Source organism: Schistocerca americana, chromosome 2, assembly GCF_021461395.2.
Source record: "Schistocerca americana isolate TAMUIC-IGC-003095 chromosome 2, iqSchAmer2.1, whole genome shotgun sequence".
NCBI lineage: Eukaryota > Metazoa > Arthropoda > Insecta > Orthoptera > Acrididae > Schistocerca > Schistocerca americana.
The window spans coordinates 964,006,090-964,294,447 of record NC_060120.1 but is presented as its reverse complement, the minus strand read 5'-3'; positions in this window follow the sequence as shown (position 1 = coordinate 964,294,447).

Sequence of the window (288,358 nt, the reverse complement as noted above, 5' to 3'; positions counted from 1 at the left end):
GTCTTTTGAACTGGGCATAGTGAAATTAGCGCCAAAAAAAGGTCGCGGGAACGTCCACTAATCCCCCTGCCCGAACTCCGCAACATGCCCGGCAGGTAGAAGTATGTGGTAGTTTGAGGACTTGAGATGCTCGAACAAGAACTGTAAGGTGGCCCTCACGCGCTCTGTACTATTGACGCAATAATCTTGGGTCAATATATCGTGGGAGGCCAAGAAAGGCACAATGTTATTAGGCATTATTTATGCCCGGTACGCGCCAGGTAGAGCCCTACCTTCTTAGCGCGCATGCCATAGCTCGACGGTCTGGTACTAGCATCTGATGCGATTAACTTACTTGCTTCGCAAGGCACAAGGGGGAGTTAAGCAGATTCGTACAAACAACTCTGAGAAACATCCCGTGAATGTTTCAATGGACCAGGGCCACCTTCAAGGGAGCGCAGATTCGCAAACAACAACAAAAAATTACAAATTAAACAAGTGAACTGTATGATTTATCGTGTACATGTGCTGTTTTCTAAGTATTTCTTTACGGTTACTGGTTTTACACTGATTGAAAGCTTACGTGATTTGAAATGTGTACTGTGTCAACTGCTGCACGAAAAATAAGCATGTGTGCGATATCATCATCACTTTCTTCCATTGTGGACAGAAAGGTGTCTGGCGTTTCCTGATCAATCAGGATATCCATTTCTTTAAAGTACGACATTGTGCTGTGACATATATATCCGGGCCCCTTTCTAATTTTGTGTCGTTTACTTTCTACTGCTCTGTGTATAAGTTTATTCTGAGCGAATTTAATTTCTCTACTCCCGCATAAATGGGCAGATATTGCGCAATATAACCCTTACAAAATGTATTGACGAGCCTCACAATTTTTAAAAATCTTCACTATATAGCACTAACCGCCAACACTGATCTCACACTGTCGGTACTTTGCAATAAAATAATGTAGAGCGTGTCAGGGTCCTTAATGCCAAACTTTTTGCTACGGGAACTTATTATAATTTATTTTCTGTATGGTGCAATAACAAGTTTTTTACTTACCACTGAATCTTAAGAAACTACAAACACAAAGATAAAAACTGAGCCGGCCGCGGTGGCCGAGCGGTTGTAGACGCTTCAGTCTGAAACCGCGCTGCTGCTACGGCCGCTGGTTCGAATCCTGCCTCGGGCAAGGATGTGTGTGATGTCCTTAGATTAGTTAGGTTTAAGTAGTTCTAAGATCTAGGGGACTCATGACCTCAGATGTTAAGTCCCATAGCGCTCAGAGCCATTTGAACCATAAAAACTGAATTACAAATTAAAAATCATCTGTCTTCTTCTTGACAAAGCATATCTTAAAATAAATATAAAATAAAATATCTTCCATAGCCGTGGATCAGTACGTTGTACTTGTAATTTACAGGATTACCTAAAAGCCCGTTAACATTTGAAAATCCACTAATTGATGCAATAATGTAGGTAGCTAGGTAAAAACTGACACACTTGCCTGAAATGACATGGAATTTTATTGAAACAAAAGCCAGTGCAGAAACAGGCCGACACATACCTCAAGACAGCAACAAGTCAGTGACACCGCACGAGAATCGTGTATAAAGTGAGCTGTAATGAGAGAGGGAGTCTTATCATCCCTAGCCTGGCTGATAAACACTTGCTGGGAGATACGACTTACGCAGGAATGCGCTCCACCCCATATTGCTACGTGTGGGAGGCCTCTTTCGACGTCTTTGATGGAAGATCATGTGCTGAGCCGCCACATCTGTCGCGCTTGGCCTCCGAGATCCCCAGACCTCAATCCGTCTGATAATTGGTTGTGGGGTTACCTCAAGTCTCAAGTCCGCTGTAATCGTCCGACACCATTAGGGATGCTAAAAAACATCTGAAGGCAGTTTCTCAGCATACCTACTGATACGCTGTACAGTGCTCTTCAAAACATGGTCCCTCGAGTATAGGTATTGTTGATGAATGACGACCGATATGTTGAGCACTTGTTATGCTAATTATTGCTTTTGTATCACATGAAACACAATCTGTTTGTCGCATGTGCACTTTTTCGGTTTCAATGAAACTCCATGTCATATCAAGCGTCGGTGTCAATTTTCACCTTTCTATCTACATTATTGAATTTTCAAATGTTAATGGACTTCTCGATCTACTTTTATATAACTTGCGTTGTCATGCTAACTAAAAGGCCGGGATTATTCACGTATGTGGGTAACATGAGGTGACGTAAGCTGTACATAGCTTCTCCTCAGTCTCCTAGTGCTATAAGGGCGCCGCCTCTGTGTGACACGAAAACAGTTTTGCTTGTGATTATAATTCGTCATATTGTTGTCGTTATTGCCAAGTGGCAGTCGTATAAGCATTACAAAATACAATGTTAAGTAAGGTGCACTTTAAAGGGACAGTTTGTGCATCATAAATAATTTGTGTAAAAAGAAATAACATATTTTTACGGTGACAATACCTACTAATTTTTTCATAGTCGGACACAATACGAGTCATAAAAGAAGGAAAAGCAGGATCTAAAGGCCAAGATACAGGATGCAGCTTTCGTGTGTTCGTATTATTTTCAGTCCGAAGATCGGTCTGATCCAGTTTTCTACTTTAGACGAGCCTGTTCATTTCTCTATAACATTCCAACTTACATCCACTTGAAGCCTTCGTGCCCCTCTACAGTTTTTTCCTATAAACCGACCCCTTCTTTTTGCCCATGATCCCATTCATTACCTATTCATTTTTTGCCCAACCTACCACTCTAATTTTCACCACTCTTTTGTAGCACTAATTTCATTTGCTGCTACTGTTCTCTTCTTGCTCCTTCTGTGTTTTTTCCACGTTTTGCACTTCCATACAAGACTACAGCCAATAAGTGATCAGGTGGGTACTAAAGGCACTTTTGCGTCCCTCAGAACGCAAATTCACGTGTAAGTACGTGGATCAGGAAACGTAATGAATGTGGACCTAGATCACAGGTAATTGCTTCTCCTCGGCGCTTCTAGTGCCCTCGCTGCAGCCACAAACTACGCATTAGTTCCTGTAACTGCTTAATTAACAGTAGGTTGGTGATGCATATACATGATGAAGACCGCAAGTATCTGGTAATATTCCCTGAATATTCTATCAAGTAACACATAAGATGTGGACTTCACTGTTCACAAACTATTTAACTAATTCAGTAGTCACGAACTGTAACTAAGACGTCAGCCACATCGGTCTGTTTGTAAGTCCCTGAGACCTTATCATTGCGGTATTCTCTCGCAGAATTTACTAGTACCTCGATAATTTGATAGTCTCTTGCAGGACGTTCAGTTCTGGATTTGGTAATTGGTACAGTTCCTTATAATTGACATTGGCTCACAATAACGGTGCTGCCGATCTCTTTCACGAGTGTACGCGTATATACACTGTGTCAAAAGTATCCGGACACCCCAGAAACATAAGTTTTTCATATTAGGTGCATTGTGCTGCCGCCTACTGCCAGGTACTCCATATGAGCGACCTCAGTAGTCATTAGACATCGTGAGAGAGCAGAATGGGGCGGTCCGTGGAATTCGCGGACTTAGAAGGTGGTCAGGTGATTGGGTGTCACTTGCGTCATACGTCTGTGCGCGAGATTTCCGCACTCCGAAACATCCCTATGTCCACAGTTTCCGATGAGCTAGTGAATTGGAAACGTGAAGTAGCACCTGCAGCACAAAAGCGTACAGGCCGACCTCGTCTGTTGACTGACAGAGACCACCGACATTTGAAGAGGGTCGTAATGTGTAACAGGCAGACATCTATCCAGACCATCACACAGGAATTCCAGACTGCATCAGGATCCACTGCAAGTACTATGACAGTTAGGCGGGAGGTGAACAAACGTGGATTTCATGGTCGAGCGGTTCCTCATAAGCCAAACATCACACCGGTAGACGCCATACGACGCCTCGCTTCGTGTAATGAGTGTAAACATTGCACGATTGAACAGTGGAAAAACTTTGTGTGGAGTGACGAATCACGGTACACAATGAGGCGATCCGTGGCAGGGTGTGGGTATTGCGAATGCCTGATGAACGTGATCTGCCAGCGTGTGTAGCCAACAGTAAAATTCGGAGGCGGTGGTATTATGGTGTGGTCGTGTTTTTCATGGAGAGGGCTTACACCTCTTGTTTTGCGTGGCACTATCACAGCATGTTTAAAGCACCTTCCTGCTTCCCAATGTTGAAGAGCAATTCGGGGATGGCGATTGCATATTTTAACACGATCGAGCACCTGTTCATAGCGCACAGCCTGTGGCGGAGTGGTTACACGACAACAACATCCCTGTAATGGACTGGCCTGCACAGAGTCCTGACCTGAATCCTGTAGAACACCATCGGTACGTTTTGGAACGATGACGTAGTGCAGGCCTCACCGACTGACATCGATTTCTTTCCTCAGTGCACCACTCCTTGAAGAATGGGCTGCCATTCCCCAAGAAACCTTCCTGCACCTGATTGGACGTATGCCTGCGAGAGTGGAAGCTGTCATGAAGGCTAAGGGTGGGCCAACACCATACTGAATTCCAGCATTACCGATGGAGGGCGTTACTAACTTGTCATTTTCAGCCAGGTTTCCGGGTACTTTTCATCACATAGTGTATTTCGTTATGCGTTTGGTTGCTGATCTCGCGTCACAGTAAACGAGCTAAAGTATTTTGTCTCATGAATTCTAATCACATAAAGTCTATAGTGTCTCTCTTAAACACAATAATCACCGAATTATGTTCAAGTTTATGCTTGTTCTTCCGAAACCTTCGCGCCACTATAGACTATTGTCTCGATGACACGACACACGAATGCAGAACGTACACTCATTCATAATAATTCATCTCCTCATTAGTTACGTGATACATCTATACTTCAGCATTCTTCTGTAGCACCACATTTCGAAAGCCTCTAACCTCTCTTTGTTTGCACTGTTTATCGTCAATTTTCACTTCTTTTATAATTATAGCACACGAAAAAAAATCTGTCATTCCTGATCTCACTGTCTGTCTCTTCGTCCATCTGTTAAGGCACCTTTTCCTTAGGAACAGTTAGACGCATCAAGTTGAAGTTTATTACATCCATGGTCCCTTGGCGGCATAATAAACGTTAGATTCTAGTCATGCAATGAAAGGCTGCGATCAATTATATGACGCGCTGTGATACTCCGAAACTCACTCATCGAAACCTGTAAGGCACTTCCCGTTCATCTAAAATGATGAATAGTAGTAAGAAGTAAGCTTTTCAGTACAAGTAAGGAAAAAAAACGGAAATTTTTTAATTTGTAATTAATTATAACATACGAAAAAATATTTTCTTTCGTCATTTGTTATCCGACTTCAAACTTGAAATTAAAACCATAAGATACGATATCGCAGTGCGTTATTCCAAATTACGATGCAAATTTCCTTCGGACATGCTCACATACTCGAAGGAACAGGCATTGACGCGACTACAGCAGTTATAAAATACATGAAATGTATTCGCAGTTGCGAATATGGAAAACCGTCAGCTATATAGACACATACTTGATGACATATGATGGTTTGGGTCTGGCTGGGAGTCGTGCTCGGGTAGAAAAATGGTAAGGAGACCGCTCGCGAGAAGCGGGAAATCCGGGTTCGAATGCTGGCCCGACAAAAATTTTCGTTGTCGTCATTCCATTACACAGCTCCATGTTCGGTACAGCGAATACATTTCATATATGAAATTAAAAGAGTCAGTAGTTCCGCATTCATGCTAACTGGGTCGCAATCGTATTCGGAATTTATCCATTATCAGATATTCAGGAGTGATTACTGCATTACTGCGAGTGTTTGTTTCACTTACAACTTGAAATACCTTATCAACGTGCAGTAACCGCTCCTGATAAATTCGGAAACGTGTCTTATGAGCAATAAATTCATTCCTTGCCAGATTTTTGAATTTGTTCATTGCGATCCAGTCAGCCTGAAGGCGGAACTATATTACAGTGAAGCGACAAAGAAATTGGTACAGGCACGCGTGTTCAAACACGGAGATATGCAAATAGCCAGAATATGGCGCTGCGGTTGGCAACGCCTATATAAGACACGTGTCTGGCGAGTTGTTAGATCTGTTACTGTTGCTACAGTGGCAGGTTATCGAGATTTAAGTAAGTTGGGAACGTGGTGTTATAGTCGGCGCACGACGACGTGACACAGCATCTCCGAGACAGACATGAAATGGGGTTTTCCCGTACGAACATTTCACGACTGTATCGTGAATAGCAGGGATCCGGTGAAACATCAAATCTCCGACAGCGCTGCGGCCGGAAAAAAGATACTGCAAAAACGGGACCAACGACGACTGAAGAGAATCGTTCAACGTGACAGAAGTGCAACCGTTCCGCAAATAGATGCAGATTTCAATGCTGCGCCATCAACAAGTACAGCGTGAGAACCAGTCAACGAAACATCTACATCTACATCTAAATGGATACTCTACAAATCACATTTAAGTGCCTGGCACAGGGTTCATTGAACCACCTTCACAATTCTCTATTATTCCAATCTTGTATAGCGTGCGGAAAGAATGAACACGTATATCTTTCCGAACGAGCTCTGATTTCCCTTATTTTATAGTAGTGCTCGTTCCGCCCTATGTAGGTCGGTGTCAACAAAATATTTTCGCATTCGGAGGAGAAAGTTGGTGATTGGAATTTCGTGAGAAGATTCCGTCACAACGAAAAACGCCTTTCTTTTAACGATTTCCAGCCCAAATTCTGTATCATTTCTGTGACAGTCCCATATTTCGCGATAATACAAAACGTGCTGCCTTTCTTTGAACTTTTTCGATGTACTACGTCAGTCCTACCTGCTAGGGATCCCACACCGCGCAGCAGTATTCTAAAAGAAGACGGACAAGCGTAGTGTAGGCAGTGTCGTTAGTAGGTCTGTTACATTTTCTAAGTGTCCTGCCAATAAAATACAGCCTTTGGTTAGCCTTCCCCCACAACATTTTCTGTGTGGTCTTTCCAATTTAAGTTGTTCGTAATTGTAATACCTAGATATTTAGTTGAATTTACGACTTTTAGATTAGACTGATTTATCGTGTAACCGAAGTTTAACGAGTTCCTTTTAGCACTCATGAGGATGACCTCACACTTTTCGTTATTTAGGGTCAACTGCCACTTTTCGCACCATTCAGATATTTTTTCTAAATCGTTTTGCAGTTTGTTTTGGTCTTCTGATGACTTTATTAGTCGATAAACGACAGCGTTATCTGCAAACAACCGAAGATGGCTGCTCAGATTGACTCCCAAATCGTTTATATAGCTAAGGAACATCAAAGGGCCTATAACACTACACTGGGGAACGCCTGAATCACTTCTGTTTTACTCGATGACTTTCCGTTAATTACTACGAACTGTGACCTCTCTGACAGTAAATCTCAAATCCAGTCACATAACTGAGACGATATTCCACAAGCACGAAATTTCACTACGAGCCGCTTGTCTGGTACAGTGTCAAAAGCCTTCCGGAAATCCAGGAATACGGAATCGATCTGAAGCCCCTTGTCAATAGCACTAAGCACTTCATGTGATTAAAGAGCTAGTTGTGTTTCACAGGAACCATGTTTCCTAAACCCATGTTGACTGTGTGTCAATAGACCGTTTCCTTCGAGGTAATTCATAATGTGCGAACAGAATATATGTTCTAAAATCCTGCTGCATATCGACGTTAACGATATGGGCATATAACATCATCGATATGGGTTTCGGAGCCGAAGGCCCACGCGTGTACCCTTGAAGGTTGCACTACACATAGCATTACGTCTTGTTTGGGCCCGTCTACGCCTGGCTGGACGAGTCTCGTTTCAAATCGTATCGGGCAGATGGACCTGTGCGGGTATGGAGACAACCTCATGAGTCCGTGGACCCGGCATGGCAGCAGGGGACTTTTCAAGCTGGTGGAGGCTCTGTAATGATATGGGGCGTGTGCAGTTAGAGTGATGTGGGACCCCTGATACGTCTAGACACGACTCTGAAAGGTGACAGGTGAGCATCCTGTCTTATCACCTATATCCATTCATGTCCAGTGTGCATTCCGACGGGCTTGGTCAATTCCAGCAGGACGATGCAACATCCGCCACTTTCAAAATTGCTACAGATTGGCTCCAGGAACACTCTTCTGAGGTTAAACACTTCCCCTGCCGACCAGACTCCCCAGACATGTACATTATTGAACATATCTGGGATCCTTTGCAACGTGCTGCTCAGAAGAGATCTCCACCCAGTCGCACTACTACGGATTTATCGACAGTCCTGCAGGATTCATGGTGTCAGTTCACTCCAGCACTACTTCGGACGTTAGTCGAGTCCATGCGGCACATCTGCGTGCTCGCGTGATCCCTACACGATATTAGGCAGGTGTACCAGTTTCTTTGGCTCTTCAGTACATCATAATGGTCGCCTGCCTCCTGCTTCACTTTGTGTCACATTTATATTATTGAAATTAAAACGTTCTTGAACCTCTTGGGATCCCTGGGACCGATATTTCACCAGTATCACTGTTGATAACAGGGGAAAATGGTGGACATTCTCGATTTCCGGAATGAATGAACTGTGTGTGTACATAATTAAGTCTGCACAGAACCCTCAGTGCGCGGCATCCTACTCGCACCTGCATAATTTTCTTTTTCAAAATGGTTCAAATGGCCCTGAGCACTATGGGACTTAGCATCTGAGGTCATCAGTCCCCTAGACTTAGAGCTACTTAGACCTAACTAACCTAAGGACATCACACACATCCATGCCCGAGGTAGGATTCGAACTTGCGACCGTAGCAGGAGCGCGGTTCCGTACTGTAGCGTCTAGAACCACTCGGCCACAACGGCCGGCTTTTCTTTTTCAATTTTGTTGTTGTTCATCTTACAATCTTTTTTCAAGAGACTCTCCATTCCGTTCATCTAATCTTCCGATAGTTTGCGTCTCTCATAAGTTCACAGTGTGGTCGGCAAACTTCAAAGTATTTTCTCTTCAACTTTAATTCTCTTTCCGCATTTCTTCTTAGTTTTGCTCTACTGCTTTCTCTGTGAACAGATTGGATAACTTTGGGAATATTCTGCAACCTACTCAAACCTTTTACAGCTTCCGCTTCCAATTGATGTTCTTAGTCTTATAATTGCATTCTGTTTTTCTTCTAAGTCACAAATCACCTTCGCTCTCTACATCAGATGCGCGATAATTTCAGAAATCCCAAAAATGTAATTTCCTACTTTACCTACGCGCTATGCTCCTTGCTTGCAGTTACCCGGTTACTTTAATGTCTGCTTCGTTCCGGGTCTATCACAATGTAATTAACTAAGTTTCTTTTGGTTCGTTCAGTCTACAGAAGGGAAGGAGAAAATATTAGGATTTAACAACCCCTCAATGATGAAATCATTGCGGACAGAATAATAAATGTGACAGAGAAAAAATACGGAAGGAAAGCGGCTGCATCTTCTTAAAATCAATCAGATCGAAATTTACCTTACGTGGCTAACGGAAACTATAGGAAACCTACGTTTTAATAGTCGGGCCGGTATACGAACAGCTTTCCACCTGAATCAGAGGCCATTTTGTGAACCACTGCGCCAAGCCGTTTGGTTGATTAATTTAAACAATGAATATTCTGCAACTATCACATATTTGTGCCAGACCGGGACTCGAACAGTGGTACCTTGATTTTCAGGACCAATCAACGTTTAGACTGTCTGATCAAGCTTCCAAGTTTAACTTTCATTGTCACTGTTGTTTACACCTATGATTTCTGAGAATGTACCTTTAGTACACTGCATTCTAAGATAGTGAATCGTGGGCTGTGCGAAAACAGGAGTAGTAGGAGATGTAAGAATTTGAGCTTCTAGTCTGAAGAAAAATTTTGACAATTTTGAAAATTAGGTGGGCTGAGAGGAAACGACGAAGTTCTTCGCAGAAGTGACGAGGAGAGGAATCTGTGGCTAACATTGAGAAGAAAGGACAGGATTATAGACTTAATATGACACCGAGGAATAACGTCCATGGTACTTGGGAGAGCTGTAGAGGTAAAAATTACGGACCTAAGGGGAAAACAGAGCTTGGAATAAATTCAATAAATAATCGAAAACGTAGGGTGGAATTCATAATCTAAGAGGAATTCGTGGCTGATCGAATCAAATCACTCAGAAAACTGATTAAAACAAGAAATCTATGGAGTAAGAGTCTATATTGTCCAAGCCGAGACGGGAATATGATGATGTTTGTGGTGGAGGAGGTAGATTTGGTGAAAATGAAGTGATAAGGTCGTCTAGATGGATTCTAGAAAATATAATTCAGTTTATTATTTATAAAGGAGAAATGCTTACCGAATAGATACAAATTTCTATATGTATTGTCTTCTCGTCAAGTGAGGCGTACTAAAAGCCATTGCAGAATGAGATTCAGTGTAGAAAAAACGTTCTGTAATAAGACAGTTATCTTCCGCGGTACGTTTTTTGGGTTCTACTCTTGCCTCCATATGTTCTTCTATACACAAGCGTTAAATTTGTGACACACTGCACACTGCACTGCACTGACAAAAACAATATATTTTTTCTTTTGCATGTTCTGTTTGGCCTATCCACATTCACCTGCTGCTGTACTTTGTTTTGAATACGCCGAATGCGCATTTATGAAATGTGGATGAACAAAAACATACAGTGCAAAAATACTGTGTGCTAAAAATCTAACGGCCTCATGTAGATCATCGCGTGGAAATAACGCAGCAGTCAAAAAAAAAACTGATCGCTCAACGTGCTCTAAGTGGAAACGTTTCTGGTCCATATAAAACTCTTTACAATCGCAAGAGACGGAATAACTTCGATATTAATTGAGCTTTTTCATCTTGAGAAGACAGAAGGATTGATCTGTTTTACCTTTTAAAAATATGCTAAAGCTATGCTCCCATATATATAAAAACAACCGGTTTCGACAGACTTTTCTGTTATCTTCAGGTCTTGTCAAAGTCTGTCGAAGCCAGTTGTTTTAAATAAAGAAATATTTATATCATGTCGACTTCAGATTATTTTTATCCTATATAAACTGTAAAACAGCGACTACGGAAGAAATGCCTGGAAAGCACAAAAAACAAAATATAAAACTGAGTATTTGAGCTCACACGCATATAGTTACTTTCGGTATAGTCTGTCTGGCTCGCTTTCTAGAACTTTGCTACCGTGTTAAGCCGTGGTAGATTCCTGAGTGCACACGAATGGCGAAGAGACCAAGTCATGCATAGAGGCGGCGGTTAACACGCTAGAATGCTCTCAGGACCCGGGTGATAAGTTCGTCTTCACACGGTGAGGAATATCGAGACGTCGTTTCACACGTTCTGAACCCCTTCCTATGAGCTTTACGAAAACACTTTACAGGAGGTACTGAGGACACTTTTCGACGTACCTGTTTCTCTCTCTCTCTCTCTCTCTCTCTCTCTCTCTCTCTCTCTCTTTCTTTGTTGCCGTGATAGCTAACGCAAAAGTGGAATGCTTCCATTTAGAAGATAAGCAGCCGCTCTTCAGAAAACATTCAACAATGTTTTTAGGAATGCATTTATTGACCGGAACTATGGTAGACGTCGTAAATGCATCTTCTTTCCCCAGAATCGCTGCAAATGAAATTAATAATTAAGTAAATGTTACTAGCCATTACACTAAAAAGTTCGCTTTTTTGTGAAGCTTGCTCGAGAAAAGTGACTTATTGTGACGACTTGAACACGAATATCAAGGATTTCCTTTCGATCTCTGTAAGTGCTACGTAGTGATATATGGTTGTTGTCGCGGGATTGACTGTGTGCTCCAGCTCTGATACTTAGTGGTTTTTCCCAGCTGCCGACTGCAGGGAAGTGAAAGGACAATGTACCGCTCCATGGCCAGCTAACGGCCACATGCAGGAGGTAAAACCTGGGCTACAGCTTTGCTTGACTAAAACGACCTGTTCGCTTTACAGTTTTTTCCTAGTCTGTGCTTCACGTTGCACGTAGACCCCTTTCTGCTTCTAACAATACCTGACGTCTCTACTTTATTCTCACACCCTGTCTATAAAAACATTCTGAATTTTGAAACATTTAGTCACTAAATTAGGGATTTTTTGGACACACACACACACACACACACACACACACACACACGCACATTAGTGGTCTCAACTGGCAGTCATGTCAGGTGGTATGCGAATGACACGCATAGGGTCTTTCGCCATCTACTGGAAATCAAAAGACATACAGATAATGCAGAAATAAATAAAAAAAATTATGTGTTATTTTTTGCGCAAACAACTACTTTTCTGTAGGTCACAAAAAGGCCGGAAAAATTTTAATTATTTCGCACATAAAATGTTTCCACTGTAACTATTTCGTTGAGCTGATTGGTCTGAAAGAACAACGCGAAGTTTCAGTAGTTAACTAAGCTAAAAAGGGTCGTTACTTTTTAAGCACCGCGCTTCCTCCAAGCTCGGTCGACGGAGACACTCCGCGAATGTCGTCGAACCAAAACGGCATATTTTTACATGTGTGTAATTACCGCATAGTGTCCAGAGAAACCAGGAAGTCTCCAACACGTCTGTTTGAACAAACAAACGGGAGTGGCTGGCTGTTTCGTCCACCGGCGGTTTCCGAAGATAGTTCTTTCTTGCTCTTCTTCTTCTTCTTCTTTTCTTCTTCAGTGCAAGGTTTAGGCGACATCCCTGTTCTGTTCAACACTATCTTTTCCTGAGGGCTGTTACAGTCATTCTGATTTTATCTTCGTCCATGCCTTTGAGATGTTTACTCCATTTCTACCTATATTCTTCCACTTTGTCGTGTAAGTTCAGCATTTCCTATTCTTATCGTATATTCTCATCTCTTATAAGATCCATCAGTAGTCAGCCTTATAATTCTCACTCCAAACGAGTGTATACTGATTTTATTGTTCTTTATTTCGATCAAAGATTAACTACCATCGGGGAAGACAGGCACAGCTATTGTTTTGTAAAATTTTAATTTCGTGTCTTTCTTCGAATTGTTCTTTAGGGTTTTACATATAGTTCGACGTATCTGCTGAAATTTATTGATTTATTCTGTACATCATTATCATTATTTAAGTTGATATCGCACCCTGAGTTGAGTGTCTAAAACTGGAGACTTGTTTCAGGCATTGTCGTCATTAAGAATTTTTGACTGGGGTGGGTGTTACAGAACCTTAACTTACGTTACATTTAAGTTGCATGTGTTGTTGGGCGCCGACTGATATTTGGTGGCAGAAATTTTTGCAGCCGAGATCGAGAGTCGAAATTTTTATTTCCTTGAAGACTGGTTTCGACATAGTCTCAGAGTCATTACCGGATCCGTGTATTTAGATTTATTCCGGGATATTTTCAGACTGTATCATTTTCTTCCTCGTTCATGTGATCTGTACACTGAATGTTTTAACTTCGCTTCATTATTCTATAATAAGACTACACCATTTCCATATAGCACAGCGTGTAGTTGAAAACCCTTTTTACTAGTATACCCTGATGCCCCTCATGTTTCCATTTTATTCTGAGAGCCTCAGTATAGATGATGAATCTGTAGACGTCATCCAATGATTCTACAGCCTTCAGGACATCAGATGGAATCGAACGCAGCACTTCTAGCAGCACTGCCTCAGCGTAGAAATTCTTGAGAAAGAATATTTTTTTGTTAAGAAAAGTAATTATATTTATGCTCCCTTGCCATAGTTCTTCAAAAATTATTATTTGTACGTCGCTACAGGTGCCCAAATAGTACTTAGGTGCGTTTTGCACAGAGCTGAAAATTACACGTACGCTATAACTATATACACATTGACTCAGCAAAGCTGTTCACCTCAGATGTTTCTTGAAGACTTAAAACATCGTAACTCTTTTTTCACCCTCATAAATTGTGAAATTGTCCTCACAAAATTAGTTATAATATTTACAGAGCTATATTAATTACAGAGGTATCGGTATCAATTTGGCTTTTTCAAACGGAAATATGTTTCGTAGTTTTACATGAAGTGAATTCAACGGCTTTTTGCTCTTCAATATGCTATTACTAACTTAGGAGAAATTGTAATATTTGGAGCATAGAGTTTATCTATTTTCAATATCAAACAGATTCCTGTCGAATGCAGAAGTTAGAGTTGTTATTCGGAACTGTTGCTTTAGGCTGATAGGGCGGTGCAGTTCGACTCAGCTAAGAGAGTCTGCTTATAAAAGCGGAATAGAGGAGAAAAGATTCATTTAAAACTCGCATTAATCACGCTTGGTTACATTTGTTTGAACAGACGCAACAGCTGGAAGGCAAAGGGTGAAGCTTCTAAGGATGACGCACAAATTGAGAACGGTAATAGTTCTGGTCTTTTTCTGCCAGAGCCCTGAAAGAAAGGTGCACATACAAAAAAATGTAATCGTTTTGTAAAACCTGGAATTAAGGTATAAAGATTTTTCGTAGAAAAATTTAACATCAAATATACATATGGGAAAATTACCTCAACTACAGCAACAAAAAGGAAATGACATAAGAATATTGTGGTAAACACTTCCATTCCCCTTACGTCACAAATGTCCGAAAAGTCTTCCATCTACTGCAATGAAATTCTGAACAGACCGAAGACATTCCTTCAGTATCACTGCACATGCTCCAACTACGCAATGTTTTAAATCCTCTTGCGTTGCCGGAACTTGTGTTTCATGTTTGAGTTAACTCCAGAGAAAAAAGTACAGTGGCGTGAAATCAGGTAAACGCGCGTGTTACTGATAACCCCTTCACGCCCTGTACAGCATCCAGAAAAGAAATGGGTGAGCATCCACAGGCACCCCCCCCCCCCTCCCGCCCCTCTTGCTGGTACACTTTGATAAGATATTGTTTGAAGCTTTTATTCGTAACTGTTTCTTCAATGAAGTAAGACCCAGGCAGTGTGACTAGGGCCTCCCGTCGGGTAGACCGTACGCCGGGTGCAAGTCATTGGATTTTACGCCATTTCGGCAACTTGGGCGTCGTTGGGGATGAAATGATGATGATTAGGACAACACAACACCCAATCCCTGAGCGGAGAAAATCTCCGACCGACCCCGGAATCGAACCCGGGCCCTTAGGATTGACATTCTGTCGCGCTGACCACTCTTTTCTTTTCTTGATTTTGTTCGGTGTTGTTCGTTGCGTTTGGTCTGGGCGGACGTCACATGATATCCGTTCAAATTGATCGTTGATTCCTTTACTAAGTGATTTTTATTTCAGAGGGCCACCGCCTATCTGACAGAACACGCTGAGTTACCGTGCCGGCATCTGCTGTCGCATCAGAACAGAGCGACAGCACGGTTTGAGCCTTCAGGAGTTCTGCTGGTTTATCTGTTGGCGAAGAAAAACATGATACGGGTGGAATCTGTTTGCGCGCAAAATGTAAACATGTGGCAGTCGCATTTTCTCTGCACCTGACATGAGGATTACGAGCAACATCTGCCAGAACATCTACTTTGTTCCTTCTGCTCCTTACAGGCTTGCTTCCCAGTGTGTGCGTAATATTGCAGTGCCCTTACAATAACATTTTTTTGCATATTCGCTGAAATGTCATTCCTGTTGGACACCGTGTGCTGGGATACCATTCTGTGTACAATCGAGCTGTTCTCTTCGTCGTTCTTCTGGAGTCTTCTTAAAGAAGTAGCGTATTTCTGTCCTTGGTCTGAGCCCGTTTTATATCGGTATCGCGGTGATCTAACACTGTTTTCTCATTATCCAACGTGAAATGTTTACACATTTGGGTATGGAATCACGAACCTCCACCTAAGACAGCAATCGGTTTCATGTTCAAAATAGAAACACCCTAACATCTACATCTTACTCCACAAGCCATCTAGTGGTGTGTGGCTGAGGGTACTTCCAGTACAGCTAACTGATGCCCCCTACCCTGCTCCATTCGCGAATGGCTCGAGGGAAGAATGATTGTCCGTCAGTCTCTCTACTGGCTCTAATATCTCGAATTTTCTCTTAGTAGTCATTACACAAGATGTGAGAGGATGAATAAGTTGACTGACTATTGTCTGAAAGTGTGCTCTCGAAATTTCAATAGTAAACCTCTCCGTGATGCACAACACTTTTCTTGTAATGTCTACCTGCGAACTTTGTTGAATATCTGGGTAACGCCCTAGCACCGACTAAACGATCTTGTGACGAAACGCGCCGGTCTTCGTCGGAGCTTCTCCCTCTCTCTTTCTCTCTCTCTCTCTCTCTCTATCAGTCCAACCTCCCAAGGATCCCATATCGACGAAGAGTACTCAAGAATCAGTCTAACAAGCTCCTTACGAGCCACTTCCTTCGTCAGTCAGTTACATCGCCTTTAGATTCTTGGCACGAATCTTTCTGACTTCTGCGTTTCGTACTACTGGTTTTATGTGGTCATTCCACTCAAGCTCATTCTGGTTAGTTACTCCTAGAGATTTAAAAAAAAATGGTTCAAATGGCTCTGAGCACTATCGGACTTAACATCTGTGGTCATCAGTCCCCTAGAACTTAGAACTACTTAAACCTAACTAACCTAAGGACATCACACACATCCATGCCCGAGGCAGGATTCGAACCTGCGACCGAAGCGGTCACGCGGTTCCAGACTGAAGCGCCTAGAACCGCACGGCCACACCTGCCGGCTAGAGATTTTACAGTGGATGCTGTTCCCACCAGCTTCTCGTCAATAGTATAATTGTACAGTAGTCGTTTACTTTTTCTATGTATGCTAAGTTCTAAATATTGTAATTACTCCGAAAGAAATAACCGAATTCTGAAGACTGAAGCGCCACTAAAGTCGTGTAGTTTAAAGCTACGTCACTGGCAGCAGAAATTACTGAAACGTTGAGGACAAGGAGCTGGGACTGGAAGTACGAAACGAAGAAAATATTTGTGACAGAGAAAGAAGTTATTTTATTTTTAAAGCCGGTAATGCACCGAAACGATAAACACTGCACAGACTTACAGCCTTGAGGCTTAACAACAAATCCAAGAAATTAATCGCGTGCTACATCAGAAATTAAAGAATTTATAACAACGTATTGTGATACCCACCAGGGTCGCCGAGAGCACTAACGTGCTGCTTCCTGGACTCGGGTAGGCGCGCCGGCCCCGGATCGAATCCGCCCAGTGGATTAACGACGAGGGCCGGTGTGCTGGCCAGCCTGAATGTGGTTTTTAGGCGGTTTTCCACATCCCACTAGGTGAATACTGGGATGGTCCCCACGTCCCGCCTCATTTACACGTGTCGCAGACATTTGAAACACGTTCGCACTATTTCACGATTTACACTAGATACAGACAGCTGGGGTACACTGATTCCATCCCTGGGGGTTCGGGGTGGCGGCAGGAAAGGCATCCAGCCACCCCTCAAACTAACCTTGCCAAATCTGTTGTAACCATGCCGACCCTGCGATCCATGCGGGCCTATGGCATAAGCGAAAGAAAGAAAGTAAGAATAACAACATATTTTGATGCAGACATTTTTCAACCAGGAGAGGGCCTCGGTCACCAGGACTCGATGCGCGCCGGCCTGAGTGGCCGTGCGGTTCTATGCGGTACAGTCTGGAACCGCGTGACCACTACGGTCGCAGGTTCGAATCCTGCCTCGGGCATGGATGTGTGTGATGTCCTTAGGTTAGTTAGGTTTCAGTAGTTCTAAGTTCTAGGGGCCTGATGACCACAGCAATTAAGTCCCATAGCGCTCAGAGCCATTTTATGACTCGATACGCACTCCACCTGGAAAAAGTTGACAGTCTCACGCAGTAAACTGGCCGTACATGGTAACTGGAATATTCAAAAGGCAACTCTCACTAAACATGGAAATTAATGATATACGCAATAAAAATATGAAAACAGACTCATGCCGGATTATGCAAGGAGCATGTCAAAACAAACCCAATCATCAGATCTCAGAATAAACATTTATAAAACGTGATACTAGTAAGTAAGGAACCACTGACCTTAAAGAACTATCCAACAGTGAAAAATCAACGTTGATAGCAAAACACGGTCGCCTGTAGACATATAAAATACTTCCTAAACGTTATGACATTCATTTACAACCTCTTTCAACACGCTGGTGGAGAAGCAAATACCGTGAGAACATCGCCATAGGCAGATGGCACATTCGCAACGCTTAGTTAAAGTTCGGATCGTAATCAGCCGTGAACACAAGTCAGTGGCTGTGGTACACAGGCAACTGTAAGCATATTTCCTACAAGACTACTCAACACATGAATTGTCTTCGGCGGTTCACTGGCGGTGCAGTCCCCAACAGGTAGTTTACGAGGTCCGCGGACCTCCGTGTGTCGCTTGGCCGTCCATTCAGGCCACAGCACGTTTCCCCACACGTTGTCTCGTCCAACTGGATGGTGTGAACAGGTTGGCGGCCATTCGCGCAAAGCAACGGCAGCACAAAGACTCCAGGGCGAACGGAGTGGAACGTAGACTAAGTAACACTGTGCGGAGAGCGCTATGACAAGGCCGCCGGGACAAGTCGCACCCTCTCGGAAGACGCCATTGTGCTCGGTGCTACTCTTACATTACACAACGAACGATACGACAAAAGCCGATACCTCTATCGATACGAGCCGGTACACCGCCATTTACTACATTTTCATTTGAAAAAGCTAAGATGATAGTGATACATCTGCAATTTATATAGTTGTAATTAATTTACAGTGTAATTTAAAGCCGATAGGCCTACACGGATTACAAAATCTGAGGGTAAGGTTGTCATCAACGTGCTGGTTCCACGGATGGACCATCGGTATATTTTCATTTGGGCGACAGCTGCTGCCATCTAGCCGTGCTGAACCGACTTAAAAGTTGAGAAACGTGCCACCGTCTTACAAGGGGAGGCCGCCAATTGTGAAATTCAGATTCGATTCATACTGCGCATAATAAAAGCTCATGGCCAGAGGTGTAATGTGGCAAAGCACCAAGATGCACTTCTCAGCCGTTGTCGAGAAAATCGACAGTTAAAAGAAACCGTTGCGGTGAAATACTCTCTACGATGAATAATTTTCTATAGCGTCGTGGCGCAGCGGTAAGCCCTCGGGTTCTTAATCCGAAGGTCGCCGGATCGAATCTCGCGACATGCAACCTTTTTTTTTAGTATTTGTTTTTTGTAATTCAAATATATATATATATATATATATATATATATATATATATATATATATATATAAATAATTCCCGGCAATCAGTTGCAACAATTATGCATATAATAAGTTGTTGACAGTCGTTTGTCGTGGAAAAACTCGCGACTTCGAACATCATTACGTTTTCCGCAAACAAAGTTGTATTTCACAAATGTTATTAATTATCTTCGTAATGTTATCCACGTATAGTTAACGGAAGACGTAGAAACGATATTCCGAAATGAATACGTATAGCGTAAGTCAAACGTTCGAATTAGAATAGAGACACCACGAACACAAATTTGCTGTGGCAGGTATGAAATATAAACTCCGTTACTCGCTCGTTACACTTGAAGGACAGATGTTGAATGGGCCGAAACGAGCCGCCGCATAACAGCGTAGTTGCGTGCTAACTTCGAAAGAAGGTAGATGCGGTCCCTAGTGCAACTTATAACATCGTCGAAAATCAGTGCGGACGGGATAGCTTTGGTACCCTGTTAAAAAAAAAGGGAAAAATGGTGGCGGTACAATTGGAGAGCGATCCGCCTTCACCAACATGCATAAGCAATTCATTAATAGTATATATATATATATATATATATATATATATATATATATATATATATAAAATTACAAAAAAGTAATAATAAAAAAAAGTTGCATGGCGCGAGATTCGATCCGGCGACCTTCGGATTACGAACCCGAGCGCTTACCGCTGCGCCACGACGCTGTAGGAAACGTATTAATCGTAGAGAGTTTTTCACCGCAACGGTTTCTTTTAACTGTCGATTTTCTCGACAACGGCTGAGTAGTGCATCTTGGTGCTTTGCCACATTACACCTTTGGCCATGAGCTTTTATTATGCGCAGTATGAATCGATCTGAATTTCACAATTGGCGGCCTCCCCTTGTTAGTCTCAAAGTTCTAGGTCAGAGTGAAGCACTGATGCAAATGCATGAAAAATACTGTGTTATTTGATGTAACGTCGGGTTCAAATTGAATTGCGTATGGTATTAACTTCGATTATTCCAAGTCACCTAGGCTGACCCGCCATGGTACCCGAGAGCGCTGACGCGGTGCTTCCTGGACTCAGGTAGGCGCGCCGGCCACGGATCGAATCCGCCCGGCGGACTAACGACTGGATGTGGCTTTTAGGTGGTTTTCCACATCCCACTAGGTGAATGCCGGGCTCGTCCCCACGTTACGCCTCAGTTGCACGACTCGCAGACATTTGAAAAACGTTCGCACTATTCCATGGCTTACACTGGATGCAGACAACTGGGGTGCACTGACTCTGTCCCAGGGGGTACAGGGTGTTGACAGGGAGGGCATCCGGCCACCCCTTACAATTAACATGCCACGTCCATTGAACCATAACAGCAGACTCAGCAAGTCAGGATTAATGCTTGGAAGGAGAGATTCCAAGTCTTCTTGGCGTATGACGGAATGAACAGTCTAATGAGTACACAGTATGCTTTGAGAGTAAATCGGAGAAAGACGAAGGTAATGAGAAGTAGTAGAAATGAGAACAGCGAGAAACTTAACTTCAGGATTGATGGTCATGAAGTCAATGAAGTTAAGGAATTCTGCTACCTAGGCAGTAAAATAACCAATGACGGATGGAGCAAGGAGGACATCAAAAGCAGACTCGCTATGGCAAAAAAAGGCATTTCTGGCCAAGAGAAGTCTACTAATATCAAATACCGACCTTAATTTGAGGAAGAAATTTCTGAGGATGTACTTCTGGAGTACAGCATTGTATGGTAGTGAAACATGGACTGTGGGAAAACCGGAACAGAAGAGAATCGAAGCATTTGAGATGTGGTGCTATAGGCGAATGTTGAAAATTAGGTGGACTGATAAGGTAAGGAATGAGGAGGTTCTACGCAGAATCGGAGAGGAAAGGAATATGTGGAAAACACTGATAAGGAGAAGGGACAGGATGATAGGACATCTGCTAAGACATGAGGGAATGACTTCCATGGTACTAGAGGAAGCTGTAGAGGGCAAAAACTGTAGAGGAAGACAGAGATTGGAATACGTCAAACAAATAATTGAGGTCGTAGGTTGCAAGTGCTACTCTGAGATAAAGAGGTAAAGAGGTTAGCACAGGAAAGGAATTCGTGGCGGGCCGCATCAAACCAGTCAGTAGACTGATGACCAAAAAAAAAAAAAAAGTGAATCCTATATACTTTTCATAGATATATTTAGATATATATTACTTGTCACAACTTCATATCTAATGGCGTGCGTAGCAGACTGTAAGGTGTTGTCACCATTGAACCACGGCTAGCTCCCATTCGTGGAAATACCGTAAAATTACTTAAGAATGTCATCTCTACAAACAACATTAGAATTTATTTATTTTATTGGAAGGAAATACGTACAAGAGGCCATTCATGTTCCTCTGATAAGTACATAAATATAATTGAAAGTAGCAATGTTCCAAATTGCAAGCTGCAATTAGATATTTATCAAATGATATTAAATTACTTTAGAACGTTATCAATATTCTAGGAAATTTAGTTAAAAACAGTCGTTAGTTGTATTTAGTACTACAATACTGATATCACACACACATACACACACACACACACACACACACACGCAAATGCACACTTACTTTGTAATGCAGTTAACTCCGATCCATTCAATGAAGAGTTACCAGTAGTGATGGAGCCACCACCAGCACCAACCACACCACCACCACCACCACCACTGACAGCCGTGGAAGGGACGTTAGGTTCAGTATTATACTTCGAAACCTCACCAAATCCACCAACGACCGCAAAGAAGATCGCAGTTTAATTTGTTTTTATGACCGGTTTCGGCTTACGTTAAAGTCATCAGATTTTTCTTAGGCCCGCTGTAGCTGGTGCAGGCGGCTCTCCAGTTCGTCACGTGGTTCCACGATCGTACACTGTGCTGTGAACCGAGGAACCGCCAGCACCATCTGTACAGTGTACAACCGTTGTATCACGTGTAGAACCGCAGAGCCGCCAGCACCAACTACAGTGGGCCTAAAAAAATAATAAAATAAAATAAACTGAGAATGCCTTTCGCATAAGCTGAAACCGGTGATAATAAAGAACTGTAATTGCGACCTCGACTGTTGCTGTAATCAAAGTTATCGCTGCACTCCATAGGCAACGTTGTCTAAATTTACGACCGCAAAGAACATCGGAAAAAAATACTGCTGGACCCTGTCGTTAGGTATTTTGGCTGCTCCTTTAGCAGACATTTCTCTAGTTCCCAAAGCTGCCACGTCACCGAAGGCCAGCTCATGAAAAGTCACGCAAAAGGTTTAATACTGACAAGTTCTCCACACAAGTATCAATTAGGAAGTAGTGCTAAACCTCTCGCTAACCTAGATGGAAACCTGCGTATAGCGAATCAAACGAAACAAGTGAAAAGCACCATAACCAATGATTGGTTTTTTGACTGATGTCGAAATCGATCAGCGGGAGACATGATATAGTGCATGGCACGCAAGAAGTGGGTGCATGAAAACTGTGCTCGAGTTAGGAAGAACACTAAAAGATACCTTTGTTTTAATTGCAGATAGATTGTATCCCGGTGTTATGGAAAATATTTTGAACTACCTCATAATTTGTCCACAATTATAAGCAATGGTACTTGTTATATAAAGTAACATTAATTTCATAATTAATTTAGAATTGTACTGCACTTCAACATTGGTCTAGTTTAGTTCTTTTTACTTTCAAAATCAACATTCTTCGTTCATATTGAAATTAATTTCCAGTTAATATTCCTTCTATTTTCTTAATGAAACTGTGTGGCCATATTCAAATTGACCCATGCGTTGTATACGAGAATAAGAGGTGTTTAATTACGAAATTTCGAATATACATCTGATGCTCCATTCATTAAATTCAACTGGTTCATTGACGGCGAGACAGAAGTTAACTGGTCCATAAATGACATCCTTACCCTACGACGTCTAAATTAACGATCGCTATGCCACGGCTTCGTTATTGGAGGATCGAATACATTGTCTATTTCATATTCATTGCTGCTAGATGTCGATTGTCTTTTGTTTCTTGGTTACTGTGACACGCTGTAAAATGACTACTCCGCAGCAGAAATCATTTTGTGTTCTCCAGTTTGCCAAATCTAATTCCGTGATTACAGTGCAAAGACGTTTCCGGTTTAGATACCAAACTGATCTTCCAAACGGATGGAACATGCGCAGATGGCATCGGCAGTTTGTAGGCACAGGATCTGTATGTGAAGGGAAGAGTACTTGTAGCCCTCGTGTTTCCGACGAATATGTCGCATGAATTCAAACCGCTTTCCAAAATGGCCCTACAAAATGAATTCGTCGTGCCAGTCGGGAGATACAATTGCCTACAACAACGGTTCGGTGTGTTTGAGCTATAGGTTGGTTACGAAGCCGTACAAATTATAGCTGTTCAAGTTCTGCATCATGACGACAAACACAAACGTGTGGCATTTTCTGACGAACTTCAGAATTCTGTTGATAATGACAACACTCTCGCAACCGTATCGTATTCAGTGTTGAAGCGACTTTTGGCCTTAGTGGAAAAGTAAACAAACACAACGTTTGAATTTCGGGCCTAGAAACCCACATACGTGAGATTCACACAAGTCAATTGTGTTGTGCGATACCCCACTCGCCTGTTTACGGGCTAGTCTTCTTGATGAAAACACGGTTAGCGGTATGTTGCTGTGCTACAAAACTGTTTCTGAGACTGAACTTCATTTTTCGGAAAGATGGGGCACTCCGTCACAGGAGTCGCCAAAGTGCGTGAATATATGAATGAAACTCTATGGAGCCGTTCGACTGGTCGTCAGAGAGCTGGCTATTTAGCACTTTGCAGCACCTCCACGGTCATCGTATCTGGCGCCCTGTGACTTATTCCTGCGAAGTTTCATGAAGAACAACATTTATGCACTAACACGCCACAGAAGCTAGAAGAGGTGTACTGCCACAACTTCAGTGAAGATGTACATCTTAACTGAGTATCACTGTGATATTGTTCGTGTCGCTGTCGGGAGACGTATTGAATATCTGTAATCTAAATTTGAGAGATCCATAAATATATGTCCTAAGTGTTTACAGTTTAATAAATATACGCATTCGAAATACGTTTCTTCTGTTTTGAAAAACCATGTATCAGTGTAATATATGTTAATATAGTTGAGATACCTAAGGAGAAGGGCTTAGCTGAATGGTTCTGTATAGATAGTAGGTTGAACGGAATCCGGCCGTGGGCCAAAACTACCACTTATTGTGTTTAGTGGCATCAAGAGCGACAGTAGGATGTGTGATGTCCACACATGACTATGCAGGAGGCCATAATGTGGATTCGGCCGTCCAGTACGGTCTGTGGTAAGCGCTATTTTGAGGTCATAGTGGCGGTGGTGGCAGTAGGTCTGCAGTCCTTCGGCGTCCCATGTATTTTCCGTCATATTTAACACTTCTAGATACATGATGTTCTCATGTAGAAGACACTCATCGCCGAGGACAGCCGTATACAGGCGCGCAAGCTGTTGGAGGAAGTCGTCTCTACACCATATACACCCCGTCACACTACATTGCCAAAGTATTTACGCTTTTCAGGAAAGATCAAGGTGAATCAATGGTGTAAATCATTAGACTGCCACTGCCCCACTCAGGGTTTGTAACACAACAAATATTTTGTGATTTTGTATGACAGCAATGTATCTAACGTATCTCTGCGCATATAAGACAACGTCTCTGAGCGAAGAAACACTGTTAGATTAAAGATATAGCTCACAACGTGTATTCAGAGTTTGTATCCGGGGAGCCACTGCAGCCAACGATCTTGGTGTTTAGGTTTAGTGAATTATATAGCCCAAGCTTTCAGGAGTGCTAGTTCTGCAAGGTTCGCAGGAGAGCTTCTGTAAAGTTTGGAAGGTAGGAGGCGAGGTACTGGCGGAAGTAAAGCTGTGAGGACGGGGCGTGAGTCGTGCTTGGGCAGCTCAGTTGAGCCGGCACGGTAGCTCAGCGTGTTCGGTCAGAGGGCTGCGTGTTCTCTGTAATAAAAAAAACTGAATCAACCATCAACTTGAACAGATGTCTTGTGACGTCCGCCCAGACCAAACCCAACGATCTATATCGAACATAATAAGACAAAATAAAGTTGGTAGAGCACTTGCCCGCGAAAGGCAAAGGTCCCGAGTTCGAGTCTCGGTCCGGCACACAGTTTTAATCTGACAGGAAGTTTCATATCAGCGCACACTCCGCTGCAGAGTGTAAATCTCTTTCTGGAATATAATCTCTAATTGCGAGAAATATGCTCATCGCTAGGGGACTACGTTGAGAAATAAATAAGTACACATGAACAACAAATATGTAGAGTAGTCTCCGCAATATCCTTTCTTTCAGGCGTGCTAGTTCTGCAAGGTTCGCAGGAGAGCTTCTGTAAAGTTTAGGAGACGAGGTACTGGCAGAAGTAAAGCTGTGAGTACCGGGCGTGAGTCGTGCTTCGGTAGCTCAGCAGTCTGCCTTCGGCAGGGCAACAGAGCGGACGCGTACGTGTTGACTTCGTGCGGCGCGCGAGCTCGCCTTGTTTACTTTCTGACGGCCGTTGCTTAAGTGCCGGCTTACCTTGTACGATCCATGGCGAACCGTTACCGTAAATCAACACTCCGATTTACTTTCTGCAACGATTATGCCCGACCCAAAGCACTCGAAGTGGGGCGTTTTCTGCGAGAGGAAGTGAAGATCCCGGTGACCGATATTATCGGCATACATTTGTCCATCGTGAGCAGCACGGTCTATGTGAAAATCATTAACGACGCGGCGTGCGAACGCATACTACGTGAGACCAAACAGGGGCTCCGCTTCTGTCACGCTGATGGCAATGTGGGAGAGGTAACCGTCGACCACGCAGGCTTAGGTATGCGAACGATACGCATTTTCGAATTGCCATTCGAACTTCCAGCTGAGGAAGTCGTCGCGGCACTACGCCCATACGGCACAGTCCACGGCCACAGTGCGGAGAAGTGGACACAGTTTCGGACGTATCCTGTCCTAAACGGGGTCCGACAGGTCACCATTGATCTCCGAAGCCACGTCCCGTCCTACTTACAGATCGGCGGATGCCGTGCCATAATTATATACGATGGCCAGCCTCGGACCTGTTCCGGGTGCGGCAAAGAAGGCCACCTTAGATCCGAATGCCTACAACGGCGTATTACGCAACTTCCAGCTGCCGAAGAACCACCCACGTCGCAACCTACAGTGCTACCGGTGACCTATGCCGCTGCTCTGGCTTCTCCTACCACTTTGCAACGTCGCCCGGTCACCACAAACGACGCCACCAACGAGCCCGACCAGACACCGACGGAGAGCGCCTCGGACGACCCGCCGCCTCGGCCGGCCATTGACGCCGTTCCGAAGATGCCGGCGCAACCAGACGCTGACCCTGATCTCGGAAACACGATGGAGATCGACTCGCTCATCGTTCCTACAGCGGCCTTTCTGCCAGAACGACGCGACTCCCTTCCGTCGTCGGACACGGAGGGTCGCACAAGGAAACAACGTTCCCCGAAACGTCGCAAGCGAAGACGTCGCACAGTTTCCGGCCAAGAGGGGACGTTACAAGTCGAGGAGGACGTAACCGTCGACCAGCACGAGGCCTCAGAACCCGCTACTGCTGACGAAGACGTAATGAGCGCGGAGACATCTATCGGTGTGCCTGTGCCCCATGCTGACGCTGAACTAAATCATGAACGTATCACAGGCGACACTACACCACGCACAATTACAACGTCTTCTGCAGACAAAATGGACGATACACCAGTTTCTGCTTCCACGGCGTGGCAAGAGGAGGAGGTCGAGGAGCAGGACCCGTTACGGGACCCTGCGCCGTCACGGCCGCACCACTAATCATACTCTCCCCAGACTCCCCTGCGGGCCAGCGGGATAACGTTCCGCTGCGACGCCCACACCCTTGCGCGGACGGCGGAGTGGACCAGCCTGCAGCAATCCGACACCAGGCCTACCGGATAGCAACCATCAACACCAACAACATCCATTCCAGGGTAAAAATCCGCCTTATACAGGAGATGTTCTGTGCTTCGGCTACTGATTTCGCCCTTCTGCAGGAAGTTCACTTGGCTAGTCTTCCGGATATCAATGGCTATACCGCCCACGCCTCCGCGAGTGATCCTATGGGCCGCGGGGTGGCCATCTACGTCCGCCACGGGATTTCTGTGACCGATGTCGCCTTCCTTCCATCAGCTCGGGGCATGGCACTCACTGCCATGGGGACACGCATCATTAATGTCTACGCTCCCTCAGGCACCGACCGACGGCATGGAAGAGCCCAGTTTTATTCCGAGGAAATCGCTCCCCTGTTTTTAGGGCGTTATGACCATTGCCTGCTAGGATGACTTTAACTGCGTTCTGCATCCTAAAGATCAGATTCCCCACTATACTACATGCCAGGAGCTACGTATAGTGGTGCGAGACCTCCTGCTTCACGATACCTGGGAAGTACAACATGGCGACCTTTCTGGCCATACCTTTCTTACAAGTCATTCCGCAAGCCGACTAGACAGGATATATGTCTTACAAACTCTTAGATCTGCGATACGGGGCGCCGAACGCTGGCCACTGGCCTTTTCAGACCATTGCGCCTACATCTGTACGGTCCTCCTTCCGCCGCAATCAGTACGGCGCAGCCGTGCGCCATGGAAACTCAATACCTCACACTTGCATGACCTGGCGTGTCGCCAACAAGTCACTGAAACGTGGAAAGCCTGCGAACGACGCCTTCCCCGCTACCACTCGACATTGACATGGTGGTTGGACTGCGCCAAGTCGGCGATCCGGAGGACACTGATGAGATACGGGAAGGACATGGCCGACTGGCATCGCACCACTGTTGACTTCTATTACGCGATTCTCCGAGATCTGGATGCTCAACCGCCAACCCCGGACAACCAGTTGGAACGGCAAAGAACTAAGGAGAAGATAATTGCGCTGGCACGCCAGAAACTGCAAGGGGTCGTGATACGGACGCGGCGCCACGATCACGCGGATTTAGAAATTCCATCCATGCATGGTATAGTGTCCGACAAACGAAGGCGTCGTCGGCAGATCATCAGCACTCTGACCACGCCTCATGGAACGCAGGTGACCACTCAGAATGACATCGTCCTCGCATTCGTCGAGCACTACCGTCGTACTTATAGTGATGACGACGCTGAAACTGCAGCAGACGACTCCATTTTGCATTACGTCACGCGCACCCTCCCCCACACGGAGGCGGATGCTTTGACAGTGGCGGTCACGCTAGACGAAGTCAACAACGCAATCGCCAAGGGTGCAGTCAACAGATCGCCCGGCATTGACGGCTTACCGATTGAGTTTTACCGTACCTTTCGGGACCTCATGGCCCCACGGTGGACGACTATGTATCAAGAACTGATAACATCTGACCAAGCAATCCCACCCGCCTTTGCTGAGGGCATCATTATACCAGTCCACAAACCAGCCCGTGGTTCGATGGTCACGAGTTACAGACCGCTCACCCTCCTCAATGCCGATTACAAGAATTTCTCGCGCTTACTGGCAATGCGGCTCCGAACTACACTCCCTCATATCCTCTCGCCAGAGCAAACGACGCCTGGCGGACAGATTAACATACAGACTGCCACAGGGGAATGCCGCGACTTAATTGCGATAGCGGCGGCCTGCAGGCTCCGGGCAGCGGTCGTCGCTATAGACTTCGACAGCGCCTTCCATAAATTGCGTCATCGTTTCCTGTTTTCGGTGGCAGCCCGAATGGGCATCCCCCCTCCGTTTCTCGACGTCATCCGGCGTCTTTACGACAATGCCAGTTCACGTGTCCAAGTCAATGGACGTATAGCAGGGCCGGTACCTATCTGCCGTTCGATACGGCAGGGGTGCCCCCTCTCTAGCCTCCTGCATGCCATTGCCCTTGAGCCCCTTATTGGGGGCTTGACGACCAAGCTCTCTGGCCTCACCCTACGCCAACACACTTTTCGATGTCGGGCATATGCTGATGACCTCCTCCTCCTCATTCGCTCCGGCTCTGAGATTCGGGATGTCCTCGAATTGATTACCCGTTATGGGGCTGCCGCTGGCAGTGCCATGAATGTCGCCAAATCTTCTGCAATGCACATTGGACGAGGCCTCCAGGAGGGTGAAGTGGCACCCCTGCCAATTGTGCGGACTTTCCGGTACCTGGGCATTACCTTTACCCCCACGGTCACACGCACGGCGGCAACGAATTTCCGTCGCCTGTTACACGTCATCCGCAACGACGTCCGCCAAAACCTCTTGCGCCGCCAGGACACACTTCAACGGGTTGCGTTTATTAATCTTTATGTGGCATCAAAATTGGTTCACATCGCGCAAGTTCTCCCTCTGCCAACTGCAATTGGGCGCAACCTTCAGGCGGCTTTTGGCTATTGTCTCACGGCTGGTTCAATGTTTAAAGTCCGTTATGAGACACTTACCCTGCCCTCACGGTATGGTGGCGTCGGGCTCGTCAATGTCCGTATGCGAGCTGCAGCCTTGTACATGAGTACCACGAGAAAACAGTGGATGGGCCAGGGTACATCTCTAACACGCAGCTTGCTTGAGGTCCTCCTACCTGCTTCCACCTCACCACCGGTGTCTGTCGGCCATGTCGTGCCTCATTTGTCCCATATTTCGACCTTTTTCGTCGACTACAGTTACATACATACCAGTCTCCCAGATACACGCCCACCTAGGACTAAGGATTTTTACAGCCTGTTGCTGCGCTGTGTTCCCCGGAATGTGATGGAGACCAAACACCCCTCCATCCAGTGGCCCATAGTGTGGACTACCGTCCACCAGCCCTTCCTCCCTACGAACGTCCGGGCACTGTGGTATCACATAGTCAACAGGAAATTTGCCACGAAGCAGCGCCTGCACAACATTGGCTTGTCAGAATCCCCTCTTTGTCTCCTTTGCCAGCAACTGGACACTGATGAACACCGTCTGACATGCGCCTCATCGCAAGATGTATGGCGCTTCGTGCAGCAAATCATTGCCTGCTATCTCCGGGTGCCACCAGACACAGTCGAGCCTCGAATGTTTCTATACCCGGAGGACCGACATTTTACCGCCGCCAAATGTCATGCTATTACGTGGGTCAAAGGGTGGGCTGTCGCTTATCTCTTTCATGAGGGACCTAAATGCCGCCTCGACTTCTGGACCTATTTACGAACAGCCCATGCAGCTCTCGAAAACACGCCACGTTACCGAACATTATTTGCAAACTATCTTCGAGCGGTCTTCGTTAGACCTCCACTGAGTTGGGGGGTGCCTGGCACAGAGGGCACCCACCCCTCCTCCCCCGGCAGTGTCTGAGTTTCAACTGCCTACGATCTATTCTACTTCTGACCTCCGCGGATGGGAGAGCGCGTCGCAGATTGCGCGGATTTTATTTCTTTTTGCTTTTCCTTTTTCCTTTCTTTTTCTTTACCCAGAATTTATATTTCTTTTCTCTTTCGCATATGTGTTCCCATAATTTCATGCTATTAGTGAATATTACAAAAACACATGCAAATAAATAAATAACAACGCCTTCCACTACTGTTGATTCCTGTTTCTCCCACTTCCCTAAACACCACAGGCTCGGTGGAGGTGAGGGAGACACTGTGGCCAGGCCTCGGGTTTCGACCCCTGCCCACTTTGCCCCCCCGAGCCCCCACCGGTCCACTAAAAAAAAAAAGGGGTAGCGTCAAAAAAAAAAAAAAAGGGGGGGTAGCGATTAAAAAAAAAAAAAGAAAAAAAAAGTTGGTAGAGCACTTGCCCGCGAAAGGCAAAGGTCCCGAGTTCGAGTCTCTGCCAGGAAGTTTCATATCAGCGCACACTCCGCTGCAGAGTGAAAATCTCATTCTCCAAATATGTAGAGTGTTAGTAAAGTTTCTTTCATTTAAAGATTTTTTACATAAAAAAATCGGTGGCGTTGCTTTTCAGCACGCCCTCGTAATAGTTTTGGGCGATGAATATAAGCCGGCCGAAGTGGCCGTGCGGTTAAAGGCGCTGCAGTCTGGAACCGCAAGACCGCTACGGTCGCAGGTTCGAATCCTGCCTCGGGCATGGATGTTTGTGATGTCCTTAGGTTAGTTAGGTTTAACTAGTTCTAAGTTCTAGGGGACTAATAACCTCACCAGTTGAGTCCCATAGTGCTCAGAGCCATTTGAACCATTTTTGATGAATATAAAAAATTTGTGTATGTCGTTCTGTTACGAATCGAAGTGTTCTGATTTATCTTATTCAGTGATGTTATTGACTATCTTAACTTCATGTTGGAATATGCGTATATTTATGTAATTCTAATGGGTATTTTTTCCTAATTTTCTTCTCTGTTGTTGCAGGTGAGTTCCACGTTGATGTCTCGCCCTGCTTTCGTACATAAGCATTACTTAACGTAAGTTCCAGCCTACTTTTGTAGCAAAATATCACTTTATCAAAAGGTTTTTGCCGTGTGATTGATCAATTATGTTTTCAATCCTGCAATCTTGCAAATTGGTTGTCATTTCAGGTTCTTACTCACTGTGTTGCGCTCTACAATTTTCACTGCGTCATTCTGTGTATAATTGCCTGATCAGCCTTCATTTCATATTTAAACAGCTGTACCACGCATTAAATACGAAGAAAAATATTGTTTTTCTTTCTAGCACGAAAAAATAGGACAAATAGTGTACTTACGACTCAGTCATATTAAACACCAAAAACTGAAATTAAAATGCTTCAAAAAAAAAAAAACGAGTTAGTCCCTGGCTCTCTTTCATTTTAGTCTGATGTACGATTTGATCCCACTCCGAAGTTCATTAACATTGATGGCCTGAGCACTCTGATGAGTCAGAGAGTGTTTCATCCTTAATAGCAGTTTTCTCGTGTCAAACAGTGTCAGAAAAACTGCGAACCGTCTACCGTTGAATAATCCAACATTCGAAATGCTTTATCCATAATGAAGCAAACAATATTTTCCAGTGCATTTTCTAACAGTACATTTATAAAGTGAAGTAACGAATGTTTCTCCTGAACAAATTACACGTGTTCCCTGGCTTGCCCATGGACCATTTCATTAAAACAATTTATTTCCTTAAAGTCTCCACTGTATACGTAACACAGGGACAAAGAAGATTAAGTATGAAATATTGGGACACTTCTGAAGTCAGACTGACATTAACTTTTCTGTAGCGCCAGAAGTGAATGGAACTAAACAGCAAGTAGATAATATTGATATGAACCAACCATGACAATATACAAATACACTGGCTTCGGACTGTAGTAGACTACCACAAAGGATCATATGAGACAAAAGTTTCTTCAACTGTTTCCATGTGTATTTTGCTTCGATCTTTAACAATGTCCTAACGTTGCACCGAGTTTCATCAAAATTTATTACAGCAGTCTTATAACAGACATGTTCTTGCGCAGCGCCAGAAAAAACCATGCACTTGGATACGGCAAAGTTATCTTCAGAGAATGACCCATTTGTGTCCACAAGAGCCTGCATTCGCTGCGGTTTGCCTTCCAGCAGTGGATGCAGAATGAAAAGGGCAAGCTAGCAAAGAACTGCAAGGTTACGAAGCCTAGACACTCAACTCCGAGCCAAATGGAACAAATCGTCTACATATGGAGAGAGAAACTACAACATTATACAACATACCTCATAACATGAGCGGAATACATTTCCGAAGCTATAATAACTAGTAGAGCTTACACAGAAACAAGTGAAATACAGTAGACGAAATTCTCAGTTATTTAGGACCAAAATGCGGTAACAGGATTTGCAGGAAAGACAAATTACAAGACATCTATCACGCTACAGAAATTAATATATCACCAAGAAAATGAAACTAAAATTTTATGGACACTATTATACAAAATGCCTTCTAAAATAGGCAGATTGCTTAGGAAGAATAACATTAATTTCATCTTCCGTTCACCAGCAAAGAGCAGAGCCTTAGTTGGATCCGTTAAAGACGATATACAATTGAGGAAGGCGGGTGTTTATAAAATACCCTGTGAGTGTGGTTCTGTACATATAGGTCAGACAACACGAACGGTACAGGAACGCTGTGTAAAACACGAAAGACACACCCGTCTTGGCAACCTTTAAAACCAGCAGTAGCAGGACATTGCATTTCCATCGGCCTTTCAATTGAATACAATAAAATCAAAGTTTTAGCACCGGTTTCCAGCTTCTGGTACTCTGTAATTAAAGAATCCGTGGAAATAAGTCTTGCTGATAATTTAATGAATCATGATAACGGATTTCAGCTGGATAAAAATTGGTATCCAATTATTAAAAGTATGCGGTCACAACAGAATCGACATGTTCAGTCGATACTAAGTGAATAGGTTGTTCGTACTTGACCATTGAGAGCAGCACACACAACTTGGCTGCCTCGCGCATGTCACCACCTGACGGATGCGCCGTAAACCGCCAGCGCGATTCGCATGCGCGGAGTTTGCTATAAATACCATGACTGCATCAGGCACTTCACCCTCACCATTAAGTACCTTGGCGTCACCCTCGACCGTCGCCTCTCCTGGACCCCCCATCTCCGGACAATCCAAGCCAAGGCACGCTCCCAACTCCGTCTCCTCAAGCTCCTTTCCGGCCGTACGTGGGGTCTGGACTCCTCCACCATACTCCACACCTATAAATCCCCATCTGCCCTATCCTCTGTTACGCCCATCCTGCCTGGATCTCCAACCCCCCTACCTTTTACAAATCCCTTCATATCCTTCAACACCATGCTCTCCGCGTCGCCTATCGCATCCGTCTCCCCTCCCCCATGCGGATCCTGTACGACCTCATTCCGTTCCCCCACCTCCTCCTTTTCCTCGAACAGATACGGATCCTCTACACCTCCTGTAAACTCGATCCTCCTCATCTGCTTGTCTCACCTATCCTCTCCCACCCCCACCCGCTGCTGCGCCTGTATCTCCACGTCCCACCTGCCCTCCATCTCTCCACCCTCCTTACCCTCTCCCAAGGTGGCTTCCGCCAGCTCCCCCTCCCTGATGATGTACTCCTCCCCTCCATCTACCCCTCCTACCAACTTTGATCCTCCCATCCTCCCACTTCCTGTGTTTTTTCCTTTGGGCACCCTCCCTCCCTTCTCTCTCCTTTTCCCTCCATCCCCCCTTCCTCCACCCCTCTTCTCCCGGGCTTCCCCTACCCCCCCCCTCCTCCCTTCATTCCTCCCCCTTATCTCCCCTGCCCATGGCATCTCTGCTCTCCCCTCTTCCACCCCCGTCCTCCTCTCTTGGCAGATCCCCAGACTCGTACACGCTCAGTGGACATTCGCGCGCTGGAGATCATCGCCATCAGTGTCTCGTGTGTGTGCCTTCGCGTTTGTGTTTAGTGTTCTTTCACCGTCACACCCCACCGTTCACATGGGCCGTCACAGTCGTCAGTGTTTGTGCACCGTGTCAAAAGGTTTTAGTGTTTTTTCTTGTCCAGCGTGAACGGCTTCATGTATATTGTTTTCTGTGTCTACAGTTTTTTTGCCCACCATTTGTATTGTATCATCTGTACCTCCCCTTTATGTCTTCTATTGTACCACTCGAGGCTGAAGAGCAGCATACTCTGCTGCTGACAGCCCACCCATGTACAAGGTGTTTAAAATAACAATAAAGAAAAAAAAGAGAGGCACTTCAGTACTTTGTCTACTCACCTGAGGATGGCCGGACGTCTGTGGGTCGAAATATCGTTGCTGAATATTGATGGGATACGGCTGCAAACCCGAAAATTACTGAAACAGAGCAAAGTTGCTCATAGCTTTATTTTTTTATGCAGAGCTGTTCGTGTGTATAGGCGCCATAGTGTAAACGTAGTTACGGTTAATATCAAGATGTGTGATTTGTGAGCAGGCGAGTCAGCCCGAAACCGATAACCGTTACAGCAATAATTTGTTCATTCATGCAAATGTAGCGGACAAAAAAAAAATTACCAAATTTTCTCAGTAGCGTTCCCCGCAAAGGGCGTCGTCTTCCTTCCAGGGATTCGCATTTCAGTTCCCGAAGGTTCCCCGTAAATCCTGCGTTCGAATTTACCGGTAACAAGTTTAGCAGCTCGCCTCAGAAATGCTTCAATGTCTAACTTCGACTTGGTAAGGATCCCGAACGCTCGAGCACTACTCAACGATGTGCTGCCCAAGTGTTCTGTACACGCGGTCTGCTTTACAGATGAACCACACTTTCTTAAATTTTCCCAATAGGCCGAGGTCAACCATTCGCCTTCCCTACTACACAATACTTAATTGATCGTTTTATTCCATATTACTTTGCAACGTTACGCCTACATATCGGATCAACCAGTACGCTACTAATGCTGTATTTGACCATTATGCAGATGTGAAAAATACCGCTACAGTTGTAAGGTTCTTTTTATTTAACACACGACCGGTTTCGGGCTCTTATACGACCATCTTCAGGTGTCGTAACTTGGTGCTGTGACCCCCAGCGCCCTGTGGGCGTGTACAAGACGCAGTGTGCTACCAACGAGCGCAAAGCACAGCACCAAGTTACGACACTTGAAGATAGGCGTATAAGAGCCTGAAACCGGTCGTGTGTTAAATAAATAGAACCTTACAACTCTAGCGGTATTTTCAATCTCTGGTATAATGCTCAACGGCGGATGTTCCTCCGACAAGATCGTTTGTCGAACATTATGGGTTTGGTTCTCCTACTCATGTGCATTAATTTACATTTTTCTGCATTTAGAGCTATCTGCCATTTATCACACAAACAAGTTTTGTCTAACTCATCTTGTATCGTCTTGCAGTCACGCAATGAGGCCACCTTCCCAAATATCACACCATCGTCAGCGAAAAGTCACAGTCTGCTGCTCATCCTATCCGCCAAATCATTTATTTACACAGAAAATAATAGCGGTTCTATCGCACTTCCCTGTGCAGAACCTGAAGGTTTCCCTTTTTCTGAAGAACACTCGCCGTTTCCATACCTACCTGCACAGAGTCAACAACAAAAGTTGTGGAAGAGTCGATGTAGTGCACAGTCAGCAGACGACCACAGATTTTGAGATACAGTGTGTTTCAGATTATCCGATTTCACAAGACCATATCTTCTACTTATAGACCGAAACGAAAAATTTACCTTGGCGCCAATTATGTTGCCTGTTCAAGTGGTTGCCGCGAGCTGTCGCCCGCATACAATAGTTGATTAGTTCGCTTCCTCGCTCGTTAATTACCGAGTGTGCAACTGGTTGAGATTGAGCCCACAACGGATAAGGCATGTCTGTGTATATAATTTTCCTGCAGTACTTGTTTTGCCGGTGACTTTTTATCTTACCTGTGTAGGCATAAGCGCGTGATTATTACTAATTAGCTTCGTTTAAAGCTATAATTTTGTGTAGCATATGAAAGCGTATACGGGTAGGTAAGACATTGATTCGCGTGTTGTTTTTTAAAAAGCATGAATAGGACCGAAAGTGAGACGTTAAAAGTATTCGCCTGAATATAAGTGAAAGTCAGTCTTACACTATTCATACATTCACTCGGAATTATAGGAGACGTACCGCAGACGAAAGGTCGCGTCTAAAGGAATGCAAAAGTGCTAAAAAGTCCCGTGCTGAGCTAATGCGAGAGCTACGGTGGCGTCAAAAAAAAAAAGGGGGGGGGGAGGCGCAAAGTGATTACGCCGGACACACAGCGACCAACGGCAGTCAAAATTAGTGATTTATGTGCTCTGTAACAATTCTACTACTCAGTATAACAATTATTATATTAAAGGGGTTCCCCTATCTGTATGTGAACGCCACACTGCACACACGTTTGTATTAACCTACCCTTCGAGCCTCAACTAACGGTTTCGAAAAGACGATGGGTATGGTGAGACGTTACAGACCCGAACAAACTGGGTGAACAGAAGGAAGAGTGTCGATGAAAGAAAATTAAATAGAGAACCTAGTGAAAAGGTATTAATTGCAGTTCCAAGCGAAGCACTAAAACGGGATGAGTATGGGTTTAGTTCTCTTCAAACGCATGGAAGTAGATGACTTTCGCGACTTTTTTTTTTTTTTTTCAAGTAAAAAAAGAAGAATAATGGTAAATCCGATGATATAGTTTCATTACTTACACTTCTGTCTTTGAGAAGTGATTTTTGTGTCCACATTGGATGTTCCCTACTGCTGCACCAGGTGGAATGATCTTTTGTAGTCGAATAACTGGTCATCGCCGAGAATTCCCGAATCCCTCCTATAGAAAATGTAACAAAATATTTTTGTACAAGTCATTTTAAATATATTTTCTATCACCATGCGTAGGATAACTGAAAAATATCAAGTTCTAACAAAATGGTGGGGAAATGAAACAAAAATTACTTTCTCCTGCCGATAAAATCGAGAAAAAGGTTGCACCGAAAACTGGCTTTTGAAGATATCGCAGAACACCTACGTGTGCAAACTGAGAATTTAATTTAGAATGCTCGCATCAGAGTACAATAAAAATCGTTTGTACAGTTCTGAAGTTCCGTTTAACGCCAATGTGAAAATACTGATTCGAGAAAAAAGCGCTGGGATACGAAGTCCTCCACTATCTTCTTCGTGGACATGGTAATCTTGCGGGACTCTTTGGCAGCTTCTGTCACCCGGTACACTACTTGCTCGATACCTTTTTTCGTCGGCTTTTGTGCAGAAGTTATAAGAGGCTGGTCTAAGCTTAAGTTTGACTACGTTAGAAATTTCCATGATGCCTGTTATGTCGTCATTGAAGTTACGCGAAGCCACGTTGGCCATGATGCATATCATTTTTTTCCCCCGTTGTGAATGGTTTTCAGACACACTTTTTCACAAATCGCCTTGTAACTCGATAATGCATTTCTGGCGAACTTGGGATGAACGCTTCTGTAAAGCAGACAGCCCAGAGAAAATTTTAAGCTAAAAAAAATCGGTTTTTTGAAATTTTCCAAGAGCACTACAGTCTTAATTCTTACTTGGCACACTTCGGCGAAGCGACGTGCTGGACACTCTGGGGTGGATCGCCCCCCAGCGATTATACTTGTTATAATAAGTAATCTATTCCATATTTTTACTTGAAACTGTTTGCATAACTTCTTAAACGCTTACTTTTTGAAGGAACATGTGTCATATAACTAAATAATAAGACTAAAAAGTTCAAATATCGTAAAACTTGAAAAAATTACTGCTTTAAAAAAAATCGTAACTCTTTTGTGTTTTCACATAAATGTGTAAAAATTTAGCCGAGTTTGCTCAAAATATATTACTAGAAGAAAAATATAATTTAGTACTGAACTATGAAGAAAAGATATTTGTTCAGAACAATAAAATAGAGGAATATCATGAAAAGTGAAAATTCTGTTATCATAGTAGGCAGGGTTTTTATTGTTAAATCATAATGTTCATACGACTTTGATTAGAATACGGAAACAGTTTCTGCTCCAAATTGAAGTCCGTTTTAGTTGATGAATTGTAGAGCATATATTTCATACTGTGTATATACACTGTACGAACTTTTTTACGCATCTGGTGTTCGAGAAGAAACTGTTATTTATCACACAAAACCATTTTTGCCTCTTAACTTGGTCCATGGACATCCTCGAGCACGAGACGTTCAGAGGTGCTCAGACTAGCGTTATCCATTTCAGTAAAGTCATCTGCATTCTCTTCTTCTCTTGTAGCATAGATAGAATTTTCTTCACTCGGAAAATTCTCTCGTCCCTTAGTTCAACAAACTTCTCGCATGTGCGTCGACTTCTCAGATTATATACCACCTCATTATCTGAATAAAATATCATCTAGCGTACAGAAACATTAGAAACGATAAAATATAGTACACTCAATCTATTTTTCACTCTGGCGCGAAAATATACCTGAAATAGAGTGCACTTAAATTTCACGCACTGGACCTGACTTGACACGCTAGGTTGTAGGTAACACCAATACACTGTGGCCGGCTGCCGTAGACGGACCGACACTTCCAGTGTGATGGCACTGGTTCTAGGAGCAGTGTTAAACAATGCGCATATCGTGGCCAGCAGATGAGCAGTTGATGGGGCAAGTGTGGGGAGAGCGATAATGGGGGGGGGGGGGGGAGTAGGTGGTGCCTTTCTTTTTGTAAAAATTAAATGGAGTTTCTCCAAGCGCACTCTTGTATGTGACCATTAATAAATATTTACTGTCACTTCTAATTCATTCAAATGTTCAAAAGTGTGTGAAATCTTATGGGACTTAACTGCTAAGGTCATCAGTCCCTAAGCTTACACACTACTTAACCTAAATTATCCTAAGGACAAACACACTCACCCATGCCCGAGGGAGGACTCGAACCTCCGCCGGGACCAGCCGCACAGTCCATGACTGCAGCACCTGAGACCGCTCGGCTAATCCCGCGCGGCTTTAATTAATTAGTATGTATTATTTTCGCCTGATTTGTCAACCATTCGTAACTCTCAGAGAAGTTTAATGAGTGGCGAATTCTGAGTAAAACCTACATTTCTCTTGTTGCCATGTTAAAATCCGCTTCTTTTGCCAAAACAAAGCGGAGTTTACACAGTGTCTCCTTAATAACATCTGCGGACGCTGTCGCAAGAGAATTTCTGAAGCAGTGCGTTATTAAGTTTACTGAGGAAACCAGGACAAGTAGGAGCAATAGCTTATGAAAAAACACCTGCTCAGTACAAAAATAATCGTGTAATATCTTCACTTATATTGCTCCACAGCATTTCACAAGCAGTCAGTGGTCCTTAAAAATTACATTCTTCCATTCAAAAAGTCTGTAGTCAGTGGAGTTATTTGGTAGATAACGACGTTTCGCTCAGTAACCATATTGTATGTTACCACTTGGCAAAGTGCAGTTGCAAATGAGTGCACTACATAAGATGAAGTGTCTCAAGATTGGTGACAGATAGTGGAAAATTGGAAATATATGGTAAGGTCTTATGGGACCAAACTGCAGAAGTCATCGGTCCCTAAGCCTACGCACTACTTTTTCTAACTTAAAGTAACTTACGCTATGGACAACACGTACACCCATGTGCGAAGGAGGACTCGAACCTCCGACGTGGGGACCCGCACGGACCGTGACAAGGCGCCTGAGACAGCGCGGCTACCCCGCGCGGCGACAGATAGTGACCTCCACACAAATCTAAAGGAAAATGCAAGATATTAGCTAAATTTCATATGCAGCGACATATTATGTAACAGGCACCAAACGCAAAATCGTAGCGACGCATGTTTTACACTGCAAACATTTTCGAATCTCTCACAGTGACTTACTTAAATGCAAATATCACTATAACTATGGTCATTAACTAAATGATGGGAATGTCATCATGAACATGAAGCTGTAAGTAACTCAAAAATGAAATTTTTTCAGCGTATTATTTCTGTAAAATCATTTGAGAGAGACTGTAGTGTGTGCGCCTCGACTCTGTCATCGCAGTGTGTGACCAAGTGGCCGAAAGTAGGAAGTGTCAGCCTCCCCCTTTAGAACAAACAAATGAATTCCCCCAGCACTTTGGACGAAGCTTGATCGCTGCGCACTGGCTGCAATATCCTGCGTGGACTCTGCTACTGATCTCATAAGAGATGATACCATAGATCAGATTTTCTAAGACTTAAAAGTGGGCTTGGGGGTGTACTACACCGAGGTGAAAAGTCCTCGGATACCTCCTATTACCATATCGGACCACTTTTTGCCTGGCATAATGCACCGATGTTCGAAATTCTGAGAAAAATAGGGGTAAACTATAGGGACAGATGGGTAATATACAATATATACAAAGGCCAATAGGGAACAATAAGAGTGGACGACCAAGAACGAAGTGCTCGGATTAAACAGGGTGTAAGACAGGGATGTAGTTTTCCCCCTTACTGTCCAACCTATACATCGAAGAAGCAATAATGGAAATAAAAGAAAGATTCTGGAGTGGGATTAAAATTCAGAGTGAAAGGATATCAATGATATGATTTGCTGATGACATTACTACACTGAGTGAATGTGAAGAACTGCATGATCTACTGAATGGAATGAACAGTCTAATGAGTGCAGAATGGATTGAGAGTAAATCGAAGGAAGACGAAAGTAATGAGAAATAGCAGAAATGAGAATAACGAGAAATTTTATATTACAATTGGTGATCAAGAAGTAGATGAAGTTAAGGAATTCTACTTCCTAGGAAGCAAAATAACCAATGATGGACGGAGCAAGGAGGTCATCAAAAACAGACTAACACTGGCGAAAAGGGCATCATGGCCAAGAGAAGTCTACTAGTATCAAACATAAGCGTTAATTTGAGGAAGAAAGGAATACATGGAAAAAACTGGCAAGGAGAAGGAAGAAAATGATACGATATCTGTTAAGACAGCACGGAATGACTTCCATATCAATAGAGGGCAAAAAACAGTAGAGGAAGACAGAAATTGGTATGCATCCAGCAAATAACTGAGAATGTAGTTTGCAAGAGCTGCTCTGAGATGAAGAAGTTGGCACAGGAGAGCAATTCCTGGCAGGCCGCATCAAACCAGCCAGAAAACTGATGACTTAAAAAAAAAAAAAAAAAAAAAAAAAAAAGTTCAGTAACTCGACGTGACATGAACTTCACAAGTAATTGGAAGTCCCCTGCTGGAATAGTAAGCCCTGCTGCCTCTGCAGCCATCCAGCCAGACGATTGTGTCCCATAAATCTTCGATGGGATTCATGTCAGTCGATTGGAATGGCCAAATCACTCTCGAATGGACCACAATGTTCGAAACAATCACAAACACTCGAGACCCAGTCACACGGCACATCATTGTTTGGTAACAATAACGCTATGAACGGCCACGAATGGTCTCCAAGTAGCCGAACATAACCATTTCCAGTCAATGATTGGTTCAGTTGGAGCAGAGGACCCAGTCAAATGGTTCAAATGGCTCTGAGCACTATGGGACTTAACTTCTGAGATCATCAGTCCCCTAGAACTTAGAACTACTTAAACCTAACTAACCTAAGGACATCACACATATCCATGCCCGAGGCAGGATTCGAACCTGCGACCGTTGCGGTCGCGCGGTTCCAGACTGTAGCGCCTAGAAACGCTCGGCGACCCCGGCCGGCAGAGGACCCAGTCCATTCCATGTAAGCACACGTCAAACCTTCATGGAGCTAACACCAGCTTGCACAGTACCTTATTGACAGCTTGGGCCTGTGGCTTCGTGAGGTCTGCACCACACTCAAACCCTACCATCAGCTGTTACCGTTTGATCTGTGACAGCATCATCTATTGGGCCAACCATAGGGCCATTGGTTTCCCCCTTCAAGCTAGACGTGTTTCATTCTTCGTAGTTTTTTCGTTTGATGCTTATTTTGTGAGATATTTGGTCCGGTCACTATCAATGGACCATCCTGTATACGTTGAAGAAGCTGTTGTATAAAATCAGGATGATATGGAGATCGTTACTGAGAGAATACGCAGAAAATCTCGTGAAAAGCATGTCAGAAAGGTGCCAAGTTAAGGGGAGCCGGAGGTGGTCAAATCCAAAAAATTACGTTTTTTTTTTTTTTTTTTTTTTTTTTTTTTTTTTTTTTTTTTTTTGCTACCGAAAATAATTGGAACATCCCTCTTTAATGTAAACTTTGAATTATTGTTCTACTCGCCCTGGAAGTGAAGTTATTACCTACCATTTTCCCCCACGCCTGCAGAGGAAATGGGCGGGCGCTGAATGCATCTAACACCCTCTCGTGACTTCCTGGCGAACTGCTTGGGATTTTCTCGGCCTGTTACGCATACAGCGCCTTATGTTACGCATACAGCGAGTGTGCAAGGGTTGGCTACATTGTTTTCTGTGACAAATGAAGCGCTAAGAGCGCGGAACATCGTCTCTTTGCTGTTTACCGTTTCGAATTAGTTCAGTGTTGCGCCTGTTATTGGTAGTATTATACTTCTTGTATGAAGCGTTGTTCTGGCTATGATGCCACGTTTTAGTAACCGTGTATAGAAGAAGAGGAAGAACGTAGGGAAAAGAAAATTAACACTAATACCAAGTTGCGATACTACAATTACTGAAACAGTGCGTTCTTCTGCTAAGCAACACATGGCCGGCCGTAGCCCTGTGACATCTTCTAGCAAGAAGCTGACTGGTGGAAGTGATAGATTTCGTGAATATGTTAGTGACAGTGATGATATTTTTCATCACTTAGCACAGCCAGAGTTATTACACAAATGTCTACACGGAAAGACGCAGAATCCTAATGAGAGCGTAAACAATTTGATTTGGAAAGTGATTCCTAAAAGGGTGTTTGTAAGCATAAAAACACTGCACTTTGGCATTTATGATGCAATAGCAACCTACAACCAAGGGAAAAGTGTGAAGTGTGAAGTTCTGAAGGCATTAGGATTTACAGCTGGGGTGAACACTGTACGAGCACTAAGAAATATTGACAGAGAAAGGATAAGAGGAGCAGAAAGAAGAGAAAGGCATATGAAGTATGACGGAACAACAGGCCAGAAAAGAAGAGGAACCTTTTGGAAGATGAAGAAGAAGACCCTGATAATTCATCCTATAGTGCAGGAATGTATTGAGAAACTTTGATAGCCATTTCTCGTAAATTAGAATTTTGCGAATATAAGGAACATTTTCTCAAAATCCACTCAAGCTAGAGAGATGACATTTTTATACAGCACTCCTAGTGGTCAAACTTACATTGTAACACAGCCATTTGGCAATATGTTCAGTAGTTTCATTTCAGTTTAATTATAAAGCAATTATTTGTAAAAAAATTTGGGTCATTAATAAAAAAAATAATTGGAAGGAAACTAGAAAAGATACTCCAAAATCCCTCTGTCATAACTGCAATACTAAACCACTCTATATGTAGAAAAAAATTCAAATTTTTCTATTTGGTAGTTTATTCATAAATGTTCCTCAAACTTAGTGATTTTAACATGGGCAGCATAGGCACCTCCGGCTCCCCTTAAAATCGATAATATCGGCGATCGGATTAACTGTTAAGTTAATTGTGCAATTAGTAAAAACATCTATTTTAATGTAAACATATGTTTATAAAATTGTCTTTTATTTTTGTGGAACTGAGTGTATGTGTATTCGCTATAGTGACGTCTGTCACCTCCGTGTGCAGCCCAGCTTGTCAAACGAGGGTTAATCTGTGACCCCGTTGCGTGAGAGAGTGGGTGTGAGTTTGGTGCGCAGCTCAGCACACGGACAGCGGCGCACCGTATGCATTCGGCCCCTCACGCAAGTAGGCTTAGGGAGGTGACGGAGCGCGCGCGTCCATCGGAATATCAGATGTCGCCGGGATGTGTCTCAATCCTGGCGGCGGCGCTGGCGGGAGCTGATGTTTAATGCAGCCTGTCGCCAGCGGCTCGCTGTGCACAAGGTCGGAACTGGTGCCAGGGTGTGGGTGAGGGGGGCACCGGGCGAGGGGGCAGGACGTCCGCGCTGCGCTCTCCGCGTGCCGATGCGGATGCGCCTGCCGCCAGACTAGCCAGCCAGCTTGATGGGCGCTCTGCCGCTGCTGCTGCCGGACAAGCGGGCTGGTCGTGACCGAGATGAGATGGCCGCGTGGCAGCCGTCCCATCGCCATTCCCCGTCTACGTGCGCTGAAGCGTGAGGCGGTCGATCAGGTTTCCCAAACTGTACCACTACATCCGCTTCGCCGTTCTCCAGAATTGATCCGGATCTCTGACTAGTTTGGGTTAATTTAAGGAACTGGGCTTGTCACTGGACTGCGTGAATTACTCGACTCATGATGAAAGTGAGAAGCATAAAAGAGGAAAGCATAGTGTGTCTATAAAATATCTCCATCATTCCAAAAAATCACAGCTTGGAAATGATAAGGGATAGACTGATACAGGATCGAGGTTCATTGTGAAACGTCTAACTGTTTTTTTTTCTTTTCTTTTTTTAATCCTGAATTGACTTGGAGTGCGTCAAAAAGGCGATGGACCAAAAGAAGGATAAAGTTTCACCTGATGTGGAGAATACAAATCCATGACAGCGGTACTTCAGAACAATGAACGCCAGTACAGACCGGTACCATCGATTAAAACACGAATAATGAGGTGGTTCAAAAATTTGGGAATGGCCTTCCTGAGTGGACGTCCCACATGTCTCAAGCACCAAGCAGCATTTCAGCACAGCCCACCATCGGCAAAAACGTGAATAATGCGGGGGTAAATTTCAAAAACTTGGGAAAGACCTTCCTCAGTGGACTTCCACACACGTCTCTGCACCTTCCCCCCCCCCCCCCCCCCCAGAATATTCGTCGCCAATCACACGAATTGGAAGCAAGATAAACTATTCATTGTCACTTAAGTGATTATAAATATCTCTGCCTCTCCCTCTCCCTCAACCCCCCCCCCTCTCTCTCTCTCTCTCTCTCTCTCTCTCTCTCTCTCTCTCTCTCTCTCTCTCTCTCCTCTCTCTCTCTCCCCCCCTCCCCCCCTCTCCACCTCTCTCTCCCCCTCCCCATATTACCTTCTTACTCTCTCTCCCCCTCCCCACCTTCCCCTCTTACTCTCTCTCTCTCTCTCTCTCTCTCTCTCTCTCTCTCTCTCTCTCAGTCTCTCTTTCTCTCTCTCTCTCTCTCTCTCAGTCTCTCTCTCTCTCTCTCTCTCTCTCTCTCAGTCTCTCTCTCTCAGTCTCTCTCTCTCAGTCTCTCTCTCTCTCTCTCTCCCCTTCTCCCTCTCCCTCCCTCTTTCTCTCTCCCTCCCTCTCCCTCTCCTTCTCTCCCCCTCCCCCTCTCTCCCCATTTTTTTCTGCCCCCTCTCTCTCCTCTCTCCCTCCCACTGCCTCTTCTTCCTCCCCCCTCCCTCCCCCTACCCCTCTCCCCCTCCCTCCCGCCTGTACCCCCATCACCTCTCTCTCCCCCCTGTCCCCCTCTCTCTCCCCTGTCCCCCTCTCTCTCCCCTCTGTACTTCGATTTTCTTCTGTTTCAGTTTTCCCACAGACAATGTTTCACTGCTATACAATATTGTTCCCAAAACATAAGTTCCTAAAATTAAGGTTAGTAGATTTTTTTTAGCTGGGAATGCTCTCTGCCTGTGCTAGTCTGATGTCCTCCTCCTGTTGTCTTCCATGGGTTATAATACTAACAAGGTAGCAGAATTCCTTTACTTCGTGGTCACCATTTTTTTGTGTTAAGTTTCTCGCTATCTTCAATTTTGCTGCTTCTCATGACTTTTGTCTTTTCTTCGATTTGCTCTCATTCCATATTCTGTACTCATTAGGCCGTTAATTCCGTGTCATTCCTCTTTACTTTCACTGAGTATGGCAGTGTCATCAGCGAATCTTATCACTTATATCCTTTCTTCCTGAATTTTAATCCCTATCTTGAACTTTCTTTAGTTCCATCATTGCTTCTCCGATATGCAGATTGAATAGTTTGTGTGAAAGACTGCGTCCCTGTCTTAAAACCTTTTTCTAATCTGAACACTCCTTCTTGGTCTTCTATCACCCATCTTTTCCTATCGCTTACTCCACTTCTCAGAATTTCCAATATCTTGCACCATTTTTACAGTGTCAGATGGTTTTTCCAGATCTAACATTAGGTGTTACTTTTCAAAACAATCTGTTAATTAAATCTGAATATTACACAAAAGTTTCCTCTGTTTTTATATCTGATACTACTCAAAGATGGTCAAATTAGTTGGTTCCTCCTGAAACTTTTTATCCTAGTACGGTAAAAAATGGGTCTATGAATTCAAATGGTTAGTATTCGAAGTACAGATTTCTTGAGTGAGTCCCAAAATAGAGCCTCAGAAAGACGGTATGGTGCCAGTGTGGAATCACCATGCAGTTAGCAATGTTGCGCTGTCACCGTAAATATATCTTATGTATAAGAAAAAATGAAATTAGCCCCACATACATTTTTGGATAGGTTCAAAGAGTTTGTTGTTACGTGTTACGATAGACTTTGCGTCGATAATTGATAATCGACTGCGAGATTATATCACAACTTCTATATGAATTAACATAAATCTGGTGGAATAGCCCCTCCTGAAATAAAAATGTTTTTTCATAAATGAATATTTCGCCTTTATGTAAATACATTTAATACTTCACAAAGGGTCCAACATATCGGAAGAAAATGAATGAAGATAGGCTTCCGCGACGATTAAACAGTGAGTAGTCAAAAGTCATCAAAGGTACTGGGATACCTGACGGTAATCGACCGCTGAAGCCTATGTAGTCCACTTTCAGAAATACGTCCCTGGCACCCCAATTTCAAGTAGGCAGGGTCGTTGTAGTAGAACGTCGATCGCCCTGTGCCTCTTCTGATGCGACGTGACGTCAGACACTTTTGGTCGTCTGGAACTGTGGGAATATTGTCTACGTGGTATTGTAGATCCGCCTAGGAGTTGTTGGTCTCGCAAACACGAGATCTTTTGTAATATGCCTTATGCTACAACCCATGCAATCGCTGATTGTCATCCCACGTTCAAAGTCGGTTAACTGCACGCCTGATTAGACAAAAGATGGTATCGAATGCAACAACTTTACTGTCGAATTTTTACTACTAGTCACATTTCCAGCTTCAGCAATATCAAAGCAATAATGACACGTATTCGACTTATTTTCAATTTTTAAATCAGGATAATGTACTTACCTGCGTTCGGAAAATAAATAAGTAGCTTGAAAACAATAATAAGGATCAAAAAACAATAGTTATTTGCTTTCTGTGATTATAGGGGCATGTTTATAAGGAATACTGTAACATACTACGTTACTATCGGATCTCCGTTCCTTGAATATAAATAAAACAATTAATAACATATATTTTTGTGCACTCCTTCTACGGACTTTAAAAAGAAAGTCCACTGTTAAAAAGTAGAGAAAATGTAATTTAGAATACAGTGTTTACAACGAGAAGCGCTTGTATGAATTTTCTACAATTCTTTTTGAAAATTTAGGAATTTTACCTCAGGTTGTATGGTGTACAGAGAGTTTCCTTTCTCTCAGTTTATGCACTGAACGACTATGACGAAACAGACACGAGCGATTCTTGAAGATTTCCCGGCGTAAAGAGTACTTAGTGTAGTTTCAGGATTGCAGCCGGATAACGTAGACTTCTTGCCACGATATTTCGGCTGGCAACCATTCAGTCATCTTCAGGTGAGTGTTTTTTTCTAAAAATTGTTAGTTTACATCGCTACCTTGAATTCAAATATTGTCGCGAAGAGCATGCGCAAAGGCTGCCGCTACATGAGCGATCTCTGTCGAGTTCCGCACAATCTTCGGATATTGCTCCATCTGACACGCGCAGGCGAATGCGTAATGTGATACTTCGGTACATGCACGCTCTGTGTCGAAACGCGCACTGGCAGAGCTAAAATGTCGATGTCACAATTGATAAAATTGGCCATAAAATGTTTTCTTTCCAAAGATACTAAAGAAATCATCGGATCCCAAGCCGTGTTCAGTTGAAAGTCTCCATCATGATTAACAACATATTGAGATAAACGTATTTCCTCCGATTTCTTAATAATAGAAGGATCTCGTAGAGGCCAAGATTCCCGTGGCAGAGTTACCCATGGAATGTCCTATGGAGAGACAATGCTCGGCTATGGCTGATTTATTGGAACTGCGAATGGCGAGTGTGGCGATCATGTTCAACGCACCTTTCACAAACTGTGCGCGTTGTCTGACCAATACGCGCTTTGCCACACTGGCAGGGTATTCTTTATATTCCACCCTCCGCATCCCATACCGCTCTTTGCCGAACCGAGAAAAGGACGCTTCTTTGCAGGTGGAAGGAAAATTGCTGTGGCATGCTGGTTCCTTAATATTCCGCCTAATTTGCGCGAATGCACATTCTGACAAAGAGCGCCCATGTAGTATCGCATCACACATGTGCCTGCGCAGCGTAGATGTAATATTCGACGAGGGCGCGAAGCGAAACTCTACAGAGGTGGCTCATGTAGAGGCTGCCTTTGCACATGAGTCTTCACGTCACTTTCTGGTATAAAACTAGGGTTGTGAAATTGCAGTATCACACCTTCTACCCCCTCCGCAGTTGTGCCCCAGGGCTCTGTCTGCTCCCCCCTCCTCTACCTCATATACGCGGCAGATAAACCCTAACCCCTCCCCCCCCTCCAGTACACCCCCAGCAGTATGGCAATGGCACTGCCTTCCTTGCTCTCGCCCTACCCTTCAACGGTTCCAACGCCTTCTCCACAATCAACTTGACCTTTTTGCCACATGGTGCAACCAGTGGCTCCTGAAAATAATCCTTCCAAGACCCAGGCAATTGTCATAGGTCATACCATTCGCCCCTTCCGGCTCCTTGATTTCTCCCTTACCATCTGCGCCCGTCCTGTCCGCCTCTCCCCCACCCCACACCTACCTTGGCCTCACCATTGGCAGTCACCTCACCTGGATCCCTCATCTCTGCTCTATCCAATCCAAAGTCCATAACCACTTCCGACTCCTCAAACTCCTCTCTGGCCGGACGTGGGGATTGAACACCTCTACAATCCTCCACACCTACAAATTCTTAATCTGTCCCATCCTCTGTTATGCCAGTCCCGCCTGGATATCTGCCCGCCCCCCTCAATAAGTCCCTTCAGATTCTCGAGCACCATGTCCTCCACCCCTCTTCCAAATAAGCCTCCTGTCCCCCACACAGATCCTCTATGACCTGATTCCTTTCCCCCCCCCCCCCCTGTTCATCCTCTACACCTCCCGCCACCTTGATACCCCTCATCCCCTGATTGCTCCTCTCCTCTTCAACCCCCACCCTCTGCCGCGAATTTGCCATTGTTTCCCCCCTACCCTTCACCTCTACACCTGTCATATCCTTTCCCAAGGTGGCTTCCACTGACTCCTCCTCCCGGATGATGCCCTCTCTCCCTCCATTTATGCCTCCTATCAACTCTGATCCTCACCTCCCCCTCTGTTCCTCTGTCCTTCCCCAGGCTTCCTCTTCTCCCCCTTCCATCCTGTTTTCTCCCCACCTACCCTCTCTCTGCCACCCTTCTCTCCCCTAGATCCTTTTTGCTCTCCCCTCCACTGCCTTCCCCCCTCCTCCACACGTCCGCCCACCCCCATATCTATGTCCCCTCCCTTCATCGGCTCCCCTTATTTCTTTTTTCCTCTCTTCCCCCCCTTCTCCCCCTCGTATTCCGTGTACTCCCCCCCCCCCCCCCCCCCCACATCTGCTGCCGTGTCACCTGTATAGTGCTGTTATAAGTTAGTGTTTAGTTGTTGTGCGTCCCCTGTCAGTGTTGCAAACAGCCACCATACTGTCGCTAGTTGTGTTTTTATCTCATGCGAACAGAAAGCAGACTGTCGCTGTGGTTTTTAATTGTGCATGTCTCCTTCCTGTGTTTCTTCATCCGCATCGCCAACGCTGTGTTTGTATTTTAAGTTCCTCAACTTTCCACCATTTTAATGTTATTAACAAAGTCACCATTTCATCGCCTTTTTTATATTGTTTGTTCTCTCACCATTGTTTTGTTTAACTTTCTCTCTACTTTAGAGCAGCGTATTAAGCTGCTGTCAGCCTGTCCCTCCCCAGGTGGGGGCGGGGGGGGGGGGGGGGGGGGAATCCAAAATCAGTAAAGAAAAAAAATAGCAGTATCCAGTGCAAAACACTCACCTAAAGGTGTTTTCCGCATATCCCGTTCTTCATCGATTCTGGAATTACCTCCGAATTTCTTATCAGTTCTCCTAGTTTCCAGCTTTCTTCTGTGACATCACATCCCAAAACTTTTGTCTTCTTATCCGGTTCTTCCACAGTCACTTTCAAACAATGCTTCATGCACAAGACATACATTCTCAGAAATTTCTTCCTTAAATGTTTCACATTAGACTTCTTTGAGTGAGAATTATTAACCTATATTATTCTGCTTCTACACTGTGAGGTTGTGGAAGATACCGATAGGGACTTTCCAGTGCCTTGGCCAGCTGCGCTAGCTGTCTCGGTTGAGGACCTATGGCGCGAAGAGCCCGATCGAGATGGTCCCACAGATTCTCCATTAGGTTTAAATCCGGGGAGTCTGCTGACCAGGGGGGTACCGTAAACACGTCCTGGTGCTCTTACAACTATAACGCTCCGTCCTCCGACCTGGGCTCTCCCTACGAATGTTGCACGGTCTTACACATCAACGGCCATCTGTCCGATTGAGCACAAGAGGTCACCTGTCGCCATTCGTTTGACGTCCAGTTGCCGTATTGGCGTGCAGATTCGTCGCTGATGAACAGAAATCAGCATCGTTATATGAACCATGCGCCTGCAGCAACGTTGGCCTAACGGTCGTTGAGAAAACACTGTTTGTAGTCCCTTGGTTCATGCTGGCGGTCAGTTGCTCAACAGTTGCAAATTTATCCATCCGCACTCATCTACACAGCCGTCGTTCAACCCCATCATTTATGGCCTGAGGTGCACCGCAGTTTCGTTGACACCGGTTTGGAATAGAGCCATTTTGCCATTCCAAGAATACGAGTACGCTAACCATGTCGGCACGCCAAGTGTTTACATATTTTGCAGTTTCTAAAATGCTTCGATCCTTGGCCAGAAAGCCAATGATTATGCCCTTTTGGGCGTCAGATAAGTCGCTCCATTTCTGTACTACGCCAACGACTGCACTGTTTTCTTCGCATCTCCCTCACAAGCTTTATGTGCCCTCCAATGCTAGTGCTGCCACCTATTGTCTGTGAGTGGTCGTTGCACACAGAGTCAAACATACACGGTGGTTACGTTAATGTGACTGGACCATGTATTACTCCTTCGTCTATCATGTGTAATTTTACTTCCAACACAGCGCAATTCCTTCACTTGGTCTACTATGCCGAGCCCAGTTTTGATGTGAACTTTACTGCAAATATTATTTCTGCTACTGCTCATTACTTCCGTCTTTCTTTCATTTACTGTGATTATTAGGCCCTTACATATAACAGGCCTTATAATTCTTCCTCACATTCACTGGGGGTAGCAATGTTTTCAGCAGGTATCTTTTGCTCTAGTTTTCAGTCCCACTTCTGAACCTGAGCTTTATTTTCGTCAGTGCTTTATCAGTCTATAAGATCAACGTTAACAGAGAAAGACTGCATCCTAGCATTACGTCTTGTTCATTTTTATTGTCCCCTCGTGGTTATTCTGTGTTTCATATTTCCTGGTTTTTTTCCTAAATTTTGCCTATTTTCTGAAAATTTAATCATGAACCATTTTATAAAGCTGAACATTTTCGTTAGACTGACAAATCCAATGAATATTTCTTGCTTTTTCGTAAGTCTAGTGTTGGTTGTCAAGTGTTGAAATTGACATCTTCCACAAACAACGAATTACACCACTTAACTGGCTCTCTGGTCTTTTACCTCACCTAAAGCCCAACTGATCATCAACTTACAAATCGACTACCTTTTCCATTTTTATCTGTATTTCTCTTACCTGAAACTTCAGTGCATACATTTTGGACTAAGTGTGTGATAGTTCACACAATTATCTGTCCTGAAAGTCTGATGGTATGGTTCCAGATGCTTAGAAGATACATACATAAATTCTGCTTTATATACTGTGTATGTATGTATGTATATATGCATGTATGATGTCCATGATCTCCTCCAAAACCCCTGCATCGATTTCAGTTAAATTTGGCACGCAAACTAACTTCACGAGTATTAGCACTGTTGGGGTTTATAGCCTCCTAGCTCCAATAGAAGCAGAAATACGAGCAAAAACGTGTTTTTAAAGCCCCTGTCATAGGTACTATCCTGCATGACAGGCATGTTTTGTGGCAACATTGTCAGCCTGCCTTGTCGACCTCCCTTGCAGAGCAGCTTATACGCCAGGGGCAAGAAATAGTTTCCCATTCTGTGACATGTAGTCAGCTCTGTATGACAGACATGTTTAGTATCAGCCTTGTTACCTGCTTTGCATGGCAGCCTTTGTCAGGGACAAAAAACGGCTTTTCGTCTCTGATGAGTAGTCTCCCTGATCAACAGACACGTTATTTGATTGGTATCAGCGCGCTTTATCATCTTGTTTTGTCGGGCTACACGTGCAGATGGGCACTGCTAGAAGGCGATTGAAGTGATTCGATTTGGGGATGGACAGAGAAAGTGTGCAAGGAGGATGCATGAGGAGAGACAGTGCAGGAGGAGATGAATTCGGGGAGATGGGTAGGAGGGTTGGATACAGATGGAGCAGAAGATGATACATAGGAAACAGAGCAGGATGATACTGTTGAAGAGAGTGGGTGGAGAAGATGGGCAAAGATAGGAGCGAAGAGGTGGTCGAGAGACAGTGGGGGGGGGGGGGGGGGGGGGAAGGAGACAGATACATAATGATGGGTGTTGAGATGACTACAGAAAATGGGGGGAGGAGTAGGAGGAGGAGGAGCTGGAGGAGGAGGAGGAGGATGAGACGTCTGCAATATACACTCCTGGAAATGGAAAAAAGAACACATTGACACCGGTGTGTCAGACCCACCATACTTGCTCCGGACACTGCGAGAGGGCTGTACAAGCAATGATCACACGCACGGCACAGCGGACACACCAGGAACCGCGGTGTTGGCCGTCGAATGGCGCTAGCTGCGCAGCATTTGTGCACCGCCGCCGTCAGTGTCAGCCAGTTTGCCGTGGCATACGGAGCTCCATCGCAGTCTTTAACACTGGTAGCATGCCGCGACAGCGTGGACGTGAACCGTATGTGCAGTTGACGGACTTTGAGCGAGGGCGTATAGTGGGCATGCGGGAGGCCGGGTGGACGTACCGCCGAATTGCTCAACACGTGGGGCGTGAGGTCTCCACAGTACATCGATGTTGTCGCCAGTGGTCGGCGGAAGGTGCACGTGCCCGTCGACCTGGGACCGGACCGCAGCGACGCACGGATGCACGCCAAGACCGTAGGATCCTACGCAGTGCCGTAGGGGACCGCACCGCCACTTCCCAGCAAATTAGGGACACTGTTGCTCCTGTGGTATCGGCGAGGACCATTCGCAACCGTCTCCATGAAGCTGGGCTACGGTCCCGCACACCGTTAGGCCGTCTTCCGCTCACGCCCCAACATCGTGCAGCCCGCCTCCAGTGGTGTCGCGACAGGCGTGAATGGAGGGACGAATGGAGACGTGTCGTCTTCAGCGATGAGAGTCGCTTCTGCCTTGGTGCCAATGATGGTCGTATGCGTGTTAGGCGCCGTGCAGGTGAGCGCCACAATCAGGACTGCATACGACCGAGGCACACAGGGCCTACACCCGGCATCATGGTGTGGGGAGCGATCTCCTACACTGGCCGTACACCACTGGTGATCGTCGAGGGGACACTGAATAGTGCACGGTACATCCAAACCGTCATCGAACCCATCGTTCTACCATTCCTAGACCGGCAAGGGAACTTACTGTTCCAACAGGACAATGCACGTCCGCATGTATCCCGTGCCACCCAACGTGCTCTAGAAGGTGTAAGTCAACTACCCTGGCCAGCAAGATCTCCGGATCTGTCCCCCATTGAGCATGTTTGGGACTGGATGAAGCGTCGTCTCACGCGGTCTGCACGTCCAGCACGAACGCTGGTCCAACTGAGGCGCCAGGTGGAAATGGCATGGCAAGCCGTTCCACAGGACTACATCCAGCATCTCTACGATCGTCTCCATGGGAGAATAGCAGCCTGCATTGCTGCGAAAGGTGGATATACACTGTACTAGTGCCGACATTGTGCATGCTCTGTTGCCTGTGTCTATGTGCCTGTGGTTCTGTCAGTGTGATCATGTGATGTATCTGACCCCAGGAATGTGTCAATAAAGTTTCCCCTTCCTGGGACAATGAATTCACGGTGTTCTTATTTCAATTTCCAGGAGTGTATATGTTGAACCGATATGCGAGCGAAGTCACTGGTAAAAGGGTAGTTGTTCTTTAACGATATGGAACCTGTTGCCAACAATTGAACGTTCTGTGAAGGGGTCACTGTAAATTCCAAAAATATCTATTGTTTCCCACCTTATGAAAACTGCAATGGTTTCATATGACGAGCACACACCAAATACTCCGTTTCCCGAATAGCGTAAAGGGGACAACAGGTATAATGTAGTAGCAAATTCATACGAAACTCATTTTAGAAACTGAATCAGCCATATCTCTCGCGCGTGCTTGTTTCATGGGAATTTGGCGTCAAAGGGGTTCATTAGTATGTGCAGTGAACAGGAAGCGCTGAAATTGTCATCCTCCGCCACCAACGAACATTTTATAACAATTAGGGCGCACAATTACGCGATACAAAATACGTGATATCGGTACTGGGTGTTCATTTCAATGGAAACAGCAACGCTCGGAGGTGAGAACGTACATATCGTTAATACGGAAATAAAGCGCGTCAGATACGCAGTGAATTCGCGAATAGTCTGCAGAGGGGCAATATTGAGTGCGGGAAACCGCGATTTTTGAGTTGTTGTATTCCGAAAAATTTCAACGGAGAAGAATACCGGCTATGGAGAAGCACAGTGATATGAACCGCAGAGAACTAAAGTGCTCTACCCCAGAAAATTAGTTTTTAAGCTATACCACTCACTTCACTCACAATGCACGGAAATCTGTTGTGGAGAAGGGGTATAAGGATAATTTCCACCGGAGCCAGCCGGCCGCGGTGCCCGAGCTCTCCTAGGAGCTTCTGTCCGCAACCGCGTGACTGCTACGGTCGCAGGTTCGAATCCTGCCTCGGGCATGGATGTGTGTGATGTTCTTAGGTTAGTGAGGTTGAAGTAGTTCTAAGTTCTAGGGGACTGATGACCACAGGTGTTAAGTCCCATAGTGTTCAGAGCCATTTGAACCATTTTGAACCACCGGAGCCACTTGAGGGTTCCAAATGCATTCTTCCCTTCACGCCAGAGTCAGCAGCGTTGGCGGGAATGGTGGTATAAGTCGTCGCCAAGGCCACGTGATCTTGTTGTTCTGTGTTGTTTTGCATGTTTATTTACATTCTGAAATCAAAAAGGCATTGTAACAGTGCTGGTAAGTATTAGCATTGTTTCCTGTCTTTAGATTTGTAATATCTAGATGTTATTAAAACAGAAACTGTCTATATAAGCAAAGTTTGTTCTCCATGTTGAAGTCTTGGCTAAAGCCTACACGAATCAAGCAGTGAGCTATCACATCAAACACATAAACCATAAAACTCATCCCTCTCAACAATGCTCTGCTGTCACCGAGGCAAAAAGGAATAAGGTGATGACATTTCTCCGGTGCATCCCTCAGGTGCTCCACGCTTTCTTCAACCAACTGACAACTGGAATCTGGACCTGTACATGTTGCCCCTTTGGCAGAGGAAGATCATGCGGACGGTGAAATCGAGTAAACAGACGTGCTCCATTATAAAGCCTATTGAAATTTCATCATGACAAGAATTACATTTTTAGAAATTTCGGTATACAGAAACAGTTAATTTATAATCCGTAGATGAACGCACTGCTGAGTTATTCAACAGATTCAGTAGGTAGATCCAGCAATTAACAACAGTGATGCAATTATTTTAACTCAATTTGTGAGAGAAAAGTGTCTAATGTGAGCAATAAGCGCAGACTCACATTTGCTGTATCACTTCATGTTTTATAAATAAATTGCAGCTATGGAGATTAAAAGACAGCGAATTCCATCTGTTCACGAAAATGATTATAAAAGGAGAGGGAAAACTCTTGATTTATACCAGTTTATCTTTCACCATGTGTAAATTTCTGAGAGGAAAGGTGGTACTCCAACTTTTAGGGACTATGAAAAGAAATTTAATTTACAAATAACTGAAATATCTGTAGTAAAAGTAATCATAATATTTCATTTCTACATTTTATCAAATGAATCACGAACTATTGCATAGCATGAATTTACATAGAACGAAACGCAAAACCATTCATTTCTCAGAAGTGGAAAAAATTGAATTATACGACATTGGCTCTCAGAGGCTCAATTATATTGCTGTAGCAAACGGATTGATGTATGTTCTGGAGGCAATTCAGCCGTGCTGCTAGAAAGGTCTTCCTAGGAGTATAAGTTTTGGTCAACCCGTTTTACCATACACATTTTCATAGGATAAAAGTTGTGCTATATTGGGATGCTCTGAGTATGAGCTTAGTTTAAAAAACTGATAGAAAGTCCCGTAAGAAGAGGTGGATTACTCTACCGACAAATAAAAAAGTTTAACAGAGAAGAGCAAGTTAGAAATTAATCATGTAACAAGAAGCATCCTACAATAAGTTGGCACAAATTTCACGTGCATCAGACATTATAGTTTACAAATTTATTTTATTTGTGTGTAATATAATTATATTGTTCAGATTCAGTCACGGAAAACCTAAAATTCGGCGCGAGGACGCCGTTTTGAGTGCCGCAGGTACAGTGCCTTCGTAACTGCGCGTTCTAGCTCGCCACTGAAGACAAATAATGATGCTGTGATAAATAGACAAGCCACCATATGTGTTGTTTTCGTCATGTACTTAAAGAATTCACTACGTAGATGTTTATAAATTCAACCCCTTCCAGAATATCAGAGAACGGACATAAACTCCTTATACCTATCTCATAAAATGATTTTTCGAACGTTTGCACGGCTACTCTTGCGTCCTTCTCTGTTTAAGGTACTCGCAATGAGGCAGGTTTTAAATTTATAGGCGTGTTACAGCTACTGAAGTGAAGGTGCACAGCAGATAAAAGCGTAATCCGTAATCTGTGAGAGTCAGAGAAAACTGCTCAACTGATCTGACACGGGAACCTGTTTGTGCTGGACCTGATCATCGTCAACACTGTTTGTTCACTTTCATTTGAAGACCACTCTCTCTGCTGTATGTTCTCACGGCGAAAATATGTAACGTGTTTGAAGAGTTGCCGTTACTTGGCGGCTGTGGTCTAATCAGGTTGTGCAAAGCTAGCTAATACCGTTCTGTTTGTTTACCGGCGTCAGTTAGGACGCTCCCAGTAATTATTTAGATTATGTGTATCTTCTTTCCAGGCTACGGTGTGCCCCTTCCTCCGCCGGTAGGTAGGCCTGTTATGGGTGTCAGTATAATCGAAAAAACCAGTCAGCTGCTCACCCGATGATCAGACTTGACAAATGGATTGTGCTAAAAGGCATGCAGTTAGATGAAAGTTACGTAATCCCACCGCACCCACTCTCAACATTCGCGTGTTGTTTCCGTTTATTAATTTGTGATGCGTGTCACAGCAGTGGCGCCCATCATAGGTCGTCCTGGGTACACTAGACATTGAAGTGTTACAAAATCATTTTCACTGCTGCAGTCACTTTTCACTGGTATCTATTAGAATGATGCGTTTCGGCAGCAAGCTGCTATTATCAGTTGCGTTTCGCTTATGTGTACATTGATCTGAAGTTTGATGAAGATTACTTGCTGGATGTGCTAGTATTGAAATTTAATCCTGTACGCAATGAAGCATTTATTTCAGTGCATACGATGAGTTGTATGTTTAAAGCCTTTCACTGATGTCCTTACTTGCATTTTTGCTGGAAATTTATTTACCTGGCACGCAGGCAATCGTAAAATGCGTTTTAGACAGGTACGTGCCGAGTAAAACTGTGAGGGACGGGAAAAACCCACCGTGGTACAACAACAAAGTTAGGAAACTATTGCGAAAGCAAAGAGAGCTTCACTCTAAGTTTAAACGCAGCAAAAACCTCTCAGACAAACAGAAGCTAAACGATGTCAAAGTTAGCGTAAGGAGGGCTATGCGTGAAGCGTTCAGTGAATTCGAAAGTAAAATTCTATGTACCAACTTGACAGAAAATCCTAGGAAGTTCTGGTCTTACGTTAAATCAGTAAGTGGCTCAAAACAGCATATCCAGACACTACGGGATGATGATGGCATTGAAACAGAGGATGACACGCGTAAAGCTGAAATACTAAACACCTTTTTCCAAAGCTGTTTCACAGAGGAAGACCGCACTGCAGTTCCTTCTCTAAATCCTCGCACAAACGAAAAAATGGCTGACATCGAAATAAGTGTCCAAGGAATAGAAAAGCAACTGGAATCACTCAATAGAGGAAAGTCCACTGGACCTGACGGGATACCAATTCGATTCTACACAGAGTACGCGAAAGAACTTGCCCCCCTTCTAACAGCCGTGTACCGCAAGTCTCTAGAGGAACGGAGGGTTCCAAATGATTGGAAAAGAGCACAGGTAGTCCCAGTCTTCAAGAAGGGTCGTCGAGCAGATGCGCAAAACTATAGACCTATATCTCTGACGTCGATCTGTTGTAGAATTTTAGAGCATGTTTTTTGCTCGAGTATCATGTCGTTTTTGGAAACCCAGAATCTACTATGTAGGAATCAACATGGATTCCGGAAACAGCGATCGTGTGAGACCCAACTCGCTTTATTTGTTCATGAGACCCAGAAAATATTAGATACAGGCTCCCAGGTAGATGCTATTTTTCTTGACTTCCGAAAGGCGTTCGATACAGTTCCGCACTGTCGCCTGATAAACAAAGTAAGAGCCTACGGAATATCAGACCAGCTGTGTGGCTGGATTGAAGAGTTTTTAGCAAACAGAACACAGCATGTTGTTATCAATGGAGAGACGTCTACAGACGTTAAAGTAACCTCTGGCGTGCCACAGGGGAGTGTTATGGGACAATTGCTTTTCACAATATATATAAATGACCTAGTAGATAGTGTCGGAAGTTCCATGCGGCTTTTCGCGGATGATGCTGTAGTATACAGAGAAGTTGCAGCATTAGAAAATTGTAGCGAAATGCAGGAAGATCTGCAGCGGATAGGCACTTGGTGCAGGGAGTGGCAACTGACCCTTAACATAGACAAATGTAATGTATTGCGAATACATAGAAAGAAGGATCCTTTATTGTATGATTATATGATAGCGGAACAAACGCTGGTAGCAGTTACTTCTGTAAAATATCTGGGAGTATGCGTGCGGAACGATTTGAAGTGGAATGATCATATAAAATTAATTGTTGGTAAGGCGGGTACCAGGTTGAGATTCATTGGGAGAGTCCTTAGAAAATGTAGTCCATCAACAAAGGAGGTGGCTTACAAAACACTCGTTCGACCTATACTTGAGTATTGCTCATCAGTGTGGAATCCGTACCAGATCGGTTTGACGGAGGAGATAGAGAAGATCCAAAGAAGAGCGGCGCGTTTCGTCACAGGGTTATTTGGTAACCGTGATAGCGTTACGGAGATGTTTAATAAACTCAAGTGGCAGACTCTGCAAGAGAGGCGCTCTGCATCGCGGTGTAGCTTGCTCGCCAGGTTTCTAGAGGGTGCGTTTCTGGATGAGGTATCGAATATATTGCTTCCCCCTACTTATACCTCCCGAGGAGATCACGAATGTAAAATTAGAGAGATTCGAGCGCGCACGGAGGCTTTCCGGCAGTCGTTCTTCCCGCGAACCATACTCGACTGGAACAGGAAAGGGAGGTAATGACAGTGGCACGTAAAGTGCCCTCCGCCACACACCGTTGGGTGGCTTGCGGAGTATAAATGTAGATGTAGATGTAGAGCACGGTAGAAACCGCTTGATCATTTAACACTTTCACACTCAGATATTTTCATTCCAAAGACTATGAATTGCTAAGACAAACTTACTTCAGTTACTAAGATACTACACTGATACATACGCGTATTTACATTACGGCACAGTCGCAAAAACTCGACCCATTCTATACAGCACGGATAAATTTAAATTTAAAAGTTACTGTTATTTTTTCTTAACAAAAATCTACGAAATACGTTCAGATAGCCCACAACACATATGTTGCCAAAAGGATAAGCTTTAGCCTTACTATTCTGCGGTGGCGTTTTGCCTGTGACTTATTGCATATTTGTCCTCGGGTGGTTGTGCAACGCCATGCGAGGGATTCCCATTTCGTCAGACGTTCCGAATGCCAGCACAGGAGGGACACTACAGGTTATAACCGCAACCCGTACTGAATTTATCGACCAGCTTTACAATCGTGTTACGATGTTACCACGGAACCAACCAGTTATACATGGTGGTAAGAAACAGACGAACTCACAAGCTGCAAACTTACACACACACACACACACACACACACACACACACACACAATGACACCATCACACAAAGAATCAGTTGGTACACTATAACTAACACACACTAATTAACACGCTGAGCTGCAAACATCCTAAAGAGACATGGATTCCAAATAGCATATAAGACTGGGCAAACCCTCCAATCATACCTAAGTCAACTAAGAGCGTTCTGGAATATATAACTTGAATGTCAAAGTTGTGATGCAGTATACATCGGCATGACTTGCAGGAATTTTAAAACACGGTACAAAGATCATATAATGTTTCGGAAGTACGAAACAAACCATTCCACATTTGCATAACATTTAAAACACCATAACCACCATCCTACAAACATGGACCAAAAAATGAAAATAATGAGGATAAGCAACTATGACAAATATCTTACACAAATGCAGAGAAACTTCCACATTCAGTAAGCCATCGCTGAAAACAAACATGTAATAAATGAACAAAAACACATCAGTACAGGCTCCCTACTACACTTGATAAAAGAAATGATCAGATAAAAATTGTCCCTCTCTCACAAGCAGCCACAAAAAAGTCATCTCCCCATCCCTTCACCTTCTGGAAAAATTACACTTGAAAGTTGGTAATAACATTTATTTATTTATTTATTTAATCGTATGGCTGTGGCCCCCCGTCTGGCAGACCGTTCGCCAGGTGCCGGTCTTTCAAACCGACGCCACATCGGCGACCTGCAGTCGATGAGGATGATGAGAACACAACACCCAGTCCCTGGGCGGAGGAAATTCCCCCACCCAGCCGGGAATCGAACCCGGGCCCAGAGGATTGACAATCCGTCACTCTGACCATTTTTTTAAATTTTTTATTAAGAGTCCATCCTTCTACCAACTTTTTTTTTACTTTTTTATTTTATGTACTTTTTTATGTTTTTGATGCTAAATCCTCATTTTTCTTACTTTTTGCGAGTGCTCGGCCACTTTTTCTTTTATGTATTTTTTATTTTATTTTTTTTAATTTTTGTTTTTTTTTTTTAAATTTCGGCTTCTTATTTTTTTTCTGTAAGCTGGATGCCTAAATTACCTTAGCTAACATAAATGAGAATGAATGTTTCTTCTTAGTATTAATTAAAGGTAATGAATCTTCCTCTTGCTAATGGAAAGACAAGTATATTAAAATAAACTGAAACGTGAACTCTCTCATCTTCATAAGGAAAACATAAAATCTTGCATCCCCTTGAAAAACGTTTTTTAGAACTTAAAACTTCTCTGCGTATGGCATAAGATGATTATAAAAAATAAAATACATAAAATTTGATGTCTGATTTCTTCATGAGGATGTTGTCCGGTGCGTCTTGCCACGGACTTGATTTCTTTCTCTGTAGTGTCTCGTGAAAGGATCGAAGACTTTCCGGTTCCAGTTATCTGTAATCGTGCAAGGCTGACATCTCTGAATTGCGTACCAATGTTAATCTGTTATTGTTCTCTGTATAATTTTATTCCATGATTCTATTTAGGAAGAATGTGTAATTTTTTTGTAGTCTTTTGTTCTAATGAGATGATGGTGCTGAGTCGTTAGATACACTCAGTAATCTTCTTTGCTTTTATTTTCTGCCTTCAAGATATAGTGCACTGTGTGCCCTTTTAGCCAGTTAACAGCATTTCTTTTCGTATTAGGATATGGCACTGCGTCTGGAGTCAGAAAATCTGCGGCGGTGAAAACGGTTGGAGATGTTCTGTTAACGGTCGCTAATTTCTGCTTAACTATATGCCATATGTCTCTTACTCTTTCACACACGAATCGGTGTTCTTCAGTGTCAAGAAGGTTGCATGACGCGCACAAGGGCGAATTTGTGAGATGTATAGCATGCAATTTGGAATTAGCTGATATTTTCGTGTTGACTGCATTATACCAAGTTGCTTTCACCTTAGAGGGTAAGTTCCGATGGTGGATATTTTTCCAAATTGCAGACCAGTCGTTGTTGGGGTATTTTCTTTCAATAATATTTCCTTCCTTAGCTTCCATCAAATATGTGTAGATGTCCTTTACTCTCTTCAACTGCTGTTCTGAGAGCCTCGAGGAGATATAACTGTACTCAACGAGAAAAGTTTTTAGGTGACAAAGACCAGCTGGTATATGCTTCACATCTATTGGCGGCTGCATGCTTGCTGGAGCAATTTCATTCAGCAAGTGGGCCGTTAAGCTGTCGGGCATCTGTTTCCATTGCTTGCACATTCGACACACATATAACGCTCGTGACCTGACACTGACATCAACAAGGTTTAAACCACCTTTCCTTGTTGGGAGTGTTGGTGTATTGAACTTCACTTTGAAAATGTTGCCTTGGCATACAAAGCTTCCTATCGCGGATAAAATTCTTCTGGCTGTTTCTAAAGGCATCGGGAAAGCTTGGACAACATGGTTAAGTTTGGATGTTATATACACATTTACTAGTTTGGTGTTCTGTATCTCGTCCAGTTGCCTCATACTGTTTCCTTGTACAGATGCTCGTATGCTTGCAAGTAGTTTTTTATAATTAACGGCAATAGTGTGTTGGATGTTGCTCCTAAATTCAAAGCCGGCCGCGGTGGCCGTGCGGTTCTAGGCGCTGCAATCCGGAACCGCGGGACCGCTACGGTCGCAGGTTCGAATCCTACCTTGGGCATGGATGTGTGTGATGTCCTTAGGTTAGTTAGGTTTAAGTAGTTCTAAGTTCTAGGGGACTGATAACCTAAGATGTTAAGTCCCACAGTGCTCAGAGCCATTTGAACCAATTTTGAACCTAAATTCAATACCCAAACATTTCAATGTGGATACTTCCGTCAATTGTCCCCGATTTTGCATGCATATTCCTCTGCCTAGGTTCATGATGCCTGACTTCCTTTTATTTAGTTTGGCGCCAGCAGCAAGTTCATATGTGTGTACAATCTGAAGAGCTTTCGCCACTTCATCTTCATTTATAACCATGACGCCCACATCATCTGCGTGGGCGTTGCACACTATTTTTATTTTCTTGCCGTTTATACACAATCCTTGCAGGTGATGCGTGAGTGTCGCGAGGAGAAGCTCTATTGCTATTGCGAAAAGGGCCATTTACATTGGGCAACCTTGACGTACGGATCCAGTCAATTCAATCTCTCTAGTTAGTTGTCCGTTTATCATTATTCGTGCTACACTGTTTTTCAGAATTTGTTGAATAATCCTCACGAATCGTGGTGGGAATCCCATTACTTCCATGATACCAAGGAGATACTTATGATCTACTCTGTCAAACGCCTTCTCGAAGTCTAATGACACTAAAGCACATTTTATTCGGCATACATTTGCGGTTGATACTATATCCCTATATTCGCATATATTCTGATAGATGTTTCTGTCTTTGCCTACATATGTTTGGTACGTGCCAGTTACAGAGTTAATAACCATTTTTATTCTTCTTGCTAATACGCGGGCCATAATTTTGTAATCACTGTTGAGTAATATTACTGGGCGAAGGTTTTCAATTGCTTTGCTAAGTGAGTTTTTAGGAATTAGAACTATGATCCCTTCAGGAAATTCTTTGGGAGCGGCAACAGTGCCAGTCATGATTTCGTTGTACATACATAGCAACTTGCTTTTCATTTGTGACCAGGACACTTGGTAGACTACCACGGGGATACCATCAGGTCCTGGGGACTTATTTTTAGGACTCTGTGCTATTGCGTCTTTCAATTCGTCCTCTTCTATTTCAGCCGTGAGATTTTCTACTTGCTCTGTACTAATTCGTTCTGATACGTTTCTAACGAGATCACGCCGCGCCCCGTCGACGGTAGGTTTGGTGGACATCATATCTGAGATATATTTATGAACAGCGTTTCGAAGTTAATGCTGTTTTGTGTGCCTGGTCCCATCAGGTAACTTAACGTCTGTCAGTATTTTTCTGTTTCCTCTCTTATTCTCACGCATTACATGGTACATAGCTGTTTCTTCCCCTTCTACAATGTTTTGTATTCTCGCTCTGACTTTAAAACCTTCTGACTGTCGCCGCTTCAGTGCTAAAAGTTTTGCTTTAACTTACTGAATCCAGCTAAAGTTCTCCATTAATCGTGTGTCCAAGGTGTACAGGTCTCTAAGGCAACTAAAATAAAATTCGGTCGTCTTTTTAATCCAGAAACTTTTCTGTCGTGAGTAATCGATCAGCATTCTTCTTATTTTAGGCTTCGCACATTGTAACCACCAAGCTATGGCAGAACTGTATAGCGGGAATCGTTCCTCGCATTCTTGCCACACATTAGTAAATGCTACGCGACATTCCTCATCTTCTAGATGTGTAATGTTGAGTTTCCATATGCCCCTCGCTCGGTAAGTCTCTTGTTTTTCCAAATTTACTGTGGTGATATACGCGGCGTGGTCAGAAAATATAGTGGGCCAGACCTCAGACTGGAGTACATGGTTCTTAAGGTTGGACGAGACGTAAATTCTGTCTAGCCTGCTTGCTGAGTGACTGGTAAAATATGCGAAACCGGCCTGTGCGCCATGGGTATGTTGCCAGGTATCGGTTAACTGCATTTGGTGGACTATTCTTTCCAGTTCTAAGGACTTGTTGAAATTCGGTGTGTGGTCTTTCGGGCTAAGTACAGAATTAAAATCGCCGGCTAGGATAATATAATCTTGACGTGTACCGAAGAGTTGAACGATTTCACTTTTTAAAAAATCCGCTCTAGCACGTCTGTTATTGTTGCCTGACGGTGCATAAACGTTGATGATGCGGGCATTATTAACAATCACTGCAACTCCTCTGCTGTTTTCAAGTTTTGCTATTTGTGTCACACGGATGCCTTCTTTCGTGAGAATTGCGGTTCCCAGCTCTGCACCGATACCGGGGTTTATTATGGCGTTGTACCCACGTATCTTTTCTAATTTAATATCTGTTACTTCCTGTAACAGCAGTACATCAACGCCAGCTGCGTATAGAAAGTCTTGCAGATGTTGTAAATGCAGGGAGGAGCGTATCTTATTAATGTTCAACGTAGCGATTTTGTAGGCTTGTGCTGCGTTCATATTGTCCTATTCATTACCGAAGTCAATACTCATCATGCGAAGTGCTGTCTGAGGAAAATCCTTTTTCACATGTATGTTCCGGCAATGATATATCCATCGTGTTCAGTTGATCTCTTGGGGCAGGAGTCTGTTCCGTTCTTCCAGTTTCATTCAATTCTTCATCTTGATTCATTTCATCCGATTCATCAGCCCAGGTTTTGTGTTGATTAGCTTTCAATGTCTCTTTTTCTGCATTTCTAGTCTCAGGTAAAACCTTGTCTGCACCGAAATTTGCTAGCAGTTTCAATCTCTCGTGTGACGAATGGTCCGTTGACATGGGGCATGGTGTATTTGATTTGGCTTGCAAGGGGTCAGGTGCCTGCATACTCAGAACCGGATTACTATGTTGTTCTTCATGCAGTTTGTTGTTAATCTGCTTTGCTTTTTCTCGCAAAGGCGGTGCAAGTTGTTCAGCGCCCTTATGATCTAGTCTCCTCTTTTTATGTTTCCTTGGAGGACTGACTCTTGGGGAGGTTTCATCGTTTTCCATTACCTCTTTGGTTTCTTGCGCTCGGTCCTGTTCGGTGGCAAGTAATGGGTTGGTTTCCTTGTGGTTTTCTGGAGAATGCTCATTCTGAAGGACTATAACCGGTTCAGGAGTTTGTTCTGTTTGAACAGAGACATTTGGTTCTTTTTCTTGACTCTTTGGCTGTGTTGTCACCATCGGGTCGCTAACTTCCCTTATCACTTCATTGTCGCGAGCTGCACCATCCTGAGTAGCGTCCCGAGATTCGTCAGGAGCGTGACGCGTATGGAGCTGTCCAGCGGCTGCCGCTACATAAGTCAAAGGCAATGTTGACATAGCTGGGGGTCTCACTGCTTCGCCCGCAGGTAGCTGGGCCACTCGGCGTTGTATACACTGCGAGCGGACATGGCCCGTACCGCCGCAAGACGCGCAGGTTCTTGGCTGCCCATCATATATTACTGTAGCCCGATAACCACAAACATTTATATACGAGGGTATGTGCTTTTGTAAATCAACTCGCAGTTGCCTGATACCATACAAGACGGGGAACTTGTGAGCAGGAGACCACTGTTCTGCAAAATTGCTGATTATTCTCCCATAAGGAGCTATCACCGAATTGATCTGCTCAGCGGTGATTTCAAATGGTAGCTCAGAGATACAGACAGTCCTTAATCCCAAGCCAGCACGCGTAACACGAACATCACTAGCATTGCCATCGTGATGTTTGAACTTAAATGTTCCGCCGCTAGATTCAACAATTTTGTCACACAATTCCGTATTTTTAAGCTTGACATACACAATGCTACTCACAATTGAAAGGTGAATACCTATAATATCCTGAAACGAAATTTTCACAACTTCCTCTAACCATGTCTCAATTTCGAATGAATTCGGTCTCCGCCCTTTCTGGTCAAAAACAAATTTCAATGTGTCTCTTCTATTAGGCTGCTCCATCTCTCCTTCTAATATCAATCCATCAAGAGTCTCAAATAACGCAGCTAACCACTGCAACAGGCGCTGGACTTCCCGAGCGGAGCGCAGCAGACCGCAGCGCACAGCACACGCCGGAGGTCCGCACACCACGGCCGCCAAAAGCCGACTACACCATTCAGCTACCGGGGGCGGACAGCAATAACATTCGATCTTTGGCAATAACATCCGACACTCGGCAACACGAACCAAAACAGTGTATCAAACAAGCGTTCAGTTTCTAGTGTTGTGAAATGTGGAAAAAGCCCCAAGTGGTAATTATAAGAAGAGGAACGGCACCAAAAATGGAACGGAAACGTAATATGTAGAAAATCGTCCACGCAACGTTTAAATAGAATTTTAAACATTACTACAGCATAGCAAAAACCAACCACCAGAACTGTCTATAGCCTATAGGTAAAGTGCACCAAATTTAAACTAATTAGTAAAAATATGTACATATTCCAGGCCACTGAAGGTGCCCTGCAGAAAATACAGGCGAAACGCGTATGGCCCCCAAAATGGTTTTTCATTCAGTTGTAATCAGGCGGTCCTAAAAGTAAAAATTATCAATAAACCGTAAGACTAAAAAGTTTTTAATGGTGTTGCCGGGTAGGCTGTGCTGAGAAATAATTGCTAAGAAAAATATTTCTGTATGTTTAGCCGTTTCAGAGTTAATTAGCATTCAAGTTAGCCAATCAGGCCATTTCACGTGCAAGTTCAAGCGGTCTGTAAGGTACACTTATTGTCACTTTTTTTTTTAGGAATGCAGGTGGCCCAATTAATCGAGATTGTTCCAGTTTTGACTTTAGGATACCGGTGTCCTGCTACATCTTTCGGGTCGTTCAAATGTCTTGGTTTACCGCCTTTTTGATTTTTAACAATGTTTGCATTGCTACTTGGTGCACAGTCCGTCGTGTTCCTCCAACCTATGTTCTCGCAAATCTGTCTACAACTGAGGTTCTGATTGTTACTGTATGCAGCTGATTAGAAGGCGTTTGACAACGAAGTTTGAAAAGATAATATTTGTGTAGATATTATACCGGGTGATTAAAAAGTCAGTATAAATTTGAAAACTGAATAAATCACGGAATAATGTATATAGAGAGGTACAAATTGACACACATGCTTGGAATCTCATGGGGTTTTATTAGAACCAAAAAAATACCCAAGTTCAAAACCTGTCCGACAGATGGCGCTTCATCTGATCAGAATAGCAATAATTAACATAACAAAGTAAGACAAAGCAAAGATGATGCTCTTTACAGGAAATGCTCAATATGTCCACCATCATTCCCCAACAATAGCTGTAGCCGAGGAATAACTTTGTGAACAGCACTGTAAAGCATGTCCGGAGTTATGGTTAGGCATTGGCGTCGGATGTTGTCCTTCAGCATCCCTAGAGATGTCGGTCGATCACGATACACTTGCGACTTCAGGTAACCCCAAAGCCAATAATCGCATGGACTGAGGACTGGAGACCTGGGAGGCCAAGCATGACGAAAGTGGCTGCTGAGCACACGATCATCACCAAACGACGCGCGCAAGAGATCTTTCATGCGTCTAGCAATATTGGGTGGAGCGCCATCATACATAAACATCGTACGTTCCATCAGCTGTTTATCAGCCAGGCTGGGAATGATGTGATTCTGTAATATATCGGCGTACCTCTCACCCGTCACGGTAGCAGTTTTGCTGTCCAGCGCCATCTGTCGGACATTTTGTGAACTTTTTTTTTTTTTTGTTCTAATAAAACCCCGTGTCATTTCAAGCATGTGTGTCAATTTTTACCTCTTTGTCTACATTATTCCGTGGTTTATTAAGTTTTCAAATTTATACTGACTTTTTGATCACCCGGTACATTTCTACAGCTTCTGCCTACAGCTTGCTACCGCTGAAAGTAAATTTTACTAAAGCTCGTAATTAAGGTACAACTTTTTAAAGCACTGATCCCATCCTACTTCCACTCGGGACGTGTGGGTAGAATTCGATAGGTACCGTCCCTTCCCTCGATGCTCCCAATACTTGTGAGCTAACAATCTGGCATGGAGAAATCAAATGACTTAAAATGTCATTGTTTTCTATTCACTGAATCATTGCCACTTGAATTTACTTTATTTAGTATTTATTACTACAAATAATACCACATTTGAATGCGAGCAATCGCGAAATCTTGTTACTTCCGTGTGACGTTTCTACCGTAGCTGATATATCGGCCAAAGTTTATGTTACGGTAACGTCTGAAATGGTGTTTACTGCTTGGTTCTGCCTGTCACTTCCTCTCACTCCCCTCTGAGGTGAACTCTAAACACTGGTCTTACTGCACTCGAAATATAGCTTGTTATATTAATAACGAAGTTTCTAATTACCGTATTTTACAGTTTATTAGCGCTGTTCAAAATGCTAAAGAGAGAGTGCAAATTTTCCGACAAATGTATATCGAGAAATGTCCCTTTATTGAAAAAGGCAGAACAGAATATGAAGCCTTCTACAAATTCTGAAACACGTATTTAAGTATTGGTCATGGAGGAACGGCGGGTATAAGGCATCACGTTGGAAAGGAGAGCCGGCCGGTGTGGCCGAGCGGTTCTAGGTGCTTCAGTCTGGAACCGCGCGACCGCTACGGTCGCAGCTTCGAATCCTGCCTCGGGCATGGATGTGTGTAATGTCCTTAGGTTAGTTAGGTTTAAGTAGTTCTAAGTTCTAGGGGACTGATGACCTCAGATGTTAAGTCCCATAGTGCTCAGAGCCATTTTTTATTATTTTTTTTTATTTTTTGTGGAAAGGAGAAACATAAATACACCGTATCATCCTCAAGTACATACAAAACTCTCATAATTCTTTTTGTAAAACAAGACAGTGTAGACGAAGAAAAAGTTACTGTACCAGTATTACGTTTTCCATACTATGTGGACAGAAACATAATTCTTTTACTTTTACGTATTACCTTAGTACGTTAATACTAAAAATAATTAATGACGCAATAATTGCCACTCAGTATGCCTCAGATAGAACAAAAACATCTTTGATTAAGCAAGTTATTGCACCGTATTCAGTTTATCTCATTGGTAATGAACTTGCTCCTTTTATAGCATTAACACCGACGCAAGTAACCATAAAAAAGAAAAAAAAATCCACTTTTGATTCAATATTTTATCTTCCACTTTTGATTTAATATTTTATCAAGATAAGCATAAATATAAAACTGAAACTGGGAAGACTAAGAAGGGAGACGTCAGATATGGTGGTCAATTTTTGTGTACAGGTTTTAAATGATTTAAAAACTGACGTGAAAAAAATGGATTGGTTTTGGAATTGACAGTGTTAATGTCAAGAGTGGAGGACAACAGACAGTTGGCCCGAACAATGCATACAATGCTAAAACTAAAAACTAGAGCAGATATTGAAGGAATGGGATACTCTCCTCATATACACTCCTGGAAATGGAAAAAAGAACACATTGACACCGGTGTGTCAGACCCACCATACTTGCTCCGGACACTGCGAGAGGGCTGTACAAGCAATGATCACACGCACGGCACAGAGGACACACCAGGAACCGCGGTGTTGGTCGTCGAATGGCGCTAGCTGCGCAGCATTTGTGCACCGCCGCCGTCAGTGTCAGCCAGTTTGCCGTGGCATACGGAGCTCCATCGCAGTCTTTAACACTGGTAGCATGCCGCGACAGCGTGGACGTGAACCGTATGTGCAGTTGACGGACTTTGAGCGAGGGCGTATAGTGGGCATGCGGGAGGCCGGGTGGACGTACCGCCGAATTGCTCAACACGTGGGGCGTGAGGTCTCCACAGTACATCGATGTTGTCGCCAGTGGTCGGCGGAAGGTGCACGTGCCCGTCGACCTGGGACCGGACCGCAGCGACGCACGGATGCACGCCAAGACCGTAGGATCCTACGCAGTGCCGTAGGGGACCGCACCGCCACTTCCCAGCAAATTAGGGACACTGTTGCTCCTGGGGTATCGGCGAGGACCATTCGCAACCGTCTCCATGAAGCTGGGCTACGGTCCCGCACACCGTTAGGCCGTCTTCCGCTCACGCCCCAACATCGTGCAGCCCGCCTCCAGTGGTGTCGCGACAGGCGTGAATGGAGGGACGAATGGAGACGTGCCGTCTTCAGCGATGAGAGTCGCTTCTGCCTTGTTGCCAATGATGGTCGTATGCGTGTTTGGCGCCGTGCAGGTGAGCGCCACAATCAGGACTGCATACGACCGAGGCACACGGGGCCAACACCCGGCATCATGGTGTGGGGAGCGATCTCCTACACTGGCCGTACACCACTGGTGATCGTCGAGGGGACACTGAATAGTGCACAGTACATCCAAACCGTCATCGAACCCATCGTTCTACCATTCCTAGACCGGCAAGGGAACTTGCTGTTCCAACAGGACAATGCACGTCCGCATGTATCCCGTGCCACCCAACGTGCTCTAGAAGGTGTAAGTCAACTACCCTGGCCAGCAGATCTCCGGATCTGTCCCCCATTGAGCATGTTTGGGACTGGATGAAGCGTCGTCCCACGCGGTCTGCACGTCCAGCACCAACGCTGGTCCAACTGAGGCGCCAGGTGGAAATGGCATGGCAAGCCGTTCCACAGGACTACATCCAGCATCTCTACGATCGTCTCCATGGGAGAATAGCAGCCTGCATTGCTGCGAAAGGTGGATATACACTGTACTAGTGCCGACATTGTGCATGCTCTGTTGCCTGTGTCTATGTGCCTGTGGTTCTGTCAGTGTGATCATGTGATGTATCTGACCCCAGGAATGTGTCAATAAAGTTTCCCCTTCCTGGGACAATGAATTCACGGTGTTCTTATTTCAATTTCCAGGAGTGTATTATTTAATGTATTATAAACAGCAACTGACCAGTTATCGTCCAACGTAGCTGAAATAATTCAAAAATTATTCATTTATTCTGCTATATACACTGTCAGGACAAAAATGCTAAAGGATATCTGTGAATTGTTAATGTAAAATATAAAACTCTGCTTTCGCATTCTAGAACAAGGTCACTGTTACCATGAAAGTACTATAAACTTATCTGATGCTTGAAAATATACATTTTTCTTCTCTTTAAGAAAATTCCAATCCCAAAGAAAGGAGGTGTTGACAGATGTGAAAATTGCCGAACTATCAGTTTAATGAGTCACAGCTGCAAAGTACTAACGCGAATTCTTTACAGACGAATGGAAAAACTGGTAGAAGCTGACCTCGGGGAAGATCAGTTTGGATTCCGTAGAAATGTTGGAACAAGTGAGGCAATACTGACCCTACGACTTATCTTAAAAAAAAGATTAAGGAAAGGCAAACTTACCTTTCTAGCATTTGTAGACTTAGAGAAAGCTTTTGACAATGTTGACTGGAATACTCTCTTTAAAATTCTGAAGGTGGCAGGGGCAAAATACAGGGAGCGAAAGGCTATTTACAATTTGTACAGAAACCAGAAGGCATTTATAAGAGTCGATGGACATGAAAGGGAAGCAGTGGTTGGGAAGGGAGTGAGACAGGGTTGTAGCCTCTCCACGATGCTATTCAATCTGTATATTGAGCAAGCAGTAAAGGAAACAAAAGAAAATTCGGAGTAGGTATTAAAATCCATGGAGAAGAAATAAAAACTTTGAGATTTGCCGATGACATTGTAATTCTGTCAGAGACAGCAACGGACTTGGAAGAGCAGTTGAACGGAATGAATAGTGTCTTGAAAGGAGGATATAAGATGAACATCGACAAAAGCAAAACGAGGATAATGGAATGTAGTCGAATTAAGTCGGGTGATGCTGAGGGAATTAGATTAGGAAATGGGACACTTAAAGTAGTAAAGGAGTTTTGCTATTTGGGGAGCAAAATAACTGATGATGGTAGAAGTAGAGAGGATATAAAATGTAGACTGACAATGGCAAGGAAAGCGTTTCTGAAGAAGAGAAATTTGTTAACATCGAGTATTGATTTAAGTGTCAGGAAGTCGTTTCTGAAAGTATTTGTATGGAGTGTAGCCATGTATGTAAGTGAAACATGGACAATAAATAGTTTAGACAAGAAGAGAATAGGAGCTTTCGAAATGTGGTGCAACAGAAAAATGCTGAAGATTAGATGGTTAGATCACATAACTAATGAGGAGGTATTGAATAGAATTGGGGAGAAGAGGAGTTTGTGACACAACTTGACTAGAAGAAGGGATCGGTTGGTAGGACATGTTCTGAGGCATCAAGGGATCACCAATTTGGTACTGAAGGGCAGTGTGGAGGGTAAAAATCGTAGAGGGAGACCAAGAGATGAATACACTAAGCAGATTCAGAAGGATGTAGGCTGCAGTAGGTACTGGGAGATGAAGAAGGTTGCACAGGATAGAGTAGCATGGAGAGCTGCATCAGACCAGTCTCAGGGCTGAAGACCACAACAACAACAGCAAGAAAAAGCATCTGAAATTCTATTTGATGGTTTTCAAAAATCCTCTGAGTAAGGTCTGCCTTTGGTTTCTTCATAACCAATGTACCGCTTTTCATTTAAACGGTAATCTAGAAAGAATAGTTTCCTTGATGAAAATACAGTGTACGGACGAGAGGAATAAACTTTCAGTGGATAGTGTTAAAAGTATTCATCTATGCTTGGAAATTAAGATTCTGAGTGTTCCGAAATGCAAGATTATTAATTAAACAATAGGGTTACATTAAAACGGGCAATTCAAATTCTAAGTCCAAGGAAAATAAATAAACGTTCAGGTTCGTTTCTGTGATACTGTACCCCTTCGGTAGAAAATGTGACTTCGTGCGCTGATGGACCGTAAGCGGAACTTCTCGCAATGTTTTTTGTTATTAAGTGATGGCGACTGATTGCCACGATCGCCTGTGAAGAAGATGGAGCTAGCTGCTGTCTCCTATGAATGCGAAGCTACATTTCCTCATTGGATGACTGTTGTGGAGGTGGATTTCTTTCTGAAATTTGTTTTTCTCCTATATACTGAAAAACACTGGAGATTTTAGAGGGTTCCAGGAGGAAAATAAACAGCGGATGGAAACCAGTTTCCGAAACCATGCAACATGAAGAGAGGCAGGTACGTCCCGGATGTACCAACTCAGCGTCCTTTGCAGCTGAGGTCAGTGGGCTGGAATACTTCCTAACATCAATAAAGATCAGGCGGAAACTGGACATAGTATACAGGAATAAATGACCTGAGAGGGAAGGTGGAATTATTTATGGCCAGACATCGTTGTCACCTAATGCAGATCAGATACAGATATTGGCGACAGAACGATGTATCGAAGGTAAGTGTGACTCATGTCTTCAAGTTCTGGTGGCTGCCTAGAACTTTCTGGCCACAAGAACGAATGCGCAGCGTTGCTCAGTGATGCAACCAGTCCGTCATTGGTGTGTGAAGGAGGTTTTATGGAGCGGTGATTCACGATGCACGGAGTGGCACTCTGATGGGCGTGTGGGGACACTGCAGACGCTTGGCGACCGCTGCTTGCCTGAATGCACAGTGGAGACGGCGCGATGCCCTGGAACTGTTCCGTGGTTATAGCATTGATTATGGCCTCCACATTCGAACGCAGGTGTTTTCGTAAATGTTCAACACAGTAATATGCTTCCTATGCTATGGGGAATAAAATGTTTTTGTGTTTCGTGTATGCTTAGTCGTCTGTCACGAAGAAATGGTTTCTATGTCACACTTCGAATGAGCCATTCGACTATAGTGCTGGTACCACGGCGACATGACTAATTATGTACCGCATACGTTGACACATATTGTTTCAAGCAAATGTTTAACTTTCGTCAACTAGCACATTTACCACTCATTGGAATTTTCTGGTCATTCTACATCTATATCTACATCTACATCCATACTCCGCAAGCCACCTGACGGTCTGTGGCGGAGGGTACTTTGAGTACCTCTATCGGTTCTCCCTTCTATTCCAGTCTCGTATTGTTCGTGGAAAGAAAGACTGTCGGTATGCCTCTGTGTGGGCTCTAATCTCTCTGATTTTATCCTCATTGTCTCTTCGCGAGACCGAGCGAGGTGGCGCAGTGGTTAGCACACTGGACTCGCATTCGGGAGGACGACAGTTCAATCCCGCGTCCGGCCATCCTGATTTAGGTTTACCGTGATTTCCCTAAATCTCTCCAGGCAAATACCGGGATGGTTCCTTTGAAAGGGCACGGCCGACTTCCTTCCCCGTCCTTCCCTTATCCGACGAGACCGATGACCTCGCAGTTTGGTCTCTTCCTACAAAAACAACAACTACTCTTCGCGAGATATACGTAGGAGGGAGCAATATACTGCTTGACTCCTCGGTGAAGGTATGTTCTCGAAACTTCAACAAAAGCCCGTACCGAGCTACTGAGCGTCTCTCTTGCAGAGTCTTCCACTGGAGTTTACCTGTCATCTTCGTAGCGCTTTCGCGATTACTAAATGATCCTGTAACGAAGCGCGCTGCTCTCCGTTGGATCTTCTCTATCTCTTCTATCAACCTTATCTGGTACGGATCCCACACTGGTGAGCAATATTCAATCAGCGGGCGAACAAGTGTACTGTAACTTACTTCCTTTGTTTTCGGATTGCATTTCCTTAGGATTCTTCCAATGAATCCTAGTCTGGCATCTGCTTTACTGACGATCAACTTTGTATGATCATTCCATTTTAAATCGCTCCTAATGCCTACTCCCAGATAATTTATGGAATTAACTGCTTCCATTTTCTGACCTGCTATATTGTAGCTGAATGATACAGGATCTTTCTTTCTATGTATTCGCAGCACATTACACTTGTCTAAATTGAGATTCAATAGCCATTCCCTGCACCATGCGTCAATTCGTTGCAGATCCTCCTGCATTTCAGTACAATTTTCCATTGTTACAACCTCTCGATATACCACAGCATCATCCGCAAAAAGCCTCAGTGAACTTCCGATGTTATCCACAAGGTCACTTGTGTATATTGTGAATAGCAATTGTCTCTTACACGATACTGTTTCCTCAGTTACTTATATTTACGTAGCTTTCATACTTGCTAACATCCAAACATCGATTGTGCATAAATGCTGTATCTGACAGATAAAAGATCTCGATGGGTGCTGGAGCAGACGTACAACCGCATTTTCAAAAATGTCAGTCCGCTTTAACCCTTCTAGCTGGGTTACTTACCTTCTCAGTTCAAACCCTGGTATTTTCGTAATGAAGTGCAATTTATTTCCATGGTCGTCATGCTATAAAGCTAAGAATATCTCTTAGTGATTTACTCAACGGTAAAAGAACAAAATATGAAATGATCAGCTGGTGAGACTCGACCTAACTATGGAGAGTATTTCATGGTCGGAATTGTTTCGTGTACGGAGTAGTCAACCTTGATTTACCATTAATAACCAATTTGGGCCTGTGTTATGTTTTTCTCGATGCCATGGTCGTTATTGGCCAACTACTTTAGAAGTGCAAGGTACACTCTTGATCACTTGAACGTGGCAACTGCTCGTCTATTGCTAAGGTGTCCCCCGTCACTTGCTGATGTTCGAATCCATTTGCCTGCCAGTCGTCGGGATTCTTAAACCTTTACACATCGCTGCCACGTCCTGATTGTTTTTTTCACACTTAACTTTTCACGGATATCGGACTAGTGGCAGTAAATTATAATGCTGTATCTTCCTGCCTATATCCCATCAGACGTAAAAGCGGTCGAGCGAAATTTTTATTAATGAGCTACTATTACTTTCAACTACTCATTTCGCTTCAATATTTATAAATGATTTTAAAACATATTTCTTCTATTTTTTATTAAACATGAAGAATATATACAGGGTGTTAAGGATATAAGTTTTATCCGTGAATGAGGACAGTATACTGAACAGCATTGCATCATTTTGGATAAAATAATTTTTGTATTGAAACACGTATGTATTCATTACCAGCGATGGCGAGGCATGACAGAATCTCTGACCAGAGAGTTATTTATCGTTGCTAGTCTGCACTTGACCGCGCGAGACGACAGTAGTAGCGTGGAGTGAGTCGGCAGGAACAGTAGCACGCGCGAGACGAGAGTTCTGTTGTACTCAGTCAGTGCTAGCGTGTAGTGAGTCGGCAGGAACAGTGCTAGTGTGTGGCGAGTCGGCAGTAGTAGTAGTAGTAGTAGCGAGTGGACGGTTGTACAGAGCGGGCGTCGGCATGCGTCGACGGCGTGCTGTTCTTGCGAATCTGGTCAGGATTGTGGTGGACGATGATTATTATTGTAGAAGGTAATGAAGCAGCATTGCGCTCAGCTAATAACATATGTTAATTGTAATTAATTTGTTCAAAAAAATGCCCCAATAATAATTTTTCTATAAAGTAACTTTTTTTAAAGAAAAAGATTCATTTCAAGTTAAATAATATTTCCTATGCATTCCCTCCAAGAATCAAAAATTAAATATACGCCAGCATTGCACGAAGCTATGCCGAAAAATAAGAGCAGATATAGATGCAGTTTTACTGAGGTAAGAAATTATCACATTTAATTATTTCACAAGGCCGTAGGTCAGCGCTGCTGTCCTTATAAAATTTGTCAGGTTTAATTATTGCTGTTGAGTTGTTACATTCAGTTCATGGTTCATTATTTAATTAATATTATTGTGGTTTTAATGATCAATCATCATTCCTTAATTTTTGTGTGGAGTTTACATTTGCGCAATTTTTATTCTTTAATTTTGCAAAGAGGTTACACTTGGCTCCATTTTCATTTCATTAATATTGACTAACATTATTGCGGGGAGGTTACAGTATTTACTAATAAAACAGTTAAATTGCCGACGTTTCGATCGACTTGCTGCGGTTCTCTTCGGGGCGGAGTTACAATGACTCGGCTCAACACCCAAAATTATTTTATCCAGAATTTTACACTGTCTGTTGAAGCCTACAAACTCATAACGTTACATCAGTGTTTATTTCATTTTCAGACTAATAATTATAGCTACTAAGAGTAGTATGTTTTCAGGCTGGTTAGTACCTCCAGGTACGTGTAGCAAGATCAAGTCATTAAAGCTTATTTTCCGATGGGCAGCAGGTTTGGCGTTGAAGTGTGGACCTGTGGCCGCAGAACGGTCAGTCTGTACTGTCATCTGTACTTCCCTTAGGGTGCAGTTACGCCCCTGCAGAAATCGTCAGGAAGTAAATTATGTGACGTGTTTGCCGGAACACTGTTTCATGCAGAGAAGAAACAACATACATATTAAGGAACCAATGACCACAACACCTAGCACATTCATGAAGATTCTACACTATTGTCGCTCTCTTCTTCCCTCAATAGTGATTCTTGCACCAGCTTTCTTTCGAATAGCGCATCCGTTTCACTGTCATTATCTAAATACAATGCTGTGAGCTTTGCATTGATGTATTTCCAATCCATTAGAATGATGTAAATCCCATACTGAGAACAGTATTCATTGTCTGTAGTACACGGGCGGTGAAACTAAATGAGGTACCAAGAGAAGTTCTCTACTTATGAATTACATTTGAACTGCTAGGGCCGCGCGTGATTAGCCGAGCGGTCTACGGCGCTGCAGTCGTGGACTGTGCGGCTGATCCCGGCGGAGGTTCGAGTCCTCCCTCGGGCATGGGTGTGTGTGTTTGTCCTTAGGATAATTTAGGTTAAGTAGTGTGTAAGCTTAGGGACTGATGTCCTTAGCAGTTAAGTCCCATAAGATATCACACACATTTGAACATTTTTTTGAACTGCTAGGTTTAGAATCCACTCTTCCTTCCGCTATCAAAGTGAGAACTCCTTCATAAATCGGGATGTGTCCTATCTACCTACATCCCAGAGAGATCAGAAAAGACTTCCCAACATTTAAATTTGTATTAGATGTTAATAAATTCCTCTTTTTTGTGGTTCCATACCCTTACAGGACCGCTTTGTTCTCCGTCTTTCTGTCTACTCTTTCTGTCTGACCGTGAAGAACCCTTTTTTCTCTGGAACGGCTAGATTTATCAAGTTCCTAATTAGATAACATATTAAGAACGATGGTTCCATGGACGTGCAAAAATTTTAAGCTTGTAAGTCACTTAAGTAAAAAAACGAGTTATTTATGTAACATACACTCCTGGAAATTGAAATAAGAACACCGTGAATTCATTGTCCCAGGAAGGCGAAACTTTATTGACACATTCCTGGGGTCAGATACATCACATGATCACACTGACAGAACCACAGGCACATAGACACAGGCAACAGAGCATGCACAATGTCGGCACTAGTACAGTGTATATCCACCTTTCGCAGCAATGCAGGCTGCTATTCTCCCATGGAGACGATCGTAGAGATGCTGGATGTAGTCCTGTGGAACGGCTTGCCATGCCATATCCACCTGGCGCCTCAGTTGGACCAGCGTTCGTGCTGGACGTGCAGACCGCGTGAGACGACGCTTCATCCAGTCCCAAACATGCTCAATGGGGGACAGATCCGGAGATCTTGCTGGCCAGGGTAGATGACTTACACCTTCTAGAGCACGTTGGGTGGCACGGGATACATGCGGACGTGCATTGTCCTGTTGGAACAGCAAGTTCCCTTGCCGGTCTAGGAATGGTAGAACGATGGGTTCGATGACGGTTTGGATGTACCGTGCACTATTCAGTGTCCCCTCGACGATCACCAGTGGTGTACGGCCAGTGTAGGAGATCGCTCCCCACACCATGATGCCGGGTGTTGGCCCTGTGTGCCTCGGTCGTATGCAGTCCTGATTGTGGCGCTCACCTGCACGGCGCCAAACACGCATACGACCATCATTGGCACCAAGGCAGAAGCGACTCTCATCGCTGAAGACGACACGTCTCCATTCGTCCCTCCATTCACGCCTGTCGCGACACCACTGGAGGCGGGCTGCACGATGTTGGGGCGTGAGCGGAAGACGGCCTAACGGTGTGCGGGACCGTAGCCCAGCTTCATGGAGACGGTTGCGAATGGTCCTCGCCGATACCCCAGGAGCAACAGTGTCCCTAATTTGCTGGGAAGTGGCGGTGCGGTCCCCTACGGCACTGCGTAGGATCCTACGGTCTTGGCGTGCATCCGTGCGTCGCTGCGGTCCGGTTCCAGGTCGACGGGCACGTGCACCTTCCGCCGACCACTGGCGACAACATCGATGTACTGTGGAGACCTCGCGCCCCACGTGTTGAGAAATTAGGCGGTACGTCCACCCGGCCTCCCGCATGCCCACTATACGCCCTCGCTCAAAGTCCGTCAACTGCACATACGGTTCACGTCCACGCTGTCGCGGCATGCTACCAGTGTTGAAGACTGCGATGGAGCTCCGTATGCCACGGCAAACTGGCTGACACTGACGGCGGCGGTGCACAAATGCTGCGCAGCTAGCGCCATTCGACGGCCAACACCGCGGTTCCTGGTGTGTCCGTTGTGCCGTGCGTGTGATCATTGCTTGTACAGCCCTCTCGCAGTGTCCGGAGCAAGTATGGTGGGTCTGACACACCGGTGTCAATGTGTTCTTTTTTCCATTTCCAGGAGTGTATTTTGATACTCGAAAACTCACACATCAAAAACTATAGTGTGCTGCCTGTTGACGTACAATCATAAAATTTGGTAATAATCGAGGTTTTACAGTATAAGTAAACGAAAAAAATAGGAAAATTGCTAATCTGCAAGTACATCACACACAAAAACTGTTCGCCGTTTTTATCCATCTGTCTCTTTTTTCGTCTATTAAGACCTTTTTTCTCTCGAAGAGTTTGGCGTAATTTCAAATTTATGTTACGTGCTTAGGTCGGCTGTTCCTTGGCATTGTAAAAATTGTGACCTTTTAAGTCATTGCAGTCGAATGATTGGGTCAAAGAAAATTACCACATCTATAAAACAAAGGCTGAGGAGAGGCTACTGCGAAATGACCAAGTGAAATCTCATACTTGTCTTCTAAGGAATTAAACAGGCAAAGAAATAAAAACATAAAACGTATATAAAAAGTAAATATGAAAATAAAAACAAAATAAATATTAAAAAATGAGTACGTGCTCGCACACACACACACACACACACACACACACAGAGCTCATTAACACACATATCGTCAAACAAACAAAAATTGAATGTAGAAAGTGGGAATGTTGGCAATCTAAACACAAAGAACTGCAGCTACAGTGCTATGTCTCGAAAGCAGAGTGACCACAAGAAAAACTGCGAGCTTTCAACCAGTTTTGCACATGAGAGACAGATATTTGGCTGACGAATAATGAATTAGACGCTGATCTGTAAGTATCGTTCCACTTCACTGTAATAACTTTCACGAACTGTTTAAAATCTGTACCTATATATGCAAACAAAGGAATCGTGTAACATTTTAGGACGCTGACTGAAGATGCTTTGTAAATAATGCGATACGCGTCTGGGTGCACAAGTGAAATAAAAAATTAATGTGCAGTAAACAAAAGGCTCTTCGATTTTAAACTACTGCAATCTAGTTTCTGGGCATGATGTACCATCCTCTGGTATTCTACTACCCAGGTAGTCTTCTTACGGCTGGTAACTTGCTTCTGATTTTCTTCATCCAAATGTAGATTCGTTGCTACCAGAACTTTACTTGTTTAATATAAATTACACTGTCGGAAAGAATAGCAATGTCAAGAAGTAGTTACGCGACATAATCGAAAGTTGGTAGGTATGTTCCTGCATCTGAAAGTTGCTGTCTGTTGCAATTTCACTCCAGTTGCATAAGAGTGGCGCTGGTTGCGTTACTACGAGGAATCAAATAATGTTTCAATTAAATACACCAGGAAAGAAATGGAACCCAGCGTAGTTGCAATAAGGTATGTAAACGAACGACTGATGTGGATAGATTTGACAGTGTCTAACAAGAAAATTAGGATTGTGTCAGTATATTCGCATTGTGAAGGGACTGATCAAGATAAGATGGATAGTTTTTATGAGGCACTCAGTGATGTAGTTGTTAGAGTAAAGGACAAGGACAGTGTTCTGCTCATGGGTGATTTTAACGCCAGGATTGGAAATCGAACAGAAGGGTATGAAAAGGTTATGGGTAAATTTGGAGAGGATATGGAGGCCAACAGGAACGGGCAGCAACTCTTGGATTTCTGTGCCAGTATGGGCTTAGTAATCACAAACTCCTTTTTTAAACATAAGAACATTCACCGGTATACGTGGGAAAGCAGGGGAACCAGATCTGTCATTGACTATATAATAACAGATCAGGAATTCAGGAAGGCTGTGAGGGACACACGTGTATTCAGGGGATTCTTTGATGACACTGATCATTATTTAATCTGCAGTTAAATTGGGATTGCGAGGCCGAAAGTGCAGGAGGTCAGGTCCATATGTAGGAGGATAAGAGTGGAGAAACTTCAGGATAAGGAAATCAGGCACAAGTACATAACAGCGATCTCAGAAAGATACCAGTTAGTTGAATGTAGTCAATTACAGTCATTGGAAAAGGAATGGACAAGGTACAGGGACACAGTACTAGAAGTGGCTAAAGAATGTCTTGGAACAGTAGTGTGTAAAAGTAGGAGGAAGCAAACAGCTTGGTGGAATGACACAGTCAAGGCAGCCTGTAAAAGGAAAAAGAAGGCATATAAAAAATGGCTACATACTAGAACTCAGGTAGACAGAGAAAGTTATGTTGAAGAAAGAAACAAAGCCAAACAGATAATTGCAGCATCCAAGAAGAAATCTTGGGAAGACTTTGGAAACAGGTTGGAGACATTGGGTCAAGCTGCTGGAAAACCATTCTGGAGTGTAATTAGCAGTCTTCGAAAGGGAGGTAAGAAGGAAATGACAAGTATTTTGGACAGGTCAGGAAAACTGGTGGTGAATCCTGTGGATGCCTTGGGCAGATGGAGGGAATATTTTGAAGAGTTGCTCAATGTAGGTGAAAATACGATCAGTAATGTTTCAGATTTCGAGGTAGAATGGGATAGGAATGATGATGGAAATAGGATCACGTTTGAGGAAGTGGAGAAAATGGTCAATAGATTGCAGTGCAATAAAGCAGCTGGGGTGGATGAAATTAAGTCGGAACTCATCAAGTACAGTGGAATGTCACGTCTTAAATGGCTACACAGGATAATTGAAATGGCCTGGGAGTCGGGACAGGTTCCATCAGACTGGACAAAAGCAGTAATCACACCAATCTTTAAACACGGAAACAGAAAAGATTGTAACAACTACAGAGGTATCTCTTTAATCAGCGTTGTGGGTAAAATCTTCTCAGGTATTGTTGAAAGGAAAGTGCGAGTATTAGTTGAGGAGCAATTGGATGAAAATCAGTGTGGGTTTAGGCCTCTTAGAGGTTGTCAGGACCAGATCCTTAGCTTACGACAAATAATGGAGAAGTGTTATGAGTGGAACAGGGAATTGTATCTAGGCTTTATAGATCTAGAAAAGGCATATGACCGGGTTCCTAGGAGGAAGTTATTGTCTGTTCTACGAGATTATGGAATAGGAGGCAAACTTTTGCAAGCAATTAAAGGTCTTTATATGGATAGTCAGGCAGCAGTTAGAGTTGACGGTAAACTGAGTTCATGGTTCAGAGTAGTTTCAGGGGTAAGACAAGGCTGCAACCTGTCTCCACTGTTGTTCGTATTATTTATGGATCATATGTTGAAAACAATAGACTGGCTGGGTGAGATTAAGATATGTGAACACAAAATAAGCAGTCTTGCATATGCGAATGACTTAGTTGTGATGGCAGATTCGATTGAAAGTTTGCAGAGTAATATTTCAGAGCTAGATCAGAAATGTAAGGACTACGCTAACAAGATTAGCATCTCCAAAACGAAAGTAATGTCAGTGGGAAAGAGATATAAACGGATTGAGTGCCAAATAGGAGGAACAAAGTTAGAACAGGTGGACGGTTTCAAGTACTTAGGATGCATATTCTCACAGGATGGCAACATAGTGAAAGAACTGGAAGCGAGGTGTAGCAAGGCTAATGCAGTGAGCGCTCAGCTACGATCTACTGTCTTCTGCAAGAAGGAAGTCAGTACCAAGACTAAGTTATCTGTGCACCGTTCAATCTTTCGACCAACTTTGTTGTATGGGAGCGAAAGCTGGGTGGATTCAGGTTACCTTATCAACAAGGTTGAGGTTACGGATATGAAAGTAGCTAGGATGATTGCAGGTACTAGTAGATGGGAACAATGGCAGGAGGGTGTCCACAATGAGGAAATCAAAGAAAAACTGGGAATGAACTCTATAGATGTAGCAGTCAGGGCGAACAGGCTTAGATGGTGGGGTCATGTTACACGCATGGGAGAAGCAAGGTTACCCAAGAGACTCATGGGTTCAGCAGTAGAGGGTAGGAGGAGTCGGGGCAGACCAAGGAGAAGGTACCTGGATTCGGTTAAGAATGATTTTGAAGTAATAGGTTTAACATCAGAAGAGGCACCAGTGTTAGCACTGAATAGGGGATCATGGAGGAATTTTATAAGGGGGGCTATGCTCCAGACTGAACGCTGAAAGGCATAATCAGTCTTAAATGATGATGATGATGATGATGATGATTAAATAGACACTTTAACGGTCATGAGCGTGAGTTATCTTTGTAATTGAAAGTGGTGAGTTGATGTTAGTCAAGAATGCCTTTAATCCGACGAAGACTGCATTATCAGCACCTCACTAAGCTTGAACGAGGTAGTGTAATACGGTTACGAGAAGGTGAATGTTCGTTCTGCGATATAGCAGAAAGACTTGGAAGTAATGTAGCACTGTACATGTTTGCAGGCAGCGGTGTTCACGGCTCCGGATGGCCACGTGGCACTACCGCTACGGAAAAGTCATCCTGTTTGGCGAGTGGCTGTGGCGCATAGTACTACATCTGCAGCACCAATTTGAGCAGCAGTTGGCACCACAGTGACACAACGAAATGTTGCAATTAGGTTACTTTGAGGAGAGCTCCGAGCCACAAGCCCTGTAGCGTGCATTGAACGACAGAGTAGAGGTGTGCTTTATTTTTTATGAAAGCTGGTTCTGCTTTGGTGCCAATAATCGCCTTATATTGGTTAGGGGAAGGACAGTTTAGGGCCTGCAGCCAACCTGTGTGCTAAACACGCAGGACCTACACCTAGAGTTATGGTCTGCGAAGCTATTTAGTATGACAGCTGAAGTACTTTCGTGATTATCTCACGATCGCTGACTGTAAATTCGTACGTCATTCTGGTTGACATGACCTGTAGAGCTGTCATTCATGGACAGTACACCAGAGGGTGTTTTCCAACAGCATAACGCTCGACCACATACCACTGTTGTACCTCAGCATGCATCTACATCTACATCTACATTGATACTCCGCAAGCCACCCAACGGTGTGTGGCGGAGGGCACCTTACGTGCCACTGTCATTACCTCCCTTTCCTGTTCCAGTCGCGTATGGTTCGCGGGAAGAACGACTGTCTGAAAGCCTCCGTGCGCGCTCTAATCTCTCTAATTTTACATTCGTGATCTCCTCGGGAAGTATAAGTAGGGAGAAGCAATATATTCGATACCTCATCCAGAAACGCATCCTCTCGAAACCTGGCGAGCAAGCTACACCGCGATGCAGAGCGCCTCTCTTGCAGAGTCTGCCACTTGAGTTTATTAAACATCTCCGTAACGCTATCACGGTTACCAAATAACCCAGTGACGAAACGCGCCGCTCTTCTTTGGATCTTCTCTATCTCTGGCCTGCTCGATCACATCTGTCTTCAGTCGACCACATGTGGGAATTATCCGACGACAATTGCAGCGTCATTCAGGTCCAACGTTAGCAGTCCACTACACCAATTATTAATGTACCAGCATTTCACCTTTGCAATTTATTAGCCCCCGCTTACGTTAACCTATGATCTTGCAATGCTAATCACTAGAATATGTTACCTAGGCAAATGTGTTCCAGAAATTTCGTGACTCTAAATTAATTATTTTTTTGGTGTTGCGGAAGTCTTTTTAATCCAAGATTTTAAACATGGCTGAAACAACAACTGTTGAAATTCTTCACGGTAAATAACAGCCAAACAGTTGCAGGATAAAGATTTATTAAAATTCTTGACCACGGTTTCCGTATATCTAAATATACCTTCATCAGAAGTAAAATACACTAAAATCACATCCTGAAGTGGAGATACATAAAACAATTGTGCTAAAGACGTCATCAGTAGTTAAATGGAGATGATGTTTTAACTACCGAAACCGTGGTCAAGAATTTTAATAAATCTTTATACTGCAACTGTTTGGCTGTTGTTTTTAATCCGTTACCTCATGTGCTAATGAAACAGTTCCTTGCTGTCAATATGTTCATACCTAGCTAATTATTCTATGATTACAGAAAAGTTTAGATACGCGTTTTTCTCTGTGCGGAGAACTGCTTCCTGAAACACTGTCCGCCGGATGTTGCCGCACCAATACAGAAGCGATTTGTATTCGCCGACAGCGCCTGGTGAGCAATTTGAGGCGGGGGCGAGTGTCTGTAGCTCTCTTGGCAGTCGCCGCCCTGACACACGCCATGCATCTTTCATGCCCCGAAGCTCTGCGCCGGTAGAAGAGCGCTCTTGCTACAGGCTACAGAAGTGCGCGCCCAAGGTGGGATGATCCGCACGCGACGCTGGCACCCAATTCGCTCGGTTTGACACCTGCGCGCTGCTGCTGGCCCGTGGCCGAAATAACGAGCGAGGAACTGCCACAGTATTTTAATGCGATAGTACATTCTGGTAAATTTCAAAACGCACGATATAACAAAATTATAGACATTGACTATTTCCAGAAGAAAACTTCGTGAAGCTGTGGATTCATCTCCATCTCTAACTGCCTGACATATGTTTCCTCGAGGAAGTGATAATTCCGATGTATCGTGGGACAGTCCGTGCGAAATTTGGAACAGAGAGGAGGCAGATCTGCTGGAGAGACTGTTATTCGCAGTTGCGAATACAGACAGCTATTAGATGTGTAAGGGTATTTCCCTCACAGGGGAGGACATTACAGCGAATTTGAATTAAAATGTCCTCCACTGTGCGGTAATTACGTAATGTATGTTCGAGTACAGGTAATAACGGAGGAACAACGACTACGGAAGTTTCCGTCTGACCGCGAGTCGTGCACGGATGGCCGAAGCGGTTAAAGCGACCACTCGCGTAATTCGGGATATCTGATCAGAGTCCCAGTCCGCCACAGGTTTGCGTCATTCCCTTAAACAGCTGATGCGCAAATGCAAATACAGTTCGTGTGTTTCATAACGGCTGTAGTTTCCGCAGAGCCTGTTCCGATGGACATACACGATGTGATTAAAACCTATGTATTTCATATTAGGTGCATTGTGCTGCCACCTGCTGCCAGGTACTCCATATCAACAGCCTCAGTAGTTATTATATTTCGTGAGAGAGCAGAATGGGGCGCGCCGCGGTGCTGCGAACTTCGATCGTGATCAGGTGATTGAATGTCACTTGTGTCATACGTCTGTACGCGAGTTTTCCACACTCCTAAACATCTCTAGGTCCACTGTTTCCGATGAGTTAGTGAAGTGGAAACGTGAAGGGACACGTACAGCACAAAAGCGTACAGGTCGACCTCGTCTGTTGACTGACACAGACCGCCGACAGTTGAAGAGGGTCGTGATGTGTAATACGCAGATATCTATCCATACCGTCACACAGGAATTCCTTATTGCATGAGATCCACTGCAAGTGCTATGGCAGTTAGGCGGGCGGTGAGAAAGCATGGATTTCATGGTCGAGCGGCTGCTCAAAGGCCACACACCACGCTGGTAAATGCCAAACGACTCCTCGCTTGGTGTGGTGTAAGGAGCGTACACGTGGGACGATTGAACAGTGGAAAAACCTTGTGTGGAGTGACGAATCACGGTACACAATGTGGCAATCCGATATCACGGTGTGGGTATGGTGAATGCCCGGTGAACGTCATCTGCCAGCAAGTGTAGTGCCACCAGTAAATTTCGGAGGCGGTGGTGTTATGGTGTGGTCGTGTTTTCCATGGAGAGGCCTTGCAACCCTTGTTGTTTTGCGAGGCACTATCACAGCACAGGCCTACATTGATGTTTATAATACACGGCCTGTGGAGGAGTGGCTGCACGACAACAACATCACTGTAATGGAATGGCCTGCACAGTGTCCTGACCTCACTCCTATAGAACACCTTTGGGATGTTTTGGAACGCCGACTTCGTGCCAGGTCTCACCGACCGACATCCATACCTCTCCTCAGTGCGGCACTCCGTGAAGAATGGGCTGCCACCCCCCAAGTAAGCTTCCAGCACCCGATTAAACGCATGCCTGCGAGAGTGGAAGCTGTCATCAAGGCTAAGGATGGGCCAACACCATATTGAATTCCAGCATTGCCGATAGAGAGCGCCACGAACTTGTAAGTCATTTTCAGCCAGGTGCTCGGATACTTTTGAACACATAGTGTACGTAAGTCATTTTCACCCAGGTGCTCGGATACTTTTGAACACATAGTGTACATGCATATCCAAAGGAACGATGTACCATTCTTCTTAACAACACAGGCAACGCAATATAGGCCTACTGTTCTTAATTTATTCGTGGATGGAAAATGATTGTTTGCAACTATCAGGATGAAAATGTACATGAGAAGTGCCCTGGATTGCAAAAGAATATTCTCTAATCCCTTAATAAATTTCTAGATGAAAGATAAAAATCGAAAATCGTGGTGGTTCAGAAGTACCCGAAACGTTCAGGAGAATGCAGCACTCGTCAGAAGCATTGATAGCTCCATGAATAATCAGCATCTACCGGAACTGGCATTTAAAAACAGTTAACATTTCAGTTATTAGCACGACACTGGTACGATGAGAATTTGCGACCCTCGGTATTAATAACCTACGCATGTGATGCGTCAACTCCAAGTTTTTAAGTGTGTGAGTCCTAGCGAAAGCACCGAGCGAGGTGACGCAGTGGTTAGCACACTGGACTCGCATTCGGGAGGACGACGGTTCAATCCCGCGTCCGGCCATCCTGATTTAGGTTTTCCGTGATTTCCCTAAATCGCTCCAGGCAAATGCCGGGATGGTTCCTTTGAAAGGGCACGGCCGACTTCCTTCCCCATCCTTCCCTAATCCGATGAGACCGATGACCTCACTGTCTGGTCTCCTTCCCAAAAACAACCCAACCCCCCCTAGCGAAAACTAAGATAAGAGATGTGCTACGTTAAATGGTGTATTCACAGGGCTGCCACATCTAGCTAGGACATCGTCGGGACTCTATAGGTGGGTGTAGAAATGAAGTAAAAGATTTATTTAGTTGAATTACCTTTTATATGGAATGCAGTTACATGGAACTTGTGGCAGAAGTAGTTGGTACACCGTAGTTTTGGGAAAATTTCACCTTTTTCTATGAGTCTTTTTTTCGTCTTATGTGTTTATAAAACTCCATGCAAGTCAGCTTGTAGTTAAACTGCCACTGTAAGCTTGCTTCCACTGTCCCTGCAGCAGTCGATTTCTTTCATCGGCCCACGGGGACGATATCAGCGAAAATATTCTTTCCGCAAGGGAATTGTGTGCGGGAATAGGAAATAAATACTCGCATAATTTTAGCACCTGGCATTTGCGTTCTGGATTTTAGGTTTCCTTACGAAAGTGAGTCCACCATCCTGCTACGGAATGTTTAGACTTTCATTTTTCCTGGTCATGCGTAGTTTCTAAAAAGCTCTCAGGTACATAACTCCCTGTAAACAACTGACGCCTGAAAAAGTCACACCATCTTTAGTAAGGTATATAATAATGTTTACAATCATCACCAAATCAGGGGCTTCATGTAGTGTCATACAATCAAATGTTTGACATGTATTAAAGGAAATAGCCCATTTCTCTATGTAATCAGCACTAACAGATGGCGTTACTTCAGTACTTGAGCCAAGCTGGTAACAGTATTTTCCAAAATCGGGACAAAATTGGGCCTTTTCATGATGGCAGGACTATAAGTCCATAGCAGTGTCTCTCGCGATATACCGGGACGGATGGCAACCCTATGTATTCGGAGACACTCATACACTGAGGTGCAACTTCCAAACAAGCTGCGGGAAGAAACCTGCGTGACTAACACGGTACATGTGAAGCATCACCCCGTTTGACCAGGCACATGTTGATCCAGAGCGCACAGGCTGAATTTCCAGCGTACAACAAACAAGTCTTACAGAATCAAAAAAATGGTTCAAATGGCTCTGAGCACTATGGGACTTAACTTCTGAGGTCATCAGTTCCCTAGAACTTAGAACTACTTAAACCTAACTAACCTAAGGACATCACACACATCCATGCCCGAGGCAGGATTCGAACCTGCGACGGTAGTAGTCGCGCAGTTCCAGACTGAAGCGCCTTGAACCGCTCGGCCACGCCGGCCGGCTCTTACAGAATCTCTAAATTCTCCGTGTGACCGTGAACAGTCCTTCGAAATCGCTTACACTTCCATAAAGCTCGACTGCAACTGTTACCAGCGTTGAAACCAGATACGAATCCACAATGAATGTAATTTTTAGGCATTTTCTTGGTCAACGGTAAACCTCTTCGCGATACACAATGCCTCTCTTGTACCGTCTGCCACCATTGAGTAGCTCCGTAACGACGAAGGCTGATAAGATCACCTTAAAGAATTCAACGATCCAGTGTTTAAGAATTCGTAGAAATATAAACCATCACTGATCGCAATTACCTTATTTGATTCAATTACCGGTATCGATTATTATGGTCATCATAAGATTTATCTCTGTCGTTAAACTTAGTAAAAGAAGAAAATAAAGTTTTTTACCATGACTGGCATCGTCACGAGACATAAAATCCTGATAATACTGTGATCATGGCCCGTGATACGGTGCTGGCATTAGCACAACCCGCTTGCACTTTCTAAGCAAACAATGAGATGTTTGCAAAGTAGCTACTATGCAAACAATGAGACGTACGCAATGTGTGAGCACGGTGTGCCAAAGGATCAGGCGCCATGAGCGTTCATCACTGTATTATCACGTTTTTATACATCGTGACGATGCTAATCACGGCTAGAAATTTTATTTGCTTCTTTTACTGAGTTTAAGGAGTGAGATATACCTTACGATGACCGTAATAATCGAACTCGGTAACTGAGTTAAATAAGGAAAACTGTGATGGACTGTTTTAGTTTCTACAAAATTCATCTCCGTAAAGCTCAAAGTTCTATTGTTTTTAAAGTGGAATAAACAGTGGTGAGAAATCTGCCTTCAGTCAGTATATAACAGGCTCTGGTAGAAAACGTTTTCCCGCTATTTTTGTGTAATAAAAGAAAGTGTTTCTTCTGACATGCGTGAGGTGTTAGGTATTTTTTACACCTTCAACTAGCGTCTAATTCGACATAATGCACATTTTTCCATGGTTTCATCCGTAGTTGCCGTTTTGATTCGTCCCTTGTTTGGTTTATTTTGTGACGAACGACATGGTACAATTCAGTCGCCCTGCTCTTAGCTGCAGAAAATGTAGACTCCTTATGAAACTTTGCGAAACTTCAATGAACTTCCATGGTCCGCAAACAGCCCGAAAGAAAATGTTATGAGAGAGCAGTTTTGTATTTTATTTATAGGAACAAGTGCATGCAGTGCAGCCCCATTCAAAAGCAGCATGGACAAAACCGTTGCGCAAGTAAAGCGGGCAGCGAGCTGACGCTATTGTAAAACGTATAACAATGAAACAAAAAAAAATTCATTCGTATTTCACATCATATATCCACAAAATACAGCGAATAGTGTTGGAAACGGTTCCTGCGTAAGAAGGAAAGGCTGTAAAATTTAGTGTCACTTCGTATTTATCATCACGCATCCGGCGCACGTCTGGTCAATAATGCATCGCACCTCTGATCTGCCTTTCGAGATGGGCTAACTCAGCTGAGAAAATTCCGGGGTCTGAAATGACGTGAGCCCTGTGAACCAAGGTATCTCTCGTACTGCGACGATCACTTCAGTTTTTGAGCACCTCTGTAATGCTCATGAGCCCACCAAACGGCCCCGTGACGAAACTCGCTGCTCTTCGTTGGAACTTCTATATCTCATGTTAGGGTCTCAACCTGACATCCAAAATGAAAACATCGGTCGAACGAGTATTTGCATGCCACTTCCTTCGTCGATGATATAAGTTTTCTTAAGGGGCTCCGGAAAGGCTCAAAATCATGAAAAGTTCAATTTTTACTTTTTTGCGTTTTCTGAATCTGCAGACTATTACCTTTTAATAGATATATAATTTATTCAATTCCGAAGACTACAACTATTTTTAATTTTTTTTTTTTGAAATGTGTTCTACATGGGCGTGACCCACTGTGGCGCTGTTAAACTGCTGTCAAATGGTGTTATTATTAACGTCCGTGTTCATCAGGTACATTTTAGTCTGCCTCATGCAATAATGGAGGTGATAAAACCTATTTTCAGAGACTTAGCAGCACCTGAACTGTTGAAAAAGTGTATTCACGGAAAAACTCAAAACCCCAATGAAAGTGTAAATAGTGTTATATGGTCGAGAATCCTTAAGACTGTATTTGTTGGAATAGAAACACTTCACTTTGGTGTGTATGATGCTGTTGCGACTTTCAATGATGGCAACATTGTAAGGTGCAAGGTATTTAGAAATATGGGAATGAAGATAGGTTCTAACATGGTACGAGCGATGCTTGCTTTAGACAAGGAACGCCTTCGGGCAGCAGACAGGGCTGTAAAGAGTCTAGAAATACAAGCAAGAGTAAACAGGAGGAGGAACAAGAGGAAGCTGGAGGAGGAGTTTGCAGAGGATGAAGATAATCCATCCTATGGACCTGGAATGCACTAAAAAGTTAATCCAATCTTTGTCGCTCGATTCCCAAAACTTGTATTTTCTCATACTAATTACATGTTTTCTAAGGATCTTCCAAACATATTTGTTTCAAACTTTCAGTAAATGTTACACAGTACCTTCTGCATAATTTAACACAGCCTTTTTTCCAAAAAACTGTATATTTTTGAATATATAAATAAAAAATTGCAAAAAAATGTTGTGGATTTTCATTACAATTGAAAAAAAATCATCTTTAATAACTGAACTAAAATTTTGTAAAATCCCTGTGTTAAGTTGTAGCCCATATTCCAATAAATAATCTGTAAAAAGTTCAACTTCCTACCTCAAATACTTTGTGAGGAAAGGTGTAATTTATAAGCGCTATTTTAACATTGCAAGTATAGGGCGTTCCGGAGCCCCTTAACATTCTCCCAATGAATTTCAGCCTGGCATGGGTTGTTCCAGCTACTCTGATGAGCAAAAAGTTTCGCCTAATGTGTCACTGCCAACTAACATAGTTCGATGAACAGGACCGTACCATAGAAGGAACTGCTGCTGTATAGTACAGAAGGTAACTGAAAGAATTACGCAAGGAGACGAACGGAAACGACACTTCTATTCAAAGATAATACTTACAATGTAGCCGCCGCGATACGTGACGGTCCCTTAACGTCAAAGAAAGCGGGACACGGTTCTTAATAGCGTGTGTGATCACCACCGACGACAAAGCATGCTATACAACGTGCATCCATGCTGGTCACAAGGTGGGTTAAGAGTTCTTGTAATAGGGCGTTCCATTTCTCCAACAGAACGATTGACAACTGTTGGCTGGCCATTCGTCCAAGTGAGCGTGTTACAGTACGTTCCCCCAACGTATTCCACGTGTTCGATGTGAAGTCGGCGGAACGGGAAGGCCAGTCTATTCGGCGAAAGTCCTCTCGTTCCAAAAGCTCCTCCAACTGTGCTGTTCGAAGCGGTCTCTCATCGTCACCCCTAAAATGAAGTCGGGGCGAATGCTGCTCTGAAAAGACGCACACTTGGAAGGGGAACGGTGTCACAATAACGTTGATCGATCAGTGTACCGTATTCGAAGATTTGGAAATCAGTAACCTCATGTAACATTATGCCTATCCGGACCATAAACCTGGACCACCAAACTGACCATGTTCGACAATGTTGCTGTATGCATTACATGTTCCCACATATGAGGGTATGTCCAGAATCGCTCTTCAGACTAAATTTATTCTCGTCCGAGAAGCGTACGCGACACCACTTCTCGTTGGTCGGTCTCTATGCACTTTGCACAATGTAAACGGTGCCGCTGATGTTCGTGTGTCAAAGGAACTGAATGTACTGTTCGTCGGGCAAATAGACCATACCTATGCAATCGGCTTACCACTGTGGAGCGTTAGATTGCGTGCCTTGCAGTGATGAATGTGATCGGAACTGCACCATCTGTTTGACGTGGATGACATCCAGCTTTCTGTACACGACTGGAAGACTTCCGGAAACATGCTCCCGTACTTTCATTTATTTCTACCAAGTTGTTAATATATTACATCACTTTATCTATCTCGTCCTCAAATTATGCAAAGCAGCGCATTTGTTTTGTGCTGTCATTCCAGTCAGCCCTAGAACACTAAAAGGAGGAAATCTTACATTGTTACTAAACTACCCTAAATTTTACTTCAGAATTAGTAATTTATAGTTTGTGCACTAGTTAATTACAATTATAAGGTCTGAAGTGGTACTTGACATACAAACAAGTACAAAATTTTCCATTTTACACCGTATACTAACAACACCACACTGGTGGGAACCGCGAATTGGTACCAACCGTAACTGTAAACTTTACCAACGGCATCCAACCATTACTTAAACTAACCGTGACAAATCCGCTCTTAAGCATGCCAACAACTTCTGTTGGTAAAGCCGGCCGTGGTGATCGAGCGGTTCTAGGCGCTACAGTCTGGAACCGCGCGACCGCTACGGTCGCAGGTTCGAATCCTGCCTCGGCAATGGATATGTGTGATGTCCTTAGGTTAGTTAGGTTTAAGTAGTTCTAAGTCTAGGGGACTGATGACCTCAGAAGTTAAGTCCCATAGTGCTCAGAGCCATTTGAACCATTCTGTTGGTAAACATACACCCTCAGGAGGAACACATTTCCCAAACGACCGGGATTCACAATCAGTTTTAGACGTGCTTCTAAATCCACGATTGCAGTCACTTCACTATCAGAGTCAGCTGCACAACTTTCGTGAAATGTTTCTTTAAGCACCTTTACCTTACTTGTTGCACCTGTACTAGACGTTTTCACCCACTGGTCGACTTGCCGATGTGTTACTCACACCACCATCAGTTACTGTAGCAGCATTTGAAACCCTACATCTACATACATGGATACTCAGCAAATCACATTTTAAGTGCCTGGCAGTTGTTTCGGCGAACCACCTATTATTCCAATCTCGTATAGCGTGCGGAAAGATCGTTCATCTATGTCTCTCAGTGCGAGCTCTCATTTTCCTCATTTTATCGTGGTGATCGTTTCTCCCTATGTAAGTCTGCGTCAACAAAATATTTTCGCACTCGGACGAGAAAGCTTCTGATTGCAATTTCGTGAGAATATTCCTCCGCAACGAAAAACGCCTTTGTTTTAATGATTTCCAGCCCAGATCTTGTATCATTTCACTGACAATCTCTGCCCTATTTCGTGATAATACAAAACGTGCTGCCCTTCTTTGAACTTTTTCGATATACTCCGTCAGTCCTATCTGGTAAGGATCCACACCGCGCAGCAGTATTCTAAAAGAGGACGGACAAGCGTAGTGTAGGCAGTCTCCTTAGTAGATCTGTTACATTTTCTCAGTGTCCTGCCAATAAAACGCAGTCTTTGGTTAGCCTTCCCCACAACATTTTCTATGTGTTCCTTAAAATTTAAGTTGCTCGTAATTGTAACACCTAGATATTTAGTTCAACTTACGGCCCTTAGATTTGATTGATGCATCGTGTAACCGAAGTTTAACGGATTCCTTTTAGCACTCATCAGGATGACCTCACACTTTTCACTATTTCGGGGCAATTGCCAATTTTCGCACCATACAGTTATCTTTTATTAATCGTTTTGCAATTTGTTTTGATCCTCTGATGACTTTACTAGTCGATAAACAACAGAGTCATCTGCAAACAATCTAAAACGGCTGATCAGATTGTCTCCCAAATCGTTTATATAGATAAGGAGCAGCAAAGGGCCCATAACACTACCTTGGGGAACACCAGAAATCGCTTCTGTTTTACTCTATGACTTACCATCAATTAGTACGAACTGTGACTCTCTGGCAGAAAATCGCGAATCCAGTCAAATAACAGACGATATTCCATAAGCACACAATTTCTCTACAAGCAGCTTGTGTGGTACAGTATCAAAAGCCTTCCGGAAATCCAGAAATACTGAATCCATTTGAAATTCCTTTTCAGTAGCACTCAACAGTTCGTGCGAGTGAAGGGCTTTTTGTATTTCACAAGAACGATGTTTCATATATCCGTGGTGACCGTGTGTCAATAGACCGTTTTCTTCGAGGTAATTCATAATGTTCGAACACAATATATGTTCCAAAATCCTGTTGCATATCGACTTTAATTATATGGGTCTGTAATTTAGTGGACTGCTCCTACTACCTTTCTTGAATATTGGTGTGACCTGTGCAACTTTCCAGTCTTTGGGTACCGATCTTTCGTCGATCGAACGGTTCTATATGATTGTTAAGTATGGAGCTATTGCATCAACATACTATGAGAGGAACCTAATTGGTATACAGTCCGGACCAAAAGACTTCTCTTATTAAGTGGTTTAAGTTGTTTCACTACTCCGAGGATATTTACCTCTACATTACTCATGTTGGTAGCTGTTCTTGATTCGAATTCTGGAATATTTACTTCGTCTTCTTTTGTAATGGAATTTCGGAAGGCTGTGTTCAGTAACTCTGCTTTGGCAGCATTGTCTTCGATAGTACCTCCATTGCTATTGCTCAGAGAAGGCACTGATTGTGTCTTGCTGCTAGCGTACTTCACATACGACCAGAATCTATTTGGATTTTCTGGTAGGTTGCGAGACAAAGCTTCGTTGTGGAAACAATTATAAGCATCTTGTGTTGAAGTCCGTGCTAAGTTTCGAGCTTCTGTAGAAGATCTCCAATCCTGGAGATTTTGCGTCTGTTTAAATTTGGCATGGTTTTTTTTTTCGTTGTATCTGCAACAATGTTCTGACCCGTTTTGTGTATCATGCGTGGTCAGCTCCGTCGTTTGTTAATTTTTTTGGTATAAATCTCTCGATTTCTACCGATCCTATTTCTTTGAATTCAAGCCACTTCTCCTCTAAACGTACATTGGTAATTTGGAAGGGGTGGAGATTGTCTCTCAGAAAAGCGTCAGTATATATACTGCTTAAGAGAATTGGGGGACGTGTCTATAAACATGCGGTACCTTAAATCTGTTATGGTACAGGCGGTGCATATGGTAGCACTGAGTAGTTGTGAAATCTTGGCTTTAAATGTACGAATCACTAAATTCATTCGCCATCTGCCATTTGTGTAACGGATTACAGTATTAGGTAACTCATCAGAAGGAAGGGAGCGCCGGTTTCCTAGTGTCCCCCAGTGAAGTACATTGGCGGCACCTGCCACTTGCGAGCGTTGTATTCAACCAAGCACTTGCAATACGACGTCATAATGCGGTACAAGTTGCAAGGGCAGTCTGTTTGATGCAAGATGGATGGACTTTCTGTCGTGTTGCTGCAGTTGCCAATAACTCTCCATCTGTCATCCATGTATTGTGAACACGCTACGGGGAGCCAGGTCAGTATACAAAGCGCTGGACAATGTAGCCGATCCATTACTGCCCCACGTGAAGGCCGAAATTTGGCCATTTGTGCGTTGCAGTGCCGTACGGTTAGCGTCGCAGCACTGCGGGACGGTCTCATAAGGGCCACTGGGACTGCTGTGACCGATCATAATGTAAGGAACAACTTACAAGAAAGGACCTTACGACCCAGACGTCCTGTTGGAGTGACTCGCTTTCCACGACAAGTTTTGCCGCCCCATTGTCAATTGGCAACTCCGTCAGTAGCGACGAGTGAAGATTTTATCTGAACCAAGATTATTCATGCAGTTTCATGTTCATGGATCATTTTGCATGATAAATCTTAGCGATGTGGAACGAGTCATTTTACATTCACATTGCAAATTAATTTCGAAGTATGGCTACTTGCTGAAGCATATAATTTTTTTTTTTTTTTTAACACAGATGCAACTTAGTAACTCCTACCCGACGCCTTTGACTAATTATAGTAATAAAAACTCTTCTGCTGAATAAAAGGTCAAAATGGTTCAAATGGCTCTAAGCACTATAGGACATAACATCTGAGGTCATCAGTCCCCTAGACTTAGAACTACTTAAACGTAACTAACCTATGGACATCACACACATCCATGCCCGAGGCATTATTCGAACCTGTGACCGTAGCAGCCGCGTGGTTCTGGACTGAAGCGACTTGAACCGTTTGGTCACAGCGGCCGGCAGGTGTTGTCAAGGACAATACTTTTTCAGTGTGTTCACGAATTTAACTTGTGTGGAGACACTGTGGTGAGCAGTACCTGCCAGACGTTATCTACGAACTCGACAGATTTGGTCGGGTGCTGTGATGGTGTGGGCCGTGGAGAGCCATCAGTGTAGACTGTCACGCATCTTGTCGTTGTCCACGGTCGAGTTTCTGTCAGCCAGTACATCGAATAGGTCCTGTTGGAGCGTGTAGTGGCTAGTGCGTGTCCCTCAAGTCTTTCTATTACTGGGGTCCCTGTGGAAGGCGTCACAAGGGATGTCTTGCGAAGCCAGGACATTGAACTAATGGAATGGCCAGCGGTGCATCCCAACCTAAGCCCCATCGAGCATGTTTAGGACATGCTTGAAAAGACGTGTTTCGGCCATACTGTTCCACTACAGACCCTCCACGATCTCTCAAGGGCTCTGATTGATGAGTGAGTCTCCTATAACAATTTACAAATTATGATGCGGAGTTATATGGCATTATGAACACACTGCAGAGGATTTACAGGCGTTACTGTACAATGATTCTTGTCCCGCTTTGTGCACTACAAGCACTTAGGCAAATGTATGCACTAGACCAGGTGATTCAGCTCATCCATGACTCATTACACCGGCTCCAGCACCGTAACAAGGAGGTGATCTTTTGCTCGGTACCTGACCACAGGGAAATGACATGGGTAACAAAGAAGCCAAGGAGGCATGTTGGGATCGTGTTGTCCGTCAACGTCCCATCCCTTTGCAAACCGTCATCTCGTTTTCTGACAGGCGCACCATGCGTCAGTGCGAGACTGAATGGTTGAAGGTGACAGAAAATAATTGCGGTCGCTAAAATCGGCACACAGGCCTGGTGGACTTCATGTCAGCCTCACCACCGCATCAGACATAGTCCTTTGACACAAGTCTTCCTCGAATCGGGGAAAATCCACGACTCTGTGAGGTTTCTGGCATGCCACTTTCAGTTCAGCAAGTTTTGGCAACATGTGTCTTATGTTCTGACATCAGTGCAGCCCTTAGTCTCGATGGAGAACTGCGTACCACGTTCTCCTATACTAAATCCAGTATTACAAGAGTGGTGACAGTTTGTGAACTGCCAGAATTCATTCCTAAGTTGATGGGGATGGGAGGCAGACTTAAATCCATTATAAACTGCTCCAGATGGGGGGGGGGGGGGGGCAGCTTTCGTCCTCACCCATCAGACTGGTATGCTGACTTTTCGCCAGAGCCCTGATGACGATGAGGTTGAGCGTCCCTCACCTAAAATCATCATACATCACATCTGATTGAGGAACGAGATCGGATACCACACGAAGACCTCCATAGACACAATATAGGGCATGCCATGCCAGTGCCCGGCAGTGATAAACGCTCACGGAAGACACACACGTTCCTGAATATCTCAAAATCCAATGAGAAGCATCCAGGATGACGGGATGAATGATTGTTTCCACTTTGTTGACGACATCTCTCGGACATTTCACAAAGCGATCGGAGCTTTACTGATGTTTCGTGGTGTACTTAGTTTGTGAGATATACAGGGTGAGTCATGATAAATGTACGTACTTTGAGATGTGACAGTATTAGTGATGCTGAAAAAAACAGTCATATGAACATATGTCCTGCTCTTAATGGTTTCCCCGGAAACTGACGATATTAACAGCAAACAGAACAAATGCTGGCGACAGTAAACGAGACATTGTGATCTAATGTTTTGTTTAATTCTATACAATAATCCGTCAACTGTGTAAGTAGGCTGTTTAGGTTTTTGTGTTGGTAACGCCACGTAGCGCTCTGTATGAAAATGACTGACTGTGCTGTGTGCAGTCTGGGGCTGGTTGGCATTGTTGGAATATTCGCTTGTGTAGTGTTGGGTAGTTGGATGTGAACAGCGCGTAGTGTTGGACAGTTGGAGGTGAGCCACCAGCAGTGGTGGAGAGAGAAATGCCTGTTTTGAGAGCGGACGATCTGGACGTGTGTCCACCAGAAAAAGGAAATTTGTAAAGATAGAGGTCGTGAATTGATATATGTGAAGACAAAATAAGCAGTCTCGGATATGCGGATGACTTAGTTGTGATGGCAGAGTCCATTGAAAGTTTGCAAAGTAATATTTCAGAGCTAGATCAGAAATGTAAAGACTATGCTATCAAGATTAGCATCTCCAAAACGAAAGTAATGTCAGTGGGAAAGAGATATAAACGGATTGAGTGCCAAATAGAAGGAACAAAGTTAGAACAGGTGGACGGTTTCAAGTAGTTAGTAAGCATATTCTCACAGGATGGCAACATAGTGAAAGAACTGGAAGCGAGGTGTGGCAAAGCTAATGCAGTGAGCGATCAGCTACAATCTACTCTCTTCTGCAAGAAGGAAGTCAGTACCAAGACTAAGTTATCTGTGGACCGTTCAATCTTTCGACCTACTTTGTTGTATGGGAGCGCAAGCTGGGCGGATTCAGGTTACCTTATCAATAAGGTTGAGGTTACGCATATGAAAGTAGCTAGGATGATATCAGGTACTAGTAGATGGGAACAATGGCAGGAGGGTGTCCACAATGAGGAAATCAAAGAAAAACTGGGAATGAACTCTATAGATGCAGCAGTCAGGGCGAACAGACTTAGATGGTGGGGTCTTGTTATACGCATAGGAGAAGCAAGGTTACCCAAGAGACTCATGGGTTCAGCAGTAGATGGTAGGGGGAGTCGGGGTAGACCAAGGAGAAGGTATCTGGATTCGTTTACGAATGATTTTGAAGTAATAGGCTTAACATCAGAAGAGGCACCAATGTTAGCACTGAATAGGGGATCATGGAGGAATTTTATAAGGGGGCTATGCTCCTGACAGAACGGTGAAAGGCATAATCAGTCTTAATGATAATATATATATATATATATATATATATATATATATATATATATGAAGACTTTAGAACATTATTAAGGTAAATACATTGTTTGTTCTCTATCAAAATCTTTTATTTGCTAACTATGCCTATCAGTAGTTAGTGCCTTTTATTTAGTTGGCAGTATTGGCGCTCGCTGTATTGCAGTAGTTCGAGTAATGAAGATTTTTGTGACGTAAGTGATTCATAAAAGGTGTAGGTTATTGTTAGTCAGGGCCATTCTTTTGTAGGGATTATCGAAAGTCAGATTGCGTTGCGCTAAAGAAATATACTGTGTGTCAGTTTTCTGTTGATCAGAATAAGTAAAGAGAGAAATGTGTGAGTACGTTCAGTTTTATTCAGTTGTTCGAAAATCAAATAACGTAGAAGTTTACCAGCACAGTCATTCATAATTTTTTAAAGGGAACGTTTCAACTGCAAAGCATTTTACAGCTCTGTGGCTGATCTGATCTCATTCGTACGGTCCTTTACGGACCCTGGCAAAGCTTGGTACTTAGCTAGTCCAACGTAAGTTTAGCCTCGCTTGTCGGTTTCAGATACAACCGTACCAAACATTTTGTAGCAGTGAACAACTGTTCCCTCCGTTGGTAGTAAAGCGGTATTCGGAGCCTTTGCTGTTGTAGGCGCGCCGTCGTCCGGCGGAGGTATTTTAATTCAGTGGCCGGTGGCCGGACGAGGTGGCTTTTTGTCAGAGGGGGCGAGCGAGCGCTGCCGCATTCCTGGAATCGCCCGGGATCGGCCAGTGTCTGCCGGCCACAGAGCGGCAGTGGCCGGCGATCGATTTACGGTTATTGGGCGGCCGAGGGGCCCTGATTGAGACCACTGCAGTGCGAGGCGCGGCCACTCACCCGGCGAACCGAGAGTGCAGCCGGGCAGACACAACGCGGACCGCCAAGTAGGCCAGGCCGCTCGCCACTGCGCGCCGGCTACTGGCAACACCGACTCAGAGCAAGGCCTCGGCGCTGGTTGGTGACGGCACGTCAGCTAGGCACGGCGAACGCCGGGTCTGTTGCAGGCACAAACGCTTGGGCTTGCTTATCACTATAAATCTCTTAATTTTGGACAAAATGCTTGGTATTGTTTTGGAATCTGCAGTTTTATTTCTTACTATCGTAAAGCTACAAATGAAGATCATAGTTCTGTATTACTGAATCCAGTCGAAACAAACGTAGATCAATGTGAGAAGCTGCTTTGCCCCATTGCAAGCGTCTGAAATTTTACATTCAAGTAATTATATTTACTTGACCCATTTTGTTATCGAAACTTACCCCAACCCCCTTACAATTAACTCGTTTCTTTTATTTATTTATTTATTTTCGTTTGACATCGTCACCGGAAACGTGAACTAATTTACATGTGTAAATGACCAACTGTTACCAGTCATTAGATTGCAGTCGTTTTCAACGAAAGGAATTCTAAACAGGAAGCAAAATAGCTTCATACATCGAAAATACTGCTGAGCTTAAACTTTTTTAAACATGCACATTAGAAAAGATAAATGTTCCCCTCTTGCAACTGAAAGGAGAAACTTTATAAGATAAAAATTTTTTTTGGATAAAACAAGTATCTCTCTTTTGCCTCTTTTCTGTCCCCCACCCCCTCCCCCAACGTGTACAATCGCAAAATATTTCATTAACATTCAGTGCTCCTCACCCCATAGTCAACCAAGATACCTAAAGAAGAGCACCAATATGTTCACAGTTTCTTGTAAAAGCAACCTAGTACAAACGTAAATTCCTCAGATTACAAATAAGGTAAATAAGCACGAATTCTGTTGCTGCTGGACCATGAAGTTGTTTTTGTACGTCAGTCCTTAAAACAGGTGGAAACTTAAGTTCAAGAGTACCCTATTTGCTAAGAATTGTAATGAGTTACACAATTAATTGATTGCAGAAATCTCTCAGAACAATGTGTGTTGGTCAACTACCGGCAATAGTTTCACATTTTCCTGTGTCAGGGAGGGAGACACCACCATTATGAGTATGCCTGCAACAGACCTGGCGTTCGCCGTGCCTAGCTGAGGTGACGTCACGAACAAGCGCCGAGGCCTTTCGGTGTTGCTACTGGCCGCCGCGGGACACAGCACTACCTGCTGGCCGTCCGCCCCGTACTCCAATACACTTCTCTGCTTACTCCGTAAGTGACACTGGTCAATATACACTGGTGTCCAAAATTAAAGCAACAAACGGAAATTTTGCAAAGTTGCGTTTATTTTGCCACAAAACAGTATAAACAGGTAATAGTAAAGTAGAAATAATGTAAAGAAAAACACACACACCCACACTCACTGGTCATACCGGACTCGAGAGTCCATTACCGCAGCAACGTATTTTCGCCATCTGTCCCTGTCTTGGGCTATTTCCTTCCATTCACCTTCAATACCTAGGCTCCTCAAATCAGCCTTCACATTGTGACTCTTCAGGTTTTGGGGGCGCAAAGACTGTTCCATCAAGTTTTGGGTGTGCAGCCGCAAGAAATATAATATTTCGGCTGTATACCGTCCAGTCATCTTCAGAGTGAGTCGCAAGAGTGCCGCTCCAGTGCTCGCTTCGTCCCTTTATACTCATGTACCGCGCGACTGCGCATGCGGCCACAGATGCAAATGCGCCAGAGACGTTGGTCGGCGGCAGAGACGTGCATAATGCGCGAGTTGTATCTATGACTCCGAAGTCGATCTGTGTTGGCATATCGATATATCATTGTGAGCTGCACTGTGACGACGTCTTTGTGAGTTTATTACAGCAAGTGCCGGATTCCATGATTTATCGAGACTGAAACCACTATCTCTATTAATTAAATTCGTCGTCAAGCGAATTTCAATTGCCTCCTTCACTATCGAGTCCCAAAAGGATGATGTAGTTGCAAAAGTTTCGACGTTGTCATACAACATACTGTGACCATTATCAATACAGTGCTCTGCCACTGCCGACTTGTTAGGTTGTAAAAGTCGTGTGTACCTCCGGTGTTCTGTACATCTTTCTTGGACAGAACGAGTTGTTTGTTCCGTGTAAGAAAGGCCACATTCACATGGAATTTTGTAAACTCCAGATTTTCGGAGCAGCAAATCATCTTTGACGGAGCCCACGAGTGCAGCAGTCTTGGGTGGAGGACGAAAAATCACTTTTACTTTGTGTCTGCCGAGAATCCGTCCTATTTTTGATGAGAGGCTACCCACATATGGCAGGAAGGTCGTCGATTTAAAGGTTTCTTCATCTTCTTCTGCTTTATGTGTGGCCTCTTTCGGTTTCATTTTCAGTGCCCTCTGTATTTGTTGTGGAGAGTACCCATTGTCTTCAAACACTCTTTGTAAGTGGGAAAGTTCATCTTACAGACTGCTTTCGTCAGAAATAATATGCGCTCTATACACGAGTATAAAGGGACGAAGCGAGCACTGGAGCGGAACTCTTGCGACTCACTCTGAAGATGGCTGGGCGGTACACAGCCGAAATATTAGAAGAAGGAGATTTCTTGCGGCTGCACACCCGAAACTTAATGGAACAGCCTTCACATTGTCCTCCCATCTGCGCCTCGGTCTCCCCACAGGACGTTTTCCGTCTAAGTGCCCTACCAGTACTCTGCGCGCTGCCCTGCCCCCATCCATTCGAGCTATGTGACCCGCCCATCGCAGCCTACGTGTTTTAATAATACTGATTATGTCAGGGCTTGAATAGAGTTCGTGAACCTCTTCGTTATGCAGTTTTCGCCACTCTCCGCTAATGCCATCCCTTTTTGCTCCGAAAATTTTCCTCAAAATTTTGTTTTCAAATACTCGAAACGGCTTTTCATTTTGCACAGTGCGAGATCCAAGTCTCACACCCATACAGCATAGCTGGTAGAATAATAGTTTTGTATATTCTAATCTTTAAATTCCTAGACAATATCCGTGATGAAAATAATGTATTCAGTGAGAAGTAGCACGCAATTCCCGCCCATAATCTCTTCTTCAGTTCGGATTCAATCTCATTTCTCGAAGTGATTTCCACGCCTAGATACTTAAATGTGTTCACTTTTTCAAACGGCATGTCTCCAACTCTTAACATTTCCTGATCTACTGCTGTTGGCATTCTAGTAGTAACTAGGTATTTAGTTTTGTCTTCACTTATCCTTAGACCTACATCTTCACCAGCCTTGATTAACGCATTCGCATTTGCTGTTACAGATTCTTTCCTATCGATAATGATGTTTAGATCATCCGCATACCCTAATATATAAATATTTCCATTTAACTCCACACCCTCTGAATTATCTGCTGCCATTCGTACAATATATTCACGACTAAATTAAGAAGTAGCGGAGACAGGGCATCTCCCTGCTTAAGTCCGTTCTTTATTACAAATTCTTCTGACTCCAATTTCCCCACGCGTACTCTACCTTTTGTGTTTTTCAAACTCACTTCTATAAGTCTAACAAACTTCTTTGGTGTTCCAAGTTCCAAAAGAATTCTGTACAATTTTGATTGGAATACTGAATCATATGCTTTTGTAAAATCTATGAAAAAATTATGAACTGGTTTATTGTATTCCCATTTTTTTCCACAATTTGACGCAGGGTGAATATTTGGTCTATAGTTGATCTGTTCCTCCGAAAGCCAGCTTGGTAATCCCCCACAATTCCATCTGCATATGGTGTAAGCCTGCTTAGCAGAATATTCGGGAAAATTTTGGAACATACTGGTAATAGCGATATCCCTCTATAATTCCTACAATCCATTTTGTCGCCCTTCTTAAAAATTGGGATCAGAATCGAGTCCTGCCACTCTTCAGGTATCATCTCTGAGTTGCATACTTCAGTTATCACTTTGTGAACTACTTCCACGTATTTCGGTCCCCCATTTTTAACTAATTCTGCAGTTACGCAATCTGATCCTGGTGCTTTATGGTTTTTCAATTTGTTGATTCTATCTCTTACTTCCTTTAACGTTGGCTCAGGTATCTGGGGTTCTGCTGTATGTATTTCGTACGCCTGCTCATTTCCTGCTTCCTGGTGTACATTTAATAGATGCTCAAAATACGCCCTCCACTTACTTAATATAGCACTGGGGTCTGTCAGTATTCGCCCGGCATCCCCTCGAAGTGCATTTGTCCTAGCCTTGAACCCCATCGCCGGCCGGAGTGGCCGTGCGGTTTTAGGATCTACAGTCTGGAGCCGAGCGACCGCTCCGGTCGCAGGTTCGAATCCTGCCTCGGCCATGGATGTGTGTCATATCCCTAGGTTAGTTAGGTTTACTTAGTTCTAAGTTCTAGGCGACTGATGACCTAAGAAGTTGTCGCATAGTGCTCAGAGCCATTTGAACCATTTTTTGAACCCCATCCTATACCCATTTATGTCTAGGTAAAGTTCCCTAATGTTTTTTTTTACTGTTTGTTTCCATTTTTTTAAAATTTGATTGTTCAAATAATCCCTCTTCTTTGCCCGTAGCCTACGACCAACTTCCCTTCTCATGTTCAAGAACTCCTCTCGTTTTCTGTCTCCCATTGTAACGCAATCTAATCGTGCTTTTCTCCTTTCCTCTACCAACTTCTTGCATTCCTCATCAAACCACGGTTTCCTCTTGTTCTTCTTAATTGCACCTTTGTGACCTTCGCCTCCTCTTTGATATTATTCCTCACAGTGATCCACTGTTTATTTACATTTAAATGTAAAGAAAACAGAACGTCATCGACTTCAACAGGCATAACGATAGGCAAAAATGTTCGTTTTTCTTCCTACTTAACGGATTTGCGCACACGTTCTGACAACTGGTTAATGTGCTTAGTATGGGGTGTGCCCACCTCCAGCAACGAGGGGGCCACCTGTGAATGATGTCATCAATCTCATGTTGAGGCAATAACGCCCATTGTTCCTGCAGAGCTGGTCACAAATCTTGGAGAGTGGTTGGTGGATGTTGACGAGGTGCAACCTGTCTCCCTACCACACTCCAGACACGCTCTATGGGATTCAAATCCGAAGAGCGAGTAGCCCATGACATGCGTGCAGTATCTTCCATTCCTAAAAAGACATCAACCAGCCATGCTACATGATGTCGAGCTTGATCGTCCATCAATACGAAGTCTGGGCCCCCAGCACATCGAAACCACCGCGCACGAGGTGCCAAGATTTCCTCGCGGTATCTGACAGCAGTTAAACCTTGCTGCTGTTTCATCTGTACAATTTCATGAAGAGGTATCCGACCGGTCACCATAATCCGTGCCCACACCATTAGGAATGCTCCTGGATAGTGGTCTCTCTCCTCAATGTTTGGGTCCCGAAATCGTGTTCCACGTGTCCAAATGATTCAAATGGCTCTGAGCACTATGGGACTCAACATCTTAGGTCATAACTCCCCTAGAACTTAGAACTACTTAAACCTAACCAACCTAAGGACATCACACACACCCATGCCCGAGGCAGGATTCGAACCTGCGACCGTAGCAGTCCCGCGGTTCCGGACTGCAGCGCCAGAACCGCACGGCCACCGCGGCCGGCTCCACGTGTCCTCCAGATGCGAAACCATCGAGAAGCACTCTCCAGAACAAGTCGGGGCTCCTCTGTGAAAAGAACATTGGCCTACCGTTCGACCGTCCATAACGCATGTTGACGGCTCTACTCTAGGCGTTCCCTTCTGCGGAGACAATATGGTTCATATGGCTCTGAGCAATATGGGACTTAACTGCTGAGGTCATCAGTCCCCTAGAACTTAGATCTAAGTAAACCTAACTAACCTAAGGATATCACACACATCCATGCCCGAGGCAGGATTCGAACCTGCGACTGTAGCGGTCGCGCGGTTCCAGACTGAAGCGCCTAGAACCGCTCGGCCACTCCGGCCGGCCTGTGAAGACACGTCAGAGGTAAACAGACAGCATGTGTCCAACAATAAAGGCCACTCTGCTGCAGCCGTCTGTGTACCGTTTGCCTCGATACAACTCGTCCAGGGGATGCTGCAAAGTCAGATGCCAGTTGCAGTGCAGTAGTAAGGCGGTACCGTCGTGTCCTTACCGTCAAATAACCACTCTTTCTGATGTCCTGGTCTCCTTGGATACAGTTACGGCCTCTATAAACTGTCGCCTCATCCGAATAACACGAGAACAGTTCATAATAAGCCATCGGGCCATATCAGTTTGCGACAATCCTGTTCCAATCTTCCTATGGTCCTCCACAGCAGAGAGTTTGTAGGCGTCTTCTCTGTGCCATACGTACCATCCGTGACTGTGTACACAGCGATTGTGGATGTGGGAATACACTGTAAACACTACCGCGCTTGACAGGTGCCGTGATGTCATTGATGCCTTGGTTGTCCAATGATTGGAATGCCATCTTCTGTGCAGAACATGATCGTACATCTACGCATCTACATCTACGTGATTACTATGCTATTCAAAATAAAGTTCCTGTAAGAGGGTTCAACGAACCACCTTCATGCTGTCTCCCTACCGTTCCACTCTCGCACGGCACGCGGGAAAAACGAGCACTTAAATTTTTCCGTGCGAGCCCTGATTTCTCTTATTATATCGTGATGATCATTTCTCTCTATGTAGGTGGGTGCCAACAGAATGTTTTCGCAATCGGAGGAGAAAACTGGTGATTGAAATTTCATGAGAAGATCACGTCGCAACGAAAAATGCCTTTGTTTTAATGATTGCCACTCCAATTCACGTATTATGTCTGTGACACTATCTCCCCTATTTCGCGATAATACAAAACGAGCTGCCCTTACTTGTTCTTTTTCGATGTCATTCGTCAATCCCACCTGATGAGGATCCCACATCGCACAGCAGTTCTCCAGAACAGAGCGGACAAGAGTAGTGTAAGCAGTCTCTTTGGTAGACCTGTTGCACCTTCTAAGTGTTCTGTCAATGAATCGCAGTCTTTGGTTTGCTCTACCCACTATATTATCTATGTGATCGTTCCAGTTTAGGTTATTTGTAATTGTAATCCCTAAGTATTTAGCTGAATTTACAGCCCTCAGATTTGTGTGACTTACCGCGTAATAGAAATTTAGCTGATTTCTTTTAGTACTCATGTGAATAACTTCGCACTCTTCTTTATTCAGGATCAATTGCCACTTTTCGCACCATACAGATAACTTATCTAAATCATTTTGCAAGTCGATTTGATCATCTGATGACTTTACAAGACGTAACGACATATGTTGACAGTTTGTATGATTATATCGTGAATTGGATACAGGACGGTGAAACAGCAGTTCGTTGCTTTAATTTGGGAGACCGGTGTATATACGCTGTTCAAAAGCATTACGGGAACATGACTGGCCTCTGCCATACTCCATTGAGCAATAAATGACGGCCGGATACGCTACCAATTTATAATCATATAGAGTCCGTCAAGAGGAAAGGTAGATGCTTCGAGGAGTATTGGTAATTCGGAACAAAAACCTCCAAATGAGCGTATGTCTTTTTCTTAACTGTGTGCGACATACAGCTGTTTGAAAATCACGAGTGTAAGTCGCATGCCCTTCTTCACCAGGACTCGCATGCGAATGCAGCCAAAACGACATTAGGCTACGTAGTGTTGTCTTCACTGACCATTTCAAAGCGTACTTCACTTGCACATTTCGTGCGGTCAGTGGCACAGTAGCTCACTGAAAGGTACCCTGCGCCTGAGTTCGGTTCCCATAGAGTCGTTTCTCAGCCACCGAAGTCACCCTAACTCACTCCTGTTAGATTGCTGTTGGTGTAAGAGCAGAGCGGACACAGAGGAGGAAATTCTCGCTCGTATTTCATATGCGTGTGTTCAGGTACGGGGCAGCGCTCGCTCCCTCTGACAAAAAGTCACGTCGTCCTACCACCGGCCACAGAATTACAATAGCTCCGTCGGCTGAAGGCGCGTCTCTAACAGCAAAAGGTCCAAATACTGCTTTATTGCCAACGGAGGGAAAAGTTCTGTCACAAATGTTTGGTATTGTTATACCTTAAGCTGACAAGCAAGTCTTAAACTTACGTTAGACTAGATAAGGGCGCAGCGTTGTCCGTATATGTATTTATTCCAGTCTTCTATTAGTCCCTCTCCTCCATTCCCCTCTCTCTGCCCATCTCATTCTCCACTGCTCTCTGTTCATCTCCCCCTCTCTCTGTTCATCTCTCCCTTTTTGTTGGCCGGTGTGGCCGAGCGGTTCTAGGCGCCTCAGTCTGGAACCGCGCGACCGCTACGGTCGCAGGTTCGAATCCTACCTCGGGCATGGATGTGTGTGATGTCCATAGGTTAATTAGGTTTAAGTAGTTCTAAGTTCTAGGGGACTGATGGCCTCAGATGTTAAGTCCCATAGTGCTCAAAGCCATTTGAACGATTTGAACTGCCCTTTTTATAGACGTCCAATCCACTCAAACTGAACTCTTTACTGTGGTATTCATTATCGCAGTATGTACGCCTCAGTATTTCAGCATCGCACTTATATGTATATCGATTCTCCCACACGATTATTTTATACTTCAGCCTACTCTTCATCATTACTAAACCGTGATGTGAGTCTGTATCTCCTTCCAGGTATGCCCTACATTCCAATACGCGATATCAGAATCTCTGTCTGACCGTGATGTAATCCAGCTGGAAACTTCGCGTACCTCCTCGCGGTTCCCAAGTATACTTCCTCCTCTTCTGATTTTTTAACAGTGTATTCACCGTTTCTCCGAGAAGGTCCTTCTCACAGTCCTCATTTCGTAAGATAGGACCTACAGTATCAATTTACCAACTGAACGGAGAAGGCATAAGCAGGACATAGAGTGAGTGTTTGTTCACAACACAAAATTTTAACGATAGACGCGAGGAGGGATTCGAAGTATGGCCGTCCCGATCTGTCGTTAATCCCTTAGATTTCCGGCTATGAGTACATTTAAAGGCATTTGTGTATCTCACACCCATTGAAAACGAGAAAAGTCTGTAGAAGCGATTGTTCCATGCTTGTGACCGAATCTGAAAGCAGCCAGGTGGCTGGTGATTCGATGAAGACGGTTGAAGATTGTGTAAGAATGAGATGCAGTCGCATGGAGCACATACTGTAGGTCAACAGACGGATATCGTAGAACATAATTACTCATACAGCAACATGCACATTTCTGGACAATGGTGATAGAGAATTAGAATTAAATGGTAAGGTGCCAGGACGTGAAAAGCACGGTTTGCAAAAACAATTGTTACCTTCTCCAGAAATAAAACCTGGCAACATAAAATTTCTCAAAAAACAGATCTCATCATTTAATAAGAGAAATACATTTCATAAGCAATGGAAGTCTGGAATATAATGACGAACTCCCCCATTAGGTCACAAGGTAGAGTCACGTGACAATGTACCACGCCTAGCCCAACGCCAGGCAGGATGCCACAAGTCACTTTAGGACACGATTGCTGTGACGAGATCGAGCGAGCCGCTTATGTCGGCATTGGGCCGGCTGCCTCATGTCGAAGGGCAAGGTAATTAGGTCGCCTGTTTAGAAAAGATATACTCACATGCACTATGGATCCCGCGAATTGGCACGCGTCAAGAGGTTTATAAGATTTTTTTCTTGTTTTCACGAGCTTAACACTACACCACAATACTTAATGTTTTTCACATTTTGTCTTTACAATTTTTTCATAATGATTTCAGGTTATAAATGTCAATATCATCGTTAAATTATGTTGTAAAGAAATGTAGTAGACATGTTGACACAGAAAGCGTTTTTCCTACCTGCAACAACAGTATCTAGCCAAAGACAATCTCGACTTGACACAGGAGTTGCAACTTGACAGTGAGAGAAATCGAACTTGAGCAATGGCGAAAGCGTGTGCAAACGTGGTGATAAAATGTTGGGCGAGGCACAGTGAAGATGACGAACGATAGTACGAGGGCAGTTCAATAAGTAATGCAACACATTGTTGAAAGAACTGGAAATTTCTTGTGGAATATTTTCAAACATTCCCGCTTCGTCTCGTATAGTTTCATTGACTTCCGACAGGTGGCAGCGCTGTACGGAGCTGCTAAAATGGCGTCTGTAACGGATGTGCGTTGCAAACAACGGGCAGTGATCGAGTTTCTTTTGGCGGAAAACCAGGGCATCTCAGATATTCATAGGCGCTTGCAGAATGTCTACGGTGATCTGGCAGTGGACAAAAGCACGGTGAGTCGTTGGGCAAAGCGTGTGTCATCATCGCCGCAAGGTCAAGCAAGACTGTCTGATCTCCCGCGTGCGGGCCGGCCGTGCACAGCTGTGACTCCTGCAATGGCGGAGCGTGCGAACACACTCGTTCGAGATGATCGACAGATCACCATCAAACAACTCAGTGCTCAACTTGACATCTCTGTTGGTAGTGCTGTCACAATTGTTCACCAGTTGGGATATTCAAAGGTTTGTTCCCGCTGGGTCCCTCGTTGTCCAACCGAACACCATAAAGAGCAAAGGAGAACCATCTGTGCGGAATTGCTTGCTCGTCATGTGGCTGAGGGTGACAATTTCTTGTCAAAGATTGTTACAGGCGATGAAACATGGGTTTATCACTTCGAACCTGAAACAAAACAGCAATCAATGGAGTGGCGCCACACCCACACCCCACTGAAGGGGTTATTCTGTTCGATGTCCTTCCCAATGGTCAAACGATCAACTCTGAAGTGTATTGTGCTACTCTTCAGAAATTGAAGAAACGACTTCAGCGTGTTCGTAGGCACAAAAATCTGAACGAACTTCTCCTTCTTCATGACAACGCAAGACCTCACACAAGTCTTCGCACCCGAGAGGAGCTCACAAAACTTCAGTGGACTGTTCTTCCTCATGCACCCTACAGCCCCGATCTCGCACCGTCGGATTTCCATATGTTTGGCCCAATGAAGGACGCAATCCGTGGGAGGCACTACGCGGATGATGAAGAAGTTATTGATGCAGTACGACGTTGGCTCCGACATCGACCAGTGGAATGGTACCGTGCAGGCATACAGGCCCTCATTTTAAGGTGGCGTAAGGCCGTAGCATTGAATGGAGATTACGTTGAAAAATAGTGTTGTGTAGCTAAAAGATTGGGGAATAACCTGGTGTATTTCAATGTTGAATAAAACAACCCCTGTTTCAGAAAAAAAAAGTGTTGCATTACTTATTGAACTGCCCTCGTATAAGCAACGGCGAATAATAATTTGATAAGAATTTCAAGGGTGTTAATGGATGAGAAGTATTGTGTTGCTAAATATCTTTAATTCTCCTCGTAGATGAAAGGAAGGGCTTGTTGTTGTGTAATGTCAGCAACACCAATTCGAAGTAACATCGTGCCATTTCAGAAATTTAGAAATGTATAGCACTTGTCATCGTATATTAGGCTCAGCAAACGAAAGTTACAGGTATTTTGTTACATTCACAATTATTCAGTGTCAGTAATTACCGTAAACAATCACTAGCATCAATAGGTTCAAAAAATGGCCCTGAGCACTATGGGACTCAACTGCTGAGGTCATTAGTCCCCTAGAACTTAGAACTAGTTAAACCTAACTAACCTAAGGACATCACACACATCCATGCCCGAGGCAGGATTCGAACCTGGGACCGTAGCGGTCTCGCGGTTCCAGACTGCAGCGCCAGAACCGCGCGGCCACTTCGGCCGGCTAGCATCAATAGGAACATGATCCCAAGATAGTAAGAACCGAGTATCAAATAAATGAAAAGATTTCCATTTTAAATTTATGAAATGGCCAGGCTCAGTGAAAAGAAAAACTTTACAATTTAACTGACAGTATTAACTTCCCTTCTTTCTTTTGCTTGTGCCTTTCTCCCGCAATGACCCAGGGTCGGCATGGTTAATCAGATTTGGCAAGGTTAAGTTAAGGGATGGCCGGATGCCCTTCCTGCCGCCACCCCGTACCCCCTGGGACGGAATTAGTGCATCCCAAATGTCTGTGTCTAGTGTAATCCATGGAATAGTGCGAGCCGTGTAACTGAGGCGGGAAGTAGGGACCAGCCTGATATTCACCTAGTGGGATGTGGAAAACCGCCTAAAAAGCACAGCCAGGCTGGCTGACACACCGGCTCCGTCGTTTATCCGGGAGGCGGATTCGATCCGGGGCCGGCGCGCCTACCCAAGTCCAGGAAGCAGCGCATTAGCGCTCTCGGGTAACCTGGCGGTAACTGACAGTATTAACTAACTTCTGTAAATTTAATTACTTTCATTAACTTTTGAAAGAAGATATGTATTACATGTTTGAATGAGTTTGTCTGGGAATGTAGTACATATTATATTTCAAAGGTGTTACGTAAAGTTACATGTTTATGTTGGACGATTCTTGGATTTCGCGTTTTCGATGTTGCCTGTTTCCATTGCTGCTGCTTGTCATTCAATTTAGTGTTCATTTATTGTGTTTCCAGTAATGAGTTACTTTTATTGAAAATAAGTGCTTAGCGAATCTTCAAGATAACAAGCATTACAGTGAACTAGTAACGTTTCTCTGTCATTACCACATTACGTGTTATAATTAGTAAATGACTTTTCATTTTGAAATACTGAAAAAGTGTTCAGTACGATGATAATTAAATTTAAAACATTTTATAACGTCTAGGATTTTCAATCGAGTTCTCACGCAGGCATTGGCTGCTACTGCTTACACTGCCTTCAGAAATTATTACGTAAATTTATTCTCGCTCAGCATAGTAAGTTTCATAACTTTTGCTCATACACGGGCTGGCAACCGTATTCTTTCACAAAATAATTTGTTTCAGTAATTTCATTTCAAAGCTGTTGAATCCTACCTAATCGTCAATTGTGGTGTGTCTAGGAAACCTGCTTTCTCGGATCGCTAGACAAACAATCCAAAGAAATCGTATTAATGAGTTTTATTACGAAAAGTACGTGGCAATTCTTAACTTGAGCAGAGGGCGACAGACAAAATAAGCAAGTTTATTGTCTAGACAATGCTACATAGTGCAAACGAAATGACTAGTCCTGAAGTTATTGCAGAACTGGGCCGTGACCAGTCGGGTGCTGTGCTGCGCTTATGTTCTCTTCGCATAGAGGCCACTGTCGTCACATTGTCGTCCTGGAGAGAGGCGGTCAGCGTGCAATTGGCTGATGTCTTCTCACAGCCCTATCTGCTCTCTAGTTCCCGACTGGTGTGCCGGAGCTTCACTTTACGCCGTAATTAAAATTAATAACATTCTCTTGAACTACGCAACACCTGTTAACACAATTACACATTTTTCTACTCTCATGCGTTATTGGCGAAAGGTGTTTTGCTGCCATAATAACTTTCAGTCGTACATTTATTCGCATTCTCTCTCCGTCCAAACAAGCTTTGGAAGCTCCAACTGTACCGACCGACCGCCGTGACATCCGCAGGCGTCGCTGGATGTGGATATGGAGGGGCATGTGGTCAGCACACTACTCTACCGGCCGTTGTCAGTTTTCGTGACCGAATGTGCTGTTCTTCAATCAAATAGCTCCTCCATTGGCATCACAGGGGCTGAGTGCGCCCCGCTTATCAACAGAGCTCGACAGACCCAGATGGTCACCCATACAAGTGCCAGCCGAGCCCGACAGCGCTTAACTGCGGTGATGTGACGAGAACCGGTTTTACCGCTCCGGCAAAGCAGTTGGCCATTCGCATTCTGCTGGTACTATATAGAAGCCTATTCTGAAAGTCACAGAACATCAGGGATGCGTGTAAGAATCCCGGAGAGCGTAAGTACGTCACACAGTACAGTGTCCTGTAAGAGTGGCATTTCCACGAGACGCCCTTAATGAGGCAGCCCGGCTGGCGGCCTTGGAGTGCTGCAGCGAGCAGCGACAGTGCAGCGGCGGCGGCAGTGTCCGCCTTGAGCCCGATACCTCTGCTGGCCTCGGGAGGCGTGGCGCCTGTCCTTGTCTGGGCGCAAGGTGACGCCGCCGCTACACACGGCCAATGCTACGCGCCGGTAGGAGCTCGTGCGTACCGCTGTCCAACAGCCGCGCCGCTCACCTGTCGCGCGCTATGGGACGGCTCAGGGCTACATCGCCCTTCAACTATCGCCGTTCGGAAGCGCTCGTCATGCATATCAATGTAAGGTTTCGGACAACACATAATGGACGGACGACTTTTGCGCAGTCTCTCCCGCAATATGAAGAAACGTGTCGCTGAAAATTAGCGAGATCCGTGGCGCACGCAATTGCCGAGATACGTTGTATTGGAGTATGCGCTGCGAAGTACATTTATGATGATCGCGGTGGGCGCTGAATAACTCGTTTTCCGCTCCCGTAGCTGAGTGATCAGCACGGCAGAATGCAATACCACAGGCACTGGTTCGATCTCCGGCCGGGCCGGAGGTTTTCTCAGCCCGAGGACTGGGCGTCATGTTGTCATCATCATCATTTCACCTGCATCGACAATCAAGTCGCCGAAGTGGCGTCAAGAAAAAAGACTTGCACCAGGTGGCCGGTCTACCCGACGCGAAGCCTTAAGCCGTGGTTCACGGACCGTGCAACCGAGCGTTGAGCGTGCCGAGTTTCTGACGTCATAGCGTTCGAGGGTCTTTCCGAACGTGCAGAGCAATATGTGGCATGTCAGATATTCTGAGCGTGCGTCTGAGCGTTGACCAATGAGATGGCACAACGCCACCTACGTCACACGCACGCCGCCGTCTCCCTTCAGTACAGAGCTGTGAGACGCCATATTGGCATTCATTTCAAGCCTATACGTAAATATGCCGTTTCTGGGCACCAGTAAATTGAGAATCACTGGAAAACCCGTTGTTAACTGTGTGATTCGTTCCAATAAAATAATGAGAAACATCATATTCGTGGCAAAAGAATTATTGTAACTTGCGTATTGTGAGAGTATGCTATTTGAAGGCAGCGACACACTGAAGACCCACCAAAAAGCATTGTTCTTCGTACAATTTGTTATAATTTCAATTAGTAAAATATCTACGATTAAGGTTTTCAGCAAGTGCTAAAATGCTATGACTGACTGTCAGTAGTGTGTTATTGGTTTAGCGAAGTGTCACTGTTCAGTATGAGAGCCGGTAACAAGTCCGGTAACAAGTCTTCGTTGGCGCGGTGGTTCGCGTCCTAACACTCGCAATTTTTTTTCCTAACATTTGCGTTTTTTTTAAGTTCTGATAGTTTATTATTAGTTTAATATAAGTATATACTATAATACCTGAGATTGTGTAAATATAAGTTCACCTTTCTTCGAGGGTGACTTTGTTCGATTGGCTTAATCTTGGGAACAGCTTGCGCTACTTGTATAAAGATATTTTGCTCCTCTTTCCTTTACTTTTCGTAATTCACATGTTGCAAAGATTCTTCTACTGGGTAGGAACAGTGATCAAGTGAGGCTGATCCCTGGGGTTTTACTAAAATGTGGGAATGATGAAATAATGTTTATCTTATGTGGAGAAGTATTGCAAATTTGTATCGCACTCTTTGTAATTAAACTTTTATAAACCTGTGTCCTTATTGATTGGACATGGTAATTTCCTTTTTGTGGATGATGGAGGAAATGTGCGTTTTTATAGAGCTAACGTGGGAATTTTGCGGGCGCCCATTTAGTAAACAGTGTGGTTTATGAACTAGAAACATTCCGCAACTGCCGCTTGAGTGCGTTGTGATCGCGTATACCACGTTAGGGTCCACGTACCGTATGCACAAGTCGCATCATTTCTGAGCGTACAGCAGCACGCTCAGCGCTGACATTCGACAGCAAGGCCCGTGTGCCGGCGGCTCTTTCAACAGCGCGCTTTCTGCTTTCTGGGTGCCAGCATATAAATCACTTTAGCAGAGAGGGGAGGGCGTGTTGAAGGGGCAAGGAAGATGCCGGTCCTCACTGACTAACTTGTTTGTTTTATAGAAGACTACTGGCTACATTCAGCAAGTGAATTGTAATATAATCCACGGATCCACCTGACGATGAGGGCTTATGCCCTCGAAACTCGTCGTGGGACAAAAGTGGCTGACACAGAACAATTGCTGCAATTTATCTTGAACCTCATAAACAATTACAGTTTCCAAGCACGGCCCAACATGGACGACAATAAGTTACTTACAATGGTTAAAATCCACGTATCAATTGTAAAAACCATCTACTGGGTGTTTCCGTAAGAGCGGGCAAAAATGTAAAAAAATGTTCAAATGTGTGTGAAATCTTATGGGACTTAACTGCTAAGGTCATCAGTCCCTAAGCTTACACACTACTTAACCTAAATTATCATAAGGACAAACACATACACCCATGCCCGAGGGAGAACTCGAACCTCTGCCGGGATCAGCCGCACAGTCCATGACTGCAGTGCCCGAGACCGCTCGGCTAGTCCCGTGCGGCGGCAAAAATGTAACACGACATAGAGAATGCTCCACTGAACAATTTTAGGTAGGGAGGATGGGGTCGAAGAATCCAGCTTAGGAGTTATGGAAGTAAACTTATCTATCGCTTTGTCCAGCATTACAGTTTTCCAGCTTATTTAAAGCTAACATGCGAACAAGTTTACGCGTACTGTGCTGCTTATTTACATGGAGATTTTTCACTTCTTGTGAGGAATAAAGGGCGACGAGCCTGAATGCCAGAAAGTCATAATGCAGGTTTATTTTCTTACTTTACTTGCCCATACGGTGGCTCTGTTGTATTTACATTGTCCCATGAAAGAGCGTGCTATGGCTCAAGACAGACCCATTCATTACAGTGCTATTCAGAGACGTACAGCACAATACGATGGAGCAGTACCAGTGCAGTATTTCCTGGTCGCCGGATTGGAATGAGTCAGAAAGTTGTTCGCCGATGTAATGCTTGCATTGAGGTTGATGGCCATCAGTTTCAGCACATTTTGTAAGATATAGTAGTAATGGTACGTTCATTGTATCAGTGATGGTATTTACAGTTAACTAATGTAAATAAAAAAGTACACAGTAACGTGATGTTATTCATGTTATCCCCTTAAGGTGGCTTATCAGACCCCAGGTTCCCTACCTCAAATGGTTCAATAGAGCATCCTCTATGCTCTGTTAATTTTTTGCACTCTCTTAAGGAAACACCCTGCATACGATACAGGAAACTATGATATTGAAAATCGATGAATAAAACTGTTGATCTGCCTGGCAGAGCTACCAGTTCACAGCTCACTGACCTCCTCTTCCCGTATCTATAGGCATTCAAACAATTTTAAGACATTTTGAAAACCTGCCACAACTCGTAAATTTAAACCCAAATGTTCATGAAACATTTCGAACATAGTTCGCCCTGAAAGTTATCCAAGAATTATGTATCATGAAACCCTGGTAACGTAGTTTGACTGGAACAATAGCTTCTCAAATGCGACAACACTCTCACAAGCGCAACAAGAGTCTGTTCTGAAAAATTTAAGTTTGAACACTGATTGGAAACACTGCGCAGCAACCTATGTCATGTATTAATTCTTGCCCTACTGTCGTCTATGCTTGTGAATGGCATACGTCATTGCCATTTGTAACCGCTAGTACATGGGAAACTAATCATGCATGTGCTGTTGTGGCGGAGAAAGTGAGTTCCGACGACGCTGTTTCTGCCGTTACAGTTCTCTTAGAAACGATACTGCAGCACACAGCCTGTACTATTGCGAAAATTCTAAGAAAGACATTAGTAAAAGCGTTGCATATTTAGGTGCTGTTGTCCATGAGACTAACGGAAAGCAATCAAATGGAGTACTCTGATTTTATCCATTACAAATTATTTGGGAAAGGCTGGGACAATGAAAACAACTGGTTTGTTTGTAAGTAACTTTTTTGCCACCAGTCTCAATTTTCTTTTGTTTATATTTCACACGTTCGCGTTTCGGGAAATGATTCCCTATTTCAAGTGCGATTTTTTCTGCGCACTGCGCCATTTTTACGTAACGTTTCTGATTTTTGGTGATTGGTGGTAAGTTCCTATGGGACCAAACTGCTGAGGTCATCGGTCCCTAGGCTTACGCACTAATTAATGTAACTTAAACTAACTTACGCTAAGGACAACAAACACACTCATGCCCGAGAGAAGACTCGAACCTTCGACGGGGGGGAGCTGAACGTTTTCGATGAGAGAGGTTTGCTCTGTTCTGCTGCTACAAATGGACCATAAGAGAACCGAAAGTACAAGTTCATCCAAATTTTGCCACTACCTACGCAAAATGATCGATAACCAACAAAAAATTACGCGTTTTTCATATGTTTCAGTGAAGTCAACAGAACAACGCGCATCTTCACACACCAGAAACATTTCGTAAAAATGTCATAGTACACTGAGAAAAACGCACCTGAAAATGGAAATTATTTCCCGAAACGTATCGTGTAAAATATCAATAAAAGAAAATTCTGAATGGTACCAGAAAACTTATTTATATAAAAACCCATTAAATGGAACACGTTTCCTGATTCATCTCTAAATATACTTTTGAGTAGATGAGGGACAAGGGGTCCGAGTAATATACAGAAGTAAATATGTGAACCAGTGAATTCACGAATGCCAAAAGTACTGAAAAGCATTATAAGGGTCAAAAGCATTCTACAGAATCAATCATCCCTCATGGGCAAATACTACCTCGAATCCGTCTTTCACAAAACAACATTACAAAGCTGAATATCGTGATTTTGAGTGAGTGAGTGAGTGAGTGAGTGAGAGAGAGAGAGAGAGAGAGACAGAGAGAGAGAGACATGCATAAACTAAAACCGGGCACTGGATTCCACGTGCTCTGACGAAACCAAATAGTTCACAAAAGAATTCTGAGATCCCTCAGTAATACGAATGGAAGCGCGACACGAGAAGTTAGTGCTATTTTGCATAGCTTTGAAGCGTGCTCCAATGCTGTCTGGTCTTGCTACCCATGTTCTGAATATTTTTTTTTTTTTGTTTTACTGGATACATTTGTAGCGCCACTGGTAGGGCGCTAAGCGAGTCAGAGCAAATGAGAAACTTTACCATCGTATCTACTTCAGTGCCTTCACCACTCCGTACACCCCGCATAACATTCTGTCAACTGTTCCGTAATGCGAACTGCGACATACATTAATGCAATATTAAACTGAGGGGGAATGAATTCTTTTACTTTGCGCAGACCATATATATAAAGTTTCTTGTACTTACATAGGGTGTATCAAAAAGGATGGTGCAAACTTACACGCCTGAAAGTACATGAAAATAAAAGCAGTAAACACAGGTCAGCAAACGAGCCGCTTGCGAGGTAATCACAACTGTATGGGTCCACGCCGTCACTGACGTCATTGTTTGTAACATCGTTCGGTTTCCCCCTTGCGCACTTGAGGCCGTCCTATGTGCGCTGTTTATATAACGGAACATTGCCGAGAGGTGGAGTTGGAATCACACCATACACGCAGAACGTACAGGACTGATACTGTACACAGACTCGAAGGGTATCAGTCGCGTCTGATTCACGTACGGTAGGGCTAATGGCAATGCACTGGAAGCTGCACACTTGTACCGAGAAACATATCCTGATCGAAGACACCCCGAATGTCGTACAGTTACAAGGGTCCATCAGCGCCTTGGAGAACCCGGGGGTTTTGGACATGGCAGAGCAGAAAGTAGGCCCGCTCGTATTGCTCCTGAGGTTCAGGATATGGTGTTGGAAGCAGTACAGCGCTCTCCAGGAACCTCGTCGAGAAGAATTACCACACAGTTGTACTAAGCCATAGTAGTGTATGAAGAATTTTACATCGCAACTTACTGTCCCCTTTCCACCTCCAACGAGTTCAATATCTCAGTGATGCCGACTTGGTTCCTAGATTGACGTTTCGTCAGTGGCTGCAATAGCAGGCTGTAGTCGACCCTCGTTTCGCATGTAACATTTCATTTACAGACGAAGCAGGATTCACAGGCGATGGTGTGTTTAACTATCATAATACACATTTTTGGTGTGAAATAAACTCACATGCTGTTCGTGAGTCACCTAATCAGCAACGTTTCTCACTGAAAGTGTGGGTAGGGGTACTAGACGATCAGCTCATTGGGCTACACATTCTTCTACCACAACTTAATGGACGGAGGTACCTTTGCTTTCTACGGCTTTATCTCCCAGGATTGCTTGAGGATGTTCCCCTTCAGTAACGCCAGATTATGTGGTATGTGCATGATGGAGCTCCGGCACATTTTTCTGCTGATGGGATACGACATGCCGGCCGCTGTGGCCGAAAGGTTCTAGGCTCTTAAGCCCCGAAACGCGCTGCTGCTACGGTCGCAGGTTCGAATCCTGCCTCGGGCATGGATGTGTGTGATGTCCTCAGGTTAGTTAGGTTTAAGTAGTTCTAAGTTCTAGGGGACTGATGACTTCAAATGTTAAGTCCCATAGTGCTTAGAGCCATTTGAACCATTTTTTTTCTTTGAGACGGCATCTAACGCGCAGACATGGCCAAAGATGGATAGGTCGAGGCGGCCCTGCACCTTAGCCCTCAAGATCACCGAATCTAAATACTTTGGATTTTTGTGTCTGGGGTCAACTGGCTCTGAGCACTATGCGACTTAACTTCTGAGGTCATCAGTCGCCTAGAACTTAGAACTAATTAAACCTAACTAACCTAAGGACAGCACACACATCCATGCCCGAGGCAGGATTCGAACCTGCGACCGTAGCGGTCACGCGGTTCCAGACTGAAGCGCCTTTAACCGCACGGCCACACCGGCCGGCTTGGGGTCAACTCAAAAACAAACTGTGCAGCACACCCGTTAATACGGTTGATGAACTGGAGCAGATAGTTGTACATGCTTGTCAAGAATTCTAGAATGATCCAGAGTTTTCGAAAGGATTCGAAATTCATTGCAGAGACGAGCACAGTATTGCATCCAGATGCAAGGAAAACACGTCGAACACCTCCTTTAACTGCCACCCCATACGTGAAATGTGAACTAATTGCGATGTACAACCCAATAGTAATGTCTAAATTTCAAATTAATATTTTCTAACTAGGACGATGTTTACAATGACGTCAGTGGCGGAGTGGGACCATACAGTCGTGGTTATCTCGCAAGCGGCTCGTTTGCGGACCTGTGTTTACTGGGACATTTGTGCTTCTACTACCGTGTACGTTCAGCCGCGTAAGTTTGCGCCATCCTTTGATACACCCCGAAACGTTACGTCTCCACCCTATCAATGGGCTGCGCTGTTTCCTTTTGAATCCTCCAGCGGTGTGCTGTTGTACCGTCACGCGGAGATATCAGTGTGGAAACAAGAGAAAAATTTAATTACGTTATTTTACTTTCTCTTAGGTAATAATTAAAACTTTGCATCTACCTCTCGTATCTGAGTGTGAAACGATGTTCGATATTATACAACGTGACATCGGTAATTTGTCAACTGGAAAATTATTATAGTTCATACAAAATGAAAAAGGACAAGGCTGTTTTCAGGCCTTCTAATAACCTAAGTTTTAACGTCTTTACGCAAGTAATACACTGATCATAACATGGTGATGACTGATGGAGATATGAAACAAATGTTTTCTCCTCTTTGTCTTTCACCCATCTTTCTGAAAAGTTTTGCTAGTAAATAATTGCTTGGAAATAAAATGTATCAAACACAGCCTCAGCTGAATATTAATTATGCTACGTCGGCAACAAGCAATTGTAGATTAACATAAAGTGGAGCCTTTCATTCACAGACTTTAATAAAATTACACTGTAACTTGGTTGTAGAGGCAGTAGTAAAATGTAGGTCTGATAGCTTTTGTGACTGTTGTCAACATAAATGAAGTTCTGTTAGCTCGAATCAATTTCCTCTTCCTGGTCTAATTGTTTGAAAACCCTTCCTGAGAAATTTTCCACCAGCGAAACTAAAATACTGTATTGACAAAGTTCAGAAGGAACATGGCAGACCTACATTCTACATTATTTTACTTGGACTTCTGTGAAATAGTTTCAAAACTTCTGTGATATTATTAATATTCGTAAATGAGGTATTTGGTTTCGGTCTGCTTAGTCCATTCTTTCACATTTTCCGTAAGTTTATTGAGATTGATGTACAGTTCCATTTCTCGTAAGAGAAGTTGATTATTTATAAACAGTCCCACAGACTGGTAGTGAAAACTGGAAAAACAATAACTCCCATAAATCATTGTGAAAAGTAAAATGATACGGCACTTTATGCCGGGTTCTTGAAAAGTTTTTCTTCTTTTTAGTAGTGAGTTTTCCTTCCCGTAATATAAAGGCTATGTAAAAGTCACTTTTGTGAGTGGGTAAGGTACCATCGAATTTGTGATGATATCTAAAAATAGATTCGTCACACTGCCTATTAGTAAATGAGACAGACGGCCTTGAGAGCGTGGCGAAGTACTCGTGCTGGGAGACTATGCAAAGGATGAAATGCAGCCTTAACAGATACGAGACGCATCTCAAAGACCAACAAGGACAAAAGCAACACCATCCATCTAACGGACGAATAATGGTCAGAAGTCTCACATTACCTAACTCGCGCAGATGTCTGAATTAATTCAGGACGTTGGTACATGGGATGGTGGTTGCGAAGTGAAACGTAATAACGCTATAAGATTCCTCGTCCCACGTCTGCTGTTGCTTAATTAACAAGTATTTACCTTACTACATTTCGCAAATGTGAGAACCGTAATAAAGTAAATACTTGTTAATTAAGCAACAGTCGACGTAGAGCTATCATACTGTCCTTAAACAAATTAACGGCTGCAGTACCATACATGAAGAAAGTGAAAGATAGTATTTACATGAACTAATATTTACATAAAATGTTTTAATTGCTCCGTCTGGCATATTAAGTACATTAGTAAATAAACGCTGCGTGTCCCGTAATGGGACGTAAGCTATTTTGCTGTTTCATTATTCTGTCTAGCTTATTTACTCTCGGAACGTATGTGGCAGACTGCAACCCTTATCAGAAAAATGTGATATCATCAGGAATCTATCCCAGGGTCTCTGAACCAGAAACCAGGGTTGCTAGCCAATAGATTATGCAGACTGTGCTTAGGTATTCGTGTTGCTAAAAACATACGACACGTAGTCAAAAACTCTCAGTTATCAGCTCGAAAAAAGATAAGGTTACGACATTAGTTTCTGTTTGTTTGCAGGTTCGTGTCTGCAGTCCAGGTACTGATTAAAAAAGATACCCCGATACCGCCGTGTATCACTACGGGTGCACGCTGTTAGATTAGAAAAAAAAACGAAATTGCGCAGTCTATTGATGAAGTGCAGTATGGTATGGCAATTGGTTATCAGGATCTCAAAGGAAACAACGCTGCAACAACCTATGCTGGGTTGGTGGAAGTTTACATCAACAGTACACCACCATATGACACGGTGGTTGGTTGGGGTAGGCGCTTCCACAGTTGTCATACATGTTTACATAATGAAGAACCAAGTGAGATGCCGTCTCTCTTGGAAGCACCTAGTTCGCGCTGGAAGTGGAAGCTCTAGTACCCAACACTGGCGCAACGCAATAAAGGCGACAAAAGGGAAACCGAGGGATATTTCCAATATCTTGCATCACATGTTAAACAGGGCAAAGATAGCCGGGTTGCACGACTACTCGCACCCATTCAGAAAGCATGCCGAAACGAGGCAGTTTGTGTCCGGCCAGTCCAGGTGACTTACATAGCCACGTTGGTTACGTAGTATGCAGGGTGTGTCGTATGAGCTCGAAATAAAAGGAGCGAAGTAAGCAATGGAAACGTGTGGACTGATTGAGCATCACCGAAAAAGGCGAAGACCCAACCATCGTAGGGGAAGTTCTTGTATGTCCATCCTTGTGATTGGAGGTCTGGGGGACTTTCCCCGTTCACTTATGTAAGAAAGTGAGACACCTGCAACCGTCCTTATGACGTCATTTACTGTATGGTCACAACTTTCGTGCTTCAGGGAACTATCTTCAGGCCTTAGTTGATGCTGAAAGGGTTAACATCACTTGTGTACACGATTTGTCAGTGGCCAACATCTATAACGATGTTTTGTCTCCAACTATCAAGAATCAGCTGATCGACAGGTGACGGTTGCAGAGACAAAGTTGCGGTTACATGTAGTCTGTGTAAGCCAGTTATGGTTTTGACCACTGACATATCGTGTATGTGGATGGTGTTAACTCCTTCGGCATCAGCTAAGGCTTGAAGATGGTGCACTAAAGCACCGGAAGCGGTAGCCATACAGTAAATGACATCGTAAAGTCGGCTGTTGGTGTTTTATTTCCTTACGTGTATGGGAAGGTGATGTTGGCAGTATTTTTGAGACTGTCTTGGTAAGATGCAAACCGTCACAGAAGCAGACTGTTGAAATCGCCAAGTGAAGGATTTCATTGTCACAATTTTTTCAGTGTAATAATTAAAACTTTGTATTTAAACAAAAAGTAAAAAAGATCATTAATATTGGATTATGATTCCCGAGGAAACATCTTTGTTCCCTGTCATCCATTCGCCAGCAGAATGCTGGCCGCGGACCTTTTTGTAATAAGATTCGATAAATGTAGCGGCCGTGTAAGTACTGCGATTTACGACCTGACTAAAAGCCATTAATCAACGCCCTTTTTTTTTTTTTTTTTTTTTTTTTTTTTTTTTTTTTTTTTTTTTTTTAGTGGTTCACCCGAAAGAGCTGCTAATAAACACTTCTTTATTATATCCGGTTTCAGTTAAGACAATCATAATACATCCTATATACCAAAGGACAGAATACGCGAAATTGGTTTCATATTTAATTTTCAATATAACATTACGTGGTGTGCATACAAAAACTCGCGTAATAAGAGGCCACTTACCCATTTAAGACGCTGAAAAGAGCTTTCTTGGCGATGTAAAAGTTAGGGCGACGCATGTCATAAAATCCGTTACGTCACTGAAAATAAGAGTACGACACTTGAAGTAGTAGGTCTGACAGTGTTCGTAACGTAACGAAATACCTACGAGGGTCGTCCACAAAGTAAGTTCCGTTTCTATTTCTATCCACGGCAGCGCTACGATCGCAGTTCTGAGCATGCGCGGCAGTTTCTCTAAAGGAGAAGACATGTACGCCATTATCAGATCGCTGCTGCCGACGTGTGCTTTGTAGTGCCTCTTTATAATATCAGCCGTAATTGAAAATGCCACCGCCTGTGAAATCAGATCTGTGATTCATTTTCTAAATGCAAAGAAAGTTAAACTAAAGGAAATTCATCGGCAAATCTGCGAGGTTTACGGACAAAATGCTATCAGTGATTCAATGGTTAGAAGATGGGTCAGACTGTTCAATGAAGGACGAAGTGGACGACCGTCTGTGGTTACTGATGAACTGGTTCACTCAATTGAAGAGAAGATTAAGCACAAGCTCCTAGCGACTTTCATCTTCCACCTACTCGTAAAATCTGTCCTTGGTGGTCAACACTTCAATGATGATGACGAGATGAAAAATATGTTACCACGTGGTTGAATATACAGGCGGCAACCTTCTATGTAGAAGGCATATAAAAACTTCTGCCACGCTATGACAAGTGACTACAAAATTTCGGAAGCTATGTAGAAAAGTAGTTTAGCAGTATAGATTTTTGTACAATAAATATTTTTTCTGTATCTGTACACGTTAGTTTTGTATAACCAAACGGAACTTACTTTGTGGACATACTTCGTACTTACTGTTCATTTGTATAGTGTCACCTGTTGTCAATAGCAAAATATATTAAGAGAAGGTTTTTTAGAATCCACTACCGGTCACAAAATTAAGTTGTCTTTCTGAAGTGATTCCACGGAGCAGCATTCTTGGAGGTAAGAATTTCATTTTCATCCTAAAACAGAAACACAAAAACATTCAACGAAAGTCTTCACAGATACTAAAGTAGATCTTTATAGTCTTATCATGTGCAGTGATCGTCTTTGTTCAGATGAAAAATGGCTGTCTTGTTTTGGTACTTTCGTTAATTCTTTTTGTGTTGCCTGAAGATCGGGTTTGTACCTCGAAACTTACTGTTTTATAAAATCATTTCAGTAAGACAACAAAATTCTGTGACTGGTAGTTATCTGACAAAATTCATGATATTTTTGAAACAGTCACGGTCGATTGACAGTCTCAGTAAGTCTGTTAGTCATCGCACTGTATATACTGTATGGTTTCAACATTTCGTCCAGAGGCATTCTGCACACTGGCGACTACAACTACAACCAAAGGTTATACAGAGGGTCTGCCTACATCTTTACATCGATATTTACACTACGATTCCAGTCAGTAATATGATTATACATGTGTATTATACTACCTATGAGCATGTATGGGAATCATACATAGAAACTTATCTATAGTTTTTTATAGCAACACATTATGTGAATTCTAACAGCATTAGCCCTGACAGTAGTAAAGTACAAATGAGTAGCGAATTATATTTATGCATTTTCGTCTCTGTGAAATAAATCCCACATCGCATAGTGTGACGAATATGTAGGAACGTACACTGTACAATCTCATTAATGTGACCGTACGTCAAAAGTACGAATAACCACCATTTTTTTTACAGCGAGCGTTTAGGAAGATAATACACATAAGTTAAGAAAGATATGTAGTATGTATTGGACGTCGCTGGCTTCATATAACGTGCATTAACAGTGACAGGTTAAATTGTAATTCTTTAAAGGAAATATTGCTCAAAGTGAATCAGTAAAATGTAGGCTGACGATATGTACGAATGTGCAGTGTCCAGTCGCATTAAGCTGGCCATCTGTCAAAAGCATGAATAACCACCATCTGCAAGATAAATCGCTTCGCTTCGCTTCGGCATTACGACGACTGCACTGTTTCCGCGACCCCTCGACACTTTGTATATAGCTTCCATTGCTAGTGCTGCCACCAGCTGTCTGTGAGTGGTTACTGCACGTTGACGTCGAGCATAGACCGTTGTTGTTGTTGTGGTCTTCAGTCCTGAGACTGGTTTGATGCAGCTCTCCACGCTACTCTGTCCTGTGCAAGCTTCTTCATCTCCCAGCACCTACTGCAACTTACATCCTTCTGAATCTGCATAGTGTAATCATCTCTTGGTCTCCCTCTACGATTTTTACCCTCCACGCTGCCCTCCAATACTAAATTGGTGATCCCGTGATGCCTCAGAACATGTCCTACCAACCGATCCCTTCTTCTAGTCAAGTTGTGCCACAAACTCCTCTTATCCCCAGTTCTATTCAAAACCAACTCATTAGTTATGTGATCTACCCATCTAATCTTCAGCATTCTTCCGTAGCACCACATTTAGAAAGCTTCTATTCTCTTCTTGTCCAAACTATTTATCGTCCATGTTTCACTTCCATACATGGCTACACTCCATACAAATACTTTCAGAAAGGACTTCCTGACACTTACATCTAAACTCGATGTTAACAAATTTCTCTTCTTCAGAAACGCTTTCTTTGCCATTGCCATTCTACATTTTATATCCTCTCTACTTCGACCATCATCAGTTATTTTGCTCCCCAAATAGCAAAACTCCTTTACTACTTTAAGTGTCTCATTTCCTAATCTAATTGCCTCAGCATCACTCGACTTTATTCGACTACATTCCATTAGCCTCGTTTTGCTTTTGTTGATATTCATCTTATATCCTCCTTTCAAGACACTGTCCATTCCGTTCAATTGCTCTTCCAAGTCTTTTGCTGTCTCTGACAGAATAACAATATCATCGGCGAACCTTAAACTTTTTATTTATTCTCTATGGATTTTAATACCTACTCCGGATTTTTCTTTTGTTTCCTTTATTGCTTGCTCAATATACAGATTGAATAACATCGGGGAGAGGCTACAACCCTATCTCACTCCCTTCCCAACCACTGCTTCCCTTTCATGTCCTTCGACTCTGCCTAGATCGTAGTCACATTAATGCGACTGGACCGTGTAGTTACATGAATAGCACGTTACTAATGGTAACAGGCACAAACAGTGGGAATTATTAAAGTCACGGCAGAAACCACATCATACACTCGCTGATTAAGACAACAGCTGAATACCGTGGGCCACAGACTTCACAAAATATACGACGTCTTGTTGTCGCAGTAAGAGAAGAACCTCTCTACCGCAGCGCGGTCCTATTCGCGGCGCGCCCGGTCCCAGCCGCTTGAGCTGACTATGTCAGACTGCGCGAGAGCAATTACGTAATCAATGAGCGGCGACCCGTTTTAAAAGCGGAGCCGCTGCGCGGGTCCCGCTCCACGCTGCCCGCTGCAGCCGCTACTGCTACCTAATGGGTCCCGCGCGCCACATGTGATTAGCATGTAATTTCCCGCGGCGACCTACATTAAGATGCAGCCCGATACGACGCGGCCCATTGTTAGCAGGAAGGACCCGCCGCGCATGTGTAAACACGGCCGGTCGGCCTTCGAGCTGCGTCTGTCCTACAGCAGAAGCCGCGGCGTGCCTCGCTCAGTCTGATCCCCAACCCAGCACACTGGTCACTGATACTTGCCGTTGCTTCGAACTTAATCCACTCGTCTGCTAAAATGACGAAGACTCGTTTCTTTTCTCTGTTGACGTGTAGTAATACACTACTGGCCGTTAAAATTGCTACACCACGAACACCGCGACACGGAAGAAGATGCTTTGATGTGCAAATGATTAGCTCTTCAGAGCATTCACACAAGGTTGGCGCCGGTGGCGACACCTACAACGTGCTGAAATGAGGAAACTTCCTAACCGATTTCTCATACACAAACAGCAGTTCACCAGCGTTGCCTGGTGAAACGTTGTTGTGATGCCTCGTGTAAGGAGGAGAAATGCGTACCATCACGTTTCCGACTTTGATAAAGGTCGTATTGTAGCCTATCGCGATTGCGGTTTATCGTATCGCGACATTCCTGCTCGCGTTGGTCGAGATCCAATGACTGTTAGCAGAATATGACATCGGTGGGTTCAGGAGGGTAATACGGAACGCCGTGCTGGATCCCAACGGCCTCGTATCACTAGCAGTCTAGATGACAGGCATCTTATCCGCATGGCTGTAACGGATCGAGCAGCCACGTGTCGATCCCCGAGCCAACAGATGGGGACGTTTGCAAGACAACAACCATCTGCACGAACAGTTCGACGACGTTTGCAGCAGCGTGGACTATCAGCTCGGAGACCATGGCTGTGGTTACCCTTGACGCTGCATCACCGACAGGAGCGCCTGCGATGGTGTACTCAACGACGAACTTGGGTGCACGAATGGCAAAACGACATTTTTTCGGATGGATCCAGATTCTGTTTACAGTATCATGATGATCGCATCCGTGTTTGGCGACATCGCGGTGAACGCACATTGGAAGCGTGTATTCGTCATCACCATACTGGCTTATCACCCGGCGTGGTGGTTTGGGGTGCCATTGGTTACACGTCTCGGTCACCTCTTGTTCGCATTGACGGCACTTCGAACAGTGGACGTAACATTTCAGATGTATTTCGACCCATGGCTGTATCCTTCATTCGATCCCTGCGAAACCCTACATTTCAGCAGGATAATGCACGACCGCATGTTGCAGGCCCTGTACGGGCCTTTCTGGATACAGAAAATGTTCGACTGCTGCCCTGGCCAGCACAATCTCTAGGTCTCTCACCAATTGAAAACGTTTGGTCAATGGTGGCCGAGCAACTGGCTCGTCACAATACGCCAGTCAGTACTCTTGATGAACTGTGGTATCGTGTTGAAGCTGCATGGGCAGCTGTGCCTGTACACGCCATCCAAGCTCTGTTTGACTCAATGCCCAGGCGTATCAAGGCCGTTATTACGGCCAGAGGTGGTTGTTCTGGGTACTGATTTCTCAGGATCTATGCACCCAAATTGGGTGATAATGTAATCACATGTCAGTCCTAGTATAATATATTTGTCCAATGAATACCCGTTTCTCAAATGTATTTCTTCTTGGTGTAGCTATCTTATTGGCCAGTAGTGTATGAGGTGCTATCCGGAAGTTCGAAATTTGAGTTTTGTGCCCAAGAGAACGCGCACGAAATAACTTTGCTCCTACCTGCGCATGCACCTGAAGCCTGCACATAAATCCATATATTCCTTAACTTGTAAGCACAAGTCGTCGTATTAAACAGTTATGGCAGTATGACCAATAATTCGAAAAATATAGATCAGGGTCAACAGTGAATCACTAGAGCACCGAAAAACAAATCCATTCATATTATAAAAATAAATGAACGTATCTGTGTCCGTGTAGTCCATATCTCCTGCTAAACTACTGGATTTCAACCAGTCTTGATATTTGCATCATTTATTGTCTGTAAAACATCGCTCTGTGGGGAGAACCACGTACCTATCAAAAGGTGTGGGGATGAAAAAGCAGTACAGCCGACGACGAGCGAATAATCATACTGTATTCAAACAGTAGTTGAGAATGAAAGCACTTGGTGGCTTGGAACAGACTTTACATATTATTCAAATCTTTACGACACTTTTTCTCGCTGACATCGCAACCACAACTTGATGAAACGGAAAAGGTTTATTGCCTCCTACACTTTGCTCCACATGCAGTAAAAGTGCCGCATCAGGCAAGATGTTTTAATTTAGTACTGTACTGCGACTACCAGTATTCTCGAAACAATTTTCAGAAGGTATTCACATATACCACTCGATCTAACTGCAACGATGTTGAACATCACATACAAATATTTTAGTAGATACGACATCTTTAACACTAAGCTGCGTGAAAATGAAACTGCAGGGGAAAATTAACCACAGGTATGGTAAAATACGTGTACAAATACGTGTGAAATATGTTAATGTACGTATGTACGTAAGTTAAATGTATGTGTAACATATTTTGCGAATGTGTGTGTGTGTGTGTGTGTGTGTGTGTGTGTGTGTGTGTGTGTGTGTGTGTGTGGTGAGGGGAGGGGGCCGGGGGGGGGGGGGGGGACGGCAAAGCCACAGGTAAGAACCTCATCCTAAACCCCTGCAATGATTTTAATCCAGTTTGGTGGAAATACTAGCTACGATCTGGATATATATATATATATATATATATATATATATATATATATATATATATATATGTTGAAGTGGTAAGAACCAATAGCATGCTACTGAGGTGAACGTGACAAGGTGGAAATGGGCGGGAGGAGATGAACAGAGAGACGGAGAAAGAGGAGAAGGGAGGAATGGACAGAGAGAGGTGAGAGGAGAAGATGAACAGGGAAATCAAAGAGGAAGAGATGGACAGAGACATGGTAGAGGAGGAAATGGACAGCAAAACAGAAGAGAAGGAGGTGGACAGACAGAGGGATGGGGATAAGGAGGAGATGAACAGGGAGAAGGGGGGGGAGGAGGAGGGACAGAGAGGGGATGAAGAATGATATTGTCAGAGGGAGGGGGGAGGAGGAGCAGACGGACTAATAGAAGACTGGAATATGTACATACCTGCTCAACCCCAGGTACCTCAGCTGGTAGTTGCTTAAAAAAGACACAATGAGCAGGAAAGTTTCTTAATACATAAGCTGGACAATGTCACGTACAATTTAACTCACAACGTAAAATAAAGATGTCACTTGATAACTCGTTTGTCAATACTATCTGAACATAAAATTTTCTTCTCATTCTTCCTATTCTGTCCGGAAATAATGAAGCCTTGAGAAGTACTTGCAACTATTATGCCTTATCGAACAGGTAAGGAAAAATTCTAGTTTTCCAACTGAATGTTTCATTTGTGTGAACCAAAGCGTTTCACCTATTCAAGCTAGGAATCTTCAGTGGTCTGTAAGGCACGAGAAAATTATTTATTTATATATATATAGGTATCTGTAGTGTTTCTTGGCAGCGCATGTAAATTATCTATTTATAATTACAAGGTCGTATATTTTACACTTACAATTCATTTTCATTCGTTTTCATGTATCCATTTGTTCTTCTGTATGTACTAGACGCATATAGTTCGCGTTCTTCCAATTGACAGTTCCCATTTCAACATTTCACTGCGCATAACGTATATGGTATACAATAATGAAGAATTTTCACTTGCCTACAATGCACGAAGGCTGTGGTGCCATGCTGTGTAGGAAAGAGGCAGCACCAAGAACACTACGTGGGCACGTTGGTAGACTTCAGCCAACTGAGGCGGCTGCCCCTTTGAAACAAAGGAGTAGAGTCGCCCAGAGCTCGGGACTAATATGTGAGTCTGCGCAGGTGCCACGTCATTATACGACGGTTATAAGAGTTTAAAAAAACGTGGTAACTTCTAGAAAGTCAGCGATCTGATTCTGCAAAATACTAGAAAGACTATCCAAAACCTGTGCAACACTTTGGGAATGAGACATACTAAATGATATCGTATTCTGTCTGAAAAATTAAAGACAAGAAGCACTGCGTCGAAGTTTGTGCCACGACCGCATCAAGACGATCAGAAGCAACACAAAACCGAGTTCTGCCGAGAAAATAAACGGCTTCTTTAAGATGATATATACTTTCTCCCAGAGGTTTAGCCATAGCATCCAAACTTTAGTTCACAATCGTAATGGTTAATGGCAGAGCACTCGTCCGCGAAAGGCGAAGGTTCCGTGTTTGGCTCACAGTCCGGAACACAGTTTTAATACGCCAGGATGCTTCGTATCAGCGCACACTCTGCTGCAGAGTGAAAGTCCATTCTGAAGATAATTATTAAGCTTTCTCATATAGATAGGAAAATTCTATCGTTTGCAATTAAGTGTTTTGTTTTTCTCTACCAAAAATGTTTCGTCTATTCATGCTTGGCATCTTCAGTGATCTACAATACAAAGAAAATTGCTTAATTATACATGTTTTGAAAGAGCTGTAGCTATTTTTGGCAGCTAATTTAGATTTAATTACTTCTGTTAACAATCATATGTTGAATTTTGAGCCGCGCGGAATTAGCCAAGCGGTCTGGGGCGCTGCACTCATGGACTGTGTGGCTGGTCCCGATTGAGGTTCGAGTCCTCCCTCGGGCATGGGTGTGTGTGTTTGTCCCTAGGATAATTTAGGTTAAGTAGTGTGTAAGCTTAGGGACTGATGACCTTAGCAGTAAAGTCCCATAAGATTTCACACACATCTGAACAACATTTTTTGAATTTAGATGCTTACATTCATTTTGTCCTTTTCATGCTCAGTGTGTTGTTCTATAGATAGACTGCTTGACAATTGCTGAGGAAAAGAGAAAGTGTTGCACAGACATAATCACAGGCAATGATGGACGACATGAAACACAATATATATACGTAATAGAGGCGAAGTGGTATATTTATGATGTAAATTGGTACAGATTTCACACATGGGAAAGGAAGATAACAGACATCAATAACTTTCATGTTTGACACAGGTCGGACTCCCAACATAAAGGTCGATATCGTATGTTTTGCACCTGTTATTCCTGCCGGCTGCCATAGTTTCGGCGAGTTTTCAAGTCGGTTTTTAGTTCTTGCATAGTTCGGGGAGTAGGTGTTGGCTGGGAAACACGTCTGCCAATAGTATCCCAGGCAAGTCCTATAGGGTTTCCGTCTGGAAAGTATGATAGCCATTCCATACGTTCACTATCTTGATTTTCCGGTGTGTCCGACGCCTCAGCGGTCCTATGTGTGCCGGCATTGCCGTCCATAAATAGAAACTCGGACCTGCCACACCACTAAACAGACGGACATGATCCACAATAATCTCCCTGGAATGCGGCAGTGCTGTAACACTACCTCGAGTGCAGGCCGTAGTGGCCGAGCGGTTCTAGGCGTTTCAGTCTGGAACCGCGCTACCGCCACAGTCGTAGGTTCGAATCCTGCCTCGGGCATGGATATGTGTGATGTCCTAAGGTTCGTTAGGTTTAAGTAGTTCTAAGTTCCATAGTGCTCAGAACCATTTTGAGCCATTTTTGAGCCACTACCTCGAGTGGAGATATGCAGCGGTATTAGGCCATTGTGCAAACGCCTGTCCACACCATTAGAGCCTAGGCCATACTGATGACCTTCATGTGAACATTCTTTGGCATGTAATGTATTTCTCTCTCTCTCTCTCTCTCTCTCTCTCTCTCTCTCTCTCTCTCTCTCTCTCTCTTCCTCCCGCGCCCTCCCTCCCTCCCTTCCTACACACTACCTGGAGGGTACAATCAACCGTCACAGTGAAGCGAGATTCGTCGGATATCATCACTCTGCACCACTGTTGCTGACCCCAGCCAATATGCTGCCTACACCAACAAACTGTTTCTCGAAGATGGCTTCGTTGAAGCTTCCGAGCCTACAAGCCAGCCTTATTTCATCGGCGTGAAATGGTTCTGGCAGAGACACGTGTACCGGTATCCATTGCAAGGTCTGTGGCGACCTGCCTAGCAGTGAGATTTCAGTTCCTTTTCGCCACTAGGGCTACGTGTTGATCGTTCTTCGGGTCTGGTGCCTCAACGACCACAGGCATCCATCTCTGCCTTGAGTGATGGTTCCAATGGCTCTGAGCACAATGGAACTTAACTTCTGAGGTCATCAGTCCCCAGAACTTAGAACTACTTAAACCTAACTAACCTAAGGACATCACACACATCCATGTCCGAGGCAGGATTCTAACCTGCGACCGTAGCGGTCACGCGTTCCAGACTGTAGCGCCTAGAACCGCTCGGCGACTCCGGACGGCTGCCTTCGTAGCGAGATGACACTTTCGGACACCCCCATTACTGTGGCCACAGTAGTGACACTTCGACCAGCCTTGAGCCGTCCAGCTCGTCCATGACCATAAGCACTCACATAATCACTTGCAGACATGTTGCCGTGCCATAAGGAGTGTCGCACTAATCGGTCGCAGAATAACGTTCGTCAAACACCGCACTGCATTAACTGACGAATGCATACAGAGAGCTTCGCTGCAGTTAACACAACTCTCCCTAGACATTACCTTTTATTACGAGGGCTGTTAGGAAAGTAAGGTCCGATCGGTCTTCATTGCACCTGCAGAATGCAGCTGAAAATCATCTTGAATAACGAAACGCATGATATTTATGTTACGTGGGCTGCATAGTTTTCTGGCGAAATGCACATAGTACAGATTTCTTCCAATTGATACGTGACATTTTTTTGTACATAACCCGTACTGCACTTGTTCATGATCAGAGGCTATAGGGCTGACAGAGAAATGGCTCTGAGCACTATGGGACTCAACTGCTGTGGTCATAAGTCCCCTAGAACTTAGAACTACTTAAACCTAACTAACCTAAGGACATCACATACATCCATGCCCGAAGCAGGATTCGAACCTGCGACCGTAGCGGTCGTGCGGTTCCAGACTGTAGCGCCTTTAACCGCTCGGCCACTCCGGCCGGCCCTGACAGAGAGACCAGTAGATGGTGGGAGACTGTGTGTGTGTGTGTGTGTGTGTGTGTGTGTGTGTGTGTGTGTGTGTGTAACAAACACAGCTATATAGTTGTAAATATAAATAACTGGATTTGAATGAGCTGTCAAGAATAACTAAAGATCTCACATCAAAATTTGCGTAGTTGAATAATTTTATTTGTATTATAGACGTTAGGAGTGATTTAAAATGGAATGATCACATATAAAGTTGATCGTCGGTAAAGCAGATGCTAGATTGAGATTCATTGGAAGAGTCCTGAGGAAATGCAATCCGAAAACAAAGGAAGTAGGTTACAGTACAATTGTTCGCCCACTGCTTGAATATTGCTCACCAGTGTGGGATCCGTACCAGATATAGTTGATAGAAGAGATAGAGAAGATCCAACGGAGAGCAGCGCGCTTCGTTACGGGATCATTTAGTATTCGCGAATGCGTTACGGAGATGATAGATAAACTCCAGTGGAAGACTCTGCAGGAGAGACGCTCAGTAGCTCGGTACGGTCTTTTGTTGAAGTTTCGATAACATACCTTCACCGAGGAGTCAAGCAGTATATTGCTCCCTCCTACGTATATCTCACGAAGAGACCATGAGGATAAAATCAGAGAGATTAGTGCCCTCACAGAGGCATACCGACAATCTTTCTTTCGACGAACAATACGAGACTGGAATAGAAGGGAGAACCGATAGAGGTACTCAAAGTACCCTCCGCCACACGCCGTCAGGTGGCTTGCGGAGTATGGATGTAGATACACAACTGTAGTTGCCTAATATGAATAGGCCAAACACGTTCTGTACACACAAAAATGATATTCAGTAGCAAAACATGGAATTCTTCTAATCGATATGATAAAGCATAATTGAAATAGCAACTGAGGTGAAATTGTTGCAAATATTAACAATACTATTATACTGGAACGTATTACACATTTTATTGGACGTATTTTTAAATATGTGGGATATGAGATGTTAGAAGTGGAGGTGATAGCAAGTTATATTTTGATGGTAGGGAGTGGGCGAGTGGATGGAGAGGGGTTGGAGGGAAATGCTTTTGTTGTTTGAGATATTTCTGGACATAACGTTCCGTCTGCGCTTCTATGACGCACGAGAGAGGACGGCGGTACTTGTTGCTTTTGCGAGCGCTATATATCGTTCTGCGGATCTCGCCTAGCGTTGTTTTTTACTGCTGAATGTCAGCCTTATGTGGCTGCCATACCCGACGATACGAGCGCGGCTTGCGCCGTATTGCTGGTGGGATTGGCTCTGGCCTGCCGCGTGGAAGACGGCAGCCACGCAGGGCGTCTGGAGACCACCTGGAAGGGCGAGGGTTTGAATGGGGGTAGACTGGGGGGGGGGGGGTGAGGGGGGGGGCGAGCGGGGTGAGGCGGCCGGCTATCGCCATTGCTGACGGCATGCCACGGCCGCCGCCGGTGGGTGATACGGCGCCGCGTAACTGCGTGGGCGGCGAGATATGTGTTGGTCAGGGCACGGCGCCCTCCTGACGCCGCCTTCTCAGAAGGCCGTATGCTCATGGCGCAGCCGCGAGACAACCGGAAGCCAGAGCTTCTGCTGACTCCATATTTCACTCTGCAGACCGCGACTGGAAGAATACTCTGGATTTCTGGACACGGCAGTCTAAACGACGGTCTCTGATGAAACCACAGAGCAATGCAAATAAAGCACTCCGTCTCCTGGCCACGAGTGGCTGACTGCGAACATCCGACTGCCGTGTCATCCTCAGTGGAAGACGCGGATAGGAAGGGCGTGGGGTCAGCACAGCGCTCTCCTGGTCGTAAGATGGTATTCTTGACCGAAGCCGCTACTATTAGGTCGAGTAGCTCCTCAATTGTCATCACGAGGCTGAGTGCACCCCGAAAAATGGTAACAGCGCTTGACAGCCTGCATAATCACCCATCCAAGTGCCGACCACGCCCGACAGCGCTTAACTTCGGTGATCACATGGGTACCCGTGTATCCACTGCGGCAAGGCCGTTGCCACCGAAGCAATGCAAATGATCTTATTTGATATTTATTGCCTGACACCATCACGGCCGCAGACTTGTTCCGTTTCCGTAGCGTTCATCCCGCCTAGCAGAGGGTCCTTTTCCTTTCTTTTTTTTTTTTGTTTTTTTAATTCAACTTTGTAACTAGTTGCTGGGTAACATGTCATTTCCATCCGCCCTGTCCGCTGGTACAGCTACCAGGGCTAGTATCCTTTTGCTGTAGGTGCAAGAGGGATTTTCTTCAGCTTGGTTGGCGTAATCGCAGAGAGAGAGAGAGAGAGAGAGATAGAGAGTAGATTCCGCTTTAGGGCCGGAGTTTCGAACATTCATTGCAGAAAACGTCCTTCCAGAAGGCAGCACCTTACAGTAGCACTGTAAGCTGTAGAATGTCTACATTCTGTCCCTGAAATCCTGAATGTTAAGTTATTTCATGGAGTGGTTTGGGAGCTGGCGGAATCCAAGAGTCGGTGTCCGGCCTTCGTGGCGAATCGCTGGCTGATCGGGGGCTTGTGGGATGGAGTTTTAAGGTTTCTAGCTGATTTTTGGTATTCGAGGAAAGTGATGTAAGTTGTATTTTCATTCTATTCGATGTGTCGTACTTCATATGTGCATACTGGATATTTTTCAAACAGAAGTTTTCAATAGTCGACATGTTACGGCGCAGAGGTTCTGAGTACAAGAAACGTGATTTCTGGCTGCTAGCAGCATTGTCGTTGCTGTGCCATTCTAAGACAAGCTAGTGAGTTGGGCGTTGCTCATGCTACTGAGCGGTCTTGAAATAGCTTGCATAGCACGGATATAAACCTAACCTATATTGTTTTGTGAAAGCGAAGAGCGCTTAATTTTAAGACCTTTATTCCAATTACTAGTGTCAACAGAATGAATAAAAGGTAAAAGTACAACATCCACCCAACCAGTAGTCAAAACCAAACGCCACGTCGACACGTGAGGTAGTTGACGTGATGTGTAGGTTTAACTGTATTGGTGCTATGGATGTTGTACTTCATCCTTTTATTCATTTGACAACCCATCTGCGAGCATTCTCTTTTATAAATGACAAACCATGGCGAGTTCTTTTAAGTTATTTACACTTTGTCCTCAAAATTTCGACGATACATGGATGTGAACATATACACGAAGTGTAATGCCAATCTAAAGAAGACAGCACGATTTTGTCGAAACAAGTAGTTGGAACAAAGGACTTAAAACGAAGCGGTCTTGGCTTTCACAACAACGACATGTGTGAGTTATACGGAGATAAATGTACAGAGCATGTTGAATGTTCGTAATGAAATTTGCTAAAGATTAATCTGAGAAACAAAGATATTCAGGTAATTATTTTTTGCTGCATTGCTTGTCGGCGCGTAATTTATGTTGTGTTCGGAAAATCGAAAGTTCGTAGGGTTTTTCTTTATCGGTTCGGGTTAGTTTCATTGTTAAGGCGTGAATAAGTGAAGTTATCATTTCACATGGGTTGCATTCAGAAGTTATAAATTTATCAATCCCTTACCATTTCGGTAGTTAATTTCAAGGAAGTCTTATTTTTAGTAACAAGTAATTTTTGCAACTGGCAAAGAATGAATTTTATTGTGCAGAATATAGTTCTTTAAAAAACGTTACTTTCTTTTCAGTCATCTAACAAGTTTAAATTACACCACCGTCTCCACACGGAAGGTTATTTTCTGTTTAGTTGTGTCACCGCACTGCACTCTGCGGAACACAGTCACTAAAGCCAAGGCTTAATGTGTTAGATTGGCTACACAACCTTGCACTGCACTGCGCAAGAATTTCCTTCCCTTTAGCTTCTTTGCTGCTCTGCTATATTTCTACGAGTGTTCATCAATTCGAGCATTAGCGAGCTACCATTGCCACAGGTAGCCTTAGAATTATTTGGAGCCAGTTTTACATCACAGTCACAACATAGTGAGATTAATCACACTTCGGTGCTGTTTTCTCAAAATGGTTATCAGCTGCAGTTTAGGTAATGATCACAATTCAATTCATACGCAGGCAGTTTTGTTCTTATACTAGTGTTACGTGTGCATGTGGATCAATTTCAGTTCGGAATTTTATTTATTCAAATCGCGTACTTAAAAATCACAGGGCAATGTCACTGACACATTCTTGATTATTTATTCAATTGGTGTTTTATATAGAATTTTCATTCTGTTAGCTCTGTTGGAATTCCAAGTCAGGCAGTGTGACGTCACACATTGTAGCACTGTTTACTCCACTACGCAATACAGAATTACGCTGGACAGTTTCTTTGGGATATGGTTTTATGTGTTGCCGCGCGGTGTGGGGCGCCATGTAACGGACTGCGCGGCCCCTTTCGCCGGAGATTCGAGTCCTCCCTCGGGCATGGGTGTGTGTTTAGTTGGCTTACGTTGGTTTAAGTAGTGTGTAAGTCTAGGGACCGGTGACCTCAGCAGTTTGATCCCTTGGGAGTTCCCACACATTGAACATACATTTTATGTGTTCTGGTTGTTGTGGTAAAAGATTATTCAAATACCGCTATACAATTTCAAATTATTTTGGCGGCCCATTTCCTCTTGAAGCGTTTTCGTATTCACACTAATATTCACGAAAAACAGAACACATTGAACGACTGGAGAAATGATTACCATTTGAAACATGTCGACTCTCTGGTTCAAGGTCAACATCGATGTCGTGGCGCAACATCACCTGACCGTTAAATGTCCCTGCGAGTTTCGTTGTCACTATAAACCGAAGGTAATGGATCCGTCTGATTTGAGCAGACGTGCAGGATGCCTCGCAGACGTATGCGCAAACCGTGTCGTCCACTGGGGGCCGAACCGCACAATAACCCAGGGTTCGGTGTTGGACGGCGGTGGGGTGGGTGGACTGCTGTGGCCTGTTGTGGGTTTGTGAACCACTGAGGACTACGGCGGGACGAAGCCTCTCTGTCGTTTCTAGGTCCCCGGTATAAATACACAACACAGCACACCGCCAACAGTGCGCGGATTCTCGCCACGAAAGGAACGTTTCCGACCTACCTGAAGCCACAGTCATCAAGGTAACAGAAGAGGGACGGGTCGTGCGCGCTATCTGCGGACCGCGTATATTCCGTGCGTTATCGTATTTTAAGTGGTTGTGTGATTATTTTCTAAGGCGGAGATTTGAGAACATCCCAGAATTTGCCTAACCGAGCCTCAGAAACCGCCTAAAAACCTTATTCAGGCTGGGCTGTGTACCAAACCATGCTCGATTTTGGGCCGGCCTCATGCCTCCTGTCACGTAAGCTGTGCTTTCCGCCTTAGAAACAGGCTTTTCGGGGGCGGTTCGAGAACGTTTTCCCATACAAGCGAAGTACCATTTGGTGTCCCCCGCCTCCCTCCCTAAAACCTTACATTCCAATCCTTGCGCTCTTGGTAAGATCCTTAAAAGTAAACCTAAATCTAGTGATCGGGGAAATGTTTTCTCACTTAAAATAAATACTGCATAAACGTTCATCGCTAACAGAAACAAATATGTGCGTCATATTCCAGTTTTCAGTTCTAAAAGTAGAAACAATTCACCTCAATTTAAGTAGAAAGAACTAGACGTATTGTCTTACCTAAAAAAAATGTACTATCTTATACAATGAGCGCAAGAATGGAAATATAAAACTTTTGATATTTTTTAGTCTAATGATGAAACTATTAAATAATATAATTTAAAAATTATTTCATTTTCTTTCGGAAAAAGTGGGACAGAAATACAAAAAACTATGATTTATTTCATATTGACGCGTCAAACAAAACACGCCGTTTAACTGAGTAAGTTACACACTGAGGTGACAAACACATGGCCCCGCGGGATTAGCCGAGCGGTCTAGTGGCACTGTTAAGTCCCATAAGATTTCACACACATTTGAACATTTTTTTGACAAACACATGGGGTAGCGGTATGAACATATACAGTTGTTGGCGGTAGCACTGCTTACACAAGGTATAAAAGGGCAGCGTATTGGCGGAGCTGTCATTTGTACTCAGGTGATTCATATGAAAATGTTCCTGACTTGACTATGGCTCTGAGCACTATGGGACTTAACTTTTGAGGTCATCAGTCTCCTAGAACTTACAACTACTTAAACCTAACTAACCTAATGACATCACACACATCCATGCCCGAGGCAGGATTCGAACATGCGACCGTAGCGGTCCCGCGGTTCCAGACTGTAGCACCTAGAACCGCTCGGCCACCCCACCCGACACTTGACTATGACCGCACGACGGAAATTAAGACTCTGAATGCGGAATGGTAGTTGGAGCAAGACGCATTGGACATAGAATTTCGGAAATCGTTAGTGAATACAATATTCCGAGATCCACAGAGTCAAGAGTGTGCCGAGAATACCAAATTTCAGGCGTTACCTCTCACCACCACGACGCAGTGGCCAACGGACTTCACTGAACGACCGAGAGCAGCGCCGTTTGCGTACAGTTGTCATTGCGAACAGATGACAGACAAGCAACACGCTGTCAAATAAGCGCAGAAATCAGTGTGAGACGTACGACCAACGCATCCGTTAGGACAGTACTGCGGAATTTGGCGTTAATGGGCTAGGGCAGCAGACGACGGACGCGAGCTCCTTTGCTAATAGCACATCGCCTGCAGCGCATCTCCTGGGCTCATGACCGTATCGGTTGGATCCTAGACGACTGGAAAGACCGTGGCCAGGTCAGAGGAGTACCAGTTTCAGTTGGCAGGAGTCGACGGTAGGGTTCGAGTGTGGCGTTTCACCCCACGAAGCCATGGACCGAAGTTGTCAACAAACCACTGTGCAAGCTGGTGGTAGCTCCATAAGACTGTGGGCTGTCTATGCGTAGATGTGAACCGATCATTGCCTGGAAATTATTATGTTCGGCTACTTGGAGACTATTTACAGCCCTTCATACACTTCATGTTCCAATGAAAATGAGCTATGTCACCGGGCCGTATTTGTTTCCGGTTGGTTGGTAGAACAGTCTAGACAATGCGAGCGAATGCCACCCAGGTCGCCCAACATGAGTCGCATGGAATATTTATGGAACATAATGGAGAGGTGAGTTCCTGCACAAAATCCTCCACCAGCATCACTTGTGCAATTATGGATGGTTATAGAGGCAGCATGGCTCAATATTTCTGCAGGGGAATTCCAACGACTTGTTGAGTCTATGCCAAGTCAGGTTACTGCATTACACCGGTAGAAATGAGTTCCTGTAGGGTATTCGTCACCTCAGTGTGTGTTACATGTTAAGAAAAATGACCAGGAAGTAGGAAAAGTTAAGGAAATTTGACATAAATGTTGCTGAAAATTCATGAACTTGGTCAGATGCAGTTGAAACAGAAAAAGTGAATTTGTGAATGACACGAAACAGAAATTTCTGTTAGAAAATCCATGTATAATTCCTACTGTTCTTCAGTATATGTACAACCACTGATACGGTTGAAGAACTGCAGCAACGAATTGTACAGTCTTGTCAAGATTTACTACGTGATGCGACTTTGTCAACAGAATTCGCAACTCGCTGCCGAGACCAGTACAGTATTTCTTCCAGTTGTGAGTATTGCGTACTGAACACCTCATTTAACAGGTAAGAGGTACAATAAATTGTAACGCGTAATGTGTTCAGGTACCATTTATTGTTAAGATAAATACATCCACCGGTGCCAGTTTTCGCTACCAATTATGACATGCTGTATACAGATTTTGCCACTGGTGCACCTCAGCTTGGCGCACCAAGCTACATATGTGTTGCTTGCGCCTTAAACCAGCGCTGATGCCATCACCACCTTTGACCCTTACCACTATTTGTCGATAACGTTCACTATGGCAGTTTTGGCCCTTTTGCCATTTTCAACTAGACAAAAATACTGTGGTTTATAACACGACAGAATTTTAAATTTAATTGAGACGTACACACAGGGAGTTCTGAAAACATGTAACACCTCTTTTACTTCAAGATATCGAACCTCGGTTTTCGGCAAATGCTAGTACACAGTTTTTTGCGTGTTCAAAAGTATCATCCGAAGTATTGAAAAAAAGTGTTATTCCTATAGATTGATGTCCTTTCAACAGAGAAATTGAAAGCAAGTATCACACAGTATGTGGCTCGTTATTTTTGTCGTTGGAACTTTCGGCAGAAACACTGGAGGAATTTATTAAAATTAAAGGAGTGGTCGGAATCGGTTGTTATTGTATAAACACCGCCAAGTGCGGCTCCCATTTCAGCCTCTGCCATTGTATCTGCTGTATGTCTGGTATGGCTGCATACACTTGTTGAACATACAGCTGTCGTTAGCTCATATCGCACCAAGGCAAGAACTGTGACACGAACCAAAAATACAACACTTCAGAAAAATCGACTTAAAGAATTCTAAAAAACGTATTCTGAAATAGTATAAGCTTCTTTTAAAGTTAAAGAAAGTACTTTTGACAGTAAATTCCATTATATTCTATACATCAGTAATACGGACATGCAGTTCTATTCTCGTAGTATCAGAGATGTTACCAGGTAGTAATTAAATAGTTCCTTCAATAGTGCCACTTTTTCTACTGTTATAAAAAGTCTTTACTTTCGTTATGACACTTCACGTAATACTTTTTGTCTATGTTCCACCCTTTTTTTTTTTTTTTTTTTTTTCTTCTTACTGTAATATTAACGATTTCGGTCCTCCATCAGACAAAGTTGTACGTACGTTAGAATAAAGAATGAGAAGCAAGTTCAAATAGTTTTATTTGAAAAAATACGAAATGTAATGTTTTTGAAAGAGTAAGCCCCCATTTGACTGTCTATTACTGTATTTATCTTCTGTACTATCTACGATTATCTGCTTTGGATTGCCTTAACAGATGTGACATGTTAATGATCTAAAAGCTCTTAGCATTGTACTCGACAATGTCATAAAAGCTGAAATCTATATAGCATAGAAGATAGAAACAGTAATACATCGTCAAACGGCGGTTTATTCTTTCATAGACTATTGCGTGACTGTGGTTCAGCCCCGTCGAAATCTTTTTGCAAAATGCAAAATTATGAAAACTAACACAATTTAATAAAGAACATCAGTTAGGAATAATGTAAGGAACACAGTTCACGAAAACACAGAATCATAAATGGCCTTATATCAAGTAGGAATAGATTTCACCGAGAAAAGGGATTCTATATGATCTTTCTTCATAGAAATTTCAATTTGTACGCTGCAACACACTGCCTTTTCTCCTGATATTGCTAACGATGATTGGCGCCTATTCGTTTTTGCTCGTATGTCGTTTTCACGGAAAGAATGCCTGGGCACTCTTCTGTTCTTTGAGTACTTTTATGTCACATTGTCCTTATCATTTATGATCGCGCTTACGATTTCCTCACAGGCGGAGACAAACGTTTTTTACTATCGTTATGTTTATCTTATCGAGGCAACTATACTTCTTGGTTATTACAACGCATTCGTGTAGTGTTTGTACCTTGCATTACAATGTCCTTCATGCATGCATGAATGTCTGGAGAACATTTTAATGTAAGATACAGGCACCCTGCAGGGCGTTTCCGTAAGAGCATACGTAAATTTAACACGATATATAGGATGCTCCATTGAACAATTTGAGGCAGGGAAACTGAGATCGGAGAATTCAGCTTAAGGAGATAATAGGAATAAAATCACATTTTTATATTTTTTTATTTAGGTTAATTAACTGCACATAACGTCATTGACACAATGAGCCTACCTTTTGTACTGCATCTTACAAGATGTGCTGAAACTGAGGGGCATCAACCTCAATGGCAGTATGACATCGGCGAACAAGTTTCTATGCACCCTGACAAATATCGCTGGTGTGTTTCGAATCACATCACAGGTGGCTACAATCTTGGCAACTATTTCCATTTCCGAGCTCTCATGCACAAGTGGCTTTAGATATTCCCATAGGAAGTAACTAAGGGCATTCAGGTCAGGTGACCTCGCAGACCATGGACCAATCCAGCGACCAGGAAATCCTGCACCGGTACTGCTCTATCGTATAGTACTGTAAGTCTCTCTATAACAGTGTAATGAATGGGTCTGTCGTTGGTTCATAGCACGTTCTGTCGCGGGACAACGTAAATACGATACGACAGAACTACCTAACGGACAAGTCAAGCAAACAAAACCTGCATCATGACTTTTTAGTAATCAGGATCGTCCTCCCCTTGCTTGCAGGAAATAAAGAGCGTACGTATAAATAAACAGCACAGTACGTGTAAACTTGTACGCGTGTTGAAAAAATTATAGTGGTAAATAAGCTGGAAAACAGTAGCCAGCCGCTGTGGCCGTGCGGTCCTAGGCGCTTCAGTCCGGAACCGCGCTGCTGCTACGGTCACAGGTTCGAATTCTGCCTCTGGCATGGATGTGTGTGATGTCCTTAGGTTAGTTAGGTTTAAGTAGTTCTAAGTTCTAGGGAACTGATGACCTCAGATGTTAAGTCTCACCGTGCTTAGAGCCATTTGAACCGTTTGGAAAACAGTAGTGCTTGACAAAGCGGTAGACAAGTTTACTTCCACATTTCCTTAAGTTTAGGCGTCTCCAAGCCCACGTTCCCTATCTCAAATTGTTCAGTAGAGCATTCTCTTTGTCATTTTACATTTTTGCACTCTCTAGTAGAAACACTCTATACAAAAAGACACTGTAATAACTGACGATACTGAAAATAATTTGCAAGTTACCGTATACGTGAAAAGTATGACAACTGAGAATGACCTATGCACACCCGCCAGTAGCAATGCTGAAGCGACACTTCCTGCCGTGGCGAATCATGAAGTAGCCTACAGCAAAACTAATACAACTGCCCTCAATTGGACGAATTGCGAGGCAGATGTGTGACGTATGTCGTGCACGTTGGGGTATTTCAGACGTATTTTTCAGTGACATAAACTAAAAATTGCTGTCTTTTCTTGCTGAGGTGCTATTTAATGACTGAAAATACAACGTAAACAAACAAGATTAATTTCTACCTGCATAACATCGCTGATCGTATAAAATATGTACACACACTCACGCACTTACTGATAATAACTTGTATATATACAGCACATCGTTCGAAATTCGTAAACTTTTTTTTTTGGAGTATTTTTGTGCTCTAGGTGGTACCAAGAAATCACTAAAATTTTGCAAGACTTGATTTATTGTACATTACGTCGGTAATCGGGTAGAGGTCGAGAAGAACCCAACGTGCTTCCCAATTTCTGGAGAGATTTATAACACGGAAGGAAATTGTTAACCAGAACGCTTGACATTCGCATCGTTTGCATGAAATATCAGAGCTCGGCTGAACTGCCGTTCATAACTTAGACTGCGTAGGAGAATCGAAGTTAAGTCGCGTTTTCGTAGACATGTGCGCATTGGTGCCACACCGTGCCAGAGACGCAAGCTTAATTAAAGTCACGTCGGTGGCAGAGGGAGTGGAAGAGGGGGGGGGGGGGGAAGTGACGCGGAGATGCAGTTTGGGTGGGAAGGGGTGAGCGGAGGGATGGGGGAGGGGGTTAGCTCCGCTGGAGGTGTGGTGGAAAATGCGCCTGGCGGGATTTATAGCGGCGCAGCTAAGCTCGCGGAATGGAGCAAGGGAGACGGCTGACCCGGTCGCTACAGGGGAGAACGAATGGTCGTGCGGTGTGGGAGTAGCGGCAGAGAGGGGACAGGGAAGGGGATAGGGAGTTATCTGTACAACTGCGGTGGTGTAGTTGCGAGCAGCTGTCATCGACGTGTTACTCAGACAATCCCTCGTCATTGGGTATGTTACTCATAGATGACATCGAGCCGGCATCAATACGGGGACAATTTTTTTTACTATGTTGGGAGTTATGGAGACTGGATAATGTAACGGAAGACTTATTTACTGAATAGCTCCGTTCTTGCGCACCTGCTTCAACTTTTATGGTATAGAAAAGGTGGGCACCTTCGTGACAATGGTATAACTGTGTGAAAACGGCACGCTCCAACTTTTTATTCTTAAATGTTGTAATTCGGATCAACATTCAGTTTACAACTCTGCTGCAGTGTGTCTTTGCATAGTACTGCCGTTAGTAATGGACGATACAAGTACGTACACTACACTTGGGCTCGTCACAATGCCATTTTGTTGACAAGTGGAAAAAGTGACTAGATTTCTTGGAAACTTTCTTCTACTGCCGATAACTTTCAAGAGCTACCTGAAGGTAGTTACGTGTGCAGATCATTCTGCATTATACAAAAAATTTCTTCAACTATTGGAAAGCGAGAAAAGTTATTTTCATGAAGTATAAAGGTCACTTTGTTACAGCACACATATTTGCAGAAAGAGGTGTGACAGTTAAAAATGTAGAAAACAAGTCTAGCAAAGTTAGAAGCGTTTCTGAATGTTTTGGTAAAAAAGACTAAGTTCTATTTTGCTGTTTCTAAATATAACATACAGTTGTTCAGAATACTGTATTGATTGCGTCATGACTTCGTTTCTTCTCATACCACTGAACTTGTAAGTAAGTGGCTAACAAAAAATGGCCCTGAGCACTACGGGACTTAACTTCTGAGGTCATCAGTCCCCTAGACTTAGAACTACTTAAACCTAACTAACCTAAGTACATCACACACATCAATGCCCGCGGCAGGATTCGAACCTGCGACCGTAGCAGTCGCGCGGTTCCGGACTGAAGCGCCTAGAACCGCTCGACCTCAGTGGCCGACTTAAGTGGCTAACATTGGGAACTAATTACCTTGCCTAGAGGATATTGCGTCAACTGTAAGTGTTGTGACATATTGTTCTATACGGTTGCTCCGAACAGTTGCATAAATAAGGGTGTAAAGGTTTCAATTTCGTTATTTAACACAATTTACACTTTTTCATTCTTATTTTGTTTCGATGGTGATTGGCCCCTAACTGTTTGGATTTTAAGAAAATGAGAAAAGGAAATCTCATCAAATTTGCATGATTGTGATGTATATTCTTCTGTGGATGGATAGAATAAAACTCATAAAATTCGGTAAATTTGTAACAGAGTTGTGACTAAGTCTTGAAAAGAAACGCTAGGTCAGCCCATCGTTGTGACAAATGGATTTAACTCTACTTTCCCTGTCTTGGACTTCATGTTATACTGTCGTCCTTAGCTCCGGGATAATTTTGTGACAATATTGCATACTGTGAATACCTCACTGCACATAAAGCTTTATTTCTATCAAAACGAAAGGATAAAGATTACCAAATTCCATTTTTGTGGAAATTATACACATGTCTATAAGATTATATTATAAAATGTTTGACAGAGTTGCCTAATTTCAAGACGTTTAAATGACGGCACATTTTTCAGCCGTTGTGTCGATTTTCAACTTCGTCTACCGCGTTTTTACTTTTGCACTCGAAACAGATGTAAATGGACGCAACGTCTAAAATATGTCCTGTACTGTACAGAACACAGAAAGGTTGCACGAAGTACACAATAATGGAGTTATTCAATAAACATTTGGTCGCTGCAAGTTATGAAATATACAACAGATTGTGAAAGAATGTTTTCCCACCACCACTGCTAAATATCCGTCATTGACATAGCCATTTGCAATCACGAATTTTAGTATACTCATTGATATTGCACACAATGTATTTTGTGATGGTTTGTTGTACGCTTTCATAATGTCGTTGGAAGTGGGGAATGGCAAGAATTTCGGAGAAGACAGACCTATAGTTGCAACGTAGAACTGTGTTATTTTATGAAGCAACGGTAAGAGAGTGCTATAACACCAGTTAATGCAAGAAGGCGTAGACGGCCGTAGTAGAGGCATCTATGTTAACACGTTGGTATTGAGAGGAGTGCGATAGCGAGACATTGTTATCGGAATACACTTTCGTTATATTCATGGATACACAATCGTTTTCCTTCACGGCTGCAAGAAGCCGAGCGAGCACAAGGGCGCTGGCAGCACCGGTGTTAGTGGAAACTGTTCTGGCCAGAACAGATCACATTTATGTTGCTACATCGATTTCCTCTTCCCCGATTAAATTACAGAGAAAGTTGGAAATAGTAGGGAATTACGACGTCTTCTCCACGAAATGGAGACAACGAGGAACCGCTCCTTTCGCACACGATGTCTCCGTTAAATTTTCTCTGCGGAACTGGAAAGTAAGGGTGGATGGTATGCGGGTAGTTTCTCTCGAACCGATACACGGCTTTGCTTTCACTTGCAGTGTACAATCAGCCTGCGGCAGAGCTCCGATATTGTTGAAACCGTAGTCACTCAGAGAGAACACGAAACTCGGCACAAATAATCCTAGTGATTGAACGTACTAATGTGACTAGGTCCCCTGTGAAGATCGCATTTCGTCATAGCCGAATGTATTCACAATTTTAGAGGAGAGGCACTACTGTCACATACGTGCGTTTGTTTGGCAGCCTTTGTTTAAAATGCTAACAATTCCTGGGTATTGATGTGGCATCATCCCTACATAATTTCCGATCTGACGTTGCGGTCTTCGTTGCTGACGCCATCTCCAGGGAACTAGGGAACTGGCTGACAGTGTGCGGTCAGTCAGACATCTCAACGAAGAGCGACTCAGCAACGACGACCGCGAAGTAGGATCGGAAAATTATGTAAGAATGACGTGGCGTCTTCACCATACTAAAATCTTCTGACGTCAGTTACTGCTAGTGTCTCATACAGAGACCTTAAACAGACAGAAATAAGCAAAGAATACTATAAGACATAACATTAAATACGAAAACACGTCATAATGTTCTGCAAAGCTATACCTGTTTGGCCATGCTGTCGGTTTGTTAGACCATTTACAGATGACAACTGACTGTTGAAACACAGATAAAAATGATGTGCGACTTACACAGACATTATTTGTATGCGAAAATGACATAAAGCGTTTAGGTAAGAAACATTACATTTTTTGTCACATTGAAATATTTACATTAATTACGAAAGGGGGGAAACAAAGTCTTTGGTGGAGATACATTTAACAACAGATGAGAAATACGATGAATTTGTAACTGAATGTGGTATTTGTAACGAAAACCTAATTTATCAAAGGGGAAGAAGGAAATTCAGCATGATCATTTAATACTAAGCTGGCGTTCTGTGCCTTGCTTTTTAGTATTATTATATGCTCTGCGAAACATCGACGGAAAATTCAGTTAATGTTACAGGAAATGTTAAGTGACAATAGAGGACTACTGAGGCAGATTTACATACATCGTTAATGATGCTTTTATTTTGTTGCAGCTTTTTTAACACCTTCTACTTTTGCTGCTAACTTTTTGCAACGGAAATTTATTTAAATCGCATTGTAACAGCTGTCGAATGATAAATATTTGAGCAAGTATTTCGCTAGGACAATCTCCCGTCCAGACCAGTGGTGATCCTAATCCAACTAGAATTTGAAAAATGCGTTGCGACAAAGGAATGTTTCTGCCGGACCGGTAATCGAATACGCACTCCTTCTGACCGCGAACAGTCACCATAATAAAACAAGCCACTGGAAAACGCATCTTGGCTCGAACCAAACATTGACTGTTACATATGGTTTCCTTTTCTCTTCATTAACAAAAAGATCAGTTATGTGGCCTCCCGTAACCTTACAGGCTGATACAAAAAGAACAATTGAGCATTAGTCCTTTTTATGGAACTTGCCCTTTGATGTAAGAGCAACCGTTTATTGCTATTAACGGCGATTAGTGTGCATAGATGGGACTAAATCCGGGAACGTAAAGTTGGTTATTTACATGTTCCGTGAGTCACAATGCAACCTCTGGCTATCATAATGTGTTTTACATTTACAGTACAGCGGAAAATATGGATAGCAACAAAATCTTTTTGTGAAGATACATTTAATATCTGATGAGAAATAAGATGAATTTACAATTTGAATCTAGTATTTGTAGTGAAAACTTAATTTAAGAAAGGGGAAACACGAAATCACGTCTGGTCATTTAATACTAATCTGGCATTTTGTGTCATATTCGTGTTTTCTTACGCCCTTACACCTTCCCTTCTTTTTCGTCTTTTTATCCAGTATTAGAGCTACTGGCCTGTTGCCATCTCTGTCCATCTCCTCGCTGGTCTTCCTACACCTCTTTTACCTCTGGGTTTGTATTTGAGAATTTTCGGGGCTCTGTCCTGTCTTCATCCGCAGTACATGGTTCCCCCAAGATGTTTCGTAAACCTGAACTGGAAACTGGTATTACTTTGAGATACTTACGCATGTCATTAGATCTTTTACTACCTCAAAGTGTCTAGCCAGTTCTTCTTCTCATTAACCACATCTCGGCCCTCATTCGTCTCCGTTTGTCATCTCAGCGGAGTGTCCAAGCTTCGCTGCCATACAAGAGGGTGGGTTTGGCCAGGTTGTTGTGTAGTTGTATAGTATTAATCTGGTGTGCTGCTGAACAAAGGATGGTCTGAAGATGCTTTCTGTTAGTCGTGTAACTTTTGTGAAGTTTGTCGTTGTGTGTTGCATATCGTTTTCTTGAATGTAGATATACCCTAGATTTTTCGAATGTTGATATTTGCGCGAACGTTGTGTTGTCAATCGATATTCCGATTCTCTTGTGCTCTTTCCCGATGAACGCCATAACGCTAGCTTTATTTATTGAGGGAGATCTCCATTTTATACGTTTCTGCTGTTGTGCGCAGGATATACATTGATCTCAGTAGATCGTCCTTGGATTCTGAAAACAAATTATCTGCTTACCCTGAAACACTAGAATGCCTAGGTCAGTTCGTCTATCTTGCTTTCACCCTGGGGATTTAATCTAAATTCACTTTCGATTTTATTTATGTATATGTTGATCAAAAACGATGAGTGGCAACATAATTGTGCAACTCCTTTGTCAACGTGTTTCCATTCCGGAAGGTGTTGTCTGGTTGTGCCTGCAGTCATATTTTGGATATAAGCTTTCTGAATTGCTTTTAAGATCTGTGGTGGGTTTTTAATTTCTGCGAGGATTTTCCAAAGTTTTCCTCTGTCAGCTGAATTGGAAGCTTTCTTAAAATCAGCAAAGGCCACATGAGTTTTCAGATTATTTTTTAATTTTTCAAAACAACTCCACGCACTCGCGCTTGCGCGCGTACACGCACACTATATAATTACAGTACTGAACATTCATAAATTCCTCTATAGAGCAGAAGGAATAGTCAGGCACGTATGGGTTCAGTTTGTGTTACAAGATAATTTTATTCACTACGAAATTCTTGATGTCACTGCAGTGGGTGGTCAAAAACTTTTATGGTTGAATATCTCACTCCTTCCTGTGCCACTTCAAGTCTGGGAGTAGGATAGTGTAAATCCATTCCCCTTCTGCTGTGATGTTAATGACTGTTACTGATAATTTTCGAACTGTTTGTTTCCATAAACTAGTTTTCAAGCCTTTTCAGTCTTTTCATCAACTGGGGTGTGTAGAAGCTACATGTTTCTTTTCATAAGCGTGATGCAGGTGGTACTAGTTGTGTGCCCTGAATCTAGGAAATACTTCCGTATCTAGCCACGACGGATACCTATGAGGTGTGACAGTGGGGGCGGTAATATTGTTATCTGGCAGCGTATTTATGGTGAGGTGCTTTAGTAAATAATTCTGGGGCCAACAGACGACGAAGACGATGATGATGATGCTGAGGTGTACGGGAAGGTGTCGTCGTTGAGTGACTGTAGGAGGATACAAGATGACTTGGACAGGATTTGTGATTGGTGTGAAGAATGGCAGCTAACTCTAAATATAGATAAATGTAAATTAATGCAGATGAATAGGAAAAAGAATCCTGTAATGTTTGAATACTCCATTATAACTCGTCGAGCAGATGCGCAAAACTATAGACCTATATCTCTGACATCGATCTGTTGTAGAATTTTAGAACATGTTTTTTGCTCGAGTATCATGTCGTTTTTGGAAACCCAGAATCTACTCTGTAGGAATCAACATGGACTCCGGAAACAGCGATCGTGTGATACCCAACTCGCTTTATTTGTTCATGAAACCCAGAAAATATTAGATACAGGCTCCCAGGTAGATACTATTTTCCTTGACTTCCGGAAGGCGTTCGATACAGTTCCACACTGTCGCCTGATAAACAAAGTAAGAGCCTACGGAATATCAGACCAGCTGTGTGGCTGGATTGAAGAATTTTTAGCAAACAGAACACAGCATGTTGTTATCAATGGAGAGACGTCTACAGACGTTAAAGTAACCTCTGACGTGCGACAGGGGAGTGTTATGGGACCATTACTTTTCACAATATATATAAATGACCTAGTAGATAGTGTCGGAAGTTCCATGCGGCTTTTCGGGGATGATGCTGTAGTATACAGAGAAGTTGCAGCATTAGAAAATTGCAGCGAAATGCAGGAAGATCTGCAGCGGATAGGCACTTGGTGCAGGGAGTGGCAACTGACCCTTAACATAGACAAATGTAATGTATTGCGAACACATAGAAAGAAGGATCCTTTATTGTATGATTACATGATAGCGGAACAAACACTGGTAGCAGTTACTTCTGTAAAATATCTGGGAGTATGCGTGCGGAACGATTTGAAGTGGAATGATCATATAAAATTAATTGTTGGTAAGGCGGGTACCAAGTTGAGATTCATTGGGAGAGTGCTTAGAAAATGTAGTCCGTCAACAAAGGAGGTGGCTTACAAAACACTCGTTCGACCTATACTTGAGTATTGCTCATCAGTGTGGGATCCGTACCAGATCGGGTTGACGGAAGAGATAGAGAAGATCCAAAGAAGATCGGCGCGTTTCGTCACAGGGTTATTTGGGAGCCATGATAGCGTTACGGAGATGTTTAGGAAACTCAAGTGGCAGACTCTGCAAGAGAGGCGCTCTGCATCGCGGTGTAGCTTGCTGTCCAGGTTTCGAGAGAGTGTGTTTCTGGATGAGGTATCGAATATATTGCTTCCCCCTACTTATACCTCCCGAGGAGATAACGAATGTAAAATTAGAGAGATTCGAGCGCGCACGGAGGCTTTCAATCAGTCGTTCTTCCCGCGAACCATACGCGACTGGAACAGAAAACGGAGGTAATGACAGTGGCACGTAAAGTGTCCTCCACCACACACCGTTGGATGGCTTCTGGAGTATAAATGTAGATTGAGATGTAGTAGTGTAGCGCTTCACACAGTCACGTCGATTAAATATTTGGGTGTAACATTGCAGAGCGATATGAAGTGGGACAAGCATGTAATGGCAGTTGTGGGCAAGGCGGATAGTCGTCTTCGGTTCCTTGGTAGAATTTTGGGAAGATGTGGTTCATCTGTAAAGGAGACCGCTTATAAAACACTAATACGACCTGTTCTTGAGTATTGCTCGAGCGTTTGGGATGCCTATCGGGTCGGATTGGGGGAGGACATAGGAGCAATTCAGAAGCGGGCTGCTAGATTTGTTACTGGTAGGTTTGATCATCACGCGAGTGTTACGGAAATGCTTCAGGAACTCAGGTGGGAGTCTCTAGAGGAAAGGAGGGGTTCTTTTCATGAATCGCTACTGAGGAAATTTAGAGAACCAGCATTTGAGGCTGACTGCAGTGCACTTTTCTTGCGGCCAACTTATATTTCGCGGAATGACCACAAAGATAAGATAAGAGAGATTAGGGCTCGTACAAAGGCATATAGCCAGTCATTTTTCCCTCGTTCTGTTTGGGAGTGGAACAGGGAGAGAAGATGCTAGTTGTGGTACGGGGTACCCTCCGCCACGCACCGTATGGTGGATTGCGGAGTATGTATGTAGATGTAGAAGACGCTATTAGGTGGTTATCAACAACAGTACCGCTCGTACTGCCGTAGTGCGCAGAGAAATTCGTTTTTCGGCACAACGTGAAACACAGCTATCACTCGTGGCGATATACATTGAGCTGTTGTAGTCTCTTCTTACCACACCCTAAGAAGGTAAGTATGTAACTTCTGCATCCCCCATCTGAAGATGAGCCAGAAGAGCCTCGAGAACCAGTTTGTAGAAACAGATATTTTAAAAGTAACTGGACCCAGTTATCTGTATTTATATTCAATTAGATGAGTATTCTGCGCTGCCTGGGTTGTATTCAAATCCTTTATTCCTTTCCCTCACTTCCTCTTTCTCCTGCTCCCCCGCCCCCTCTCGATCCATCTCCCCCAGCTCTTCTCCCTAATATCTGCTCATCCCCCCTCTCTCTGTCCATCTTCTCCTCCACCTTTCTCCGTCCATCTCTTCCTCCTCGCCTTCTCTCTCGAACGTATAACCATACCCCAATAGCAGGCCGTGGTAGGTAATACGTGTAACGATTTTGGTTGAAATCGGTACAGTAGTTTAGTAATAGCTTTTTTCCGGTGGTTTTCCCGGAGTACGCACGTGTGACACACATTTCACACATAGTTGTGCACATATTTTTTCTGTAACTGAAGCGAATTTGCCCTGCAGTTTCGCTTTCACGCAGCTCAATTTTTATGACGTCATATCTTCTGAGCAATTGTTCGTACAAAGAAAGAATTTTGGAGGTGCATTTCGTGGTGTATTTTGATAGTGTCTGCGAGATGTGCTGCGCATACAGTTAGTAGCAAAGACGTAATAATTCGAAACATCATTCGTGACGACACTGTTTATCACGCATCTGAGTGTTTATGACGTCGTATGTCCTTTATATGTGTCGCACAGTGATATAATTTTGTTATTACATTATTCGGCGGCATATGTGGATACTGTCTGCGAAATGTGTTGCGAATAGATTTAGTAGTAAAGGCGTAACACATTTAAACGTCATTCTTGATGCGGCAGTTTTACTGCATGATCAGCGGAAGTGGACTAAGCGATAAGCTTTTTCCCTTTCTTCATTTTGTAGCGTTGTCAACGACAAAAACTTTCGTAAAGATTTGAAACTATGTGGAGAATTTGTTGCAACTGCTCTCATTCTTAAATACTGGGTGAATAAAGTCCGGTTATTCGCCCATCGTGGGCTACACTTATTTTTCACCCCGACCTCCTCCTCTTTTCATAGGTACGTGTTTCTAACCACCATAGCTATTCTTTCCAGAAGTGAGTGGTAGGTGAATCAAGCTTGCTTGAAATCTGTCCGGTGGTTTAGGAGAAGAGGTGGAACGTACATACATATATTATACATGTACATCCATTTTTGTAATATGTGTGGATTAACACAGTCTCCTTAGTAGATAAATGAAACGTTAACTTCCCTTCTTCTTTCCTCTTTCCCTGCATACTTCTGTCGTCTCGGGCTCATTCGTGCCTGTAAGAACAGCATTGTTAAATTTAACTGTATATGAAGAGATAAAACTCTTCGCTCTCGCATTTCGCGGCCATAACTCACCAATTGCCTCGCGACTCTATACGTCTATTTGCTGTTGTGTTCTCTCCAGTCCTTGTAGATTTATCACTGAACTTTCGTACTGCTTCGTGCCTCTAAAAACGACATTTTTAAATTTGACTTTATGTGGTGAGATAGAACTGCTGGTCCTCGCCTTTCGCGGCAGTGACGCACGAACTGTAGCACGACTCAGTGCCCCTACTGTCCACCGTAATGTCTTCAGTCCATGTGAATTTGACACAACACTCTCCCAGTGTTTGATCTAGTGCTACCGCAAAAAATTACGTAGCGTACAGTTTGGTTCCGCATAATCAGAGATCTTAACTGGAATTCTTCTTCAGTACTTTGAGTGCACTTTGTCTACACTATTCAAAGAGCAAAATAATTTTTATGTTTGTTAATTAGATGTCCTCTCTAAACGTACAGACATAGCTAATGTACCCGTCGTTGTTTCTAACAATGGCTTCAGAGCTCAGTTTTGCAGTAAAGAAGCTCAGTGATTTACAGTTGACAGTCCTATTATAAAAATAACAATAATAATAATTTTCGAGACTTCTTAGCATCAGAACTGCTGTTTAAGCTTATTTTAAAAGAGTGGACCAAAACACTACTATGCCGTGTATATCGCTGGTTATACTGCATTCTGGAGTGTTAAAAAGACGCCTGGTCAATTTCCTTGGTTCAGCCCATTTCACGCGTTATGACATACATCGCTGCAGTTTTAGTCTTCCCCATGTAACTCTACGCTCAGTTACACCAGTTTCTTCTTTACCGCTGATGTGCGCATCTCACGGGATTGAAACATAAATCAAGAGGCATGATCTCTTTCCATACTTGCCGCATAACACTGGCAAACACGGTAACTGCAACGATTTGGTCAGTATGTGTGTTTTGGCCGTGCAGATAAGTGTTAGGTCGAGCTGCCGTTACCGTTGTAGGTGGGTTGTCGTAACATTGATGGTGGCATCAGGTACTCCAAGAGATTAGGCAGAGAAGATGCAAGCCTACCTAAGCGTTTCTTTTCGATTAGCCATTCTACGTAAAGACTGAACAATGTGGTCAGTGGTACTGGAATGTCCCCACAAAGTAGAAACCTTTGATCCTGGCCCATTCCGAAATTACTTCTTCAGAGATCTTTGATCTTACGGTCTGATATTGTGAACCTACCCTATCTGCCCAAAAGTATTTTGACACCTGTTAGTGGACGTTAATGCGGGGTGTCTCCATCCTTCGCCTTCATGACGGACTGAATTCTCCTGGGCATCACTGAAGTGTCTGAATGTCTATGGAGGAATGGCAGCTGATTCTTCCTAAAGAGTCGAAGCCAGAGGAGGCAGTGATGTTGGACGTGGGGTCTGGAACGAAGTCGATGTTCTCACTCCAGAGGTGCCCCATTGGGTTCAAAAAAATGGTTCAAAAGACTCTGCGCACTATGAGACTTAACTTCTGAGGTCATCAGTCCCATAGAACTTAGAACTATTTAAACCTGACTAATCTAAGGACATCACACACATCTATGCCCGAGGCAGGATTCGAACCTACGACCGTAGTGGTCGCGCAGTTCCAGACTGTAGCGCCTAGAACCGCTCGGCCACCTCGGCCGGCCATTGGGTTCAGGTCTGGACTTCGCGCAGGTCATTTGACTTCAAGAATGTTGTTCTCCACACGTGGCATGTGTATCAATGAGAAATCTGAGCGGTGTTGAGGTACTCTTGTGGGAAATGCGATCGCGAGAACATTTGTGTGACCATCTCCAGCGTTACTTCCATCGCAGGGCTGGTAGCCAGGATATCAGCAAACAGTTTCGACAGTTCTGGGCCAGTTTGCCTCCTTTATGGCACCCTGCCCAGTTGAATCAGTGCATTGAACCAGGCCAGCAAAAATGCAACATCATACAGATAAGACGGTTCATATTGCCAAGGCCTTTTCTGTATATTTGATTCTATTTTGCAATAACCGAAATAACAGCATACACCCACTCAATCCGTTTTAAGTTTCTACACATCTCTATCTACATTTACGTGATCACTCTGCTACTCACAGTTAAGTGCCTGGAAGATGGTTCACTGAACTACCTTCAAGCCGTCTCTCTACCGTTCCACTCTCTAACGGCGCGCGGGAAAAACGAGCACTTACATTCTTCTGTGCGAGCCCTGATTTCTTTAATTTTGTCGTGATGATCATTTCTCCCTATGTAGGTGGAAGCCAACAGAATGTTCTCGCAATCGGAGGAGAAAACTGGTGATTGAAATTTCATGAGACCCCGTCGCAACGAAAAACGCCTTTGTTTTAGTGATTGCCACTCGAATTCATGTATCATGTCTGTAACACTATCTCCCCTATTTCGCGATAGTAAAAAACGAGCTGCCCTTCTTTAAACTTTTGCGATGCCATCCGTCAGTCCCACCTGATGCGAATCCCTCACCGCACAACAATACTTCAGAATAGGGCGGACAACCGTGGTGTAAGCAGTCTCTTTAGTAGACCTGTTGCACTTTCTAAGTGTTCTGCCTGTGAATCGCAGTCTTTGGTTTGTTCTATCCACAACATTATCTATGTGATCGTTCCAATTTAGGTTATTTGTAATTGTAGTCCCTAACCATTTACTTGAATTTACAGCCTTCAGATCTGTGTGACTTACAGCATAATCGAAATTTAGTGGAGTTCTTTTAAAAATGTTCAAATGTGTGTGAAATCTTATGGGACTTAACTGCTAATGTCATCAGTCCCTAAGCTGACACACTACGTAACCTAAATTATCCTAAGGACAAACACACACACCCATGCCCGAGGGAGGACTCGAACCTCCGCCGGGACCAGCCGCACAGTCCATGATTGCAGCACCGCAGACCCCTCGGCTAATCCCGCGCGGCGGACTTCTTTTAGTACTCATGTGAATGAGTTCACACGTTTCTCCATTCAGGGTCAATTGCCACTTTTCGCGCAATACAGATACCTTATCTAAATCCTTTTGCAGTTCGCTTTGGTCATTTGATGACTTTACAGGACGGTATACGACAGCACCGAAACAGAGGACGACCGAAGAAAGGCAGAAATACTGAATTCAGTGTTCCGAAACTGTTTCACTGCGGAAAATCGTAACACGGTCCCTGACTTCAGCCGTCGCACGGACGCCAAAATGGAAAATATTGAAATAAACGATATCGGAATTGAAAAACAACTGCTATCACTTAGTAGCGGAAAAGCATCCGGACCAGACGAGATACCCTTAAGATTCTACAGTGATTATGCTAAAGAACTTCCCCCCTTTCTATCAGCAATTTATCGTAGATCGCTGGAAGAACGTAAAGTACCTAGCGACCCATTTTCAAGAAGGGTCATAAATCAGATGCGAATAATTATAGGCCTATTTCGCTTACGTCAATCTGTTGTAGAATAATGGAACATGTTTTGTGTTCTCGTATTATGACGTTCTTAGATAATACAAATCTCCTTCATCATAACCAACATGGATTCCGCAAACAGAGATCATGTGAAACTCAGCTCGTCCTATTTGCCCAAGAAATTCACAGTGCCGTAGACACTGGCGAGCAGATTGATGCCGTATTCCTGGACTTCAGGAAGGCATTTGATACGGTTCCGCACTTACGTTTAGTGAAAAAAATACGAGCTTACGGAATATCGGACCAGGTTTGTGATTGGATTCAGGATTTCCTAGAAGAAAGAACACAACATGTCATTCTTAACGGTTCAAAATCTGCAGATGTAGAGGTAATTTCGGGAGTACCGCAGGGAAGCGTGATAGGACCTTTATTGTTTACAATATACATAAATGACTTAGTTGACAACATCGGTAGCTCCGTGAGGCTATTTGCAGATGACACGGTTGTCTACAAGAAAGTAGCAACATCAGAAGACTCGTACGTACTCCAGGAGGACCTGCAGAGGATTAATGCATGGTGCGACAGCTGGCAGCTTTCCCTAAACGTAGATAAATGTAATATAATGCGCATACATAGGGGCAGAAATCCATTCCAGTACGATTATGCCATAGGTGGTAAATCATTGGAAGCGGTAACGACCGTAAAATACTTAGGAGTTACTATCCGGAGCGATCTGAAGTGGAATGATCACATAAAACAAATAGTGGGAAAAGCAGGCGCCAGGTTGAGATTCATAGGAAGAATTCTAAGAAAATGTGACTCATCGACGAAAGAAGTAGCTTACAAAACGCTTGTTCGTCCGATTCTTGAGTATTGCTCATCAGTATGGGACCCTTACCAGGTTGGATTAATAGAAGAGATAGACATGATCCAGCGAAAAGCAGCGCGATTCGTCATGGGGACATTTAGTCAGCGCGAGAGCGTTACGGAGATGCTGAACAAGCTCCAGTGGCGGACACTTCAAGAAAGGCGTTACGCAATACGGAGAGGTTTATTATCGAAATTACGAGAGAGCACATTCCGGGAAGAGATGGGCAACATATTACTACCGCCCACATATATCTCGCGTAATGATCACAACGAAAAGATCCGAGAAATTAGAGCAAATACGGAGACTTACAAGCAGTCGTTCTTCCCACGCACAATTCGTGAATGGAACAGGGAAGGGGGGATCAGATAGTGGTACAATAAGTACCCTCCGCCACACACCGTAAGGTGGCTCGCGGAGTATAGATGTAGATGTAGATGTAGATTGTGAACGATATTTTCTGAATCCATGCTATGTGTCAATAAATAGTTTTCTTCGAGGTACTTCACAAAGTTCGAATACAGTATATGTTCCAAAACCCCAGCGCAAATCGACGTTAATGATGTGCGTCTGTAATTCAACGGATTACTCCTACTTCCGTTTTTGGGTATTGGTTTGACTTGAGCAATTTTTCAGTCTTTAGGTACGAATCTCTCTGTGAGCGAGCGGTTGTATATAATTGTTAAATATGGAGCTATTGTATCAGCATACCATGAGAGGAAGCTGACTAGCATTCAATCTGGACCGGAAGCGTTGCCTTTATTAAGTGATTTAAGCTGCTTTGCGGCATCGAGGATATCTACTTCTATGTTTCTCATCTCGGCAGTTGTTCTTGATTGGAATTCAGGAATATTTACTTCGTCTTCTTTGGTGAAGGAGTTTCGGAAAACCGTGTTTAATAACTCTGCTTTAGTGGCACTGCCATTATTGATTTCACCGTTGTTATCGCGCAGTGATGGTACTGATTGCGTCTTGCCACAGGTGTGCTTTACGTATGACCAGAATCTCTTTGGGTTTTCTGCCAGATTTCGAGACAGAATTTCGTTGTGGAAATTATTAAAAGCATCTTGCATTGAAGTACGCGCCATATTTCGAACTTCTGCAAAATTTTGCCAGCCTTGGGGAGTCTGCGTTCTTTTCAATTTGGCATGCTTTTTCCGTTTCTACCTTCCTGTCTGGGTATTTCGCTTTTTTGGCTGTCAGCGTTAATACACTGACGCAGACAAAAAGTTGCAAAACCAAGAAGTTGCTTAGCATAAATGAAAGTTGGTAGGCGTGTTTCTACATCTGAAAGATGATGTCTATTCAGATTTCTCGTCTGTCGAATAAGAGTGGCACTAGGAGCGCCGCTATAAGGATGCAAATCAGGTTTGCCTTAAAGTAAACGCAGTAACGGTCGTGAGCGTCAGTTACCTGTGAGATTAGACGTGGTGAGTTAATATTAGTCAAGAATGCCTTTAAGGCAACAAAGACGCCGTAATCATCACCTCACTCTATTTGAATGAGGTCGTGTAATAGGCTGCGAGAAGCTGTATGTTCCTTCGGCGATACTGCAGAAAGACGTGGCAGGAATGTAACCAGGCTCATGATTCCTGGCAACGGTGGTCGCGGCAGAGCAAGGTCGCAAAATCTGGCTCCGGACGGTCACGCGGCACTACCGAAAGGGAAAACCATCGTGTTCGGCCTATGGTTCTGGTGTATCAAACTGTATCTGCAGCAGCAATCTGAGTAGCAGCTGGCATGACAGTGACACAACGAACTATCACAAATCGCTTACTCAAGGACAGCTCCGACCCAGACAAACTGCAACGCACATTCCACTGACGCGAAACCACCGCCATTTGCGACTTCAGTGGTGTCAAGCGAGAGCCCATAGAAGGGCAGTATAAAGTCTTACGTTTTCTGATGGAAGTTAGTTCTGTCTCGGTGCCAGTAATGGCCGTGTTTTGGGGTGGTCCAGTTGTGTGGTGATTCCAGTTGAGGGCCTGCAACCAACTTTTCTGAGTGCTAGACACACTGCACCTGGTTTGGGGTGCGGATTTATGTGACAGCAGGCATACTCTCGTGGTATCCCACACAGCCTGACTGCGAAATTGTACATCAGTCTGGAGATTAGACCTGTTGTGTTGCCATTCATTAACAGCATTCCAGGGGGTGTTTTCCAATAGGATAACGCTCGCCCATACATCGCTGCTGTAGCTCACTATTCTGTACAGTGTCGACTGCTCGATCACCATATCTGCCTTCAGTCAAGGTCATATGGGACATCATTCGACGAAAACTTCACCGTCATCTACAAACAGCATTAGCCGTCCCTGTGTTGGCCGACCAGGTGCAACAGGATGGAGCTCCATCCCGCAACTGACGTCTGGCACCTATACAACATAATGCATACACTTCAGCATCCTTACATATAACATTCTGGCGGTTACACTGGCTACTGATGTACCAGTATTTCACATTTGCTTATACACCACTGGCCATTAAAATTACTACACCAAGAAGAAATGCAGATGATAAACGGGTATTCATTGGACAAATACATAATACTAGAACTGACATGTGATTATATTTTCACGCAATTTGGGTGCGTGGATCCTGAGCCATCAATACCCAGAACTACTACCTCTGGCCGTAATAGCGGCCTTGATACGCCTGGGCATTGATTCAGCCAGATCTTGGATGGTGTGTACAGGTACAGCTGCCCATGCAGCTTCAACACGATACCACAGTTCATCAAGAGTAGTGACTGGCGTATTGTGACGAGCTAGTTGCTCGGCCACCATTGACCAGACGTTTCCAATTGGTGAGAGATCTGCAGAATGTGCTGGCCAGGGCAGCAGTCGAACATTTTCTGTATCCAGAAAGGCCCATACAGGACCTGCAACATGCGGTCGTGAATTATCCTGCTGAAATGTAGTGTTTCGCAAGGACCGAATCAAGGGTAGAGCCACGGGTCGTAACACATCTGAAATGTAACGTCCATTGTTCAAAGTGCCGTCAGTGCGAACAAGAGGTGACCGAGACATGTAACCATTGGCACCCCATACATTCACGCCGGATGATACGCCAGTATGGCGATGACGAATACACACTTCCAATGTGGTTCCACCGCGATGTCGCCAAACACGGATGTGACCATCATGATGCTGTAAACAGTACCTGGATTCATCCTAAAAAATGACGTTTTGCCATTCGTGCACCCAGGTTCGTCGTTGAGTACACCATCGCAGGCGCTCCTGTCTGTGATGCAGCGTCAAGAGTAACCGCAGCCATGGTCTCCGAGATGATAGTCAATGCTGCTGCAAACGTCGTCGAACTGTTGATGCAGATGGTTGTTGTCTTGCAAACGTCCCCATCTGTTGACTCAGGGATCGAGACGTGGCCGCACGATCCGTAACAGCCATGCTGATAAGATGCCTGTCATTTCGACTGCTAGTGATACGAGGCCGTTGGGATCCAGCACGGCGTTCCGTATTAACCTCCTGAACCCACCGATTCCATATTCTGCTGACAGTCATTGGATCTCGACCAACGCGACAAGCAGTGCCGCGTTACGATAAACCGCAATTGCGATAGGCTACAATACGACCTGTATCAAAGTCGGAAACGTGATGGTACGCATTTTTCCTCCTTATATGAGGCATCACAACAACATTTCACCAGGCAACGCCTGTCAACTGCTGTTTGTGTATGAGAAATCGGTTGGAAACTTTTCTCATGTCAGCACGTTGTAGGTGTCGCCACCGGCGCCAACCTTGTGTGCATGCTCTGAAAAGCTATAATCATTTGCATGTCGCAGCATGTTCTTCCTGTCGGGTAAATTTCGAGTCTGTAACACGTAATCTTCGTGGTGTAGCAATTTTAATGGCCAGTACTGTGTTAACCTCTGATCTTGCAATGTTAAGTCACTTAAATACGTTACTTAAATAGATTTATTCCCGAATTTTCATTACTCTACATTAAATATTTTGTGGTGTGGCGATTTTTTTTCCGTCAGTATGTTTTCCGGGCCATTTTTATCCTGCCCGCTCAGAGTTGCTGACTCTGGGAAGTGGCTTCATTACGGACCGCACATCGCGAATGAATAACGCTGCGGCGTTCCGCACAGTGAGCGGGCAATCAGCGCTCCAGATACGAAGCACAGCGGGCTGGTTTGCTCGTCTGCGGCGGCGCACGGGCCGGGCCATTGGCTGCAGCTGGGCCCGGTCAGCCGAAGGAGGACGCCGGGCAGGGCATTGACCACCAGCCGCCGGTGCCCGCCACCGCCGCAACTTGCTGCCCGCCGAGACACCAAGTGTTCAGCCGACCGCGGCCTCCGCGTAGCCGCCACCCGTCGTGGTTACCGCATTTCCTGGGCATCCTGTTTCATGGTAGCTAGTATTTTGCATTCCGGCGCCGCTCTAGCGGATCACTGCGGATAATACAGGATGAGTCAGGGGGGAAGGTGCATGCTTCGAGGGGTGATAGTGATTACGAATAAGAAAATAGTACATACACATGCTCTTACGGGAAAACAATCTCAACAACAACAAAAAATAATTAATGTGGAGTAATTAAATTTCGGAAGTAGACTTGTTATTGTTGTTATTAAGGTCTTCAGTCCTGAGACTGGTTTGATGCAGCTCTCCACCTGTGCAAAGTTCATCATCTCCCAGCACCCACTGCAACCTACATTCTTCAGAATCTGCTTAGTGTATTCTTCTCTTGGTCTCCCTCTACTATTTTTACCTTCCACGCTGCCCTCCAGTACTAAATTGGTGATCCCTTGATGCCTCAGAACGTGTCCTACCAACCGATCCCTTCTTCTAGTCAAGTTGTGCCACAAACTCCTCTTCTCCCCAATCCTATTCAATACCTCCTCATGCGGTATGTGATCTACACATCTAATCTTCAGCATTCTTCTGTAGAACCACATTTCGAAAGCTTCTATTCTCTTCTTGTCCAAACGATTTATCGTCCACGTTTCACTTCCATACATGGCTACTCTCCATACAAATACTTTCAGAAACGACTTCCTGACTTTTAAATCTATACTCGATGTTAACAAATTTCTCTTCTTCAGTAACGCTTTCCTTGCCATTGTCAATCTACATTTTATATCCTCCTTTTTGGCTCTGGCTCGTGATGACTGGGTGTTGTGTGCTGTCCTAAGGTTAGTTAGGTTTAAGTAGTTCTAAGTTCTAGGGGACTGATGACCATAGTTAAGTCCCATAGTGCTCAGAGCCATTTGAACCATTTTTTATATCCTCTCTACTTCGACCATCATCAGTTATTTTGCTCCCCATATAGCAAAACTCCTTTACTACTTTAAGCGTCTCATTTCCTAATCTAATTCCCTCAACATCACCAGATTTAATTGGACTACATTCCATTATCCTCGTTTTGCTTTTGTTGATGTTCATCTTATATCCTCCTTTCAAGACACTATCCATTCCGTTCAACTGTTCTTCCAAGTCCTTTGCTGTCTCTGACAGAATTACAATGTCATCAACGAACCTCAAAGTTTTTATTTCTTCTCCGAGGATTTTAATACCTACTCCGAATTTTTCTTTTGTTTCCTTTACTGCTTGCTCAATATGCAGATTGAATAACATCGTCTAGGCGCTCAGTCCGGAACCGCGGGACTGCTACGATTGCAGGTTCGAATCCTGCCTCGGGCATGGATGTGTGTGATGTCCTTAGGTTAGTTATGTTTAAGTAGTTCAAAGTTCTAGGGGACTGATGACCACAGAATGCTGGTACATTAATAACCGGTGTAACCGACAGAATGTTGAATGCAAGCATGCAGACGTGCGTGCTTCGTGTTGTGCGGATGCCGGATGTCAGTTTGTGGGATGGAGTTCCATGCCCATAGCACTCGATCGGCCAATCCAGGGACGGCTAATGTTGTTTGTGGATGACACTGGTGGTGTGGTCTGATGATGTCCCACATATGCTTGACTGGAGACCGATCTGGTAATCAACATTCCTCCAAGCATGTAGGGTTACAAAGCAGTATGCGGGCGAGCGTTCTCCTTTTGGACAATACTCTCTGGGGTGTTGTTCATGATTGACAGCACAACAGGTCGATTCATCAGACTGACGTACTGATCTGCAATCAAGGTGTGTGGGATAACCCCGACAGTGCTCATGCTGTCATAGGAAATCGCATCCCAGTCGTAGCCCCAAGTGAACGTTCAGTCTGGTTGCAGGTCCTCATCTGGCCTCCTGTTAACGACCACACGGCCATCACTGGCATCAGGCATAACGAGCTTTCATCAGAAAACACGAGGGACCTCCACCCTACCCTCGCTTGACGCCACTGAAGTCGGAGATGGTGCTGGTTTGGAGTCAGTGGAATACTCGCTACAGGGCTTCTGGCTCGGTGCTGTCCTTAAAGTAACCGATTTGCACCAATAAGTTGGGTCACTGCGGTACCAACTGCTACTCACACTCTTGTTACATACGCAGTACGATGTGCTAGAGCCATAACCCGAACGGTAGTGCCACGTGGCTGTCCGAAGCCTGGTTCTCGTCACCATCTCCGCCGACAATCATGTGCAGTGACTGTATTCCTGCCAAGTCTTTATGCAGAATACAGAAAGAACATCAAGCTTCTTGTAGCCCAATTGAACGACCTCGTTCAAACTCATTGTGGTGTTGATAATGACGTCTTTGTCCCCATAAAGGCATTCTTGACTAACGTCAACCCACCACGTCCAATCTCAAGCGTAACAAAGACTCATGACCGTTACAGAGCGTATTTAACGGAAACCTTATCTGCATCTTCATAATGGTGTTACCAGCGCCACTCTTACGCGACTGGCGCGAAATTTGAATAGACATCATCTTTCAGATGTAGAAACACGACTACCAACTATCGTTTATATTGTACGACCCATTCTTGGTGTTGTGACTTTTTTCCCGTCAGTGTGTCCCGTCCTTAACAGTTTCCGAGGAAAGGAATGAAAACGATGGGAATAAGGACAAATTAATGCAGACGATAGTGAATCAAAGATTTTGATTTAACGTTGTGTTTAATTCTGTACATTTCCCTACAAAAGATATTCAGAAAGTCCATCACCAACTGAAATGGATTTTGCAGCTCTTGTAGACAGTTGCTGTGTTGCTGATCTGAGCTCATTCGTATGGTCCTTCACTTGAGTACAAGCATATAAAATGCGAATATCCACTCTGTGGTTGGTTGTTTCGGGGAAGGAGACCAGACAGCGAGGTCATCGTTCTCATCGGGTTAGGGAAGGACGGGGAAGGAAGTCGGCCGTGCCCTTTGAAAGGAACCATCCCGGCATTTGCCTGGAGCGATTTAGGGAAATCACGGAAAACCTAAATCAGGATGGCCGTCCACTCTGTGCTTGTAGACTTGGCTCTTGGGCCAACCCATAAACAGTAATCTAATAGAATAATATTCGGTTACTTAGATGGCCAAGAAATGACCCCACGGTGACTGATCTACCGTCCAGGATAAGCTCCAGTGAGGTATTGTGTCACTGGCCGTACGGAATGTGCAGGAGCTGTCATGAGGAAGTACATACGACGTCGTGTTGACAAAGGAATGGTGTATCCTCCAAGTGTTCTGATAACACATTTTGAAGGAAATCAAAGTACCCTGCTACATTGGGACTATTATCTAAAACATTTGGACCGATCAGTTGGCCATCTCTGAAGTAATCATTAAGGACAACATTACGTAGCCTAATGTTGCTTTGGTTATATTTGCATGAGAGTACTAGTGAAGAAGGGCAAGCGACTGACACCCGTGATTTTCAGACAGCTGTATGTCGCACACGGTTAAAAAAAGGCCATATGTTCATTTGAAGTTCGTTGTTCAGAATCACCAATACTATCACGCCTCTATGCATGTACCTTTCCTCCTGACTCAACCAGTATAGAACAAGAAAAAAATGGTTGAAATGGCTCTGAGCAAATATGGTTCAAATGGCTCTGAGCACTATGGGACTTAACATCTGAGGTCATCAGTCCCCTAGAACTTTGAACTACTTAAACGTAACTAACCTAAGGACATCACAAACAACCATGCCCGGGGCAGGATTCGAACCTGCGACCGTAGCGGTAGCGCGGTTCCAGACTGAAGCGCCTAGAACCGCTCGACAACTACGGTCGGCTATAGAGCTAGATGTTGCGTCACTGACTTAGAGAAAGGCTGCATTTTGTCGCAAGAGAAGCCAGTGATCTTTTTTTTATTTACTGGACGGAAAATCTACATTACATTTTATTAACTGCTGTTACCAGTCTCTGACAATTAGGCCAAATTCAGATTTAACACTAGAATAAAGTGAAATAAAAACAGCATTTATTCCCTATGACTTAAGCTATTTACAGTAATATATGGAAGAAAGAAAGACGTAAATATACAACATCGTTACCTGTTTCGGTAACTCTGTAAATGAAATGAACGTGTTAAACTTACTGGCAGGTTGAAACTGTTGTCTCCATCGGGGCTCGAACCTGACACTTCCGCTTTTCGTGGGCAAATACTTTTTTATCTCATTTTGTTCGTTATTGATCGTTGTATTTGTTCGTGGTGGACGTCCCACGACGCTTGTTAAAGTTCATCGTTGATCCGTTAACTCAGGTGTCTTTTTTTTTTTTTTTTTTTTAAAAATCACAGACGGCACCTAACCCTCTGACCGAACAGGTTGAGCTACCGTACCGGCACCGAATCAACTACCCAAGCACAAAATACGACGCATCCTTACGGCTCTACTTTCGCCATCATTTCCTATAGTCCCAAGTTCACAGAAAAAAATGGTTCAAATGGCTCTGAGCACTATGGGACTTAACAGCTGTGGTCATCAGTCCCCTAGAACTTAGAACTACTTAAACCTAACTAACCTAAGGACATCACACACATCCATGCCCGAGGCAGGATTCGAACCTGCGACCGTAGCAGTCGCACGGTGCCGGACTGCGCGCCTAGATCCGCGAGACCACCGCGGCCGGCAACTTCACAGAAGTTCTCCTGCATACGTTACACTTGCAGATCAGCGCACACTCCTCAGCAGAGTGAAAATCAATTCTGGAAACAATCTCTCAGAATGTGGCTAAGCTGTGTCTCCGCAATATGCTTCCTACAAGGAGTGCTAATCCCGCAAAGCATGCAGAACTTCTACAAGTCAGGAAGGTGGAGAAGAGGTAATGGCTAAAGTACTGACGCGGGGGGGGGGGGGGGGGGGGGGGGAGAGTTGGTGAGAGTCGCGTTCGGATAGCTCAGTCGATAGAGCACTAGCCCGCAGAATTAAGCTGCTGTGTTCGATTCTCGGTCTGGAACATAGTTTGAATCTGCGAGGAAGTTCCAGAACAGCATACACTCTGCAACAGAGTGAAAATTCATTCTGGAAATAAAGATATATTTACTCAGCCCATTGTTACGAAGCGCAAAATTCATATTTAGTTCTGTGGTGCCTTCGGTTAATACGAACCAAAACTGACCTTCATCTAATAATTCTTAAATTTTTGTTTCTATTCATCTATATGTTGTTCTTAGATTCTCCTGTATATCCTTCATATATTATTTAAATTTGTGATATCCGCATATCTTCCTACGATTCACAATTTTCTAATTATGCCTTCCTATGTAATGCTGATTTACTGGAAATGTGATAATGGTCTCCTGTTTATATTTTTTCACAACATATACGAAAACCCTCAATTCCACATTTTTGTTCTGAGGTGGCAGAAATGGATTAAAATCAGATTACCAGTAGAAACATATTTCGCGCTTTCCGAACCAGTCTTGAACTTCATGCGGGTGTGGTGCCTTTCATTGACATTCTACATTTCTTTACCTATTTTACAACCACAAAATATTTCCCTAGGACTACATGCTTAAAGGTAACAAGATGAATTAGGGCGGTCTGAGGTAAATAATTCATAAGTTTCACAACCTGAAGATGACACCACCCAGTTAGTAGACGGATTGACAGTTTTATTTTTGTGTGCGTTTCTGAGCCATTTAGTGCAAGGAGTAATGCCTGGTACTAGAACTGTTTCTCCTGTTTCAAAAGCACACAACCTCGTGTAGTTCGCTAGTACAGAAAAATAGAAAGCAGACAAACAAAACGATTCAGCGACACTGCTGTTTCACACGACGACGCTGGCCGGTAGAGATACAGAACGGTTCCAGCAACAGGTGTCTACCGACGAACTTGTCTACTACGTACATACTACTTCCGACAGGACTATTCCAGTTCGCTTTGCTTCCTCATTCGTAGACCACATTAGTGCATTACATTAATTGACTAGTTCCAGTTTAATTGTGTATGATAATGTTTACTGTGTGAAGAAGGTTGCGGGAGGAAAAACAGCGCATGCAGACATTGTACACGATACGTCTGTAACGTTCGGTAAGCAGATGAAATGAATTGTAATGAACCCGAATCGGACGACCACGTCCGATTCGTAATTTCATCAGCTCTTCGAATCTGTGATTGGAGTTTACGTTAGTTGAATTGTAACGTGCTGTTCTTTTGTGGAGGCTAGATCTAATCGTCGACTTAACCTTACCGACATCAAAACGAATTTCTCTGGCAATGTCTCTGATCCACATGCCAATGTCTACATACGTGCGGTCATCTAATGATAGCATACCATTTCAACTTGTCAAAGGATTATTGTTTATTATTGAGTTTTGGTTTGACTGTTAATTATTTATTATTGTTTTTAAAACTGAGTGACTGTTGTACTATTATTAGGGATGGTCACCTATTTGACAAATGGTGAATTCCCTTCACTGTTATTTTGCTTATATTTTGAGAGTTCCACGTCTCAGTCGGTAAAAGCAGGATCCTTATAAAATCCCTTTGTTGTCCATCAGGTTCTCTGTCTGTCTGTCCGACTGTTAAGACCCCTTTTTTCTCATGAACGGCTAGAGGTATCACGTTGAAATTTATGTCACATACCAAGGTCTACCAGCCCTTGGAGGTGTAGAAAACTTAAGCTTCTAAGTCAATGCAGTCAAAACTAACGCCGCTTTTGATACTCACAAACTTACTTACCAAAACCTACATAGTGTGCTTCCCGTTGCCCTAGAATCACAAAATTAGACAATAAGTAAGCTTTAACGGTGAAAGTAAAGAAAAAAATCCGAAAATTGTTAATTTTTAATTATATCACATAAACATTTTTTTGCCATTACAAACTTAAAATGCATCTGTAATGTTTCAAATATCTCAGGAACTGTTGTAGGGATTTTTCTCTGGTTTTCAGTAATATGTAGAGTGATTCACGAGGAAAGTTTATACATGTAATTCACAAATATCTCATGCGGCCGCGCGGGATAGCCGTGCTGTCTGGGGCGCCTTGCCACGGTTCGCGCGGCCTCCCCCGTCGGAGGTTCGAGTCCTCCCTTGGGCATGAGTGTGTGTGTTGCCCTTAGTGTAGTTAGTTTAAGTTAGATTAAGTAGTGTGTAAGTCTAGGGTCCGATGACCTCAGCGGTTTGACGCCATAGAACCAACTACAAATTTCCAAATTTTTATCTTGTGCCGATTCGCTGAGCTGCGATTGCGTGAATTCCCCTACCGCTGTGAAAACGATGCCTTTGCCATCTAGCAGTGATACGCGCTAAGGCCAGTTGACTGCCGCACCACGTCAGCGCTAGCATCACAGGTTCTTTACGATCTGTTTATTATATTTAGAAATGTTTGACATTCTATCCCTACGACACGTACACCATCTATAATATTTAAAAGCAAATTACTACTGGTAGTTGATGCAGAACTGCACCTCTATTCTTTGGGATGAGGTTCTAATATCTCATAAAACATCCCTTGTAACAGTCCTCAGCACAATTCGACATTTGCATAACAACACTAGCCCTGTGGCCGGCTGTATCGTTTTCTCCTCTGGAGACTTCCACCAAATCTTACCCGTAATAGCAACAGGAATGAGAGCAGACGAAGTCAAAGTGTTTACAATTGCTAATTAGATAGCATGTTAATATAACTCAAAAATTAATGAAATACATAAAAAATTGCAATAGCAAATGCGAAATTCGCAAAAAGTTACAGTCATCTCTTAAAAAGATAATATCCTAAGCAAAGAAGGGAAAGCAGGAAGTTGGAAGGAGTATATAGAGGGTCAATACAAGGGCGACGTTCTTGAGACAATATCATGGAAATGAAAGAGGATTTAGATGAAGATGAAATGGCAGATATGTTATTGCCTGAAAGGTTTGACAGAGCACTGAAAGACCTAAGTCGAAACAAGGCCCCGTGAATAGACAACGTTCCATTAGAACTACTGATAGCCTTGGGAGAGCCAGCCCTGACAAAACTGTAGAATCTGGTGAGCAAGATGTATTAGACAGGCGAAATACCCTCACACTTCAAGAAGTATATAATAATACCAATACCAAAGAAAGCAGTTGTTGACAGATGTGAAAATGACCAAACTATCAGTTTAATAAGCCACGGCTGCAAAATACTAACACGAATTCTTTGCAGACGAATGGAAAAACTGGTAGAAGCCGACCTAGAGGAAGATCAGTTTGAATTCCGTAGAAATGTTGTAGCATGCGAGGCAATACCGACCCTACGACTTATCTTAGAAACTAGATTAAGGAAAGGCAAACCTACGTCTCTAGCATTTGTAGACTTAGAGAAAGCTTTTGACAATGTTGACTGGAATACTCTTTCAAATTCTGAAGGTGGCAGGGGTAAAATACAGGGAGCGAAAGGCTATTTACAATTTGTACATAAACCAGACGGGCATGAAAGGGAAGGAAGCAGTGGTTGCGAAGGGAGTGCGACAGAGTTGTAGCCTATCCCTGATGTTATTCAATCTGTATATTGAGCAAGCAGTAAAGGAAACAAAAGAAAAGTTCGGAGTAGGTATTAAAGTCCACGGAGAAGAAATGAAAACTTTGAGGTTCGCCGATGACATTGTAATTCTGTCAGAAAAAGCAAAGGACCTGGAAGAGCAGCTGAACGGAATGGACAGTGCTATGAAAGGAGGATATAAGATGAACATCAACAAAAGCAAAACGAGAATAATGGAATTTAGTGGAATTAAATCGGGTGATGCTGAGGGAATTAGATTAGGAAATGAGACGCGTAAAGTAGTAAATGAGTTTTGCTATTTGTGGAGCAAAATAACTGATGATGGTCGAAGTAGAGAGGATATAGAATGTAGACTGGCAATGGCAAGGAAAACGTTACTGAAGAAGAGAAATTTGTTAACATTGAGTATAGATTTAAGTGTCAGGAAGTCGTTTGTGAAAGTATTTGTATGGGGTGTAGCCATGTATGGAAGTGAAACGTGGACGATAAATAGTTTTGACAAGGAGAGAATAGGAGATTTCGAAATGTGGTGCTACAGAAGAATGCTGAAGATTAGATGGGTAAATCACATAACTAATGGGGAGAAACTGAACAGAATTGGAGAGAAGAGAAATTTGTGGCACAACTTGACTAGACGAAGGGATCGGTTGGTAGGACATATTCTGAGGCATCAACGGATCACCAATTTAGTATTGGAGGGCAGCGTGGAGGGTAAAAATCGTAGAGGGAAACCAGGAGATGAATACACTAAACAGATTCAGAAGGAGGTAGGTTGCAGTAAGTACTGGGAGATGAAGAAGCTTGCACAGGATAGATTAGCATGGAGAGCTGCATCAAACCAGTCTCTGGACTGAAGACCACAACAACAACAACATCCTAGAAAGTCTTGGAATGCCTGGGACCGTTATCTTGCCAGTATCAACATCGATAACAGGCAAAAATTGCCGCGATTCTCGATACCCGGGATGGATGGTCTGTCTATGAGGTCAGTGCAATAGTTCGTTTTCTCGTAAATTTAATGAACACAACAGTAAACGTAACAGAGACCTCAGTCATCGAAAATATACTCTTCTTCACTATTTGCAACAGTCAGCCAACGCTGAAATAACTTTTCGAAGCCGCGACTGTAGAAATCACTCATTTTTTGAAACGAAGAACTCGTCGAGCAATATTCGGAGAACCTTTTGATACGGAAGCAAATTTTCTTGAAGGTCGTGCTATAGGGGGCGGAAAAAGTGAAAAATCCGAGGGCACAAGATCAGGTGTGTAAGACGGGTGCGGAGCGACTTTCCAACCCAGTTTCTGCACAGTATTTTTCTTCCATCTAGCAGAATGTGGGCGGGCGTTATCGTAGTATAGCATCACTTCACGCAGTCTTCCTTGTCGTTGTTCTTGGATTGCGTCTGCGAGACATTTCGGTTGCTGATAATACGTATCAGCAGTGATGGTTACATCTCGGGGAAGTAGTTCGTTGTAAATCACACCGTCGCTGCTCCACCAGATGCATAACATCATCTTTTATCGGCACGCTCACTTCTTTGTCCGGGGATTTAACATAAAGACGTCGTTTCTTGTCAGCAGTATCGATACAGGACAGGAATGGTCAGTATTGTTGACGAACCAACTGATGACGAGCAAGCAGAGATGCAGATATGGCCTCCCGCTGATTTTTGTGATTTTGGCTTACGACATGCGGTACCCATACACCTGTTTTTAGAACTTTCCCCATTGCATGCAAATGTGGCACGACGGTAGAATGTTCACAGTTCATCAGACTTGCCATCGAGTACACTGACGTGGATTGTAATGGACTAACGCCTTTAAACGACCTCCATCGAACCCAGAAGGTCTTCCTGAAAGCGAGTAGTTAATTTTGTCAAAATCACCTTCTTTAAAACGAGAAAACCATTCTCTTGCCATGCGCTATCCAGTGGCACTACCCCATAGATGGCGGAAATGTTTCTCACTGCCTCCGCTCCTGTCACGCCTGGATTGAACTCAAACAGATGCCTATTTCGGAAATGTTCCTGTTTCTCCACTCGGCACTCCATTTTCTAGCGTTCACAGCTCGACTCACTAAATGACAATATGTAAATTCAAATTGCGTCAGTGAACTACAAATATAAAGTAATAATCAATAAGTGAACCCACAGCAACAGGGATACCAACATGTAAAAGAAAGTGTCTATGAACTTATGCACTAACCTATTATACGAGGGTTGACTGAAAAGTGATGCCTCCACCTTCGTAACTCTTCAACAGTTGGCAGCATTGTTATGCGGCAGGTACTGGCTTGTTCCGTAGCCTCTTCTCTACAGCTCCACTTGGCAGGAAGCGTTAGCATTGAAGGGTTCTGTTGTTACAGTGTTAAGTATGAAATCCTGCGCAGCCGGTCGGTCAATGCGATTTAAGCGACGTGCAGCCATTGAATCCTTGACAGGAGATGACGTCACCCCAAAGGAGAGTCATCAGAGCATGAAAGCAGTTTATGGTGATTGTGTTGATGTAAGTACTGTGCGTTGTTGGGGGAGTAAGTTTAAAAATGTTGAAGTGGGAACATCTGACCTGCGTCACAAACAAGGAGTTGGACGTCCTGTGACAGCAACCACCGAGTTTCACAAGTAAAATGTTGCCAGATTGATCCCGGACGATCGTCGTATGACTCAGAGAGAAAATGCAAGCACAATCAACAGTTCACAAGAACGTGTGGGTCACATTATTCCTTTGCTTGGTTATTGGATGATCTGTGCACCATTGGTACAGCAGAACTTCAGAGACTGAATCTCACCACCGTACGACATCCTCCATACAGTCCAGATTTAGCACCGTCTGACTTCAATCTGTTCTCGATAATGAAAGACGGGAACATCATTATGCTCCTGATGAAGACGTTGAGAGAATTCTGACACTGTGGTTGCGGAAACAGAGTGTCAAAAAAAAAAAAAAAAAAAAAATGGTTCAAATGGCTCTGAGCACTATGGGACTTAACTTCTGAGGTCATCAGTCCCCTAGAACTTAGAACTACTTAAACCTAACTAACCTAAGGACATCACACACATCCATGCTCGAGGCAGGATTCGAGCCTGCGACCGTAGCAGTCACGCGGTTCCAGACTGTAACAGAGTGTCGACTTCTTCTGTGACGGCTTCAGAGAACTTGTTCATCGTTGGCAAAAATGTATCCAATTGGCTGGCGATTATGTGGAAAAGTGATTATTATTAATTAAAGATTATGTTCTAAAGATTATTTCTGCGTTTGATTTATTAAAATATTCCCATCTAAATCCAATTAACGAAGGCGGAGGCATTACTTTTCATTCAACCCTCGTACCTGGTGATAATTATTGAACTATATGAAAAAACTTTAATTAGTTACAAACTACGGCGTGCACACACTTTATTAAACATGTAAACGTCACTACAGTTATTCGGATGTAGGTTATGACGTGTTCGATATTCATGCCATCATTGGCGACGATGTAGCGCAGACGAACAGCGAAATTCTGCATGACCCGCTGAAGTGTCGGAACATCGACGCTGTCGATGACCTCTTGAATGGCTGTTTTCAGCTCAGCAATGGTTTTGGGGTTATTGCTGCATACCTTGTCTTTAATATAGCCCCACAACAAGGAGTCGCATGTGTTGAGATCGGGAGAATATGGCGGCCAATGAAGGCAGATGCCAGTGGCCTCTGGGCACCCAGGAGCCTGAATGCGGTTCCCAAAATGCTCCTCCAGGACATCAAACATTCTCCTGCTTCAACGGGGTCGAGCTCCGTCTTGCACGAACCACATATTGCCGAAATCAGAGTCAATTATGATAATGGGGATGAAATCATCTTCCAAAACCTTCACGTACCGTTCGGTAGTCACCGTACCATTAAGGAATATCGCACTGATTATTCCGTGACTGGACATACAACTGTGCATGGATGGCTCCCAGGCAGTAGTGAAGTTCAGAGGACCCATGTCGCCCACCTTTCCAATTAAAACAGGCTTACGACCGGGAGACGCTCTTTCATGTGTCCTCTTCAACCTTGCATTAGAGAAAGTGGTTCGGGAGAGTAATTTACATCTATACAATGGTCTCCGATTCGAACATAGTGAAGTAAAAACTCCTGGCTTATGCAGATGATATAGTGTTGCTGAGTGAAACTGAAGAAGAACTGAAAGACATGTACTGATCTCTCAGGCAGAGTGCCAGCAGAATCGGGCTTTTGATTAACCAAGAGAAAACCAAATATATGAAAATAGGTAGAGTCATAAACCCAAATCCTTACTTTGAAATTGACCAAAATTCTAAATTCAGAAAAGTTCTCCAGTTTAAATACCTTGGATCACATTTCAACAGTAAAAATATCATAGCAATGGATATAAATGAAAGAATAGCCTCAGGGTCAAGATGTCTGTACTCACTAAGCAATCCACTCAAAAGTAAAGCTTTGTCAATCACCACAAAGATGAAGATATACAGCACTATTATCTGCTCCATAGCACTGTAGGATTCAGAAAGCTGGACGCTTACAAAGAACGAAAGAGGAAAACTGAATGTTTTTGAAATAAAAGTAATGAGAAAAATCTGGGGACCTGTGTTGGAGAATGGCGTATGTAGAATTCGAAAGAACAATGAAATTTATCAGTTAATGAAGCAACCCACTACCATCCAAAAATTAGAAAGTAGGAGACTGCAATGGGCTGGAAAACAACAAAATAACCAAGAAAGCATTTGAAGGAACTCTCCAGGCAACAAGACCATTGGGCCGACCTCGTACGAGGTGGAAAGATGGCACAGAGAAGGACATCGCAGCATTAGGAGTTTCCGCAGGGTGGAGAGAGGCTGCGAGAGATAGAAGGCGGCGGAAGCAGATCGTTGAGGCAGCGCGTGGTCTACAGGGCCTGTGACCGCTGAGAAGAGAGAGAGAGAGAGAGAGAGAGAGAGAGAGAGAGAGAGGGACATTGCTCACCACGCAGCCAGCCGTACAGTTTGAACGTCCTAGCCCAAACACTTCAGAAATTATGACGGTTTTATTTCATATAGGTCAATAACTGCCATCCTGTAAGTTGAAATGAAAGCGCGGAGAGCGGGTGGTACTCGCACAAGTTCGGTTTTTAAAATTAAGCGTGACGTTAAAGATTACTTTACGTGTAATGACTGTGTATACGAGTCCACTGGACAGTTACTTTATCGTCTTAAACGTCGGTTGGTGCAAGAGACTGACGTGTTTCGCATCAGGCAGTGCCGGCCACGTGACGTCAGAGGACGCTGTGGCGGGTGGCGCTCTCGAGTGCCACGAGGCAAACGCGGGGGCCACCCGGCCATCCGGCGGCGAATTATTTGACCGTTCCGCGAGGTCGCCTGCCCTGCCTATTTGCATTGTAGATGGAGGCCGCAGCTGGCACTTCGCAGTTACACCAGGTCTGGCGACCCTCGGGCAATCACTGCTCATTAAATCACCATGGAGACCATCAGGGCGAACAAGAAAACGTTACGGAGGAACTAAAGAATGTAGACCATCAATCGAACATGGGACTTGGAGAAGTTTTTAGACTGCTGCTGAAATTCTGTCAGGGTGTAGAATGGCTTCTCATGAGTAAAAGTTTTATAAATGAAAAGCTCACTGTGATGGATGCTCTACAGGACAAATTCATTCTGTTAACTGGTTTGCGGCTTACGACACCACCATCAGGATGTAGCCGTCAAAGAGGCTATAATAGCGAATAATAACATTGAAAAAAGGAGTATACTGAGAGTACGGCAAAGATAAAAAGTAAATGTCAGATTTGATAGTGCTGTGGTAACTGCGTGCAACCGGGGGCCTAGAAACAACGGAGAGGCTCTGTCCCAGCGGCAGCCGCAGCCGCAGTGGCCCACAACCCCACGACGACTACCGCAGTCTCCTTCACTCCTCCGCCGCCCCATGTAGGTAAAAGTCACGTGGAAACGGAAATCAGTTTACATATACTGTTATAGTTATCAGGTATTTCTTTTACTCTGTTTCTCGCTCCACATCCAATACCTCTTCAAGTTATTTTTCAGTGGTGTTGTATTTATCTTATTGTGATCGTTAATTTCATGTAAATTTTTGTATAGTGTAATAGATTGTTATACCGTGTGTTCCACATCTTCTCTTTTGTTGAGCGTAACAAACACTGTATTGTCAAAGATGACACATGTCTTTGTTTCCACAGTATTCCGCTTTTCATTTATTCCATGAAGAGGTGGAATAATCAAATAATATAGTACAAGTTTTACGTACAACCACTCCTCCTGTTTCCAATAGTGATTTCCCACTTTCGCAATGAAGATTAAACACGTTTTTTAAATCATTTATCAACTCGTAACAGCTCCATGAGGCTAATCTCCTTACAAGCTGTGTCTAGTCGTACGCCGCTACCGATAATTCGCAAACAATGACACTTTTGTTCGTTCGCGAAAAGTAATTACGAAGAACTCTGAGGATACAGTTCGCTCGCTCCCCCATACATGGCGCAGACTATAGTACCGAAAATTATATTATAATGATAGTATTGTATTGTATGGAACTGGGGACCTAGAAACGACGGAGAAGCTTCGTCACCGCCATAGACCTCAGTGGTTCACAACCCCCACAACAGGCTACAGCAGTCCTCTCACCCCACCGCCACTACGCACCGAACCCAGCGTTATTACGAGTGTAGCCCCAATGTTTGCGTGGGCGAGTAATTATGGTGTTCGCATACGTGGAAATAGTGTTTGCGCAGCAATCGTCAACGTAGTGTAACTGAGGCCGAATATGGGGAACCAGCCCGCTTTCGCCGAGGCAGATGGAAAACCGCATCAACAGAATGGCCTGCACACCGAACCTCGACACTAATCCGCCGGACGGTTTCGTGCCGCACGCCTTCACGCCTGGAAAGCAGTGCGTTAGGCTGCACAGCTAATCGGGCGGGCTATAACGATAGTAAGTAATCAATTGTCGGCGCGTGTTCGAGTACGCCACGCAACGGAACAAGCGGCGCGCTTCCGTGCTTATGTTGAAACAATCCGCGAGGGAAATGATTTATGCTTGTCAATGCTTGCCTCGCCGCGTTGACTACACTTTCGCTTCGAGCTGTGAACTGAACCACAATAATTAATCGCGAAAGTATTGTGTTGCGTCATGTATGCAGTTGGCGGGCTTATTATCAATATACACAAACGCATGGTTTCACAGCGACGTTCACTGACTACATTCCGTCGGGCTTCCAGTCGCTTCAAGGACTAGATGGAGTTCGTTTTCATTGGCATACTGATTTACCACGTAGCTCCGGGCGTGGCCGACCGTTCGTGATGTGTATTGGGCAAGGAAACTACTGTGACGTCATGAGTACGTTGCAGGGTCCGTATTTTCCGTGGGCCCCGTGTCAAATCCAGCGCCATAAAGGCGGTGTTTTGGTTGCAAGACCACCTCATCCGCTTCAGCCTTCCAATGGCCGGATCCCAAGCTGTGCGTAGCTGCGGAGGAAAGACAGCCGTCTTTATGAAGGGTGTTGTCAGAAATTACCTCGGTCGTGTCTTTCCCCTACTATCACAGAAAACGTCTATCCATTTAATAACAGATGTTTCGTCGCATGCAATTCATATTGCAGCGAAGTGAAGTAGTATTTCAGCATAGAAAATTCTATAATAACTGTCTGATTTTGAATAACGGAGTAGCACCCATTTCCTCCGTGTGGAACTGTTGCTCAAAAATGGTTCAAATGGCTCTGAGCACTATGGGACTTAACATCTGACGTCATCAATCGCCTAGAACTTAGAACTAATTAAACCTAACTAACCTAAGGACATCACACACATCCATGCCCGAGACAGGATTCGAACCTGCGACCGTAGCGGTCGCTCGGCTCCAGACTGTAGCGCATAGAACCGCACGGCCACTCCGGCCGGCCGGAAGTGTTGCCTTGTACTTAACAACGGAGTATCTGTAGCATCGGTACTTCTAGGGAGGAAAATGCAGTCCGCTATAAAATTGCAGGTAGCTGACTTACTCCACGGTCGTCTACGTAACTGCTGGGTTCTTACACTCTTTTATCCATGTGCCTTTTTACACAGCTGTTGTTCCATATTGGCTTCCGTGGTTTCAAGCGTGTTTTTGGCAAATTCGTTACTACATTTTGAATATGTATATATTTTTAATGGTATATCTGTAGTACTTTCTTCTGTTATTTAGTAGTCACGTTTTCTCATCTTGTCTTTGGCAGAGTTACGTTACTGGTGACGGATGGCCACGGTATCGGAGTAGACCTTAATGTACCGCGGATAATAAGCATGGTTTCGTGGAACTCCGTTCCTTGCCAGACCTGAGTTCAGTACTCTGCAATGGTGAAGACCCCTGACGTTGCTGCTATTCGCACTGTCGATGCATCTGCACCCAAAACCTACCATTAAATTTTCCAATATTATTATTTTGTGTCTTCAGTTTTTGATTTACATTTTTAAGATGATCTTTGTAGGTTAAGGACCTATCTAGCGTATGCCCGGAAGTCGCATTTCACTCTCTGTTGGTTGAACAACACCTTAGGCTGTTTATTGGCGACTTTAAAAAATGGTTCAAATGGCTCTGCGCGCTACGTGACTTAACTTCTGAGGTCATCAGTCCCCTAGAACTTAGAACTACTTAAACCTAACTAACCTAAGGACATCACACACATCCATGCCCGAGGCAGGATTCGAACCTGCGACCGTAGCGGTCGCGCGGCTCCAGACTGAAGCGCCTAGAACCGCTCGGCCACACAGACCGGCTCGACTTTAACAAAGCTTGTATGCATGAACTCCGAACGCGCTGGCTTTCAGGAGTGAGACCTGAACAGAACCCGTGTACCAAACTGAAGCTCCTTAGTCTGATAAACAGTGTGATTTTAATTTCATTTTAGGCTAATTTCCATAGGGGTTTAGGAAAATGCTTAACAGACTAATTGTCAAATACTTAACACAAAAAGCTAATACATGATACACGCAGAACATACATACACAATTCACTTTCCCCTACCCTCACACTTTGATAGCAGAGCTATATGCTGACAAAAAAAGGCATCCAGCTACAAATTTGAGAATAATAAATTATCCATTATTACTAACCTTGTCTCAGATGAGATCACGTTTGAGAAATCCAGAGTATTGACTATACACTGCCACTCTACGTAACCATCAGTTATCTCATCTATGCATCGCAAGGTGCGAGTTCGAAGTAATTAAGCTCTAAAGCGTCCGCAACAACAGTGCTCTGTCTTTCCACACAAGGATTGAACACCGTAGCGGTCTTATCCCTCTTGCGAGAGAGAGAGAGAGAGAGAGAGAGAAGGGGGGGGGAGGTTGAGTTTCTCCTACCAGACAAATGAGTACCCCATAAACGAGGTACAGAAACGCGCTGGATGGTACAAAACGCGCGAGGGAAACACTCAGATCCTCTGTTAATCGCCATCCGGCAAAAACGTAAAACGTAAACAGAGGAAGTCGCTAATGGAACGATAACCGGGTAGGTTGCGGCTCCAGCAGTTACGTAGCCCTGGCAAACACGGTTGGTAGCTCGGCTTGTATTTAGCAGCGTGGAGATGCTAGTACGGAGCCGCTCCTACTAACGACATTAACTCACCACTAGTACAAAAAAAATCCTCCCCTTTTCTAGGTTTTCTTAGAGATTATATGCGGATACTACACTGATGTCCAAAATCAAAGCAACAAATGGAAATTTTGTAAGGTTGCATTTATTTTGCCACAAAACAGTATAAATAGGTGATAGTAAAGTAGAAACAACGTAAAGACTACAGAACGTAAACAACTGCAATATGCATAACTGTAGACAGAAATTTTCTTCGTTTTTTCCAACTTAAAGGACTCGCACACACATTCCAACAACTGATTAACGTGCTCAGTATGGGGTGTGCCCACCTCTGGCAGCAACGCAGGCCTAACAACCACGTGACATGCACCGAATGATGCCATCCATCTCATGTTGAGGAAATAACGCCCATTCTTCATGCAGATCTGCTGGAAACTCTTGGGGAGTGGTTGGCGGATGATGACGTGATGCAACCCGTCTTTGCAGTGCATTCTAGACTTGTTTTACAGGATTCAAATCGGAAGAGAGAGCAGGCCACGCCATGCATACAACATCTACCGTTTCCAAGAAATCATCAATCAGCTGTGCTCTAGGAGGTCCAGCATTATTTTTCATCAGTAGAAAATCTGTGACCACAGCACCTCGCAACAACCGCACATGATGTCCCAAGATCTCGGCACGATACTTGACAGTAGTTAAACTATACCGATTCTCCCGTACAATTTCATGAAGAGGTATCCGAGTGATCGGCACAATCCCTGACCACACCATTAGAGATCCTCCTCTATATCGGCCTCTTCCCACGTTCCCTCCAGAGGCGAATCCGTTGAGAATCATTCTCCAGACCAAACCGGGACTCATCTGTGAGAAGAATTTTGGCCCACTGGTCGACCGTCCAGATGGCATGTTGACGACTCCACTCTAGACGTTCCCCTCTGTGAAGACACGCCAGACATACATGAACAGCAAACCTCGGCAACAACGGCCACTTTGTCGATGCCTCCTGTACACCGCTTGCCTCGATACAACACTACCACTGCACGCTACGAGGTCAGATGCCAGTTGCCTTGCAGTACTAAGGCGGTACCGTTGTGCCCTTACAGCCAAATAACGGTCTTCTCTTTCTTACGTCACGTATAGTCGGCCCTGTCCTGGTCTTTGGGATACCGTTCCGGTCTCTAAAAACTGTCACCACACCCGAGAAACAACAGAACGATTCACATTAAGCCATCGAGCTATAAAAGTTTGCGACCATACTGCTTCCATTCTTCCTATAGCTCTCCGCTGTAGGGAGTCTGGTAGGCTTCTTCTCTGCACCGTTTGTGACTGCGTACACAGCGATTGTGGATGTGGCATTACCCGACAAATACTACCCCTTTGGTAGGTGCCCTGATGTCCTCGCTGGACATCGCTGCCATCATCCGAGCAGAGCGCGATCGTACGGACACCTGTTGACAGTTAGTACGATTATTTCGTGACAGACACAGGACGGGGAAATAGCGATTTGTTGCTTTAATTTTGGACACCAGTGTACATAAAGCTCCGATAGTCCAATAGGGAAAGCTCCTTGTAAGTGAAGACATCAAAGGCAAGCAGTAAGGTATTCAAAAACATTAACAGGTCTCGTCTAATAGTGTAACTTTCTTTTTCTTGGTATATTAAACTGGATGTGGTAGAGGGCAGTCAGATAAAGCCCTTCCTGACGCCTAGAGTAATCCCCCATTCCGGCTGCTGCTGGTCTCCGACCATTGGTGTGGAATGACACAGAATGTTGTGGGTATCCATTACTTGCTCTCGGATGGCAGGCGTAGATGTGAAGGGGCTACCATGTGCTTTGGTGCACAATTCGGTGATCCCCCCTTGCAGCGGTGATTTCCCTAAATCGCTCCAGGCAAATGCCGGGATGGTTCCTTTCAAAGGGCATGGCCGACTTCCCTACCTGTCCTTCCCTAATCCGATGAGACCGATGACCTCACTGTCTGGTCTTCCCCAAAAACAACCAACAACCAACCTTGCAGTGGTCAGACGTGGTCGACCAGTACCTTGACGACGACTATGCATTTTCTCCCTTTCTCATGCAATCCGACACTGGGCCACATTCAAGGCCGAACGGCCCAATGATTTGGATGCTGTACTGCTCATTCTCTCCCTTTCTCATGCAATCCAACACTGGGCCACATTCAAGGCCGAATGGCCCAATGATTTGGATGCTATACTGCTCATTCTCTCCCTTTCTCATGCAATCCAACACTGAGCCACACTCAAGGCTGAACGGCCCAATGATTTGGATGCTGTACTGCTCATTCTCTCCCTTTCTCATGCAATCCAACACTGGGCCACATTCAAGGCCGAACGGCCCAATGATTTGGATGCTGTGCTGCTCATTCTCTCCCTTTCTCATGCAATCCAACACTGGGCCACATTCAAGGCCGAACGGCCCAATGATTTGGATGCTGTACTGCTCATTCTTTCCCTTTCTCATGCAATCCAACACTGGGCCATATTCAAGGCCGAACGGCCCAATGATTTGGATGCTGTACTGCTCATTCTCTCCCTTTCTCATGCAATCCAACTCTGGGCCACATTCAAGGCCGAACGGCCCAATGATTTGGATGCTGTACTGCTCATTCTCTCCCTTTCTCATGCAATCCAACACTGGGCCACATTCAAGGCCGAATGGCCCAATGCTTTGGATGCTGTACTGCTCATTCTCTCCCTTTCTCATGCAATCCAACACTGGGCCACATTCGAGGCTGAACGGCCCAATGATTTGGATGCTGTACTGCTCATTCTCTCCCCTTCTCATGCAATCCAACACTGGGCCACATTCAAGGCCAAACGGCCCAATGATTTGGATGCTGTACTGCTCGACCAGCCAGCCAAAAGGAGACCCAAAATGAGGCCCCTTTCATACCCTGTCAGATGCTAATAACGCTGCTTAACTTGAGTACCAGGTATCTCCGTGTCTTTCAGTGGTCCAGACACTCATCAAGCCCCTTACATGCTCTTCCAGGCCTTGTACCACCATTAAACTCTCACAACACTGATGTATTCTGGTGGCCACTCTGCCTGTTACAAAGAATTGCAACTCTAATCATTTACATACCCAGTGACGCCGTTTACGTATAGGAATTTATAGATGCCTAACAGTTTCGTCTTTCGCCAGGCAGTGTATTTTTTAACGGTCCCTCGATCTTCACGCCTGGTAAATGGAGTAAGAATGTTATACAAGTGAGTAGAATATTTTAACTGTTATTGCATCCTTAGCAGTAGAAGTACGAATAATGTATTCGATGGTTTCATCAATAAGTTAGCTTTCAATTTAGTCCACTCAACTTCAAGGTTAATCACTGCCGTTCATTTCAGAGCTAATTTCACAACTACGGTTTGATTTTCAAATGTTTTAACTATCTTTCTGAATATTTCGACTCATTGTTGTTTTTCTTATTTTCAAAGGGACTTTAAATACTTCCTAATACAATTCTATAAGATTAATTACATACTTCAAAAAACCTCTATCGGCGTTACTAAGAAACTAAACACTGGCCATGAAAGCCCAACGGTACCGTCCGGCCTCCGTGTCATCCTCAGGCCACAGGCATTATGGAGGAGCATGTGGTCAGCACGATCCTTTCCCAGCCGTATGTCAGTTTACGAGGCCGGAGCCGCTACTTCTCAGTCAAGTAGCTCCTCAATTTGCCTCAAAAGAGCTGAGTGCACCCCACTTGCCAACAGCGCGCAGTAGACCGGGTGGTCACCCATTCAGGTATTCAGGTGTTAGCTCAGCCTGACAGCATTTAACTTCGGTTAGTGATAGGAAACGGTGTTACCACAGCGGCAAGGCCATTGGCCTATTGGCGTTACAGCTACACAAAAAAAGAAGCTGCATTGTGCAGTTCCATATAATAGATTCAGTATTTGACACGCTTTTTATTCCACAGATGTATGACCAAGTTCAGCATTTTATAAATGGAACCACATACTGAGCTGTGGTGTAACACAATTAGTTTAACTACATGACTTCAAATTTACTTACACCAGCGTATTTCAGTGAACAGGTATCGTGAAAAAATTTGTTTTAAATGAATGGGTTAATATTTTAAAAATTCTCTCACGCGCTGAAACATATCTTTAATGATAACAAAAATGAGGAAAAAGTGGGAGTTACTACGGTACATTTGCTGAGGAAAAGCAAAAGGTGTCCACTCAAATACAGGATGGCCAAAATCAGACTGACGCGGAAAGTATTTCATGCACCTTAAAGCAAACAGCCCATCTAACCATCCGCACACCACGTCGTATGATGTGAACTGGATTGTTTATCTTGAAATGCATGAAATATTTTTCAGGTTAGTCTTATACTGTCCACTAAGTATGAGTCATATTTGGGGCGTATTATTGTGTTGTGCAAGACGGCATTTTTCAAGAGACAATCCTAGAACGGATATGTATAGTCTGGGCACGGAACAGCGCCGAGGTCTGAGAGTATCTTCGGATTGTGTTCGGTAGGCTCATTATTTGTGCAGTACATTAACCGTCAATGTGATTGAATTTTCTAATAATATTCCTGCACGTTCTCCGTGTCTTCCCATAATCTTTCATCTCGCCGTAATTGTGTCGTGTACCATTGCATTAACTTTCTTGACAGTTTTACGCCATGTAACAGCGCATGAATCGACTTACAGATATGATGATTGCATAAGTCAAAGCTGATGGCAACGCCACTGCTATTGCATGAACCGACGCAGAAATGTTAGCCAATTTCAATAGCTCCTACTCTCTATCATTACATGTCCACAACAATTGGGGAAAGACTACGAGAAAGTTGCAAATTAGGATAGTATCTCCCACCTTCAGTTTTTCCAAAATTGACAAATTCTCTTTACGCATGATAGGCCATGTACAATTAGACGTGCCATGTGTAAATACTGTGAGCATGAGACTTCTGATAGGTGTGTCCAAGCCCAGATGTGCACTTGAAAATGAACTAAAGCTCGGAAATGTTCAATAGTGCTAAATAAACTTCTTATTTTATACAGACAGAGTAGTGGAAATTATATCTTTCTTCGATCTTACATTCTTGATTACTTTCTGTCCGGTACTAGGAACGGTATTGTGCATGCTCTTACTCTAGATATTGTAACTACGCTTTACGAAAGTGTTCACTTGCAATAGTAAGATCGTGTCGTAAAATATGGTTCTCTCTGTGCCGACTACAACGACACAGCGAGGCTTCCATCTCCTAGATGTCAAGATTGCTTATTTAAGAAAATCGTTACTATCGTTAACGTATATGGTTCTGTTATGTGACCTGGCAATTGGACAACGAAGTGTAAATGAGATTTATCCACTATAATCCTCGGTGCTATACTCACCAGACTAGCAAGTCAGTAGATAGGACAATGATAATAAAGACCACCAACCCCAAAAATACTTACGGGTCGACTGCAGGATGACAAACATTAGTTACAAATGACTTCATTACGTACAAACTAATACCCACATAACTATAAAGTGAATCAAATACAATATGAAATACAGCAGCTGATTAGTATACTCACCTTAGATTCTTGCTTTGACATATTAATGCCTCTAACAACTGAACAAATAATAACCACATAATTAGATTGTTCCTTACAAAAATAATACTGTTGGCAGAATATAGCAACAGGTTTTGAAAGTCTCAGTAAGGTACATCTCAACACACAATTTTCTTTAGATTGAACTGTTATTTACCAATAAAGAAGGACTTAAAATGAGAATTTAGTTAAAATAGTTGATTCTTAGCGGCCAGATTGCAGAAGTTACTAGGACAGCAGACATCACCTGATCAGCTTCTCTTATCATTATGGCCCAGTACATATACACTCCTGGAAATGGAAAAAAGAACACATTGACACCGGTGTGTCAGACCCACCATACTTGCTCCGGACACTGCGAGAGGGCTGTACAAGCAATGATCACACGCACGGCACAGCGGACACACCAGGAACCGCGGTGTTGGCCTTCGAATGGCGCTAGCTGCGCAGCATTTGTGCACCGCCGCCGTCAGTGTCAGCCAGTTTGCCGTGGCATACGGAGCTCCATCGCAGTCTTTAACACTGGTAGCATGCCGCGACAGCGTGGACCTGAACCGTATGTGCAGTTGACGGACTTTGAGCGAGGGCGTATAGTGGGCATGCGGGAGGCCGGGTGGACGTACCGCCGAATTGCTCAACACGTGGGGCGTGAGGTCTCCACAGTACATCGATGTTGTCGCCAGTGGTCGGCGGAAGGTGCACGTGCCCGTCGACCTGGGACCGGACCGCAGCGACGCACGGATGCACGCCAAGACCGTAGGATCCTACGCAGTGCCGTAGGGGACCGCACCGCCACTTCCCAGCAAATTAGGGACACTGTTGCTCCTGGGGTATCGGCGAGGACCATTCGCAACCGTCTCCATGAAGCTGGGCTACGGTCCCGCACACCGTTAGGCCGTCTTCCGCTCACGCCCCAACATCGTGCAGCCCGCCTCCAGTGGTGTCGCGACAGGCGTGAATGGAGGGACGAATGGAGACGTGTCGTCTTCAGCGATGAGAGTCGCTTCTGCCTTGGTGCCAATGATGGTCGTATGCGTGTTTGGCGCCGTGCAGGTGAGCGCCACAATCAGGACTGCATACGACCGAGGCACACAGGGCCAACACCCGGCATCATGGTGTGGGGAGCGATCTCCTACACTGGCCGTACACCACTGGTGATCGTCGAGGGGACACTGAATAGTGCACGGTACATCCAAACCGTCATCGAACCCATCGTTCTACCATTCCTAGACCGGCAAGGGAACTTGCTGCTCCAACAGGACAATGCACGTCCGCATGTATCCCGTGCCACCCAACGTGCTCTAGAAGGTGTAAGTCAACTACTCTGGCCAGCAAGATCTCCGGATCTGCGTCCCATTGAGCATGTTTGGGTCTGGATGAAGCGTCGTCTCACGTGGTCTGCACGTCCAGCACGAACGCTGGTCCAACTGTGGCGCCAGGTGGAAATGGCATGGCAAGCCGTTCCACAGGACTACATCCAGCATCTCTACGATCGTCTCCATGGGAGAATAGCAGCCTGCATTGCTGCGAAAGGTGGATATACACTGTACTAGTGGCGACATTGTGCATGCTCTGTTGCCTGTGTCTATGTGCCTGTGGTTCTGTCAGTGTGATCATGTGATGTATCTGACCCCAGGAATGTGTCAATAAAGTTTCCCCTTCCTGGGACAATGAATTCACGGTGTTCTTATTTCAATTTCCAGGAGTGTACATGATATGTGATATTAGTGGCCCATATGGTGGATTTGTTTCTGCAGTTAGTTTACGTTATATTTATGCTTTATTTATGTAATGAGTTACCTCACCCCTCTCCCTCCCACCCTTTGGATGTTAGTGCCCATATGTTGCATCATTTATGTAATGGGTCCACACCCCTCTTTCTCTCCCCTTTTCGAAGAAATATTTCTGTTTTTCTACATTTTTCCGGTTTTAATGTAGGCTGTTATTCCCTGTGTTCACACCTGTGGCAGTTATAAGTTCTTGTTATTCCTTACAGTTAACTATTGTGTTAACCTACTATGTATGCATGATGTGATATACTAATGGCTTAGGTGGTAGTTTTGTAATCATGTCTATCTTACGTGGCATGAAGATGAGCTTAACGAGGAAGATAGCCAACATTTCACCTGAGATATTTTGGGCAGCAGTAGATCAATCTCTATTGAGGTTCCAGGCTGTCATAGGGATGGAGGTTATCGGTGAATATCCCTTTTTCTTCACGTAAGTTTAATCTGACTGTTAAAAAAGCTCAAAATGACCGGTTTCCGAAACAGCTGATCTAATAAACATAGAAATCGAACAAATAATCAAAAATTTTGCCTCTCTCAGTTTCACGATACATAGAATCAAAATACTAAATTAAATAGGCAAATAAAAGGAAATTTGTGTTTCGTAAATAGAGGAGCAGTGAGACCTCCATGTGACCAGATGAGAAACCAATGTCAACTGTAAACAGGAAGAACCATCCCACTGATGGTGCCTTAATGGTTTTTTCGTTACTTCTCTCCTACATGTTTTTTTTGTTGTTTTTTTTTTTGTAGTTGTTCTACGATCACCCACTATTCATGGGTGCCCTCCGATGTTGCAAAAGTCTAATTATAACCACCCTGTATTTCAAATTGTTAGCAGAGACCGAAAGTTGGGACATTTGGCGTCCTGCGTAAATTTTATGCGAGACAGATGACATACCTCGATACATCCCGCGATAATAGGGACATGCGGCAACACGCACAAATTTAGTGTGGTCTAGAGAAACAGCGTCTCTGATGAACGCGTTCAGGAATTTGGCTACTGACAGCAGGTGTGTGTGTGTGTGTGTGTGTGTGCCGGCTCCAGCGCGGACAGGCAGGAGCAGGCGGCGGCGTCCGTGAACTGGTCTGGGCTCGCTCGCGGCCCCCGGAATGCAAGGCCAGCGGTCAACAGCCCGCAGCACCACGGCACTCCACTCAACTCGACACCACACCAACAGCTGCCGTGGGCGCGCAGCCAACTGCCACTCAATGCGACGTGGCGTGACAAACGGCCCCTTCTACAGGGCTGGATAACTTGATTGCTTGGATAACTTGACTGACGAAATATCGTTGAGCTGGCACTCCAAAATGTTAGGGAAGGTACCAAAACTTTCAGTGACTCCAAATGTACAGGTGGCACGTGAAAAGCAGCGAATACAAAATCTGATGATTAGTGCTATGGAAAGTACCTCTCTAAAGTACCAGGTGATCAAAAAGTCAGTATAAATTTGAAAACTTAATAAACCACGGAATAATGTAGATAGAGAGGTAAAAATTGACACACATGCTTGGAATGACATGGTTTTATTAGAACAAAAAAAAAGTTCACAAAATGTCCGACAGATGGCGCTGGACGGCAAAACGTCAGTAACTGCTACCGTGACAGGTGAGAAGTACGCCGATATGTTACAGATTCGCATCATCCCCAGCCTGGCTGATAAACACCTGCTGGAACGTCCGATGTTTATGCAGGATGGCGCTCCATCCCAAATTGCTAGACGCGTGAAAGATCTCTTGCGCGCGTCGTTTGGTGATGATCGTGTCCTCAGCCGCCACTCTCGTCATGCTTGGCCTCCCAGGTCCCCAGACCTCAGTCCGTGCGATTATTGGCTTTGGGGTTACCTGAAGTCGCAAGTGTATCGTGATCGACCGACATCTCTAGGGATGCTGAAAGACAACATCCGACGCCAGTGCCTCACCATAACTCCGGACATGCTTTACAGTGCTGTTACAACATTATTGGTCGACTACAGCTATTGTTGAAGAATGATGGTGGACATATTGAGCATTTCCTGTAAAGAACACCATCTTTGCTTTGTCTTACTTTGATATGCTAATTATTGCTATTTTGATCAGATGAAGCGCCATTTGTTGGACAGTTTTGAACTTTTGTATTTTTTGGTTCTAATAAAATCCCATGTCATTCCAAGCATGTGTGTCAATTTGTACCTCTCTATCTACATTATTCCGTGATTTATTCAGTTTTCAAATTTATACTGACTTTTTCATCACCCGGTATTTTTATTGAAAGAAGGGAACAAAATATGTTCATAGTTATAATAAGGTTAACAAACTGGAATGTTTCATACAACAGCCTGAATAATGATAAGAAAACCAGCGGCTGTAATTGAATCCAACGTTGTTTATTCTTTTTAAAACATGTTACCAGTTTCGACACCAAATGGTGTCATCTTCATGTTCCAATCCACAATCGTTTTCACGTGTAATGAACATAATGGTATGCAGCGGACCAAAATTAACTGGATTCCGTATCTTCCATGGCGATAACAAGCCCAGCATGGTCAGACGAGGCGATGTCTGGATGGCAGGTTATGCTTGGGGCCTGAAGATCACACCATTTGGTATCGAAACTGATAGCATGTTTCAAAAAGAATAAACGACGTTGGATTTAAATACAGCCGCTGGTTTTGATATCATTATTCAAGCACTTCGTATTCGCCCATCATCGGAATATGCTTAAAATTCGCGCCCCGGGACGAAACTTTAATGCTGAACCACGCAACACTCTAGCGTCAACCGTGCGCAATGATACTCTGCGCCCTGTTGTTGTTTAATGGTGGCACGGGGAGAGTGCAGTTTGCAACATAGCCCGTAAGGTTGGTGAGACGAACCTAACTGAAAGAAAACCTATTCTGCGATTGCGTAATTCGTGCATATCCTAATTGCTGAAGTAGTCGGTTGATCTAGATCGACGGTTCAGTCGATAACAGATTGCTTTTGCGAAGAAAAAAATGAGGAACCCAACGCGGACCGGACGCCCTCGTTCATTGACTGAAGCAGAGTTGAGGTTCATGGAGAGAGAAATCAAGAAAAATCCTAAAATCGGCGCTCCTGAGTTGACTAGGGAGGAGCAAAAAGGTGTGTGCCAACACAGTCAGAAATACCTGCAAGAGATACGAATATATTGGCCAAGTAGTTCGTGAGAAAATTTGCGTCAGTGAACAGAATCGGAAGAAACGTCTTTATTTTGCCCAGAAATTTAGATTAATGAAGAAAACTTGTGGATTGGTTCAAAATGGTTCTGAGCACTATGGGACTTAACTTCGGAGGTCATCAGTGCCCTATAACTTAGAACTACTTAAACCTAACCAACCTAAGGACATCACACACATCCATGCCCGAGGCAGGATTCGAACCGGCGACCGTAGCGGTTGCGCGGTTCCAGACTGTACCGCCTAGAACCGGTCGACCATCCCGGCCGGCACTTGTGGATTATAGTTACATATTCTGGTCGAATGCCAGCGGAATGATGTGGCTTAAGAAAAACACGGAGATGGTGCCGCAGAACATGTAACCACGGTGGATTAGAGGTGTATAAGTGGTGCAGGTGCTGAAAAACTACATCTGACAGACGGTACGATGCATCACAAACTGTATATTCACATTTTAAAGGAAAAGCAAAGCGCTACTGCCGAAAAATTAGGTCTCGAAGGGAATTACATCATCAGGACAATAAATACGAGGTTGTACCTCCGAGATGAAAGTAAGCAGTAATAACTGCGCAGGGAAACCTCACGAAGTATCAGTTTTTCTAATTTGAATCATGTTCTCAGCCTCTAACTTCCAAAACATCTGGTTGGTCTAATACTGTATGAAGTAGGTTTTGTATTAAATTTTCTATTTTTTTTAGCCTTGTTGTCTCTCTGAATATTTTGTTTCCTTGTGTTTCAACAAAAATTATGTACCGAGTTTCTTTCAACACTATTGGCTCTCCAGATTTTGTATTCGCTTTTTTTCACATACGATATACTTAGTTTTTTAAAAAAAAAATGCATTAGGCGAATACTTTATGGACTCACTGAACAAGAGCTCCCAGATGTACACAAGCTAATGTGACAGAACATTACGAGCATCTGCTTAAGAGTGTTGGTCCACGTTTGATTCTGTGTGGCATGGATTTCACAAATCCTTGGTAGGTCTCCGGAGGTATCTGGCACCCGATGTCTACCCTCAGGTCGGGCACAGAGCTGCCGCCTGATGCCGCTATAGATGTGTTACACGGGGACCAGATCAGGCGGTTGGTGGCCAAGACATCAACGTGAGTTCATTATCGTATTCCCAAACCACAGAAGCACGATTCTGCCAATGTGACACGGGGAGTTATCGTGCTGGAAAATACCACCGCCATAAAGGAAGAAAAAAAGCGTGAAAGGATGCAGATGATCTGCGATGACGTTAAAGTAGTCCACAGCTGTCTTTGTGTGTCCACTACTAGCACAGACTCCATGGAAACCCATAGCGTAATACTGCCGCGGCCAGCCTGCATCCGAGGCGCGGTACATGTTTCGAGATACAGTTCGTTTGGATGATGGCGTATCCACTCACGACCATAGACGTGGCGTGACAAGAAACATGCTTCGTACGACCAGGCGACACGCCTCCATTTATCAACGGTCCAACTGCAACTTACCATGGTTCAAATGGCTCTGAGAACTATGGGACTTAAAATCTGAGATCATCAGTCCCCTAGAACTTAGAACTACTTAAACCTAACTAACCTAAGGACATCACACACATCCATATCCGAGGCAGGATTCGAACCTGCGACCGTAGCAGTCACGCGGTGCGGGACTGAAGCGCCTAGAACCGCTCGGCCACTGGGCCGGCGCAACTTACCATGAAGGCGAGAGTGTGGCTTCACGTCGGAGATACAGTTGGACCTATACACATCGTGCACTGTTGCCTAAGTTCAGTTTCCTCTGCTGGCTTTTTCTACAGATACATCCCTCTAGCAGAAAATCTCACACGGTCGTGACTGCGTTAATGATCTGGTTCTGTGAGTCTGTTATATGAATGTCCAAGTCTACTTTCCAGTAATAAGTATGTTATATTTACAAGGGTTTCTAAGTACTTATTCCACACTGCAATATTTTCCGCGACACTTAACACAATCGCTGACACAATAACAATTACATCCTGTTACATAATACCAATATAATGATAGTGACCTGCAGTGCGATGTCATACCCCCTGTTGCAGAATGCTGTATATTCACAGTGTTCATTAAATCTTATCGCCTAAACGAAAGCCAGGAAATCACTGAAATTCAATTAAAGTCAAATAGCACTGTATTAAAAAGAAGTATCCTAAGCAGCGAACAGCGAATTTTCTCTCGGTATCTTTTCACTAAAGGCCGACAGCCCTTAGTAATTAACATGCATAAACAGTTTCTGTCTGTCAAACAGAAAAAGCAAATGTTTCCGTTATATGCGAGTTACGCTTCTTTCTCTTTTCATTTCTCATCCAGTCGCAGCATTTTCGTCCTCCATCCCCCATTTTCTTCATTTTTTGTATTCTGTTACGCTCCTCTTCCCTCCCACCCCCCCTCCTATCCCTTATGTCAAGTCTATTGCTACCAGTGCCATCATTTGAAATCTCCGTACCTCTAATTTGTCTTCATTTTTCTAATTTCTAAGAATAAATACAGCTGTGGATTTCTTTGCGTCTACAGCTGTAGCCATAGTTCATTTTACAGTTATTAGTAATTGTCAGGGGCCACATTAAGTCCAATACTTCTTATAAGCTTGATGTTGTAGTGAACTAATGTAAAAATGCCTGGTTAGATGAAAGAGAGGGCTGCATATAGACATGTTTTTGTTGCAGATCTATATAAATACATCTTACCTTTCCAGTGCCCCAGCTTCGGTAGGAGAATTCCTTTTTATATTTTTCGTTATTTCCTTTTCCTTGGGGAATTCACGAGATGAGCACTCACTCAATATTGGAGGCAGAAGGGTTGTGACAGGTATGTTTAGGGAGTCTGTCAATTTTTTTGAACTACCCTCCCTGCTTTGTGTCCTGTGATTTCTGAGGTGTGTGCGAGCGGTCAGCCTGGGATTGCGTAAAAACCAACACCAGATTTCCTTCTTTACCAAATCGTCATAGTTTAATCCACCACTCGGTTTTAATCTTCAACTCTCTGCCTCTCAGTGTAGCGTCCTACATATCCTGTGTATAATCAGTTCTATTAAAATTAAAGTAATAAGTTCGAAAAATTTTGTAAAGAAAAGTCATCAGAGCTACTAATAATAGTTAAAGCAATTTTCCTCTGATTAAGTTTACAGTGAGTGTCAAAAACAAACCTTTACTTCATCGCCTAAAGCTCCGAAATGGAAGTGGAAGAGCACTACTAATTGCTGTCTTTGTCGTTCACCGATTAACTTCCTTTTGAACTCGAAATGTGTATAATTTGACATTATTCAGCGTCAGTCAAACTATCTTCGCTCTAAACTCTCTTCGCATGCTCATGAAAAGAGTTCGTGTTATAAAATTGGAAATCCGCTTAAAACTTCGACGGCTGACTGTCGAGAGTCGTCGTAAGACCAAGTTCACTTCGTTACGCGTCTGTGTTATTTTATGAACTGCTCAGTCAAGCGAACCTCTATGGGAGGTGCCGATAGCTCTGCAAAGTAGACGGGTGGTATTACTGCGGTTTCTAATAAAGCCGTTGTAATTAAGGAAATGCAGTCCGTTATGAGAAAAATAAGAGCCGGATTCGGCCGAAAGTAGACAATCTGCAAAAGTAACACGCTGTTTACGTCACAGCCCAGGACGTTAGCATATGATTAGTTCCCGAAAAATATCGTGCCTCTATGCTGTACTCATTCTAATTTTATCTACCGTAGAGAGACACTTCATACTTTCCTTCGCTCTGAAACAATACTTCAGAGACTACCTTCTTTATTTTGTGCGAATATCTTTCCTCAAGATAACTTTATTGAGCTGTGCCAAACTACTAATGATGCAGTACATATCAGATTTCAGTCATCGTAATCTTGTTTCCTAGTTTGTTACATCGTTTCGATATTTCCATAGCATTTTCGCGTTATATTCATCTTTACAATTTAATAAATTTCATCTGTGTTTTGTTCACCCTCAACCTCATTTTTGTGTTACAAAAGTTGCCCGGTCCCGGCAAGAGTTATCGTAAGCCTTCCTTAAATTCCGAGAGAAGGGTTACACCACCATCTTCAACTATATTTCTGAGTGGTTTGTCAGAGACTGAATTATAAGCCGTTAAGAAAACCGCATCATTCTATAACAAGTGACTTAAATTTATGAGTATTAGTCACAATGTATTTCTGAGCCTGAGCTCCAAACTCAAGTGAATCATTAATTTTGGTTTATCGCAGTTCTTCTTAAAACATTTTACTTTAACATTAAAGAGCCTCCAATAATGTTATCATTGAAATACGCACGTTTTGAAGAAGTTCTGAATGATTATAAATCTTTTTTAGCCATATTGCAACTTGTTACCCTGATGGATTCTGGATTACAAATTTACAATTTTCCACTGGTAATGATTAGTACAAATATGGTGCTGGAAACTGTGTACATTAGCGGTGAAATTTTTTATGGAGTACGAAGAATAACATTTTAGTAATTTTCTTCCTCATTGTTTTTTTTTTTGCTTTCGTGATCTGCAGTCGATTTCGAAGCGACTTCAAACGTTTTTCACTGCCTTCTATGTGATGTACCATCGGAAGTACAATATATCTTGTTAGTGTTCCACAGCATCCTCTGTTGTGCGGTTTATAATACTCTCAAGTTCCTCTCAAAGGCTAGAACTTTCTCTCAGAAGCCAGAGGCAGTCCATAGTTACAACACAAGGGGATGTTAGCGTCCAGCAACAAGATATCTTCATGTCCGAGTAACGATTGCTACCTACATGCTTGAGAATCTGCTTGGTGTATTCATCTCTTGGTCTCGATCTAGGGTTTTTACCCTCCACGCTGCCCTCCAATACTAAATTGGTGATCCCTTGATACATCAGAACGTGTCATATCAACCGACGCCTTCCTCTAGACACGTTGTGCCATAAATTCCTCTTCTCCCCAATTCTGTTCAGTACCACCTCATTACTTCAAATGGCTCTGAGCACTATGGTTCTTAACTTCTGAGGTCATCAGTCCCCTAGAACTCAGAACTACTTAAACCTAACTAACCTAAGGACATCACAGACATCCATACCGAGGCAGGATTCGAACATGCGACCATAGAAGTCGCGCAGTTTCAGACTGTAGCGCCTAGAACCGCTCGGTCACACAGGCCGGCATCTCATTACTTACGTGCTTTATCCATCTACTTTTCAGAATTCTTCTGTAGCACCACATTTCGACAGCTTCTGTTCTCTTCTTGTCTAAACTATTTATCGCCCATGTTTCACTTCCATACACGTCTACACTACACACAAGTGATCAGTTATTTTGCTCCCCAAATAGCACAATTCATCTACTACTTCAAGCGTCTCATTTCCTAATCTAATTCCCTCAGCATCACCTGATTTAATTCGACTACATTCCAATATCCTCGTTTTACTCTTGTTGATATTCATCTTATATTCTTCTTTCAAACACTGTCCATTCCGTTCAATTGCTCTTCCAGGTCCTTTGCTGTCTCTGACAGGATTACAATATCATCGGCAAGCCTCAAAATTTTTATTTCTTCTGCATGGATTTTAATTCCTACTACAAAATTTTCTGTTGTTTCCTTTACTGCTTGCTCAATACACAGATTGAATAACACGAGGGATAGGCTATAATCCTGTCTCACTCACTGCTCCATAACAAAGCACTCCGTCTTCAGGCCACGAGTTGCCTACCTGGATCATCTGACCGCCGTGTCATCCTCCGTGAAGGATGCGGATAGGAGGGGCGTAGGGTCAGCAGCTGCATTATAAAACATAATATAAACTGTTTCAGTACATTACGTCTTGTAGCTCTCAAATATTGAAGGAAAGACCTTTTCAAATTTTTAACACCAAAACCACTGATTATTTATCGGGCTTCGTATATTTTCACAATCTACGTAATTTGTATTTGGTGTAAGTTTGGTGTGGACACCTCTATTTATGTCACTACTCTTAAATACAGTTCAGATCTTCATTGGCCAGCATGATCTGAGTTACATTTAAGTGTGATAATATAAATAGAACTTTCCACATCAACCTTAACCCAAATACAAATTACAAGGCACAACTTTTCAGTCAATAAACGGTTAACAGGTTTGGTTTAACACATTTAAAAACGTCATTCCTTCAAAATATGAATTTGGGCACTTTTAAGGTTTCTAAGATCCTGCGAGGACTATAAAGAAAACTTAGTACAGATGTTATACAGGGTGCGTCACTAACTATTGCCACCTAGAATAACTCCGAAAGTATGATAGTAGCTGAAAAGTTTGTCGGACAAATGTTGCAGGGGACAACGGGAGCAATAATATGACGTTGGTTTTTTGTTACTAGGTGGAGTCGCGTTAGAGATATGAGATCAACATTGTTTTTCTAAATGGGATGCTGTAGTTTGGTCCTTATTTTCTGATAGCGGCTATCGAGACGAATCCAATGATGTTTATAACGTCATTGAAGGTCATCGAAGGTCAACAATGTGGCACGAACGTCCATTTATAGAAGGTGTTAGAAGTGATGACCATTGGTATCAATGCAGTGCTGCAATCTACTTGTCATGAATTGAGTGATATTCCTTATCACTTCGGCACCTATCGAAGCACATGCTCTGACAATTCTCTCTCGTATATCGTGCAAATAGTAAATAGTCTCCGAATACGGCGTATCCACCTTACGTGCAATTGACATGTAAACACCACTCGACGGTTTCGCATTACAACACTAATAGGAACGGTAAGACTAATATCGTCGAACCAAGCGAATGTGTAATGAAGTATTCCTTCGAAGAATAAGTCGATATGCTTCTCATTTACGAAGAATGCCAACGAAATTCAGTGAGAGCTAGAGACTTATACGTACTCATGCTACACGTCGTACATTTAAATACGTACATGATAAATTGAGAACAATTAGTACTAACGAGGAAACGGAAATTGGTATTCTGCCACTGTTGTACGAGATCCTTGTGTTATTTCGCGTCAAATCGCAAGTGAATCTGGCATCAGCTAGAGTAGTGTTGTTCGTGTTCTGCATCACCACAATTACCATCCTTACCGTATGAGTCTCCAGCAAGAATTAATTGGTATGGATTGTAAGTGTTGCATTGAATTCTGCCGATGGGCTCAACTTCAGATTCAGAGGGATGACACATTTATTAATTTGATTTTATTTACTGACGAGGCTACATTCACGAACCATGGAAATGTTAATTTGCACAATATGCATTATTGGGCATCTGAAAATCTATGTTGGATGCCGATAGTTGCACACAAAAATCCGTGGTCGGTGAATGTATGGTGTGTCATTCTGGAGGACAGAATTATAGGCCCTATTTCATCGAAGGAAATCTTAGAGGTAGGAAGTACATCACATTCCTGCAAGAAACATTACGTCTGTTATTGGAAGAAATGCCTTTAGGAACGAGGAACAGAATGTGGTTATCAACACGAAGGGTGTCCGCTACATTTTTCGCTGATGGCTAGAAATGAGTGGCAGACACACTTCCCTGATCGTTGGATTGGACGCGTAGGAGGTGTGTCGTGGCTGACTCGCTCGGCAGACTTGACGCCTCTAGATTTTTTTCTTGTGGGGATTCGTAAAAGACATTGTTTATAAACACGTTCCATGTACACCTGAAGATATGCGAGAGATAATTGTCAGAGCATGTGCTTCGACAACTGTCGATGTGATAAGAAATGCCACTCAGTCCATAATTGCAGCACTGCATTGATACCAATGGTCACCACTTCGAACATCTTCTGTAAATGGACGTCCATGCCACATTTTATACCTTCGTTGACCTTCAAAGACCTTAGTGTTACAGCGACTATCGAGACGAATACAATGGTGTGTAAGAAAATAAGTATCAAACTATAGCATCCTTAAAAAAAAAAAGGTCATATAATAGCCCTCGCTGTCTGATGCAACTTTTGTCCCATAAACTTTTCAGCTACTATCATATTTTCGCAGTTTTTCTTGGTGGCAATAGTTTGTGACTCACCTTGTATATGATCAAATTGTCGTACGAAGTTTATAGTGGGTGGTTAACAATACATTATCTCTACAGAATGATTGCAAGAGTTTCAGGAAATTCATGACACAGAGCTGCAATAGACCAATTTATTTACTACCGATGTCGTTATTATAATGACTTAAGAGCTTAAAGAGAATTGGAACTGTACTGGATATGTAGTTTAGATCACGATTTATAAATAAAATAAAATTTTATAAAGTTGGGAAAAATGTGATAAATTGCTTAAATTTTGTTATTATACTAAAAAATTCTCCCTTTTTTCTTAGAAAACATGACGTGATAGAAAAAAATTGATTGCATTTTTGAAAACAGCGCTGAAAAGTACATAAAAGTCAGTTATAAGATTTCAAACAACATTCAAAAAAATATATTTTTTAAAACCTGTTTACAGCTATTTTTTTATGTTTATGTGCATCAGGTCAGGTGTTGATGCGTGGATGCGCGGACGCAAAACCGTTAGTCTATATTGGCATGCATAGTACACTTAGTGGTGTAGTTATGGCCATGCAGAAAATATCAAGTCCTAAAGTCTGTGACTTCCTTGTCGAAAGACTGTTCGATGCAGAGGAAAAAAATAATCAGTTCTCTGATGTGTGAACATATCAGGCTACTAAATATAAAAAAATACCTGCACTTATACCAGTTACACCCTACTTTTACTTCAGACCAGTTGAGGAAAAGAATAAAACAAGTTTCTCCAAAACTGAAGCTTTTAAGTAGGAGTCACAGTGTTTCATAGACGTATAAGAAAGACTTCTCTTTACAGGTTTTGTGACTGCGTAGTTCAGTTTTTCGCCTGGAATAAAATTAGATTAAAGTTTGAAGTAATTAGGTTTATTATGTAGGACGATAGCTGTACAGTGAATGCTTTGTTGTTGTTTGTGTTTCGGGTGGTGAATTAGTAAACTGGAGCGACAAACGTAATCAAATAAATAAACTACTACGAAACAAAAACGTACATAAATAGATAGAAAGACCTCCGTGGCTTCATTGATTACAGGAACACAATGAACAAATTGTTTATTAGCAAGACACTGGTAAGAAGAGCAAAAGATTAGTAAACACTTCATACTTCCGTGGTATCGTATAAAGCTGAGCCCCTTCCCGATGAAACTAGGGATTGATCTTCCATGTACGTACTGGAAACTCTTCTAAGACTAGCACCGCGCAATGAAGTACCCTCGTACCAGATGAGTGAGCAAGTATCAGGTGATGGCGCCTATTCCGGTGACAACTCTTGGTGTTGCCTCTCCACTCCACGGCCGGCCACTATGTTTCACAGAGCACGGCTTGCTATTCCTCGTTCCCAACCACGCACTTTATTCAGCTCTGTACAACAGATGGTCATACCAACCATTCATGCACAATTCTCCTAGTTTTCGGGTATACATACTGATGAAAACGTGAACTAGAAGAAGCATGTTACTGCGCTGCTCAAAAAATTAAGATTAGCTACATTTGCTGTTTGTGCAGTTGTTAGTCTTGGAAAAAAATGAATCAATCTGCGAATGTACTTCACCTACTTATACTCAATAATGTCTTAATGAATATTTTTCTGAGGTAAATCATCGCTTATTCTTTTTAATTGAGGAGCCGCCTCGGAAAATATTCCTTCAGGCGTTACTGAGTATACATATTTATGATTCGCTACTGAAGTTCGTCAAAAGTAATAAGAGTAATCTATTACGTTTCTAGAAAAGTTTGATATCCATACCTACAACACGCGAAGCAAAGACTTTTATTACCTATTATTTAAAATTACCTACTTATTGGCTCAGAAAATTGGTTCAAAATGCATCAACAAAGATTTTTGTTCATGTGCGAGAAACATAAAAGTCTGACAACTAGCAAAGCAAATTTTAAATCTAGTCTAAAATCGCTTCTTCTAAACAACTCCTTATGTTTCATAGAAGAAATTTTAATTAAAAAGCGGACATCGTGTACAGCAGTAAGGTCATATTTCTTGATGAAGAGTTGGCCAATGTACACCTCCTGTATTGGTTCGTTAAATACAGTGGAAGAGTACTATAGGGACACTATGCTCAGATGTTTCTGTATTGGTGGCAACCGCACCGCATTACTTTTACAGAAGAGGATCCTCGATTTACTCTTCGTTTTATGGTGTACATTTTGGTGATTTCATATAACTGTATTTTTTTACTACTGTGATGTTATTTTAAAAGGCAACTGTGGTAACAATCGGAGTACATCATAGTTACTTACTACTCATTAACTACCAGTACCAAAATACACAGAGAATATGCCTGAACGAATTACGAATTTTCTCGGTGGAGTTCACATTCACCGTGTATAGTCATGCGTATTTTCATAATCTACCAATGTTGGTTATCGCTCCACTTTCTTAAACTACAGCTCTCGTTGAACGTGTTGATCATTAATTTACTGTCACACTTGTTTATGGGTAACAGTCGAGACCACGGTGCATAATCGAAGAGCTATCAGACGTTTAATATTAATGGTTACCGTTTAATATTCATATCTGCGGTGAAACATTAAAGCTGAGAAGGATAAAAAGTGAGCAGACCTGTATCGACAATTCAGTCGCTGGATGGCGAATATCTAATTGAATGAAGTGGTCTATAGACACAAAAGAAATTCAGTAACGTCCAAGCTTTTGTGGAACCAAATAATAAATCTCTTGGCAATGGTTAATTACAAATACAATATCGGTGGTACCAGCTTCCATAGATAAGACATGATGGCAAGTTTTTTTTAATAAGTTAAAACAAATTACGATGCAAAAATTTTAGAAGCATTGACTGTCTAAGCGAATCGATGTAGTTTATTGTTGCCTTTTCACTGTAGTATATTGCAGGACAGAATTCACTCTCTGGTTAAAGAAAAAACGCAAGCTACGCTTTCCAACAGATGTCTCCTTTATCATGTGACGACATGATTGAAAAGTTAAATGACTTCATAATGTCAGACTACCTAATTTTACTTGTTAACATACCTGCACGAAGCTTTTTAGTGGATTGATCACCTCTATTTGCCGAAATTGGTAATGTAATTTTTTTTTATATGTCTAAGCGATCGTTGTCGTAATAAACCATTATCCACATCTACAAACGTAGCATACTTCCTATTGGCATTATGTTATATTTTCAAAATTTAGTTAGATACATGCCCATTAGTTTAAATGATATTTTTAAATCGAACTGATGTGGTGGTCCCGAAATGCTCGATGACACAGGTGTAGCCCTGAAACGTATACGGCTGTCGATGCCGAAAGAACTTTGTGAGATGATTTTCAGATCTAGTTCTGTTGATTGATTATGATGTCAGTCTCCACCTTCGGGACCATACAGTCAAGCTGCAGTCAGTAATAATAACCAGTTCTCTTCGCCAAGGCTTTCCAAGTACTGAAATACGCCTGATACAAAACAGGATATTTAGAGGATCACGGGTGACAAGTTTCAAATCCTCCTGCTGTTTCATGTTGTCTTCTCCGTCGTGTATAATATGAAGAAATTTCATTCATTTGATGTGCATGGTGTAAAAAATGTTACGTTTTAAGTATTTCCATACAGGTCATCATTGTTATAATTATTTTCCATCACAATAAGATGTTACTTGCTATTTTCAATTAACGCTCGCAACGTTGGCCCTGGCATTAGAAGGAAATCAGGGCCAACACCGTATACAGCATCCACCACATGACTCCACACGATCTGTTCGATGTACTTCCTGGTGTTAAGGCGACCGTGCACATGGAAGAGACCCGTATGGTTGTCAATACAGAAGTCTCCCCACAAATTCACAGAACCTTAGAAAAATTGAAAATTTGTGATAAGGAGTTATGAGACCAATACAGACATACACACACACACACGCACTAGGGAGGACTCGAACCTCCGACGGGGGGAGCCGCGCGGACCGCGACAAGATGCCTCGGATCGCGCGGCTACCCTACGCGGACCACAGAACCACAGAACCTTAGAGATCTGTCGACTTCACGGACAACATTTGGCAGGTACCGCTCTCCACGGGTACTCTACACACGAGCACAGCCGTCACTTTACGTCAGAGAATGTCTATACTTGTTTGTGAATAACACGTTTCGCCAGTGACGAAGTTGCCAGTTGATATGGGAACGGCAGATCTGAAGGCGAACTGCAAGATGAGTCAAGCATGGAACTCGAACACGATGTCTGAGTCAAATAGTCCTTTCTCATGACCTGTTCATTACAGTCCGATCGGAAACAGCGGCTCCAGCGGCCTTTTTGAGATCGTCTTGCGCCGCTCTGGTGGTATCCGTAAGACACCGTAACGCAGAGATGACTGGAGATTGGCCTTCATCTGGGTAATAATGCGTCGGCGACCTTGCCCAAATCACCTTGTATACTGATCTGTCTCCCGTAGTGTTCCGCAACCTATTGATGACACATCTAGAGGCACTGGAATCTGCAACAACATAGGGGAAAGTCCACCGCCCTAGTAACTTGCAGGGCATTAAGACGTCGCATTGCATGTGCTTGGTTGAATACAACGCCCAGAAATGACAACTACCATCTGTGTACTTCACTAGACAACACTGGAACAGCGGTCCTCCTTTCCCTCTGAGGAGCCACCTGATACAGTAATACATAACACAAACGACAGATGGTGAATCACCTTCTCTGCTGCACACACTGAAAGCGAGGATCTCAAATTACGCAGCACAAACACAGGTACAAGTGTTTCCATAATTGTTCTGAACTGAGTATTTTCGCATACGGAAAAGGTTACTGAAATTTTCTGAAAAGATCTCGCTGCAACGAAAAACTCTTTTGTTTTAACAAAAAAAGTAGATAATAATATTTAGTAAAATCTGTTTGTATATTAAACTGCGTCATTGTAAAACATTTGTAAAGCTGATGTTTAGACCTTATCTGCAGCGATTCACTTCAGGGCAGCTGAACACGGACGGTCGGATTGTCGTCCTTACAGCTGTTTCAGGTTTTCATAACGCTTGGGGGTAGCAAACAAAATGACACTGACACTGACTGTGTTTACTCGCAAAAAAACGAAGAACCAACTAAAATGAAGGAAGAAAGGAAAAACTTTGTGGCCTGGAGTGTATTAAACCAAAATAAGCAGTAAGAATACTAGCTGTCCCATTTATCTTGACCACTCCGCATTTGTTTTGTTCACAAGCAAAATAAAAAAAAAAAGCATCAACAGTAAGACTCCCTTTCACGTAGTTATGTTCGTTACAAAGATGAACAGTGGAACATTTTTTTATTACGTAATACAGTTTTCCTCCTCAACACTTGCTCAAAAAACGTATCAAACTTCAACTCAAGACGACTAACTGAATGTCTAGTACGCAATCATCTTGCGTTTCCATTTGCTTTCTGTCAACTCCAGCGAGCGGACATACTGTGTTACACTGAATACCTACATTGTGTGCTATTACCGGAGAATGAAAGGCAATTCTGTATAAAAAAGGATTCCACTGGAAGGGCACACAATCCGGAAAACATTGTGACAATCACGCAAAATCACCGTAAGCATCGAGACAATGGTTTCACTGACGAAGCATGTTGAAGATACCCGTTGAATGAAAAATGGAAATGAGCGTTTGGCGTCATTGGCCACGAGGCCCCTTGCGGAGCAGGTCCGTCCGCCTTGCTGTAGGTCTTATTACATTCGACGCCACACTGGGCGACCTGCGCACCGGATCGGGGTGAAATGGTGATGAAGACAACACAACACCCAGTCCCTAAGCGGAGAAAATCCCCTACCCAACCGGGAATCGAACACGGGCCCGTAGGATGGCAGTCCGTCGTCACCCTGACCACTCAGCTATTGGGCTGGACACCCGTTGAATAAAGCACTGTGTCCTGCTGCGTGAGAAAAGTCCGCAACTGCCTGCTGCACATCCTTGGCTTAACAGGAGTCATCGACCCTTCAAGGCCTCCTTCAAAGGACAAAAGACGTGATAATAGTATAGTGCGAGAACACGATTGCAGAGCATCACCAACCTCCCGGTTGTTGTTGCCCATAATTGATAGGCTGGCCTTCCTTTTCGAATGGCGTGTTGTATCGAATAGTAACCAGAATGGAATTTGGAGCACCATTCCACCGCGGTGATTTTCGATAGATTTGCTGCCCAATACACATTCGTCAGCATCCGATGGATCTCTATCGGTGTTCGTTCTTCGGCAGCCAAGAAAAGAATAACAGCATGTTGGTCCTGTTTCGACACATTTGGTAATAACGTCGCTATAGTTCCCTTTCCGCATTTGCCACACTGATGACATGCCTACATGTCGTTGCTTATACACGGCGATTCACGAAGATATGTAAATATTTTAATATGTTATGCCACAAGTAAAACCAAAGAAAAAAGTTCGTATAAACACAGGTCCGAAAATTTTTAGTTACGGCTAACAAAAGATTTTGCCTTAAATTTAGCAACTTCGCTAATATGAAGCCATCGCAAAACTGTACGAGGTTAAAGTAAAGCACGGTTTCCATTTATTTTGTTGTTATTGATTTCGTGAATATAATAAAACATGTCCCAGACGTGTATCTGCAGTGGTTTTCGAAAACATCCAGAGAAGCAAAGACGTAATATCGTAATTTTTTTAATTTATTAACCACTTGGCCAATTTTTTTTTTTTCTTTTTTTTTAATTCCGGACAATTGCACAAAGCTTTCAACAGAAGCTGCAGAGAATTTAATTTTTGAAAAATGATGGTAATAACGTTAACTGATACTGTATGAATTTGTCAGATAATCTGCTTTTATTAATACCATAGCACACGTGAATTCATGTTAAACCGAAAAAGAGAAAGCTGTATTAAGGAAGTTGTACAGTGTACATACAGTATCACAATACATTCACAATAAATGTTCAAAAGTGTATCCACCGAGTTCAATGCATTTAGCTGCACGTATATGAACAGATTTTGTTTCTCGTTTCATTTTCAAAGGGTTGTTCATAGTTACGTCTATTGATTTCATAACGCGAGCAAGTAAAGCCTCATGAGTATTGACTTTGTTGGATAACGTACACGATATTCGTTAACTTCAGCAATAGCGTTACCATCACATTTGCGTAAATAAACACCATATAGGCATGTTCCTCTGTCGTAAATTTGAAAGGCGACACTATTTCATAAATAATCTACAAACTACAACATTTGCTATGTGGTATGGCTTCAATACACTGTTGTTATTACGGTCTTTTACTGAACAATGCAGAAAATTATCTCGTTTCAAGGCTACGAAATGACTGAAGCAACTCATTAACGGTTGCCAACAACGACACAAACGTTTCTACAATCTTAATGGAAAGTAAACAAATTTACTTATATAATAATCTTTTCTTCTGTGGATGTTCTGAAAAACTACTGCGGGGATACACGTCTAGGACATCTTTTACTATATTCACCAGAGCAAAAACAACAAAATAGATGGAAATCGTGCTTTAACCTCGAACAGTTTTGCGATGGCTCCGTATTAGCGAAGTGGCTAAATTTCAAGTGAAATCCTTTATTAGCCTTAACTCCGTAACTAAACACTTGCAGACCTATGTTTATATGAACCTTTTTCCTAAGTTGCACTTTCAGAGTAACATATTAAAATATTTGCATATCTTTGTGTATCACCCTGTGTACCCGCATCGGAGTAGCTCCACGTTGCATATCCTCTGCAGCAAAGCCATCAAGGGAAAACTTTTTGATCGCCACTTGTATTAAGTTTTTAATAACGTCATGTTTAGCGCGAATGGTACAGTGTGATATGATATTGAAAGGTCGTTCAAGACAGAAACTGGATTAACGAATAAAATGCAGGGTGCTGTTTAGAACAAGACGTTGTGCTTTTCGTATTTTTGTAACGAGCAAACTTGCAAGTGAGACAACCATGCTTCCTAACGCAATTTTTATTTTGAAACTGGCAGATTAAATCTGTATGCCGTACTGAGACTCGAACTCTGGGCCTTTACCTTTAGGACAGATAAGTGCTCTACAGACTAAACTACCCAAGCATGACTACGACCATTCCACACAGCTGTACTTCCGCCATTCCTTGAAATGTTTGTCTCTCAAAGGTGCCAACCTACAGATCGTCGACGAATGTCCAACCATACGGATTAGGTCCACAGGTATGTGAGTGGCTCGGAGACTTTTCAGTAGAATCCAGTACATGGTCCTCGAGTGCCTCAGGGAAGCGTGATAGGACCGCTTCTATACTCTGTATACGTAAATAACCCGGCTCACACGGTGAGCAGCAGTTTAAGGATTTTTGCTGACGACAGGCTGGTGTAGGGGAAGGTTCCATAGTTGAGTGATTGCAGGAATATACAAGATGACTTAGACAAAATTTCAAAATTTCTAGTTGGTATGATGAATGGCAGCTTGCTCTAAATGTACATAAATGTAAGTTAATGCAGATTAGTAGGAAAATCAGTCCTGTACCGTTCGAATGCATCAACGTTAGGGTGCAGCTTGACACAGTCACTTCGATTAAACAGCCAGGGGTAACGTTGTGAAGCGATATAAAGTGGAATAAGCACGTCAGGTTGGTTGAAGGGTGGACGAATGCTCGACTTTCTTTCATTGGGAGAATTTTGGGACAGTGCAGCTCATCGATAAAGGAGACAACGTACAGAACGCTAGTGCGACCCATTTTTGAGTACTGTTCGAGTGTTTGGGATCTCCATCAGGTCGGATTAAAGAAAGACATCGAAACAATTCAGAGACGGGGAGCTAGATTTGTTACCGGTAGTTTCGGTCGGCATACAGGTATTAGAGATATTAGAGAGATGCTTCATAAACTCAGGCGGGAATCTCTGGAGGGCAGTAGTTGCACTTTCCGCAAGGGACTATTGCGCAAATTCAGAGAACCGGCATTTGAGGCTGGCTGCAGAACGATTTTAATGCCGCCAACGTACATTTGGTGTAAGGACCATGAAGATAAGATGCTAGAAATTAGGACTCGTTTTTAGACAGACGCTTTTCCCTCGGTCTATTTGCAAAGAGGAAAGGAAATGACTATTAGTGCTACAAGGTACCCTCCATCTTGAACGCTACGGTGGTATGCGGAGTATGTATGTAGATGTAAATATAAGTTGTATATGTGCTGGGGGAAGTAAAGCTGAGTCGTGCTTGGGTAGTCCAGTCGGAAAGAGGTTCGTGGTACACAATGATTCTAACGTTTTGATTACATTGTATTTTTGTAAATGAGTTGTAAATTTGAAATTTCTGAAGTTCATTTGCCTTAGCAATGGGTGGAGATGATGGACATGGCCATGGGCATGGAAAACAATACGAAGTACAGGATTGACAATTATATAAAGTAGATGATTGTCCTTAGTTGTTAGATGTCCAGAAAACTCTGGCGCAGAAGGGGCCTATGCATCCCTCGCTATAGAACGAAAGTTTTGATTTTTCCACAAAATTACCCCACTTTTATTCAGGAGATTAATAGATGGTTTTACAGCTTTCTGAGTAACAAATGCAGTTGAGGAAGCTTGGGAGAAGATGCATCCAGGTAGTGGACATGGGCATGCCCATGATTAGTACTTTGGGAAGTTGGAGGTACCTGATGAACATTAGTTAATATGCAGGGTATTTGCACTGTAGTATAGTAATGATTGTTGTCAGTAAATTTGACGCTATTATAAAAACCTTGATACAGTGTTTCGAACAGGAAAATAAAGTCGGTAGATCACTTGCCCGCGAAAGGAAAAAGTGCTGAGTTCGAGTATCTGTCCGACACACAGTTTTAACGCAACCAAGATATTTTATATGAGCACACACTCCGAAGCAGAGTGAAAATTTCTTTCTGAATTTTTATTTTGCTTCAGAACAAATAGATATTTGTGGTGTTCAAGATTAATGGGACACTCAGCGTCATTTAGACATAGATTACCAATCTTCCCTCCCCTCCGTCCATTTTTGTTAATGTGAGTATCCCGGTGTGCAGTGCGACATCAAGTATGCCCGTAGATCGGCAGGATCTTCAACTGCAGGTTACGTCAGCAAGTAGCCGTTAGGCCTCCGTAGGCCCAGACAAGAGAGCGGCAGCCCTTGATCCTCTCCCCAGAAGCGGGCGCGCCTAAGCAAACAGTTGGTGTGCAGGCGCCGGTTGGGCCAGCTTCTACTGACTGAGTGGGTCCGTTCGCGGCGACGCCACGGCGCTTCGTTCACACCACGCAGGCCGCCCCTTACCTTTCTGTATCGTGCTCGGTGGAAACGTTAGGGGTCAGCTTCTAAAAACATACTCTCGACGCCCGTTTTCCTTATTGGAGGATAGTCCAGTGGCGCTAAAGAGGCACTGTGACGTACTGAAAGTTGAAGCTTACGAGGCTAAATAAAAAATACAGCTTCGAGTCACCGATAATGCCGTATTTTTGCCTTTTAATGTAGTTTGTAACAGTAGCAAACAAATAAACGTCTGCAGAGCAGAGGCGCCGATACAGACAAGTCTCTGCATATGCCGTGATGAGCAAAAATATTACATATATATACTAAGATGGTGTCTGTCTTTTCGGACATGTCCGAAAGAACAGATACCATCTTAGTATATATATATACATAGTTAAGGCTCAACGGCCACTTGACCATCTTCTTCTTCTGTGCGAATGCAGAAACAGTGCCCGAACTCTTACGGGAATCGGCAACGCGCCGCGAGTAATGAGTATAATGGGCAAGAGCACTACGAATGTAGTGCGGGACAATACGTTGAGAATGTGGGATTCGCGGGAGGCGTGCCAGAGATAAATCCCTGCAGTCGCGCTATCCTCTGTGTCCTCGGTGGCTCAGATGGAGCCGGCACGGTAACTCAGCGTGTTCGGTCAGAGGGTTAGCTGCCCTCTATAATAAAAAAGCTGAGTTAATGGATCAACGACGAACTGAAACGGATGTCATGTGACATCCGCCCCGACCAGATGCAACGAACAAAATGAGATTACAAAAAAAAAAAAAAAAAAAAAAAAAAATTGATAGAGTGTCTGCCATGTAAGCTGGAGATCCCGGGTTCGAATCCCGGTCGGGGCATACATTTTCATCTGTCCCCGTTGACGTATGTCAACGTCTGTAAGCAACTAAAGGTGTTCATTTCATTGTAATTTCAAAAATATTACGACCAGCAGTTTAATAGCGTCTTAATTTATTTTTTTAAATTGAAAAACCTGGAGCCGTCACTTCTGCATGTAATTCATTTGCGCAACCAGTTCTAATTTTACGTTACACCACCAACAGTCCCCTTGACCAACTTAGGTTGGAAGGAATCCAGCATCGTGTGCAGCTATAACAGGAGCCAATCTATTGTTATTATTTACGTATGGGCCCCATAGGACCACGCGAAGTACAGTCCATCAATGTAGATTTTTATTGTCGGCCTTGTCAGAATGAAGTCTCTTTCTTTCAACAGACCATGGTGTTCCAGTCCGTTTTCTATCTTCTCTCTGACCAACTTTCCTATTAAATATCTTTTGTCTGAATGTTTTTCTACCTATAAAGTCTGCTCGAGTTATACTGGCTATTTTAAGAACCTCCTTAATCGTAGCGATCCATTTAATTGGCTCAGTTTTAGCCTTAATTCTGTTTTTGTATAATTCTTCTATTTGTTTTGTCAACTTAGTGCGTGCCATTCTTTTAATGTGCCCATAAAATTTAAGTCTTCGCTTTCTCATGTCATCATGTGTATGTATTCTTCTATTCCCATATTACTTCTGAGCCTATAAGTTTCTCCATCAGTAATTTTGGGGCCAAATATTTTCCTAATAATCTTTCTTTCTTTTGAATTTTCTTTCTATCTTTTGAATTTCTTCAATATCCCTCTTTCTATTTAAAATTAAAATTTCCAACCCATAAAGATATTCAGGTTTGATTACAGTGTTGTAACTAAACTTAGAAAGTGGTTTTTTATTATAAACATTTTGTATTAATCTGAATGCAGTTGCCAATTTTTGACAAGGAATTTCGTTTGCCGCTTTCTCCAGACCGTAACATTGTATGGTTTCCCACAAGTATTTAAACTGAGAAATCCTTTTTGTTTTTCGATTTTCACGTTCAAGAACTTTGGTATTTACCTGTTGCATGTCATATTTTCACTTTTTTCGAATGATGTTTGTAATCCTACTTTTTCCGCAACTTCTTCAAGATTTTCAATTTTTTTTGAGCTCTGGTAATATCCCTAGGTAAAATAGCCAGATAATCTGAAAAGGCGAGGTATTTATTCTAATATTACTTCTACCTAACTTGATTGACTGAGCTGTATTTTGGCTCAAATTTTGCTCTCCCCATTCTGTAATTTCCTTTTCCAAAACACAGTTAAACAGTAGTGGGTAGAGTCCGTCTATCTGTGTAACACCAGTCTTTATATCAGATGGTTCAGAAATTTCTTCCTTGAATTTAACTTTAGAGCTAGTATCAGTCGATTTTCCCTTAATCAGTGTTAGAGTTTTGTTATCTAGCCCTTGTTCCTTTAAAATTTGGAAAAGAGATTCACGATCAACTGAGTGGTAGGCCTTTTTAATATTCACAAATGTGCGTACAATATTGTTACCAGAAACCCTTTAGTGCCTAAAGATTAGTTCTAAATTAAGAATTTGTTCTCGACAGGATCCGTTTGGTCTAATACTGCTTGGTATTCACCAATTTTAATATCTAACGGTTTTTGGGCTCGATCAAGTAAACACTGCGAGAGAATCTTGTAGTGACAGGGAGAAGAGAGATTTACCGGTAATTATTAACATCGGTTCTGTCCCTTTTTTATGCAATGGATGAATTAGGGCAGTTTTCCAGTCCTCAGCTGTTTTCTCAGTTTGCCAGATATGTCCTGAGTGATCTCTTTTACAATGGTAGGGCCAGCTGATTTTAGTACTTCTTCTCCAGATGCTTTGTTTTTTCAAGCCTCTTAATTAATTTAATTAATTAGATTTCGTCAGGTTCTTTAGAGTTAGGTATGGCATTATTAGTTTGCTGTTCCTGAATTTATTAGATGGTTCTGGACAGTTTAATAGTTTTTCAAAATAATTAGCAATTACCTTACAATTTTCGTGGTTGTTTAGAGCCAAACTGCCATTTTCATTCTTGAAGCAAAGGCTTTGTGGTTGGTAAACGGTTAGTTTTGTTTTGAATGTTTTATAAAAGTTTCTTGCACTGTTCTTTTAGAACTCTCTTTCGATTTCTAAGAGTTGGGCATTTTGTAGATTCTTTTAGTCTGACGGATTAATCTAGAAGTTTCTTTTCTTACAGTTAGGTAGGTGCTGTACGTATTTTCAGTTTCGTTACTATTCCAATTTTTGAATGTCTCATGCCTAGACTTAACAGGTGTTTCACAATCCGCGTTCCACCAAGGGTGTTTTTGTTCCTTTCAAAGCTCTTTTGATGAAATTTTCTTTTAGGCTTTGCAAATTGTTGCATTGTTTTTTGTCAAGTTTGCTTGTTAGAGTAGGCGCTATTTTAGCAGTGTCAAATTTTGGCATAACATTTTTTGTTTTCAAGAGTTTTTGAGCTTGAATTTTTACTTTTATTTGGGTTAAATAATGGTCAGAATCATTATTAGCCCCTTTCCTAACTTGCACATTTAAAATTTCTTTGTAGTTAGGGTATGAAATTGCTACATGATCGATTTGAGATTCCCCAATAAATGTATTGGTTGCCCGTCAAGGTTTTCTTTTTTAGAAGGGTTATTTTTAAAATGTGTTGACATGATTTTAAGATTAAAATTTTGCGCGTTTCAACAAGTCTTTCGCCATTTTGGTTTGTTCATTTATGCACGGGAAACCCACCCAACGTTTTTTCATACTTTTTTCTCTTTACAAAATTGAGCATTAAAATCACCCATCAAAATTTTAACATGGTTTGAGGAAATTTTCGAGATGATGCTTTCTAACATTTCTCAAGCTTCATTAACTACTTCAGGTTTTTTAAGATTATCCTCATTGAATGTCATATGGGCATTAATTAAAGTCTATGCTTTATTTGCACATTGAAGAGAAATTGTCATTGGTCTATTATTAATGGGTTTTACCTCCGTTATTGAATTTTAAATATTTTTGGAGACTGTAAAAGCAACTCACCGACATGGTGTATTATTAAGTATTCTTTTACCAGTTTTACTTTTAAAAAGACGATAATTGCCGAAATTCATGGTCTTATTGTCCATCTTTCGTGTTTCTTGAAGTGCCAAAATTTGAATCTTCTGCTCTTTTAATGTATCTCCCACTTTATGGAGTTTCCTTGGTTGCAAAAGTGTATATGGGGCGTTGGAAAAAGTATTTGCTTTGGTTTTAAGTTGGCTAGAGGACTCCGACTTCCTGTGTTGAACCACATTGCATTTCAACCTGGCCACCCCAGATCCGAAAGACCACTTGCGCCAGTAATACAGGCGGTGGATTGACCACATGGGGTAATACTGCGATTATCAAAACGCTGCATGGTATCAGGTGGGACAGAGTAGACTCACTGAGTGAACTTAGTGAATTAAGACTGGAATGGTTAGTTCCAGAAAATAAATTTCACCCACACCACTGGTGAACAGACACTGACCACTTCGCCGCTTGTTACAAGTGGATTTGGTTTTATTTTGCCTTGACACGGGAGTGCTTATTCTGTATTTGCAGGTGTCCACCGTATCTGATGGAACTTTCTCTATTCGCTACCTGTGAGCCGTCCAATACCCTAGGCAAGGTCACCTTCTTAGACTTTGTTTCCAAGTCCTGAACCCAGGAGCCAATATTAGATATCATATAACTGGTGTCCGTAGGTGTCTCCTTTATACGACACTACCACGTCATTCATCAATCGACAACTGTCATGACAACATTCTAATCAAAACCGCTTTTTTTTTAGTTTTTGATTTAAAAATGTGGGCATACTAACTTCCGTTCGGACACGGTTGAGTCTTCACCATCCGAGACTAAGAACATCAAATCCTGCAATCTTTGGAGTGGATGTTCCCTCCAGCATTATTTCCAACTGCTGGTGATATCGAAACCGCCTGCGCCCCGAAGATCGATCCAAGGTTGGTTATTTGGTTTCAGACGCATAGATAGCGGATTATCGATTTGGAAAGGAGTTCTCATGAGATTCTGTCTTTTTAAGAATTATCACCTATTTAGCTTTCATTCTGATACATGTAGGACCAATGTTGGAGAGACCAGACAGTCCCTGAATAAAAGTCGACCTGACAGCTGCAGTAATGATCTTCGTGGCCACATGTAAATGTACTTCTGTCTTAGTTGCATGTGCTGTACTTTCCCATGCAGGGCACGATGTTCAGCAGCTTGGTACGCGAATCAAACTTTAGCATAGCAAAGGCGTATCTTCACTTACTCCTCAGTTGTTTCCGGTAATGTTGGGGAGTGAATTTACTATCGAGGCCAGCCACTTTGACAGGTGGCAATGACGCTTCAGTGGTAGCGAACGATCGAGGATGAAAGCTACATATTTAGTACTCACATCTGCATCTATACGCCGCAAGCCACCTGACGGTATGTGGCGGAAGGTACCTTGAGTACCTCTATCGGTTCTTCCTCCTATTCCAGTCTCGTATTGTTCGTGGAAAGAAAGATTGTCGGTATGCCTCTGTGTGGGCTCTAATCTCTCTGATTTTATCCTCATGGTCTCTTCGCGATATATACGTAGGAGGGAGCAATATACTGCTTGACTCCTCGGTGAAGGTATGTTCTCGAAACTTCAACAAAAGCCCGTACCGAGCTACTGAGCGTCTCTCTTGCAGACTCTTCCACTGGAGTTTACCTGTCATCTTCGTAGCGCTTTCGCGAATACTAAATGATCCTGTAACGAAGCGCGCTGCTCTCCGTTGGACCTTCTCTATCTCTTCTATCAACCCTGTCTGGTACGGATAGCAGGTGGCGAACAAGTGTACTGTAACCTACTTCCTTTGTTTTCGGACTGCATTTCCTCAGGATTACTGTAATGATATCGCGACTGCCTAATCCCAGGGGGCAGGCAGCGGATGCGGACGTCGGAGCTGTAACGTGCCGCCTCAGCTTAACAGCGGGTGGCAGCGTGTACGACCTGGCTGAAGCAAGACAGCTGTCCGCTTTGCACATGCATGGTGGGACAGCTGAGACCTGAGCTTCACCGAGGAGATTGCAGAGGCCCCACGTTGAACCCAGGACCCTGGAATACTGGCTCGAGTGTCAGGCAATGGCATCCAGGGTGTTGATTCGTCACGACAGTAGTAACATTTGTGTTAAAATGGATATCGAATATTCGTAATATGATGCAGTATGTCAGAAGACTTTGAATTCGGCTTGGTGGTTCCAGCACTGTACGGCGTCACCCACCTGTGAACGATGTCCTCGCTTACTGTTGGTCAAGGAAGGCTCCACTGCATACAGAGTGTTAGGGATATCAGCGCAGAATATTTGTTGATGATTGAGGACAGTGTGCTGAACAACAACGCGTCAGTGTCTACTTCATATGCAGCCTATAATTATAGCTAATAGCTGTAGTACGTTTTTACGTTGGTCTTTACCTCCAAGTACATCTGGCAAGAGCAACCCATTAATGTTTATTTTCCCCTGAGCAGCTCCTCGGATATTGAAGTGTGCACACGTGCACGCAAAACGGCTAGTCTATGCTGACAGGAGTAGTCAACAAAGAGTTTTAGTTACGACTGTACAGAAAACATCAGGTACCAAATTCTGTGACGTGTTTGTGGGAAGACTGTTGGATGCAAAGAAAAAACAATTAGCATACTGAAGTGGGTATATGTTAAGGTACAATCACCCTGCACACTAGCATGAAAATTTCTTTGCTGCGACTGGCTAAATGACGCGAGCCAGAAGCTCTCTTGTGCTGAAAGGAACTTAGAGTTTATTGCTGGTAGGGAATCTGGTGGAAGGGGCCACATTGTAAAGTCGTGTCGTTTATGACTCCGTCAGTAATTTGCTAAAAGGTATTAATTATTGCATAATAAAAGAGTCTGGCAGTGGATCTCATAGTGGACGGTCAAATCAGTTACGGCTCTCGCCAACAGTTGAAAATTATTGTTTATTGGCTGTTCGTTCGAGGCAGCCAGAGCGTATGGTCAGGCATGGTAAGCCATGGAATAATTTCTTGTGTAATTTTGATAATAGTTTACTAAAAAGTCAGTTGCGGACCGACGATTAGTGTGGTCGCGTAAGTGAGCCACAATTGATTACAGATTTAATGCAAGAGCGATTTCAGTATTAAGAGTAAACGATATACGAGGGTAATCCCAAAAGTAAGGTCTCCTATTTTTAATAAGTACATGGGCGTGTTTATTTCTACAATGGTTTACATCAGTTTACAGCTTGAACATTTAGCTATTTTGCGACACAATCACCATTTCTGTCGATGCACATTTGTAGACGCTGTGGCAGTTTTTGCATGCCCATGTCATACCAGCTCGCCGCCATGCTGTTCAGAAAGTTATGAACTACTTCTTTCCCCTCGTCGTCAGAGCTGAATCTCTGGGACCATAATTAACGCTGACAGGTACCGTGAGACTCTGAGAAAAATAAAACGGGCAATTCAGAACCGGAGAAGAGGAATGTTGAGCAAGGGCCTACACATTCCGAATGACAACGCTCGCCCACACATTGCTCGGCAAACCTTTGCTCTCCTGCAACAGTTTCAGTGGAACATAATCATCCACCCACCCTATAGTCGTGACTTGGCGCCCAGTGACTATCACCTGTTCCCTAGCTTAAAAGAACATTTGGCCGGAAAGCGATTCACCTCCGACGACGAGGTGAAAGAAGGGGTTCATAACTTTCTGAACAGCATGACGGCGAGCTCGTATGAGATGGGCATACAAAAACTGTCACAGCGTCTACAGAAATGCATCGACAGAAATGGTGATTATGTCGCAAAATAGCTAAATGTTCAAGCTGTAAACTGAAGTAAACCATTGCAGAAATAAACTAGTCTATGTACTTATAAAAAAAAATAGGAGACCTTACTTTAGCGTTTACCCTCGTATTTTGCAACACACTGTGTGCAGTGTCGACTGTTCTGTGGACAGACACCACTGGAATTATTAAAAGGCATCCCTCGAGAGAGAACAACTGTGTGCTCCTTACTGCAAAGCAGTGAAGGATATCCTCTGATTATCATAATTACAGCGCCACTTCTATACAAGGCCATGACTGCCCGCTTCCGCAACAGCTAAGGGACATCCTTAGAAGGAGCAAGGTGAGTGATTTACTGAGGACACTCACCAGATGTGACAGACTTGCTCATTTCGTACGACAACCCTCGCGTGTACAGATACTTCGTTACCAGCGGAGACCGGGGCACTCTGGAATGCGGAAAGGAACTTCACACGCCTTTTTCATTCAAGTTGTGGTTGATTGGGTAATTAGAGGGAGATAACAATGCGGATTCCTTGGGCAATGTTTTTCTTTAAGTGTATAGAATGACAGTGACTGGACATAATCGCATTCGGGAGGACGACGGTTCAATCCCGCGTCCGGCTATCCTGATTTAGGTTTTCCGTGATTTCCCTAAATCACTCCAGGCAAATGCCGGGATGGTTCCTCTGAAAGGGCACGGCCGACTTCCTTCCCAATCCTTCCCTAATCCGATGAGACCGATGACCACGCTGTCTGGTCTCCTTCCCCAAACCAACCAACCAACCAACCAACTGGACATAATGTGATCTTTCCATCCTCATTTACTTTCATTTAACATCGTGCTGGAGTGCCTTGTTTTCCTCGATTATTTTGGTGTGCGTGTGAAAGTGTGTTGGATTTGAGACATCTCGGGCAGAGAATGCTACGAAAAAGCGGCCGCTTGCCTTCAGCACAGCCGGGAGCCCAAGTGTCTGTATTCGTGGAAGTTACATCAGGGGCGAATAAGTGTGTTGTTGGCCATTGTGTCCCCCCAGCCTGGGCCCTGCACAGTGGCTAACTTTGGCCGGGACGCCACACTAGCAGCGGCAGAGTGACACTCCCTCACGTTTTTCTGAGAGCTTTTTTTTACATAACCATTGCCAACTTTCCAAAAGAAACACGGCTTGCAGAAATAATTGCCTAGCGTCGTAAGCTGCGTTCCAAATACAGAGAACCTCCGATTTGAGGATAGTGCTGGGCGCGAAAACATGCCAGTAGTAAACTAGTCAGTGTGATTTTTTAGAAGTGGGAAAGCATTTTGTCAACTGACTGACGTTGTCTTGGCGGAATTTTGCGTCCTGGTAAGATCCGCGGTATGGGGTGACCGTGCATGCGTTTTTCGCTGCCGTGTTTTGCAGGAAATTATATCAGGGCATAATAATCAATAAAAATTAAAGGTTCAAATGGCTCTGAGCACTATGGGACTCAACTGCTGAGGTCATTAGTCCCCTAGAACTTAGAACTAGTTAAACCTAACTAACCTAAGGACATCACAAACATCCATGCCCGAGGCAGGATTAGAACCTGCGACCGTAGCGGTCTTGCGGTTCCAGACTGCAGCGCCTTTAACCGCACGGCCACTTCGGCCGGCAAAAATTAAAGGAGTCGGTGGTTACGCGCATAGGAGGGCAAAAACGTAGAACTGCGCACATCTTGTGCATACCAGCTACGCACGTTGGGGCACATATCTGCGCACATCTTAGGAGATCGACGGGGTCAATAGTTCCTGCATCAGCAACGTGATCTCGGCTTCTCCACGTTTGAGACGTTCGCACGACAGTGCCGTTCACCATGGCTGTCCGGGAATAATTACAGTGAGCGTAAGTAGCAGTACTGCAGCGATAGAACATTTCTTGCTCTGCACTTTCACAGATTTGTTTGATAGCCTCTCTCAGGTCCCCCATTACTATATTGAATGGTTGAGCTTCTTGATTAACTAGTAGGTTTACAGTCACTGTTTCTATTTGACGTTAACAAACTTTGAGATCCAGTTTCAGATCGGTACGCCCGTTAGAAGGGCATACTTTTCTTATACCGTCATGTAAATCCACTAATCTGAATTTGTACATATAAAATTCGTAAACCATTCCACAGTCTTTGATAATCCGTTCTATATGGATATGTTTATTGAATAAGTTAACGTGTCAAATGAAAGATTGTTAAATAGCTTCCATTCAAGTTAAAATGATCTTTGTGCTAATTTCCACTGGGGGATCTACCACTAGGTCTAGCTGGAGGCTTTCATACTAGCAGCTGTATCCAGTTAATGATACTGCTCAGGGAATTTGTAGCTTCTCGGACACACATTGCACTGACGGCTGGCGCAGAGACTGTTCTAGAATTTATAGTTATCTAGAATTACAATATCCTGTTCTGCAGTGTTAATTTATCCCTTACCTTCTCTGTTTCCTCTGGTTACCACTATCTCTTCCGTATCCTCCAGTCTTCATTTCATTCCATATCTCTCGACTTTCTTCATTTAATATGCCTACTTGTTCTTGCATCTCATTACTGTTGGTTCCCCACACCACAGCATCAACGGCAAAAAGCAATAAGCTCATCTCCCTTCCATTATGAACTGCTTTTGCCTCTCTCGAAATTCCATCCATCACCTTAATGAATATAACAACACGCACTTCCTTGTCTCAAGTCCATCACATCCTTAAAACAATCAATTCGTCGAACATGGGTCTGGACACAGCTGATGACTTGGTCGTAAATTGTTTGAAGGATTTCAGTTGTTTATTTTCCAACTCTCTTTCTCTCCAACATTTCCATTGCTTTTCTCTGCGGACACTATCGTAATTCTTCGCTAAGTGAAGATCACCAGATCCTTCGCACACTCCCAACGCCTTTCCGTAAACTTTCTCATACTAAAGATTGAATACACTGCTAACCTGCCACACCGAACGCCATACTCCGCCTCTTCTAACTGACCTTCCACTTTTTCCCTGAATTTTCTTTCGACTGAGTCAATTTAGAAAAACGTGTTCGCTTTTTTTTTGTGTTTTTAAAACTTCACCGCCAGCGAATCGAAATGTTACTTCCTTTCACATACCTTGCAGCGCCGACAAACGCTGCCAAGAATTCACGATTACAATTTTAAAAAATATCTATTGAAAATATTGCAGTTAACTGAGCGTCTCTCTTGCAGAGTCTTCCACTGGAGTTTACCTGTCATCTTCGTAGCGCTTTCGCGATTACTAAATGATCCTGTAACGAAGCGCGCTGCTGTCCGTTGGATCTTCTCTATCTCTTCTATCAACCCTATCTGGTACGGATCCCACACCGGTGAGCAGTATTCAAGCAGGTGGCGAACACGTGTACTGTAACCTACTTCCTTTTTTTTCGGACTGCATTTCCTAAGGATTACTGTAATGATATCGCGACTGCCTAATCAACATAAATACGAGTGCTTCTAGTATGGACACTTCCGCCAGAGAGTAGTGTGGGGTCTGTGGGATGGGAACTTTCAGTACGGAGGCTAGCCCGGGGTCAAGAATGCTTACTCAATAACGACGGTCTTTATTAGGTGCTGCCTCCATACGGGCGTCCAGCAACAGTTCCCAGGGGCCAGGCAGCGGATGCGGACGTCGGAGCAGTAGCGTACCGCCTCAGCTTAATAGCGGGTGGCAGCGTGTAAGCCCTGGCTGAAGCAAGACAGTTGTCCGCTTTGCACTTGCGTGGTGGGACAGCTGAGACCTGAGCTTCACCGAGGAGATTGCAGAGGCCCCACGTTGAACCCAGGACCCTGGAATACTGGCTCGAGTGTCAGGCAATGGCATCCAGGGTGTTGATTCGTCACGACAGTAGTAACATTTGTGTTAAAATGGATATCGAATATTCGTAATATGATGCAGTATGTCAGAAGACTTTGAATTCGGCTTGGAGGTTCCAGCACTGTACGGCGTCACCCACCTGTGAACGATGTCCTCGCTTACTGTTGGTCAAGGAAGGCTCCACTGCATACAGAGTGTTAGGGATATCAGCGCAGAATATTTGTTGATGATTGAGGACAGTGTGCTGAACAACAACGCGTCAGTTTCTACTTCATATGCAGCCTATAATTATAGCTAATAGCTGTAGTACGTTTTTACGTTGGTCTTTACCTCCAAGTACATCTGGCAAGAGCAACCCATTAATGTTTATTTTCCCCTGAGCAGCTCCTCGGATATTGAAGTGTGCACACGTGCACGCAAAACGGCTAGTCTATACTGACAGGTGTAGTTAACAAAGAGTTTTAGTTACGACTGTACAGAAAACATCAGGTAGCAAATTCTGTGACGTGTTTGTGGGAAGACTGTTAGATGCAAAGAGAAAACAATTAGCATCCTGAAGTGGGTATATGTTAACGTACCAACACCCTGCACACTAGCATGAAAATTTCTTTGCTGCGACTGGCTAAATGACGCGAGCCAGAAGCTCTCTTGTGCTGAAAGGAACTTAGAGTTTATTGCTGGTAGGGAATCTGGTGGAAGGGGCCACATTGTAAAGTCGTGTCGTTTATGACTCCGTCAGTAATTTGCTCAAAGGTATTAATTATTGCATTATAAAAGAGTCTGGCAGTGGGTCTCATAGTGGACGGTCAAATCAGTTACGGCTCTCGCCAACAGTTGAAAATTATTGTTTGTTGGCTGTTCGTTCGAGGCAGCCAGAGCGTATGGACAGGCATGGTCAGCCATGGAATAATTTCTTGTGTAATATTGATTATAGTTTACTAAAAAGTCAGTTGCGGGCCGACGATTAGTGTGGTCGCGTAAGTGAGCCACAATTGATTACAGATTTAATGCAAGAGCGATTTCAGTATTTTAAGAGTAAACGATATACGAGGGTAATCCCAAAAGTAAGGTCTCCTATTTTTAATAAGTACATGGGCTTGTTTATTTCTACAATGGTTTACATCAGCTTACAGCTTGAACATTTAGCTACTTTGCGACATAATCACTGTGGTGTCACCGCCAGACACCACAATTGCTAGGTGGTAGCTTTAAATCGGCCGCGGTCCATTAGTACATGTCGGACCCGCGTGTCGCCACTGTTAGTGATCGCAGACCGAGCGCCACCACACGGCAGGTCTCGAGAGACGGACTAGCACTCGCCCCAGTTGTACGGACGACGTAGCTAGCGATGCACACTGACGAAGCCTCGCTCATTTGCAGAGCAGATAGTTAGAATAGCCTTCAGCTAAGTCAATGGCTACGACCTAGCAAGGCGCCATTAGCCTTACATAGCTTGTATCTAATGAGTCTCACTTGTCTCGTCAAGAGCGATGTACCACAAGGATGGATTAAAGTTAAGTATTCCAAAAGTTACGTACTTTTCTTTATAGCATTCATTACGTATACTGTTTCAGACCTCACGCCATCCTTCGTGTGTTTATAGCGTGCATTGCGGTCCCCTCAAATCACACTGTGTCGGCACTTCTGTCGACACATCAATCACCATTTCTGTCGATGCACTTTTGTAGACGCTGTGGCAGTTTTTGTATTCCCATGTCATACCAGCTCGCCGCCATGCTGTTCAGAAAGTTATGAACTTCTCCTTTCCCCTCGTCGTCGGAGCTGAATCTCTGGGACCATAATTAACGCTGACAGGTCCTGTGAGACTCTGAAAAAACTAAAACGGGCAATTCAGAACCGGAGAAGAGGAATGTTGAGCAAGGGCCTACACATTCCGAATGACAACGCACGCCCACACATTGCTCGGCAAACCTTTGCTCTCCTGCAACAGTTTCAGTGGAACATAATCATCCACCCACCCTATAGTCGTGACTTGGCGCCCAGTGACTATCACCTGTTCCCTAGCTTAAAAGAACATTTGGCCGGAAAGCGATTCACCCCCGACGACGAGGTGAAAGAAGAGGTTCATAACTTCCTGAACAGCATGACGGCGACCTCGTATGACATGGGCATACAAAAACTGTCACAGCGTCTACAGAAATGCATCGACAGAAATGGTGATTATGTCGCAAAATAGCTAAATGTTCAAGCTGTAAACTGAAGTAAGCCATTGCAGAAATAAACTAGTCTATGTACTTATAAAAAAAATAGGAGACCTTACTTTAGGGTTTACCCTCGTATTTTGCAACACACTGTGTCGTTGTTCTGTGGTCAGACACCACTGGAATTATTAAAAGGCATCCCTCGAGAGAGAACAACTGTGTGCTCCTTACTGCAAAGCAGTGAAGGATATCCTCTGATTATCATAATTACAGCGCCACTTCTATACAAGGCCATGACTGCCCGCTTCCGCAACAGCTAAGGGACATCCTTAGAAGGAGCAAGGTGAGTGATTTACTGAGGACACTCACCAGATGTGACAGACTTGCTCATTTCGTACGACAACCCTCGCGTGTACAGATACTTCGTTACCAGCGGAGACCGGGGCACTCTGGAATGCGGAAAGGAACTTCACACGCCTTTTTCATTCAAGTTGTGGTTGATTAGGTAATTAGAGGGAGATAACAATGCGGATTCCTTGGGCAATGTTTTTCTTTAAGTGTATAGAATGACAGTGACTGGACATAATCGCATCCGGGAGGACGACGGTTCAATCCCGCGTCCGGCCATCCTGATTTAGGTTTTCCGTGATTTCCCTAAATCACTCCAGCCAAATGCCGGGATGGTTCCTCTGAAAGGGCACGGCCGACTTCCTTCCCAATCCTTCCCTAATCCGATGAGACCGATGACCACGCTGTCTGGTCTCCTTCCCCAAACCAACCAGCCAACTGGACATAATGTGATCTTTCCATCCTCATTTACTTTCATTTAACATCGTGCTGGAGTGCCTTGTTTTCCTCGATTATTTTGGTGTGCGTGTGAAAGTGTGTTGGATTTGAGACATCTCGGGCAGAGAATGCTACGAAAAAGCGGCCGCTTGCCTTCAGCACAGCCGGGAGCCCAGGTGTCTGTATTCGTGGAAGTTACATCAGGGGCGAATAAGTGTGTTGTTGGCCATTGTGTGCCCCCAGCCTGGGCCCTGCACAGTGGCTAACTTTGGCCGGGACGCCACACTAGCAGCGGCAGAGTGACACTCCCTCACGTTTTTCTGAGAGCTTTTTTTTACATAACCATTGCCAACTTTCCAAAAGAAACACGGCTTGCAGAAATAATTGCCTAGCGTCGTAAGCTGCGTTCCAAATACAGAGCACCTCTGATTTGAGGATAGTGCTGGGCGCGAAAACATGCCAGTAGTAAACTAGTCAGTGTGATTTTTTTAGAAGTGGGAAAGCGTTTTGTCAACTGACTGACGTTGTCTTGGCGGAATTTTGCGTCCTGGTAAGATCCGCGGTATGGGGCCACCGTGCATGCGTTTTTCGCTGCCGTGTTTTCCAGGAAATTATATCAGGGCGTAATAATCACTAAAAATTAAAGGTTCAAATGGCTCTGAGCACTATGGGACTCAACTGCTGAGGTCATTAGTCCCCTAGAACTTAGAACTAGTTAAACCTAACTAACCTAAGGACATCACAAACATCCATGCCCGAGGCAGGATTAGAACCTGCGACCGTAGCGGTCTTGCGGTTCCAGACTGCAGCGCCTTTAACCGCACGGCCACTTCGGCCGGCAAAAATTAAAGGAGTCGGTGGTTACGCGCATAGGAGGGCAAAAACGTAGAACTGCGCACATCTTGTGCATACCAGCTACGCACGTTGGGGCACATATCTGCGCACATCTTAGGAGATCGACGGGGTCAATAGTTCCTGCATCAGCAACGTGATCTCGGCTTCTCCACGTTTGAGACGTTCGCACGACAGTGCCGTTCACCATGGCTGTCCGGGAATAATTACAGTGAGCGTAAGTAGCAGTACTGCAGCGATAGAACATTTCTTGCTCTGCACTTTCACAGATTTGTTTGATAGCCTCTCTCAGGTCCCCCATTACTATATTGAATGGTTGAGCTTCTTGATTAACTAGTAGGTTTACAGTCACTGTTTCTATTTGACGTTAACAAACTTTGAGATCCAGTTTCAGATCGGTACGCCCGTTAGAAGGGCATACTTTTCTTATGCTGTCATGTAAATCCACTAATCTGAATTTGTACATATAAAACTCGTAAACCATTCCACAGTCTTTGATAATCCGTTCTATATGGATATGTTTATTGAATAAGTTAACGTGTCAAATGAAAGATTGTTAAATAGCTTCCATTCTAGTTAAAATGATCTTTGTGCTAATTTCCACTGGGGGATCTACCACTAGGTCTAGCTGGAGGCTTTCATACTGGCAGCTGTATCCAGTTAATGATACTGCTCATGGAATTTGTAGCTTCTCGGACACACATTGCACTGACGGCTGGCGCAGAGACTGTTCTAGAATTTAAAGTTATCTACAATTACAATATCCTGTTCTGCAGTGTTAATTTGTCCCTTACCTTCTCTGTTTCCTCTGGTTACCACCATCTCTTCCGTATCCTCCAGTCTTCATTTCATTCCATATCTCTCGACTTTCCTCATTTAATATGCCTACTTGTTCTTGCATCTCATTACTGTTGGTTCCCCACACCACAGCATCAACGGCAAAAAGCAATAAGCTCATCTCCCTTCCACTATGAACTGCTTTTGGCTCTCTCGAAATTCCATCCATCACCTTTATAAATATAACAACACGCACTTCCTTGTCTCAAGTCCATCACATCCCTAAAACAATCAATTCGTCGAACATGGGTCTGGACACAGCTGATGACTTGGTCGTAAATTGTTTGAAGGATTTCAGTTGTTTATTTTCCAACTCTCTTTCTCTCCAACATTTCCATTGCTTTTCTCTGCGGACACTATCGTAATTCTTCGCTAAGTGAAGATCACCAGATCCTTCGCACACTCCCAACGCCTTTCCATGAACTTTCTCATACTAAAGATTGAATACACTGCTAACCTGCCACACCGAACGCCATACTCCTCTTCTAACTGACCTTCCACTTTTTCCCTGAATTTTCTTTCGACTAAGTCAATTTAGAAAAACGTGTTCGCGATTTTTTTGTGTTTTTAAAACTTCTCCGCCAGCGGATCGAAATATTACTTCCTTTCACATGCCTTGCAGCGCCGACAAACGCTGCCCAAGAATTCACGATTACAATTTTAAAAAAATCTCTATTGAAAATATTGCAGTTAAGATAACTTTAACTGTATGGCAGATGTTACCACAAAAGGATGGCGCCATTAGTCAGCTGACCGCGATCTTGGTATCAGTAAAATTATGACGTCATGCATTGATAGTTGGAAGCCCGAGAACGAGCGCCGCTAGTGAATGAGGGGGGGGGGGGGGGGCGGGGGGGCGGGATGAGTTATGACAGAAGCGCGCTCTCCATCACGTAGATGGCTGTGGAAGGGCAACAACATTATGTCACGGCATGTGCTCACCCAGCCCACCGCTGCGGTAGTCCTCTGCATAGTAGAATGCTGCACCAGCATTAACTTAGCACCCAAATACAGGATTTCGTTGGTAGTGGTCCTGCGCACTCCTCGACCAGTCGCGAAGTCTCTGCAGAGGCTGATACCGTAACATTACACAAGACTTCAGCGCCACCAAATGTTATAGTCGTGGTCTTCAGTCCTGAGACTGGTTTGATGCAGCTCTCCATGCTACTCTATCCTGTGCAAGCGTCTTCACCTCCCAGTACCTACTGCAACCTACATCATTCTGAATCTATTTAGTGTATCCATCTCCACGTCTCCCTCTACGATTTTTACCCTCCATGCTGCCCTCCGGTACTAAACTGGTGATCCCTCGATGCCTCAGAACAGACCCTACCAACCAATCTCTTCTTCTAGTCAAGTTGTTGCACAAACCCCTCTTCTCCCCGATTCTATTCAATACCTCCTCATTAGTTATGTGATCTACCCATCTAATCTTTAGCATTCTTCTGTAGCACCACATTTCGAAAGCTTCTATTCTCTTCTTGTCCAAACTATTTATCTTCCATGTTTCACTTCCATACATGGCTATACTCCACACAAATACTTCCAGATACGACTTCCTGACATTGAAATGTATACTGGATGTTGACAAATTTCTCTTCTTCAGAAACCCTTTCCTTGCCATTGCCAGTCTACATTTTATATCTTCTCTACTTCAACCATAATCAGTTATTTTGCTCCCCAAATAACAAAACTCCTTTACTACTTTACCTGTCTCATTCCCTAATCTAATTCCCTCAGTATCACCCGACTTAATTCGACCACATTCCATTATCCTCGTTTTGCTTTTGTTGATGTTCATCTTATATCCTCCTTTGAAGACATTATCCATTCCGTTCAACTGCTCTTCCAAATCCTTTGATGTCTCTGACAGAATTACAATGTCATCGGTTTTTATTTCTTCTCCATGGATTTTAATACCTACTCCGAATTTTTCTTTTGTTTCCTTCACTGCTTGCTCAATATACAGATTGAATAACATCGGGGAGAGAGGCTACAACCCTGTCTCACTCCCTTCCCAACCACTGCTTCCCTTTCATGTCCCTCCACTCTTATAACTGCCATCTGGTTTCTGTACAAATTGTAAATAGCCTTTCGCTGCCTGTATTTTACCCCTGCCACCTTCAGAATTAGAAAGAGAGTATTCCAGTCAACATTGACCAAAGCTTTCTCTAAGTCTACAAATGCTAGAAACGTAGGTTTGCAATTCCTTAATCTATCTTCTAAGATAAGTCTTAGGGTCAGTATTGCCTCACGTGTTCCAGTATTTCTACGGAATCCAAACTGATCTTCCTCGAGGTCGGCTTCAACCAGTTTTTTTCCATTCGTCAGTAAAGAATTCGCTTTAGTATTTTGCAGCCGTGACTTACTAAACTGATAGTTTGGTAATTTTCACATCTGTCAACACCTGGTTTCTTTGGGATTGGAATTATTATATTCTTCTTGAAGTCTGGGCGTATTTCGTCTGCCTCATGCATCTGGCTGACCAGATGGTAGTGTTTTGTCAGGACTGGCTCTCGCAAGACTGTCAGTAATTGTAATGGAATGTTGTCTACTCACGATGCCTTGTTTCGACTCAGGTCTTTCAGTGCTCTGTGAAACTCTTCACACAGTATCATATCTCCCATTTCATCTTCATCTACATCCTCTTCCATTTCCATAATATTGTCCTCAAGTACATCGCCCTTGTATAGACCCTCTATTATACTCCTTCCACCTTTCTGATTTCCCTTCTTTGCTTAGAACTGGGTTTCCATCTGAGCTCTTGATGTGCATGCAAGTGTTTCTCTTTTCTCCAAAGGTCTCTTTAATTTTCCTATAGGCAGTATGTATCTTACCCCTAGTGAGATAAGCCTCTACATCCTTACATTTGTCCCTGATTAGCCATTTTGCACTTCCTTTCGATCTCATTTTTGAGACGTTTCTATTCCCGCCTCCAAATAACACACGTAATTTCTTATGTGCCTGAGGTGGTAACTTGGGTACTCTGTGTGTACTCTCGCAAAGGATGGTAGCTGGTGTGTCGTGGATGTACAGACTAAACAGAATGGGGTCAGCACTGATCCTTGAGGAATGATGAGAGAAGGAGCAGTGATTGTGGGGAGAGGAGGCAGGTGCTGCAGCAGCAGGTGAGCGGGGTGGGGTTGGGTGAGCAGTGTGGGGCCTTCGGCGGCGGTCGTCAGCCCGGCGGCCGCACAAGGCCAGCGCCGACTCCGCGAAGGCCTCCCGCGCCGTATATTTAGCTCGGCGGCCGCCGGGGTCCGCGTCTTGCAGCCGGGGCGCGCCTGCGCTTGCGCCAGCGCATGCACCGCTACCGGTGCGGCCCGGTCTACCCGCCCAGCAACGCAGCACCTGCCGTCTCTCAAAACTGGCACCCTGCTCCATCCGCCCACACCATACATGGTGCAAGACGCTATACGCCGAGGTGACGAAAGTCACGCGATACTTCCTAATATCGTTCATGCGATACTTCCTAATATCGTGCCCGGTGTAGTGCAGAAACTCGACTTGATGTGGACTCAACAAGTCGTTGGTAGTCCGTTACAGAAATAATGAGCCATGCTGCCTCAATATCCGTCCATAAATTTGTACGGAAACCAGACGGCAGTTATAAGAGTCGGGGGACATGAAAGGGAAGCAGTGGTTGGGAAGGGAGTGAGACAGGGTTGCAGCCTCTCCCCGATGTTATTCAATCTGTATATTGAGCAAGCAGTAAAGGAAACAAAAGAAAAATTCGGAGTAGGTATTAAAATCCATGGGGAAGAAATAAAAACTTTGAGGTTCGCTGATGACATTGTAATTCTGTCAGAGACAGCAAAGGACTTAGAAGAGCAGTTGAACGGAATGGATAGCGTCTTGAAAGGAGGATAAAAGATGAACATCTACAAAAGCAAAACGAGGATAATGGAATGTAGTCGAATTAAGTCGGGTGATGCTGAGAGAATTAGATTAGGAAATGAGACACTTAAAGTAGTAAAGGAGTTTTGCTATTTGGGGAGCAAAATAACTGATGATGGTCGAAGTAGAGAAGATATAAAATGTAGACTGGCAATGGCAAGGAAAGCGTTTCTGAAGAAGAGAAATTTGTTAACATCGAGTATAGATTTAAGTGTCAGGAAGTCGTTTCTGAAAGTATTTGTATGGAGTGAAACATGGACGATAAGTAGTTTGGACAATCAGAGATATAAGCTTTCGAAATGTAGTGCTGAGAAGAATGATGAAGATCCGATGGGTTGATCACATGACTAATGAGGAGGTAGAATTGGGGAGAAGAAGAGTTTGTGGCACAACTTGACTAGAAGAAGGGACAGGTTGGTAGGACATATTCTGAGGCTTCAAGGGATCACCAATTTAGTATTGGAGGGCAGCTTGGAGGGTAAAAATCGTAGAGGGAGACCAAGAGATGAATACACTATGCAGATTCAGAAGGATGTAGGTTGCAGTAGGTACTGGGAGATGAAGAAGCTTGCGCAGGATAGAGTAGCAAGGAGACCTGCATCAAACCAGTCTCAGGACTGAAGACCACAACAACAACAACAGCTGCGAATGCGTTTCCGGTGCAGAAATTTTGCACCAACTGACCCATAAATGTTCAGTGGGTTGCCAAATCATTAGCTCGAACTGTCCAGAATTCTCTTCAACCCAGTCGCGAACGATTGTGAACCCAGTGAAATGGCACATTGTCATCCACAAAAATGTATAATTGTTTGGGGACATAAAGTCCACCAATGGTCGGAAATCATCTTAAAGTAACTGAACCGAAGCAGTTCCAGTCAATGATAGATTCAGTTGAAGCAGATGACGCAGTCCATTCCACGTAAACATAGTCCACATCATCATGGAACCAACGACAGCTTGAACAGTGCCTTCTTGGGTCCATGGTTTCGTGCAGTTTGCGCCACACTCGTCAGCTCTTACCAACTGGGACTGATCTGGTCAGGCCACGGTTTTCCATTCTTCTAGGATCCAACGGATACGCTCACAAACCCAGGATAGGCTCTGCAGGCGAGGTCGTCCTGTTAGAAAAGACTCGCATCGCTCGTCTGCTGCCATAACCCACTGAACTCTAACCTCCGCCGCACTCTTCTAACGGATACGTTGGTTATACGTCACACATTTCTTTCTGCGTTTATGTCGCGCACTGTTGATTGTCTTTTAGTACTTACAACTCTAAGCAAACGCCGCTGCTCTTGGTCGCTAAGTCAAGGACGTCGGCCACTGTGTTGTCCGTGGTGAGAGGTAATTCCTGAGATTTGGTATTTCCGACACACTCTTGACACTGTGGATCTCGAAATATTGAATTCCCTAACGATTACCAAAATAGAGCGTCCCATCCGTCAAGTTCCAACAACCATTATGCTTTAAGAGTTCGTTAGTACTTCAGCAGCGCAAACCGTGGCCAGGCGCCCTAGTCCGCGCGGCTGTTACCCCGCGCGGTGTTTCAAATAGGCGTCAATTTGAGAAAGAGATTTCTGAGAACGTACGTTTGGAGAGCAGCATTGTATGGTAGTGAAACGTGGACTGTGGAAAAACCGGAAAAGAAGAGAAGCGAAGAATTTTACATGGTAGGACATCTGTTACGACATCGGAGTCGCCGAGCGGTTCTAGGCGCTACAGTCTGGAACCGCGCGACCGCTACTGTCGCAGGTTCGAATCCTGCCTCGGGCATGGATGTGTGTGATGTCCTTAGGTTATTTAGGTTTAAGTAGTTCTAAGTTTTAGGGGACTGATGACCTCAGCAGTTAAGTTCCATTGTGCTCAGAGCCATTTGAACCATTTGTTACGACATCACGGAATAACTTCCATGGTACGAGAGGCAGCTGTAGAGGGTAAAAGGTGTAGAAGAAAACAGAGATTGGAATACATTTAGCAACTAATTGAAGACGTTGGTTGCAAGTGCTACTCTGAGATAAAGAGGTTGGCACAGGTGAGGAATTCGTGGCGGGCCACATCAAACCAAACAGAAAATTGATGACTGAACGCAACATCTTGATCAAATTACTAATGGCGCCATCCATTTTCACACGCCTGTCCAATCCTCTTAAACTTGCCTTAACTATATTATTTTCAGTGGAGATTTTTTTATTGCAGAAGTGAATTATTGTCAGGCATTTGTTTCAACTGAAAATTTTGTGGAAGGAAATCATGTATACGCCCAGAGGCAAATGTGTTTTAAATATTCAAAAGGAGTCGTGAAAACATTTTTTCCGGATTACGTCGTTGTACTTACAGACTGAAGCTAAGGAGCGTTATCGTTAGCAAACAGCCTTTTACAGAGTATTTATTTGTGGCTAAATTTTACGCAGCGCAAGGAGTTGGATCGAGAATCTGTGGAGGGCTTCCCAGCCAACTTCTGCAACGTAATCGGAACAGGCTTGACATAATGTGAGCGGGCATTATCCTATAACATAATGATGCCGTTCGTCAATATTCCTGGGCGTTTGTACTTGATGGCGCGCTTTCAGTTTTTGCAAAGTATCCAAGAAACTGCTGTGCGTTGATTGTGGCGATCTCTCCCCAAAGCGATTTCCACATCTTTGGAGTCCTGTGGAAAGACATTCGAGGCCCTCGATTTCCTTCGTGCAAAGCCGTGCGCGGCTGGATACAATCATAGTTTCGTGGCCAACCAAAACGTTGTCTCGCAGCGGGATAAATGTATAAACAGTTATGGACATTAGTTTTGAGATGATGAACAGTTTACTACCTTTGCTTCCATTTACATAGTCTTCATTTGACTGCTCATTATATATTTCTTGGGTTGTCTTGAAACTCGTGCAACTTCTGATGGCGCGATTGTCACCAATCACGAATTAGATATTATCTTCCATACCGGGTGTTCTCGCATATTTCACACAACCAGCATCTCTGATTCTAACACGGGCCCGTTTTCTCCTAGGTGCCTATGTACAGATGCGAAGGTGTTTGGAGGTGGTTGCCGTCGATGCCATAACAGCGCACCGTAATGTCACTGCGTCACTCTTCCTTTGCGTTCAGTAAACCCATATACAAAGTGTATATTGGATCAACTCTTCACCAGTAACCTATTCATACTGCTGAGTATCGATGTTAGCTACTGGTAAAACACAAAGACTGAACCAAGCCGGCCGCTGTGGCGGACCGGTTCTAGGAGCTTCAGTGCGGAACCGCGCTGCTGCTACGGTCGCAGGTTCGAATCCTGCCTCGGTCATGGATGTGTGTGATATCCTGAGGTTAGTTAGGTTTAAGTAGTTCTAAGTTCTAGGGGACTGATGACCTCAGATGTTAAGTCCCATAGTGCTTGGAGCCATTTGAACCATTTGAACTGAACCGAGCAGTACGGAATGCCGACTTCAGGTCGAAGGACAGAGTGGCCGTTCCTGTTGTCGACAGGATCCCCTGTGTGTCAATGGAATAAGTTTACTTCCGAACGGGACACACAAAGCATACCTGCCGGCACTTTCACCGTTGTTCAGATACGTACTATCTGATGGAAAGTGTACAGACGTTAATCGGTGGACATTAATATGAGGTGTGTCCAACCTTCAGCTCTATGACGACTTGAACTGTTATAGGGTCACTTTCAGTGAGGTGTTTGGTTGTCTGTGGAGAAATGACAGCTCAATACTGCTCTAGAGCCGAAACAAGAGAAGGTTGGACGCTGGTGCCTGGGGTTAAGTCCTCTTTCTAACACATCCCAAAAGCGTTCCATTAGGCCCTGATCCGAACACCGGGCCTGCCAGCCGGTTCTAAGAAAGTCGTTGTCCGCAAACAGTTGCCTCACTGATACTGCTTTATAACAGGATTCGTTGCCATGGTGACAAGATCACAGTCTCGAGTTCCTCTGCTGTACTCAGTGCAGTATCTTATATTCATATCACGTCATATTCTTTAGGGACTCACCAAACCTAAACCCTTCCATCGTTATGCAGCAGGTCACAGCGTGATTCATCGCTCCAAATCACCCGTTCCCAGTCATCCACTGTCCAGTGTTGGCGCTCTGTACATAAACTCAAGCGCCGTTCGATCATTCTACCTCACTATTTTTACCTCCCTACGTATAGTCTTTGTTCACTTTCGAATTCACGAGCGATTCCTTCTCAAAATTTCATGCGATTTTCTTAAAATCAGCCTTTACAAAGTTCACCGGAGTTCGGGGTCATCCTGAACGTCTGGAGCTGCAATAAATAGCAACAATGTACTGTAAACCTCTGTAACCATCAATATTTCTAAACTAGCCTGCTGATGGCTACACGGCACGAGGTGGTGCAATGACCAGACACTTAAAACGTATTCGTGAGTACGGCGACAAGTTGAAAACGAAAAACAGTATGTTCCACAACTGATCGAAGTATTTCCGAAGTCACGTTCAGAATTTGTTGGGCAATGCGTGCCTTCAATGCAGCTAAGTTTCCAATCGGAACAGTGCACACAACTTCTTTCAGATATCCCCACAGCCAGAAGTCACACGGATTAAGATCAGGTGATCGGGACGACCAGGCTGCAGGGAAATGGCGGCTGATAATTCTAGCATTTCCGAAATGGCGCTTCAGCAACTGCTTAACTGGATTTGGAATATACGGAGGTGCGCCATCTTGCGTACAGATGACCCCATCCACACATCCACGCTGTCTGAGAGCTGGAATGACGTGGTTGTCAAAAGATACTCGTAGCGCTTATCAGTGACGGTGCAGGTAATAGGACCGGAAGCACCTGTCTTTTCGAAAAAATATGGCCCTATGATAAATGATGCCGTAAACCCGCACCTCACAGTGACCTTTTCTGGATGAAGTAGTACTGGTTGATTTGTGTGTGGATTTTCCGTTGCCCATATCCGACAGTTCCGTGTTTTGACATAACCTGTCAGATGGAAGTGGACTTCGTTTGTCCACAAAATCTTCCACGGCCAATAATTGTCCACTTCCCCGCGAGAAAGAAATTCCAAAGCAAAGGTCTCTCTTGCTGGCAGGTCAACAGGAAGCAACTCGTGCACATGGGTAATTGTGAATGGATAGCAAAGAAGGATGTTTCGTAGGATTTGAGCACCGTGCTCACGGGCTATGTCCAATGCTCTGGCAATTCTCCGTGCAGTACACGTTTGCACACCACCACTTGTCTCCTCCTGCATTGCTGTAGCCACTGCTTCCACTGGCGTCGAATCAGTTCGTATGCTCCCTCTATCAGGTTGCACACCAAAAGAAACCGTATTTTCGAATTTCCGAATCATTTTGTCCACACGCACGGTATCATCGGACCAACGCCTTTTTTCAAACCCTTCAGTGTGCGGAACTTCTGCAGAGCGACGTGTGTACAGTCATCATTCTTGTAATACAGCTTTAGAAGCAGAGCGAGATCCTGCATTGAGACAATCATGGCAAACGTCGCAGACGCGAAAAGGGGAAAAGCCGTGTAACCGGAGTGTTTATATCAACTTTAGTGGGTCGTGTCCATGACAGGTCATTCCATTTACGTATTCTGACACATACAGCGGCATCTATTGGTCAATTTTCACACTATTTTTTTCTTCTGCCATACGTTTTCGTCCTTCTCCGATGATATTCCGTTACAGTTTGGTGTCATTCTGACCAGTAGTGTTATTTCTATAGAGCTCTGAAAGTTTAACTATAATCACGCTATGAATGAGTCCTTCAATAATGTTGTGTGGTACCATGTTCCTAAAAATGTATTCGTTAGCATTATGACTCTAAAGTTAGGGGTATCTGATGCTGTAATAACTTTTAATGGTGGGAACTATGAAAGAATTAAGATTCTGGAGAAGTTAAGGGTAAGATTTGGACAGAACACACTTAATAGACTGCGGGAAATTGGTGAGCTTCGTGTACGTGAAACAGAGTTCGATGTTCAACAAATGACAAAAGAAGCAAGAAAAAGAATGAGTAGGCAAGCACTGGGCTGTTGTGACACTGAAGGAGACACAGACTATGGGCCAGGGCAATTCTATTGCATAAAAGACGCAGAAATGTAATTCTGTATAAGAATTTGTAATATAAAAGGTTTTAAACCTCAATAACTCAGAACTACATTTTTGGAATAAATGACCCGTTTTCTAAAGAAGTACTGTTGGTTGAGACATGAAATTTTCACAGCGTACAAAGTGTAAGTTTCAACACCTATGGAACTAGAATAATTAAAATATTTGTTTTTATGTTCATTTATTTACAAAATTCTGTCAAAAAATTGAATGTTTGAAAAAAGAGATTACATGCCCCACAATACAATTTTAGTGATAATGCTAGTTCAGTGTATCTATAAAGGTGCATTCAATAATTATGGAAAATTGTAAGTTGGTGTCTTAAAAAGTTTCCAAGATAATGGGTCACAACGTTCGATAATTTAATATTGGCGGCATAGGACATACAACGTCCCCTTAATAATTGGAACCCAGAAGGATCTCTTCGAAACCAAGATTTTCGTGGAATGTCCAGCAGAGATACTATGCTCGGCTATGGCTGACTTACTGGGCTGCGAAAGGCGAGCGTGGCGGTAATGTTCAACGCATCTTTCACGCACTGTGCACATTGTCTGACCAATGTAGGCTTTGCCACATTGCCAGGTTAATCCGTAGATTCCAGCCTTCCACAATCCTAGATCCTCCTTTGCCGAGCCGAGAGGAGCCCAAGTCTTTGTGGGTGGTCGGAAGATTACTCCTGCATGATGTTTCCTTAAGATTCTACCTAATTTCTACGACATATTGCTGACGTATGGGAGGATCGCCGTGGTCTTGAATTGCTCCTTCTCCTTTTGATCTTGTGGATGGTCACTTCCTTCTTCCTTAAAGCCGGGCTGATCTGATGTGGAGAATGTACATTGTCTTTGAACAGAGATTGTAGGTGTTCCAGCTCCTTTGCAAGGCTGTCTTCTTCGGACACAACATATGCCAAGTGCATCAACATCCGAAAGATGCACATTGTTTATGATGGTTTGTGATGGATGGAGACAGCTAGAGGCCTGCAAATATAGATCTGTATGTGTGCGCTTACGGTAAGTGGAATACCCCAGTGATCCATCCACTTTTCGACTGACCAAGACGTCCAGAAATAGCAGACAGCCGCCATTCTCTGCTTCTACTGTAAATTTGGTATTCTCGTGGACAGAATTCAGATGCTGGAAAAGGCGTGATAGTTCTTCACCGTACGGTCAAACTACAAGCGTATCATCTACATATAGCCAGAAGACTTTTAGTTTAAGTTTTGCATAATCAGCTATTAAGGACTCGGTGGAAACAGTGTTAGCGCAATATCTTATTAATCGTAAAGGCGGCTTTCAACTGGGTTTGGCAATGGGCTCGGCAATTTCTTTAATTTCTTCAGAAAAAAGAAACATTTTATGACCAATAACACGTCTAGTGACGTTTGATCGTATTAGTTTGAGCATACGAATATTTGGCTCCGGGAGTGCACGTACCGGCAGAGAGGGTGCATGCAGTATCACTTCATGCATGCGCCTGCGCGCCGTGGAGGGAAAGCAAATATTCGAAGAGGGCGGAAACTCGTCAGAGGTCGCAAATGTAGTGGCTGCCTTGCCGCGCGGTTTGAGGCGTCATGTCACGGACTGCGCGGCCACTCCCATCAGAGGTTCGAGTCCTCACTCGGGCATGGGTGTTTGTGTTGTTCTTAGCATAATTAAGTTTAAGTTAGTTTAACTAGTGTGTAAGTCTAGGAACCGATGGCCTAAGCAGTTTGGTACCTTAGGAATTCACACACATTTGAACATTTGAGTGGCTGCCTTTGTACATGCGTCTTCGCCTCAAATTTTTTGTATAAACTAAGGGATGTGAGCTAGCCATCTCAAGTGCAAAACACTTATCTGAAGATGGCTGAATGGTTGCAGCCGTAATTTTATGGCAAGAAGTCGACGTTATCCGTCTGCAATCCCAAAACACTGCATATTAATGTCTACCGATACGTGTCCGGATGTTTTTCACCATAGCATATTGTGGTTACGTGTGTCCTGTATACTGATAGTAGGGCAGCCCTTGGTCTCGCTGGAGATCTGCCCACCGTCCTCGCAAATACCGATACCAGTGTTAACAGAGTGGTAAAATTTCGTGAACCATCAGGCCTCATCCCTAAACTGGTGGGGAAGGGCGGCAGTCTTTAGTACGTTATAAACTGCTCTCCATGTGGGGACAACCTTCGTCCCTACCCGTGAGATTTCATGATGACCGTGATGTCGAGCGCCCCCTCAACCCAACTCATCATCATCATCATCGCTTTTCATCTCATAATGTGTAGTCTTGTGAGTTCATATTAATCTTTTCGGAACAACCTGTGTTATTATTGGTCGTGAACACTGGGAGATCAAAAATACCTCTCGCTCGCACGGCGACCTCTGACTAGTGTTTCGCGCTCACTGTGTCACGTCACTGGAATAAATCACGCCCCTTAAGGAGTATTAGTGGCAGTTTGATAGCCAGACCCGCCTATTGGCGTCAGCCGCGAGGTTCGGTCACGCCCCGGCTGGGCAGAGTCCGGTCTGTACGTGGGACGACGGTGAACACCGGTCATGGCCGCCACCGCTGCCGCAGGTGTGAACTCAGCAGCAAGTAGCGTGCGAGGCTGTGGAGATCCCTGTGCGCCTCTGCAAAGAACAGTAGTAGTGCTTTAAGGGCACACTAAGCTCCTTTTAACAAAGAACTACTCGCCGGTTGATTTTATTACTGAAGAAAGCTGTTTTTCCTCTGTTTTCACGAAGTTGCGAAAGAAGGGAAGCCGCCATCGATGTACACCATGTGAAACGCGGAGCGCACGATTTTGCTTTATGTTGTTCCATGAAGGAAGAATGAGATTAGTGCACACTGATCAACGTGGTGCGAAACTATTCTTTTGTAACAGATACGAATTTTAACTCTATAGCGGATCGTGCATTGATTTGAAACTTCTCGGCTGATGAAAGCTGTGTGCCGGATCTGGACGCGAATCCAGAAGCATTGTTCTTAGCGGGAAAATGCCCTCCTGACTGAGCTATCTACGCCCTCACAGCCTTACTCGTGGCAGTATCTTTCTCCTACGCTCGCAGAACGTCTGAGAATGTATGTTTGTGGCATTGCATGGCATCGCATGGTAGTGAATCAGGGACTGTAAGAAAAAGCAAAAGAAGATAAACGAACTGTACCAGGTGTTGTGCAAGAGGAAGATGTTGAAAATTCAGTTGAATGATAAGGAATGAGGGGGCTCTCTGCAGAATCGACGAAGAAAGGAACAAATGGAAAACACTGATTAGAAGAAGGGACAGGATGGTAGGACATGTATTAAAGACATTGGGGAATAACTCCCATGATACTAGAGGGAGTTGTAGAAGGTAAAAACTGTACGGGAAGACAGATTAGGATGCATCCAACAAACAATTGACGACAAATGGCTCAAATGGCTCTAAGCACTACGGGACTTAACATCTGAGGTCATCAGTCCGCTAGACTTACAACTACTTAAACCTAATTAACCTAAGGACAGCTCACACATCCATGCCCGAAGCAGGATTCGAACTTGCGACCGTAGCAGCAGCGCGGTTCCGGACTGAAGCGCCTAGAACCGCTCGGCCACAACGGCTGGCCCAATTGAGGACATTACGGTGTTAGTGCTACTCAAACATGAAGAGGTTAGTACGGGAGAGATTTTTGATCTGACCATTCAACGGCAAAATATACGACGAACTGTTCCTAGTTAATCTTGTCCGTTTTGTGCTCTCTCTTGGGGTCCTCCTGGGATCTCTTGTTACTGTTACTTACAAAGTTACGACGAACAAAGTTACATCCACGTAGTGCATTCTGTAATATCAGTTTTTATTCCATCTACTACTACTTTATTCTTGAATTAAGCAATCTGTTATCTGATCAAACGTAGCCTTGTGATCATCTAAAAGTAATACCAACAAAACATCCAACGTACACACAGCATGAAATAAACGACAGCAGTGTGCGCTGCGTACCAATGAATCTTTATTTTAAAAAAATACTATCGGAGTCCTAAGTTGTGTCACGTGCGGACGTTTTTGTAACAGATCGAATCATCTTAAGCAAATACACTGCTGGCCACCGTAAATGCAACACCCTGAAGGAAGCATCCGAATCAAGTGAAATTTACACCATGGGTTTGCAGCGATGAGATATGCAACTGATTAGAATTTCAGCGCAGACGCACATCACGCGCGCCTGTGGCGCCACCTCATAGCGCCATTTAAGGCTTGGCGATTTCGACGAGTGTACGTTCGACACGTGTGTTTACCTTGTGGTTGTTTCAGAAGACGATTAGTTATGCCTCGTAGACAACAGCGAACATCGTTTGATCAAGTATCCGAGTTCGACAGAGGAAGGATAGTGCTTACCGAGATTGTGGATTATCATACAGAGAAATCGCTAGTCGTGTTGGACGAAACCAAACAACTGTAATGCGGATATGTGACCGTTGGATGCAGGAGGGTACGACGGACCGACGTGGTCGATCGCATTCACCTCGGTGCACCACAGCACGTGCTAATAGGCAAATTGTGCGCATGGCAGTGACGGATCACTCAATGACATCCCGAACCATAGCACAGCACATTGCGTCTGTAACGCATCATCCAGTGTCTGCGCGTACCATTCGACGCCGTTTACAGCAGAGTGGACTGTCCGCAAGACGTTCATTGCTTCGTCTACCATTGACGCAGAACCACAGACGTGTCCGTCGCCAATGGTGTGATGACAGACGGATGTGGACGGCAGAATGGAATGACGTTGTCTTTACTGACGAGGCACGCTTCTGTCTGCAGCACCACGATGGTCGGATTCGAGTGTGGAGACACCGTGGAGAGAGGATGCTGGACAGCTGCATTATGCACCGCCACACTGGTCTTGCACCGGGTATTATGGTATGGGGCGGTATTGGATATTACTCTCGCACGCCTCTAGTACGCATTGCCGGTACTTTAAATAGCCGGCGCTACATATCCGAGGTGCTGGAGCCAGTTGTCCTTCCTTACCTTCAGGGCTCGGCCACAGCCATATTTCAACAGGATAATGCGCGACCACACGTGGCACGCATTGTCCAAAGGTTCTTCGTCAATAACCAGATTGTAGTGCTTCCCTGGCCGGCTCGCTCTCCGGATCTTTCGCCGCTAGAAAACATGTGGTCCATGGTTGCTCAACGAGTGACCCAGATTACATCCCAAGCTGCCACACCAGATGATCTTTGGCAACGTGTGGAAGCTGCTTGGGCTGCCGTACCCCAGGAACACATCCAACGTCTCTTTGACTCAATGCCGAGACGTGTGGCAGCGGTGATCTCCAACAATGGCGGCTACTCTGGCTACTGATTCTGGCAGGAACCACATGTCACAGACGTCTGTAAACGTAATCATTTGATACTTGGTCAACATGTTATCTACAAAATAAATTTTGTTGTGCTACGTCTTGTCTTTCTTGGTGTTGCATTTACGGTAGCCAGCAGTGTACTACGGGTACTTATACAGATTTATGAAATAATTTATTTTCTGTTCCATTCACAATTTTCTTGATATCTGTTATTTGTTTAATATTTATCATGTTTCAGCAGCATTTTACATTCCTCATGAATTTTAAAGTACCATTTATATTAATCTGAAGTGTGACGGGTGTTCATTGCTGGGTGGTTATGTAGGCTGTACAGAAACATTAATTTATTTCAGTGTGTACCCTAAATGAGTTATATGTTTGAATAATCTAGTTAATGTCCATACTTACATGTTTGCTGGAAATGTATTTGTTTGGCATACAAATCGAAGTAATAAACATGAAACCATCACCCAAAGACTTTCACGTTTAGTTGTTTACATTCTATGACTCTTAACTGCTAATAAAAACTTTTTACAGTTGCTGAGATACTATAACTGACAAATAGTTTTTTATATAAACTTGTTTACGGCTTATCACTCATTAAATGTGTGATTGTTTAGTATATCTTGCTTATTTAGTACTGTTAAGACAATTCTTTCCGTCTCTTTATAAAAATAAAACCATCATTCCATAGTGGAAAAATTTGTGAAGATATGTACATAGTTACTTTCTAGTTTGTCATTTAGCAATCCGTTACTGTATACTGTATATTATGTACTTTATATTACTTATTCATTTGATGGCTTGTAGGTTTCAGCTGAAAGAGCTCACTAGGCCGAAACTAACTAATCGAAATAATAGACTCACTGTTGTGAATTGGCAGGAGCCAATTCACGGAGTTTGGAGGAAACCGAAAGGCACGCGTTTAAGCTCACACAAACTGGCGTGAGGTCTGGAACAGGACAATGTAATTAATATAGCCAAGAAAGTACGTTGCTGCTGGAATACTTAACTTTAATCCATAATTGGTGTACATCGCTCTTGACGGTACATGTTTTACAATCTCAATATTAACTGGTAATGGCGCCTTGCTAGGTCGTAGCAAGTGACGTAGCTGAAGGCTATGCTAACTATCGTCTCGGCAAATGAGAGCGTATTTGTCAGTGTAGCATCGCTAGCAAAGTCTGCTGTACAACTGGGGCGAGTGTTAGGAAGTCTCTTTAGACCTGCCGTGTGGCGGCGCTCGGTCTGCAATCACTGACAGTGGCGACACGCGGGTCCGACGTATACTAACGGACCGCGGCCGATTTAAAGGCTACCACCTATCAAGTGTGGTGTCTGGCGGTGACACCACACTCACTCACTTAAATCTGCACGAGACCATGTAAAATAATGGATGGTGTCATCTTTCTGGCACCTAGACAAGTCCGGAAGCTCAAAGAACAGCGTTCAGCGTATATTAAGAAGATTCCCAACGGCAAACTTTGATCGATTTACGTGAAATACATCAATGCCATTCGAGCATGTTTCGAAAAGAAGAGCATCCTCATACCACGAACAACAAAGATTAGTTGCCGCCAGACAGTCCGCCTTGCGCGATGGTATAGTGAACAGTACAGTGGAATGCAGTACAATAGAATGGTACCAGAGATGAAAGACGCTGAGACTCCGGTTTCACCGTCTTCACTATGTTTTCAGTGGTTTCCATTACAGTTCCTGTAATAGATCTGTCACTTATTTAATTTCCCCTGCATCCACCTCTCAATCATGCTTCATCACCAACGACTGCGAAGTCGACGGTATATGGCCTTCTATCCTCAATAAATCGTTCAGCTTGTATTTCACTTAATGGGAAGATGGAGCACAGAAAAGGCTGCCTAAAAAGGGCAATTGCAGGAGCTCATTAATTTGCTGTTTAAGTGTTCCTGGGGTAGAAGTCAGTGGCAGCAAACTGACATTACATCTGCTGATTAATTGTCATCACCTCCTCACTGCAGTGGCACCGTTGTTCGTTGTTAGAATTGGTACTACTATACGCACGCTGTCATCACGCTCATATAAACGAAAACATACAAGGAACGTTTATCATTTCAAACAATGTGTTAAACATACATGATCCAGCTACACTATGTGATCAAAAGTATCCGTACACTTGGCTGAAAATGACTTAAAAGTTCGTGGCGACCTCCATCTGTAATGCTGGAATTCGATATGGTGTTGGCGCACCATTAGCCTTGATGACAGCTTCCATTCTCGCAGGCATACGTTCGATCAGGTGCTGGAAGGTTTCTTCACGGGGTGCTGCGCTGAGGAGAGGTATGGATGTCGGTCGGTGAGGCCTAGCACGAAGTCGCCGTTCCAAAATACCCTAAACGTGTTCTATAGGATTCAGGTCAGGACTCTGTGCAGACCAGTCCATTACAGGGATGTTATTGTCGCGTAACCTCTCCGCCATAGGCCGTGCATTATGAACAGGTGCTCGATCGCGTTGAAAGATGTAATCGCCATCCCCGAATTGCTCTTCAACAGTGGGAAGCAATAAGGTGCTTAAACATCAGTATAGGCCTGTGCTGTGATAGTGCCGCGCAAGCAACAAGGTGTGCGAGCCCCCTCCATGAAAAACACGAGCACAACATAACCCCACCGACTCTGAATTTTACTGTTGGCACTACACACGCTGGCACATGACGTTCACTGGGCACTCGCCATACCCACACCCTGCCATCGGATCGCCACATTGTGTACCGTGAACCGTCACTCGACAAAACGTGTTTCCACTGTTCAATCGTCCAATGTCTAATCTTCTTACACCAAGCGAGGCGTCGTTTGGCATTCACTGGCGTGATTTGTGGCTTATGAGCAGCCGCTCCACCATGAAATCCAAGTTTTCTCACCCCCCCGCCTAACTTTCATAGTACTTGCAGTGGATCCTGATGCAGTTTGGAATTCGTGTGGGATGTCCGGATAGATGTCTGCCTATTACACATTATGATCCTCTTCAACTTTGGCGGTCTCTGTCAGTCAACAGACGAGGTCGGCCTGTACGCTTTTGTGCTCTACGTGTCCCTTCACGTTTCCACTTCACTATCACATCGAAAGTAGTGGACACGTGACACCCAATCACCTGACCACGTTCGAAGTCTGTGAGTTCCGCGGAATGCCTCATTCTGCTCTCTCAGGATGTCTAATGAGTACTGAGGTCACTGATATGGAGCACCTGGCAGTAGGTTACAGCACAATGCACCTAATATGAAAAACGTATGTTTTTGGGGGTGTGCGGATACTTTTGATCACATAGTGTAAATATCACAATATGTTTTCAACTGCATTTTTAAAGAAAAGTGTCCGAAAATAAAATAAAGTTAGTAACTTTTCCCTTCTGCTAAAGGAGTCCGCCTTTTCAGCTTGTGAAAACTATTATTACGTTTTCCAGTTTTCATTCATGTCGGTTTACGTTGAAACGATTCTTATTTATACTTGCTCCATTAGAAGAAACAAACAGTACTGTGACAAGAAAAGCACCGCTTAAGGAATCTATAAATGATATAAATTATTACTATTTATATAAATGAAATTATTGTCTAATATGACTCACCTTTGTAACATTTGGAAAGCTCTTAAAAGCTGCAGCGATACATATTTAAGGAATTGATGTTGTTCGGTATGTAATTGGCTGTTAATTACAGACAAAAATAAATGCATGGCTTCAGCAGTGACATCGTTTTACAAAATCGGATCAATGTGAATACTTTTCTTTCGTTGATGAAATAAAAAAAAATGTAGAGTTGAAATTATTTTAATAAGGAAAGAGAGTAAATGAATACATTGTTCTAATAACCAAGATTGCTGTTATGCAAATGGTCGCAAGTACACCAATATAATCTAAGACAAATATTATAACACACAGATAATGAAACACACATCCACTGAAGTTGCTATTTCCATCGAAGCATAGTGATTTGCCGCAAAGATGCGTAAATAATAAATTATTAGATCGTAAGCGGAAAGACATGAACCAGTAGGCATCCATTCATGTCAGCAAACACAATTTTCATCGTCATAACAGCTTTTTGCATGTGTAATATTGCTGCCACCTTTTAACTAATTTGGAGGGTAATTTTATATTATTACCTGTTCCAAAAATCAAGTAATTAATATTGCAAACACGCATTCAGATTTGATATTAGTAATTACATCCCACCAATTAATTTAAATACACCCATGTACTTGAAAAGTACATATAAAGAAGAATTTGAAACGTCATATATTTTTTAATCATTCTAATACAGCTCTGTGTGTTCCAATAATTCCATGCCAGCAGTAATCCGTGTCCTGTCTGTCGGTTAAGTATGCTGATTCGACGAATAGACGCGAGTGGGTTGAACACAATTTGTGAATTTACAGTAATTTCACCTGCTGAGATGTTCTAAGTGAACGTTGCTATCAATTCAGCCGAAACACCCACTGCAGCAGAAGACGTATTTCCACTACACTTCACTAAAAAGAAGCAGTATGCACGCTAGTAAAGCCTACGTCCTTCACAGAGAAGCACTTGAACTGAAATACGGAAACACGGTAAGAAATAATCAGTACAATTTACTAATTCGTGATAATACATAGTTTTACTTAACACTAGTAACCGTTTGATGCGTGGAATGCATGGTATCATCACACTTTCATGTATTCCACAGTGTTACGTGGATCATTATGTGGTGACAAATGAAATCTGTGGAAACCGAAGACCTGTTTAGAAAGGGAATTAAAGTTCACGGAGACGAAATAACGACTTTAACATTTTGTCAATGACATTTCAGTTCTGGCAGACACCGAAGGTTTCTGGAAGATCAGTGGAACTCAATGAACAAACGTGACACAGGAGTAACTGAATTTAGTCGAATAACTTCGGGTTATTTTGAGAGATGAGATTTGGAAATGAGGCACTAAAGGACGTAGTAGATAAGTTTTTCTATTTGGGCAGAAAAATAACATGCCAGCAGAAGAATTACAGGGGACATAAAATGCAGACTTGCAAGTACAAGAAAAACTTTTCTAAAAGAGAAAGGTGCTTGAACACACAAGGTTGTCGTTTCGGAAAGTTGATTGGTTGGTTGATTTGGGGGATGGTGACCAAACAGCGAGGTCATCTGTCCCATTGGATTATGGAAGGATGGGGAAGGAAATCAGCCGTGCCCTTTCAAAGGAACCATCCCATTATTTGCCTGGAGCGATCTAGGGAAATCAGGAAAAACCTAAACCAGGATGGTCGGACACGGGTTTGGACCGCCGTCCTGCCGAATGCGAGTCCAGTGTGCTAACCACAGCGCCACCTCGCTCGGTTTTCTGAAAGTATACACTAGTTAATGAAAAGTATCCGGTGAGCTTCTAGTGCTATTCAGTATGGAGTATTTCCACCACTCGCCTTTATGATGGCTCGAGTTGGTGGAGGAGGTGCCTGAATGTCAGTTGGAATTGGTGACCATTCTTCCTCATGAGTCCAAACCAAAAAGGTAGTGATTCAGACGCTGGAGTATGAAGCGGAGTTAATCTTCTAGCTCAAATGGTTCAAATGGCTCTGAGTACTATGGGACTTAACATCTGAGGTCATCAGCCCCCTATAACTTAGAACTACTTAAACCTAACTAACCTAAGGACATCACACACATCCATGCCCGAGGCAGGATTCGAACCTGCGACCGGAGCGGTCACGCGGTTCCAGACTGAAGCGCCTAGAACCGTTCGGCCACACGGGCCGGCTCTTCTAGCTCGTCCCAAAGGTGTTCCACTAGGTTCAGGTCGGAACTCATGGCAGCCTAATTCATTTCTGCAATGACATTATCCGATACAAATGCCTCACATATACTGTTTTACGATAAGGTGCATTATGCTGCAGGTGCAAACAAGTGTCGTCTCCAAGCTGGTCCTTTCTTGTAGGCAGTACACAATGCTGTAAACTGTACTCATGTCCTTCTGCATTTACCGTTTTCTTCATTACGATAAGGGGACCACACTACAACCACGAAAAACTGCCCCAAACCATGACACCACCTCCTGTGTACTTCTTTACCGTTGGCACTACATAAGGTGGCTGGTAACTTTCTCCACGCACTCACCAAAGTCAAACCCTTCCATCAGATTGCTACACGGTATAGCGTCATTCATCACTCCAAACCACTCTTCTCTAGTAGTCCATTGTCCAGTGGCGTCCCTCTTTGCACAGTGCTAGCCGGAGTGTTGGTAGCAGTTTGGAACTCATGCGAGATTCCTTCCCCTGATGTCATGCGATTTTTTACATCCATCGCCCGCAATGCTCGATGCTCTCTGTCCGTCAGTAAATGAGACCTGCCTGGTCTCGGTTTAGCCGTGGTTGCTCCTTCGCATTTCCACTTCATACTCATGTCGCCAACAGTCGACTCGGCAGCTTTAGAAGGCCTCAAATGTCCCAGATGTATTCGCTACTGAGGTCACGTCCAGTGGGCAGTCGACGTTCGAAGTCACTGAGCTCTGGTGGCCGACCCGTTCTGCTGTTACTGCTACTCCACTAATAACACAATAATCCCTGGCGGATCTGCCTTTCCTCACACCTGATGGTCATTTACACATTGCATGGGGATGTTGGGATACTTTTGATCAGTGTATGTCTGGCTGTGGCACTGTGCCAAATTGAAACGTAAACATTGAGTTGCACGGGCTAGAAGATAAGGGAAGGTTTTGAAATATGCTGTTACCGAACAATGCTGGAAACTATACACTGAGGTGGCGAACGTCATGCCTCCTAATATCGCGTCAGACTACCTTTTGATCGACGTAGTGCAGCAACTCGACGTGACACAAGCCAACAAGTCGTTGGCAAAAATATTGAGCCGTCCATAACTGCGGAAGTGTTCCCAGTGCAGGATTTTTTACACAAACTCACCCCTCCATTATGTCTCATAAATGGTCGGGGATCTCGGTGGCCAAATCATTCGCTCGAATGTCCAGAGTGTTCTTCAAACCAATCGCGAACAATCGTGCCCCAGTGACGTGGCATATTCCCATTCGTAAATGTTCCATCGTCGTCCATGAATGGCTCAAATGGTCTCCAAACAGCTAAACAACCATTTACAGTCAATGATCGTTTCAGTTGGACCAGAGGACACAGTCCATTCCATGTAAACGCAGCCCACGCCATTATGGAGCTATCACCGGCTTGCTTTGTTGACAATCTGCATACACGGCTTTGTGAGGTCTGCGCCACACTCGAGCTCTACCACCAAGTCTTACCAACCGAAACCGGGACTTATCTGACCAGTCCACGGTTTTCCAGTCTTCTAGTGTTTATCCGATATGGTCACGAACCCAGGAGAAGCGCTATGTATGAAGTCGCGCTGTTACCAAAGGCTCTCGCGTCGGTTGTCTGCTGCCATAGCCGCTTAACACTGAATTTCGCCTAATGGGTACGTTCGCCGTACGTCCCACATTGATTTCTGCTGTTACTTCACGCAGTGTTGCTGGTCTGTTAGCACTGACAGCTCTACGTAAACGCCGCTGCTGTCGGTCGTTAAGTGAAGGCCGTAGGCCAGTGCGTTGTCCGTGGTGAGAGGTAATGCGTGATATTTGGTATTCTCGGCACACTCTTGACACTCTGGATCTCTGAATAATGAATTCCCTAACGATTCCCGAAACGGGATGTATCATATATCTAGCTCCAACTACTATTCCGTGATCAGAATCTGTTAATTACCTTCCGTGCAGCCATAATCTCGTCGGCAACCTTTTCCCACTAATCACTCGAGTGCAAATCACAGCCCCTGCAATGCATTGACCTATTCTACCTAGTGTATGCGGTACTATCGCCATCTGTATATGTGCATATCGTTATCCCATGACTTTTGTCACCTCACTGTAGGGCCAGTCTGGAAAGTAATGGAGACGAACTGAATCAAACTGGGGAGAAAATATGTGTGTGGTGCAGCTTGGGGTAAAGAAGAGGCAGACTGAAACTGTTGTGTCTGGGAATCCTGCATACTCGGTTCAGTAGATAAACAATCAAACAACTCGTATTAATGAGTTTTATTAAAACAAGAGAAGTACGAATACGCAGCTCTGATAGATGTGCTGCAGGCAAATGAGCGACATACAAATTAATCAGTCTTCTTCAGAATAGGCAAACACAAGTCAGTGCTATGTAGAGAGTGCTAATGAAGAGGCTACGGTGCATCGGCTAACGAAGTGGCTAATGTTAAGCTGCTATCGAAGTGGGCTGCCAGCAGTCGGGCGCTGCGCTTATGTCGTCTTCACCTAGGGGCCGCTAACGTGGCGTTGTCTTTCTGGAACGAGGTAGGTCAGCCTGCGGTTGACGGACCTCTCCTCACAGCCTTCTCTTGTATGTCGTTCTCGACTGGCGTGCCGGCGCTGACTTTATGCCGTAAGAGAAACGACGCACCCTTAGGCATCAAGGAATAATGAAGTTGGTTATGAAATGGTGGAAGCAGGATGGGGGATAAAACAATAGGAGGAGACTAAAGTCTGACTACAATCAGCAGGTTCAAGTGGATGTAGTTTACTGTATATAAGCAGAGATGGAGATGCTTGCTCAGTATAGGCTAACGTGGGCAACTCCATCGTACTATTCTTCGGACTGAGAAAAGAACAACAGCATTCTTTTCGTGTGATGTTGATAGAAAACGCCATCGAAATGATTGTTAAAAATGAAATGACGAAGAATTATTGAAAGAAATTATGTGACATACGCTCTTGCAAAGAAAATTTGTTTGTCAGTGTACTGAAGTAATATTGATACCGTCGTTACGTGAAACATTTCGCGCATCAGAAAAAACAGGTACCGGTATTTTTGAGCTGAGCTGACAATAACATGCAGTATCACCTGTTTCTTCTATGTTCCCATTTCAAGTCCAATCCAGAACAATGTAACGCGAAGTTGGTAATTGGAATGCTTTCTTTCTCGCAGCAGAAACATTCCAACGCGCGAGAAGGGTGTTTACTGTCGGACGTGTACTGCGTTCTAACACTGCTTCTTGTGTTATTGCTGAGCACATCACTCGCGGCTAGTGGCTCCCTGCCTTTACGGTATGCCCACGCGAAGAGGAGTTTTTCTATCGCTGCACGTCTGCAGCGCGCTCTAACGAGGATGTGGTCTCAGTTGGCAGTTGAGTGACGTTTCATTGAGCCAGAACAGCAGGAATCAAAATAGCTCGAATTGCTTCCAAGGCCGATCACTACCTGCTTCGGTAGTTGCGTGCCTGCTCGTCAGCTCAGTATTTTCTTTTTCTTTTTCCCTCTCTTAGCAGATGTCGGCGTCGCCTGCCAGTTGCAGTAGCACGTGATGACAGCACTTCAAAAGGACGGGGATCGAGGGCTGAGCACGTGACGGGCAACTTGTCGGCGCCCACGTTCCGCGGCGCATATGGAGTAAGCGAGTGCGTGCTAGCAGCGGCGGGGAACAGGTTTGGCTAGCAGACTTTCCGCCGAGCGGCCACTTGTCACGTCCTCGGATAGGAGGGCGATATCCTGCTCTGCGGATTAGTCCGGTGCAACGGTCTCGTTGCGCCCAAGGCGAGCGTAAGCTGACGTTCAAGGCTGGCTGCCTGTGCAGTCGATCCTGCGCGACTGCGTCGCTTCAAACTGGAAGATAGGGGCTCTCGGCTCGGACTGGTCTGCTTCATCTGGCATCGAGCGAGGTGACGCAGTGGTCAGATCACTGTAGAGATGGGCAAACTCGTTCATCCTTGGGAACTAGTTCACTGCTGATCGTTCTTTTTTGGGAACCGTTCATTTTTACTCGTTCACCGTTCATTTGTGCTTGGTATATGGTTCTTATGAAAAACTGAAAACCAGTAGTGTAGGTGACTGAACGATGGAGGGCACCAAGAGGAGGCACTTGCATCCCACCTGGAGTATAGAGTTTTTATTCATTACACAATTCCTACACACTTTTAGAAGCAATTTCTGTGCTTCTGCAGAACCTCTCGTTTAGCAAACCGTAGTCTTGTGTGGCTGATCGCATGGGAATAATGTAGGGTGGCGCACGGAATAGCGGCCCCGAGTACAGACTGCTCGCCAATTACGGACGATGTGTTGCCCGTTACGAGCAGCTACAACAAACAGACAAACATGTAATAATTAGGCAGTGAAGAAATAACAACTTAATCCAAGCAACAACTGCGAAACAGTCGATGACGACGTGTAGAGAGCTGGTGAAGAGAACATGAAAATTTCACGCGACGCGTATGGGCTATAGCTCATGTAGTCTTGTAAACCTGTTGGTGGATGTTTCCCAACTTAATAGACCACAAGTGTCTTGTATAAAATTCTTCGTTTCGACTTGCACTACATAGCTATGCTACGTTGTAAACAATAATCGTTTAGCCCCTATACATACTTCACGTTGTCTCTGAGTTCGTAGGCAAAGTAGAGACTTTATGGAAGCATAAAATGAAATGTGGTTTTCTCATACTTGCGTCACACGCTTAGTAAAAATTAGGTTTTTATGTTCCATTATTAAAGTTAATGCAGCAATGATAATAATAATTAAGTTTACAGTAATAAAGTTTTTGGCTTGAAAGCTCCTTCTGAACAAATGTTTTTGAGATAATAAGTAAATACGATTTTATGGCATTGTATGTCTTTTGAAATGGAGAGGCACCACTTTTCCTACTGAGTAAAATGACCCACAACTCACTTTTTTTTTTTTTTTTCAAAGAAACCAAACTAGCACGTAATGGAAATTGGAAACAACCAAACTTAAAAGTAATTAGAGCCTTCCTAAATGTAATCTTTTGTGTGTGAAAAATACACGAAAATCGTTTTATATGAATTTTATTACACAAAAAATTAAGCAAATTATTGAAAGTTATGTGCTATATCAAGTCGATGAAACCAAAAAATATATGAATAACAAAAAAACTTGCCTTGTTATAAGTATGTCTTCTGCTGTTCATTGATATAATGAAGTGAGCTGATATGCCCTTTTGTTACCTGAAAAGACGTACCTATTACATACAATGTAATTATTATGTAATTTACGTTCCTATAAAATACTTTTTGATTACCGGTCGTGGGCGCTGAATAGCCAGCACCAAGTGCAAGAACATTTTGGAACACACGTAAAATGGGCGAGCGCAGTGAACGAAACGAACAACTGGATACTGTACTAGCTAGGAGCAGTCGGCAGTAGAACTGAGACAGGTGGTCATGCGAAGAACGACGAGTGCGGCCGAGGGAGACCGAGACTGAGACGAGCACGCGACCGAGGCTGGAACGAGAACTGCCGTGACCGCAGTGAACTAGTGAACTATGAACCGATCGTTCCTCGTTCCTGGGAACTATAAGTAAACCGCCGCGACCGAAGTGAACTATGAACCGATCGTTCCTCGTTCCCGGAAACTATAAGTAGACCGCCGCGACCGAAGTGAACTATGAACCGATTGTTCCTTGGGATTCGTTCCTCGGTCTTTTCGTTCATCTTGTTGAACCGTTCCTTTGCGCCCGTTCGTTCGCAAACTAGCCATCTCTAGATCACTGTACTCCTATTCGCAGTGAAGACTCCGTTAACCCTGCGGTTCTCCGCTGTCACTTCCTCTCGGTTCTTGACGTGTTCCGGGGCTCTGAAGTGGTTTACACCGATTGCTCGATGGCTGATGGTCGCGCTGGCTTTGCCTACGTTCACGACGGCCATATTGAACGGCATTCCTTACCCGATGGCTACAGTGTATTCACTGCAGAGCTGTTGGCCATTTCTCGTTCACTTCAGTATCTCAGTTAATGCCCTGGGGAGTCTTTTCTTTTATGTACTGACTCCTTTGACCGGCCTGAAAACTATCGACGAGTTCTACCCTCGTCATCCTTTGGTAGCGTCCATCCAGGAGTTCATCTATGCCCTGGAACGGTCCATTCGTTCAGTGGTGTTTGTCTGGACCCCTGGGTACGTCGGAATCACAGGAAATGAACTTGCTGACAGGCTGACCAAACAGCCTACACGGAAACCACTCCTGGAGATGGGAATCCCCGCAACTGACCTGGTTCGCTATTACGCCGCAAGGTTTTTCAGCTTTGGGAGACGGAATGGCAAAATCTCAGTACACACAACAAACTGCGAGCCATTAAGGGGACCACGAATGTGTGGAAGTGAGGGCGTCTAGCAGGGACTCTGCGGTTCTCTGCCGTCTCGGCATTGGCCATGCCTGGGCGACCCACGGCTACCTCCTGCGCCGTGAAGATCCACCTCAGTGTCGGTGCGGAGCCCGGTTAACAGTGGCCCATATTCTTCTGCTATGTCCTTCTTTGGCTGCCCTCCGATTTCATCTTCGGTTTTACGTTTCATCCGTGAGGGTGGGTTTTATTATTCTATCTGAGTTGTAGCGCATATCCTTTGTCCCTCTGTGTCCTCCACCCTAGTGCTTTTAGGGTGGAGGGTTTAATGTGTTGCAGGGTAGCTGGCTTTTCCTTTTTATTTTCGTGGTCGGCCAGCCACTGCACTCTGCTTCTCTTTTCTCTCTTCTGACTGCTTCTTGCATCCCTCTGTTGATTTCTTGTCCTCTTTTGTTCCTTTTACTGTTCGTTTGCCTTTCCTTCGTTCTTGTGGTCTTTCCTTTCTTTCCGTTTTGTGCTGTGTCTCGTCTGTTTCATTCTCACACTTGTGGCATTGTTTTATTAGGAGCAATGGACCGATGACCTCGTAGTTTGGTCCCTTTCCCCCTCTTTTAAACCAACCAACCTATTCGCAGTGACAACGGTTCAAATCTGTATCCGGTCATTCAGCTTTACGTTATCCGCGATTTCCCAAAAATGCTCCAGGCAAATTCACGGTTGGTTCCTTTGAAAAGAGTGCTGTCAATTTCCTTCCCCATCGTTGAAGCAATCAGACCTTTTCCTCCGTCTTCAATGACCTCGACGTCGACCGGACATTAAACCGTAATATTCCGTCTTTTTTTTTTCACCTCACTGCTAATGTGGAGAACTCCGTCCGTATGTCAAGGCTACTGCTAAGCAAACGTTTTTAGGTACCTGATGAACTTACCGTGTTAATTATCTATGGAAATCCGAGCTGTTGACAGTATCCACGATTGCCTTCTTCACGGAAGCTACAGACTGTCGAAGAAGTAATGGAATCACTCAGATGCTACTGATGTAGTAATGTCAGAGATAAAACGTCACTCGTAGCGGCTTTGTTCCTTCAAACTGTACACTCAGGAGAATATGGCATCTCGTTCATATCAAACGTTACACACGCTTGAGAGGGGTGATTATGAATAAGAATCGGTTATTGGTTATTTAGATTTGGAAAATGTAACAGATCTACTAAGGAGACTGCCTACACTACGCTTGTACGTCGTCTTCTAAAAGAATACTGCTGCGCGGTGTGGGATCCTTATCAGATAGGACTGACGGAGTACATCGAAAAAGTTCAAAGAAGGGCAGCACGTTTTTTATTATCGCGAAGTATGGGAGAGAGTGTCACAGAAATGATACAGGATTTGGGTTGGACATCCTTAAAAGAAAGGCGATTTCCGTTGCGACGGAATCTTCTCACGAAATTCCAATCACCAACTTTCTCCTCTGAATGCGAAAATATTTTGTTGACACCGACCTTCATAGGGAGAAACGATCACCACGATAAAATAAGGGAAATCAGAGCTCGTACGGAAAGATATAGGCGTTCGTTCTTTCCGCGCACTATACGAGTTTGGTATGGCTCTGAACACTATGGGACTTAACATCTGAGGTCATCAGTCGAGATTGGTATAATAGAGAATTGTGAAGATGGTTCGATGAACCCTCTGCCAGGCTCTTAAATGTGATTTGCAGATTATCCAAGTAGATGTAGATGTAGATGAAGCGATTAACCTCATTGATTAAATGTGTAATAACATTCGATTATTGGAAAAAAAATAGAATTATTTTCTATGATAAAAAGGTTTGTACTGTAAACAAAATAGCTGCGCTTACACACGCATTTCTCTTTCTTGATCTAACGATAGAAGCTCAGTTTTATGAAATACATTTTCCCATTCATTATTATAATCTCCACATGCAGAGAAAAGTCGACGAAAATCATGGCTGTGTCTTTTTAAATGAACTGACCTGCTTTTGCCTTGAATGATTTAGGACAAACGAAATTTGGATACCGAGACGGTGATCAGAATTGCAGTATTCGCAGAGCGTAACAGGTGCACTACCTCTCTCTCTTAGTCGGCAATGGCTCACTCACTGCATTTGAATATTTTATAACTGCTTCCATTGACAGTATGGTTTAAGGTAGCTGACAAACTAAAAACGGGATTGCGCTCATCGAACTAATTTCAGTGGAAAAAGAGTAAAACGTGAGAATTAACTGAATAGTACATACATGGCCAAAGTACATATAAGGGGTGTTCAAATTAAGAGCTACGAAATGTCGTGACAACCATACCGTTTGAAATTTGCAGTACGCCGTAGTGAGACGTTTAGGGTCGCTAAGCGTGTATCGTCACCTCTTCCTAAAATACTCAAATCTGCGTCCTCAGTATGTGATTCTCACCGTCCGATTTCCGATACTCATCTAATTCCTCGATCACGGAAAAGCCATTAACAGCGACGTGTACTGTGACACACTCTGTAGCCTAAACAAGTAGATCAAGATCTAACGGCCCGGGCTGCTCCCGTAGGGATTGATCCTGCTCCAAGGTAAGATCACGTCTCCAAGGTCATACAAAGCGTAACGCCCAAGTTCAAATGGGAGCAACCTGAACATCCGCCCTACAGCCGGGACATATCTCCCTACGACTTCCATCTGTTTGGTCCGCCGAAAAGACATTTCAAAGGGAAGAGCTTCAGCTCGGAAGATGAACTGAAGAACACAGTGGAAGACTCGCTCCTGACGCAGCCGCAGGAATTCTGGGAACAGGGAAGTCTTCTGCTTGCGGAATAGTGTGATAGTTGTGCTCGGGCCTCTGGTGATTACTTTTTAATAAAGACTTCTACTATACCCATAGGCTTGTTCAAAATGGGTTCAGATGGCTCTGAGCACTATGGGACTCAACTGCTGAGGTCATTAGTCCCCTAGAACTTAGAACTACATAGGCTTGTTTTGTACCTTTCCAACTTCTCTCGTACCACACGACTAAGGGATGTTAATTAGGCTTTCAATTCGTTGGTATTTTTGACTTTCGAATTCCTACTTTAAATAAACTTTCTGCATTGTCAAATTTGTGAAATTACATATTTTTCATGTTGGGGCGTCCTCTTTGGCCTGATTTGTATTTTCACACCATTCATAAATTTTAGAGGGGGGTCTGTTTTTCCTAAAATGTTCAGTAATGTTTTACTTACGTCCACATCCACTTTATATGATTGGGCACCAGATTCTCTGCCCGCGTCCCACACAGCTGCAGTCGGTGACGTAAACTGAAATGGAAAACTGAAACCTGTAAAAGATGCATGGGGGGGGGGGGGGGGGGTGATGTGCTTACTTCGTTTCAGAAGAAGATACATGTCAATATGTCAATATAGAAAGTAGGGTGAAATAAAGCGTGCCTGCAATGTTACAGTATGCAGTATGAAACGACTCTTGAATTGGTTCAAATGGCTCTAAGCACTATGGGACTTAACATCTGAGGTCATCAGTCCCCTAGAACTTAGAACTACTTAAACCTAACTAACCTAAGGCCATCACACACATCCATGCCCGAGGCAGGATTCGAACCTGCGACCGTAGCGGTCGCGCGGTTCCGGACTGAAGCGCCTAGAACCGCTCGGCCACAGCGGCCGGCTAAGCGACTCCTCCAAGTAATTCCTGTTCTATGTCTGGACGCCCTATGTATAGTTTCACAATAACCCAGGAACGTTTTACTCTTGCTTTCTAAATTATTTACTTGTATCCTAATGTTAAAAAGTATTATTTCAATGATTAGAAATACAACCTCTTAACGTTATACTTTTATCTGTCGTTACATTTACGTTATGCTTTACGAGGTCATGTATAAACAATTCCCAAGTGTTTACTTTTTCACGAGCACACTAAGTTTCCAGACGCCAGAGACCACTCCTTAAAATTTACGGCTGTAGGAGTTGCATGTATATATATTCACTCAGCCTTCTATACAGGAACTACCCTTAGCTAATGAACGCTCAGTACAGTTTCTCTTACGATGTAGGTAGCTTTCGCATTGTGACTAGTGAAGAACTGGGAAAGTCTGACCGCTCTTCTAGTAAGATTAGTAGCGATCTTTCAACCGTGATTATCCTCAGTACTTGATGCTTGTCCACGCCACAAATTTTTGCACATACAACCATTTTGTTTACTAAGCATAAAATGTAATGGAACTTTCGATTCGTCCTTGAATGTGACATCATTTGAAGTATTTTGTAGCCACAGATGAAATCATTCTGATTTGTTTGATCTAATAAGTCATAACATTCATTTACTTTTTAGTTGTTGCAGATCACCAGTTAACACAGTTCATTTTTGTTTCAGGTGAGTGCAGATGCTGTAGCTGAAAATCCTTCATCAATGGTAGGAAACTGATTTGGAAATTTTCAGCCAACAGTTAACAATAAGTTGATGTAATAAAGCTATCATCGCACGTATGTTCCCTTTCGAGTTTTGATTTAGGGTCAGCTTTGAGATGACAGTAACTGAGATATTAATAAAACGCGTCGTATATTGCTCAAATGCTAGGTATGTCATTAATATTTTAGGAAAAATGAAAACTTACGGAGACAATAAATATGCTTTAAATGACCAATTTGTGTGAACAATAGTATCAACTTGCAGATTTCAAAGCTAGGATTGCTTTACATACTTGAGATCTAAAAACTTACACACAAGTTACAATGTTGTCTTACCTAATTATGGGAAGTCTAAAGAACATATGCTGCGGTTGTCAAGTTCGTCACGTGCTTTCAGAAGATATGCATTACTTGTTATTTATGTGTGACAAAATTAGCATACAATCAACTAGGAAACACTTTATTTTCGTGTTAGACGTCAGTTTCTGCTTCTCTTCATAATCAGTTTTGTCATGGGACACACACGAAAATACGTTTTATTAAATACAATGTTCAAAATACGTTCTTGGTTGCGTTTGGTTAAAATGTACAGTAGGCATTAGTTCATAGGTTCTCTGTCAGTGTTCGTTGTTCCAATTGAACGAAGGTTTGTTGCCATGTCACTGCATTATTGCTCTACTAGAGTCAAGCACGTACCATCAACCGTTTAGTGTTTGATTTCCAGCACAATGCAATGAAAGTGTGCTCAAATGCGGGATTGGCAGACGCCCATTTGATGTACGGAATAGCTGATGGTAATGACCGTGGCGCTGAGCGTTCGTCTCGGGAGAGATTTTCAGGAGGACAGGCGGACGTTTGCGGCAACTGACCGTCGTCTTTGGGAGCATTGTACGGTTAAGCCTACCACTCGCGATTGGTTGAGGCCCAGAAGAGCGAAGACACCTCAGCTCGAGGAAGAGCTCCTTCTTGTAGTTGACGACAACCCTAGTGTCAGCGCAAGATTGTTACTGCAACAAGTCATGTTGACCACATGGTTCTCCGGAGAGCGCTGCATGAGAACTTGCTGTATCCGTACCACGTACAACGTGTGGAAGCACCGTCAGCAACTGATTTTCCTACAGGTTACACTTCTGCGAATGGTTCATTCAGCAACGCACCAAACCTTACTATAATGTAAATCCGATGTTCACGGATAAGGTTTCTTTCTAAAATAGATGATTAATGCGTAGAACAGTTGCAGAATCTGAGCCCTGTCATGGAAATAAAACGTTTCCGGATCCATGTCCATATAAAAAAGTTTCCCTCCTCTACTTGTGAGGAATGTTTTCTGAAAGTTTGTCCTATACCTTTTTGTCACGCCCTGTTGATACAGACATTGATACAGACGCCATACCACTGACGATTTGCATTATGTAAGTACATCTATAATTTCTCTCGATGGTCACAAAAGTTGTTCGGCTGTCGATTTCGGTCTATAATGACATTTATGATCTACAGGTGCAGATTGAAGCGACGAATGAAAATTTGTATTGAGGTCGGTTTTCGAACCCGGGCCTTCTGCTCACTGCGCAGATGCGCTAACCATTACGCGACGCTGACTTTGCACAACACTACGGCCTACCTAAGTACGCCTCCTCCTCATTCCAACTTCCCATTCACGCATCAGAGCACTTGGTATTTCCTCTGAATTCGAATGTGAACGCTCTGCGCGATTCACTCAAATGCGGTGTCGCTTCATTCTGCATACATACATCATAGGCTTTCGAGACTTGAAAAGCTATATGGAACCATATTATTTCATTTGATCTTCGGATCTGTTTAAAGCACAGGAAGCGTCTGTTTTCAGCAACTACTCATATCATAGTACGCACCCGGCCAATCTGTTTCTTCATTTCATTGTGTTCTTCATTGACTCAATACCAGACGTCTTCATTCCCTTCTGGATCGTTCCATCTGTGCAACGAGCTGTCCATGTTTCACAGGATCTGTGCTCCAAAGTCCGCCCTGATAACTGAGTGGTCAGCGTGATGGATTGCCGTCCTACGGGCCCGTGTTCGATTCCCGGCTGGGTCAGGGATTTTCTCCGCTCAGGGACTGTGTGTTGTGGTGTCTTCATCATGCTGTCTTCAACATAGTTTCATCCCCACCCGGCGCGCAGGTCGCTCAATGTGGTGTCCAATGTAATAAGACCTGCACCAAGGCGGCCGGACCTGCCCCGTAAGGGGCCTCCCGGCCAATGACGCCAAACGCTCATATCCATTTTTTTTTTGTGTGCTCCAAACATAGCTTTGATGAATATTCTTCTAGTCTTGAGGTGTATTTTTGATTTTTAATAGTTGTGAAATCATTGTGACTATATGTTTCTTTTACCTTCCTTCTTTATCTATACAACCTCCGTCTTTTGTGCAAGTTCAGCATTTACCGTTGTAACATGTCCACCTTCATCGAGCCTTTGTTTTATTTTTATTTATGTTCACGTTATAACCATCAGCTACCACAAGTTCTATTTTATTAAGCAACAGTACAGTATTTCCAAGTGTTGCAGCCATCATACTTCTTGACAGTCCAAAAAGTTTCAAGACGGGATCCATAAGAAATATAGGAAAGCCAAGACTGTGGTTTTACTGCTTCACGTGTTCTACATCCTTTCGCCCATTCGCGTAAAAAGCACCGAACGTTCACACAACCATGTGAAATTGTCAGAAAAGACGTTCTTCGGAATGTATTTAAACTCGCGCGTCACATTGGCTTGAACGTCAATTGACATTTTATGAGAATTTACGCAGTCTGTCGTAAAAAAAAAAAAAAATTGGAAATTTGTGGGACCAAACTGCTGAGGTCATCGGTTCCTAAGCTTACATAAAAATCATTCTAACTTAAACTAACTTACGCTAAGGGCGAGACACGCACCCATGCCCGAGGGAGGACCCGAAGCTCCGACGGAGGTAGCCACGCGGCCCGGGACAACACGCCTTAGAACACGCGGCTAGCCCGCCCGGCAGTCTGCCATTTTCTGGCATGTTAGTACTGGTAATACCATGTATCGTCAATCATGACGTTTTCTTCCAGAACTCAGCTGTCAGCGTTTTGCATTTCAATCAATTCGCAGCAGGTGTCTTAGCATCGTTGATTTTGATCGGAAGTTACGGTGTATGGCACAAACTTAGCACATAGGCCTACGTTCCTCTTCTTCGAAACATTGTAGAGAATGTCTTAAACACTCGATTCAGATGTGTTATTCCATTTCCATTTGCCACATTATGGGTGCAGATTCGCAACCGTACTACCGCCTGCTCACGACTGACTGTTCGAATGCACATTTGTTGTTTTTCAGTTACTCGTTCAAGCTGCGGCCGTTGTTACTGCGGTGACGTGGAAAGCCAGGAAAAAACTCAATTTTGGAACTTTCTGTACGAACGGTGTACACTTCAAAACGGCTCTGAGCAGTATTGGACTTAACTTCTGAGGTCATCAGTCGCCTAGAACTTAGAACTACTTAAACCTAACTAACCTAAGGACGTCACACACATCCATGCCCGAGGCAGGATTCGAACCTGCGACCGTAGCGGTCGCGCGGTTCCGGACTGTAGCGCCTAGAACAGCTCGGCCACTCCGGCAGGCTCGGTGTACACTGTAGGACAATATATAGCGAAGCACTCTTGAATGCAGCTTTCACGCATTATGAAAATGTGTTTACACTGTAGATTATATTCTTTTGTCATAATTTCACCTCTTTGTCCATTAGTTAATGACGCCCCGTGTAAATCATTCTTTCTATGGTACTCCATTTTCTACATTTACAAAGGGCAGCTGGAAGCGGGTGCGTCTTTTCACGTTTGTGTTTCATTTTCATGTCATCACGTTAACTGATAAATCGCGTGAAACGCAAAGTTAACAGCGCTTCGCATTATAACGCTCGCATGTGTGAGAAATGTTTCATGCATTATCAAAAACATGACAGCCTGCAAGTAAAACAAATATTTCTAACGTTTGCATCCATTATGGGGCGGAATGTTGTTACGTGAATGTTTTACACGATTTATCGTTTATAGCAGAGAGGCGAAACTGAAATTCGCACAGGAAAAATTCCGCTACCCGCACAGGCCCTCGCTGTCAGCACAGTTGCAGAGCGAATGAAGCGCTCTTCAAAACAGCGAATGACCGATCGAAAAACGACGAAACGTGCAGCACTGAATAAATAAAAACTGAACAGCAGTCGCTATGTCGTTTCAATTAAAAAAGTTTCCAGAACGAGCAGTCGCATGTTTTCAAAAAACTAAAGCATGATTATTTAAAGGCGAAACATTTTCAACCAATATACACAAACTCTTTACACATTTTTTTTTTCATTTCATTGGTCGAGAGACGCTTTCTGAAGATAAGCTGAAATTTTTCTCTTTGATGCGCAGAAGATAAAAACGGTGGAATCTGCGGATTCTGTCGAAATTTCTCATATTTATATTACGGTTATGAAATTCTCCGTTAATTTCCATCTTATTAAACGTTAGTCCAGAAATAAATTTAGAAGATCCTTTCTTGCGTATGAGTGGATTAGGTTGCAGCTAAAGCGAATATCTGAACCAGGCAGCGACGCCCGGTTGTGTGATTCATTTGCTCACGACACTAAATTGACGTATCTGATCATGTTAAATAAACAAATAAGGGTGGAAAGACGTAAATTGTGTTTTCTTCTGTTAATCTTTACTTACTACAAACCAATTCTCGTCTTGTCAGAGCACAATCAGGTAACATAGCACTACCATCCAGCAATTCGCTAATGACGTAGAAAACAAAACGGTAGAAACGGAAGGTATTATTAAGTGCAAATAATGTCTTATAGTACGATTGCAGGAAATGTGATAACGCTATCGCTTAACATTATGGTGTTAACTTACTGTTGTAGAATGTTGGAATACGTATTATGTTCGAGTATAATGACTTTTCTGGAGACTATAAATCTACTCTGTACGAATCAGCATGGGTTTCGAAAAAGGCGATTGTGTGTAACCCAGCTCGCGCTATTCGTCCACGAGACTCAGAGGGCCATAGACACGGGTTCCCAGGAAGATGCCGTGTTTCTTGACTTCCGCAAGGCGTTCGATACATTTCCCCACAGTTTTTAATGAACAAAATAAGAGCATATGGACTATCAGACCAATTGTGTGATTGGGTTGAAGAGTTCCTAGATAACAGATCGCAGCATGCCATTCTCAATGGAGAGAAGTCTTCCGAAGTAAGAGTGATTTCACGTGTGCCGCAGGGGAGTGTCGTAGGACCGTTGCTATTCACAATATACATAAATGACCTTGTGGATGACATCGGAAATTCACTGAGGCTTTTTGCGGATGATGCGGTGGTATATCGAGAGGTTGTAACAATGGAAAATTGTACTGAAATGCAGGAGGATCTGCAGCAAACTGACGCATGGTGCAGGGAATGGCAATTGAATCTCAATGTAGACAAGTGTAATGTGCTGCGAATACATAGAAAGAAAGATCCCTCATCATTTAGCTACAATATAGCAGGTCAGCAACTGGAAGCAGTTAATTCCATAAATTATCTGGGAATAGGCATTAGGAGTGATTTAAAATGGAATGATAATATAAAGATGATCGTCGGTAAAGCAGATGCCAGACTAAGATACATTGGAAGAATCCTAAGGAAATGCAATCCGAAAACAAAGGAAGTAGGTTACAGTACACTTGTTCGCCCACTGCTTGAATACTGCTCAGCAGTGTTGGATCCGTACCACATAGGGTTGATAGAAGAATTAGAGAAGATCCAACGGAGAGCAGCGCGCTTCGTTACAGGATCATTTAGTAGTCGCGAAAGCGTTACGGAGATGATAGATAAACTCCAGTGGAAGACTCTGCAGGAGAGACGCTCAGTAGTTCGGTACGGGCTTTTGTTGAAGTTTCGAGAACATACCTTCACCGAGGAGTCAAGCAGTATATTGCTCCCTCCTACATATATCTCGCGAAGAGACCATGAGGATAAAATCAGAGAGATTAGAGCCCACACAGAGGCATACCGACAATCCTTCTTTCCACGAACAATACGAGACTGGAATAGAAGGGAGAACCGATAGAGGTACTCAAGGTACCCTCCACCAAACACCGTCAGGTGGCTTGCGGAGTATGGATGTAGATATAGATGTAGATGTACTGCAGTGTGATACAAATACAGAGGAGATGAAGAAATTAGAACTGGGTATAAATAAGTCACCTTGCTATAGAGTATAGCTAGGTCTCTCATACCTATCACAGCCTTCTCATGGACGGAAATCAATGATCAGCACAAGGGTGACAAAGGTGATACAATATTGTGTAAGACTGGGTACGATATTAATGAAAACAACACACTGTTGTAAGTGGAGTTCCATCGACACTGAATTTAGCACCAGTTAATGTTTTGTAATGCTTTTCATATAATTCTTTGTTCTTTGTTTCATATAATTCTTTGTTTTGGGTGGCTTGAACTCTTTCTCTCTATTTAGATATTGTAATTGAATGCACTTAACTGTAACTAACATCGTTCCACTGTTAGTACTCTTATGTCTCCATTCGTCCTGAAACTGTAGTTTAGTGCCTCTGTATCTGTACGCTGTCAACAGATTACCTGTATGCTACCTGTGTATCTTATGTCCATGTACGAGGGTTGGACAAAATATGGAAACACCGCGAGAATGCATTCCTCAGCACATAACTGCAGATCATAGCCAAGCCTACCACGTCCAGGGAAAGCAGAATTACGTCATGCACTAACACACAAAGCGACGAAACTGTGTGTCGACTGATGGTGACAGACGGTCACTGAAGAGGATTTCGAGGAAAAATATTTGGACGATAACTGCAAACGCAACTTCAGATACGAATGCCGCACTCATGAACACTAGTCAGCACTAAAACAACACGAGCCCCATTAGCAGAGAACTGTGCAGCGAGATGGAATTCAAAAACTAATTACCAGCGACGCAAATGCATGTAGCACTAAGCCATAAAATCTGGGTTGTGGAGCAATGGAACAACTTCATTTTTTTCGGATGAGTCTTATTTCACACTGTCCACACCTTATGGCCGAGTGAAACATGGCGGGGGTTTGGTTATGATTTGGACAGCCACGTCGTGGTATTCAATGAGCCACATGAGTACTCTGGAAGTGTTATGTGACCATCTTGGATGATTGGGACCATCCGGTGGTACAGTGTTTGTTCCTCAATGTTGGTATTGTGCTGGAAGACGACAGTACCTTTGTTCACACTGTTCGCATCCTCCAAGATTGGTTTTGTGAACATGAGGACGAATTGTCGCTCGTGCCCTGGCCACCGCAGTCGTTAGATATGATTATTACTGGAGAGATATTATTAGGAGGTTGGTCACATTGTATTATTGGTAGGTTACAGAATTTATCTGTTGGTAGGTTATACTAAATGTGAATGTTATACATATTTTTACTGTTGGGAGCTTACACTGAATGTGAATGATATAAATAATTAGATCTTTTACTGTTGGGAGGTTTCGGAATTTTTCTGTTGGGAGGTTACACCTTATACACTGGAGTGTCAAAGACACTGGTATAGGCATGCGTATTCAAATACCGATGTATGTAAACTGGCAGAATACGGCACTGCGGCCGCCGGCGCGTATATAAGACAAGTGTCCGTCGCAATTGTTAGGTCGCACGGAGCCAGGGCAGGCGAGTAAGATGTATGGGGCAGCGGAAAGATGACATTTTAAGCCAAAAACATTTTTTAATCTCGACCTTCCTTTTGATTGTCAGTCAGAACCTGACGAACCGGTTCGGCAACAACCCTTTTAATTTCCAAATCTTCTGTTACCATTCGTTGAATCGAGCTCCAAGGTAACCAACTAATCTCTGACAGTTAGTCAATTGTCTGTCGACGGTCTGCGAGCACAAGCTCCAGAATTTTTTCTATAGTTTCGATTCGAGCAGTTGTTGGACGTCCAGAACGAGATTTGTCATCAGTCGAAGTTCACCATTTTTGAATCGAGCAAACCACTCCTACACCTGAGTTTAGCTGTTTTCGACATTAAAACAGTTTCAGCGGCATTTTTACCGAGTAGGAAACAAATCCTCATAGCTTCAGGTTGTTCACTTAAGCTTGGAATCAGAGAAAACGAAACAAGAACAAAGCAGCGCTGGAAACAACAAACCCTGCAGATAAACAGAACAAGCCAAGTCGCCAACATTTTTTTTTTACCCCCTCGTATGGTAATATGTTGTGTTGTTATTGGTGTTTCCGTATTTTCGTGCACCCCCTGTAACTAGTATCCATGTGTATTTTGTGTTCATTTTTGAAGACCATGCGACGTGTGTAAATGTAAATGCTGCTGTTTGATAAGTGAAGTTTAGTTGTATAGTATTCGATATAAACTGAGTGACCAGAAAACGTGTGAAGAGTTGTTCCGTTTAAAGACGTGCCGTGAACGACGTTTTAATGCTACAACTACACGTTTCATGTGGTGCGAGTGTAGACTCGATATCTGAGCAGTCTATTACACTGAAAATTTCAGTTTTGGCATGTCGCGAGTCAACCTACTTCGAATATGGAGTGATAATCAGTGCACCATTACCAAAGATTAGTGTGTAAACAATGTGTAGATTGGAACCAGTAGCATTGAGACAATGTTACCCCAAGCGTAGACCGCCGCACAGGACGAAATCAAGTGCTTGACATTCGGACGTCACGTCGACTCTGTATAGTCTTCTGAGCTATCAACACTCTACTGAGAGTCAGATCGCCCCACATTTTGAATGTGCGGCTTAAGGAACACATGTCTACCAGGACTTTGTGGAGACAAATGCATCATCCTGTGTTCCAGTCTCTTCCTATTACCTTTGACAAGACAAATGGCTCTGAGCACTATGGGACTCAACTGCTGAGGTCATTAGTCCCCTAGAACTTAGAACTAGTTAAACCTAACTAACCTAAGGACATCACAAACATCCATGCCCGAGGCAGGATTCGAACCTGCGACCGTAGCGGTCTTGCGGTTCCAGACTGCAGCGCCTTTAACCGCACGGCCACTTCGGCCGGCTTTGACAAGACAGTATAACATCATATTCATCACTATGGGGGAAAAAGAAAGATCACGAGCACCAAATTTAAATGCTAAATTAACAACAGAATCAGTAGCTGCAAAAATAACACAGATAATCGGAATACACAAACCTACTGAAATCCCCAAAACCAGAACACCAGAAGACATCACATCCAATAAGCTGAAACAAACAAACAAAAAAAAAAAAGCCATGCTAACAACAGCAGACAAAGAAAGCTTCATGATGATTGTGGATGAAAAGGAATACATAGACAAAACTCTAAATTTCACTAAGAGCGACAATATCACCAAAATGACTAGTGACCCAATAGGATCGTACCAGAAAAACTTTCAATAAATATTGAACAACATCAAAAATATTTTCTCAAAAGACCATATAATAAGAATGACCTAGAAAAATCCAATGGTATCTACTAAATTCCCTACCAAAAGTGTACAAACAAGATACTCCATTAGTCTTTTTGTTAAAATTCGTGCAGGACATACATATTTTAGCTGACTTTTCTTCTTTGATTCTACACATTTATCGCGATTTAAATTTTCATCGTTTATTATACCAAGGAATTTAGTTTATTTGTAATTTTTTGCTATGCACTCATCTGCGCAAATTTTGATATCTTCATTGTGTTGCTGTTTTAGTCTTAAATTTAAAGAAAATAGTTTACCATTGTTATTATGCAGTTTTATTTCAGCAAACGTTTGGACAGCATTACTTACTCCCAAGTTCGTTTTTATTTCGATATTTCTCTGTGACATGGTTGAGTGGTAGAGTTCTTTCATGTCCATTAGGAACTAAATTTCCGTAATTACCCACGGTTGGAATGAGATTTTGTATAAAATAAAAAGCAAAGAGCCAAATTTAGATTCGTCTGAGACAGAGAAATGTAGAACTCACGCTTCAGATCTTATTCTCTCTCTTGACGTTTTTGTAACTTCTGTGTATTGGCTCCTGTTTTTCAAGTATGATGGAATACAGTCTTCTGTCTTCCCTCTTATACATTGCACTTTTAATATTTCTACTAAAATTTTATGGACGAGAAAGCCAGATGCTTCTGTTAGATGGATAAACACTCCTTTACATTTCTTTCTAAAGTCTCAGTTGGTTATGACGTTTTCAGTGAGATCTATGAATGCATACAGCGTATGTATCTTTCTGGAAGCCAAACTGGTTCTTATTGATTACCTCAAATTTCATCGGAAATGCAAAGAGTCTACGTGCATGAACGCATTCAGATATTTGTTGTATGACTGGTGGAAGAGGTATGGAGTCTATAATTTTCTGGTTCACAGTCTTTTCGCTTTTTATGTAATACTTTTAACAACGCTGTCTTCAAGAAACTTGGAAAAATTCCTTCCAAGAATAATGTGTTGAGTTCCAAATTACAATATTACATTTTTGTGACGATATTTCGTCAATTCCACATATTTTGTTGAAAGATTTGTATTATCTGTGGTATTTATTCCTCTGATTTCATGGCGTGAAACTCTGATCTTCGTTTACTCTTCCCGATATGCAACAGGTGGGTATTAATGGACTGAAAAGCATTTTGTTTCGATTTTCTAAGTCAAATATTTAATTATTCTACCCTAGAGCGATGGAATAATTCATTAACATAGCCAAATGCGTAGTTTGAATTGTAACACACAGAAAAAAAATGTAGTAGGCTGGGACGAAGTTTTCTACAACATAAAGTCAGCAGTGGAGTGAAAATTTCTTTCAATAAATGTTTCCAATTGCAGTACCAAAATATTATTCTAGCGTTGCCACTATTACAGTGAAGCTTAGCTCAGCCAATATTAAGTTTCTTCCACTAAGTAAATCTACTCCTATGCTTTGCTGCGTAACCAGCTTGACGCACAGTGGACTCTGCGGTATAATACAAGACGCACCATTCGAGACGTGCCAGGAATGTGTAATAACAATATTCTCAGACCTAGCGCCGCAGCTTCTTATTCCTGGAAGCGGTCCGTGCTAGGGTTTCAGGAAGCGTGCTAGGCGTGGGCGCCAAACAGAGGCACGAGAGGCTATCGCTGCACAAACACTGCTAACCCAGGGACAAGGCGCTTAGGCAAGCGGAATGCTCGGTGTATCTTTCTCACTTTTCATTCCAGCTGCCACTGCCACTTCGGTCTCCCATTGTCTTCAGGTGCCGTCATGATCACAACGGCAGTTGAGCAGATTATACACTACTGGCCATTAAAATTGCTACACCAAGAACAAATGCAGATGATAAACTGGTATTCATTGGACAAATATATTATACTAGAACTGACATGTGATTACATTTTCACGCAACTTGGGTGCATAGATCCTGAGAAATCAGTACCCAGAACAACCACCTCTGGCCGTAATAACGGCCTTACTACGCCTGGGCACTGAGTCAAACAGAGCTTGGATGGCGAATCAGGTACAGCTGCCCATGCAGCTTCAACAGGATACCATAGTTCATCATGAGTAGTGACTGACGTATTGTGAGGAGCCAGCTGCTCGGATACCAGTGACCAGACGTTTTCAATTGGTGAGAGATCTGGAGAATGTGCTGGCCAGGGCAGCAGTCGAACGTTTTCTGTATCCAGAAAGGCCCGCACAGGACCTGCAACGTTCGGGCGTGCATTATCCTGCTGAAATGTAGTATTTCGCAAGGATCGAATGAGGGGTAGAGCCACGGGTCGTAACACATCTCAAATGTAACGTCCACTGTTCAAAGTGCCGTCAATGCGAACAAGAGGTGACCGAGACGTGTAACCAATGGCACCCCATACCATCACGCCGGGTGATACTCCAGTATGGCGATGACGAATACACGCTTCCAATGTGCATTCACCGCGGTGTCGCCAAACACGGATGCGAGAGTCATGATGCTGTAAACAGAACCTGGATTCATCCGAAAAAATGACTTTTTGCCTTTCGTGCACCCAGGTTCGCCGAGTACACTATCGCAGACGCTCCTGTCTGTGATGCAGCGTCAAGGGTAACCGCAGCCATGGTCTCCGAGCTGATAGTCCATGCAGCTGCAAACGTCGTCGAACTGTTCGTGCAGATGGTTGTTGTCTTGCAACCGTCCCCATCTGTTGACTCAGGGATCGAGACGTGGCTGCACGATCCGTTACAGCCATGCGGATAAAATGCCTGTCATCTAGACTGGTAGTGATACGAGGCCGTTGGGATCCAGCACGGCGTTCCGTTCCGTATTACCCTCCTGAACCCACCGATTCCATATTCTCCTAACAGTCATTGGATCTCGACCAACGCGAGCAGCAAAGTCGCGATACGATAAACCGCAATCGCCATAGGCTACGATCCGACCTTTATCAAAGTCGGATACGTGATGGTACGCATTTCTCCTCCTTACACGGGGCATCCCAACAACGTTTCACCAGGCAACGCCGGTCAACTGCTGTTTGTGTATGAGAAATCGGTTGGAAGCTTTTTTCATGTCAGCACGTTGTAGGTGTCGTCACCGGCGCCAACCTTGTGTGAATGCTCTGAAAAGCTAATCATTAGCATATCACAGCATCTTCTTCCTGTCGGTTAAATTTCGCGTCTGTAGCACGTCATCTTCGTGGTGTAACAATTTTAATGGGCAGTAGTGTAAGTGCTTTAAAGAATTTTTTCCCCTCTCGTTAGTGTTCTTACTGAGTTGATGCGACACACGTGTGCCATTCTCTCCTCCTAAGTGTAGTACCTGCATACAACGTTTTATTTTGTCACATATATCTCTCCGTCTTCTCCTACTATTTTTGCCATTTAGAGCTCTGTGTAATGCCTTATGTCTTACCACACGTCCTTTCATACCGTTCCTTCTTCTTCTCAATGTCTCCCACATATTCCTTTCATCGTCTATTCTGCTGACGTTTCCAATCAGTCCACCAAATTTTCAGCATTCTTTTGTCACACGACACCTCAGACGCTGCAATTCTCGTTTTCTCTGATCTTCCCGCAGTACCAAGATTCACTTCACAGAATTCAGACTTACCAGCTAGGAAATTCAGTAGGAGACCTCTTTTTAGGAATTTTAATCTCTGTCTCTGTCCTCTTTGCTTCGTCCGTCATACGTTTCTTTGCTTTCAAAGTAATAGAATTGCTTCACTTTGGGTACTACATAGTCAACAATTTTGATATCAAATGACGCTAATCTCGTTTCTACTGTTCATCCTTTCTTCTTTCTCTGGTGTTCTCAGAGTTCATTTTTCGTGCACTGTAGATGTTTCATTCCATACAGAAGGTCCTGTACTTTTCCCTCTTTCACAGAGGTTAGTAGTGTCATAAGGGAATCTTATTACTGATATCCTTTATTCCCACTTCTGAAACTTCGTTTTTTTCCTTCATTATTACTTCAATATAAATATTGAACAGTACAGAAGAGCCGGCCGCGGTGGTCTAGCGGTTCTAGGCGCTCAGTCCGGAACCGCGCGACTGCTACGGTCGCAGATTTGAATCCTGCCTCGGGCATGGATGTGTGTGATGTCCTTAGGTTAGTTAGATTTAAGTAGTTCTAAGTTCTAGCGGACTGATGACCACAGATGTTAAGTCTCATAGTGCTGAGAGCCATTTGAACCATTTTTAAGTACAGAAGAAAAACTGCACTTCCTTCGTTACGACATTCGTAATCCGTGCTTTTCACGCTTACTCTTCTGATTCTAATTGTTTCTCCATAGTATTGTTTCTGCATATTATTCATATTTAAGATAGCCCAGCTCTCTGCCATTGCAGTCTCTCCATTTCAGAAGACGAAAGTTTGACAGCAACAAGTTCTACACCATTGAAGTGTAAACTTTGCGGAAGAGTCTGACGACCAAATTACATCTGACCATACCATCTGAACTTTTCTCAAGGTATTACTCACACAGTCAGAACTGACTGTAAGTAACCATGTCTCTGGAAGTATATCTTCAGTATCGACTCATCTATCTTCAAGATATCAAGTCAAATACATTGCCTCACAGATAAGTGGGGCACCATGACTAGGAGAAGGAAAAGCATTGAAACTCGGCGGGTTGAGAGGATATGTGATGCTGTTTATGTGATTACAAAATCGGCCGGCCGGGTTGGCCAAGCAGTTCTAGGCGCTACAGTGTGGAACCGCGCGACCGCTTGATCCAGTTTTTTTACAAAATCTAATCAAGTTTACAAAGAACTTGGAGTATGAGCCGATTTATCAATATTGGATTGCATCGCGTCTGGTCTAGGTACATACGCTGACTTGTATCTTCTCCTGAGGGAAGCTGTCCCACAACTGTTGAAATTGGTCTTTGATGCCCTGGATACTATATCTGGAACGGAGTTGACATGCGAGCTGGTACCAAATATGTTCTATCGAGGACATATCTGCGGATCTTGGTGGCCACTGCAGCACCTCAACATCACACAAGTAATTCATAGAGACACGTGCCGGACAAGCATTGTTGTTGTTGTGAAAAATGGCACAAAATAAGAGGGAATACACGATATCACAAAATATCTGTCGCATAGCATTGTACCGTCAGAGTTCCCTCAGTCATAACCAGCCGCGACATGAGTCATACCTGATGGTTCCCAACATTATAGTGCAAGGACTAACACCGCTGTACCACTCCAAAACATTGGAAGAATGGTGATGACGATGATGTTTGGATTGTGGTGTGCTCAACTGCGTGGTCATCAGTGCCCATGCAAAGTCCCTATTTTTACGCAGTCCAATCTAGCCACTGCCACGAAAGATTATGATGATGAAATGATGAGGACAACACAAACACCAGGCCGGCAACCGAATCCGGGACCCATTGATCCAGAGGCAGCAATGCCAGCCACTAGACCGCGACCTGCGGACCTTGGAAGAATGGGACCTCTCCCTATTACCATTTAAAATTCGTTCCCTGTTCTAGTTTATTAGCTGTGTACGCACACTGCAATTTATCGTACGGAATTTTCAGTCCTAGTTTTTGATGTTGCTTTGCTGCTGTATGCTGTGCACTATTTTCGAGAAATCTGCAAAAGTGTTTGAAAAGAAAATGCTGTTTAGAGACAGGAATTTCTTTGTAAGTTCAGATGCGTATTTATTTCAGAGGTCAAGTTACATTCAGGGTTGCATTGTATTTTTATAGAAGCAAAAAAAATGGTTCAAATGACTCTGAGCACTATGGGACTTAACTGCTGTGGTCATCAGTCTCCTAGAACTAACCTAAGGACATCACACACATCCATGCCCGAGGCAGGATTCGAACCTGCGACCGTAGCGGTGCGCGGTTCCAGACTGAAGCGCCTAGAACCGCTCGGCCACTCCGGCCGGCTTTATAGAAGCAGTTAGCTGCTATTTGTCGACAGTGTTGAGCAAATACTGTAAATGATTGTATAATTCAATACAGTCAGAATTTTACACAATACGTGAGTTCAAGTTAGGAATTAGTTTGTTTGGTAATCATTTTTGAGAAGTCTTAGTAGACGGTTTTAGAAAGATTCATTCAGGTCGAGAGAAGCAGACAAGTGGTAAAAGTTACAAGTATATTTTTCTTACCTCTTCTGCTACCCCTCTTGTTGACAAATGTGACTTGAGCTTTGTTCCAACCACTGGATACCTTGAATCGAACTTAAGAACTCAAGTAACTTATCGCCTTGGAAGCAGAATAACATACGACGAACTAAATAATGACGACTTAAAAAGCAAATAGGACAGGCAAAGACAGCATCTTTGGCCAAGAGAAGTCTGCTGAAATCAAACTTGAATTTTAGTCTGAGAAAGAAATTTCTGAGCACGTTAATATACGGTAGAGATCAGAAACTGAGCGAGTCTAATGTTCGGACTGCATACTTCAGAGATCACGGCGCTCCTCTTCCATTAATGTTAACGGGCTTCCTTCGTTCCCGCAATAGTTCCGCGACTATCAGTCTGAGAACTGTGGCGCTGTGTCGTCTTCATAGTCGTCCACTTGTTCTCTCTTACTGAAGCTTGAGGGAGCGTAATGTTAGTAGTGACTGACTGGAGTGCAGAAGATGATCACGATCTAGGCGTTGTGAAGTATCACAGACAAGGCGAAACGACGGATAGTCGGGGTCAAATGGCCTTTAACGAAGCTGTGTTTTGTGAGACTGTGGAGGGTAAAAAACGAAAATAAATTGATGCATAGTACGCATTTGTAAATGTGATCCATTATGGGAAGGATTACATCTGGAGTAAGTTTCACTTTATAGACCACGCTTCGGGTGGAAAACATTCAAATTCGGTCCAATGCAAACAAAATTGCTGAATACTTGTTTATTCCACCTCCGCCATGAGAAAACTTATGTGCTACTTCCAACAATACCACCACTTGCAAAGTAGGTTAGAAATCAGATTAATAATGTTGCTCACGCAGCATATGTTCACTTTATCGGGCAACAACAAAGTTATTGACTGTGGTTGGTATCGTCAGAATGGAAATAATGAAGTCACTGTAAAAAGGTCATTAATTTTGGCACTTTTCTTGAATGGATTCTCACGTAGATTTCGTCGAAGTTGTTATGGCTCATCTTGTTGATTCTAGGGTGATTCCACTTTGATTGCTAGATGGTCCAGATCTGTATTTTAGCAATATTTGAAGACCTAATAAATGCGTATTTCAGGAAATTCTTAATTATCAAACAATCCCAGATCAGAACAATGGTATGGTAGAAATAATTTTTGACTTGGTGTTCACAATAGACATTTTTATTAAACTTCTTGAAAATTCACATATACTTCTTCTTAATTGTCACATCATCAAGAAAACAGTTTTGTATCAATCTACATATATTTAATTTCCACTTTAATGAAACACAAAACTTGACTGTTCTTTTACAAAGCGAAAAATACAACGTAACTTCTGCAAAGTGAAACAAAGACTGCTCTCTGTGCGCATTCGCGCCAAAACGGTCACAAGTAAGTCAAAGATTATGACAGTCTCACAGAGATGAATACACACAAAAACCATATCACTGTAATATATCGATACTTCGGAGTACCTATACATTAATAAAACCAAATGTGAATATTGTCACAAAAATATGTCTGTTTCTTCGCAGAAAAGTAGTACGATATTACTGGTATCGAGAACTGGGGTTGGAGTGCGGTAATGGTCACGTAAATAAAGAACCATTCCATACTTCAAACGAAAACTGGGCACAGAGCAACGTCACCGTTATATCCGTACGACAAAAAAGCGCCCTGAAACTTCCTGGCAGATTAAAACTTTGTGCCGGACCGAGACTCGAACTCGAACTCGACAGCGCACACTCAGCTGCAGAGTGAAAATCTCATACTCTAAAAAAGCGCGCTATTTCTGTATTCCTTTGGTCATGGCAACTTGCGATTATGGTCAAACAGCGAATTATGTAGCCCATCATTCATTTCCGTTATTTATCTTAATAATGATTTTAACAATTAGAAATTGCACTTGTTCCTCAGTCATCTTTCCTGGCACTGCCGTTACAGACTCGTTAACGCCTCGAAAGTGTGTATTTGTCAACGTAATTATTAAACTCCTGTGAATAGATATTAAATTTTAAAATATACAGCAGTCTTCGAAAAAGTTTTATCTACAAGGTGTTTTCCGTAAGAGTGTGCAAAAATTTAACAGGGCGTAGAGGAGGATGCTCCACTGAACAATTTGAGACCTGGGGCCGGAGAAGACAGCTTTCTTGTTTCTTTGCAGAAATAAAGATTGCACGTATAAAATAAAGATCACAATACATGCAAACTTGTATGCATATGTTACTTGTAAATAAGCTGGAAACAGTGATGCTAGACAAAGTTTACTACGATATCTTCTTAAGCCCACTTCTCCGACCGAGATTCCCTTAGTCAAATAGTTCGGTGGACCATTTTTAATGTCCTATTACATTTCTGCACGCTCTTACGGAAACAACCTGTGTATAGAAGTATGTGTAAACAGTAGAATATTCACTGCTAACCGATTACGCTTCATATTGGTATATAAATTGCTTCTGTCATTTAGGCACGTTGGACATTTTGTAACATTTCAACTTCCACTTGAGAATGGCTATAAAGCCGAAATCACGATTTATGAAATAAATGAATACTAATTTACAATGTAACGGCTGCTGAGTGAGATAAGTCCACCTGTACCGGGTAGCAGATTCAGGTGATGAGCGGACTGTGGCGAAGACGCAATAGTCGACTCTACAGGCACATAGAGACTGTGAGTTCGGAGATGTCACAGGACTCGCTGGCGCGCTTACAGCGAGTATACGGAGCTCATTCCTGGTCTCTAGTGCCCGGTACACCGCATTAGTGAAACATGGACCGTGGGAATACCAGAAAAGAAGAGAATCGAAGCGTTAGATATATGGTGCTATAGATGGATGTTGAAATATAGGTGGTTTAAATGGTTCAAATGGCTCTGAGCTCTATGGGACTTAACTTCTGAGGTCATCAGCCCCCTAGAACTTAGAACTACTTAAACCTAACTAACCTAAGGACGTCACACACATCCATGCGGTCGCGCGGTTCCAGACTGTAGCGCCTAGAACCGATCGGCCACTCAGGCCGCCAAATTTAGGGTGACTGATAAAGAATGAGAAGGTTCTTCCAGAATCGGCTGGAAAATGAATGTATCGTCAAAGTAGACAAGAAGAAGGGATAGCATGATAGCATATGATTTAAAACTTACAGGAATAACTTCCAAAATGATAATAGAGGGATTGGTAGAGAGTAAAAAGTGTAGAGGAGGACAGAGATTGGAATGCATCCAACAAATAATTGACAACGTTCTAAAGACTTCGGGATGACAGAATTATCTATCAACTCTTCACGCGAATTTCTGTAGACTTGAACATGCTATTTTCGTGTATTACAGCGTAAAGTTTCTTGCAACCAATAATGGAAACAAACACGGAATAAATCCCTTTAACGCACGTTCTGTAGTCCCGGAACTGATTATCACGAACATGAGCCGCGTGGGAATCCTGATTAGTTGTCAATAGAGAGAAATTGGTCGCAGTAGTGGGTAGTCGTGAGTAGAGGAGTTCTCGGTAAGAGCAGCTCGCAGCACACAAACAGCCCATTAGCGGGCGTAAGGCGATACTCGCTGCGGACGTGCCGGGCCTCTTATTAGCCCCGACTGGGCAACGTGCAATCTCTTTCCTCTGCAGTTCCCCAATGGGCTCGGTTTCAGAGTAGACCTTCGCCTTCTTTAGTGCGCCCGTCTTACGACAGGTTTCAACTGGAGGTTCTCCGTCGTGTCCTGTCCCGAGTATCTTCCATCAATCGTTCGCATGTTCCTCCATTTCTAATGTGTCCATCATTTCATTTCTATTCCTACCTCTTCCCCTCATCTCTCATTTCTTCTTCCCTCTCTATAATTCTTTGTTGCAGACAGGTCCGCCGCAATACGTGCCCCAGCCAAGATTGTTCTTCTTTCTGATTTTTTCCAGTAATTTTCTTTCTTCTCTTATTTTCTTCGTTACTAATTCATTCTTAAATCTGTACACTTGCTTTAAGCTCTCTGCTTCATGCTACGTTTCAAAACTTTATACCTTTCTTCTTGCTTATTATTATCGCTTTTCTCTTTTCTATATTTATCTGCATTCCATACTCCTCACCCCTTCTTGCAGTACTCAACATTCTAGGTTACTGCGCGCTAGGTTTGCAATTCAGAGGGATGAGGTTGATTCTAGACATCATATTGCTTTCTCATCAAATTCAAACATGAAACCAAAATCTGAAATACATAGGAGAACAGGAAAATAATGAAAATGTTGCATCGGCTACTGTGGAAGTCAGCACCGACATAAACAAAGAAGGAGAAGTTGCCATGGTCGGTGGCAGGAATCCAATGTCATCTGTACAAAATAATATAATTAACAGATAACTTTAGTTCTCTTAAGGGAAGAAACATACACTACTGGCCATTAAAATTGTTACACCAAGAACAAATGCAGATGATAAACTGGTATTCATTGGACAAATACATTACACTAGAACTGGCATGTGATTACATTTTCACGCAATTTGGGTGCATAGATCCTGAGAAGTCAGTACCCAGAACAACCACCTCTGGCCGTAATAACGGCCTTGATACGCCTGGGCATTGACCCAAACAGAAATTGGATGGCGTGTACAGGTACAGCTGCCCATGCAGCTTCAACACGATACCACAGATCATAAAGAGTAGTGACTGGCGTATTGTGACGAGCCAGTTGCTCGGCGACCATTAACCAGACATTTTCAATTGGTGAGAGATCTGAAGAATGTGCTGGCCAGGGCAGCAGTCGAACATTTTCTGTGTCCAGAAAGGCACGTATAGGACCTGCAACATGTGGTCGTGCATTATCCTGCTGAAATGTAGGGTTTCGAAGGGATCGAATGAAGGGTATAGCCACGGGTCGTAACACATCTGAAATGTAACGTCCACTATTCAAAGTGCCGTCAGTGCGAAGAGGACGTGACCGAGACGTGTAACCAATGGCACCCCATACCATCACGCCGAGTGATACGCCAGTATGGCGATGATGAATACACGCTTCCAATGTGCATTCACCGCGATGTCACCAAACACAGATGCGACCATCATGATGCTCTAAACAGAACCTGGATTCATCCGAAAAAATGACGTTTTGCCATTCGTGCACCCAGGTTCGACGTTGAGTACACCATCGCAAGCGCTCCTGTCTGTGATGCAGCGTCAAGGGTAACCGCAGCCACGGTCTCCGAGCTGATAGTCCATGCTGCTGCAAACGTCGTCGAACTGTTCGTGCAGATGGTTGTTGTCCTGCAAACGTCCCCATCTGTTGACTCAGGGATCGGGTCGTGGCTGCACGATCCGTTACAGCCATGCGGATAAGATGCCTGTCATCTCGACTGCTAGTGATACGAGGCCGTTGGGATCCAGCACGGCGTTCCGTATTACCCTCCTGAACCCACCGATTCCATATTCTGCTAACAGTCATTGGATCTCGACCAATGCGAGCAGCAATGTCGCGATACGATAAACCACAAGCGCCATAGGCTACAGTCCGACCTTTATCAAAGTCGGAAACGTGATGGTATGCATTTCTCCTCCTTACACGAGGCATCACAACAACGTTTCACCAGGCAACGCCGGTCAACTGCTGTTTGTGTATGAGAAATCGGTTGGAAACTTTCCTCATGTCAGCACGTTGTAGGTGTCGCCACCGGCGCCAACCTTGTGTGAATGCTCTGAAAAGCTAATCATTTGCATATCACAGCATCTTCTTCCTGTCGGTTAAATTTCGAGTCTGTAGCACGTCATCTTCTTGGTGTAGCAATTTTAATGGCCAGTAGTGTATAAAAGTTATCTAAATTTATTTCTCTTAAAGGAAGAAACATAACTTATTTCCTGTGCTTCCTATGCCTCCTACATGTAAGTACTTTCCTCTCTATGACTACTCGTAAAACGCAGGCTACCTAACGTCTTCTTATTACTCAGTACTGATGCTCTCGAAGTTTTCCACCGAACTAGGCGGACCAGCGATGGGCGGCTAGTTAAATCGGCGTTAACAGAGGGCGCTGAACTCTGTGTTCTTGAATTTGTGGCGCTGCCCTCTCTTTCCACAGGCGCGCGTGTCAGCTGCTTCTTGGTGCCTTTTCGCGGCGCTGAACAGAATGAGTAACAAAAATTATGAACGACAACGACACACATGCAACAAAGGAGGCGAAAACGAGGAAGAGGGCACTTGGTTTTTCTGTCAGGACAAAGCAGAGACAGGTCGAAAAACTCGGAGAAATTCGAATTTACGAGAGGAATAAAACTGATCGTAGGAGTACTCGGAATATAGGCGCTCTCTTAGATAACGTATAAAGTGTGATAGGTGCTTCTACTCTTCGGGACATACTGTGCTTTATGTTCATAGTTACCAAATCACTCATCGCAATGACAGCATATGATTCAGTCAAGAATTGTCAAGAATGTGATAATTCCAATTCCAAAGAAGGCAAGTGTGATATTAGCGAAGTATTTGCACAAGAATCGAAAAAATGCTGGGAACCAGTCTCAGCTCAGTCTGGGTTCCGGAGAAATGTAGAAAGATGTGAGGCAATATTCACCTAGCGACTTGCCTTAAGAGATAAGTTAATTAAAGGCCTGTGTTTATGGGATTTGTAGATTTAGGAAAATCTTTTGACAATTTTGATTGGAATATACCCTCTAAGATTCTGAAGGTAGCAGGGCTAAGATACAGGGATCGGAAGATTACTGACAATCTACAAAAACCAGACTGCAGTTATAAGAGTAGAAAGGCATAAAAGGGAGGCATGGTTGAGAACGTGGTGAGAGATGTTTGTAGACTATCTTCGATGTTATTCTTTCTGCAGAATGAGCGAGCAGTAAATGAAAGTAAATAAAAATCTGGAGAAAGAATTTAAAGACCAGTACCGTGACAGGAAATGGAAATTTTTGGTTTCCTGATGAAATTGTTGTTCCGTCAGAGAGAACAAAGGACTTTGAAGAGAAGTTCAGCAGAATGAATAGAAAAGAGGCTTTAAGATGAGCATCAACAGAAGTAAAATATGGATAATTGGATGTATCGAGTTACATAAGGTGATTCTGAGGGAATTAGATTAGGCCATGAAACACAAAAGGTAGTAGATGAGTTTTGTTATTTCGAAGCAAAAGAACTGATGTTGGTTGAAGCAGAGAGGATATAAAATACAGACTGGCTATATTAAGGAAAGCGTTTCTGAAAAAGAGGAATTTGTTAACGTGTAATATAAATTTAAGTGTTAGGAGGTCTTTTCTGAAGGTATTTGTCTGGAGTGTAGCCTCGTACGGAAATAAAACGTAGAAGATTAACTTGTTCAGACAAGAACAGGCTAGCTTTAAATATGTGGTGCTACAGAAGAATGCTGAAGATCAGATGGACAGCTCAAGTGACCAATGATTACATAATGGACTTGAGGGGGAAAAAAGGAAATGTATGGAGCTACTTGAGTAATAGAAGTCATCAATTGATATAATACATCGTGAGGCATCGAGAAATAAATTTGGTAATGGAGAGAAGTATGACGTAAAAATCGTAAAAGGGAACCCTAGGTCTTATTACAGTAAGCAGGATCAGTTGGGCGTAGGTTGGAATAGTTATTAGATTAGATTAGATTAGATTTACTTTCATTCCAATTGATCCGTAGTGAGGAGGTCCTCCAGGATGTAGAACATGTCAGAAAACAAATAATACATGACAAATATTTGCAACTGAAACAAATAAGCTAATGTGCCTCCCACAGGTCCCGAATGGGATGATCGTCATTTTTTTTAATGAACACTATATGAAAGAATCATTTTACAAACACTAATGCACTAAATTTAAAAAAAAAAAAGTTTTTTTTTATTTATAAGGTAACCAACAAATCCTTTAGGCTTCTCTTAAACTGAATTTCATTGGTTGTTAGCTTTTTATGGCTGCTGGCAAGTTATTGAAAATGTGTGTTCCTGAATAATGCACACCTTTTTGTACAAGAGAAAGTGACTTTAAATCCTTGTGAAGATTATTCTTATTTCTAGTATTGATTCCATGAATTGAGCTGTTGGTTTGAAAAGGTGATATATTTTTAATGACAAATTTCATTAAGGAATAAATATATTGGGAAGCAGTATTTAGTATCCCTAGTTCCCTAAACAGGCTTCTGCAGGATGTTCTTGAGTCCACACCACATATAACTCCTACTGCACGTTTTTGTGGCCGGAAAACTTTAGCTTGGCTTGATGAATTACCCCAAAAAATTATCCCATATGACATTATGGAATGAAGGTAAGCATAGTATGCCAGCTTTTTCATTTTTATATCCCCTATACCTGACACAATTCGCATTGCAAATAGAGATTTGTTAAGACGCTCAGCAGTCTGTGGTGTGCTCCTCCCAGTTGAATTTATTATCAAGCTGTAATCCCAAGAATTTAACACTGTCCACTTCCATCTGCTTGTCATCGTACAGGGTGTTTCAAAAATGACCGGTATATTTGAAACGGCAATAAAAACTAAACGAGCAGCGATAGAAATACACCGTTTGTTGCAATATGCTTGGGACAACAGTACATTTTCAGGCGGACAAACTTTCGAAATTACAGTAGTTACAATTTTCAACAACAGATGGCGCTGCAAGTGATGTGAAAGATATAGAAGACAACGCAGTCTGTGGGTGCGCCATTCTGTACGTCGTCTTTCTGCTGTAAGCGTGTGCTGTTCACAACGTGCAAGTGTGCTGTAGACAAAATGGTTTATTCCTTAGAACAAAGGATTTTTCTGGTGTTGGAATTCCACCGCCTAAAACACAGTGTTGTTGCAACAAGACAAAGTTTTCAACGGAGGTTTAATGTAACCAAAGGACCGAAAAGCGATACAATAAAGGATCTGTTTGAAAAATTTCAACGGACTGGGAACGTGACGGATGAACGTGCTGGAAAGGTAGGGCGACCGCGTACAGCAACCACAGAGGGCAACGCGCAGCTAGTGCAGCAGGTGATCCACCAGCGGCCTCGGGTTTCCGTTCGCCGTGTTGCAGCTGTGGTCCAAATGACGCCAACGTCCACGTATCGTCTCATGCGCCAGAGTTTACACCTCTATCCATACAAAATTCAAACGCGGCAACCCCTCAGCGCCGCTACCATTGCTGCACGAGAGACATTCGCTAACGATATAGTGCACAGGATTGATGACGGCGATATGCATGTGGGCAGCATTTGGTTTACTGACGAAGCTTATTTTTACCTGGACGGCTTCGTCAATAAACAGAACTGGCGCATATGGGGAACCGAAAAGCCCCATGTTGCAGTCCCATCGTCCCTGCATCCTCAAAAAGTACTGGTCTGGGCCGCCATTTCTTCCAAAGGAATCATTGGCCCATTTTTTCAGATCCGAAACGATTACTGCATCACGCTATCTGGACATTTTTCGTGAATTTGTGGCGGTACAAACTGCCTTAGACGACACTGCGAACACCTCGTGGTTTATGCAAGATGGTGCCCGGCCGCATCGCACGGCCGACGTCTTTAATTTCCTGAATGAATATTTCGATGATCGTGTGATTGCTTTGGGCTATCCGAAACATACAGGAGGCGGCGTGGATTGGCCTCCCTATTCGCCAGACATGAACCCCTGTGACTTCTTTCTGTGGGGACACTTGAAAGACCAGGTGTACCGCCAGAATCCAGAAACAATTGAACAGCTGAAGCAGTACATCTCATCTGCATGTGAAGCCATTCCGCCAGACACGTTGTCAAAGGTTTCGGGTAATTTCATTCAGAGACTACGCCATATTATTGCTACGCATGGCGGATATGTGGAAAATATCGTACTATAGAGTTTCCCAGACCGCAGCGCCACCTGTTGTTGAAAATTGTAACTTCTATAATTTCGAAAGTTTGTCTGCCTGAAAATGTACTGTTGTCCCAAGCATATTGCAACAAACGGTGTATTTCTATCGCTGCTCGTTTAGTTTTTATTGCCGTTTCAAATATACCGGTCATTTTTGAAACACCCTGTATGTTAGGCATATGCTTGTGGGACGCCCTTTACAAGTTCTGAACTGCGGGGGGGAAGAGGCTTGCAGAGAACAGACTAATGTAAGGAGGTGCATCAAACCAGTCTTCACACGGAAGACAACGACGACAGTAGCAGAGCTAGTGGTCTGAAAGCTTGTAGCGCAGGTGCTCTATAAGCTCGTCTAACGTGAACGGTGTGTCATGGGTACTTTTACTATTCTCCCTCTCTCTGTGCTTTCTGTCCGTAGCTATTAACAGATTATGAACACAAAATACGCATTAGTCAAAATTCGGTAGAATGCCTTTTTGTCCTCAAGT